This window comes from Triturus cristatus, chromosome 10 (genome assembly GCF_964204655.1).
Source record: "Triturus cristatus chromosome 10, aTriCri1.1, whole genome shotgun sequence".
NCBI lineage: Eukaryota > Metazoa > Chordata > Amphibia > Caudata > Salamandridae > Triturus > Triturus cristatus.
Window position 1 is genome coordinate 420290267 of NC_140593.1, and position 288358 is coordinate 420578624.

Below are 288358 nucleotides of genomic sequence, written 5' to 3' on the forward strand. Positions count from 1 at the left end.
GGCATGCAGAATGGCACAACAATGTAATGCATTGGAGTCGTTACATTGACGACCTTTTTTATTATTTGGAAAGGTACCATGAAAAGTGCTCAGGATTTTGTCAAAGAGCTGCAAATTAACTATCTGAACCTGAAACTCACTAGTACTATCAGTGCTTCTGAAATTAATTTTTTAGATCTAACAATTTATGTGAGTGATTGCAAATTGCAGACTAAACTGTACCGTAAGCCCACGGATGGGAACACGCTACTACATGCTACGAGTTTCCATCCGGCGAAACTAGTCAATAGCATTCCCTATGGGGAATGTCTTAGAGCCAGGCGTAACTGTAGTAGTGAGCATGATTTGAATAAAGAACTTGCATGCCTGAAATCCCGTTTTCGAGCTAGAGGGTATTCAGAAGCATGCCTCAACCAAGCTGTCTTAAAAATTGAAAAGACTAACAGAGAACAAATACTTTTTAATCGAGACAAAAGACCAGCCAAAGGCTCACAAAAAGATACCAACCAATGTAGGTTTATCACCACCTACAATAAACAACAAGATGAACTAAGAACTATTTTTAATAGGCATTGGCACATCATTCGGAGTGATCCAGTGCTTGGTAAACTTGTCCAAAGGAGACCCCAATTTACCTTCAGAAAGGCTAGATCTTTGCATCAAGCACTAGTTAGTAATGTGTTACCCAGCAGCACTCAAAAGAAATCATCAGGCTCTTGGTTAAGTAGAAAGGATGGTTTTATCAAATGCCACAAATGCAAGGCTTGTGTGTATGGAAAAAATACTACCTGTTTTCCTGCAGGCTTTTCTCATAAGTCTACACAACAAATTAAGGGCCAATACACGTGTAAGACGGATTATGCAGTTTACATACTACAGTGCCCTTGTGGCCTTAAGTATGTGGGCTCTACCATCCTGCCTGTGCACAAGAGAGTGCTACAGCACTTACGTGCCATTAAAAATGGGGATAAAACCTACCCCGTGGCACGGCATTTTGATAAATACCACAATAAAAATGCTGAGGGTCTCCTTTACTATGTCATTGATACTATCCCAGTTGGCAGCCGGGGTGGTAACCGGGAAAAGAAATTGCGCAAGCTAGAATCTTGCTACATCATCAGACTTAATACCAAAATACCACATGGTCTTAATATAGAAGAAGACTTACATACTCACTTGTAGGATCTTTTCGCTCTTTTTCAACTTGTATTTTAGGTTTTTAGGTTTTGTTTTATGTTTATTGTTTTGATTTTGTCACTTACTTGGACCATGAATACTTATAGACAGACCGTTAGTGCACACATTGTTGATGTATATTTTGGCCCACTTGGGCAGTACTCGCTTGGTGTTGCGTTTGTTTGTTGGTTTGCTATTTTGGCTTATTTGCTAAAATTATATTCAGTGCTTTTGATCACTAGATCAACCCATCATTACATCTATGCTACTCTGGTCAACCATATATCAATTTGGTTAATTATGACGGGCTAAGGATGAAGACGGTACCATTTCGGTAATCTAACTTCGTCATAAATTGTTTTGTGAGTAACACAAACGTGACGCAAATTTCAGATTAACTGAGTCAAACAATGTTACTATATTTTGCATCAACTTTAATCAATTGTGGTTTTGTATATTATGTGGCACTTGCCTGAAATCCATTTGCGTATCACCGCAGGTTGTTGAACTACGAGTCTGTTGTCTATTTCATTATTTGTAGTTCACCATGTGACTTGATCGTATTCACTGTTTTAAATTGCCATGAAAACTTTACCAAATCGCTAGTGAGCAAGCCTGCAGGTCAGGCGAAACGCGTCTAGCTTTTCAGCTGGCAATAAAGAATTTTGCACAGACACGGCGTCGATTGCTTTTTCAAGAAGTTTGGTGAATTACTGTGACCGCGTTTGGGAGGTCTCTTCTTCGACGCGCCCTTTGTTTTGGAGGCAACGGGTGTTCCCATCCACCTGTGGATTGTGTTATATATATATATATATATATATATATATATATATATATATGTTCAATCTGGCCCAAGGTTGAAGGCTTCCGGGTTCTCTATGGCGGTGCACGCGAGGCGCAGCAGGACCCGCTGCGGAATAAAGGATTCGATTTTTCCCAAAGGGAAAGTTTGTTCCTCGTGCACTCCCGTGTACTGAGTTCAAAGAAAATGCCACCAGGTATTCATTCAAATTTCCATGCGTTTATTGCAGCATCCAGCAAAACCTTACGCGTTTCGGTCTCTACGGAGACCTTGCTCACAGGTAAAGTATGCAATTCTAATTGTGTTATTTAAATTAAAAAAAAACCCGCGGAAAAACCAAATCGGGTTACATCACTTCCTGTGAATTATACAGGTATTATGGGACATGTAGTTTTTTCAATTACGAAAAGAAACTTTACGCAAACATAAATTATATCTTGTTGACATACAAAATCACGAAATGCTCTCAATTTGCGAGGAGAATGCTTTTAACTTAAACATTGATTCTCGACCTCGTTGACATTGAAGAATAGCCTTTCAATTCATCACATACTATCAAGGCCATCCAGTAGGCGTAATCAGTTCACCTTATTCTTTTTTCATGTCAATTAAATTGTTGAGGTAAGCGTTTGCCCAATATATTACCATGCAAAGAATAAAAATGATATATGTCATTCAAAATTAAGCCCTCTAGTGGGCAAAACTGTTCCACATCGTGATCTGTGGAATGTCCCTAATTAAACAATGAATTCAAACATGTCCCAATTGGAGAGGGGTTTTATAAAGTTTATAAAAAATTTGTTTCAAGAAAGAGAGAGTCGGCACCATTAACTCTCTGATAGATATCTTATAGGTGGCAGTGTAATTCTTCATCTTGATTAAGGCCATATGGGCTCAAAGTCCGAAAGTTCATGATGTGTTTGGACTCTTTTTGTCTCATAACCAGTTCGCGATCTCCACCTCTTTTGTTTGGTCCAACACTCTCAATGCCATAGAACTTTAGGGATTTCCAATCCCCTTTGTGTTCCTTCTCCATATGTCTTGCCATCGCGTTACTGCGATCAGAATTAATTGTAGCACGGACATGCTCCAGAATTCGTAATTTCAATTCTTTTTTTGTACTTCCAATGTATTTTTTATAGCAAGGGCATTCAAGGGCATACACAACGAACTGCGTTTTGCAGTTAATTAGTTGTTCAATTTTCCATGTTTTGTTATTGACCATTTGTAGTTCCTTCGTTGTTTTGGCGATGCAACAAACTTTGCATCCTGCGCATTTATAGAAACCTTTCGGTCTACACCATGCCTCTGGTTTTTTTGTATTCTGAAAATGACTGTGGATTAATTTGTCCTTCAGGTTTTTTGCCCTTCGATACGTCACATTGGGGTGGTCTCCCACAATTTGAGATATTATGGGGTCCATGTGGAGAATGTGCCAGTTCTTTTTGAGAATCCTTGTAATTGCGTGGTTGGCCGTTGAGTGGGTGGTGATAAAACGTATTTTATCTGATTCCTCTTTTGGTGATTGTTGTTTATCCATCAGTAAATCCGTTCTGTTAATCATTGTAGAGCGATTGGAGGCAATTTGTATCCATGCTGGGTTGTATTTTCTTTTTAAGAATCTGTTTGTGGACAGTTTCTTTTGTTCTTGCCAATCGTTCTCGTTTGAACATATTCTCTTAATCCGGAGAAATTCTCCATACGGGATGTTTTGTAGGAGGCTGAGTTGATGAAAGCTCTGAGCATGTAAAACCGCATTTGTCGCGGTACTTTTGCGGTGTAGAGTGGTGTGCAGTACATTATCTTTAACAAAGATCTCAGTGTCCAAAAATACAACCCTCGAATCACTGATTGTGTATGTAAAATGTAAACCAAAATTTGAATTATTCAAAATTTCGAAGTACCTTTCAAATTCTTTATTTGTTCCTTCCCAGATTAGCAATAAGTCGTCTATATACCTTAGCCATGCTATGGTTTTTTGGACTGCTTGATCATTTTCCGATCTCCATGCCCATGTTTTTTCCCATTGTCCCATTGTTAGGCAGGCATACGACGGGCTAAAGGAAAAGCCCATGGCGGTACCTTTTGCTTGCCGGTAAATTTCATTGCCAAATAGGAAGATATTTTGCTCCAGGCACATCGAAATCATCTCCAACAGCATGTTATTATGGTCAGTTAGCTGTATGCTTCTGTCTTTGAGAAAAGATTTAACTGCTTCAATGCCAATTTTGTTTTCAATGTTGGAGTATAGGGATATTACATCCATTGTAATCAGTTTATACGTTGGTTGCCATGGAGTATCCTGTAATCTTCTTAACATATCACCTGTGTCTTTTATGTAAGATGTTAGACCCTTTACATATGGTAACAAAAATACATCAATAACAACAGAACAACGTGGGAAAAAGGTCCAAAGGGAAGATTTTAAAGACCAGCAGGTTGTATATCCCCTTAATCAAATCACTATAACACTTGTCAACCCGGGTCTAGTGCTGTGTCAGCAAAAAAGAAAAGAAAACATCTCTACTGTTTCCGACATCTCTTAGTTAGAAGAGAACCCTTCTTGGAACAGAACCCATCAACCACCGAGGAGTCAGTGCGTTTGTCATCATCTGGGTCTGGCTCTCTTGATACACCGCCCCCGGTCTAGATGGAATGACCCGGTTGCGAGTAAAGAGAAGTGGCATACAAGGGTTGCTGTCAGATCTCCAACAAAGAGAGCACGAAAAATATAGTAGACACTCGCTCAAGTGAGAGGGTTTCTAAAAGTGCAGCTATAAATCATAAATGGTGACTAAAAATGGCTAGGGGAACTCAAAAGTGCTTTAATTTGTAGAGTACCTCTGCCAGTGTTAAAAAGCAAAATGGCAACTCAGCATAAATACATTGTCATTATGCTCATTGTCCATAGTATATGGTCGACATGTTTCTGCCCGCTGGGATCTGCGTAGTATCAAGGGCATTCATCAGGACCTAAATTGCTGCTACTATGTAAAAGTGTGTGAAATTATAATCAAGGATTGGTCTTTGGTCGCCTGGCGATGCACACGGGACTGGCTAATCCTAATAATAACAACAGCCAAGAGGATAGCGGACAACATCCTAGTTGAGATACAACACTTAGAGTCCCAGATTAAATCAGTATTGGTCACGGCCACTTATAATAAACAGTCAAAAGAAACTGACAAAACAAGCAAGGAGTTTAGAGATACCATTCTTGCAAACAAAATTGTAAAATTCAAGAAGGATCTGGCTAAATTCTCTATGACGAAAGTGTATCCTTACACGAGTGATGCCTATGTTCCTCCCACATACAACCAACAGAGTGGTAGGACTGGTTCAAACTACTCCACATCGGGTAGCGATGGCAACTCATCTGACTCAGATCCAGGCACGCACCAATCCTCAAGAGGCCGAAACTGGAGGAGAAGAGGGCCTAGGAGAGGTAATTTCTTTGGAGGTCCCCCACAGCCACAATGGTGGCCACCTGGACCCTACAATTTTCAACAACCTTACTTCCAACAGCCAATGTATCCGGGTCCATTACATCCTGACAACTTCCAACAACAGCCTTTTTTAGGACAAGGCCAACGCCGCTCCAGAGGCAAGAGAAGATCTGCTCAAACAACCGTTCATTGGAGCTCGCCTCCATCGTCCCGGACACGGAGCAACCTGAGAGATCCAGCAGTACCAGGGCCGAGCAACGCGACAGCCTGATTGTTAATTTGAGTGAACGTCCTCTTACTGTTGATGAGACTACCATTCTAGAAAAGGGTCTTGGATATGTTCCAACACACAAAGGAGATTCTTTTCAAACTCGACAAGAACTAGCTGCCTTCTTTAGGAAGGTAAGATTACGTGCGTTCTTTGGCGACAAACCACAAGAGGTCGATGAGGAGAACACCACCAATACTGGTTTACGCCCTAAGTCTACATTTAATCCTCCGACACATCTAGTTCCTCCGGAAATACTTACTTTTGAGAGGGCTGTTCTGAGGGATGCGGAAACATTTTTCCAGCATGAGAACCGACAATTCATGAATTTGTCCAAGAACGAAAATTTCGCTCTCCAGACTTTATCGACAGACAGGTCAGTCACCATCAAGCCTGCAGATAAAGGGGGCGCTACAGTAATCATGGACACAGAAGCGTATAGAACTGAGTGCAAGAGACAACTTAACAATAGCACTTTCTATCGGCCTCTCAAACTGGATCCCACCAAGAAGCTTACGGCCATCATTAAAGAGAGAGTAGATGACGCTTTGGAACAAGGCTGGATCACAAACCATGAAGCATTGTTTCTGAAAACCACTTTTCCAGTGGTACCATACTTTTATGTATTACCGAAAATACATAAAGGGGTGTTACCCCCTCCAGGTAGACCCATAATCTCAGGGATAGGGTCACTCCTTGAACCCCTATCTACCTTTGTAGATTTTTTTCTGAAACCCCTAGTGAAGATAATGCCCACATATGTTGAGGACACGAAGGATCTTCTACGTATCTTAGATGGGATGCCTTTTGACACCACACAAGACTTCTTAGTGAGCTTTGATGTGGAGTCACTATACACCTGCATCCCACAGGATGAGACTTTATCTGTGATCAAAACACTCTTGGAAACAAGAGATCTCCAGAGTCCTACGCCAGTTGAGTTCATCATGTTCTGTGCGACACTGGCGATGAAGGAAAATTTCTTTCAATTCGAGGATGAGCTATTCTTGCAGATCTCCGGAACATCTATGGGGAGTATTTTTGCCCCTTCCTTAGCCAATCTTTATGTTCACCAATTTGAACAGACAGAGATACTGTCTACTACTAATCCGTTTCTAGGCCATATTATGTCATGGAAACGATACATAGATGACATTTTGGTCATCTGGAGAGGTTCTATGGAGACAATCGAGAACTTCCATTCATGGTTGAACAACAGAAATGGCTTTCTCAAGTTCACTTGTGTGGCTTCGAAAAAGAATCTTCCTTTTTTAGATCTTTTGATTAGTTCTCAGGATGGGATACTCACTACGGAACTCTATAAGAAACCAATGGCTCGGAATTCTTTGCTACATTTTCAAAGTTTCCATCCGAGAGCTCTACGGGAGAACTTGCCTTTTGGGCAATTTCTCCGGATCCGGCGAAACTGTTCATCTACTACGAAATACTATGAACATGCCAACCAACTCTCTACTCAACTATTGGGTAGGCAATATCCTAAGAGAACTATAAGAACATCAATGAAGAGAGCTTTCAATAATCACAGGGAGGCTCTTCTGGAGAAACGAATTGGGAACCCAAGTACTGAGGAGAACAGGATTACTTGTGTTAATACCTTTTCTAGCTACTCAAATGCACTGAAGAAGAGCATTCTTAAGAATTGGAGAGTGGTTAAGATTGAAGGGAAGACACTACCTCCTCCTTTATTTGCCTACAAAAGGAGTTATAACATCAAGGACCAGTTGATACATACACGTCCTCGAACACCTAGTAGATCCGCAGATGCGCCCCTTTGGGGTCTACCTCCAGTTAAAGGCCATTTTCCCTGTGGGAACTGTTCAGTGTGCCCCCAGACCTCACACACCACGGAAATAGACATTGGTACGGACAGACCATGGCGCCTTGACAAACACACTAACTGTAACAGTGACAGGGTCATTTACCTGATAAAGTGTCCTTGTGACAAGAACTATGTGGGGATGACATCTCGAAAAATTAAATTGAGGATTGCGGAACATAAGAGCACTATTCGGTGCAGAAAGAGCGCTACCAAACTCACCAGCCACTTCATCACAGCTGGCCACAGAGAAACTGATCTACGTTGGGTAATACTTGAACAACCTTATATTCCCCAACACATTGTGGATATCCAACATTTTCTCGTCTGCAGAGAACAAAGATGGGTCTATCGTCTACACTCGGACACTACAGGGCTTAATGACGATATCCCCTGGCTGTTGTTATGAGATAGACACACTTGTAGGCAAGGGACCGAGTTGTCACTTTGACACATTTACTTATGCATAGCTCATCATTACTGCAAGCTCTGTTGTGGGCACCCACGCCACCTGTAATTATAAATCTAACAGGTTCTGTGATGACTATTATGGTCTACATCCAGCAGATAAGAATCCACGAATAAAATCTTTTTGTATTTCCTCTGTCATTTAGTAAGACTGGTCTAGATTAAGCACTTTCATAGCATGCGAGCTGTGTCGGAATAGTGTGCACAACCTGACACATGCGCACTAATAGGGACACAGAGCAAGCTCGCTATCAATATATGCGCAGCACTCTTCGGCGTGAGCTAGGTTGGGCCCTCACGCCGTTCAAATTATAACAGGCTTTGCCGGAGTCACCCCTACAAAATAGACTTATACCACTTGACACATGCGCTCTTCGTATGGTATGCGCGCTAGTAACACATGCGCAGTAGTCTCCGGTGCTAGCTTTTTGGGTCCTTACGCCGTTCTATTAACATCAGGCTTTGCTGAAGTCACCCCTGTGCAACTGACTCAGCTGTGTAGAATCGAGTACGCTATAAAGCTCTTCCTGTCCCTCACGTCGGTACCTCCGGTCTTTTCTCATAGACCGCCCCGGGGTACCGACGGATAGGTAAGCGTGGCTCGTTCTCTGTGACTGCCTTTTAAATTCTAAATCTTTTTTCATTGCTTGTCACTGAAATTCTAATCATTCTCAGAACTTCTAGAGTTCTTGTGACTCCCAGCCAGGGTCAAAATTATTTTTAAGCCATGTTTGTCTGCCATCTCTACTTTTAATACTTGGACAATGTCTACACCTTTGAGCCATTCCGATGGGGAGCATAAAGTTTTTTGGCATGTTATTTAGCAGCCTTTTTCTTTTTCTTCCCCCATCAGAGCGGGGCCCCTTTCCCTGAGCAGAGACCAGGTTGAGGTGAGGGTATCACCCAGATTTCTGGGGTAAGTGCAATCTAATAAATGATTGGATGTATGAAGCACTAATTTGTGCTTCTCAAGACGGTATTTAAACACTGTTGTTTTGGCTGTTTTTGTCAACATTGATGATTTGTTGCATTTCTTATCCATGTCTCTTTACTTTCCTAGGTATCCGGTTAAGACATCAGTTGAGTTCAACCGGTGGTAGGAATGTCTGTAACAATTTTTTTTTAAAATTTCACACACTTTTACATAGTAGCAGCAATTTAGGTCCTGATGAATGCCCTTGATACTACGCAGATCCCAGCGGGCAGAAACATGTCGACCATATACTATGGACAATGAGCATAATGACAATGTATTTATGCTGAGTTGCCATTTTGCTTTTTAACACTGGCAGAGGTACTCTACAAATTAAAGCACTTTTGAGTTCCCCTAGCCATTTTTAGTCACCATTTATGATTTATAGCTGCACTTTTAGAAACCCTCTCACTTGAGCGAGTGTCTACTATATTTTTCGTGCTCTCTTTGTTGGAGATCTGACAGCAACCCTTGTATGCCACTTCTCTTTACTCGCAACCGGGTCATTCCATCTAGACCGGGGGCGGTGTATCAAGAGAGCCAGACCCAGATGATGACAAACGCACTGACTCCTCGGTGGTTGATGGGTTCTGTTCCAAGAAGGGTTCTCTTCTAACTAAGAGATGTCGGAAACAGTAGAGATGTTTTCTTTTCTTTTTTGTTGACACAGCACTAGACCCGGGTTGACAAGTGTTATAACAAAAATACATCAACGTAATTACAAGTACAAAAAAAGAATTGAAATTACGAATTCTGGAGCATGTCCGTGCTACAATTAATTCTGATCGCAGTAACGCGATGGCAAGACATATGGAGAAGGAACACAAAGGGGATTGGAAATCCCTAAAGTTCTATGGCATTGAGAGTGTTGGACCAAACAAAAGAGGTGGAGATCGCGAACTGGTTATGAGACAAAAAGAGTCCAAACACATCATGAACTTTCGGACTTTGAGCCCATATGGCCTTAATCAAGATGAAGAATTACACTGCCACCTATAAGATATCTATCAGAGAGTTAATGGTGCCGACTCTCTCTTTCTTGAAACAAATTTTTTATAAACTTTATAAAACCCCTCTCCAATTGGGACATGTTTGAATTCATTGTTTAATTAGGGACATTCCACAGATCACGATGTGGAACAGTTTTGCCCACTAGAGGGCTTAATTTTGAATGACATATATCATTTTTATTCTTTGCATGGTAATATATTGGGCAAACGCTCACCTCAACAATTTAATTGACATGAAAAAAGAATAAGGTGAACTGATTACGCCTACTGGATGGCCTTGATAGTATGTGATGAATTGAAAGGCTATTCTTCAATGTCAACGAGGTCGAGAATCAATGTTTAAGTTAAAAGCATTCTCCTCGCAAATTGAGAGCATTTCGTGATTTTGTATGTCAACAAGATATAATTTATGTTTGCGTAAAGTTTCTTTTCGTAATTGAAAAAACTACATGTCCCATAATACCTGTATAATTCACAGGAAGTGATGTAACCCGATTTGGTTTTTCCACGGGGTTTTTTTTAATTTAAATAACACAATTAGAATTGCATACTTTACCTGTGAGCAAGGTCTCCGTAGAGACCGAAACGCGTAAGGTTTTGCTGGATGCTGCAATAAACGCATGGAAATTTGAATGAATACCTGGTGGCATTTTCTTTGAACTCAGTACACGGGAGTGCACGAGGAACAAACTTTCCCTTTGGGAAAAATCGAATCCCATATATATATATGTGTGCATATATATCATGGCTTTCTGCGGTTTCCTGCCCAACTTGGATGTAAAACCTTAAACCGATGAAATCACCCTCAATAATTCATTACATTTCACTCCAATGAGGGGCTTACAATTCAATCTTGAATCACGCAAGATCCCCAGGTATGAGACGGTTGAGACCTTCATTAGTGTCCAGCCTGCACCTGGAATTTTGTTAAGATTTTCTTGGCCTGAAACCTACTGTCATGAAAAAAGACGTGTAAAATTGGTGGCCAGGTCCTTATAATTCATAAAACAACAAACAAATCTAATAGAGTTTGCAGGCCCAATACAGTTCTAGCTAAGAACCCCGTGATATGCACAGTAATGCTGTTAAGGGTTGTTTTACATCAGGAGGACCATCTGCTCCTTATGCTAATAATGTGTACTCTGATCTATTTATATTCAGGGGAAATAAGAGCTGGGCCAAAATACATCCTTGACAGACTCCTCAGTTTGTATTAAAAGGTCACAAACAAGAAGAATCTCTGGAATATCAAATTGAGGCAGCTGTATCATATGACGATCCCCCAAGAAATCTTTTATATCTGGGTCCATACTGAATGAGAGAAGAAAGTTCCATAGTTTGGACCAATTTACTCTGTTGAAGGCCAAAGTTAGGCCTGGCCATGGATCAAGCTTGGTCTTACAACAGTGTACTGATTAACGATCACATATAAATTCAAGCATTGATCATATGTCACCCTGATGGGTATAAATCCATATTGAAGGTCAGATAAAATATCATTCTCTGCAGCCCAAGCTGTCAGTCTATCAAGAACAACCCACCCAATAAAACTTGTGATTGTTCTTGTCCCCTTTGTGAACACTGGAGAATAATTGTGGTTCACAAGGAGTAGACGCCCTGACAGTTGTGTTTATGGTCTGGGTAAGCAAGAGAGCCCATATCTCCAGCTCATTAATGTATGCAGATTCATTGCGAAGTCTGTAACTAATTTTAACTATTAACCATAAAGAAGAGAAAAATTATTTTCTATCGTTGTTTGTCAACAGATGGCTTGGGACTACTTTACAGTGCTTTATCAAAACCTTCTGCTACTTTTAATAATTTGCGTGCCAGGGTCATGTTCTGCTTGAGAAAAGAGAAGGGATCAACGAGAAGAGCTTCATCGAACTGGTCTGATGATAAGTGACAAAAACGTATCACCTTTGTTTTTGCAGCATTTCAGTGAGGCCAGATTACCATCATCCATTTTGAGAGGTTGCAGACTAACCACATGTAAGGATCAAACTCCTAGAGCTCATCATCTATATCTTAGTATCATTCTCTAAAACTCAGCTAATGATAGCTGAAGACTTCTGAGGTGAACTACTGGTGATTCTTTTAAAGAACAGGTTTTGACCTTCTTTATTGTTACTAGGATAAGTAAAGCTTGAACCTACAAACATATTTATTATATTGAATCCTTAGGTAAGGAACATTTCCTGTTAAACTTTCATAAAGAGACGCTCACACTTCACATCATTCCTTCTGGGCTCAATCCTCTCTTAACCCAAGCCTATGGAGTCTCTCTTTAGAGAAGTCTGGGAAGTTTCAAAAAGAGTTAACAATGAACAATGGAAACAATGGATGGCACCCTCAGGTGATTCAAGCACAGTGATTGCCTATCAATTAGGGTTAGAATTTACCAGCTTTCCAGAAGCGAGTTCTTATAAGGTATAAACCAATCTAGGTTTACCTGTGTTCTCTTGTGTAGGTGGCCTCACCTCCCAGTTCGGGAGGCACTGTATCTATATGGAGAAGGGTCAGTACTGACTTGCATAGGAGTGGCCTTTGGCCAGAGAGGCACAGAGGACCAAATATAGTGGATTGGGATGCTACTCACTGAGATTGCTTGTGATTTAGACTAATTTAAACATTCCTCCCAAATTGTTTTGTGTTTTCTCTGATTTTTGCTCATCTTTCTAAAAACGATAGTGACGAAGAGCTTGCTGTCAAGTCACAAGTAGCTTGAAAGAGTCTGCAGTCCTTGCAGATCTCCCTACTCTACACTCAATTCAGTCCTCTGATAACGAGGTCCAAAAATGAGCTATAATTTTAGCTTCTCTCATCTGTATACCAACCCTTTCCCAAAACCTATGTGAAGAAGTAATAACACTTCCACAAACATGAAAACAGTGGAGTACTTACATGCAATGGTGTCCCCAAAAATGAAAGATAACTGCCCTTGGTTTAGTCTTCCAAGCTGCCAGCAGTAATACAAAAGTCAAGTGCTTGGTACTACCAGCAATTAAAGACTTAAAATAATTCCTTGGTGTAGCTGCTCTAGAATGTACATTGTTAAAAACGAAAGCATTCCACATGAGCTGGTGTTTTTTATACTGGTGAAAGACTTAGAAAGACATCTTTTCCTTACATCATGCACGGTTTTAGGGAGTCAGTTGAGTGCATCAGGTAAATCACCGAGGGAAGCAAACCATTTCCCCCTTATTAGGCTCCTTTTCCGTTATCCACGGCTTGAAAGCTATAAGTATATAGACATTTTAAGGGTTCCTATCCATATGTATGACATTTGCTCTCCTATGGAAAGGTCTCTACCTATTAGCAGCAATTGTTTTTCAAGAGCTGGTGGAATCTCCTCCAATGCAGTTCACTGTGTGGCGAATGAAGAGGAAGTTGGTGAAGGTTCCCGAAGTGTACTATACCTCTCCATCTGTTTCTTTCTCTTGTTGTTGGTGCTGCCCTGGGGTTTGTGCGTTGGAGCAGACAGTCTGAGTTAAGTAGCATTATTTTTCAGAGCATAGACCCTGACACTGGCAATAATTCTCAAGTTTATGTATTGTCACATCAGGAATATAAATGCAACACTTTTGTAGTTAGTATCTACTTTATTATCCTTGCTAGCACTTTCGTTGAGTTCACCCACCTCTTCATTTTCTTAACTTTTCTTTAAATGACAGACATTTACATTTGGTTTAGTCTACTTCTCCTATGGATATTTCCAACAATGTGAGAAGTGAATAAATAGCTCTCACATGGCAATCAAAACACAGGCATGACCCAATAAGTAATATCTACACACTGATAGGATCAAGCAATTGTTCTTCCCTGAGCATAAACCTTTTCCTGTACATCTTGTGTATCTGGAATTTTACTTTCAGCGAAGGTCAAGCAAACAAGTATGCCAGTAAGAATGGGTGCAATATTAGTGTGCAAGTCAATTCAGATCTTTTTCCCAGCAAAGAAACAGTCATAAGTTCTCAATAAACTCAGGGAAACAAAGATGTAGTGAAAATACAATCATTAATTTCAAGGACATCAGGACAACAAAAGGTTTGGTGGCAATAATACACCGGGTCAGCCACAAAGCCATAGCATAAGCAAAAACCTTGAGATTAATCAGTCATTCCTAATGCAATAAGGAAACGAAACAAAGGTTAGACTGAGTATATAGTTAATTAGGCTCTTCCACAATAAAAAAAATAGTCACAACACATTATTAAAAATGTCAAAGCTGAACAAAATACTGTGATTATGGAGTCAAGCAGATGTTTCTTGAAAACAGATCCAAAAATGCAATAGTATTAAATAAACATAAAGCTATAGGGTAATTTGGATTTTTTTTTAATAATTAAAAATAAGTAGATTATATAACAATCAAGGTAATTCAAGACCAAATGATGTGCAGCAAAGTTTGGGTGCATTTGCCAACACAAAGCAACATTATTCTATGTCAAACATACACTTTTTTGTAAAACCCACAAGAGAAGTCTGTCAGTCACCCTAATACACATTTTGACTAAGAATCTCCGAATAAGCTGCATATTCTAACAAATGCACAATTGTGCCTAAGGCCATGAAATTACATATACATGCTCTACAAGAGGTTTGATCTGACACAAGTCTACTATCTGATCCCTGGTGGTAAATATTTTAACTTTAGACTAAGCATGTCTAATTCTGATCATATTAGATCTAGGTAGGGAGAGTCTATGTAAGATTTTCAAAATTAACTGTTGAATAAGAATTAGTTCTATTTAAATTCACTTTGGTGCCGATTCCGATCCTGTAAAACCCGGGTACAAATGGTCGTAAGGAGCGTTTTCTCCGTCCGACTCGTACCCGGGAAAACACCTTACAAACTCGCAAGTACGATTCGCACACAAATACCATTTCCGTACGAGTCGTACAAAAGACCGACCGGCAAAAAAATACATACAAATATGAATCTGGACAGCGCGTACGCGACGTCCGGACGGAGTCAGGCAGCGTTTTACGGACCAGCAAGTACGATCCGTGCCTACGTCACTCCGCACCGCTATTTTTTTACGGCAGCCAAAAACTCCTGGGAATTGAGGACGACGCGAAGAAGAAGCACCGGTACGCGACGGACAGCGATGGACCCCAACCTACGCGTCATCCCGGCCCTCATAGCCTACGACCTTGTGTTCAGAAACCGACGCAGATGCCGCAGAAGGTCAGAACAACACCCAGGGGCAAAGGGGGGTGTGGGGGCTGGGGCAGGAAACATTACCCCCACCCAATTACAAATATACATATGTCCTGCACAGAAATGACCTCCAGGCTCTGGTCACTGGAGGGGGGCGTGTCGACCAATCCCTACCTACCTCCACAACGGAAGTGGACGTCGACTTGTACCCGTCACCACTACAATGGTGGTACGGCCCGTGCCCACGCCCCCAGAGCATGGGTACGGGCCGTACCACGCATACCCCTACGTCACCGACACAATGGAGGTACGGCCCGTACCCATGCTCTGGGGGCGTGGGCACGGGCCGTACCACCATTGTAGTGGTGACGGGTACAAGTCGACGTCCACTTCCGTTGTGGAGGTAGGTAGGGATTGGTCGACACGCCCATGAAGAGCAAGAAGAATTTCTCTCCACACCAGCCAATTTGATTGTATTGAGCTTCTATTCACTAACTCCACATTAGCTGAGAATCTGTTGCTTTTGGAATTCCGCACATCCTCACCAGATTATTCTTCTATACAGATCAGGCGCTCTCCGCTCTTGGTTTCTACAGGGCGGGAGCCACAGGGTAAAGTAGGGACCCAGAGAGAAGATTCAAACTTGAATAGGGTGGACTGACTGGATCAAGAATTGTTACAGGGACGTATTATAAATACAGACCCAATCCATTCTGACCCTATTAGAGTGTCTATACTAACTCCTCCTGAGTCCTTGTCCCCTCTAGAGTCCTTATCTCCTCGAGAGATGTCTCTAACTAACCAGGCAACTACAAATTCCCATCTTTCCATGGCATCTCTAAATTTTGTTTCTTGGAACATCGCAGGGCTCCCAAAAAAACTTTTAATTCCGGAATGGCAGGAATTTATTGGAACTTTTGATGTCTGCCTATTCCAGGACACATGGAGCGTTACCCCCCTCTATAAAACTGGATACACCACCTATTATAAACCAGCTATAAGCCAAGGGAAAGGTCGACCTACTAGTGTGGGTCAACATAATGCACAATTGGATAGTGGAGGCCCACAATAGTGGCTCCCCCGATCTTTTACATCTGACTATAAAAAGCCCACAAGGGGGACCAATTCTAGAGCTATTCAACATCTATGCCAGAGGGACTGTGGGTGGACAGGCTTCCCAGACAGTATCTGACCTGGAACACAAAATGACTCTTATTGACCCCCATTCTAACATCATTGTATGTGGGGACTTCAACTGCACATTTGAACCCCTATGTCCCGAAGATCTAATGGGGACCAGTGAGGATGATCTCAGATGGGGCATTCCGCCTCTCGAGCTGCCTCCTATTAAGAAATGGTCCCAAAGGGCAATACAAATGAATGCTATTACTCAGGAGTTCAATTTGAGAGCAGTGAATGGCAGGTCCAAATCAGACACGGGTGGAGCATATACATATAACAGGTTAACTACCCCGTCCTGCATCGATTACATTCTCATTGATCTTCACTTCTGGGGGAATGTTGTGGATATGGTCATAAAAAACACTATAGACAGCGACCATAATCCACTGTGCCTACAAATTAATGATGTTTGGTTGTCCCCGGAGTATGAGATCAATAAACCACCCTTGATGTCAACTAAAGAAGTGTTGTTGGCAGGCTGTAACAGACGCCTTAAATGGCATGGGGTTTCACAACATGAGGGGAAGTTGGAAAGCATTAAGGAAATACTGGCCGGGAAAAATGTGGAGCTTGTTGAGGTCCAAAACAAAGTGGGAGACTCTCAATTCGTACTCTCTCTTTACCGAGACACTATAAGCGAGATAGGGAAATTATTTATTCTAGAGGGGAATCCACCCTGCAAAGGGGCACCACTGAAAGGATCGAACCCATGGTATTCCAAAACCTGCAGAGAAAAAAGAATGACTTTATCAAAAGCCCTAAAGAAGCGAGACAGTAGCATGATTAGAAGAGCAAGACAGGAATATTCTAGATCCCTGGTAGTCGCAAAACGGGAATGGGAGGAAACATATTGGCAGGAGCTTAAAGAGGCATCATTGAATAGGAATTCCACTGTATTTTGGGACCTCGTAAATAGAGGAAAGAGGGCTAAAACGACAAGTATCCCGAACCACATAACAGAGCTGCAATGGTATAACCATTTCTCTGTTATATATGCGGGAGAGGTTGCCCCTCCAGACTATGAGGAAGAGCACAATTTGACCCCTGCCGTAATCTTTCCACCTGACGTTACTTTTGAGATCCAGGAAGTCACTCTGGCAATAAAAAGTATTGCACCTGGCAAAGCGGCAGGTCCAGACGGTCTTCCAGGAGATTTGCTTCTGCATGATCCAGCACCCTGGGCATTGTTTATTTCTACCATAATGAATGCTATAGCCAGGGGCTCCATAGTACCAGAGTCCTGGAAAGCCGCAGTAGTGATTCCTATATATAAAAAGGGTAATAAGGAGGACCCTGCCAACTATAGGCCTATCAGTCTAATCGACGTGATCCACAAGGTGGTTGGCAGGGTTCTTCTTATGAGACTGAAGCTGTGGATTGAGAACATGAATATTTTATCCCACCTTCAAGCAGGTTTTAGGCAAAAGGTAGGCACAATGGATCAAGTTTTTAGATATTTTATGATTTATTGGAAAGTGGTAGTTTTAGGGAAAGGTACTTTATATCTAGCTTTTATAGACCTCAAGTCCGCGTTTGACTTAATCCCTCGCCAAAGATTATGGCAGGTTTTATCAGAATTAGGTGTCCCTCCAGAGATTCTCGCTTTTTTAATACTTTTACATGAGGACAATCACGCCAAGATTAGATGGGGCGCTCAGGGACAGCTCACAGAGAGTGTCACGGTGAACAGGGGGGTTCGCCAGGGCTGTGTATGAGCCCCCACCCTGTTTTCCTTATACATCACGGGGTGGTGGATCTTCTTAGAGAGGACCCAGCCGATGCTCCAGCCCTGGCTGGTGAAAAAATTCCTACCCTCCTGTTCGCCGACGACACTCTCTTGATTTCAAAATCACCAGGTGGCCTACAAAAGATTTTAAACAGGTTTGGTACCTTTTGTAGGTCCTCTGGCCTGACTATAAATACTGAGAAAACCAAATTAATGGTAATTAATCCTCCAAGACGTTTTAGAAATGTTTTTACTGTGGATGGCACCCCGTTAGATATTGTGGACTCCTTCGATTATTTGGGTATCTGGATCGTGAAAGGGATGAAGTGGAGTCCTCACTTAACTAAGATGCTCCCATGCCACAAGAGGGCTTCTGGTGCCATTATTAGAGAACAACATCTCTCTACGAGCAGACCAGTGGCCCCGGCCCTCGTGGTATATGAGGCCAAAGCATTATCTTGCACAATGTATGGAGCTGAAATTTGGGGTCACGAAAGTATCCATGAGCTAGTTAAGTCTGAGACTAAATTCATGGGGGATCTTATTTCTCTTCCCACATCAACTCCATTAAAACCACTGTTTTATGACCTAGGCAGACATTCTATTCAGGACATTGCAAGACTTCGACCTTTATTATTCTGGGCAAGATTACGAAGGACACCGGAGCTTGCTAAGTATGCTGCAGCCCTAAGCGAACTCACACTAGCTGACACTGGGAAGAGGATAAAATGGATCTCCTATGTAAGACAACTGCTGAGAGAAATTGGATACGAAGACTGTTGGGAATCTCAGACACCCCCTTCAAAATTGGATCTCAAGAAGGCATATTGGAGATGGGTTAATGATAGAGAGCTAAGAAATGCTAATATGGGGAAGCTGAATGAGGCTTATTTTGAGCACAAGACACTTTGCAAATTGGGACCATATCTTGATTTTATTCAAATTCCACTGGATAGTTCATTGTATGTGAGATTCAGATTAGGAACCTTACCTCTCAACTCCGTTACGGCTAGTTGGAAGGGTCAGATAAGCATATCATCTGGTTGCCCAAGTTGTGCATCTCCGAAGGAGACTATTCCCCATTTCCTTTTTGCCTGCTACACTTACAGAAGAGCGAGATCCAAGTGGCTGAGACCAATTTGCAGAATTCTGGGCTCCAGAGACTATGTAACGGTGTTGCGTATCTTAAAAACAGATACCTCGTCTCTTATTGTAGTATGTGGATTGGCCAAGTATCTCGGTTGCGCTTGGCTATTGAGAAAAAAAAAACTTGCCACTTTTGCACATTGAAATGTTGTTGAGGTCCGGTTTTTATCTTTTTCTACCAATCCTTTTACAATGAAATTTGTGTCTCTTTGTATATAGTGTCTTATTCTGAGACATAGTCCATTTTTAGATACATTTATGATCAATTCTTTTTATTCGTCAATGTTTTACAGGATCCTTTTTAACTTGTATTGTATGTTGTGCTTTTATGATATTCTTTATCGAATAAAGCTTTACCTACCTACCTACAGCCCCATTACATGATGGATACAAGGCGTACACACGCCACGGATGTAGGTGTACGGCTTGGTGCAGCACATCAGCTGTAATTTGGGGGTGGTGTATGCCCAGGACAGCAGTGTACCACAGCAAGGGCGCAAGTGGGTGGGTGGGTGGGTACAGAGGAATACCAGCAGTGGACAGGGACATGGGGGTGGGTGCAGAGGAATACCAGCAGTGGACACAGACATGGGGGTGGGTGCAGAGGAATACCAGCAGTGGACAGGGACATGTGAGGGGTGGGTGCCCATCACTCCCAGCAGTGGACAGAGACATGGGGGTGGGTGCAGAGGAATACCAGCAGTGGACACAGACATGGGGTGGGTGCAGAGAAATACCAGCAGTGGACAGGGACATGGGGGTGGGTGCAGAGGAATACCAGCAGTGGACACAGACATGGGGGTGGGTGCAGAGGAGTACCAGCAGTGGACAGGGACATGTGAGGGGTGGGTGACCATCACTCCCAGCAGTGGACAGAGACATGGGGGTGGGTGCAGAGGAATATCAGCAGTGGACACAGACATGGGGGTGGGTGCAGAGGAATACCAGCAGTGGACAGGGACATGTGAGAGGTGGGTGCCCATCACTCCCAGCAGTGGACAGAGACATGGGGGTGGGTGCAGAGGAATACCAGCAGTGGACACAGACATGGGGGTGGGTGCAGAGGTATACCAGCAGTGGACAGGGACATGTGAGGGGTGGGTGCCCATAACTCCCAGCAGTGGACAGAGACATGGGGGTGGGTGCAGAGGAATACCAGCAGTGGACACAGACATGGGGGTGGGTGCAGAGGAATACCAGCAGTGGACAGGGACATGCGAGGGGTGGGTGCCCATCACTCCCAGCAGTGGACAGAGACATGGGGGTGGGTGCAGAGGAATACCAGCAGTGGACACAGACATGGGGGTGGGTGCAGAGGAATACCAGCAGTGGACAGGGACTTGGTGGTGGGTGCAGAGGACTCCCAGCAGTGGACAGAGACATGGGGGTGGGTGCATATCAACACCAGCAGTGGACAGAGACATGGGGATGGGTGCAGAGGACTCCCAGCAGTGGACAGAGACATGGGGGTGGGTGCAGAGGACTCCCAGCAGTGGACAGAGACATGGGGGTGGGTGCAGAGGACTCCCAGCAGTGGACAGAGACATGGGGGTGGGGGTGGGTGCAGAGGACTCCCAGCAGTGGACAGAGACATGGGGGTGGGTGCAGAGGAGTCCCAGCAGTGGACAAGGACATGGGGGTGGGTGCAGAGGACTCCGAGCAGTGGACAGAGACATGGGGGGTGTACATCATTATCAGATGACCACAACTCCATGGGTGTATGTACGCATCCCTATCTTTGGACAATGATGATAGTGCCATAACAACACATCACTGACAGCAGTGTCCCACTCCCAGGAGGATGGATGTCTTTCCCCCACTGCATGACAGACCACATGTGGGTGTGAGGACAAATAACACATGCATACCCACCCCTGGCAGATGCAGCACAATACACACCGAGATAATGCCACAAGACTGTATAGTCATGTCACTGCCTACTAAACTAAGAGAGCCAAAGAGAGCACACACTGTCACACACATCCCAGGACTGATAGGAATGTTCAGGTGCTGGGCCAGCCACCAAGATGTTGTCTGTCATGGAAGGAATAGGGTGGAGTTCCCACAGATACAATGCCCACAATTGTGAGTCAGGTGTTCAAATACCCAGCAGAACAAGTACCATATGTGTGCTAGGCTGGGATTACACACATGCATTGTGCGGAAAACGGACAATTTCTCCATGAAGGCATGGCAAAATACTCTATACACAAGTACAGTGAGTACCAAGGATGGCACAGACGATGCAGCCGGAGACATTGCTGAGCAGGCATGGCCAGAGTTGAAGGGATCCATCACCAACAAAGGAAATGTAGACACAGGGCAACACAACAATTTTGCAACTCTCTGCAGGGAAGATGTCAGGTGCCACAGAGGAAGGAACACTCCTTGGGACAATGTCTCCAAACACAAAGAGCATACACGACAAAGAATCTTTGCAGAGACCTTGTGATGAATCACTGACACAATATCGAAAGACAAAAAATCGACCTACAAATATATCGATACAAAATAATCGATCACATTATTATCGACATCATATACTTATTTAAAACATTACAAAAATATCGAACACACAATTTCGAACTACAGAAATATAGGTACACAAAATATCGGCAACACAAATATCGAAATCCTAAAATATCGATGCTCAATAATATACATATACTTCATAACAAAATATCGTAAACTAAAATATCGACCACTAAAATATCTCCATTTTACTAATATCGACTATATAACATTTAATGAAAACCTAAAATCAAACTACATAAACACCAAATAATGTCTTTTATCTCTACACAAAATTATTATTAAACAATTATATATTTACTACATTTAAAAATGGATTTAAATAATTAACTCTTTACTAAAACATTATTAACAACATTCCTACATTAAACAACTATATTATTAAATTATACTTTATCAATTCATGCATCCAATACATAATATAATGTTTAGAAAAATACATATAGAATAATACACCACAAAACCACTAATTAGCGTTTTCCTTATTAGGAAACTAACTACCAGAAAAAAAAAAAAAAAATTCGAACTAACCAATAAAAACACTCCGAATTCAAACTGACCAATAAAACACATATTACAACATCCAAAGCACTATAAAAAGAAGTTCAACTTCATTCACAGTCCAAAACCAAAAAAACGAAATTGAATGAAGAGGAAAATCGACTGGATTGCAACTACAGATATAAGAAAATCAACATACAGGAAATGTTTAAAACTATCAAAAGTAAGTTAACTATATTATTCTCATGAAGACTCAAATAGAATAAATTGTAATTACAATATACATACACTATAAATAAATTAATGTCTTCTTTCTATTTCATGTTTTCACTACAGGAAACTCCAAAAGAAACTAAGAAAATACAGAACAGCACCAAAAAAGATACAACTAAAAAGTAAGTATTTCACAACCAAAAATCAACTAATAGATTAAAATACCACCCTAATTAAATCCCAATTGCAAATCCCCTAACCATTCCCTATAAAAATATAGAAACAATTATTACAACACATTTCCTTTTCTTTTCCAGACAAAGAAAATACTAGAGGAAAATCCCACAAATAAAGAATCAGGAGCATTCTACTCAAACACATCAAAACCAACTTTGTAAGTATATAGTAACTAAATCTTGTTTTTTTCTACTGAAAATTAATATAACATCATATATAATAACTATAATATATATTTTTCATAGATAAAGCTACATCAAAATGACTGAAGGAGCTGAATTCATAACAAGCCAGAAGGGAAAAATGTTACTATGCTATATGGGGTACACTTACACACAGGAAAAAGTGTATGGTTTAAAAGTTAACTGGAAATGCACTAAATACTACTCTAATAAGTGCTATGGGCGTGCTACAACACGACAAACAACAGTACTATACACTAGAGAACATAACCACCCACCAAACATTACTGAAATCGAAGTCAGATCTGCTTTAGAAACTATAAAGGAAGCTAGCACAAGTTCTCAAAAACCTACCAGTGTAATTTTAAAAGAGCAGCTTCCCAAAATTCCTAAAACTGCTACTACACAAATGCCATCTGTAACTTCACTCAAAAGAACTATTGCACGTACTAAAAAAACCACTACTACTTCAACCCCAATTCCTCACACATACAGTGAAGTCCAGAACAAAGTATAACTTTCAACAAAGAACCATTTGTCATTTTTGATAATAAAAACAATGACAAAAGAATAATAATATTTGGAACAGCTAATAATCTCTGTAAACTACAAGAATCACATAACTGGATGATGGATGGGACTTTTACCATATGTCCCAAACCATTTTTCCAACTATATACAATACATGTCATATATCACAATTGCAATATACCATTAATTTACACATTATTACCAAACAAACATAACTCCACATACACTGAACTATTAAATATAATAAAACAAAAAACAAATGACTTTTCCCCACAAAAAATAATCCTAGATTTTGAACATGCAATGATTAATTCTATATTAAAAACACACCCCCATACCTCCATACAAGGCTGTTACTATCATTTTAATCAATGCCTATGGAGACACATGCAAAAATCAGCCCTAAGCATTGAATATGCAACTAATTCATCTTTTGCATATCAAATAAAAAAACTCATAGCACTAGCTTATGTACCTGACACAGACGTAACAGAACATTACAACATTTTAATAGACAGCGCCTTCTACAAACAAAATGAAGAAAAACTAAGTTCACTATTGGACTATTTCGAAGATACATGGGTCGGCAGACTACATAGATCTGGCCACAGAAGAAACCCTAAATTCTTAATTCCCTGGTGGAACGTATACAGAAGCACCTTAAATGGAGAATCCAAAACTAATAACGCAGTTGAAGGATGGCATAACGCCTTCCTACAATCAACAGGCAGAACAAAACCAACACTAGAAAGATTTATATCATGCCTACAAAAAGAACAGAGTTATCAAGAGTTCCGAATGGAACAATCCATAACTCAGCTAACTCCAAAAACCTCAAAACAAACTAAACAAATGTATAAATATCTAGAGCAACAAGTAAAATTGTACCCTACTACCAAAGGCCTAGAATACCTAAACATCATAGCTAAAACACTTCTTTAAAGTACAAATACAAAAAATGACTAATTACCCATTTTCAATAATATCAAACACATAAAATATATGTATCTTATTACAAAAATAATTACTGTGTGTAACATATTTATACATATTGTCAAAAATATATTAACACACATTAATAATATTTGTAATAAAATAAAAATGAACAATAATATTAAACAATACCCACCCACAAGAAATAATAATAAATTAACTTACCACGTTTATTCCAAAGTCTGAAAAATCCATTTCCTGCTTACACAATCCAAACATTAAAAAAAAGGTTCCCAAAAAAAAATGCAAAAATACAACTGGCGATTAAATCCATAAGCCATTCACCAAATATCCTTCGAAAATCCATGAAAAACCCGAAAATAGCTAAAAATATTAAAAAACGATCCATGAAAACCGAAACATTTAAAGTAGTGTAAAAACCATATTGTTCAATAAAACGAACACACACTTCTTTAAAAAAAAAAAAAGAGTCCATCCGAAACGAATAACCTAGAAAAGAAATAGTAAAAACAAAGCAACTGACATTCCCACCCACATAAAACAACACATAAACACGTACTAACAATAATACTAGATTTAAAACACTTCTAAATATACATTAAACACCTTAAACCTAACTTTCGAAACATGCCTACACATCGTTAAAAACACGTAAAAACACAACACGCAACTCTAACACATAACATTTCCAAATATAACTAATATATGTACAGCTACACTAAACATTATCTAACTAGGCTCAAAAGTAAATTTAAAACCATCTAAAACACATAAAACAAACCTTACCTTTCACGACGCGAAGTAACTCCCAACCGCGAGCTTCCCTTCAAACCAAATGACCCAAAACAACATTACCCGGTTACAAAATAGAGTGTCCAAAACATAATAAAACATTTAACTATACTAAAAAGCCCTAAATAAATCAGGTAAAACAGTAAATTCACACACAAATATTTTATATTATTTAGTAAAAATATACCTATTTTTTTAATTTACCTACAAATTGTCAACAAATGTTCCTAATTTGTAAAATTATATTAATAAATATTTTAAAATTTAAAATATTTATTATTATAATTTCTAAAAAGATAATACTACAGAACAATGTATGAAAAATTGTTAAATTTTTTTTTGCATAAATGCTAAAATTTTATTTATGTTAAAAAGATGTTTGTTTCGAAAACATTGTAAAAATAAATAATATTAATATTTTACATATTAATATTAATAAAAAAGGTATAACATGTTTGTACTACAAATATTAAAATGTTTATATATGAAAATATTTGTTAAAAGTTTTGTATAAAGATTTACAAAACCTATTGCTATGTTAATTTTAATTTAAAACACTACATTGTACAACATTATTAATAATCTTTATAATTTACTTAAAAATGTTTGAAAATATACTTAATGTACATAAAATTTGTTCTGACCTATATTCAATATGTTTGAATGTAATTACAATGTAAATAATACTATTTCTGAATGATCTTACTCAAATGAATAAACAATAACAAATTTAAAAAACTACAATAAAAACCATGTTCTTGTCTTATGAATTGTGTTTCTCTGATGATTAATATTAATCTTCTATTATGAATATTTAACATATAGAATAATTATTTTATAAAAAATTACAAATCAATCAATATTATAAAATTACAGAATGCCATTACCCATTATTCCAATACAAAATATTCATATATTTTTCCTAATAATAATATTAAATATTCCAAACATATCAAATTAAAAGGTTACATGTATATATTATCCTAAACTATAAATATAGAATTAATTACTACAAATCCAATATATAAAAATACAATAAAAATAATATTCACTTAAATATATTTTTATAACTACTATATCAATGTAATTTAATTAAATTAAATACCAGACAGATTAGAGTAGTTGCTGGACACTGACCATAAACAATTTACTATTCCCACTCCACTCTATAATAAATAAAAGTAGATGCTTGACACTGACCATAAATAATTTACTATTCCCACTCCAGTCTATAATAAATTAGAGTAGGTGCTGGACACTAACCATAAATAATTTACTATTCCCACTCCAGTATATAAAAAATTAGAGTAGGTGCTGGACAGTGACCATAAATAATTTACTATTCCCACTCCAGTCTATAATAAATTAGAGTAGGTGCTGGACACTAACCATAAATAATTTACTATTCCCACTCCAGTCTATAATAAATTAGAGTAGGTGCTGGACACTGACCATAAATAATTTACTATTCCCACTCCAGTCTATAAAAAATTAGAGTAGGTGCTGGACAGTGACCATCAATAATTTACTATTCCCACTCCAGTCTATAATAAAATAGAGTAGGTGCTGGACACTAACCATAAAAAATTTACTATTCCCACTCCAGTCTATAATAAATTAGAGTATGTGCTGGACACTGACCATAAATAATTTACTATTCCCACTCCAGTCTATAAAAAATTAGAGTAGGTGCTGGACAGTGACCATAAATAATTTACTATTCCCACTCCAGTCTATAATAAATTAGAGTAGGTGCTGGACACTGACCATAACTAATTTACTATTCCCACTCCAGTCTATAATAAATTAGAGTAGGTGCTGGACAGTGACCATAAATAATTTACTATTCCCACTCCAGTCTATAAAAAATTACAGTAGGTGCTGGACAGTGACCATAAATAATTTACTATTCCCACTCCAGTCTATAATAAATTAGAGTAGGTGCTGGACAGTGACCATAAATAATTTACTATTCCCACTCCAGTCTATAAAAAATTACAGTAGGTGCTGGACAGTGACCATAAATAATTTACTATTCCCACTCCAGTCTATAATAAATTAGAGTAGGTGCTGGACACTAACCATAACTAATTTACTATTCCCACTCCAGTCTATAATAAATTAGAGTAGGTGCTGTACACTGACCATAACTAATTTACTATTCCCACTCCAGTCTATAATAAATTAGAGTATGTGCTGGACACTGACCATAATTAATTTACTATTCCCACTCCAGTCTATAATAAATTAGAGTAGGTGCTGGACACTAACCATAACTAATTTACTATTCCCACTCCAGTCTATAATAAATTAGAGTAGGTGCTGGACACTAACCATAACTAATTTACTATTCCCACTCCAGTCTATAATAAATTAGAGTAGGTGCTGTACACTGACCATAACTAATTTACTATTCCCACTCCAGTCTATAATAAATTAGAGTATGTGCTGGACACTGACCATAATTAATTTACTATTCCCACTCCAGTCTATAATAAATTAGAGTAGGTGCTGGACACTAACCATAAAAAATTTACTATTCCCACTCCAGTCTACAATAAATTAGAGTATGTGCTGGACACTGACCATAAATAATTTACTATTCCCACTCCAGTCTATAATAAATTAGAGTAGGTGCTGGACACTGACCATAAATAATTTACTATTCCCACTCCAGTCTATAATACATTTGAGTAGGTGCTGGACAGTGACCATAAATAATTTACTATTCCCACTCCAGTCTATAAAAAATTACAGTAGGTGCTGGACAGTGACCATAAATAATTTACTATTCCCACTCCAATCTATATTGAATTAGGATTACTATATATGTTAGATTTTTTCAAACAATTACTAATTTGTAAACACTACCCACCCTTATCCCCTATAAATCCTACATCACTCTTATTAAATGAATTATCTTCTTAAAATTGTGAAATGTTAATTAAAATAACATTTGTAAATGGAAAAATTTTTGTATTAATAATACAATTTTTATATATTTATAAAACACTCCCCACCCTTATCCCCTATAACCCCAAAATACCACTTATGAAATTTTTTTTATTATTAAAAATATTAAAATTTACTTTTATTAAGAAATTAGAACTTTGCATTATATTTTTCAAAAATAAAATATTACATATATTTTGAATGCACTCCCCACCCTTATCCCCTATAACCCCCAATTCCCACTTATGAAATTTATTGTATTAGTAATTTATTTAATTTTAATTTTTAAACCCAAAAATTAAATTTCAATTTTTTTTTTTATAAAATATTAAATATTTCTCAAAAACACTCCCCACCCTTATCCCCTATAACCCCAAAATCCCACTTATTAAATGTATTTTATTAGTAAAATGTTTAATTGTAAATTTTAATACAAAATTTTAAATTTAAATTTTTTTGAATTCAATATTAAATAATAAATATATATCTAAAACACTCCCCAGCCTTATCCCCTTTAACCCCAAAATCCCACGTATTACATTTATTTTCTTATTACAATTTTCACATTTAAAATTTTAAAACTAATTTGAAATGTTTTTATTTCTAAATATAATATTTCAAAATTTATATCATAAATTATTAAATTTTATTACTAAAATTTTTAATTTTAAATTTTCATACCAAATTTGAAATTTTTTTTTTTAATTAAATATTAAATATTAAATATATATCTAATACACTCCCCACCCTTATCCCCTATAACCCCAAAATCCCACTGATTACATTTATTTTATTATTACAATTTTCACATTTAAAATTTAAAAACACATTTGAATTTTTTTATTTTTTTTTAAATATAATATTTCTAAATTTATATCCTAAAATATTAAATTTAATATTTATTTCCAAAACACTCCCCACCCTTAACCCCTATATACACAACATCCCACTAACAATATTTTTTTTCATTATTAAAATTTAAATATTACTATTTTGTTCAAAATTTAAATTCAAATTATACAAATATTTATTAAAATATTTTATTTCTAATATATATTTTTAAAACACTCCCCACCCTTATCCCCTATAAACCCAACATCCCGCTCCTAAAATTATATATCCAAATTAAAAAAATTATATTAATAATAGTTAAATAATTATATCCTAAAATATTAAATATAATATTTATTTCCAAAATACTCCCCACCCTTAACCCCTATATACACAACATCCCACTAAAAAATTTTTTTTTCACAATTAAATTTTAAATAATTGAATTTTGTTCAAAATTTAAATTTAAATTCTACAAAAATTTATTAAAATATTTTATTTCAAATATATTTTTTTAAAACACTCCCCACCCTTATCCCCTATAAACCCAACATCCCGCTCCTAAAATTATATATCAAAATTTAAAAAATTATATTAATAGAAAGAAAATTGTTATTTTTAATACACTTAAATAAACATTTGCTGACACTTCTAAACAATAATTTTTTACAAATCACAAAGTGACTTAATACTATACTTTTTCGATATTTTTACTACACGATATTATGTCTTTCGATATACTATACCTCGATATTTTACTACACATCACAATCTCGACATTTTTTACATCGATATTGTTGACAGAGATATATTGTTCCATCGATATTTTGACTTCGATATTTCTGTATATCGATATTACATTTCCGATATTTTGTCTACTCACCCCTTGTGATGGCACACAGATACCAGGTTCCACCCCATGAGCAGCAGACTAAGGGTGGGCGTAGTTCGCGAAGTAGCACTTCGCGAAGCTACGCAAAGTGAAGTTCGCACTACGCGAGCTACGCGTAGCACTTCGCGAACTGCGTAGTAACATGTTCGCACTGTGCAAGATGTTGTTTTCAATGATTGCACAGTGCGGACAAGCAGCCGGCACTGTGCAATCATTGAAAATGGCATCTTGCACAGTGCGAGCTGTAGTTTTCTTCTGCTCGAGTAGATTTTTACTCGAGCTTCAGCTTTCTCAACGCGAACTGGTAGTTTCTCATCGCGAGCGGTCGCGAGCATACGTGACCACTCGCAATGAGAAACCTGACCTCCTCGCGTTGGGAATCTTTCCGGGAGGTTTATTTTCCATGCTCGCGATCGCCAACTTGCAGTTGCTGATCGCGAACAAGGAAAAAGTCTCGCCGGGATGTCATTTTGCTTGCTCGCGGTTGCCAACTTGACGTTGAGGACCGCGAGCAAGCAAAAAATTACCGCAGCACTACGCAACACTACGCTACGCGTGTTCGCACTGTGCTACGTGCAGTTCGCGTAGTGCGAAGTAGCGCGAACTTCGCAAACAACGCAAGCGTAGCGTAGTGCTTCGCCCAGGCCTACAGCAGACTACAACATTTCCCTGAAACATAACACATGCCCACAACCCCAACTCCTTTAGCATCAGCATCAACATCAATACCTGAAATGCAAGACTTTTCTAACGAAAATAGAAAATGCTTTTTCAGCATGAAAATAATAATGTGTAAACGAGACTATTCACAAAGGCCAATGGCCAGTCCATATCATCAGTCCTTGGGGGGGGGGACACATGGCCATGCGTCTCCCCTAGCTTGTCTGCACATCAGAAGACTCTGTGTCATCAACTGGGGGGGGATCATCATGTGGGGAAGGACCAGGCACCGCAGGGACAGGAGGGGTAGGGGTAGGTGTGGTGGGTGCAGGGACGGACGACTCCACCAGAGGGGGTGGGGCAGCGCCAATGGTGGAGGTGAGCTTGGCGCTGCACACTTCTGCCAGTTCTTCAAGCATCTCCCCTGCACCTGGAGAAACGACAGACCCCAAGGAGGGGGGGTCAGAGGGATGGGTTGCAGCGCTACTGGGGGAGGTGGTGGACAGGCTGGGGGACTTAACTCCCCTACCCGTGGAGTGCCTTGACCGTTTCCGGCCAGGTGAACTAGTGGGGCTGAGGCCCATCCCTGCAAAGTAGGCCTCCTTCTCCGAATCTGGGGCAGGGGAGCCAAGGGGAGTGACATCGGAGGGACTGGGGAGTGAGTCATGTGGACGAGGACTGTGGCTGCGTGCCTGCCTGTGTGCCCCAGACCCAGTGGGTGTGCCTGCTTCCCCCTGAGTGTGCGTGTCAGGAGGTGTGCGCTTGCCCTTACGTGGTGGTGTGCTGCTTGTGTCTGGTGGGGTGCGTGTGTGTGGATGTCTTGGTGTGCTTGGGACAGGCATGGGTGTGGGACTTGTGGATGGGGCAGGGGTAGGGGGGGGACGCAGCGCTGCAGGTGACTCACTACTGCCGTCAGTGACAAGTCCAGGGACCTCAGCAACATCCGTTGGTCAGACATTGCTGATGACATGCCCTCCATGTACGACACCATCTGGGTCAGCAGTCTGGTGTGGCCATGGAGGACAGCCAGGATCGATGTCTGCCCAACTTGCAACTGCCGCTGAATGTCCACAGACTCGGCAGTGAGGGCAGCAGGGGGGACAGGGGCAGGGGGTGCGGTGCCTGGCACGAAGGAGACATGTGGTCGCCTAGCATGGACAGAAGGGACCCGAGCAAGTGGGAGGGCGGTGATGGGAATGGAGGGGGCGGGGACGGATGGAGTGCTGCTGCCAGCTGTTGGAGCAGCCTCCGCCCCCTCAGGGAGTTCAGCCTCGGACCCGTCAGCCTCGTAGTCAGTGTTGGTACTGGGCAGGTCCTCCGCCTCACTCCCCTCACCCTCCGTGCCACTAGATTCCGCCGACTCCTCAGCAGTGGTGGCACCAGTGCTCGATCCCTCCTCCACGTCCATGCCGGTGTCTCCCTCGGTGTCCTCCGATGATGCTGTGGGCAAGGTGAAGAGACAGGAAAAAATCAGTCACCTACATACATCTGACACATGAGTCAAAACAAAATAGGCAACAGTGCATAACAGGAAAGGCATCATGAGTAACATCTAGAATACTCCCCACATATGTAAGCCCTGCACTCCCCAGTTGGTTGACCCACCATGCCACTTGGAAAAAATGAAAAATTAGGACACAACAACAAATAACTTGAAATCCCAAGATCCTGAGAAGCTAGTGTCTGGGATCAGTTGAGCACAGCAAGACTATGAAGACATGCCACCTCTTCTTCACTGTGAACCCAACAGTAATGTCGCACCCAAGGCCAAATACCACATGCCAATGCAGAAGGTGTCCCCACACTCAGAGACCTGTGAGTACTTAGGAAACCCCAAAGAAATACATTGTGATTCCTGGAGAATCACAACCCTTTACACAATGGACGTGTCTAGAATGTGTGAATGTGCCACTTTGTGAACAGAACACACATGTGTCTGTATAACAGAAGTCACACAAGGAGGTGCACACCAAACTACATGTACACATTCATTGTCTGAGCTGCTAGACTCATTCAAATAAGCCACTGTTAGGCAGAAATGGGGTATCAGTAAGTACATATACATGGCACCACGGTGGTCTGGATGACTTGACACTTGTAAGTTGGTATCGGCAACAACCAAGGACTAACCCAAATGCAACCACACTGTGGGAACATGTATATGTATGAACTCTAAACAAGTTTTGTTCAAACTGTGCCTTACTTTAAAATGTGACAGCGGGTCCCAGGAAAGTGTAAAGGTGGTGTCTTGTGCACTTCCATGGGAGACATCTGTCATGCAGGCACATTATTGCCCTTCACAACAAAACAACAAGGTCAAGCATATGAAACATTGAGACATGTTGACAGGTGTAGTGATTGCCAAGGGACAATTTTTCTGAGTAACAACTTAAATAATGTCATTTGTCACATGGCTATCCGTCACCTGATTACACAGTTGGCTACACATATGACCTACTGACTGTCATCTGGAGTGGCACACATGTCCACACCCAGGACAATGAATAAACTAATGGGCCTGCAATTGTTTTGTAAAAAAGCCTAGCTGTACTGTGGGGACACCCTCATGGCAAGTTAGAATGTACCCACAGATGTCAGCACACAAAGTCACAACTGTGTAGCATCTGAACCACACACAGGTGCAGAAAATGTACAAGCAGGATACATGATTGTCAAAAACTGACACAGGCTACGAAGCACGAACATTAAGCACTGGCCAACATCACGGGAGCACTGCACGATGACTTTCTGTACTGCGAATCCTCACACACAAGTCAGAACTGGCAATGAAACATCAGGGTTGAACATGTACGCCCCTCCCGCACACACCCACCCATACCTGAGTCAATGTGACTCATACTGATCAAGAAGTGACACCTCTTATTCAGGGTTACAATAACTGTGCTTGAAAACTAGCTTCATTAACACGAAATCACCTTGTAGGGCTGCCAAAACATATTGGTCACAAACAAACATCAACAGATTGTTGTGAATAGCCACACAGGCACTGCCCGGTTAGAGTATGCACAAGCAAACTGGTGTATCCCTGTCCAGTGGACAAATGTATCAAACATGTGAAAAATACTACCTAGGCCAGGGAACAATGACACAGAGGCAGAGCCATGCTGAATCCACAGTGAATGTGCACAGTGTTGGATGACACACATGAGTAGGAGGGCATTTGAAACCTCACACTCCTATGTTGAGACTCAGCATCAGTGCCAACAATTGTGCACCCCCAAATGACTGAACAGGACAGGGCACAGGCAGACCACCCCCACACATGATGCTGAAAGCAGTGTGCACCTTGGTTAACTGGCAGCCTAGATGACCATGTGCAATAGTGATAACGCACAGACCAGGTAGCACAGGTCAAGGAGGGGAAGGGAGGAAGAACAGCACAGGTTGACTTGGGGGAACAGGATATGCACTGCACATATATACCCTGGCAGTGTATCCAGGCGACTGAGCAGCTACAAAAGCTGGCGACACACAACAACCACACATGTACCTACCCCCTTCCTGCTGCTGTAACTCCTGTATCCGCCTATCCAGGTCAGGGATACGCTTCATCTGGTGGGTCAGGCGCCGGCCCCCGCCATGCTTGCGAGGAGCCTCCTCCTTCAGCATGACCCGGGCGATCCTCCGGGTCCAGCACCGGATGTCTTGCCATCTCTTCCTGACTTGTGGCAGGCGCCGACTGCGACCCTCCACCGATTGCACGGCCTTGACGGCATCCTTCCAGATCTAACCCTTGTGGTAGGCGGTTACCTGTGTGGATGACAAAGTGGGACAACATCACGACACCTGCACCATGTCACAGGGACACACTGTTAGACCCGGCCCTCGTAACATAGCCAGACCTGACCCCTGCACCTCACACCAGCCCCGAGCCCACGGCCTAGCCGATCCTTCCCACCAGAACACACACCCCCGACCCGGGCTTCCCCGTCCGTGGCCTTCCTCCTTCGGCCACACCGGGCCAGCGTGCCCACTTCATGCACCAAGATGGCCGCCCGGCCCCAGCGCGACCCTGGCCTATAGGCGCCACTCCGGCTGGAGGACATCGCGCTCCCCTTGGGATGAGAAAGGGAGGAGCAGTTTCCATCACACCTCTGCGCTTCCCTGGGAAGGTGGGTTTCGATTGACCCGCCGGCCTCCCCGAGGGCTGGCTCCACGCCTGCTGGGTGTCTGGGACTCCTCCCGACCCGGCCCTGAAAGGATCAAAGGACAATGGCAGGAAACCCCCAACAAGCGACCCCCAGGTGACAAGACCCCTGCCTGCACAGACTCCGGACATCAAAGAGGAGTCGCCCTATAACAAGGGGTGCTCTGGGACTGTCCGGCAGATTCGCCTTGGAAACACCAGAGCCCTGCTGTGTGACTCGCGGCTCCCTGAAGATCGTCAGACCTCCGAACTTGTGCTTGAGCCCTGCTGAGTGACTCGCGGCTCCCTGAAGATCGTAAGACCTCCGAACTCGTGCTTGAGCCCTGCTGAGTGACTCGCGGCTCCCTGAAGATGGTAAGACCTCCGCACTTGTGCTTGAGCCCTGCTGAGTGACTCGCAGCTCCCACAGACTCTCTTGGTCCCGCCGGACCCCACGACGACAAGCGTATCCCCCAGCTCGAGGATTGTGAGCTGTGCGCCGGGTACGCTCCTGCATTTGATTCCTATCCCCAAAGTATATCCTGCTACCTCCTAACCCCCCTCCAAGACTTTGTGAGCCCGCGCTCTACTTGTATATATTTTGCCTTGCTGATCATAAAGATCCTACCACTCCGATCTGATAAAGATTTGCTCTTAAGAACTCCTCGTGTGGTGTCTCTCTGTCGTGTGGTGCCGAGTGTACGATCCTAGATACGAGGTTCCTCCCCTGAGGAGTCTCCCGCCAGTGCCCGGCTACGATACCTCGAGGGTGGGTCTCAGGGCAGTCAGGGCCGCCTCCGGGCCCCTCTGAGGTCGCCTTCTAACATTGGTGGCAGCAATGGGATTCGGGCCCATAATCTAGAGATCGTACCGTGAACGGCTGACGCACTACCGACAAAGATGGCAGAAGGAAAAGCCGTGGTTCTCATAGAAAACGACACCAGCACCGTGTTCCAGGTGGAACAGCTGGAAGAGTACACTCACAAAGAACTAAAGCAATTCTGTAAGGAACTCAAAATCGCTACCACTGGTCTCAACACCAAAGAAGATATGCAAAAGGCACTGAAAGCTTGGGTGGATTCTGGAGCCTCCCCGCCCAGAAGGAGCGGGGGAGCCCCACGACGAAGCTGGACCCTCCCAAGGAGAACGCAGCAGCAACCAGGTGCGAGGCTTCGTACCAGAGGAACTCGCAGACAGAGAAAAAAGTCGCCATCACGAGCTCGAATTAGCCAAACTCAAAATTGAGGGCGAGTTGAAATTAGCCGAGAAAAAGCTAGCAGTAGAACAGTTGCGAGTACAAGGAGAACTAGAAGAGAAGAAACTCCAACGAGAACACGAGGGAAGGAGACTTCAACTGGAACATGAACGCAGCTTGAAGGAAATAGAACTGAAAGCAAGAAGCGAAGAAGCGCGGCCCCCGGGGAACCGGGAGGCGGCCGCCCCGGCGGAGCAGAAGGTCCACATCCCCAAGGATGTGGTCAAAGAATATTACAAAAATGATGACATTCAGCAGTGGTTCCGGGCCTACGAGGTTGCCATGACCTCCCATCGGGTCCCGCAGAAGGATTGGGGGGGCTGGGTTGTGGGGACGATTCCTGAGCGAAGGGAGAGACACCCTGCTCGACCTACCCACCTCCATGCAGACCTCTTATGACCACATGAAAGCGGCCCTCCTCACAAGGTACGGCCTCACCCCGGAGATGTACCGCCAGCGGTTCCGGGACTGCAGGAAGATCCCGGGTACCACCTGGGTGGAATATGTGAATTTCTTCAGCCGCGCCTTCGATGGGTGGATCAAGGGCAGCAAGGTAACCACCCTGGAAGAACTAACCGACCTTATGTTGTGGGATCACCTGGCTGCGAACTGCTTTGTGGAACTACGCCAGCATCTGCTCGACAGCAAGTTCACGGACCCAAGAAAGCTGGCTGTCGAGGCGGATCGCTGGACCAACACCCGGGTCTCACGGGGCCCTGTAGGAGAGTACCCCCGAGCCAGTCAGGAACCACCCCACCAGAGAGGGGGGGGGAAACCAGGGAGGGCAGAGAGAGTCCCAGGCTAGTCCCCCGAAGTCCCAACCTCCACCTTTCCCGGCACCCCCACCAGCTGTATCCGCCCCCCCCCTGAGACGGGGGCACCGGGTAACCATCACTTGTTTCCGTTGCCAGAAGCCCGGGCATTACGCCAACGACCCTGAATGCCCCATGGCCCCACGCACCACCCAGGCAGCACCCCCCGCTAGACAGATAGCCAATGTAGCACTGGGGGAGGAGGTTGAGGAGGCCGAGGAGTGGGAACCCGCCGCTATGGCCCTAGTATCCTTAGAAGATAGAGAGATGGTCCCTGGGAGCCTCCTGCCCTCTAACACAAAGAAATATGGGCAGCTCGTAACGATCAATGGCCACCAAGTAGAAGCCCTCCGTGACACTGGGGCCAGCATCACCGGTGTCCTCAGCCATTTAGTCCACGAAGACCAGGTCCTCCCCAAAGTATTTTGCCCTGTCATTTCAGCCGACAACACAGAAAGCCTATGTAAGGTAGCCCTGGTGCCCTTTGAGTGGGGAGGGGTGGTTGGTAAACTGAAGGTCGCAGTGAGAACCTCCCAGCCCGTCGACTGTCTCCTGGGAACGACCTGGAAAGTTCCCCCTGGAGACAAGTCGAGCGCAAGACCCACCTAGGGATGATGGGCCTCCCTGAGTGGGTGTGCACCACCACTCGATCCATGGCGGCTCGACTGACCCCCCTGAGGGAAGTCGACGACGCCTCGACCCCTGAAGATAGGATGGTCCCGGCCGAGGGTCCCCACATCCCCCCACCAGAAGAGTCGATCGCCAGTGACGAACCCCCGCCTTCCGACTCCACCCAAGTCACCGAGTTAGGCGATCTGCCCGAATTAGCCCAGTGGCGCCACGAGGGGGGCCCCTCCCGAGAGGAGTTCTGCCGAGAGCAGGCTACCTGTCCCTCCCTGGTCGGGCCCCGGCAACAGGCAGAGGCCCAGGCCTCAGGCGACCATACGGGGACGCACCGGGTGTATTGGGAGAATGACCTTTTGTACCGCGAACAGAAGTCGGTGGAGCTAGGGTCCGGCCGGGTGCTGGTGGTACCCCTACGCTTCCGAAACCTCCTCCTGGGCTTGGCCCACAACGTTCCCCTTGCAGGCCACTTGGGCCAGGACAAAACATACAGTCGCCTCGTGACTCACTTCTACTGGCCCAGAATTAAAGCGGATGTGGAAGCCCACTGCAAGTCCTGTCCCACGTGCCAGGCCAGTGGGAAGAGTGGAGGGAAGCGCAAGGCTCCCCTCCAACCCTTCCCTGTCATCAGTACCCCTTTTGAGCGGGTCGGGATCGACATTGTAGGACCTCTGGACCCCCCAACTTCCCAAGGGCACCGGTTCATCCTCGTCCTGGTGGACCATGCCACCCGTTACCCTGAGGCCATCCCCCTGCGCACCGTCACAGCCCCCGTGGTGAGCCGGGCGTTGATAGGGATCTTCTCCCGCATGGGTTTTCCCCGCGAGGTCGTGAGCGATCGCGGTACCAACTTTATCTCCCGATACATGAGGTTCCTTATGGCAACAGTGCGGGGTGTCCTATAAGTTCACCACCCCGTACCACCCCCAAGGAAACGGCCTGGTAGAGCGGTTTAACCGGACTCTGAAGGGGATGATCGCGGGCCTGGAAGAGCCCCTCCGGCGTAAGTGGGACATCCTGCTCCCCTGCCTCCTATTCGCATACCGAGAAGTTCCCTAGAAATCCTTGGGTTTCAGCCCCTTTGAGTTACTCTACGGGCACCCTGTCAGGGGGCCCCTCAGCCTGGTCAAGGAAGAGTGGGGGGTGGCGCCCCGAGGCCCCCCCCGAGATGTGTTCCGTTACGTCCTGACCCTCCGAAATCAGACTAGGAGGTTCCGAGAGATGGCAGAGGCCAACCTGGAGGCGAGTCAGGAGGAGATGAAGCGCTGGTACGACCAGAACGCCGCGCTGGTCGAGTTTCAGCCGGGCCAGCAGGTATGGGTCATGGCCCCCGTGAAACCCTGCGCTCTCCAGGATAAATGGACCGGGCCCTTCAAAGTAGTTGAGCGGAAGAGCCCGGTCACGTACTTGGTAGACGTCCAGTCACCTCGGGACCCCCTCCGGGTCCTCCACATGAACCGCCTCAAGCCCCACTTTGTGCGGACGGAGCTGAGCCTCCTACTGGCCACTGATGACGGGTCCGAAGAAGAGTCAGATCCTCTCCCTGATCTTCTGTGCACCAAAGAGAAGGACGGCTCCGTAGAGGGAGTGAACCTCTCCCCGTCTCTCACTCCCCAGAAACGTGAGGATTGCCGCCAGCTCCTAGGGCAGTTTCCGGACCTTTTCTCCCTGGTCCCCAAGGTCACCAACTGGTGTGTCCATGATGTGGATACCGAGGACAGCCCGCCAGTGAGACACCGAGCCTACCGAGTCCCTGATCGGGTCCGGTCCTGTATCCAAGCCGAAGTCTCAAAAATGTTGACCCTAGGCGTGATCGAACCCTCAGACAGCCCCTGGGCCAGCCCCGTGGTCCTGGTCCCAAAAGCAGCTGCCCCCGGGGTCGCCCCAGAAATCCGCTTCTGCGTGGACTACCGGGGACTCAATGAAGTCACCCGAGCCGATGCCCACCCCATTCCCCGAGCCGACGAGCTCATTGACCGGCTCGGGGCTGCTCGGTTCCTCAGCACCTTCGATCTCACCTGCGGCTACTGGCAAATTGCGCTCACAGAGGGAGCCAAGGAGCGGTCTGCCTTCTCCACCCCGGATGGGCACTATCGCTTTCGCGTGATGCCCTTCGGGATGATAAATGCCCCGGCCACCTTCCAGCGACTGGAAAATAGAGTCCTGGCCGGGCTGGAAAAATTCAGCGCTGCATATCTCGACGATATTGTAGTTTTTTGTTCCGAATGGAGTGAGCACCTCCAGCACCTCCGGAGGGTGCTAACCGCCCTACGCCAGGCAGGCCTCACCGTGAAAGCCAGCAAATGCCAGATTGGGCAAGGTTCGGTAACCTACCTGGGGCACCAGGTCGGAAGAGGGCAGGTCGCCCCTCTACAGCCCAAAATCGACGCCATCCTAGCCTGGGAACCCCCCACTACCCAAACAGAGGTCCGAGCCTTTCTGGGCCTCACGGGCTACTACCGGAGATTCATCCAGAATTACGGCAGCCTGGTCGGTCCCCTCACGGGACTCACGTCCAAAAAGCAGCCCAAGAAGGTGCAGTGGTCCCCTGCCTGCAAAGAGGCGTTCAATGCCCTGAAAACGGCCATGTGTACGGCCCCCGTCCTCCAGGCCCCCGACTACTCCAAAGAGTTTGTGGTACAAACTGATGCCTCCGAGCATGGCAGCGGGGCAGTCCTCTCCCAGGTAAATGACCAGGGCCTAGACCAGCCCGTAGCCTTCCTCAGCCGAAGGCTGTTGCCCAGGGAACAGAGATGGAGTACCATCGAGCGCGAGGCGTTCGCCGTAGTCTGGGCCCTCAAGAAACTGCGCCCTTACCTGTTCGGCACCCATTTCAGGGTCCAAACCGACCATCGCCCCTTGCGATGGCTCATGCAGATGCGAGGAGAAAACCCCAAGCTTCTGCGGTGGTCAATCTCCCTCCAGGGGATGGATTTCACGTGGAACATCGCCCTGGTACGGACCACGCCAACGCCGATGGCCTCTCCCGGTTCTTCCACCTCAGCGAAGAAAACCCCCAAGAAGATGGGTAGTTCTCTCCGGCTTTCAGCTGGGGGGGACGCGTGTTAGACCCGGCCCTCGTAACATAGCCAGACCTGACCCCTGCACCTCACACCAGCCCCGAGCCCACGGCCTAGCCGATCCTTCCCACCAGAACACACACCCCCGACCCGGGCTTCCCCGTCCGTGGCCTTCCTCCTTCGGCCACACCGGGCCCGTGTGCCCACTTCATGCACCAAGATGGCCGCCCGGCCCCGGCGCGACCCTGGCCTATAGGCGCCACTCCGGCTGGAGGACATCGCGCTCCCCTTGGGATGAGAAAGGGAGGAGCAGTTACCATCACACCTCTGCGCTTCCCTGGGAAGGTGGGTTTCGATCGACCCGCCGGCCTCCCCGAGGGCTGGCTCCATGCCTGCTGGGTGTCTGGGACTCCTCCCGACCCGGCCCTGAAAGGATCAAAGGACAATGGCAGGAAACCCCCAACAAGCGACCCCCAGGTGACAAGACCCCTGCCTGCACAGACTCCGGACATCAAAGAGGAGTCGCCCTATAACAAGGGGTGCTCTGGGACTGTCCGGCAGATTCGCCTTGGAAACACCTGAGCCCTGCTGAGTGACTCGCGGCTCCCTGAAGATCGTCAGACCTCCGAACTTGTGCTTGAGCCCTGCTGAGTGACTCGCGGCTCCCTGAAGATCGTAAGACCTCCGAACTCCTGCTTGAGCCCTGCTGAGTGACTCGCGGCTCCCTGAAGATCGTAAGACCTCCGAACTTGTGCTTGAGCCCTGCTGAGTGACTCGCAGCTCCCACAGACTCTCTTGGTCCCGCCGAACCCCACGACGACAAGCGTATCCCCCAGCTCGAGGATTGTGAGCTGTGCGCCGGGTACGCTCCTGCATTTGATTCCTATCCCCAAAGTATATCCCGCTACCTCCTAACCCCCCTCCAAGACTTTGTGAGCCCGCGCTCTACTTGTATATATTTTGCCTTGCTGATCATAAAGATCCTACCACTCCGATCTGATAAAGATTTGCTCTTAAGAACTCCTCGTGTGGTGTCTCTCTGTCGTGTGGTGCCGAGTGTACGATCCTAGATACGAGGTTCCTCCCCTGAGGAGTCTCCCGCCAGTGCCCGGCTACGATACCTCGAGGGTGGGTCTCAGGGCAGTCAGGGCCCCCTCCGGGCCCCTCTGAGGTCGCCTTCTAACACACACATTTGAACATCTTTGATTTGTTGAACAGGGCATAGTATGCTGGCAAGTAATAGCACCTTAGTCATAGGGACTTTTTCCACTGTGGACGCACCAATGCACTACATGGCATAGTAAGTACAGAGGTGGCATGAGGGGTGCGAAACCATCCCTGATCATGGCACACACTGTGCATCCCAAGCAACACAAGGCTGATGGACAGCACCGCAAAACAGTCACATGCCCCAGGCCACTGACGAAACCTCAGCAGAGTACACAGACACACACAGGCACACATCAATCACCTGCCATTGGCAACAGCGGATGCAAACCTCACTCTGCACATGTGCCACTTGCCAGGGGGGTGTTAGAAAGGTTAGACGGACCGGGAGGGTCGGCCGAGGTCAGGGGGAGAGGTCTCCGGGGAGAGCCGTCTCCAGCGATCGTACAGACAGGTAACTTCCCCCCCACAGACAGATACCACACACGGATAAGGTTCAGCGTTCTTTATAAGCACTTCTTAAGGTACGGTTGAATGGTACAAGGAGGTCTGGACTCAGGGGTCCCCTCGATTCAAGTCTCTCAAAGTAGGGAAGGGGGTAGCGGGACAGTCTGTTTACCAGTCAGGTAATTCGGATGAGATGATGATTAGCTCACAATCCTCGAGCTTGGTGGTTTTAGCTGGTACGGGCCGCGGCAGCGCCAGCAGGTCCCGGTCGAGATGGTCGGTACACGGTCCGCGGCAGCGCCAGCAGGTCCCGGAAGGATGGTCGATGTACGGTCCGCGGCAGCGCCAGCAGGGCCCGGTGAGGATGGTCGTTACAACGGGCCGCGGCAGCGCCAGCAGGTCCCGACGAGGATGGATGTTGCAGAAGGCCGCGGCAGCGCCAGCAGGCAGGATGATGGATCACAAGATAGGGCTACGGCAGCGCCAGTAGTCCGTCAAGGCTGAGTTCTCTCGGTGTCTCTCGACTCCAGGATACAACTGCCTTCCTGCTCCGGAGCTGTCTCAGTTATAGGGCAGGCGCCCTTTGATGTCCGGACCCTCGCACTTGGCGGTCGGAGGGCCCGGGATGAAGGTGTCCAGACACCCAGCAGGGGGTGGAGCCAGCGCCTGGGGGAGCTGGAGGCGATCGGCACCTGGCGGGGGAAGAGCTCTTGACGCTCCGTTCTCCCATTGACCTGCCAAGTGGTCCGCTCACCTCCTGGGTGGATGGTGGTGCCGGGATGTCGGGGCCGGCCAGGCCCGGGGTTAGGGTCGGGGCGAGGCCACGCGGCCTCGTGGTGCAGGGCCCAAGATGGCGGCTTGACCCGGCCGGGGAAGCCGATGGGGCTGGGCCCCGTGATGTGGGGAGGTCCGAGGGTAGGAGATCCGTCGGGAGACGGGGTGCAGGTGCTTTTCGTGGGTTACGCCTGGCGGGCCGGAGCTCGGGCCCTGTCGTGCGGGGAGGGAGCAAGCCCTTCGTGTGGCCTGTCCAACATGCGTCCCCCCCAGCTGAAGGCGGGGAGAGTCACCCATCTCCTTGGGGACTCTCTTCGTCGAGGCGGAAAAAGCGGGACAGGCCATCCGCGTTGGCGTGGTCTTGGCCTGGTCGGTGCTCCACGGTGAAGTCCATTCCCTGCAGGGAAATGGACCAGCGCAATAGTTTTGGGTTCTCCCCCCGCATCTGCATCAGCCACTGCAGGGGTCGATGGTCGGTTTGTACCCGGAAGTGGGTACCGAAGAGATAGGGCCTGAGTTTTTTGAGGGCCCACACCACTGCGAAGGCCTCCCTCTCGATGGTGCTCCAGCGCTGTTCTCGGGCCAGGAGACGTCGACTGATGAAGGCCACCGGCTGGTCATGACCTTCGGGGTTTAACTGAGAAAGAACGGCTCCGATGCCGTGGTCAGAGGCGTCGGTCTGTACCACGAATTCCCGACTGTAATCGGGGGCCTGGAGCACAGGGGCGGTGCACAGGGCGGCCTTCAGCTTCTCGAAGGCCGCTTGACAATCAGGGGTCCAGTTAATCCGCTTCGGTTGGTTCTTGGACGTGAGACCCGTGAGGGGCCCCACGATGCTGCCGTAGTCCTTCACGAACCGCCGGTAGTACCCGGTGAGCCCCAAGAAGGCTCGGACCTCAGTCTGGGTGACGGGGGGCTGCCAGGACTGGATGGCAGCAATCTTAAGTTGCAGCGGGGCCACCAGCCCGCTCCCCACTTGGTGCCCAAGGTAGGTCACGGACCCTTGGCCGATTTGGCACTTGCCGGCCTTAATTGTGAGGCCGGCCCGCTGGAGGGCCTGTAGGACCTCTTGTAGGTGAAGGAGGTGGTCGGACCAGTGGCGGCTGTACACTGCGATATCGTCCAGGTAGGCAGCGCTGAACTCTTCGAGCCCCGCCAAGACCTGGTTCACGAGGCGTTGAAACGTGGCGGGGGCATTCTTCATGCCGAAGGGCATGACCTTGAATTGGTAGTGGCCATCGGGGGTAGAGAAGGCTGACCGTTCCTGAGCCCTGGGTGTGAGGCCGATCTGCCAGTAGCCCGCTGTTAGGTCGAAGATACTAAGGTAGCGGGCGGCCCCCAGCCGGTCGATCAGCTCGTCTGCTCGGGGAATCGGATGAGCGTCGGTCCGGGTGACAGCGTTCAAACCCCGGTAGTCGACGCAGAACCTCAGTTCAGGTGTGGTGCCGGGGGCAGCGGCTTTGGGAACCAATACAACCGGGCTGGCCCAGGGACTGTCCGAGGGCTCGATGACCCCGATTGTGAGCATCTTGGCCACTTCCTCCTGTATGCAGGCCCGTACCCGATCTGGTACGCGGTAGGCCCGGTGTCGGACAGGGGGACTGTCCCCGGTGTCCACGTCGTGCAAACACCAAGGGGTGACCCCGGGGGTGAGGGAGAACAGGGTAGCGAACTGCAGCAGGAGGTTCCGGCAGCCCTGGCGTTGCTCCGAAGTGAGGGCGTCAGAGAGCCGGACCCCGTCCACGGATCCGTCATTCTCCTGAGTCTTCAGAAGATCCGGGAGGGGTTCGGAGTCCTCCTCCGCCCCACTGTCCGTAGCCATCAGGAGGCTGAGTTCTGAGCGTACAAAGTGTGGTTTGAGTCTGTTGGTGTGGAGGACCCGAAGGGGGTTCCGGGAGGTCCCCATGTCGATGAGGTAAGTGACGGGGCTTTTGCGCTCGACCACTTTGAAGGGCCCCGTCCACTTATCTTGCAAGGCACATGGTTCGGTGGGGGACATCACCCACACTTGTTGACCAGGCTCGAACTCAACGGAGGAGGCATTGTGATCATACCACCTCTTCATGTCCTCCTGGCTGGCCTCGAGGTTCGCCTTGGCCAACTCCCGGAAGCGCCGGGTCTGATTGCGTAGGGCCAGGATGTATTTGAAGATGTCGGGAGGGGTCTTTAGGGGGGCCATCTCCCAACCTTCCTTGACTAGGCTGAGGGGCCCTCGCACAGGGTGCCCGTACAGGAGTTCGAAAGGGCTAAAGCCGAGGGACTTCTGAGGGACTTCTCGGTAGGCGAAGAGGAGGCACGGGAGTAGTACATCCCACTGGCGACGGAGGGGCTCTTCCAATCCCCCAATCATCCCCTTGAGAGTGCGGTTAAACCGCTCCACTAGTCCGTTCCCTTGGGGGTGATAGGGGGTCGTGAATCTGTAGGTGACCCCGCATTGTTGCCAGAGGGACTTCATGTATTTGGAGATAAAGTTCGTGCCTCGGTCGCTGACGACTTCTCGGGGGAAGCCCACCCGGGAGAAGATCCCCATTAGGGCCGGCCAACCACCGGAGCTGTCACGGTTCGTAGGGGCACCGCCTCGGGGTAGCGGGTGGCATGGTCCACCAGTACTAAGATGAACCTGTGTCCTTGTGCCGTGCGGGGGTCCAGAGGCCCCACAATGTCTATCCCCACCCTCTCGAACGGGGTGGTGACCACAGGGAAGGGTTGCAGAGGGGCTTTCAGCTTCCGACCACTCTTCCCGCTGGCTTGGCATGTGGGGCAAGATCGGCAGTGGTTCAGGACGTCGTTCCTCATTTTTGGCCAGAAAAAGTGGGTCACTAGGCGGCTGTACGTTTTGTCCTGGCCCAGGTGTCCAGCCAGGGGGACATCATGGGCCAGGTTGAGCAGGAAGTCCCTGAAGCGGAGAGGTACCACCAGTACTCGACCGGCCCCCAGCTCGGCGATTCTTTGTTCGCTGTAAAGCAGGTCGTTATCCCAGTAGACCCAGTGAGTTCCGGTGGAGTCCCCTGCGTTCTGGGCGCTGGCTTGTTGGTGGAGTCCCTCGAGGGAGGGGCAGGTCTTTTGTTCCTGGAGGAACTGTTCTTGGGTGGGCCCCCCTTCTTGACGCCACTGAGCCAGGCCGGGAAGGTCCTGGGGTGGCTCGTCCCCTTCGGTCGTTGGTTCCGGGGGGCTGGCCTCGTCGTTGTCTTCTACTGGGGTGACCGGGGGCGGAGGTGCTGGCCATTCCGGTTCTTCTGATCGGGGGACGGCACGGGCGGCCATGGACCGGGTGGTTATGCAGGCCCAGTCCGGGAGGCCCAGCATCCCCAGGTGCTCTCTTCTCTCAACGGTGGCCCACGGGGAACTCTCGAGGTCATTCCCCAGGAGGCAGTCCACGGGGGCATCGTCCCGGACCGTCACTTTCAACAGGCCGGAGACCCCTCCCCATTCGAATGGGACGCAGGCCATCTGACACATACTTTCGGAGTTGTCTGCCGAGCGGACGGGGCAGAGAATGTTCGGCAGGATCTGCTCGGGCTTCACCAGGTGACAGCGGACGGCCGTCACACTGGCGCCGGTGTCACGCAAGGCCTCGGCTCGCTGTCCATTAATGGTCACCCACTGACCGTATTTCCTGGTGTTAGCGGGTAGGGGAGCCCGCGGGACCATGTCTCTTCCCCCTAAGCACGCCAGGACCATGGCGGCCGGTTCCCACTCTTGCTGGGCCGGCTCATACTCTTCCTGTTCCTCCGATAATCGCTCTTCCCCCAGGGCGGCGGCAGCTACCTGGCGGGGCTTGGGTGTTTGGTTCAGCGGGCAGCTCGGGTCATTGGCGTAGTGGCCGACTCGCTGGCATCGGTGGCACGTGACGTTGGCTCGGTACCCAGGACGCATCGGGGGGCTGCCCCGGCCGGCCGGAGGCGGGGTGCTGGCCACGGGTGTTGCCGGTAGGGTGTCTCTCCCTCGCCCCTGGCCTCCTCCTCCTCCCCGAGGACGGTGCTGGCCTTGGTTGCTTCGGTTTTGCTCGTGTGGTCCTCTCCGGCCCACTCGGGTGCTTTCCCATCGGTCAGCTTCGGCGGCGAGCTGCCGGGGGTCAGTCAGCTTACTGTCGAGGAGGTGCTGCCTGAGCTCGACAAACAGTTGTTTGACAGGTGCTCCCATACCATAAGGTTAAAGAGTTGTTCGTAGGTGGTGACATGGCTCCCCTTGATCCAACCCTCGAAGGCACGGCTGAAATAGTTCACGTACTCTACCCAAGTTGTACCTGGGATCCGGGTGCAATCTCTGAACCTCTGGCGGTACATCTCGGGTGTGAGGCCGTAGCGTGTGAGGAGGGCAGCCTTCATGTGGTCGTAGGACGACATTTGGTGATCTGGGAGCTGCAGCAGGGCATCGCGACCCTCGTTGACGAACCTCCCTCATAGTCCGGCTCCCCAATCACTCCGGTCGATCCGGTGGGAGGTCATGGCGATCTCGTAGGCTTTAAACCACTGTTGTATGTCGTCTTCTCGGACATACTCGCGGACAACATCCTTGGGGATGTGGACTTTTTTCTCGGTTGGCCCCGGGGTGCGCGGTCGCTCAGGCACCCCCAGTTCTTTACTCTGTTTCCGAAGTTCTATTTCCGCCAGTTGGCGCTCGTGTTCGAGCGTTATTTTTTTCTCCTCCAGCTCTCTCTGTCTCTGCTTCTCTTCTCGTTCTTCTCGGAGCCGCATATGCTCGAGGTTGAGTTTCTGTTCGGCTAACTGGAGTTCCCCATCCATCTTGAGTCGTGCCATTTCCAACTCGTGCAATCTGGTTCTTTCTCTTTCCCGGATCTCCTCCTGCGAGAGGCCCGTTCCCCGCTCCTCGGGAGCCGTGGCGTTCCCCTCTGGTGCGATACTGTTTTGGTCGGAGGGTCCGGCGACCCCAGTTTCTGTCCACGACTCAAGGGCGTGCTTTAGATCCTCTTTGGTACTCAGGCCGGTGGTAGCAATGCCAAGTTCTATACAGAATTGTTTCAGTTCGCGGTGGCTGTATTCTTCTAATTTATCCATTTGGAATTTCTCAGTGGAACCGCTCTCTTTGGCTGACATCGTGGTTTTGTCGTGGGGTGAGCTACTCTCTGTACGATTACGCGTTGATTCGGATCGCGCCGCTGGCCACCAATGTTAGAAAGGTTAGACGGACCGGGAGGGTCGGCCGAGGTCAGGGGGAGAGGTCTCCGGGGAGAGCCGTCTCCAGCGATCGTACAGACAGGTAACTTCCCCCCCACAGACAGATACCACACACGGATAAGGTTCAGCGTTCTTTATAAGCACTTCTTAAGGTACGGTTGAATGGTACAAGGAGGTCTGGACTCAGGGGTCCCCTCGATTCAAGTCTCTCAAAGTAGGGAAGGGGGTAGCGGGACAGTCTGTTTACCAGTCAGGTAGTTCGGATGAGATGATGATTAGCTCACAATCCTCGAGCTTGGTGGTTTTAGCTGGTACGGGCCGCGGCAGCGCCAGCAGGTCCCGGTCGAGATGGTCGGTACACGGTCCGCAGCAGCGCCAGCAGGTCCCGGAAGGATGGTCGATGTACGGTCCGCGGCAGCGCCAGCAGGGCCCGGTGAGGATGGTCGTTACAACGGGCCGCGGCAGCGCCAGCAGGTCCCGACGAGGATGGATGTTGCAGAAGGCCGCGGCAGCGCCAGCAGGCAGGATGATGGATCACAAGATAGGGCTACGGCAGCGCCAGTAGTCCGTCAAGGCTGAGTTCTCTCGGTGTCTCTCGACTCCAGGATACAACTGCCTTCCTGCTCCGGAGCTGTCTCAGTTATAGGGCAGGCGCCCTTTGATGTCCGGACCCTCGCACTTGGCGGTCGGAGGGCCCGGGATGAAGGTGTCCAGACACCCAGCAGGGGGTGGAGCCAGCGCCTGGGGGAGCTGGAGGCGATCGGCACCTGGCGGGGGAAGAGCTCTTGACGCTCCGTTCTCCCATTGACCTGCCAAGTGGTCCGCTCACCTCCTGGGTGGATGGTGGTGCCGGGATGTCGGGGCCGGCCAGGCCCGGGGTTAGGGTCGGGGCGAGGCCACGCGGCCTCGTGGTGCAGGGCCCAAGATGGCGGCTTGACCCGGCCGGGGAAGCCGATGGGGCTGGGCCCCGTGATGTGGGGAGGTCCGAGGGTAGGAGATCCGTCGGGAGACGGGGTGCAGGTGCTTTTCGTGGGTTACGCCTGGCGGGCCGGAGCTCGGGCCCTGTCGTGCGGGGAGGGAGCAAGCCCTTCGTGTGGCCTGTCCAACAGGGGGGGTCACAGGTGTGGGGCTAGCTCAGCAAGTCAGACACACAACACGGCTTACTTCTCAAAAGGAGGGATTGAGCAGTTGCCTCCTCCATGCAGCTGTGGTGCAACACTCCACATAGACACTCACCCACATGACAAGAAACATTCACACACATCAATGTCCAGGGGGCATACACATCATTTGGACACTCTCACCACTCTCACCACAGCTCCACTCAACTCTCACACACATCTGTGGGTGCAGTCACCTGTCACACCGGGGTGACCACTGAATCACCGCAGGACAATAGAACAAGAATTCCCAAGAGGATTAGGCTGGCTGAATGTGCCATGCACTATGCAGTGAATGTCACAGTAAGCACAATGCAAGTGAGGAGTGCACACATGAACTACATCAAGCCCTGCATGAGAGACATAAGCCATCCACCCCCCCCCGGGACCCACTCCAACCAACATTGCATGTCTGTCACACCTGGACACAATGCCAGAAGTGACAGACACAAAAAAGGTGCACAGGCAAAGGTAGTGGAGTCAGCACTCACCTGCTCCCCTGGTCGACCATACAGCATGGGGTACCGTGGGAGGATCACTTCCAGCAGGGCCTCATTCTCCTCCTGGGTGAAAGGCTGGGCCCTCTCCACAGTCCTTGACATGGAGCCAGAGGGAGACAATACAGCAGCAGTGGTATCAACTGACATGTTGTGCAGGCAAGTGCCCTCCCATGGGTTCTGCCTGCCTTACATCTGCCTTGTTGGCCTATTTCATTTACAGGAGTACAGAGTGATTGGTCAGACTCATTTGCATCCTACGTTTCCTCCAATCCCTTTAAACATACACCAGTGACAGCCTTAGCATCTTTCGAATTTGCAGCATCATGTCAAGTCAACAACCACTTTGCAACAATGTATAATGTGGCCAACTGCTTTTTCCAGACCACATGATGTTAAATTTTGAACTTGAAACTCGGTATCCATGACAACCAGCATGCATTTAGGCCCTAATACTTGTCCCTCATGTGTCCCCATTGTAATTCTTAAATCCCCACACAGGTACGGCGCGTTTCACACGTACCCCTAGGGCACCATCACTACAGTGATACGGGCCGTACTCACGCGTGTACGTGCCGTACACACGTGAGTACGTGCCATATCACTAGGGCCTACGTTACCCCAACTTTAGTGATAGGCACGTACTCACGCGTGTACGGGCCGTACGCACGTGAGTACGTGCCATATCACTCGGACCTACAGTAACACAACTATAGTGATAGGCACATACTCACGCGTGTACGGGCCGTACACGCATGAGTACGTGCCATATCACTAGGGCCTACGGTACCCCAACTATAGTGATAGGCACGTACTCACGCGTGTACGGGCCGTACATGCGTGAGTACGTGCCGTATCACTCGGACCTACAGTAACACAACTATAGTGATAGGCACGTACTCACGCGTGTACGGGCCGTACTCGCATGAGTACGGCCCGTATCACTATGGCCTACGGTACCCCAACTATAGTGATAGGCACGTACTCACACGTGTACGGCCCGTACACGCGTAAGTACGGGCCGTACACGCGTGAGTACGTGCCGTATCACTAGGGCCTACGGTACCCTAACTATAGTGATAGGCACGTACTCACGTGTGTACGGGCCGTACACGCGTGAGTACGTGCCGTATCACTTGGACCTACAGTAACACAACTATAGTGATAGGCACGTACTCACGCGTGTATGGCCCGTACACGCGTGAGTATGTGCCGTATCACTCGGACCTACAGTAACACAACTATAGTGATAGGCACGTACTCACACGTGTATGGGCCATACACGTGTGAGTACGGCCCGTATCACTAGGGCCTACGGTACCCCAACTATAGTGATAGGCACGTACTCACGCGTGTACGGCCTGTACACGCGTGAGTACGGGCCGTACACGTGTGAGTACGTGCCGTATCACTAGGGCATATGGTAACACAACTATAGTGATATGCACGTACTCACGCATGTACGGGCCGTACACGCGTGAGTACGGGCCGTATCACTAGGGCCTACGGTACCCCAACTATAGTGATAAGCACGTACTCACGCGTGTACAGGCCGTACACGCATGAGTACGGCCCGTATCACTCGGACCTACAGTAACACAACTATAGTGATAGGCACGTACTCACGCGTGTACGGCCCGTACACACACCCTCAGAGCGTGTGTACTGCGTTTCACAGCTTACACTGGTGATAGGAGGCGCACACGAAAGGAATGGAGGTGTCAGACTCGCACAAGGCTGGACATCAAGTCATTATCAGTGCAGTCCTTCATGTGCAGGGCCTAGGTGTGTCAGGCAGTGATGTGGCACATGTCTCATCATGTTGTGGCACAATAGATGTGTGATGAGCTGTTTACACATGTCATGCTTTATGGGGCACTACGTGGCACACTTCCCCTTCACACTTTGCACATGTGTGCATGTAGGACACATGTGTCAAGCACTGCATCACTGGTATGGCACAGTCACCAACACCCGCAACTGTCCCCTGATGCCAGGTACACTGATAATTACACCTGACATGTGACTACCAGCGTGCCACGATGTGACTATGTCATGTGTGTGTCATGTGTTCCCATGAGCTTGCCGTTGGTGTTCCGTCAACTCCATCTGCTGTTGCAGCATCCAACATGTGTCTGTGTGCATATGTGCATGACACACATATACGCACACCATGCCACATGTGGACTCACACATTACATGTGTCATGATGGTTCCAAGATGACTTCCTGACATGAGGCAATATCTGCGTTGTCTCAATCTTTGTGTCATCAGTTTTTGACATGTACCCCTTCATGGAAATGTGTGTTATCTGTCCTTTTTCAAATGACATGTGACCTGTGCGTCTAGACTCCCGCCAGCTGTCTGTATGAGATAACATCCTTCAAATGCTGATATGTGGATGTCTGTCACTCATATAATGTGTCTGGCTGGTCACTTACACTGGCCCACAGCTATTTTAATGGCATGTCACGTCAACATTGCCATGCAACTATTGTGGCTGGCTCTTCGTAGGAGTATAACCTGGCTGGCCTACGTGTCCTGGATGTATTGAACAGACCAGACTCTGTATTAAGCAGATGTGTATTAGCTGTTGAACATGTGCTCACCTCAGTGACATTGGTGTGGTAATGTACTCACTCTTCGTTATTCCTTCCAAATCTCTGCAGGGCACCGCCTCTCCCCAGACGAATGCCAGACCTGGATGCGATGTGTGAACATGACTGCATACGCAGATACCGCTTCTCTCAAGAGCTGATAGAGAACTTGATCCGCCGGCTTGAACCACACCTCCAACCACAACACAGGTATCCTACAGCTCTGACCCCCAAGATGAAGGTGATTTAGCCCTACATTTTTTTGCCACCGGCACGTTTCAATTGACCATAGCTGATGTTGGTGGCATGTCCCAGACAATGTTCAGCCGTGTCCTGCATGATGTTTTAGAAGCCATGTTGGTGCACCTGGATGTCTTCATCCATTTTCCCACTCGTGAGCAGTTGACAAGTGTCAAGGGTAAGTTCTATGCCCTTGGAGGGATGCCTCACGTAATTGGGGCCATTGATGGGACACATGTGGCTTTGGTACCACCACAGGCACAGGAGGTAGCCTTTCGGAACCGCAAACATTATCACTCTATCAATGCCCTTGTGGTGTGTTTTGCTAACATGCTGATTTCCCATGTCTGTGCCCGTTTTCCAGGGTCCGCACATGATGCCTACATCATGAGGCGTAGCAGGGTGCCAGAAATGATGCTGCAGCTGCACGCGGAACAAGCATGTCTTGTTGGTGGGTATACTCTGTTAGTCCTGTGTTTCGCGCTATCTTTGTATCTTACGGCATCTCCTGACCCACTTCTTCACATCATGTTTCCATGTAGGGGACTCTGGCTATCCCAACATTCCATGGCTGATGACGCCTCTGCGCATCCCCAGAACAGCCGCAGAACACCGGTACAACGACACCCATGGGCAGACGAGGCGCGTGATTGAGAGGACGTTTGGACTCCTGAAGAGCAGATTCCGGTGCCTCCACAAGACCGGCGGCGCCCTCCCATATGCCCCGGTGAAGGTCTGCAAAATCTTCATTGTGTGCTGCATGCTGCACAACATGGCAGTGGAGAAGGCCGTGCCACTCATCCTTGATCCGGATGAGCAGGATCATCCACCCATGGAGGATGAAGGGCTTGGGCACGGGGCAAGTGAGGAGGAGGAGGAGGAGGACATCCGGAGTCAGCTTATCCGCAACTTCTTCTCATAATGGTGAGTCCCTGTGTCTGAGTGTGCACGCTTTGAGCCTTCTGTGGCAGGTGTTGCAATGTGTGTGTCCAGCTGACTGTGTGCTAAGTGACTTGGAGGTGTGTTCTGATGTGTCATTCAAGTGATGATGTCATTCCACACATTTTAGCTGGGACACTAAATTTTTTAAGAGCATGGTGACAACATCATTCCTGTAGAGTACATGTACATGTCTGCGGATTACTAGCTCTTCGCTGACTTGTTGTGTGTCTGTCCTCCCCAGGTTCTTGCGGCTGTCGTCTGCTCATGTCATCATTGCCCTCCAGCTATTCGTCATGAGTATTGCAACGTGTGCTGGATCAGAGTTGCATGCACAGACATGGTGAAAAGTCATTTTGGGTAAGGAGTGCAGCAAGGCATTTTGGGGGTGGTACGTGTTTGTGATATGTGGGGACTGCTCCTGTGCATGTTTTGTTACCATGCATACATGTCGACTCACCATGGGGCACATGACGTGTTGCATGGCTCCCATGAATTGATAGTCACCCTTCCTGACAGTCATCTGTAATGGTTTGTGGATTCTGATGAAGGCATCAATGTGTGTATAACGTCCCTCAGGAACATACGGGATGCTAATGGTGGACATAGTGTGGGACATCCCCATATGAGGCTCAATGGGGAATTGCAGACTCTCCGTGTGCGGCAAGGGGTGTTAGGCTCAACCCCTTCACTTGTGTGCCAGCTCAGTAGGATTTACCACATCTGTGTGTTGAAGGGGGTGTCCAGTGTAGGTCACACATGGTCAGCCAAATGACCTGTGAGTCTGTTCCAATTGATGTATTTCCCTTAGTGTGAGGCTGAGTAATAAAGGTGTTCGTCACACTCCAAGGTGCCTCATCTCTGTCAATGCAGGTCTCTTGCCACTTTGCATGCGGCATATCTGGCATAGTTGTGGAAGATTATGCATAGGAGTCCATGTGTAGTTTAGCAACATGCATGCAGTTGCTCATGGATTAGGCTCCCAATTGGGCATGAAGTACATGGTCGTGTATGTTTTGGCATGTTGGTCCACACAATGGGCCATCAACACCTGCTGAGGGTGTGTCGCCTGTGCGCTGGTCGGCCTTCAGTTTCCTGATCCGGTGTCATGCTTCTTTGGTGATTATGCATGCATTGTCTCTGGGTGTGCCATGTGACACTGGACACTCCTTATTTTACACACGCGCCTGTTGCAGTTGTCCTTCTGACATCCTAGTCTTTGTGTGCAAATTCTGGCATTTTGCAAGGAGATGCTGCCTGCTGCTGCGGCCCCTGCAGCAAGGGCCCACAGAGTATCCAGATTTGGCAACACACACGCCTCCAAGATGCTCCTCACTTCCTCCCTCCACCCATTCATTTGGCTGTCCTCAGCTTGTCTATGCCACTGTTGCCGCCACGCGGTGCCAAAGTCTGAACCATCAGCACATGCAAGGTGCACATTGCACCACCATCCTGTCCTTGCATAACCCACATCACACTACAGTCTGATGTAGCAGCCACACTCCGAGCTATGTCCATCCGCACATCTAACGCCTGCTGTCAGACATACCCTGGGCACACACACGACACATTTGCATGCTGAGTGTGCAACTCCAACTGCCTACACTGCGCTGCCCTGCCTTCCAGGCCCTGTCACACCAACCAGGTCACGTCCCTAATATTCCCCACCGGCTCTGTAGCCCAGCAATGGCATGGGAGTGGGACTCAAGGCTTCAGCATGTAGTATGGTGTCATCGTCTGGGACATGGCACAGGTATCATCTCTCAGCATGTCAATCTACAGAGTGTCCAGGACCCCCCTCTCCACCATCACATGCGCACAGCACCTCATCATCAGCTCGTATGCCATTGACAGCCAGGTGCTCCTCACCCTCAACAAAGACACAGACGTTGGCAGTTCCATCATTCAAGTATGCATGAGAACCATTGATGAATGGCTGAACACGAGCCACCTGAGGCTGGACTTGTACAGGACTGAGGTGATCATCTGAGGATTGTCCCCTTCCAGCTGGGTCAAGTGCTTGTGTCCCACCCGCAAGAGCCCTGCACAAGCACCCAGTGGCCACACACACAAGATGGTGTGCATCATGTTTGGCTCGCTCACATTTGCCATGCTAGTCCACAGCATCTGTACCTCATGCTGCAACACCCTCTGCATTATGCACATGATCCACAGATAGATCCACTCCAAGAAAAGACAGACCATCCCCCAGGTCCATGACAACATCCGTGTCAAATACTGCCCTGCCCTCTACGGAGCAAGTACATCCAAACTCCCAGGAAACTTGTCCACATCCAGGGTGCATCTGCACACCTCAGCTTCAACACCCTGCACCACAGCCACCTCACCGTCCACCATAGATAGCTGCAATGGGTGACTGTCTGCTGCAGGATGACCTCCACACTCCCCACCCACACTCAGGAGGCAGTCCACAACCCCGACCCCAAACCATCCTTGTACGTCTGTCATCCTAGATCCCGTTGGGCCATCTCCGTGCATCCAACCTTGCCGGGGCCACCATTCTTCACATCCACTGTACTCCAGCATACAGGACATTGTTCTCCCACCTGGCCACACATACCTGGGACTCCCTCCCCGGGAACCTCCACATGAGCCATGACCTCTACGCCTTGATGATAATCTCCCAAATAGGTCTGTCCACACAGTTTAGCAAGCCCCCCCTTCAGCAGCCAGAGGCCATCACAGGTGAGTGTTGTGCTCCATGCCTACATTGAATGATACCTTGTGACCCATGTGTGTCGTGTACCAGACTCTGATCCCAGGGTATGGATGGCTGGAGTTAGTTCAACACTCAGGCATAGTTTGACATTTCCACACACATATGTTGTTGAATAATGCAAAATGACAGGAACGTCTCATGACCAAAGTAATATATTTATTTGCGGTGGGGTACGTGTTTTGGTACCGGGGAAATAGAATCCAAAGTTCACAGGGGGAGATGGTATCCTTGGCATTGGAAGTCATCAGAGTCCAGGGCACAGTGTTGGTCATCATTGGTCACACTGTGGCCAGCTAGTCCATGTGGCAGAGAATGTCATTGGATGAGGTGCTGCTGTTGCGCCAGAGGGCCAGGTACCAGGCCAGGGGACCTGGGAGATGTGGATGGTCCGCTGACTCTCACGGTCTTTTCCGTGGACTACCCACCTTCCTCCGGGGACCCTCAGATGCAGGCCTTGACGATGTTTGGGACGCTCCGTCAGACGAATCCTCCTCCTCCTCCTCCTCCCTCCCTGTGTCTGGTGCTGGTCTACGCCTGGGGGCACAGGGAGGGTTTCCCATGTTTTGGGCGATCTGACGGAGTGATTGGCTCATGTCCCTGTGCACCGCCAGGAGCTCAGCCAGTCTTGCCTCCATCCGTCCTTGGTGTTGTTGATGACTGGCATGATGCTCGACCTGCAGGTTCTTTAACTCATCGAGGGTCCCCTGCATCTCTGAGAGTCTCGACACGACCTGGTTGATGCCTCTGGTGTCACGCCGGTATGTGTCCAGGATGTTGCGTATGTGTGACATACCGGTGTCCTAAGCTGGCTGGTCAGGTTCGCGCCTCCGCCTGCCTCCACTCCCACCACCCCTGCCCACTTGAGCCTGGCCTGCCCTTGTGGGCACATCGGGTCTACGGGACCCCTGAGGGATGGCATTTGCAGGGTTGCCTGCCTCCTCCTGGGTGCCCGGAGAACCTTGTCCCTCCTGGTCAGACTGGCTCTGTTGTTCTGTGCGAGCAGGGCTCCTGGGTGTGTCCTGGGATGTGGCAGGAATGGGGGGGGTGGTTGGCACAGATGTACCTGACGCAGGTGCTGCAGGGGCTTGGGCACCAGAGGGTCCAGGGTGGTCGGGGTCATCCACGGAGTGGTGAGTGTCGTCGCTGCCGGTGGGATCATCTTCACGCGGAGCCTGGGACTGTGATTCTTCCCCCCCAGTGTTGGGGGGAGATCAACGACGTTGCCCTGTGTGTGAGAGAGAGACAATGTTAATGGTGTTTCATGCGACATCTATGTTTCATACATATTCACGTTGACACAGTTCCTCCAGGTAGTTGGATGTGCCTAGCATTCCTCTCAATGTCCACTTGGGGATGGGTATGTTGCGGGGGACAGATTGGGATGTTCTCCTGAGTGTTTGACCTGTAGATTGTTGGCTATGATGCTTATTTGGCTATGGATTGGTCTTGTTGTGTCACATGTCCATTGTGGGAGTGTGTAAATCCGTTGCCTGCCCCGGGGGTGTGTGCTTGTGTTAGGGGGGTGGTGTGTGACCGGGACTGCTGTTGTGTGTAGTGTGAGTTGTCATTGGGTCTCCCAGGTGATCTGTCTGTCCCCTCATGGTGCATGCTGGCATGACAGTGAGTGTGAGTTCCTGTGCTAGATACCTGTACTTGTGGAGTTGGTGTTTGTGTGTACAGTGGTCCCAGGAGGGCCTTGTGCTGCATACAGCAGGGCCAAGTGTCAGCTACCTTGTCAGTACTTTGCCAGTCCCTGTGCATTGTGCATGGGTATGTACCTATGCCATATGGGCTGAGGGCATTGGTGTCTGCGTCTCATTTTCACAATGTGTTGTGTGGAGCCCACCCTCCAAGCCTCCCGGACATCCAGTCTTGTGTTTGTGGTTGTTGTAGCCTTGGACATGGCCTTGCCTTGATCTGTGAAGGGTGCATGGAGACGTTAGTGGCATGAGCGTGGTTTTTGAGTGTGGTTGTGTGCGGTGAGTGCTTGGGGGAAGTTGCGTGCATTTGGTGTATATGTGGTGTGGACCCCATTGTCCCCATGTTACGTAAGTTGTTTGTGTTCTCACTAGGCTCTGCGACTCCTTCGACTCCGTGTACTCCCACCGGCGGTAGCAGGGCCATCACCTTCTCCTCCCAGGGATGGTAGTGTACGGGTCTGCGGGGCGGCCCACCTCCAGTGATGTTACTCTGGGCATATTCTTCGTTCATTTTCCACTTGACGGCTCTGCGCGGATCGTACCACCTGGCTTGGCATTCATGCCTGGTGCTTCGGATGGGCGCAACAGCATTCACCTTATCGACAATCCTCTGCCACATGGCAGATTTATCAACTATGCTGGTCTGTCTGACCTATGTTCCAAACAGCTGTGGCTCCACACTGATGACTTCATTGACAAGGAGGTCCAGCTCCGCCGTTGTGAACTTTGGATTCTTGTCTGTGGGCATGGTGTGGGGTGTGGGGTGTGGGTGTGGGTGTGGATGGTTGTGGGTGTGTGTGAATGTGAAGAGGGGGATGTTTGTGAAGGAGGTTGTGTGAAGGTGTGTGAGTGAAGGTGTAGTGAAGGTATCAGTAATGTAGAGTTCTAGTTCAAAAGCTTTATTTCGACAGTTAGTCATAAAAGCACAACAATACAACACATAACGCACAATAAATAAGATATAATACAAGACAGTTACAAGATAAAATAATTATTAAATTCCATATACTGTCGGATATCTAAAAATTATTAAAAAAAGATATTACTGTAACAGCTGTTTCCTGGCAGTTCTTATCCTCCAAGCCCAACCCAAAAATTTAGCTAAACAGCAGGCAAAGAAGGGACGAGCGTCAGAGTGCAGTATGCGTAAAGCTTCCAAGTGTGATCTTGTACCTAGGCTCCTACATAAGGGCTTCAGCCATCTCGACCTAGGCACAGAATAAGCATGGCACTCGAACAACAGATGAGCTATGGACTCGACCCTTGAATTACAAAAGGGACAATAAGGTACAGTTTGGTATGGAGGTTTCCAGGAAGACGTAAAAAATCCTAGGGGAAGAACACCCACCCTGAATTTAAAGTATAATGCTCTATCGCCTGGGTTGGAGATTGCATCCAAATAAGGTTCTCTAAAAGGGATCTCCTTAACTAACAAAAACTGGGCGACAGATTTACAATGATTGGGGTTACACAACCTCTCATTATCCACCCAGAGCCAATAGATCTTCTTGAGCGTTTGTTTTGAGGGTGCTGTTCTGTTGACCCAAGCATCTCCTAAACCCAGGTCGTAGAGAAGTCGCTTAACCTCCCTGAGCCAGATTACCTTATACCAGCCGGATAAGGATAAAATTTCGCTGAGGGCATCTGCATAACTACTCAATTCAGGGACATTCCATATCCTGGCCCACAATAAAAGGGGACGTAGCCTAGCTTGCTCACTGATTGAGCGTGTGCCTGCATCTAACAGGAGAGGAATTGAAGGGGTACTATGGGGTAACTTCATGAGGTCTTTATGAAAATTATTTTCGATGTGTGTCAAAATGTCAACTCTTTGTATACCCCATAATTCCGCACCATACAGAGCTGCACTCACCACCCTTGCCCTATAAATATCAAGAAGTGCCCTAATTGGTTTTAAAGCTGAGGTACGTTGTTCCTTGAGCAGGGCCCCTGTGACCCTCTTGTGGGTCAAAAACACCTTTTGGTGGTGCGCCTTCCAGCTCATATTGGCACACAGACGGATACCTAGATAGTCAAATTCGTTGACTCTATCAAGGGGAACAGAGTCCAGGGAAGGAGGAACAGCCACTTTCCTGGGAGGGTTAAGAACAAGGAATTTGGTCTTGCTTATATTTATGGACAGGCCCTTGATATCCGATTTAAATAAACTTTATTCGACAATTAAGTCATGAAAGTATCATACATTGGCCAGCTACATACACATGCTAAAACATAAGTTAAGACAATACATAACATATTTCCATAGACACATGATTTTCGGACTTACACCTGTACTAAACATCAATTTAAATAAACAACGATGATATCTAGTGAAACAGTTAATAAAGAAAAAACTTCCTAGTTTAATTTGAATTAAACAGATAAATCCGAAATTAAAAGATGTAAGATACATTATACATGACTTCAAACAAGCGCTACTAAATTGGCACTTTTGATATTTGTCTGTCTGGAACGTATTATCCAGGCCCACTTTATGTACTTTGCCATTGCAATTGCAATTAGTGGGCTTGGATCAGAACACAAGATTCTTAATGCCTCTACATGTCTTCGGGTGCCTAAGAGGCGACAGACAGGTAATACCCATTTTTTCCGTGGGAGCTCATAAAGGGGACAAAAGAAAACAAAATGGCTCAAAGATTCGATCTTGTCCCTACATTTTGGACATTTGTCCGAGGACCCTTTTGACCATTTAGAGGTAAATGAGGTAATAGGGAGAGTGCCTATCCTAAACTGAAAATAAAGTTTGCGATCAGTTGGTGTTTCTATCAAATCCCAATAACGTTCCTGACTGGGATGAGCCTTGATCTCCAGGTATCTAGCTGTTAGCTGGGAAGTACACCCCTTTGCAGCTGATTCCATGGCAATAAATTCCCAGTACTTGGTTTTGACAATTTCCTTTGAGGGAAAAACAGCATTTAGGGGATCATCCCAAAGGTCGTTCCAACCCAATCTGTAGAGTAACACCTTAATGGACCTCAACCAGTCTATTCTATGGAAGTGATCTTTCTCCATTATTTCTTTTAGGCCCAGCGCATAATGCTTTAGCTCCTCAGTTGACCAGATCCTACGCCAATAAAGCAATGGTCGCAAATTGGCAGTGTCTTGTATGGTTTTCAGACCTAGGTCCCAGAAAAGGGGTAACAAAGGAGTACTTTGCGGTACGCCAACGACTTTCCTTATAAACTCGCTCTCCATGGCGTTCAATCGTTTTGGGTTACTACCATATCCCCATAGCTCAGAACCATATAAGGATGAGCTACGTACCTTCATCGTATAGACCTCAAGGAGTGGGGCTATTGGCTGGGTCTGCGAGGTTTTGAATCTTTTTAGAAGGAAACCTGTCTGCTGTTTAAACTTCAAAATAGAAGAGTCTATTTGGCTTTTCCAGTACATATTCTTCTGTAATGTTACTCCCAAATAGGTGAAAGCATCCACCTGTTCCAGGGGGGAGCCATTCATTACAATTACGCTACTGAAGGGTTTATACGATCTACACGGGTTCGGGCCATTCAAAACCATAAACTTGGTCTTGGAGACGTTAATCTCCAGACCACGTAGCAAGCAGAATTCTTCAAAGCGCCGGAGGGTCAGCTGTAGGCCACTCGGAGTTTTCGAAATCAGCAGAGTGTCGTCCGCGAACATGAGGACAGGAATGCGGGTACCGGACATTGCTGGAGCATCTGAGGGGACCCGGGAGAGGAACTCGGCCACCCCGTTCACGAAGAGCGAGAACAAGGTCGGTGCCAAGACACAGCCTTGCCGCACTCCTCGCTCCACGGGGAAAGACTCCGTAACCTCGCCCTGCTTTCCCCACCGGACCCGAGCAAAATTGCCCTCATGTAGGCGGACGACCAATGCCAATAACTCCGGAGCCATCCCCAAACCCTCCAACACTTGCCACAGCTTGTCACGTGGGACTAAGTCGAAGGCCGCCCGCAGGTCGACGAACACAGCATACAAAACCCCTTTTTCCAGGACCACTGTCCTCCAATAGAGGACAATAAACCTAAAGACCTGGTCTATAGTGCTGGTTTTAGGGCGAAACCCCGCCTGCAATGGACTTAGCACATTACTGGATTCCATCCAGGTCTGGATTTTGCCCAAGACCAGCCTACCCAAAATCTTTTGTAAAGCATCTATCAGGCTAATGGGTCTATAATTACAAGCCAACGATTTATCCCCTTTTTTATATATTGGGACGATTTCCGCACCTTTCCAAGAGTACGGGATCGGCATTCCCTGTGCAATAGCATTTGCTAGGTGCATGATATATAATGACCACCTCTCTCTTTTATACAAAAAAACGTCGGCCGGGATACAGTCCATGCCGGGCGCACGACCCTGGGTGACCTTATCGAGCGCAATGTCAACATCCCCGACACTGAACACAGGGATATCATAAAACGGCCTTACCTGAGAAGGCTTACTAGCTTCCTCAGGGCCTATCGAGTATTGAGACTTAAAAAAATCTACCCAAGAACTCTGTGGTACATGATTATGAGGGCTGTCAACTATTTCGCCCTTTTTCCATTTAAAAATGTTCCAGAATTTTTTCTGGTCTTTATAAGCACATGCTGCTTTTAAGTCTTGCCACTCACATTCGTTCCAATCCTTTTTTGCTTTCCATAGGGCTTTTTTATGAATATTACGAGCAGATTTAATCTTGCTCGGATCTTTTGATATTAGAGCAAGTCCCAGCTCGGTGCGAGCTTGTTTACAGGAGGCGTTATACCAACCCTCCTGTTTGCTTCTTGGAGCTTTCAGCACTACGGGGGGTTTGCAGAAACAAGATTTTAGTTTTCCAACTAGCTTCCCATGGATTTCCTCAAATGTTACTGAGGGTTGTCCTAAATTACCTACTGCCGTAATTGACGACAGTGCCTCTTCAACGTGGGACTCTATACTATCCAACAAATCTGGGTGTTCTACTACGTAGCGCCATTTAAGGTGGCGTTCGTTATTTGATAGAACTACCGCTGGACCATTCTTATCGGGAATTTGATCTTTGCTAGCTCCCATTCTAAAATCAAACGCGGCTACTAGGGGATTGTGATCGCTTTCAATCCGTGTCTCAACCACCATGTCCACTAACATATGCCACATCCTCAAATGGACTAAGAGGTAATCTATATTACTTGCCCTTGTACCATTGCTATACGTTTTCTTACACATCCTATCTGACTTGGTTCTGCCATTGGCTGCCCTCAGCTGGTTACCCAGGCAGAACCCTTTCAGGTACAGGGCCGCCTCAGTCCATTTGCCGACTGTCTTTGCCTCAAGCTGTGGGACACCCCATTTTGCATCCTCTTCCTCTGTCAGGAGCATGTCTTGAGACCCGAGTGGCTCAAAGGTCGTATTAAAGTCTCCAGCGATATGTGGGAGCACATCAAAGGGGCTAGATTCTACAATGGTGTTTAATGCAGATATCCCCTCAGATTTTTTCCCACCTGGTAAACCCCTTGCATATACATTAAAAATGTCAATTTTAAGGTTTTGCGGACTGGTCAGCCTAATTCCCAATATATCGGGGTTCTGTGTTTGGATAATTTGAACTTTGCATTCCAGGTTCTGTTTAACCCAGATGATCAGGCCTCCTGATGCCCGTCCCCTGGGCTTTTTCTCTGCCGGGACAAAAAAGTTCAAATATCCTAGCATGAACACCGGGTCCACTGACCATGTCTCTTGAAAAAGACAGATGTCATGCTTACTAATAAAATCCACCCAAAGGGGAGATGATAGCTTAGAGTTTATACCCGCCACATTCCAAGATAAAAACAATACGTGGCTTGCAAAGTTGGATCCCCCTTCCATACTCCCTGTGATTGATATAGGGGAAGGGACTATATCTTGACCAAGACAAGGCCTGGGGTTAATGCCTAAGATTTCGTTCTGACATTCAACAGGGATGCCTTGTACACTGGTCCCTATCATATTTACTTGTACAAGGGATGTATTAACATCACTACCATTAAGCGGATCACTATCACACATACCCTCATCTGCCGTTAAGAGTACATTTGTTTTACCACATTTACCTAATGTTAATAAGGATACACATGGTATAACATCGTTAGAGTGTATACTACCATTAAACAGTCAGTCACAGTCCGCTAACCCAGAGAGTACATCGAATCTGTTAATCGATCTTATATCCTCAAAAAAGGTTCCATTAGTCAAGGGGCCCCTGCGTGTATTCCCACCTGTAAACTGTGGCTTGGATACATAAAAGTAAGACAGTGGCATTGTACTTATCATAGAAGAAGAAGCGGAAGCGTTTTGGGGCCAGGAACAAATGTATTCCACACACCGCCTATCCCTAAAATTAATAACAACACAATCCCCCTTGGATGATTTGGTATTTCTGCCCACCCAGTTTACACGCCTTGCATATAAGATCTCGGCACTCATCTGGGCCGGCAGTGGTCGTTTGGCATTAAGCCAATGCGTGCATTTGTTCTTTAAATCCCAATAGGATTCCCTTGCCCCCTTCGCCAGGTTGGGAACCCCAGTTAAAATCACCACGTAGGGGGCAGCTTCAGGGGGTAGATGTAGATCAATTAGGCCTGAAGAGGCCTGTGCTCCAGACTGAATGATTGGAAACTGCCTGTCAGTTCCTACTCTACTTTCCCTAGGGCTAGTTGGTATCGGGTGTGGGGAAAGATGTTCATCTACTATCCTAGTGTCCACTACTGGGGTCTGGTCAGACTCATGGGGGATAGGTCGATTATCTAGTGTAGAGTTAACCAAATTACTAGCAGTAGGTTTGGTCACAATCCGTTGGCCTGTTATACCAGAATGCTCTTTTAACGAGCTCAGGTGTTGTTTGCCACCCCGAGAATTACCCGATGCAAGTGAGAGTTCCATACATACGAGTCTACTCTCAATGGAGCCTAATCTTTCGTAGATGGGATCACATAATTTCTTAACAATACTTTCCATTTTAACCCAAAAAGATACTGTATCAGTTACTTCCACATCCACCGTCCCCAACGATGGTAATAGATGTGACCTTGATTCAGTTGTTTGGGGTTTGGGGTGTGAGGCAATAGCCTTCGATGGAACTGGGGCTAGGGATTGACCAGCCTTAGTATTAACGATCTTCCCAGCGGCTTTCTTTTGGTTACCCCTACAGTTTTTTTTCAGGGTGGTGGCTGGTTGTTGCTTGCCGGTAGCCGCATTTATGTTGCTGGTTGAGCGAGTCTTAACACCTAACAAAGGTTCAGAAGTGGAGACCCCATTACCCATGTTAACATTATCAACATTATCGTCCGTTATTTCAATCAAAGACATGGGGCAAATCATTGACTCGTTAGTTTGTTCTTCCATCACGAGCGATACTGGGCTCGAAGAATCCAACCTTACAGGCTGACCACAGGGAGGTGATTTTGAGTTGACCATACTCCCCAAAGAAGACCTCTTGTCACAGAGAATGTCTAATGAAAGTCTTTTCTCAGTTAATTCAATGTCCTTAGCAAGGGCTGTCTGCACTCTCACCAAGAAGTTGTCCAATGTTCCCATTAGGGCACCCCCAGTCGATTGCAAGGTAGGACCATCCCTTTTCTGCGTTTTATCCATTTTTGTCATCTGGTCACCACGTTTTAAAACAAAGCCCCTCTGAGTTACGAAGGTGCTGTAATTAGCTTGCACTTACCAGGCTCCCAGATTTGCAAGCAGCAGGTGTTAGAGAGGGGTCCCGTTCCGTTCTCTGGCGTTCTCGGACGGGCTCAGACGGGCCCGCCCTTGGCCCGGGCTTCGCCCGGCGCGCGCCCGCGTGCGTCCCGCGAAGCGGGGGCCGTGAGGAGTGTTATAGCGTCAGGGCGGGAGGGCGGGAGTACGGGAAGAGGAAACAGCTGTGTTCAGTCACGAGGCTGCTGGTCCTCGCAGTCCCGCATTACACTCGCTTCCTCGGGTGACAGCCTCCAGTGAGGATTTCAGGCGACTCCTCCGCTGCTCTGCCTTGGATAGACCCCTCCGTTAAAAGCACGTTATTAAAATCAGTGTCAAACTCCTTCCACGAACGGCACCCGCGAAGCGGGGGCCGTGAGGAGTGTTATAGCGTCAGGGCGGGAGGGCGGGAGTACGGGAAGAGGACACAGCTGTGTTCAGTCACGGGGCTGCTGGTCCTCGCAGTCCCGCATTACACTCGCTTCCTCGGGTGACAGCCTCCAGTGAGGATTTCAGGCGACTCCTCCGCTGCTCTGCCTTGGATAGACCCCTCCGTTAAAAGCACGTTATTAAAATCAGTGTCAAACTCCTTCCACGAACGGCACCCGCGAAGCGGGGGCCGTGAGGAGTGTTATAGCGTCAGGGCGGGAGGGCGGGAGTACGGGAAGAGGACACAGCTGTGTTCAGTCACGGGGCTGCTGGTCCTCGCAGTCCCGCATTACACTCGCTTCCTCGGGTGACAGCCTCCAGTGAGGATTTCAGGCGACTCCTCCGCTGCTCTGCCTTGGATAGACCCCTCCGTTAAAAGCACGTTATTAAAATCAGTGTCAAACTCCTTCCACGAACGGCACCCGCGAAGCGGGGGCCGTGAGGAGTGTTATAGCGTCAGGGCGGGAGGGCGGGAGTACGGGAAGAGGACACAGCTGTGTTCAGTCACGGGGCTGCTGGTCCTCGCAGTCCCGCATTACACTCGCTTCCTCGGGTGACAGCCTCCAATGAGGATTTCAGGCGACTCCTCCGCTGCTCTGCCTTGGATAGACCCCTCCGTTAAAAGCACGTTATTAAAATCAGTGTCAAACTCCTTACACGAACGGCACCCCTCCAGATACAAACAAACAGCATCCCAGGGGGGGAATTCACGCTCTTTGTCCCTCTCTCGCCTCCACTATCAGCCGTTTTTAGATTCGGGAGATAGAAATCCGAGAAATCCGCAAGGTAAAAGCTGCAATGGGAGCTGCAGAACGCCAACCAATCTCCACCACACAGAAAGGAGAAGTCCAAGGGATAACTAGGAGCTCAGTGTAAAAAAAAATACTTGGTTCCAAGTCTTTTTCACCAACTTTCCCCCTTGATATCACAAAAGGCCTTAAAACTAGAAAGCAACTTTTGGATACCTGCTGGTGACTTTGAAATTAGGAGGGTGTCATCCGCGAAAAGGAGCGTAGGTACTTTACTGCCAGCCAAGGATGGTGCGTCTGACGGCTGTTGGAGCAGATGCTCCACCACTCCGTTAACATAAAGAGAAAACAGAGTGGGGGCAAGCACACATCCCTGGCGGACGCCCCTATCTACGGAGATACGAGGTGTTTTCTCCCCCTGGGTACCCCACCTAATCTGGGCAAAGTTGCTTTCGTGGAACTTTATAAGCAAGGCCAACAAATAGGGGGGTAAACCCAACCTACCTAAGACATTCCACAATTGGACTCGTGGGACCAGGTCGAAGGCAGTTCGCAAGTCTATAAAGACTAAGTACAAGCTGCCCCCACCCAGCACAACCACTTTCCAATATATCATTAGAAGGCGAAACGTCTGCTCGATGGTACCCATCCCTGATCTAAAACCTGCCTGGAAGTCTGACAGAACCTGGTTTTCTTCAACCCACTGCAGGATCCTACCTAGTACCACTTTGCCCGCAACCTTTTGTGTAGAATCAAGCAAGCTAATAGGACGATAATTAGCTGGGTCGTCCCGACAACCTTTTTTAAAAATAGGGACGACCACAGCACCCCTCCATGAGTCAGGGAGAGAACCTCCCGACACAACCTCATTCAAAAGTGATGCAATTAACCTACTCCAGGGTAATGGATATTTCTTCAGCAAGTCGCCCGGAATTCCGTCCGGTCCGGCAGCCTTGTTAGAAACAATACAACTAATTGCCCTTGCAACTTCCTCGGTGCTGAAGGGGCAGGCATTAATGGAGATCTCGGCTGTTAAGCTGGCGAGAAGGCCCATGTTAGGATGGGGAACCCCACTTTGGACAGAGTAGAGTTTAGAGAAGTGGGCAAACCAAAGATCGCCAGGAATATTGCAAGTAAACAGGGAATCAAAAGGTTTGTCCTTAGCTCTCAGCAGCTCCCAGAACCCCTTGGAGTCTTTCCTGGAGCTTGCCTCCACTAGATCCCACCAAAAACTATAATCATGGGCCTCCTTTGCCTCTGCCACAACTTTTTTATAGAGTTTCCTCGCCCATCTAATGTTGCCTGCATTCTTACTTTTCACTGCAGAAATAAGTTCCCCCTTTGCAACCCGACATTTAGAGGAATACCACTTGTTTCTTGCCCTAGGAGCACTTTTCGCAGAAACATTCACGCTGGGTTGGGGTATAATAAACAAATCACTCAGCAGCGCAATAGTTTCTGTGAATAATGATGAAACAGATTGGCTGGTGGTACCCAGGGCTTCAAGGCGCGTGCCCGATGCTGCCATAGTGGTCCCTGCCTGTGCCATCCTTTCCTCATCCGCTGCTACTTTAGCCCACTTTAGGCGCCTGCCACAGCGCGAAGGAACGAGCTCATGGGAGGTTTTCCACTTGTAGGGGATCTCAGCTGCGTTCCCAGCCTGCCAGGGGGAAAACAATGTTAAAGAGAGAGGGTTGTGGTCACTATCGCAAGACGCAATAACCTCCATATCATAATGGAGTGACCACAAATTATAGTTCAATACAACATAATCAATTCTAGAAGAGTGTCCCACCCTGTTATAGGTGTGCGCACCCAAAGGATCCGATTTGGATCGACCATTGGTTGGTCTTATTCCATACAGAGAGCATTGATGTCTACCGCACTCTGGGACCATTTAGGGATCGGGTCTAGGGTCAGGGTGGGAATGCCTCTCCTTATATCCTCATCCCAGGTATCCAAAATATCCTCCCTGGCCAATGGCTCAAAACAGCAATTAAAGTCGCCTGCGAGAAGAATATAAGAATCAATACAGCAGGCGGATAAATCATTGCTTAATCCTGTGGAGGATAGAGTAGAAGACCCGCCCCTGGCCCCCCTTAAGTAGAGGTTAAAGACCTCCAGCTTCCTGCCCCCTGGGCATAGGATGGTTATCCTCTGGAGATCAGGAGAATGCGTAGGCTTTTGGGTTACACTTAGACCTAAAGCAATATTAACCCATATAAGAAGGCCACCAGACGGACGGCCTTTACGTCCATATTGATGGGAAGCTGGAACAAAGTAGGTTGTAAAACCCACTCGGTGCTTAGGTTCAAGGCACCACGTTTCCTGCAAATGACAGATGTTATAAGGGTCCAAAAATGCATTCCATTCAGGGATATCAAAATTACGGGCAAGCCCTGCTACGTTCCAACTTATAATCTTTAGCAAAGGGACGTCAGAGGTAATCTCCCTTGGAGGGTTATCTACTGTGGCCAGAGTGGACGCAGGTCCTACCCCCTCCGCAGCAGATCTATTTAGCCTAGGCAGTGGCTCAAACTGATGGTGATAGGGAACTATTGCTACATCAGTCAACCTCCTGATTGATGAAACATTCTGAATTGGAGGCAAGGGGATCGTACAAGATGGATTCAATTGATCCCTTACTACTTGAGAGTCGGAAATACATGGCGTATACAAACTCTCCTCTATAGGTAAAACAGAAAAAGTTCCCTCTGGACTTGGGGGGCTAACAACCGAAAGAACAGACACTACAGGAAAAGAGTCATTATGCCCCAAGACCTGTGCTATGGGGACCTGGGGAACCGGTTGGCATACGAGTCAATCTACCTCCTCAAGCCCAGCAAACCGATTCGAGGTGGAGAAACCATACCAATTTATACATGGATCTTGAAATTTTTTGGGATGGCTCCTCCAGTTATGGTGGTGTACTACAGACCAGTCCTCTTCCCGTGTGTATCTAGGACACGGTGGGTAAAAAAAGGGCAAAGGCCTTGGTGTAACAAGAGAACCTTCACCAGTAGGCCAGGAGCAGATGTAATGTGCCGTGTGCGGGTCCTCAAAGGTCACCACTATACAGTCCCCAGGACTAGATTTCTTTGAGGGGCCCACCCAGGGGGTTCTGCGTACCATCAAGATTCTACTTCTCTGTCCAATAGAGATTGGTCTATTCACGTTAAGCCAATGGATTGTCTTGTTCTTCAGAGACTCATAATTCTCATGCAGACCACTTCCTAGCTCGGGGACACCCGTCAGCACAACCACATAATCATTGGCCTCTGGAGGGAGATCAATGTAACCCCCTCTAAAGTTGTTCTTAGCGAGAGGGCTCTTAGATGGATGTAACGCCACTTCACTAGAAGGGGGACTACGCGGTGCACCGACATTGGATTTAGCTAATGGTTGAGGGATAGGACGCTTTAGAGCCTTAGGTATGGAGGCGGTGTTACTAGGATCCACACCCACAGTCCCTGATGTAGGAATCAAACGTGCAGTAGCAGGGACAGGAAGGGAGGTTTGCGGGACTTGAGGGGTTAAACCATGAGGAGGTGGCTCAACAGCAGGAAAACCCTGGTTTTCTAGACTTCTCAGGCCGAGAGTGGCCAGAGCAATAATGCTCTTTTCCATCTCGAGCAGATTATTCTCAATGCATGAGAGTCTAAGATCGAGAGGGGTAAGAAGTTTTTTGAGGGTTTCCCAAACTAGACCTATGAATTCTCCTTCATTACTTTCCCCATTCTCTACATGTAGGCCCTCAACCTCTGACTCCGTGACCGTAGGGGCAGTCAAGGGAGCAGAGACTGGACCCTCTTTAACTCCCACATGATGTGGTTGTTCCCTGGGCACACACCCTTCTATAGAATTCAGAACCGGAGCACTAGTCAAATTCGGGAATTGTGCAACCACAATTTTGGCCTTCTTGCGACCGTAAGCAGACCGAGAGGTGCATCTTTTTTTGGATTGATAATTTTTACTAATAGAGCGCCTGGGTGGAAACATGGCAGGGGTAGAATTGTTAAAACTAACATCCTGCTTAAAAGGCGTATTAAGAGAATTCATTGCACTATCCTGAGTCAATGGCTCTAAAGTGGGGGGTAGTATGGGGAGAACCGGGGAGTGATGAACGTCAACCTGTGTAACTACACAATGGGGGATAGCTGGGCGCACCGGGGTAACCACAGTGGCTATATGGCCCAGGGAAGATTTTTTTGACATATCAATTACCTGGGACAGTCTCCTAGCGGATGCCAGTTCCAGGGAAACTCGAGTCTGGAGTTTGGAAATCTCATAGTCTATAGCTGTGTTAGTACGAGTAATTAAATCGTCCATAGGGCCAATGATTGAGGGACCGCTATTTGCGGCCTTGCTCCGTGTTTGCCTTGTAGACATGGCTTGGCAACCTCAACAGCAGCAACCCCCTGACTAAACTGTGGGTATAAAATAATGACTAATTAACAAATGAGGAATAACAGAACTGTTAAAATGATATGGAAAAGAGGGTAGCCCCGACCTGACCTCGCTGACCTCGAACGGCCTCAAACGGCCCGCTCTTTGCCCGGTCTTCGCCCTGGACTGCGTCCCGCACGCGTCCCGCTAACGCGTATGAGCGGGAAGCATATAACAGATGGGAGGTCAGAAAGGGGGCGGGGCCGGGAAGAGGAGGCAGGTGTGCTGGGTGAAGCGAGTGACAAGCACCCTGGTCCTCGCAGTCCCGGCTGTTAGAACCCCTCTGGCGGCCTCTACAAGATCAGCACAGCGTCCCAGGCAAACAGGTAGGTCCGGAGGGGAGAGAGAGCAAACTCCAAGGCGTCCCACAGTCCAGGGCAGCGAGTGGCGCCCGCGAAGCGGGGGCCGCGAGCAGTAATAAAGGAGATGGAGGCGGGGCCGGGAAGAGGAGGCAGGTGTGCTGGGTGAAGCGAGTGACAAGCACCCTGGTCCTCGCAGTCCCGGCTGTTAGAACCCCTCTGGCGGCCTCTACAAGATCAGCACAGCGTCCCAGGCAAACAGGTAGGTCCGGAGGGGAGAGAGAGCAAACTCCAAGGCGTCCCACAGTCCAGGGCAGCGAGTGGCTCCCGCGAAGCGGGGGCCGCGAGCAGTAATAAAGGAGATGGAGGCGGGGCCGGGAAGAGGAGGCAGGTGTGCTGGGTGAAGCGAGTGACAAGCACCCTGGTCCTCGCAGTCCCGGCTGTTAGAACCCCTCTGGCGGCCTCTACAAGATCAGCACAGCGTCCCAGGCAAACAGGTAGGTCCGGAGGGGAGAGAGAGCAAACTCCAAGGCGTCCCACAGTCCAGGGCAGCGAGTGGCTCCCGCGAAGCGGGGGCCGCGAGCAGTAATAAAGGAGATGGAGGCGGGGCCGGGAAGAGGAGGCAGGTGTGCTGGGTGAAGCGAGTGACAAGCACCCTGGTCCTCGTAGTCCCGGCTGTTAGAACCCCTCTGGCGGCCTCTACAAGATCAGCACAGCGTCCCAGGCAAACAGGTAGGTCCGGAGGGGAGAGAGAGCAAACTCCAAGGCGTCCCACAGTCCAGGGCAGCGAGTGGCTCCCGCGAAGCGGGGGCCGCGAGCAGTAATAAAGGAGATGGAGGCGGGGCCGGGAAGAGGAGGCAGGTGTGCTGGGTGAAGCGAGTGACAAGCACCCTGGTCCTCGCAGTCCCGGCTGTTAGAACCCCTCTGGCGGCCTCTACAAGATCAGCACAGCGTCCCAGGCAAACAGGTAGGTCCGGAGGGGAGAGAGAGCAAACTCCAAGGCGTCCCACAGTCCAGGGCAGCGAGTGGCACTGGTAATGGTAATGTAGAAATGTTTCTCTGTGGGGTCTGGCAGCAGTGGGTCTGTTGCAAAGGCTCATGGGTTGTGTGTGTGGGCCCTTTTTATTGGTTCATTTTTGGGTGTGGCTGTGTTTGAATTTTGGTAGGTGTGTTATAAGAGGTGGTTGTGATTTAGGGCCTCTGTTTGCCTATTTGGCTGTGCTAGGTCAGTCATTGAGATGTATTTTGTCATGTAGACGTGTTTTGTGGTGTTGTACGAGTCGAATTGACCCTCCTTGTGCTGTTTTACAGTGTCCCGGTTCTGTAAGCGTCTTTTTCGCGTAGGTACGGTCCGTACATACGCGATGCTGGGTGAGGGTGCTGGGGTATGGTGTTGGAGTACGGCGCGTACATGCGGTGGGGGTACGGTGCGTACACGTGCAGGCCTGGGGTACGGCGCGTACATGCAGGGGTAAGGCACGTACATAGGGGGTACGGCGCATACAGGTGCGGGCCTGGGGTACGGTGCATACATGCGGAGGTACGGCATGTACATGCGGGGGTACGGCGCGTACATGGGGGGAAGGCGCGTACATGGGGGGGTATGGCGTGTACATAGGGGGTACGGTACGTACAGTTGCGGGGCTGGGGTACAGTGCGGACAGGGGGTAAGGCGCGTACATGGGGGGTACGGCACGTACATGGGGGGTACGGCGCGTACAGTTGCGTGGCTGGGGTACAGTGCGGACAGGGTGGTGTACGGTGCTGACATATTGGGGGGTGGGGCGGCTGTACCGCTCGTACACAGGCATAAGTTTACCCGTGTACATGTGTGCTACTGCGTTGGCTCCGTACGGGCCATTTTACGTGCGATTGTGTATTCGGATGGACGGTCGGGATCGTACTTGCGCGCTCGGACTTGTGTTTTACGATTTGCACGTAAAAATGTCCGGCTCACTCTCGTACACTTTTCCCGACGATATTCAGACGTAAAAAATTTCCGACGCCCTCTCGTACACTTTTCCCGACGCTATTCGTAGTTATTTTTCACGTACGAATCATACTTGGCCGTTTGTACGGTACTTGTACGACTCGTACGTAAAAAAATACGGATACGGGTCGTACGCAAATTATTTTTAACGGATCAGAATCGGCACCTTTATGTAGGTTTTAATTATTTTAATATCCTGAAAATGTGGCTTGGAAACATCAAGAGTAAAAAAAGGAGTAATATTTGGATTCACTTCATGTATGTGGATATCATCACAAATTTGGCATGGGTAGCCAGTGAAAAAAGGTAATTAGTCCAATTTAGATTTCTTTTACATAGAGTTTCCTTATCTGTAAATACTGAAAATGAGATCCCAACATCAGCCACCCTAACATCCATGATATGATTATCATATCACTTCCATGTAGATAACAGGGATGTTACGAGGTGCAGGTTGGAATCCAATCAAGTCTGGCACAGATCAAGCATTCACAAAGTAATTAAATTAGATCTAACAGGCCTTCCATGTCATCAGGGGCTGCCATGAAATGAAAGGGTAACATAAACATAATGCAGGTACATTTTTATTAGTTATACATAATTTGATTGGCACAGATCTATGGTGTGCAGCAAATAGGTAACAAAAATAATATAAAAGAAAGGCAACATCAGGAACAAGATACTACTGAGGGATGTTGCAGTGAAATCTTTATCGCAAAAGCATTAGAATCGAGCTGTCCAGTGGGTCCGTTATGCATGGAATAACCAGTAGGGGAGGGACATAAGAAACAAAAGAATCAAGAGCACTTTATGAATATTCCACATATACTTCTTGATGTTGTGTATTTTGCATGTTCATGTAAACATGACCACCTTTAAGTAAATATGACTTACAGAAAGAGTAATAAACAATACCTTTCACACATTATCAATTTGCCTCTCTGGTGGGGCTTCCTGCACTTCAACTCCATTTGCTCGACAGGGTACCTGTGGAGGGCTAGGGCGCCTCCAAAAAATATCCTTTTTCTTTTTTTGTTATTCTGTGAAATTAAAACGAATTTCACTTATAGAGAACATGAAGGAACATATGCTAAATTTCTTTAGAAAATGTGTTGCTTTTTCATAGCATCAGTCTATCTTGTATATACCATCTCAATGGGCAAAAACAGATTTACAACTCTGCTGACCAATCCATTTGAATGAGGAGTATTAGGGGAAGATGAGTGAAAGTTAGGGCCAGCAGGAGGAGGTCTCCATCTGCCTATTTTTAGCTAACCAAAAGTAGCAGATTTTCTTGTTGTGATTGTAATGAGAATATATGATATTGTTGTAGATTTTCCCAGTGGGCAAAAAAACTCAACCAAAGCAATAGAGAATTGATACAGAACTAGTGCTTCTCATGTGTACATTAGATTGCCAAAAAAGCCTACAAATCATTTTTGTACAGTTACTTAGAGAGCTATAAAAATCTATTTAGGTAGTAATAACATGATAGTTAGCAAGTAGTTGTAATTGGCATTGTCTACTTCAGAAGCCCAATTTTTTGTTTCGCTTCTCAAAAATAATTCTCAATATTTTAGAGTAAGTGACAATAACATTACAGACATTACAAAAATATTTTTTTTAACATAACTCCATCCAAGCAGCATACTGTACACCTTCCACTGCCTTGTCTGTCCATGAAGTTGTCTGTACTCAATAGGAGCCGCCATTAAATTCACATTACTTCATACGCATAACGATTTTTTCTATTGTGAGTCATTGTCTCTGAATCATGGGGCAATGAGAGGTTATTCAACAATGTCCGTGATAGTTACTGTCTTTGATTACTGATTTGTCAGTACTTCAGAAAGCACTGCCTTTCAATTAGGTACCTAAGTGCTTCTATTTGTGCTTATACTTCTTGAAATATAACTAGGTTCAGCAGTGAGGGCTTTGTCCAGAAGGCAAAAGATGTTTTTTAAGTCAGATAGAGTTTGATAAAGTAACCACATGTAATAAATATAATGCTCAGGCACAGCTATTACCATTAAAATTTGCTTTGTATATACTATTGGTTTACATAGATATTTTAGTTGCTACAATAAAGAAAACCAGAAGTTGACAGCAACTTCCAGAGTCAGGTAATATAACTTCGAAAACATTTCTAGTGATTACCCAAGATAACTAGAAATTACAGCAATTGACTTCAATCAGGTAAAGTTTTATACAGTATATTATTCTGACTCCAAGCATTATGCCTGACAAACCAGTCATTGTTGAGGCAACTGGTCGCAAGAGTATAACTGTGGTGTTATGGATGTTGTATCCTTTGTTCTAGTTTTCTTGGAGCTCATGGTTATTTGGGTTTACTCACTTGTGCAGTAATGGTCCCCAAAGCCCAATAGATCACCACTCAAAAAGCAAGCTATATCGCAACACATAACATTAGTAGTGCTGCTGGTTTACAGAGAGTAAACTTGACAGCATCAGTAATAATAATAATAATCTTTATTTGGCAATAATCACAGCCATAAAAGACAAAAAGACAGGAAATATGATACAACAACAATTCATTTAAAAGTTCCTTTAAACGTAGTGCAAAATCACAAAGGTCCTAGCAGCCATCAGTCACATCTAGAGTTTTGGATCCTAATGCTGCTCTCAAGAAGTTCATTACTCCAAAAAACGTGGGATCTTTGGGCAGAAGCTGCAAATACAATAAAGCAACATCGGCATGTCTAAATCTCAAGTCTTTTAAATGCGGATTAAGAAACAGTCTTCTGGGACGAATAAAATATTTGCATAAAGGAACAAAATATAGGGTATCCTGTGGAGACCTTTCGTCACAGCCATAGGGACCTCTATCCTCTACATGTAAAACAAAGCCAGCAGGAGATGCCAAAAGATGTTGAAGCTGATTAAATCTGAATCGAGTTAATACAAATCTGTCAGAGGCACTGGCTAAAATAGAGAGATATTTCTCCACACCCTGGACTGATTTAACTAAAACATGCCCTCTCACCACAGGTGCACTAAGCTCGTCGTCCTCATGGAAGGACGTGGTGTATTTATAAAACAACTCTTTTACTATTTTCAAATCCCAGGACTTCACTGTATCATATTTCGGGAAAATGTCTGCTCTTCCTTGGGCCATGATGGTCTCTTTGAAATACTGTAACCAGGGGATATTGAATGCATGGTCTAGTGAGATTCAGTCCAGGATAACTGAACGATTAAAAGCTGTCTCATCGCTAGACAGATCTTCACCCAGCACAACATAGGCTTAACTACCACCAGGTCAGTTATATACTTAAGTCCTAATTCTTGGTGTACGGAGAAAGAGGGGCTGCCCTGGTGGACTTTCAAAATGTGTCTCAAATATTTACTTTGTTCACTCTGTAGTTTTTTGACCACCCTATAGCCCTAGACCTCGCTGCCATACAGGACCTTGGAAAGTCTGGTATAGCTTTAGCATCACCCCGTGCGACAAGGTGCTTAATTTATCGGCATAGTTGGCAATAACTCCGATGTATTTATTCATGTCCACTAGCTTCCCCTCTTGCAAGTGTTTCCAATTTATTTTTGCATCAAAAATAATTCCCAGGTATGAAAAAGCCAGGACCTTGGCTAAAATATGGGTTACTGCCTTGAAAGTCTTTGATCTAATCACCAGAGTGCCTACTTCCATAACATACAATTTTGTAAAGTTGGGCGACAAGTCCAACCCATTCATGAAAGAAACAAACCCATTTGTGTGCGCGCCATCAATACTGCGTCATCCGTGTATAACAAAACTGGTACTGATTTCCTGCCTATCCTGGGGTTGTCATTCAATAATGATATCAGGGCAGATTCTAGACCATTAATATATATCATAAATAAAAAAAAGGTCTAAAATACACCCTTGGCGAACCCCCCTGCTGCAATTAAAATAATCAGTAAGACACCCTTCATGAGAATATTTAACTGCAGCAATGGTGTGGGCATGGTGTGTCAATAATACATTTATAATCGGCAACTCAATCACAAGAGAACTGAGTAAAATCCACAATTTCTTGCGGTTCATCCAGTCGAATGCTGAGGTGAGATCCATGAAGCTCAAAAAGAGAGCTCTGGGTTGGGCAATCATATATTTGGAAATTAGAAGATAAATATTTAGATTTTCTGTGGTTGATTTTCCTGTGTGAAATCCTTATTGCACCTCCGAGATAATTTAATTTGTGTCAGCCCAGGCAGAGAGCCTATTTAATAAAACCCGACCACTGTGGAGTTAATAAGGGATATAGGACCGTAACAGTAAGAGGACTGACTACCGGGACTATTAACAGACAGGCAACAGACCAGGCAATGGCAATAAATGAGCAAATAGGTTCCTCTGCAGGGGCTGAGGGATCTAAGCACGTTAAAATCTCTTATTGTCGTATTTTAAAAAGGGAAGGATTAAAAACCTTAGTATCTAACTATGAACAACGCAACACCTCCCGTGATCGCTTAAGGATAATGTGCCCCCCCTTGTGCTACAGCGCACTGTCTGATTGGTCACCCCTTTAAGCACTTTAGTCAAGGGGTGTGGTCACTAAATGGGCTGTGTAAAATATTAAAAGAAAATGTGGACCAGCCCAAAGAAACAGAAACAAAGATGTAATCAATGATCGTTGCACATCCCCTGCATTTATATGTTGGGGGAAAGTGTCAGTTATTGGGATAATACATCTTATCTAAGGTGAATATTAAACCATAAGTATTTAAGAGACCGTTCAATTCAAGACCTTCTGAAGAGTGCTCCATACGCAATCCCTCAATGATCGTACATGTAGGCAGACTTTGCGAGTTTTGTGAGGAGTCTGGGCATAGATGGCAGTTACAATGTCCTATCAAAATAAGATTCTCCTGGGAGAGGCCTTTTCCCTGTAATGATTCAAGGAAGCCACTTAAGTCTGATAGGCTTGAGGCCTCTTGCTTCTTCCTTTTTGGATTATAAAACGTAATTAGTGTTAGACAAAACTATCTTCCCATTAATAATTTAAGGCCCTGGAGTATTTTAGAGTCTCATTTCAAAGGCTTCACAGACCCACAGAGCTCAAGGGCTACAAAGATGATTAAACCTCCACTCACTCTTCCTACTCTGGAACCATCTGCTGGGAGGAAGAAGGTCTTGTAACCCTCAATAAGAAAAGAATTCAACCTCCCAGGTTTCCTGAATGCAAATAATGTTAAAAGATTTAATAAACTGAATCCACCTATCGTATGCTAATTTTGCAGCAAGGCCAGCGACATTCCAAGAGATAAAACTTCGATTTTCCTCCGTGCCCTGGTTATGGTTTGAATAGGGAACTGTGGAATCCTCAAGCTGGTCTATGGTCCCATTAGTGAGTGACCTATTAGGATGATATTCAACATTTACGTGAGGCAGTGACTTAATGTACACCAATGCCTGTGTCGGAGGTTCTGAGGGCGAGTCTATGACTTTGATTTTGATGGCGCCCTCTGGCAGTCAATCTAGATCATTAAGATTTGCCAAAGAGGCATAGAGGTTAAAAATTGTCTGCAACCCACCCGAACCACGAACACCCCCACGTGGACTAAAAGGTGACTACTTTTTATGGTGTTATGGGCAGGTCAATAGAAAAAGCCCAATGTTAATGGTTTAATACCGGAATCATGGAGAAAAGACTGAGATGTTTCATGCCAGTTCTGGGTTTCTAAACGTGACGATCACGCTGCCTCCCTCAAAAATGTTCCTGGACGACCCTATCCAGCAGACCCTCTTAGCCATCAGAATGTGCCTGTGGTCTGTCACATTAAATCTAGTGCGTCTGCCTAACCAGTGGAAATCTTTATTAATTAATTGAACCGTGGTTTCCTGGTTTGGGGAGCCGAGTCCTGGAACCCCTACCAGGACCAGAGTGTAGGGACAACAAGCTAGGGGAAGGTCAATTACTTGTAAGCCAGGGCTGTTGGTGGGAGCTGGAAGTTCCTTTGCTGCTTCAAGGGTGTGTGGCAGGGGACGTTATCTGATGAAGTCTGTATGCTTACGTCCTACTTAGGGGTTGAAAGATCAGGAGGGGGCATTCAGGCAATCGGGTTCATGGCTCATATCTCCCACTGCCATAGGTTTATTAATAAGGTGCTGACCTATGCTTGGATTGTCTGGGAGGGGTGTCTCAGTGCTTACGGCCTGAAACTGTAGGTTTGGAGAGGGGGAAACTTTATTAATAGTGGACAACACTCTTTCAGCTCTATCCAGTGTGTCTCTGGAATCTGAGATCAGTTTTGTAAGTTTATCCTAGAACTGAGTCAATAATTCAGTCACTATATAGGAGAATATCCACTTTAGGGGGTCCCAAAACTCCTCTGTGTCCATCAGGTTACTTCTTATGAGTTCCTCTCCTGCCCCTTTCTGGGCATTTAATGTCTCATCCAACTTTTTAGCTCAGCGTTTCCTCTTGAGGGCTGGGGGAGCCACCGGATCTGTGCCTTATGAAGTAACTGGGCTGCCCTGCTGTTGTCAGGACCAGAAAAGGTGATGCTGGGGTCCTCTAGGTCTATTGGTGCAGCCCCTAAGATAGGCTCCTCTCGTTTTGGGCCAACCAGGTGTAATGTTTTGCTTGGCGATAGTAGAGAAGGGCAACCAGATCCCATAGAGAGCTTCCTCGCTGCCCTGTCTATTTCCTTAGAGATGGCCCCCACTGCTTTCGCTAGGAAAGAGTCAATAGTCTCCCGCTATGAACCAATAGGAGTAATAATGGGTGCAGCCTTCCTCATCCCCATTTTGCACAAAGTGCAGGGAGCCCACAGTAAACCGGAACACAGGGCGAGGACCAAAACCACACTGTGTGAACAGGTTACTCACTGTGTTGACTTCTGTTGGATCCTATTGCTGGGAGAACATCTAGTATTTATGTCAGACCACACCTGCAAATTTGAAGGGGGCGAAAGATTGCCCGGCCACCAACATGCACGAACCAAGAGGATAGGCCCAGCCCAGCCTTCTCCAGCCGCTGACGGGTGCAGGCGGGTCCGCTCTTGGCCCAGACTTTGCCGGGGCAGGAGGTTAGGTGCGACCCGCACGTTTCCTGCGCAGCGGGAGCCCAAGTCAGCCTTAATGAACCATTGCGCGTGGGAGTGCAGGCGTGGGCGGTGGCGGCAGCCGCAAACAACACTGGTGCATGTGGTTCTGCCCCTAACCTCCTGTTCGTGCTTCCCGCGCAATGGGAGCCCAAGGCAGCCTTAATATGCTTCCTGGTATGGGAGTGCTGGCGGCTGCAGCAACCAATTGGTAGGAATGAGAAAATTCTTTCTTTTATCAATTGTAATACTGAATATGTTGTTTATGTTGTGACTTGCATTTGTGGCTTGCGCTATGTTGGTAGCACAGTGTTTCCTGTTAAGAAGCGTATACTGGGGCATCTCCGTGCCATCAGGAATAGGGATCTTACCTACACTATTGCCAAACATTGCGCACTAGAGCATGGAGAGATTTCTGATGTTAGCTCTAAGATCTCGTTTTTTGGAATTGACAGGGTTGCATTACATCCACGTGGAGGTGACCAAGAACGCCGCCTGCGACGTTTGGAGTCTGAATATATCATCCGCCTACAGAGTAAGGCGCCTGGTGGCCTGAATCGAGAGGAAGATCTTCATGTTCACCTAGGATGAGGGGATATCATATACCTGTAGTGCTCCAACAATCTGGACACTGTATAGATACACTCTGGCTCCCCTTCGGGCGCTCCCTTGTACCTTCCGCCCCTTCCCTATCACCTGCCATACTATTTTCATAACAACAAACAATTGATGGACGGAATGCTGACAATGCAGACATTCTCCCCCAGTGTGGTAAATAATTTAATTACCGGTACTTAATTTGATGCGGAAAATTAATAAAAATAGCTCAGAAAAATAAGAGGCAGAATCCGTGGTATTAGAGGTTCGGAACGGGCTTTATTCCAATGAACAATTCGAATTGTGGACTTCAGGTTCCATCACCACGGAGGTTCAGGAAGTGAAGAGCAATACATTATTGACAAGTAATCACTTTTATAGAATAGACATTACAGTGGAACAGATGCAGGAGGCGTAACAATTGATAACAGAGATAAAACCATACATGCGTAACTAAAATGGGTGTAACTGGGCGTAACTAGAAAACGTCATTTAGGTGTGATGTCACAAATGGGTGGATCTATGAAATAATTTCGCAATGTCAGCAGAAATACTTGGCAGAGATGCGCGCGCAGCAGCATGACGTGTGATTGACGTGCAACTAGGGGGCGAAGGGGACTTGACATTTAGCTCTACGTGTGGAGACAGAAGTCTGGGGGGTCAAGTCAACCTAATCCCAAATCATATCTAACATCCTATGTTTAAAGAACTATGTTATCCAAAAGGAAAGGTCTCTTGAACAAAATCTATTCTATACTGACTGTGAGTGCGTGTACAAGCGTCTAAGTGTCTACATGAGATGCAAGAGCAGAAATCTTCCATAGTGACAGGGCTATGAATTACTTGCATAAAGACAGAGAAGCCGGGCCCTTTGCTCGGTAGCTGGAAGAATGTTTACTTAAACTACTAGACAGGAATGCATTGGATGAGGAGCGGAGCAGATAATCTTGAAGGTGAAATACAGTTTTTGGCAGGCATATTTGGTCGAGTCAGGCACCGTTAGCCGCGCAGGGAGTAGGACAAAGTTCATGGATACAGATGCGAGCTCAGACTGGAGCTTTCAGAGGCAGAAGGCAGGAAAAGGCTTGATGGCAGAATCAGGGCCTACTCGCCTGGACTGTAAAATGGAGTAAGTGAACCATATAAAGCCGGTGGCCTTTCGTACTTAGGAATCGAATATCCGGCCCATTCATGGCGGATCTGAAAGAGGACATGTTGACGGTGGACGCACATGTGTTTGCGTCTTCATAACTGGAACTGGAGGGAACATACATGTACTTGTAGCATGTACATGGAACCGTTGGGGTCCAAGATAGGGGACATAACTGATCATAAAAATCCATATTTCCACATTCCCTCCTTGTCCCCTACTGGCCCTTAGGAAATATCAATCTTCATTAATCCATTGATCTGTTCATATAGCATCATTTGTTCTTCTTTCTTCTTTCGGGATCTTGAGTGAAAACCTTGATGTGGAATACACGATGTGGCACACAGACCACAAATCGCTGGTCCACATTGCAGGCATAAGCAGCAACTGAATAATATGAGAAGGCCAATACCTAGGAAGGATAGAACTCTCCATCCCCAGGCTGACAACACGCTCCAAAACCACCCGGACCAAGTCCAAGTGCCTGGATTCTGGTGTATCTGGCTTACGATCTTATGAAGGCGAGTTATAGCTTTATATACAGATGGCGAATTTTCTGGAATGAACACGCAGCAGCTTGATCCGATGACCCTACAAGCTCCGCCCCTATCGGCCAGGATGACGTCAAGGACAAGACGATTTTGAAGGACAACAATCCTCATCGCAGATTGCTCCTCTGTCAAGTTGCCTAAGGCGGAAATAGTTTCATTTACTACGGCTTCAAGAGTCCTGGTTAATCTACGTATCAGCTTACTATTGGTGATTGTACCTATATAGGGAAAGAGTCCTTTATTAAAATCTGTATATTTTTCCCATGCCGTCTCAGTGTAATCGACAATTGGGAGATCTCTCCGTTCTCTATTGTGTACCAAATGAGTATTTCTATGGTAATCAGGAGGAGCTAGAAAAACAGGTGGCAAGAGGAATCCAATGTAACAGGTACCATCCCAATTTAGAGGCAGACGTATATATGCAGTCTGACCACATACGAAGTAGGAATGGCGAGAAGCTCTAAATGAAGACTTGCCTTGATCACTGAATTCTATTACAGTGGTGCATCTACTATGGCCCATATGTATGGAACCATTCTTTCTTACACACAATTCACCTTTAACTGGAAACACTGACATAGCGGGCAAAATTGGTGCAGCTTCGGATTCAACATTCAGGATCATGAGATTAAGCGTAAAATTTCCTAATCCATATACTTCATTTTCTAGATCAGTTCCTGTTCTTTTGGGATGACCCTCCTTGTCAGGGTAGCAGACTTTGAGTAAAACTAGGTTCAGGTTTCCCCATACCCAATTGTCTTGATAAACTACTGAGTTTGAATCTAAGGAATTAATTAAACTAAACCATGCTCCACAGGAGCCATTGTGTGTAAACGGATATGGAAAGAGGGGCAGAACTCCCTTATAATTCTGATAGGGAGGGAGTCGGCCACATATCCAACAATTGGTAGCATTACTAGTCTGATGGGAATGATGTAACATACTAATAAAAGTGTTATTGCGCAGCGCAAATCTATAGGACAACTCATGCGGGGGTAATTCACTAAAAGAATGTTCAGCAGTAACATTGTAAACATGTTTAGAAATAGGATGATATATGTGCAACAATATACTTGCAGTGATTATTATAAGACTTAAGAAAAACAAAATTAATAACGTCACTGTGCAATGACTACGCAGTGATTTACAGTACGCATGTTGTTTCAACATTTTTCGGTTTCTTTCTCTATTCAGGTCTAGGGGATACATGTCAGAGACAAATTCAACCGATTCACCTTGGAGAGGACTTAAACAATCAAATTGTCTGACTTACTAGACCGTAATTTTAATTTGTATAGGTCCTTATCACTTAGTTCAACCAAAGGAAGCTTTGAGTCAATAGGTGAAGACACACAAGGTGTGACATTTACATCCGATGGTAGTCCATGAAATTTCTTGATATGACTTGAATGCAACCAGCCTTTTCGACCTTCGATCTTCACGGCTGTCCTTGTGGTAAGCAGTACTAGTTGAGGCGATTTCCACCTAGGATCCAGCTGAGTCTTCCGGTCAAAATTTCTCACTAACACCAGGTCCCCGGGAACTACGTCATGGGGTTTCACCTCGGTGTTGTCAGGAAAGGCTGCAGCTACCTGTGAACGACAAGATTGTAGTGCAGACATCAAGGAAGCCAGGTAATCTGTCAGCATATTACAGTCAACATCAGTTATCTTGCGGGGTATAGGCGTCCCCCACATATTTGGTGGTCTGCCAAAGATCACCTCATAAGGGGATAGCCCTGTTCGAGAGTGCGCTACCATTCTCATGTAAAAGAGTGCAACTGGTAAGGCTACTACCCAATCGACACCTTTCTCTCTACATATTTTGGACAATCTAATTTTCAGAGTTTGATTATGTCGTTCCACGAGACCTGCTGCCTCGGGGTGTCGGACACAATGAAACTTCCATTGATATCCTAGCAAAAGTGAAACGTGTTTCATCAGTTCGGATGAGAACGGCTGGCCGTTATCTGAATAGACAACACGTGGTAAACCGTACCGTGGGAAGAATTCTCGAACTAACTGTTTGGCAGTAGTCGGGGCAGTGTAATCTGAAACTGGGTAGGCTTCGGTCCAACGGGAAAGAGCACAGACAACTACGAGAACATATTTGAATCCTCGGCATCGTTCCATCTGGATATAATCCATCTGGAGGACTTCAAAAGGGTGATCAGGAGGCTGAAATCCACCCTGTTCTACGGGAATGCTTTTACCTGGGTTAAACTGACAACATATCATGCAGGTACGGACTTTTTGCTTAGCTGCTGCTCGTAAATGTTTGTTGAACCAAATGTGTTGAATGCTGTCTAGCATAGCTTTCTCTCCTAGATGCGCTGGACTATGTATTGTATTTATGACAACTTGGACCATAGAGTCAGGAAGAAACCATACAGATTTCTCCTTCGTCATCCATCCCTGATCCGTTTGGATCCCTCCTAATTCAATCCATTTCTTTATTTCGTCTGGTGTAGCATGTGTCTGTATGTCAATTACGTCAAGAGCGGGATCCTTAACTGTCATACAATGTGTTGGTGTCGGAACTATTGTCTTTGTCATGTCAGATGTGTGAGTTTGAGCAGTCTGTTTAGCTGTTCTGTCAGCTAGATCATTGCCTTGAGAAATGACATCAGTAACTTTCGTATGAGCTTTACATTTCATAATCGATATTGCAGTTGGTAGATGAATTGCATCTAATAAAGCATGAATGAGGGGTCCGTGCTGAATGTGGGCACCGTGAGAAGTTAAATAACCTCTCTCTCGCCACAGCACGCCGAAGTCATGTACAACTCCGAATGCATAACGTGAGTCAGTGTATATGTTGACTTTCTTATTTGTGGCTTGAATACAGGCTTGTGTCAGAGCAGTGAGCTCTGCTGCTTGAGCTGACAAGGTATTTATACAGTTTGTTTCAATGACTTCAGTGTCTGTTGTGACTGCATACGCGGCCACTAAATCTCCTGTACTTGTTCTCATACATGAACCGTCTACATACAACGTCAGGTCTGGATCTGACAATGGGACATCTGTCAAATCTTGTCTGGGTTTCGTCGTGATAGTAATAACTTCAATACAATCATGGGCTAGTGGGTCTGTTCCGTTTACGGGCAAAAGTGTGGCAGGATTCAATGTGTTACAGCGTCTGATTTCTATATGTGGCTGAAACAATGTCAATTCATAACCTGTAAGTCTTGCTATGGTCAAGTGTTGTGTTTGCGTTCGGTTCACAAGAACCTCTACTGCATGTGGTACTTGTACTGTCAATGGATGTCCTAACACTATAGCATCGCTTTGTCTGATTGCTAAAGCTGTCGCTGCCACTGATTTCAGGCACGCAGGCAAAGCCTGAGCTACGGGATCTAATGTACTGGAGAAATAAGCACATGGTTTGTGTGATCCTGCTTGTTCCTGTGTAAGTACTGACAAAGCAGTACCTTCGCGTTCTGTAACAAAGAGTGTAAAATGTTTCTTGTAACATGGTGTTGCTAAAACAGGTGCTTGACATAAAGCTTTCTTCAAGCATTCAAAGGCTTGTGTATGTTCCTGAGTCCAAGGGAGGACAGTCGATGTGGCCGCCTCCTGTGTTGTCAACTGAATGAGTGGTTTTGCTAGAAATGCATATTGAGGGATCCACTGCCTACAGTATGAAGTGAGGCCTATAAAAGCCCGCACCTCCTTTTGCGTCTTGGGTATCGGCATGTTATCAATTAACTGGATGCGATCAGGTGTAAGCTGTCTTCCCTCCTTGGACAGCGAGTGACCAAGGTAAACAACTCGCTGGACACAGAATTGCAGCTTAGAAGGGGACACCTTGTGCCCCTTTTCAGCCAGAAATTGTAAAACTGTCAGTGATGCTTTTTCACATTCAGGTTCGCTTCGAGCGGTGATCAGCAGATCATCGACATATTGAAGCAAGGCAGTGTTGACTGGCATGTGTATACTGTCAAGTTCTCGTTTCAGTGCTTGGCTATAGATGCTGGGGCTTTCTGTAAATCCTTGAGGTGCGCGTGTGAATTTAAAACTTCGTCCATTTAAACTAAATCCGAACAAGTATTGGCTTTCCGGATCTATTGGGACGCTGAAAAAGGCATTTTTGAGATCAATTACAGTAAAGAATGTTGCTTCGGAATCAATGGCTGTCAGTAATGAAGAAATATCTGGAACTACGGGGTATTGTGGTACAATGCATTTATTTAATTCGCGCAGATCAATAACCAATCGATATACTGGCGGGGCCTTTGGGTCAGTTCGTTTAAGAATTGGAATTATCGGGGAATTACATACATTGGAGTCTGTTTCCACAACCACTCCTTGGGCAATAAGCTCGTCAATGATTTGCAGTAAAGCCACTACAGCATCTGGGGGTAACTTGTATTGTCGTATTCGTGGTAGTACCACTCCTGTCTTTAGTGTGACTCGATATGGTGTAATGTTCATGCAACCAACATCAGTAGGGCCTTGTGCCCATAAATGTGTGGGTAAAGTCTGCAGTCTGTGATCCATGTCTCGGGACACATAGTGACCTTTGAAATCACGTAAAAACAATCTTACTCCTTCCGGAGAACAACATATTATAGCTCCTAGAGCTTTCAATGTTTTTATACCTAACAAGTTTTCTGGACATGATTTAGTAAGTAATAAATCTGTAGTTCGTGTCAAGGGTCCAATCGTAAGTGGAAGAGGCTGTGATACTTCATTAACAATAGGTTTTCCTGAAAAACCAAGGGAAATATTCTGTGAGCCTGAGAGGGGTGCCCCTGGAACTTCACTACGTTTTATTGTTGTTCGGCTTGCCCCTGTATCAAGTAAAAATGTTCTATCTTGGCCTAATAGTTCACTGTGTACATAAGGTCCTTCTTGATCTACAGGGACCTCGATAAGGGGTAAGTCAACTTCCCTCTCTAGGCTGTTTCATGAGTATCGTTGATAATCAGGATAGTCGTACTGTGCGGTCTGGTACATTTGTCGTGTCGTTGTTTGTGTGGCAGCAATAGGCAGCGGTGGTGCAGCTGGCATAGACTGTTGTGGAGCTGGCATGGACTGTGCATGCTGCGGAGCTCCGTGTTCGTTCTGATCCTGTCTAAGTGGCCGTGGTCTTTCTTTTGTTATACCTGTGGCGATATTACGTTTTAAGACTGGACAATCGTGTATATAATGACCTGGCTGTTTACAATAGTTGCATGTCCCTTTCACAGAACCTGCTGAATCACTGGACTGTGTCATACCCTTTTTATGACCGTCAGCTGGAACTGTCTGGGAGACTAGCATTTTCATTTTCGTGTCTTTCATGCGTCTTTGTTCATGTTCTTGTTCCTCTCTAATTCTATTGTGATGATACTGTAACATTTGTAACATTTGTGACGGGGTGTTACCTTGCCAGGTACTTTCAAATTTCAATACTCTATTCTTCACTTGGGGCAAGGAATTTTCAACTAATTTTGTCACAAACAGATGTGGATATGATTCGCTACTTGCTTTTATGCCACTATTTATACCAAAACATTTTTCGAATCGGGCATAGAAATCACTAGTGTCTTCATCTTGCTTTTGTTTACAGGCTGAGATTGCACCCCAGTCTTCCTTTTTCGTAGTTAATAAACGTGGCAGTACCTGCACTAGTAAACCTGGTAGTATTTTAGTCTTTGGCCCGAGCCCTGAACCTGGACCTCGGGCTCTTTCTTCTGTTTCTAATGCTGTCCAGTCTATCTTTTGGTCTCCCACCTCCCAATCTTTTTCCTTGAGTTTTTCATAAATGCCAGCAGGCATTAATACCTTTAATATTGTCATAATGTCGGGATAGGTATACTCTCCCATGAGCAACATGTCTTTAATTTCTCGGTGGAAACCCGCTGGATCTTTGTCATGACTGGGTACCACTTTCTTCATTTCTAACAATTCTATTTTAGATATGGGCGTATATACAAATACACGTTTAAACTCATTGTCATCACCTTTTATTGGGTGCACTTCTCGTAAGGGATTCTGTCTATCCATGTAATACGTCGTTCTTTCCTTGATGGGCAGTGAGACATGTTCTGGGCATACAAAAAGAATGTACTGCTTTCTGGATTCTAGTATTTCTCTAATTAACTCAGTACCTGAACCTCTCCATCTATTCGTGAGTAATTCAGTCAATATATCAGGTAAGGGACCAGGATCGGAGTGTTGGCTTTTATATAATATAAGGAGTTGTTGAATCATGTAAATCCCAGCTAAACGCTGTTCATCTGGGGTGAGGTTCAAAAACGTGTGTGCTAGTGTATCATCACCATATTTTCCGGGACTGTCAACCCAGTGAACGGCTGACCTGGCTAATTCTTGTTCGTCCATAGAATCGAGTATATGATAACCCCTTCGTTCTCGGAGTAATTTGTCAGCGGCCTGGAACGAATGTTCGGGGGACCTTATATTTATTATAGGTGTTTGGAAATTCCTGTTATTATCTGGACGTATCGGACGTATCGGATCAGTAAAGCATCTAGTATTATTACAAGATCTTCCTCTGCCCACATAGGCCATTGTTTCTGACTGTCCTGCGGGTAGTCCTAATCCTTCCTCCTCCTCGTTCTGTTCAGGCTGGTCTACCGCTAATCTTTCTTCGTGTATTCGTTCTATTTCTTTGCGGATCTTTCGGCACATAGCTACTATACTTAACTGTCTATCATGTCTCCCCTCTGATATATTCTGGCTCCATCTGGTAAGAATTTGCATTGCTTCCGGATTTACCCCCGGCCGGTCTTGATTTCTGATCACACAATTTATGAGGAAACGTAACAGTTCCCCCTGTATCTCCACTTTCTGGTATTCCATAGCTCTGTTAATACTTTCAGAATCTCGCCCTGACTGGACAAAATGATATATATTATCTAAATGTGTAGTCATTCCTGGTAGCTTCCCTAAATACATTGCAGCTCGTCGGATACGTAATGATGCCAGGAGCATTTCGTCCTCTTTGCCGGGCACAGGGTCATATCTACAATCTACAAGAAGTTCCTTAAGCGTGTGGGGAGTTACGAGTTTGGGCGTACGTTGATGTGCTAAGTCTTGAAAGGTAAGTTTATGTATTCTGGGTGGCGTGGAAAAAATGTTGGTTGTACCTCCGGTAGCACCGTCTGGGGTTCTGGGCGTGAAAGGATTTGTTGAACGCGATACAGCAACTATGGGTGTGGGTACAGCTGTAGAAGCAGCTGTAGGAACAGATGTAGAAACAGATGTGCTCGCCGGAACTTGTGTCGGAATTTGTTGTTGCAGAGGTACAGACACAGGGTCTTGGCGTTGAACCCCCCCGGCAGACGGTCTATGTGGTGCGGGGTTAGCATACTCGGGAGCTGCGTCGTCTAAATATGAGGAAAGGAAAACATCTTCTGCGGTTCTGGGATGCCCTTTGGGGTGTACCTTTATTGGAAACAATGGGGGTGGCAAGTCTTTTGGTATTTCCGGAGTAGCCTTAGGTAACCCTTCGGCCAGAAGGGGATACATACCATTCATAAGGGCATTTCTTTGTCTGTCTACTTGTTCTGATTTTACTCGTGTCCCTTCTTCAATTAATAGATTTTCTCGGACTTTATTTGAATTCTCCTTACTTTTCTCTTCCTGTCTGAGTGCTTTTTCTGTACGTCTATGGGATTCTTTACGCCATAACTCAACGGCGTCTTTCTGTGACTGTCTAGCTTTCCTTTTCCATAACTCTTCCTCTACTTTCATGATGCACTCTGCATCCCAGGTCCCGGCTGCGGGCCACCTCTGACTTTCTGGTAATTCCTTGGTGTAGTCTACCCATAAATCAAGAAATAATATGGCGTCTAGGCCATGTTTATGATACATGAAGTACCCTGGAGTGTCCCTAGGAGGAATGGGAACAGCTTCTTCGAGTACCCCTTTTCTAGTTTTGATCTGTCTTAATTTCGAAAAGAGCGGCATATTGAGAACTGGTCTGATACCTGATTTTTGAACACACTTAATACAATAAAACACAATAATGAACAGTCATTCACACCGCAATATGCAGAACGTATTAAACATTTAACATGTAACATTTAATGAACAATAATGATGGCCATTTAAGGAACTAGTCACTAAGCATAATACTCGGCAATAACTTAGATGCTTCTGAATTATATACTAGACATACTAGATATACTGCTAAACAGTACAGATACACTGCTAAAACAGTGCAGACCGGATTTGTGTACCCAAACCCGTCTTGACCGGCACAACCTATGTGCACGTCAGAACGCCTCCCCAGCAATGGTACTCACCGGGTAGCTCGGAACGGAAGGCCTCGGAACGGAACTGAACTGAACTGGACCGGACTGGACTCGGCTCGGAATTTCGGAACTTCGGGACTTCGGAACCTGGTGGGCCTCTGTATACCTCGGATCTTGCTCTCTCAGCTAGGCTCTGGTCGGGATACTTCGCACTTCTCACCGCCTCGTCTGGGTGTTGATCGCAGCCTCAGTTACCCCCGCTCGGCAGGAGGGAGATACAGGAAATCCTGTGGGTACGCGTTGTTGTCCGTCCAGCCGTGACAGGAGACCGGGCCTGCAACGCACCTCCGGCGCGTGAGATGAGAAAGTGTCCCTATTCGGGCGCCAATCATGTGGTAAATAATTTAATTACCGGTACTTAATTTGATGCGGAAAATTAATAAAAATAGCTCAGAAAAATAAGAGGCAGAATCCGTGGTATTAGAGGTTCGGAACGGGCTTTATTCCAATGAACAATTCGAATTGTGGACTTCAGGTTCCATCACCACGGAGGTTCAGGAAGTGAAGAGCAATACATTATTGACAAGTAATCACTTTTATAGAATAGACATTACAGTGGAACAGATGCAGGAGGCGTAACAATTGATAACAGAGATAAAACCATACATGCGTAACTAAAATGGGTGTAACTGGGCGTAACTAGAAAACGTCATTTAGGTGTGATGTCACAAATGGGTGGATCTATGAAATAATTTCGCAATGTCAGCAGAAATACTTGGCAGAGATGCGCGCGCAGCAGCATGACGTGTGATTGACGTGCAACTAGGGGGCGAAGGGGACTTGACATTTAGCTCTACGTGTGGAGACAGAAGTCTGGGGGGTCAAGTCAACCTAATCCCAAATCATATCTAACATCCTATGTTTAAAGAACTATGTTATCCAAAAGGAAAGGTCTCTTGAACAAAATCTATTCTATACTGACTGTGAGTGCGTGTACAAGCGTCTAAGTGTCTACATGAGATGCAAGAGCAGAAATCTTCCATAGTGACAGGGCTATGAATTACTTGCATAAAGACAGAGAAGCCGGGCCCTTTGCTCGGTAGCTGGAAGAATGTTTACTTAAACTACTAGACAGGAATGCATTGGATGAGGAGCGGAGCAGATAATCTTGAAGGTGAAATACAGTTTTTGGCAGGCATATTTGGTCGAGTCAGGCACCGTTAGCCGCGCAGGGAGTAGGACAAAGTTCATGGATACAGATGCGAGCTCAGACTGGAGCTTTCAGAGGCAGAAGGCAGGAAAAGGCTTGATGGCAGAATCAGGGCCTACTCGCCTGGACTGTAAAATGGAGTAAGTGAACCATATAAAGCCGGTGGCCTTTCGTACTTAGGAATCGAATATCCGGCCCATTCATGGCGGATCTGAAAGAGGACATGTTGACGGTGGACGCACATGTGTTTGCGTCTTCATAACTGGAACTGGAGGGAACATACATGTACTTGTAGCATGTACATGGAACCGTTGGGGTCCAAGATAGGGGACATAACTGATCATAAAAATCCATATTTCCACACCAGTCAAGAGATCTGGGTTAAATCCATCGTTCTTTTGCCCACTACACCACCCCAGTTTAGACATGGCCATATGCAAATCAGTCTTGACCCTGTGCCTCATGGGAACAGTCCAGCCCGAACTGCCAAGCCATGTCTTCCCTGGACCGGAATCAAGCATCCTAGGACCGGTTTCTGGCTATCAGCCGTCATCAGCCAGGATAGCTTGACTCCAGTGGCGTAGTGAGCACGGGTCCCACGTCTGGGAATACCCATCCCACTTAGGGCGAAAAGCGTTACAACAAACAATTGATGGACGGAATGCTGACAATGCAGACATTCTCCCCCAGTCAAGAGATCGGGTTAAATCCATTGTTCTTTTGCCCACTACACCACCCCAGTTTAGACATGGCCATATGCAAATCAGTCTTGACCCTGTGCCTCATGGGAACAGTCCAGCCCGAACTGCCAAGCCATGTCTTCCCTGGACCAGAATCAAGCATCCTAGGAGCGGTTTCCGGCTATCAGCCGTCATTAGCCAGGATAGCTTGACTCCAGTGGCGTAGTGAGCACGGGTCCCACGTCTGGGAATACCCATCCCACTTAGGGCGAAAAGCGTTACAACAAACAATTGATGGACGGAATGCTGACAATGCAGACATTCTCCCCAGTCAAGAGATCTGGGTTAAATCCATCATTCATTTGCCCACTACACCACCCCAGTTTAGACATGGCTGTATGCAAATCAGTCTTGACCCTGTGCCTCATGGGAACAGTCCAGCCCGAACTGCCAAGCCATGTCTTCCCTTGACCGGAATCAAGCATCCTAGGACCGGTTTCTGGCTATCAGCCGTCATCAGCCAGGATAGCTTGACTCCAGTGGCGTAGTGAGCACGGGTCCCACGTCTGGGAATACCCATCCCACTTAGGGCGAAAAGCGTTACAACAAACAATTGATGGACGGAATGCTGACAATGCAGACATTCTCCCCAGTCAAGAGATCTGGGTTAAATCCATCGTTCTTTTGCCCACTACACCACCCCAGTTTGGACATGGCCATATGCAAATCAGTCTTGACCCTGTGCCTCATGGGAACAGTCCAGCCCGAACTGCCAAGCCATGTTGTTTGTTGTAATACTAGACATCTTGCTTTGGCAAATGTTTATTTTATTTCTCCCTATATGTTCCATTTCACTGCCAATTCGTCCAAGCGGCTGCTTGGTCGATGGGTGGGCATAGCCGCCACGCCTTGTTTTTTAATACACTGGGGGTGGGTTTTTCCCCGGCATGATCCAAGCTTCTCCTTAGATATTTTGTCTGTTATTACACTTTCTGTGTGACCTTTTATATTTGTTTTTGTTATTCGTGTCTGTACTTTATAATTTTAGCCGAGCCGTCTAGCACTTATCCAGGGTAGTTGGTTGTTGATGCCAATTAGCAGTTCCACTTGCTCTGGATGTGCACAATTTCACTGTGGTACACATTTGATGGGATCGCATTTCCTCTCTTGCAATTGGCGGCTTTAGCACAAGCTAATATGATGGCCTTGCTGCTTTTTCGGTTATTATTTATTCTCATCTGCTTAACCTTATTTTATATTGTTTCCACATTAAGCATTTATAAGTGGGGAATTTAAATTCACCAATTTGTTGTTGCATATATGAAAAAAGAAAAATTATTATTTTCATTAATGGCAGCCTTAATGTGGTGAGAGTCTGTTTTTCATATGTACCCACGACTCTTTTTTCTATGTCTATCCTTAAATCTGCTTGGTCATGCTTGGTTGTAAAAAATGCCTTTATATGTAGCTACTTCCTTTCTATGAAGTGACTTTGACAAAGACCGTGAGGTTGAAACGCGTCAGTCATTAAATCTTTTCTTTTCCTGCAATCCTGAGTGCGACTCCTACCTTTTTGTTGTGAAGCAAGAGGGTTTTTTTCACACACATATATATATATATATATATATATATATATATATATATATATATATATATATATATATATATATATATATATATATATATATATAAGTGCATATATAATGGCTTTCTGCGGTTTCCTGCCCAACTTGGACGTAAAACCTGAAACCAATGAAATCACCCTCAATAATTCATTACATTTCACTCCAATGAGGGGCTTACAATTCAATCTTGAATCACGCAAGATCCCCAGGTATGAGACAGTTGAGACCTTCATTAGTGTCCAGCCTGCACCTGGAATTTTGTTAAGATTTACTTGGCCTGAAACCTACTGTCATGACAAAAGACTTGTAAAATTGGTGGCCAGGTCCTTATCATTCATAAAACAACAAACAGATCTAATAGAGTTTGCAGGCCCAATACAGTTCTAGCTAAAAGAACCCCGTGATATGCACAGTAATGCTGTTAAGGGTTGTTTTCCATCAGGAGGACCATCTGCTCCTTATGCTAATAATGTGTACTCTGATCTATTTATATTCAGGGGAAATAAGAGCTGGGCCAAAATACATCCTTGACATGTGGTACTGTAAATTTCGGAACCACGTCGAAGGCATGGCCCTATCATGACGATTTTGGTATCAGCGAACCGCAAATGGCAAATGCGATATGTACGAGTGTTTTCATTACGTTTCATCGATGAATTCACCTTGTATACGATACTACATATTGAATCCTCGGGTTCCATTTTAGAGCGGTAGCCATTTTGTGGTTGCCCTCACATAGGCTGCGCACTAAGGCCATGCCTAGGCCTAAAGGACACGTACACCTTCTGTGACTTCTTTGTGACCTGTGCGAACTGACTCCGCTGCCCGAGGTCAATCCTGTCCGACCAGTTCCTTTTACTACGGCCAAATGAGATTAGCATCAGGGCTTGACACACCATAAAGTCTTTTATCCCACACAAACCCTGACTAATCCCTTTCACATCTGACTCTGTTTCCTGCTTTATGGCTTGTTTTACGAGGAGGAGGGGCCCGTTTTTATTGGGGTCTGCTGATATCTGATGAGGGTTCTGAGCCTTGCTGGGTAAATAATTGTGGGCTGACCGAACTGAAATGTGGGATCATCATCATGACTCTGTTGTTTTCGTTTGTAGTAAAATATGTGAATAACCACTTGTAAAATGGGGGCGGTGTTGCCCAGAGCGTAATATTCCGTATATAAGAGAAGACTGGGTTTTGGTTCGGGGGCAGTCTCCTGAGAACATACACCGTGTTGTACTTCTCGGATACCTGTGATTGGTCTGCAGCCAATAAATACGATCTTTGACTTCACCTAGAAGACTCTGTGTTTCTGTGGTCTGAGACAGGAAGAACTCGAAGTCTTCGGGTGTGTTCTCTGGCACCGCTGGGTTCTGAAAAACCCAGTACTTTAGACAGACTCCTCAGTTTGTACTAAAAGGTCACAAGCAAGAAGAATCTCTGGAATATCAAATTGAGGCAGCTGTATCATATGACGATCCCCCAAGAAATCTTTTATATCTGGGTCCATACTGAATGAGAGAAGAAAGTTCCATAGTTTGGACCAATTTACTCTGTTGAAGGCCAAAGTTAGGCCTGGCCATAGATCAAGCTTGGTCTTACAACAGTGTACTGATTAACAATCAAATATAAATTCAAGCATTGATCATTTGTCACCCTGATGGGTATAAATCCATATTGAAGGTCAGATAAAATATCATTCTCTGCAGCCCAAGCTGTCAGTCTATCAAGAACAACCCACCCAATAAAACTTGCAATTGTTCTTGTCCCCTTTGTGAACACTGGAGAATAATTGTGGTTTACAAGGAGTAGGCGCCCTGACAGTTGTGTTTATGGTCTGGGTAAGCAAGGGAGCCCATATCTCCAGCTCATTAATGTATGCAGATTCATTGTGAAGTCTGTAACTAATTTTAATTGTTAACCATAAAGAAGAGAAAATGTGTTTTCTATCGTTTTGTGTCAACAGATGGCTTGGGACTACTTTACAGTGCCTGATCAAAACCTTCTGCTACTTTTTATAATTTGAGTGCCAGGGTCATGTTCTGCTTGAGAAAAGAGAAGGGATTAACGAAAAGAGCTTCATCGAACTGGTCTGATGATAAGTGACAAAAACGTATCACCTTTGTTTTTGCAGCATTTGAGTGAGGCCAGATTACCATCATCCATTTTGAGAGGTTGCAGACTAACCACATGTAAGGATCAAACTCCAAGAACTCATCATCTATATCTTAGTATCATTCTCTAAAACTCAGCTAATGATAGCTGAAGACTTCTGAGGTGAACTACTGGTGATTCTTTTAAAGAACAGGTTTTGACCTTCTTTCTTGTTACTAGGATAAGTAAAGCTTGCACCTACAAACATATTTATTATATTGAATCCTTAGGTAAGGAACATTTCCTGTTAAACTTTCATAAAGAGACGCTCACACTTCACATCATTCCTTCTAGGCTCAATCCTCTCTTAACCCAAGCCTATGGAGTCTCTCTTTAGAGAAGTCTGGGAAGTTTCAAAAAGAGTTAACAATGAACAATGGAAACGATGGATGACACCCTCAGGTGATTCAAGTACAATGATTGCCTATGAAACAGAGTTAGAATTTTAGAGTTAAATAATAAACAGTGGGAAAAAAGATGGATCACACCCTCAGGTGATTCAAGTACATTGATTGCCTATCAATTAGGGTTAGAATTTACCAGCTTTCCAGAAGCGAGTTCTAACAAGGTATAAACCAATTTAGGTTTACCTGTGTTCTCTTGTGTAGGTGGCCTCACCTGCCAGTTCAGGATGCACTGTTTCTATATGGAGCAGGGTCAGTACTGACTTGCATAGGAGTGGCCTTTGGCTAGAGAGGCACAGAGAACCAAATATAGTGGTTTGGGATGCTACTCACTGAGATTGCTTGTGATTTAGACTATTTTAAACATTCCTCCCAAATTGTTTTGTGTTTTCTCTGATTTTTGCTCATCTTTCCAAAAACAATGACAGTGACGAAGAGCTTGCTGTCAAGCCACAAGTAGCTTGAAAGAGTCTACAGTCCTTGCAGATCTCCCTACTCTACACTCAATTCAGTCCTCTGATAATGAGGTCCAAAAATGAGCTATAATTTTAGCTTCTCTCATCTGTATACCAACCCTTTCCCAAAACCTATGTGAAGAAGTAATAACACTTCCACAAACATGAAAACAGTGGAGTACTTACATGCAATGGTGTCCCCAAAAATGAAAGATAACTGCCCTTGCTTTAGTCTTCCAAGCTGCCAGCAGTAATTCAAAAGTCAAGTGCTTGGTACTACCAGCAATTAAAGACTCAAAATAATTCCTTGGTGTAGCTGCTCTAGAATGTACATTGTTAAAAACGAAAGCATTCCACATGAGCTGGTGTTTTTTATACTGGTGAAAGACTTAGAAAGACATCCTCGCCTTACATCATGCACTGTTTTAGGGAGTCAGATGAGTGCATCAGGTAAATCACTGAGGGAAGCAAACCATTCCCCCCTTATTAGGCTCCTTTTCTGTTATCCACAGCTTGAAAGCTATCAGTATATAGACATTGTAAGGGTTCCTATCCAGATGTATGACATTTGCTCTCCTATGGAAAGGTCTCTACCTATTAGCAGCAGTTGTTTTTCAAGAGCTGGTGGAATCTCCTCCAATGCAGTTCACTGTGTGGTCTATGAAGAGGAAGTTGGTGAAGGTTCTCGAAGTGTACTATACCTCTCCATCTGCTTCTTTCTCTTGTTGTTGGTGGTGCCCTGGGGTTTGAGCGTTGGAGCAGACAGTCTGAGTTAAGGAGCATTATTTGTCAGAGCATAGACCCTGACACTGGCAATAATTCTCAAGTTTATGTATTGCTACATCAGGAATATAAATGCAACACTTTTGTAGTTAGTATCTACTTTATTATCCTTGCTAGCACTTTCGTTGAGTTCACCCACCTCTTCATTTTCTCAACTTTTCTTTAAATGGCAGACATTTCCATTTGGTTTAGTCTATTTCTCCTATGGATATTTCCAACAATATGAGAAGTGAATAGCTCTCACATGGCAATCAAAACACAGGCATGACCCAAAAAGTAATATCTACACACTGATAGGATCAAGCATAAATGTATTGTTCTTCTCTGAGCATAAACCTTTTCCTGTACATCTTCTTGTTTCTGGAATTTTACTATCAGCGAAGGTCAAGCAAACAAGTATGCCAGTAAGAATGGGTATAATATAAGTGTGCAAGTCAATTCAGATCTTTTTTCCCAGCAAAGAAACAGTCATAAGTTCTCAATAAACTCAGGGAAACAAAGTTGTAGTGAAAATACAATCATTAATTTCAAGGACATCAGGACAACAAAAGGTTTGGTGGCAATAATACACCGGGTCAGCCACAAAGCCATAGCATAAGCAAAAACCTTGAAATTAATCAGTCATTCCTAATGCAATAAGGAAACGAAACAAAGGTTAGACTGAGTATATAGTTAATTAGGCTCTTTCACAATAAAAAAAATAGTCACAGCACATTATTAAAAATGTCAAAGCTGAACAAAATACTGTGATTATGGAGTCAAGCAGATGTTTCTTGAAAACAGATCCAAAAATGCAATAGTATTAAATAAACATAAAGCTATAGGTAATTTTGATTTTTTTAATAATTAAAAAGAAGTAGATTATATAAAAATCAAGGTAATTCAAGACCAAATGATGTGCAGCAAAGTTTGGGTGCATTTGCCAACACAAAGCAACATTATTCTATGTCAAACATACACTTTCTTGTAAAACCCACAAGAGAAGTCTGTCAGTAACCCTAATACACATTTTGACTGAGAATCTCCGAATAAGCTGCATATTCTAACAAATGCACAATTGTGCCTAAGGCCATGACATTACATATACATGCTCTACAAGAGGTTTGATCCGACACAAGTCTACTATCGGATCCCTGGTGGTAAATATTTTAACTTTAGACTAAGCATGTCTAATTCTGATCATATTAGATCTAGGTAGGCAGAGTCTATGTCAGATTTTCATAATTAACTGTTGAATAAGAATTAGTTCTATTTAAATTCACTTTATGTAGGGCTTAATTTTTTTAATATCCTGAAAATGTGGCTTGGAAACATCAAGAGTAAAAAAGAGAGTATTATTTGGATTCACTTCATGTATATGGATATGTGAATATCATCACAAATTTGGCATGGGTAGCCTGTAAATACTGAAAATTAGATCCCAACATCAGCCACCCTAACATCCATGATATGATTATCAAATCCCTTCCATGTAGATAACAGGGATGTTACGAGGTGCAGGTTGGAATCCAATCAAGTCTGGCACAGATCAAGCATTCACAAAGTAATTAAATGAGATCTAACAGACCTTCCATGTCATGAAATGAAAGGGTAACATAAACATAATGCAGGTACATTTTTATTAGTTATACATAATTTGATTGGCACAGATCTATGGTGTGCAGCAAATAGGTAACAAAAATAATATAAAAGAAAGGCAACATCAGGAACAAGATACTACTGAGGGATGTTGCAGTGAAATCTTTATCGTAAAAGCATTAGAATCGAGCTGTCCAGTGGGTCCGTTATGCATGGAATAACCAGTAGGGGACGGACATAAGAAACAAAAGAAACAAGAGCACTTTATGAATATTCCACATATACTTCTTGATGTTGTGTATTTTGCATGTTCATGTAAACATGACCACCTTAAAGTAAATATGACTTACAGAAAGAGTAATAAACAATACCTTTAACACATTTTCAATTTGCCTCTCTGGTGGCGCTTCCTGCTCTTCAACTTGATTTGCTCGACAGGGTGCCGTGGATGGCTATGGCGCCTCCAAAAACATATCCTTTTTCGTTTTTTGTTATTCTGTGAAATTAAAACGAATTTCACTTATAGAGAACATGAAGGAACATATGCTAAATTTCTTTAGAAAGTTTGTTGCTTTTTCATAGCAACAGTCTATCTTGAATAAACCATCTCAATGGGCAAAAACAGATTTACAACTCTGCTGACCAATCCATTTGAATGAGGAGTATTAGGGGAAAATGAGTGAAAGTTAGGGAAAGCAGGAGGAGGTCTCCATCTGCCTATTTTTAGCTAATCAAAAGTAGCAGATTTTCTTGTTGTGATTGTAATGGGAATATATGATATTGTTGTGGATTTTCCCAGTGGGCAAATAAACTCAACCAAAGCAATAGAGAATTGATACAGAACTAGTGCTTCTCATGTGTACATTAGATTGCCAAAAAAGCCTACAAATCATTTTAGTACAGTTACTTAGAGAGCTATAAAAATCTATTTAGGTAGTAATAGCATGATAGTTAGCAAGTAGTTGTAATTGGCATTGTCTACTACAGAAGCACAATTTTTTGTTTCGCTTCTGAAAAATAATTCTCAATATTATAGAGTAAGTGACAATAAAATTGCAGACATTACAAAAATATTTTTTTTAACATAACTCCATCCAAGCAAGCAGTACACCTTCCACTGCCTTGTCTGTCCATGAAGTAGTCTGTACTCAATGGGAGCTGCCATTAAATTCACATCGCTTCATACGCATAACGATTTTTTCTATTGTGAGTCATTGTCTCTGAATCATGGCGAAATGAGAGGTTATTCAACAATGTCCGTGATAGTTACTGTCTTTGATTACTGGTTTGTCAGTACTTCAGAAAGCACTGCTTTTCAATTAGGTACCTAAGTGCTTCTTTATGTGCTTATACTTCTTGAAATTTACCTAGGTTCAGCAGTGAGGGCTTTTTCCAGAAGGCAAAAGATGTTTTTTAAGTCAGATAGAGTATGATAAAGTAACCACATGTAATAAATATAATGCTCAGGCACGGCTATTACCATTAAAATGTGCTCTGTATATACAATTGGTTTACATAGATATTTTAGTTGCTACAATAAAGAAAACCAGAAGTTGACAGCAACTTCTAGAGTCAGGTAATATAACTCCGAAAACATTTCTAGTGATTAACCAAGTGGACTAGAAATTACAGCAATTGACTTCAATCAGGTAAAGTTTTATACAGTTTATTATTCTGACTCCAAGCATTATGCCTGACAAACCAGTCATTGTTGAGGCAACTGGTCACAAGAGTATAACTGTGGTGTTATGGATGTTGTATCCTTTGTTCTAGTTTTCTTGGAGCTCATGGTTATTTGGGTTTTCTCACTTGTGCAGTAATGGTCCCCAAAGCCCAATAGATCACCACTCAAAAAGCAAGCTATATCGCAACACATAACATTAGTAGTGCTGCTGGTTTGCAGAGAGTAAACCTGACAGCATCAGTAATAATAATAATAATCTTTATTTGGCAATAATCACAGCCATAAAGGATAAAAAGACAGGAAATATGATACAACAACAATTCATTTAAAAGTTCCTTTAAACGTATTGCAAAATCACAAAGGTCCTAGCAGCAATCAGTCACAACTAGAGTTTTGGATCCTAATGCTGCTCTCAAAAAGTTCATTACTCCAAAAAAAGGGGGATCTTTGGTCAGAAGCTGCAAATACAATAAAGCAACATCGGCATGTCTAAATCTCAAGTCTTTTAAATGCGGATTAAGAAACAGTCTTCTGGGACGAGTAAAATATTTGCATATAAGAACAAAATATAGGGTATCCTGTGGAGACCTTTCATCACAGCCATACGGACCTCTATCCTCTACATGTAAAACAAAGCCAGCAGGAGATGCCAAAAGATGTTGAAGCTGATTAAATCTGAATCGAGTTATTAAAAATCTGTCAGAGGCACTGGCTAAAATAGAGAGATATTTCTCCACACCCTGGACTGATTTAACTAAAACATGCCCTCTCACCACAGGTGCACTAAGCTCGTCATCCTCATAGAAGGACGTGGCGTATTTATAAAACAACTCTTTTACTATTTTCAGATCCCAGGACTTCACTGTATCATATTTCAGGAAAATGTCTGCTCTTCCTAGGGCCATGATGGTCTCTTTCATATGCTGTAACTGGGGTATGTTGAATGCATGGTCTAGTGAGATTCAGTCTAGGAAAACTGAAGGATTAAAAGCTGTCTCATCGCCAGACAGATCTTCACCCAGCACAACATAGGCTTAACTACCACCAGGTCAGTTATATACTTAAGTCCTAATTCTTGGTGTACGGAGAAAGAGGGGCTGCCCTGGTGGACTTTCAAAATGTGTCTCAAACATTTACTTTGTTCACTCTGTAGTTTTTTGACCGCCGTATAGCCCTAGACCTCACTGCCATACAGGACCTTGGAAATGCAGAAAGTCTGGTATAGCTTTAGCATCACCCCGTGCCACAAGGTGCTTAATGAATCGGCATAGTTGGCAATAACTCCCATTTATTTATTCATGTCCACTAGCTTCCCCTCCTGCAAGTGTTTCCAATTTATTTATATCAAAAATAATTCCCAGGTATAAAAAAGCCGGGACCTTGGTAAACTATGGGTTCCTACCTTGAAAGTCTTTGATCTAATCACCCGAGTGCCTACTTCCATAACATACAATTTTGTAAAGTTGGGCGACAAGTCCAACCCATTCATGAAAGGAACAAACCCATTTGTGTGCGCGCCATCAATACTGCGTCATCCGTGTATAACAAAACTGGTACTGATTTCCTGCCTATCCTGGGGTTGTCATTCTATAATGATATCAGGGCAGATTCTAGACCATTAATATATATCATAAATTTAAAAAAAGGTATAAAATACACCCTTGGCGAACCCCCCTGCTGCAATTAAAATAATCAGTAAGACACCCTGAATGATAATATTTAACTGCAGCAATGGTGTGGGCATGGTGTGTCAATAATACATTTATAATCGGCAACTCAACCACAAGAGAACTGAGTAAAATCCACAATTTATTGCGGTTCATCCTGTCGAATGCTGAGGTGAGATCCATGAAGCCCAAAAAGAGAGCTCTGGGTTTGACAATCATATATTTGGAAATTAGAAGATAAAGATTTTGATTTTCTGTGGTTGATTTTCCTGTGTGAAATCCTTATTGCACCTCCGAGATAATTTAATTTGTGTCAGCCCAGGCAGAGAGCCTATTTAATAAAACCCGGCCCTAGACCTTACTGTGGAGTCAATAAGGGATATAGGACCATAACAGTAAGAGTTGTCCCTTTCCCTCTTTCTTAAAAATTGGGTCGGTGGTAGCGGTAGGCCATGAGGGTCGCATCCCGTTCATTTAAGCGGCATTTAGCACCCTGGTCAAAACCGGAGCCCATACATCAATGTTGTCCTGAAAAAAGTCCGGAGGAATCCCATCGGGTCCTGGGGCCTTCTTCCGGGACAATCCCTCAATGCCCAACTTTACTTCATCCAGAAGAAAGGTGACGGGAGCATTACTAGGGCAGCGTCCTAAATCATTATTAGATCCCTCACTTTGCCTGAAATTATAAACTCTCTCAAAATGGGCAGTCCATTGATCCGGGGTAATGTGATGACATAAGGTTGGTCTTAACAGCTCTAAGAAGCAAGGGCTATTTATAACATACCAGAAAAGAGTGCAGTCCCTCTGTTCACTTGCTTCTGTTAGGTCTTCCCAGGCTTGTCTTTGTAGCGAGCGCCTCTGTTCCATAAGGTCCCCCTTATAATTACGGCGACAGTTTGTCACCCAGATTCTATCACGGGATCTGTTTCAGGGCCTTCTTAAGGAGCTGGAGAGATTAAGAGCACTCCACATCGAACCATATTGGGCGTTCAGAGGGAGGACTGACTACCGGGACTATTAACAGACAGGCAACAGACCAGGCAATGGCAGTAAATGAGCATATAGGTTCCTCTCCAGGGGCTGAGGGATCTAAGCACGTTAAAATCTCTTATTGTTGTATTTTAAAAAGGGAAGGATTAAAAACCTTAGTATCTAACTATGAACAACGCAAACACCTCCCGTGATCGCTTACGGATAATGTGCCCGGCCTTGTGCTACGAGGCACTGTCTGATTGCTCACCCCTTTAAGCACTTTAGTCAAGGGATTGTGGTCACTAAATGGGCTGTGTAAAATATTAAAAGAAAATGTGGACCAGCCCAAAGAAACAGAAACAAAGATGTAATCAATGATCGTTGCACATCCCCTCCATTTATATGTTGAGGGAAAGTGTGAGTTATTGGGATAATACATCTTATCTAAGGATTAAACCATAAGTATTTAAGAGACCGTTCAATTCAAGACCTTCTGAAGAGTGCTCCATACGCAATCCCTCAATGATCGTACATGTAGGCAGACTTTGCGAGTTTTGTGAGGAGTCTGGGCATAGATGGCAGTTACAATCTCCTATCAAAATAAGATTCTCCTGCGAGAGGCCTTTTCCCTGTAATGATTCAAGGAAGCCACTTAAGTCTGATAGGCTTGAGGCCTCTTGCTTCTTGCTTTTTGGATTATAAAACGTAACTAGTGTTAGACAAAACTATCTTCCCATTACTAATTTAAGGCCCTGGAGTATTTTAGAGTCTCATTTCAAAGGCTTCACAGACCCACAGAGCTCAAGGGCTACAAAGATGATTAAACCTCCACTCGCTCTTCCTACTCTGGAACCATCTGCTGGGAGGAAGAAGGTCTTGTAACCCTCAATAAAAAAAAATTCAACCTCCCAGGTTTCCTGAATGCAAATAATGTTTAAAGATTTAATGAACTGAATCCACCTATCGTATGCTAATTTTGCAGCAAGGCCAGCCACATTCCAAGAGATAAAACTTCGATTTTCCCCTGTGCCCTGGTTATGGTTTGAATAGGGAACTGAGGAATCCTCAAGCTGGTCTATGATCCCATTAGTGAGTGACCTATTAGGACGATATTCTACATTCACGTGAGGCAGAGTCTTAATGTACACCAATGCCTGTGTCGGAGGTTCTGAGGGCGAGTCTATGACTTTGATTTTGATGGCGCCCTCTGGCAGTCAATCTAGATCATTAAGATTTGCCAAAGAGGCATAGAGGTTGAAAATTTTCTGCAACCCACCCGAACCACGAACACCCCCACGTGGACTAAAAGGTGACTACTTTTTATGGTGTTATGGGCGGGTCAATAGAAAAAGCCCAATGTTAATGGTTTAATACCGGAATCATGGAGAAAAGACTGAGATGTTTCGTGCCAGTTCTGGATTTCTAAACGTGACGATCACGCTGCCTCCCTCAAAAATGTTCCTGGACGACCCTATCCAGCAGACCCTCCTAGCCATCAGAATGTGCCTGTGGTTTGTCACGTTAAATCTAGTGCGTCTGCCTAACCAGTGGAAAACTTTATTAATTAATTTAACCGTGGTTTCCAAGTTTGGGGGGCGAGTCCTGGCACCCCTACCAGAGTGTAGGGACAACAAGCTGGGGGAAGGTCAATTACTGGTAAGCCAGGGCTGTCGGTGGGAGCTGGAAGTTCCTTTGCTGCTTCAAGGGTGTGTGGCAGGGGAAGTTATCTGATGAAGTCTGTATGCTTACGTCCTACTTAGGGGTTGAAAGATCAGGAGGGGGCATTCAGGCAATCGGGTTCATGGCTCATAGCTCCCACTGCCATAGGTTTATGAATAAGGTGCTGACCTCTGCTTGGATTGTCTGGGAGGGGTGTCTCAGTGCTTACGGCCTGAAACTGTAGGTTTGGAGAGGGGGACACTTTATTAATAGTGGACAACACACTTTCAGTTCTATCCAGTGTGTCTCTGGAATCTGACAACAGTTTTGTAAGTTTATCCTAGAACTGAGTCAATAATTCAGTCACTATATTGGAGAATTTTCACTTTGGGGGTCCAAAAACTCCTCTGTGTCCATCAGGTTACTTCTTATGAGTTCCTCTCCTGCCCCTTTCTGGGCATTTAATGTCTCATCCAACTTTTTAGCTCTGCGTTTCCTCTTGAGGGCTGGGGGAAGTAACTGGGCTGCCCTGCTGTTGTCAGGACCAGAAAAGGAGATGCTGGGGTCCTCTAGGTCTATTGGTGCAGCCCCTAAGATAGGCTCCTGTCGTTTTGGGCCAACCAGGTGTAATGTTTTGCTTGGCGATAGTAGAGAAGGGCAACCAGATCCCAGAGAGAGCTTCCTCTATGCCCTGTCTATTTCCTTAGAGCTGGCCCCCACTGCTTTCGCTAGGAAAGAGTCAATAGTCTCCCGCTATGAACCAATAGGAGTAATAATGGGTGCAGCCTTCCTCAACCCCATTTTGCTCAAAGTGCAGGGAGCCCACAGTAAACCAGAACGCAGGGTGAGGACCAAAACCACACTGTGTGAACAGGTTACTCACTGTGTTGAATTCTGTTGGATCCTATTGCTGGGACAACATCTAGTATTTATGTCAGACCACACCTGCAAGTTTGAAGGGGGCGAAAGATTGCCCGGCCACCAACATGCACGAACCAAGAGGATAGGCCCAGCCCAGCCTTCTCCAGCTGCTGACGGGTACAGGCGGGTCCGCTCTTTGCCCAGTCTTTGCCGGGGCATGAGGTTAGGTGCGGCCCGCACGCGTCCTGCGCAGTAGGAGCCCAAGGCAGCCTTAATGCACCTTCGGGCGTGGGAGTGCAGGGGTGGGCGGTGGCGGCAGCCGCAAACAATACTGGTGCATGTGGTTCTGCCCCTAACCTCCTGTTCGTGCTTCTCGCGCAATGGGAGCCCAAGGCAGCCTTAATATGCCTCCTGGTATGGGAGTGCTGGTGGCTGCAGCAACCAATTGGTAGGAATGAGAAAATTCTTTCTTTTATCAATTGTAATACTGAATATGTTGTCTATGTTGTGACTTGCATTTGTGGCTTGCGTTATGGTGGTAGCACAGTGTTTCCTGTTAAGAAGCGTATACTGGAGTAGGGATCTTACCTACACTATTGCCAAACATTGCACGCTAGAGCATGGAGAGATTTCTGATGTTAGTTCTAAGATCTCGTTTTTTGGAATTGACAGGGTTGCAGTACATCCACGTGGAGGTGACCAAGAACGCCGCCTGCGACGTTTGGAGTCTGAATATATCATCTGCCTACAGAGTAAGGCGCCTAGTGGCCTGAATCGAGAGGAAGATCTTCATGTTCACCTAGGATGAGGGGATATCATATACCTGTAGTGCTCCAACAATCTGGACACTGTATAGATCAGGGATCTCCAAACTTTTCTGTAGTGAGAGCTACTTCTGCTCAAGAAAAGTCTGCCAGGGCTACTAGCAAATTTTATAACTGTAAAATAGGGACTATACTATGACCAACACAAGCAGGATTACCAGTAGTTACCACCCAAGTATTCCAAGTGCGGGTAAAAGCAGAAAAGTTCATCAATATAAAATGCCTCCACCTGACTTATGAAGTAACATTCAAATCTTGACATGCCCTATGGCACAAAGGACATGAATATAGCAGTTGGTTTCCCCAGCTCAGCTTGAATTATCATTCATCAGTTTCTTAAAATGCCCATTTTCCTAACAAATACCACTTTCCACTGTGGGCGAACAAACTCAATTTTCCAGAAGAAAACCCATTTTTGAAAAGAAAAACTTCCTTTAAAATATCAGTTTTCAGAGTTTAGGAAATGCACAGTCCCAAAACATCAGGTTGTCATTTTCATCGAGTACTCCTATGTGAAAATGTCTTATATGGACAGACTACTTTGAATACCCAGGTATTAGTCATATGCCATGGATGCTCACCACGGATACCTGTATTATGCCAGTAATGCCCACCATTATGCTATTACCACAGTTGTGCCAAGGCTGGAAACTATAAGGGTCAGGGCATAGACCAAAAATCAGTCATGACCATTATTATGCCAGGAATGGGTAAATGTAGGCCAGTCATATTCCTAGTATGTAAAGGGTGGCTGCCAGTATACCAAAACTAGACCAAAAATACCCCAAATAGTCAAGGATGACCATTATTATGCCATTGGCACTATTATGCCAGGAAAAAGCACAATTATGTCAGAGATAACACCCTTATGATGAGGGCTAGCATACACATTTGGTGGTCCTTGACACCAGGCGTAGCTTTCAGGAAGCAATAGCGTTTATTATGGACGCAGATAAATGCAGATGAGTCTCTTAATTTTCTTTGGTCTGGATCATGCCCTGTTCTCACCAGGTCTTGAGTGATCATGCACCCAACTGATACATTTTCGCTCTGACTCCTGCAGTCCCACACTTTGGTGGGTCAGCCTTGATGACTGCTCAGGCTACTGCTGCCATGCTTCTTTGATGGTCCACTGTTCACACACATATTGTGTCTGATACAGTAAGGTCAATCTCCTTGTGGCTTAGTTATATTGAGATTGGATACAGGCCGTATAGTGTGTGTCTGAGTGTTAGTATGAGTTACTGCCAACAGTACGACTGGCTGTCACTCTAATGATCTTAAAATGAGCAGTGCTGCCTTTTTTATTAGGCATCTACTCTGAATTTGTTACTGGGTTTGACTTCACCTCTGAGAGCTACTTTGAAGGTACTGGCGAGCTACCAGTAGCTCACGAGCTACTCGTTGGAGACCCCTGGTATAGATACATTCTGGCTCCCCTTCGGGCGCTCCCTTGTAGCTTCCGCCCCTTCCCTATCACCTGCCATACTATTTTCATAGACATCTTGCTTTGGCAAATGTTTATTTTATTTCTCCCTATATGTTCCATTTCACCGCCAATTCGTTCAAGCGGCTGCTTGGTCGATGGGTGGACATAGCCGCCACGCCTTGGTTTTTAATACACTGGGGGTGGGTTTTTCCCCGGCATGATCCAAGCTTCTCCTTAGATATTTTGTCTGTTATTACACTTTCTGTCTGACCTTTTATATTTGTTTTTGTAATTCGTGTCTGTACTTTAAAAGTTTAGCCTAGCCGTCTAGCACCTATCCAGGGTAGTTGGTTGTTGATGCCACTTGGCAGTTCCACTTGCTCTGGATGTGCACCATTTCACTGTGGTACACATTTGATGGGATCGCATTTCCTCTCTTGCAATTGGTGGCTTTAGCACAAGCTAATATGATGGCCTTGCTGCTTTTTCTGTTATTATTTATTCTCATCTGCTTAACCTTATTTTATATTTTTTCCACATTAAGCATTTATAAGTGAGGAATTTAAATTCACCAATTTGTTGTTGCATATATGAGTTTTTTTTTAAAATTATTTTCATTAATGGCAGCCTTAGTGTGGTGAGAGTCTGTTTTTCATATGTACCCAAGACTCTTTTTTCTATGTCTATCCTTAAATCTGCTTGGTCATGCTTGGTTGTAAAAAATGCCTTTATATGTAGCCACTTCCTTTCTATGAAGTGACTTTGACAAAGACCGTGAGGTTGAAACGCGTCAGTCAATAATTCTTTTCTTTTCCTGCAATCCTGAGTGCGACTCCTACCTTTTTGTTGTGAAGCAAGAGGGTTTTTTTCACACATATATATATATATTACACAATTTTTTATAGGGTCTTTTTATAAAGTACTTTATAGGATTTGAATTCTTTTTATGTATTGCTATATAGGTATATCACTCAAGGGTAACTGCATTTAGGCCTGTTGAATTACTATATCCATTGTAGATAGGAACTTCAGATCTGGGGGAATTTAATTTGATGATTAAGTATGTGACTATGAAAGTTTTTTAAGTGGATTATGTTTTATCATCTCAAATCCAATGAATAGATCTTGTACTTTGAGTTAGGAACTGTCATTCTTCAGCATCGAATATATATTTGATTTTGTCAATTATATAGATTTTTTTAAGCACTATTTTTCATTATTATTGGGATATTGGATGTAATATGACGATATTATCATTTATGTGATGAATATTACATTTGCACTATGTTTGCACAGTAAGAAATTATAGCACTTGCACTTTATGATGGTAGGTTGCGACGTGTTTGGCATTGTTTTAATTGAGCGAAATTCATATAATAGGGTATATATCGTGTCACTATGGCAATAATTATACCCGTGATGTAGGCTTTAAATAACAGCTTATTCATCAAAGTAATTGTTTCATGCATTATGCACTTTTACTAAAAATGTTATTTACATATTTAACTATGAGAATGATACATATTTTTAAGGTATTTATATATTTATGGATTTTAACAGGTATTTCTGGAATTGAAGTATTTTGTTTAGCTCTATTCTCAAATGCAACGTAATTGTAACCGACAACATCCAATCACGCACTGTATAAATATCATGTGTTTTACCGAGGGGTCATGTGATCAAGGCTGTGTTTTCACAGCCGAAACGCGTCATGCTGACCGTGGAGACAATAAATTAAGCACGTTATACTTTTGGCGCACTTTGTGGTCTGTACCTGTTCAGCAATTGAAACACAGGACTATTGGAGAAAAAAAAAAATATATATATATATTATATATATATACACATTTCCTCAAAGCTTTAATATTCAAACGCGCTCTCAGGACAAAGTACCACACGAAAACACAAGGTGTCCGTTGTTTAATTCACAACACGTTTCACCTCTGACGAGGGTTGATCACGTAAATAGCAGACAACAAAATCAGCACAGCATAAATGGGGTTTCCTTGATGCATACAAGTGACGTGTATATCGTGGTTAATGCAGCGGACATATTGCGATGGTACATACTTTAAATGCCATGTTAGAAAAAATTAGGTAATCATCTTGCTATAATTTCCGTACGATCGTCCACGCCATTGTTTAGTGAAGTCAATATACCTCTACTCTTACATGCACATAAATATGACGAAATTGCATAGGGAAATAATAAACATCGCACACGACGATCAATGACGAATAAATATAGAAAATAATAATGAAATTGAATGAAGCAGTCTAACCCATGATAACATGTATCATTACTCGCCACATGCGATCTTGCAATCTTAGTCGTATGATATTAGGACTAAACTCCCGCCTACAACGATGTTGATAATCAACAATGTTGGCTAGTGCCGACTCACGCATCTTGCGTGAGTGACGGGACTTGTCTATTTGTCAATAAAGTTATTTTTCATTCGCAAAGTCCTAAAGCATCCTATTGCATATCAGACAGAACGTTGCTCTATGTCATATAGACTGTATACTGTATTGCCCAATGGTACAATACATATCTCCCCCAACACAAGAGCAGCAGAGTATTACCGAGTGGCCCGTCGCTGTCCCTATGAACAATATATATCTATCTCAACACACTGTAAGTACAGATGTGAACATATGAAACATGTCGTTCAACTTATGCTGTGTTAAACTGCTGAAAAAACCTTGTAAATCATAACCAAATGGTGTCGTGTAGCAATAATGAGCACAGTGCACAAGGAATAGCACAAGTCCGCCGCACTTGTCGTAGCCGACCCCATGCTGCAAAGTAGTGCTGTCATAAACATAATCGTGAACGTGCTCTTAAGAAACAAACTAAAGGAAAGAGGAAATTGGAGACCATATGTGTAGTGAATATCGGTGAATAAGCAAATCCTTTCCATCTGTGAAGTAGAGAAAGAGAAAGAAGAAGAAGAAAAAGACAAAAAATGTGCATTAAGATATCGCTATTAAAAAAGGACATCTAATCCTAAAGTTTACAATAACATCTTCACTTTTCAAAGTGTCTTATACCATCAAGGGCACATTGTACTTCATGAAAGATAGATGCAGAGCTACAGAACCATGATACAATGTTCAACACAATATGCATATACCTGTAAAGACCGTATAAGAGACAAGCATTTCGACATACATACGTACATGCGAAATAATGTTGTCATAATAGAATAAAGACAGTTACTCTTTCTTCCTGATTCAACCCTCCCGGCACTTTGGTCTGGAAGTCAATAGCTTGGACTCTCTTTGTCGTAGTTTCAGTATCCTGTTGCCCCCCCCTCGGACTTTTACTAATCTGTTAAAGGATGATATAACTTAATTCCTTAGTGTTAGAGAAATGCCTCTCCCTAAAATGTCGGGCCACAGGATACTTAGGGTCATAATTAGTAATCGCAGGAGTGTGTTCTAGGATTCTCTTTTTGGCCATACATGTAGTGCTGCCTATGTACCAAAGTTTGCATGTACATTCTATTGCATAAATCACAAACATGGAGCTACAAGTAAGAAACTGGGTGATGTTTTTATTGACCCCATTATGGCTCACCTGTCTTGCAATGGCCACAAGGAAAGAAACCTTCAAGGCCCTTCATGCTGTCAGGTGGATAAGTGGTGATATCACTATGGACAAGCATGTCCCTCATATTCCTCCCTCTACGATATGTGATGCATGGTCTGATCGGAATGGAATCCCCTATCACCATGTCATTTCTGAGGATACCCCAATTTTTGGCCATAATCCTTTTGATGGCCTGTGCATCAGAACTGTAAGTGAGTATCATCCTGAGCTTGTTTCTCATCAGTGGAAGGCTTGTCAGAAATTGTCAATGCCCTATCAACTTTCTCCACTCTGCTCAATGCCATCCTGACTACCCAATTAGGATAACCTCTCTCCCTGAAACGGTCTGCTATGATTTTGCTTTCAATGTGGTAGGTATCGTCAGAGTTGCAATTGCTTTTTGACCCCAGCAGTTGCAATTCCTTTTTGCCCTCAGCAGTTCCCCATATGGAATGCTCCACTTCAAGGTCTCGGGATGACTGCTGAGGGCATGTAGGACACTGTTACCTGCGGTTGCTTTGCGGTGTAACGACGTAATTACCTTGTTGCCCTTAACCTGTAGTTTGACGTCCAGGTATTCTGTTTCAGTTCTACTGATGTTGCCACTGAGAAAAATATTTCGATCATTGTCATTAAGCTTCTTGATGAAATTAAGGGCTTCACACTCTGTCCCCTTCCAAATTATAAATAAATCATCAATGTAGTGTAGCCACATTGCCACATGTTCAACTTCATCTTGTAGGGCGGGGTCAGAGTGAATGTTTTCCTCCCAGTTTCCCATGAATAAATTCACGAAACTGGGAGCAAAACATGATCCCATCGCTGTACCGTTGATCTGACGAAACAAAGCACCGTTGAACAAAAAGATGTTATTGGTCAAACAGTACTCTGTCATGTCAAGTAGCATCTGTGTATGTCCCCGGAATCTGATGTGTCTTTTCCCCAAATACACTCCACATGCTGTTAAGCCTTTTTGATGATTGATAATGGTATATAGACTCTGTACGTCCAAAGTAATGAACAACGAGTCTGTATCCCATAACAAATTTTCTACTTTATTGAGAAAATCTTTAGTATCGTTGACATAGCTGTCAAGGTTGATCACAAATCCTCTCAAGAAATAATCAATGTATTTCGATATGTGTTCTGTCACACTCCCACGTGATGACACAATGGGTCAACCTGGTGGTTTAGTGGCATCTTTGTGGACTTTAGGGAGCAGGTATAGTACTGGGAGGACCGGATAATCACACTTTAAATAGCCGAATTCCTCCCAAGTCAATATGCCCTTACCTTTCCATTCAATCAGACGTTCCCAAATGTTGGTAATACTGATATTGTATCTGTCATAACCTACAGATTCATAAAACATGTCATCTTTTAGTTGTCTTTCAGCCTCTTCCAAATATAGTTCCCGACTGAGCACAACAATATTGCCCCCTTTGTCTGCTGGACGAATGACAATACTGTCATCGTCCATCAGAGATTTAAGGGCCTGTCTCTGTTCGTGTGTAAGATTGCATTTTTCATTATTTTGGGATTTTTTTCTACTGTACGTAGACTGAGCAAGTGACTTGTTAACAATATCAGGTAAAGTATCCAGATTGTCATGGGGAAGAGTGGGTAAAAAGGTTGATTTGGGTCTAAAGGCAGTGTCAGCCAAGGCATCGGTGATGATGTCCAACTCTGTTAGTAATTGTATGGAAGAAACAGCACTATCTGCACTTACAACAGTTTGTCCTAATTAAACCACTGTGCTGAGTATCTCAGTATCATGAATATTAAAATCATAACTATCAGTGTTGCAAGCCCCACTGTGTACTTGACCCTCTCTACTGCCCTTAAGTTTATGCCACTTTTGTAGTTTGAGTTTCCTTACGTATTTGAAAACATCAATGCGTACATCAGCATACTCAGAGGGATAGGATGGACAGAATGATAAACCAAGGCAGAGAGTTCTTTATTCAATCATGGTTAAAGTTCTTTTTGATAAATTAATAATAGTTCTGTTCACCATTCCGTCATCCATCAGTATGCTCTTCTGGTGCGCGCTTTGTTGGTTCCCATTGCGCCACGGCCCCTGCCTCTTCTGCCACCGCTGTCTGCGCCTTGTTCTTCTGTTGTTGCGTACCCTCTTCCTCGGCCCTGTCCTCGTCCCCGTTGTCCCCTTGCTTTTGGTATTGGCGTTTCTCTCGTAGTTAGACGTCCCCGCCTTAGAGTCCGGTACTCGTCTAAAAAAGTGAGTTGCTTTTTATTGTTTGTTAACGGTGTCTGATTTTGTACCGATACATCGGACTCACTATCACTGGTTGTGGAGATCTCTACAGTCGGTTTTTCTGTCACCCCACTTGATGTTACTGGCTCAGAGTTCTCATTTCTGTACAAATGGTCATATTTATGGCTGAAAGTTAGAATACGACCACTATCGTAGTCATCATAATCACGATTAAGTTTCCTTTCTTTTCGTGCCTTAATATCTTCCTCATGTCTATTCAGCCTTTCTTTGATAGTAGTAAGTGACATGTTCAAGTTATCAGCGTCCATACTACTTTTTAGTTCTTCCAATAATTCTTTAATTTCCTTTAACCCCATCGCCGCGGCGGGAATTCCGCGGCGGCGCGGGGGGGGTTTGGGGGCACTGCGGTGGCGCCGTGCTCATGACGGAACCACTCCGTCATGAGTCACGGTTGAGCTGTGCTCATGACGGAGTGGTTCCGTCATGATTCCGCCCACGGCGCTAATCGCCCGCACAGGCGGGGAATTAGCGCCGCGTGGGCGGAGCGGCCGCCAACGGCCGCAGCATGACGGAACCACTCCGTCATGAGCACACGGCACCCGTGGCTCATGACGGAGTGGTTCCGTCATGAGCAGGGAAGGGGTTAACAGCTCCTCTCTATCTAGCCAGGCATATTTCACAAGGATTTCCAACATTCTCCTAGAACTTAATGCAGAATTGGTTGACCATTCTTCCAGCATCATAGGATTGGGTTTTTCATATGTCGGTGTCGTGAAGATACGGAGTCCTCTTGGAACCATACTTTGATCGACATAATGTTGCAAGGATGTGGCCTCCCACCACTTACTGATCTCTGATCTTCTCAGTTTCTCATACCGTTTAAGTTTATCATCCTTCGAGTGTGATTGCATTTCTTTCTCTTTGTTTGTATTGGAAGGATTTTGTTTCCTAGTGAACATCATTTTCGCTGCTGCCCTGCGCTCCTCATCTTCTTCCATTGTTGTCCCACAACCGGACAATGCCTGTTTTTCTAGTTGGCCCGTCCCCCTAGTGTATTACTAGGTTGCTTCTGCCCTCTGATGTATGTACACGATCCAGGGAGGATCCAGGGAGGATCTCCCAATCACTGTTAGTTTTTGTGCAAAACTTCCATGCACCTAAATCTCCGAAAAACCTGAAACCGATGAAATCACCCTCAATAATTCATTACATTTCACTCCAATGAGGGGCTTACAATTCAATCTTGAATCACGCAAGATCCCCAGGTATGAGACGGTTGAGACCTTCATTAGTGCCTGCACCTGGAATTTTGTTAAGATTTACTTGGCCTGAAACCTACTGTCATGACTAAAGACTTGTAAAATTGGTGGCCAGGTCCTTATCATTCATAAAACAACAAACAAATCTAATAGAGTTTGCAGGCCCAATACAGTTCTAGCTAAATGAACCCTGTGATATGCACAGTAATGCTGTTAAGGGTTGTTTTCCATCAGGAGGACCATCTGCTCCTTATGCTAATAATGTGTACTCTGATCTATTTATATTCAGGGGAAATAAGAGCTGGGCCAAAATACATCCTTGACAGACTCCTCAGTTTGTACTAAAAGGTCACAAACAAGAAGAATCTCTGGAATATCAAATTGAGGCAGCTGTATCATATGACGATCCCCCAAGAAATCTTTTATATCTGGGTCCATACTGAATGAGAGAAGAAAGTTCCATAGTTTGGACCGATTTACTCTGTTGAAGGCCAAAGTTAAGCCTGGCCTTGGATCAAGCTTGGTCTTACAACAGTGTACTGATTAACGATCAAATATAAATTCAAGCATTGATCATTTGTCACCCTGATGGGTATAAATCCATAATGAAGGTCAGATAAAATATCATTCTCTGCAGCCCAAGCTGTCAGTCTATCAAGAACAACCCACCCAATAAAACTTGCGATTGTTCTTGTCCCCTTTGTGAACACTGGAGAGTAATTGTGGTTCACAAGGAGTAGGCGCGCTGACAGTTGTGTTTATGGTCTGGGGAGCCCATATCTCCAGCTCATTAATGTATGCAGATTCATTGTGAAGTCTGTAACTAATTTTAACTGTTAACCATAAAGAAGAGACAATGTATTTTCTATTGTTTTTTTGTCAACAGATGGCTTGGGACTACTTTACAGTGCATTATCAAAACCTTCTGCTACTTTTTATAATTTGCGTGCCAGGGTCATGTTCTGCTTGAGAAAAGAGAAGGGATCAACGAGAAGAGCTTCATCGAACTGGTCTGATGATAAGTGACAAAAACGTATTAGCTTTGTTTTTGCAGCATTTGAGTGAGGCCAGAATACCATCATCCATTTTGAGAGGTTGCAGACTAACCACATGTAAGGATCAAACTCCAAGAGCTCATCATCTATATCTTAGTATCATTCTCTAAAACTCAGCTAATCATAGCTGAAGACTTCTGAGGTGAACTACTGGTGATTCTTTTAAAGAACAGGTTTTGACCTTCTTTCTTGTTACTAGGATAAGTAAAGCTTGCACCTACAAACATATTTATTATATTGAATCCTTAGGTAAGGAACATTTCCTGTTAAACTTTCATAAAGAGACGCTCACACTTCACATCATTCCTTCTGGGCTCAATCCTCTCTTAACCCAAGCCTATGGAGTCTCTCTTTAGAGAAGTCTGGGAAGTTTCAAAAAGAGTTAACAATGAACAATGGAAACGATGGATGACACCCTCAGGTGATTCAAGTACAATGATTGCCTATGAAACAGAGTTAGAATTTTAGAGTTAAATAATAAACAGTGGGGAAAAAGATGGATCACACCCTCAGGTGATTCAAGTACATTGATTGCCTATCAATTAGGGTTAGAATTTACCAGCTTTCCAGAAGCGAGTTCTAACAAGGTATAAACCAATTTAGGTTTACCTGTGTTCTCTTGTGTAGGTGGCCTAACCTGCCAGTTCAGGATGCACTGTATCTATATGGAGCAGGGTCAGTACTGACTTGCATAGGATTGGCCTTTGGCTAGAGAGGCACAGAGGACCAAATATAGTGGTTTGGGATGCTACTCACTGAGATTGCTTGTGATTTAGACTATTTTAAACATTCCTCCCAAATTGTTTTGTGTTTTCTCTGATTTTTGCTCATCTTTCCAAAAACAATGACAGTGACGAAGAGCTTGCTGTCAAGCCACAAGTAGCTTGAAAGAGTCTGCAGTCCTTGCAGATCTCCCTACTCTACACTCAATTCAGTCCTCTGATAATGAGGTCCAAAAATGAGCTATAATTTTAGCTTCTCTCATCTGTATACCAACCCTTTCCCAAAACCTATGTGAAGAAGTAATAACACTTCCACAAACATGAAAACAGTGGAGTACTTACATGCAATGGTGTCCCCAAAAATGAAAGATAACTGCCCTTGCTTTAGTCTTCCAAGCTGCCAGCAGTAATCCAAAAGTCAAGTGCTTGGTACTACCAGCAATTAAAGACTCAAAATAATTCCTTGGTGTAGCTGCTCTAGAATGTACATTGTTAAAAACGAAAGCATTCCACATGAGCTGGTGTTTTTTATACTGGTGAAAGACTTAGAAAGACATCCTTTCCTTACATCATGCACTGTTTTAGGGAGTCAGTTGACTGAATCAGGTAAATCACTGAGGGAAGCAAACCATTTCCCCCTTATTAGGCTCCTTTTCTGTTATCCACGGCTTGAAAGCTATAAGTATAAAGACATTGTAAGGGTTCCTATCTATATGTATGACATTTGATCTCCTATGGAAAGGTCTCTACCTATTAGCAGCAATTGTTTTTCAAGAGCTTGTGGAATCTCCTCCAATGCAGTTCACTGTGTGGTCTATGAAGAGGAAGTTGGTGAAGGTTCCCGAAGTGTACTATACCTCTCCATCTGCTTCTTTCTCAGTCTGAGTTAAGGAGCATTATTTTTCAGAGCATAGACCCTGACACTGGCAATAATTCTCAAGTTTATTTATTGCTACATCAGGAATATAAATGCAACACTTTTGTAGTTAGTATCTACTTTATTATCCTTGCTAGCACTTTCGTTGAGTTCACCCACCTCTTCATTTTCTCAACTTTATTTTAAATGACAGACATTTCCATTTGGTTTAGTCCATTTCTTCTATGGATATTTCCAACAATGTGAGAAGTGAATCAATAGCTCTCACATGGCAATCAAAACACAGGCATGACCCAATAAGTAATATCTACACACTGATAGGATCAAGCATAAAGGTATTGTTCTTCCCTGAACGTAAACCTTTTCCTGTACATCTTCTTGTATCTGGAATTTTACTATCAGCAAAGGTCAAGCAAACAAGTATGCCAGTAAGAATGGGTGCAATATTAGTGTGCAAGTCAATTCAGATTTTTTTTTCCCAGCAAAGAAACAGTCATAAGTTCTCAATAAACTCAGGGAAACAAAGTTGTAGTGAAAATACAATCATTGATTTCAAGCACATCAGGACAACAAAAGGATAATACACCGGGTCTGCCACAAAGCCACAGCATAAGCAAAAACCTTGAAATTAATCAGTCATTCCTAATGCAATAAGGAAACGAAACAAAGGTTAGACTGAGTATATAGTTAATTAGGCTCTTTCACAATAAAAAAAATAGTCACAACACATTATTAAAAATGTAAAAGCTGAACAAAATACTGTGATTATGGAGTCAAGCAGATGTTTCTTGAAAACAGATCCAAAAATGCAATAGTATTAAATAAACATGAAGCTATAGGGTAATTTTGATTTTTTTTTAATAATTAAAAAGAAGTAGATTATATAACAATCAAGGTAATTCAAGACAAATGATGTGCAGCAAAATTTGGGTGCATTTGCCAACACAAAGCAACATTATTCTATGTCAAACATACACTTTCTTGTAAAACCCACAAGAGAAGTCTGTCAGTTACCCTAATACACATTTTGACTGAGAATCTCCGAATAAGCTGCATATTCTAACAAATGCACAATTGTGCCTAAGGCCATGAAATTACATATACATGCTCTACAAGAGGTTTGATCTGACACAAGTCTACTATCTGATCCCTGGTGGTAAATATTTTAACTTTAGACTAAGCATGTCTAATTCTGATCATATTAGATCTAGGTAGGGAGAGTCTATGTCAGATTTTCATAATTAACTGTTGAATAAGAATTAGTTCTATTTAAATTCACTTTATGTAGGTTTTAATTTTTTTAATATCCTGAAAATGTGGCTTGGAAACCTCAAGAGTAAAAAAGGAGTAATATTTGGATTCACTTCATGTATGTGGATATGTGAATATCATCACAAATTTGGCATAGGTAGCTAGTGAAAAAAGGTAATTAGTTCAATTTAGATTTCTTTTACATAGAGTTTCCTTACCTGTAAATACTGAAAATTAGATCTCAACATCAGCCACCCTAGCATCCATGATATGATTATCATATCACTTCCATGTAAATAACAGGGATGTTACGAGGTGCAAGTTGGAATCCAATCAAGTCTGGCACAGATCAAGCATTCACCAAGTAATTCAATTAGATCTAACAGACCTTCCATGTCACGAGGGGCTGCCATGAAATGAAAGGGTAACATAAACATAATGCAGGTCCATTTTTATTAGTTATACATAATTTGATTGGCACAGATCTATGGTGTGCAGCAAATAGGTAACAAAAATAATATAAAAGAAAGGCAACATCAGGAACAAGATACTACTGAGGGATGTTGCAGTGAAATCTTTATCGCGAAAGCATTAGAATCGAGCTGTACAGTGGGTCCGTTATGCATGGAAGAACCAGTAGGGGAGGTACTTAAGAAACAAAAGAAACAAGAGCACGTTATGAATATTCCACATATACTTCTTGATGTTGTGTATTTTGCATGTTCATGTAAACATGACCACCTTTAAGTAAATATGACTTACAGAAAGAGTAATAAACAATACCTTTAACACATTTTCAATTTGCCTCTCTGGTGGGGCTTCCAGCACTTCAACTCGATTTGCTCGACAGGGTGCCTGTGGAGGGCTAGGGCGCCTCCAAAAAAATATCCTTTTTCTTTTTTTGTTATTCTGTGAAATTAAAAGGAATTTCACTTATGGAGAACATGTAGGAACATATGCTAAATTTCTTTAGAAAGTTTGTTGCTTTTTCATAGCAACAGTCTATCTTGAATATACCATCTCAATGGGCAAAAACAGATTTACAACTCTGCTGACCAATCCATTTGAATGAGGAGTATTAGGGGAAGATGAGTGAAAGTTAGGGCCAGCAGGAGGAGGTCTCCATCTGCCTATTTTTAGCTAATCAAAAGTAGCAGATTTTCTTGTTGTGATTGTAATGGGAATATATGATATTGTTGTGGATTTTCCCAGTGGGCAAATAAACTCAACCAAAGCAATAGAGAATTGATACAGAACTAGTTCTTCTCATGTGTAAATTAGATTGCCAAAAAAGCCTACAAATCATTTTAGTACAGTTATTTATGTAGTAATAACATGATAGTTAGCAAGTAGTTGTAATTGGCATTACAGACATTACAAAAATATTTTCTTAAACTTAACTCCATCCAAGCAGCATACTGTACACCTTCCACTGCCTTGTCTGTCCATGAAGTTGTCTGTACACAATGGGAGCCGCCATTAAATTCACATCGCTTCATACGCATAACGATTTTTTCTATTGTGAGTCATTGTCTCTGAATCATGGGGCAATGAGAGGTTATTCAACAATGTCCGTGATAGTTACTGTCTTTGATTACTGGTTTGTCAGTACTTCAGAAAGCACTGCCCTTCAATTAGGTACCTAAGTGCTTCTTTATATGCTTATACTTCTTGAAATATAACTAGGTTCAGCAGTGAGGGCTTTTTCCAGAAGGCAAAAGATGTTTTTTAAGTCAGATAGAATATGATAAAGTAACCACATGTAATATATATAATGCTCAGGCACAGCTATTACCATTAAAATTTGCTCTGTATATGCAATTGGTTTACATAGATATTTTAGTTGCTACAATAAAGAAAACCAGAAGTTGACAGCAACTTCTAGAGTCAGGTAATATAACTCCGAAAACATTTTTAGTGATTAACCAAGAGAACTAGATATTACAGCAATTGACTTCAATCAGGTAAAGTTTTATACAGTTTATTATTCTGACTCCAAGCATTATGCCTGACAAACCAGTCATTGTTGAGGCAACTGGTCACAAGAGTACAACTGTGGTGTTATGGATGTTCTATCCTTTGTTCTAGTTTTCTTGGAGCTCATGGTTATTTGGGTTTACTCACTTGTGCAGTAACGGTCCCCAAAGCCCAATAGATCACCACTCAAAAAGCAAGCTATATCGCAACACATAACAGTAGTAGTGCTGCTGGTTTGCAGAGAGTAAACTTGACAGCATCAGTAATAATATTAATAATCTTTATTTGGCAATAATCACAGCCATAAAAGATAAAAAGACAGGAAATATGATACAACAACAATTAATTTAAAAGTTCCTTTAAATGTATTGCAAAATCACAAAGGTCCTAGCAGCCATCAGTCACATCTAGAGTTTTGGATCCTAATGCTGCTCTCAAGAAGTTCATTACTCCAAAAAACGTGGGATCTTTGGGCAAAAGCTGCAAATACAATAAAGCAACATCGGCATGTCTAAATCTCAAGTCTTTTAAATGCGGATTAAGAAACAGTCTTCTGGGACGAGTAAAATATTTGCATAAAGGAACAAAATATAGGGTATCCTGTGGAGACCTATCGTCACAGCCATAGGGACCTCTATCCTCTACATGTAAAACAAAGCCAGCAGGAGATGCCAAAAGATGTTGAAGCTGATTACATCTGAATCGAGTTATTAAAAATCTGTCAGAGGCACTGGCTAAAATAGAGAGATATTTCTCCACACCCTGGACTGATTTAACTAAAACATGCCCTCTCACCACAGGTGCACTAAGCTCGTCGTCCTCATGGAAGGACGTGGCGTATTTATAAAACAACTCTTTTACTATTTTCAGATCCCAGGACTTCACTGTATCATATTTCAGGAAAATGTCTGCTCTTCCTAGGGCCATGATGGTCTCTTTGAAATGCTGTAACCGGGGGATATTGAATGCATGGTCTAGTGAGATTCAGTCCAGGATAACTGAACGATTAAAAGCTGTCTCATCGCTAGACAGATCTTCACCCAGCACAACATAGGCTTAACCACCACCAGGTCAGTTATATACTTAAGTCCTAATTCTTGGTGTACGGAGAAAGAGGGGCTTCCCTGGTGGACTTTCAAACTGTGTCTCAAATATTTACTTTGTTCACTCTGTAGTTTTTTGACCGCTGTATAGCCCTAGACCTCGCTGCCATACAGGACCTTGGAAATGCAGAAAGTCTGGTATAGCTTTAGCATCACCCCGTGCGACAAGGTGCTTAATTTATCGGCATAGTTGGCAATAACTCCCATTTATTTATTCATGTACACTAGCTTCCCCTCCTGCAAGTGTTTCCAATTTAGTTTTGCATCAAAAATAATTCCCAGGTATGAAAAAGCCGGGACCTTGGCTAAACTATGGGTTCCTGCCTTGAAAGTCTTTGATCTAATCACCCGTGTGCCTACTTCCATAACATACAATTTTGTAAAGTTGGGCGACAAGTCCAACCCATTCATGAAAGAAACAAACCCATTTGTGTGCGCGCCATCAATACTGTGTCATCTGTGTATAACAAAACTGGTACTGATTTCCTGCCTATCCTGGGGTTGTCATTCTATAATGATATCAGGGCAGATTCTAGACCATTAATATATATCATAAATTAAAAAAAAGGTCTAAAATACACCCTTGGCGAACCCCCCTGCTGCGATTAAAATAATCAGTAAGACACCCTTCATGAGAATATTTAACTGCAGCAATGGTGTGGGCATGGTGTGTCAATAATACATTTATAATCGGCAACTCAACCACAAGAGAACTGAGTAAAATCCACAATTTCTTGCGGTTCATCCTGTCGAATTCTGAGGTGAGATCCATGAAGACCAAAAAGAGAGCTCTGGGTTGGGCAATCATATATTTGGAAATTAGAAGAGAAAGATTTAGATTTTCTGTGGTTGATTTTCCTGTGTGAAATCCTTATTGCACCTCCGAGATAATTTAATTTGTGTCAGCCCAGGCAGAGAGCCTATTTAATAATACCCGGCCCTAGACCTTACTGTGGAGTCAATAAGGGATATAGGACCGTAACAGTAAGAGTTGTCCCTTTCCCTCTTTCTTAAAAATAGGGTCGGTCGTAGCAGTAGACCATGAGGGTCGCATCCCGTTCATTTAAGCGGCATTTAGCACCCTGGTCAAAACCGGAGCCCATACATCAATGTTGTCCTGAAAAAAGTCCGGAGGAATCCATCGAGTCCTGGGGCCTTGTTCCGGGACAATCCCTCTATGCCCAACTTTACTTACCCAGAAGAAAGGTGACGGGAGCATCACTGGGGCAGCGTCCTAAATCATTATTAGATCCCTCACTTTGCCTGAAATTATAAACTCTTTCAAAATGAGCAGTCCATTGATCCGGGTTAATGTGATGACATAAGTTTGGTCTTAACAGCTCTAAGAAGCAAGGGCTATTTATAACATACCAGAAAAGAGTGCAGTCCCTCTGTTCACTTGCTTCTGTTAGGTCTTCCCAGGCTTGTCTTTGTAGCGAGCGCCTTTGTTCCATAAGGTCCCCCTTATAATTACGGCAACAGTTTGTCCCCCAGATTCTATCACGGGATCTGTTTCAGGGCCTTCTTAAGGAGCTGGAGAGCTTAAGAGCACTCCACATCGAACCATATTGGGCGTTCAGAGGGAGGACTGACTACCGGGACTATTAACAGACAGGCAACAGACCAGGCAATGGCAATAAATGAGCATATAGGTTCCTCTCCAGGGGCTGAGGGATCTAAGCACGTTAAAATCTCTTATTGTCGTATTTTAAAAAGGAAGGATTAAAAACCTTAGTATCTAACTATGAACAACGCAAACACCTCCCGTGAACGCTTAAGGATAATGTGCCCGCCCTTGTGCTACGGGGCACTGTCTGATTGCTCACCCCTTTAAGCACTTTAGTCAAGGGGTTGTGGTCACTAAATGGGCTGTGTAAAATATTAAAAGAAAATGTGGACCAGCCCAAAGAAACAGAAACAAAGATGTAATCAATGATTGTTGCACATCCCCTGCCTTTATATGTTGGGGGAAAGTGTGAGTTATTGGGATAATACATCTTATCTAAGGTGAATAATAAACCATAAGTATTTAAGAGACCGTTCAATTCAAGACCTTCTGAAGAGTGTTCAATACGCAATCCCTCAATGATCGTACATGTAGGCAGACTTTGCGAGTTTTGTGAGGAGTCTGGGCATAGATGGCAGTTACAATCTCCTATCAAAATAAGATTCTCCTGGGAGAGGCTTTTTCCCTGTAATGATTCAAGGAAGCCACTTAAGTCTGATAGGCTTGAGGCCTCTTGCTTCTTCCTTTTTGGATTATAAAACGTAACTAGTGTTAGACAAAACTATCTTCCCATTACTAATTTAAGGCCTTGGAGTAGAGTCTCATTTCAAAGGCTTCACAGACCCAGAGAGCTCAAGGGCTACAAAGATGATTAAACCTCCACTCGCTCTTCCTACTCTGGAACCATCTGCTGGGAGGAAGAAGGTCTTGTAACCCTCAATAAAAAAAAAAAATCAACCTCCCAGGTTTCCTGAATGCAAATAATGTTAAGAGATTTAATGAACTGAATCCACCTATCGTAGGCTAATTTTGCAGCAAGGCCAGCCACATTCCAAGAGATAAAACTTCGATTTTCCCCTGTGCCCTGGTTATGGTTTGAATAGGGAACTGTGGAATCCTCAAGCTGGTCTATGGTCCCATTAGTGAGTGACCTATTAGGATGATATTCTACATTTACGTGAGGCAGTGACTTAATGTACACAAATGCCTGTGTCGGAGGTTCTGAGGGCAAGTCCATGACTTTGATTTTGATGGCGCCCTCTGGCAGTCAATCTAGATCATTAAGATTTGCCAAAGAGGCATAGAGGTTGAAAATTGTCTGCAACCCACCCGAACCACGAACACCCCCACGTGGACTAAAAGGTGACTACTTTTTATGGTGTTATGGGCGGGTCAATAGAAAAAGCCCAATGTTAATGGTTTAATACCGGAATCATGGAGAAAAGACTGAGATTTTTCGTGCCAGTTCTGGGTGTCTAAACATGATGATCACGCTTCCTCCCTCAAAAATGTTCCTGGACGACCCTATCCAGCAGACCCTCCTAGCCATCAGAATGTGCCTGTGGTCTGTCACGTTAAATCTAGTGCGTCTGCCTAACCAGTGGAAAACTTTATTAATTAATTGAACCGTGGTTTCCTGGTTTGGGGAGCCGAGTCCTGGAACCCCTACCAGTACCAGAGTGTAGGGACAACAAGCTGGGGGAAGGTCAATTACTGGTAAGCCAGGGCTGTTGGTGGGAGCTGGAAGTTCCTTTGCTGCTTCAAGGGTGTGTGGCAGGGGACGTTATCTGATGAAGTCTGTATGCTTACGTCCTACTTAGGGGTTGAAAGGTCAGGAGGGGGCATTCAGGCAATCGGGTTCATGGCTCATAGCTCCCACTGCCATAGGTTTATGAATAAGGTGCTGACCTCTGCTTGGATTGTCTGGGAGGGGTGTCTCAGTGCTTACGGCCTGAAACTGTAGGTTTGGAGAGGGGGAAACTTTATTAATAGTGGACAACACACTTTCAGCTCTATCCAGTGTGTCTCTGGAATCTGACATCAGTTTTGTAAGTTTATCCTAGAACTGAGTCAATAATTCAGTCACTATATTGGAGAATTTTCGCTTTAGGGGGTCCCAAAACTCCTCTGTGTCCATCAGGTTACTTCTTATGAGTTCCTCTCCTGCCCCTTTCTGGGCATTTAATGTCTCATCCAACTTTTTAGCTCTGCGTTTCCTCTTGAGGGCTGGGGGAGCTACCGGATCTGTGCCTTATGAAGTAACTGAGCTGCCCTGCTGTTGTCAGGACCAGAAAAGGAGATGCTGGGGTCCTCTAGGTCTATTGGTGAAGCCCCTAAGATAGGCTCCTGTCGTTTTGGGCCAACCAGGTGTAATGTTTTGCTTGGCGATAGTAGAGAAGGGCAACCAGATCCCATAGAGAGCTTCCTCTCTGCCCTGTCTATTTCCTTAGAGATGGCCCCCACTGCTTTCGCTAGGAAAGAGTCAATAGTCTCCCGCTATGAACCAATAGGAGTAATAATGGGTGCAGCCTTCCTCATCCCCATTTTGCCCAAAGTGCAGGGAGCCCACAGTAAACCAGAACACAGGGCGAGGACCAAAACCACACTGTGTGAACAGGTTACTCACTGTGTTGAATTCTGTTGGATCCTATTGCTGGGAGAACATCCAGTATTGATGTCAGACCACACCTGCAAGTTTGAAGGGGGCGAAAGATTGCCCGGCCACCAACATGCACGAACCAAGAGGATAGGCCCAGCGCAGCCTTCTCCAGCTTCTGACGGTTGCAGGCGGGTCCGCTCTTGGCCCAGTCTTTGCCGGGGCATGAGGTTAGGTGCGGCCCGCACGCGTCCTGCGCAGCGGGAGCCCAAGGCAGCCTTAATGCACCTTCGGGCGTGGGAGTGCAGGCGTGGCGGTGGCGGCAGCCGCAAACAATACTGGTGCATGTGGTTCTGCCCCTAACCCCCTGTTCGTGCTTCCCGCGCAATGGGAGCCCAAGGCAGCCTTAATATGCCTCCTGGTATGGGAGTGCTGGCGGCTGCAGCAACCAACACTGGACTGGAGCTTTTGGTCCTGCCAATCACCTTCTGTTCGGGCTTCCTGCGCAGCGGGAGCTTAAGGCAGCCTTAATGTGCCTCCGGGCGCGGGTGTGCTGCTGATGTGGGCAGCTGTGGTGACAGCATCAGTAGTTCTGGACTATTCCAGAAGATGCCTATTGAAGAAACAGCGACCAGACATCATCTAGAAAGATGGCCTCTTTTCCTCCTTTAAAACTTGTCAAAGTCAATATTTCTGGAAGTCAAAGGTGTCAGGAAATATACCTACACCAACAGAAGGCTACCTTTGGGTATCAAAAGGTTAGGGAACCATTCAGAAAGATACTGTAAACTCATATGTCCTTACCCCTCATTTTAGAGGTGGAGTCTCGAAATGTTTTAAATATGACCATATAGTTACACTAGTAGTAGCTTTAAGACATTATTTTATGTTCTGCCCATGTGGTGGAAACCTCACATGTGCAGCGGTGAAGAACTCTCAAAGGTAAAGTATAGGGGAAATTTATAAAAGTTTATTAGACTTCATCAACAGTTATAAAACAATGTTTATGTTAGATATAAATGTAAAAGAACTATTGTGAATATAGAAAATAATGTAAAAAAATTCAACAGCACTATTAACTCACTCTTGAACTAGATATTTAATGAATTAACATTTAATAAAAAATCTGAACTTAAAGTAAAAAGTTTATATTTATTTATTATGTACTAAAAATTACTATATGGTACATATTTTTTAATTACAAAAGGTTGTTAAACAGTTGTATCATAAAACACATTTTTTTACCATTTACATTTAATTAATTTAGCAATAAAGTAGATTACTGAAGATTATTTAGTTTGGGGTTTTATTTCAAATCCCTCCCTGCCTCCATTATTTTCTATAAAAATGTGTTTTAGTAACAATGGATGGGCATGTGTAGTGCTGGACTTACTCCACGTCTGAGCTGGAGTACAAAGATTATTGTTTTGGGTACTTTATGGCTGTAGTAACTATAGTAGTGCAGTTTGTGAATAGGCATGAGCTTATTCTTTGTCGGTGAGTGCATGGCAAGCCCCTCCATAGTCTTTCCTTAGCCGCTCCGCACTCCCCCGCTTGTACAGCAATACTTGAAAGTCTGAGTTTATTAAATACAACTTAATCTAGATTAAATACCTTTCATATACATATATCCCTTCAATGTATTTATGTATGTTTACATTTATTAATTTACTCCTAATTCAGCATCTCCAATGCACTACCCTATATCTTACCTTATACTCTCTCAATATATCCTCTACCTCCATTCTCTGACTCACCTCAAACCTCATTCTACTACTCTCTTCAATGCTCTAACCTATTTATTACCCTATACCTCTCTCTCAATATAGCCTCTATTTCCACTCTCTGATCATACCAAACCCCATTCTACTACTTTGATCCCCAAAATAACCCTTTCTAGACTCTTCCCTCCTCTACTCCCCCTTGCATCATCTCAACCTCTTTTACTATTCAGATCTCCCAAACAACCCTATCTAACCCTTCCCTCATGTATCCCTCCTAGACTCAATCCACTTCTAGAGACTCTTACCCCTCCCTCTCTACTTTACTCATCCCATACCTCCTCCTACTGCTATGCTCTCGAAATAAACACTTTCTAGACCCTTCCCTTTTCTATCCTTCCACCATCCTTTTCCAACTAACAGACTCACATGTCCACCGTTCAAATTAATTTCATATTTCCCTATACTAATTCACCACTCACCCTTTTTGGGATCCAGAGTAGTGTGCTACTTGCCAAAAAGCGCTTTGATGCCTCGTCAGTGGTAGTAAGCACTAAATAAATGTAATTACAATACAATTACAACAATTCCCATTTCCCTATCGCTCCTCTGTGTCCCTCCTTTACTATTATAACATAGATGTATAAATGTGGAGATCTCTGATCTCCCCATGTAGCTTTGTTTATAATATTTTGAAGAATGTAAGTAGTGCTGTTATAGTAATATTAAACATTTTTCAAAAATGCAGTTTGTGTATAGACCCCTGAGATGCCAGTTTCTCTGTAATGACTGGTCACAGTTAAAATTGTCCGATGGTGGGCCATTTGCAGAAACACTGAAGTAGACAGGGCAGTATCACTATTGTATACTTAGGGGCCTATTAGGATGGTGGTCGGAAATTCTCCCCGACCGCCATGGTAGCGGGAAAAGACCTCCCACAAAGACCGCGGCATAACCGCCGGTCCAATTAGGATGCTCTGCAGCCGAAATCCGACCGCGGCGGTCGGATTCTGGCGATTAACATTGCGGCGGTTGCTGCTGCCAGCAGCACCGCCACGGTGTGAAAATGAGCATGTCATGCATGTCACTGCTCTGCGTGGCAGGAACTGCACAGTGCCTGCCACCTGGTACAGGGACATGCAGGGGGGTATGGTATCCTCCAGTGTACCCACACCCCCCCAACACATTGGGGGCCCGTAATGGGCCCCTGGAGACATTCTTCGCATGCTTTTCCATGGAGGTTCCCCCGCCGCAGAAAGGCTGGCTACCGCCGGCACCATAATCATTCCGGCAGAGCCTGGCCCTGCACCGGCATCATTGTAGGGGTCCAGTTCCGCCCGCTAGGCATGTGTGCAGACTGGTACCGGCGGAAAAGTTGCGCTCCGGAGATTCTCACCGCCGTGGTCGTCACGGCCATGCTAACGGGACAGGCGGTTTTCAGGGTTTCAATCGCAGGCGGATGTCTGCCGCCGTTCCTGCGGTTGACACCGCTGGCCCAGCGGCAGCCATCCGTCCGCCATCCTAATGGACCCCTTAGAGTCTTCTAGAGCTTAAAATCTTGATATTTCTGGAAACTTGCATCATAGAAAATTGATTAAAAGGTTTCAGGATCAGGATAACGATCTGACCCAAGCAAACACAGTATGTAAACTGAATGAGACCGACACCTTGCTTTCTTCTTAGGTTTGGGTATGGTGATATATGCTCACACACATCTAGGAGCAGTAAGTAATACAACAGGTGTCATATTCTGATGTCTTCTTCACCCCCGCAGCCCTCAGGTGATGTAACTGTCATTCACTTTGGGCATTTCCTGCATGGTCGTAGATTCTTGTGATTCCTGAACAGTCTCTCTTTCTTAAGTCATTCTCAAGATTGATTATCCTATGTTCTCTTATTATATAGGGCTTTTGGGTTTTCCGGGCCAGTAACTGAGCTGCTCCTTTCAATGGCTTTTCATTGTTTACAGGTATAGGGCAATTCATATGGTAAAATATAAAGAGTGAAAAATAGGTATCAAGGAAGACTATGTATTTTCCAAAATAGGCACAAGATATGGAGTTGAGAAGCAGTGGATATTTGCACATCTCCCAATTTGTGGGCACCCGTACTAGCATGTGAATTAGAGGGCATTTCTCAAAATGTCCTCTTTCTTTCACACTGGCTTACATTTGGAAGGCACAAATAAGAGAAATACAATTGATAATAACACTTGTTCTACCATTCCGTTTTCCAAATTTAATGGTGCCATACTTGGTTGGGTAGGGCTGAAACCTCCCAAACCTGTACATTTTTTAAACCTAGGCACCTAGGGCAATCCACGATGGGGTGACGTGCATGGCTCTCCCAGGTTGTTTTACCAAGAATTCCTTGCAAACCTCACACTTTGACTAGAAGGTCCGTCGTCCTTCCCAGGCTGGGGAGATTGACTGACTGTTGGATTGGAGTACGCATGTGCGGGGGCCCGCGACCTCGGTGCAACGTTGCTGGAAACGCTGCTGGAAAAGACCGCGGCGCGGAGGCTGCGAGATCGCTCCTCTCCCTGGTGAGCGTCCCTGTTGGGCCCGTGAGGCTCCCTGACGCGGCGCTGTGAGGAGACGGAGTGCCCGATGACTGCGCCAAGATGACCGTGAGCCTCCGACTGCATTGAGAGGCAAAGGTGAGGGTTGCCTGACGCACGGGTCCACGATCCCGAGTGAGGCCCTCATGCAGTGAGAGCGCGGCTAACCGGTGTCCTTTCAGTCGGTGCTGCAGGGGTCCACGCTGAAGGGGGACATATCGACCCTGCATATTCACGGCCCCCCAGATCGCTTCTCGCACGTGGGGTAAGGAGAATTCTGAGCTTGAGCTTGAGATGATCTGATCTATGTAACACCGGAGGGGAGATGCTGCGTATTGGTTACGAGAGACTGTGGGGGTCACAGGCAGGACTGGCAGGACTGCAAGCCCAGGAAGCCGCAGGGGGTTACACACGAGCATCCGCCCCTCCCTCTTGGCATCGGAAGTATATCAGGAAGTCTGAGTCTGAGCCTCCGTTTCGCTAAGTGCAAACCCCGCGCAAAAGACGGGCGGCTGTGGCCGTTAGGGGCAGGGCCCTTGGCGCTTGGCGCTATCCCACAACCAGAACAATTAAGAGGACTGGTAAGAACGGTGGTTATACAGATATAACGCTGGCTGTTTACCTTTACTCCGTCGCAGTAAGAGCTCCCGGATTTATGCAGCAATTTCGCTGTTTTATTTAATAGTCGCAGTTTGATTTTCTAATTTCTGTTTTTATTATTTGTATGATATTTTCTGTAACCGATGGAGAAATCAAAAAGTACTGTGGGGACTCTTGATGCTTTCCTGATAAGAGCAGAATCTCTTCTCATTCACGAGATATAATTAACAGAGCGTAGACTCTCACTTGACCCTTTACAATTCCCTCTGTCTAGGGAGGAGGAACATAACAGTTCTCTACCAACGAATAAGATAACTCCCCTAATACCCTACTCATCTTTTTTGAATCCACAATTATCATCTCCCAATGTACGAGAAAATGAACGAGAAAATGAGATTAACATCCCTATTTTAAGAGGGAAAGGCCCTCAAACCCGGGAACAAACTAAACAAAAGAAAGGACGAACCATGGGAGTAAAACAGAAGGGAGGTAAACAGGGCAAAGAGGGAAAGGAAATAGCCAGCCCTGGTGTTAGTTTATTGGGTACAGCCTCGTTACAAATTCAAACAGATGAAAGCCTAAGCTGTCCCGATTTTCAGCCAGGTTCCCTCACTAATAACCTAATAATCCAAAAGTTATTTTTCAAGATCTAGCGAATCATATGGAGGGCCTTATAAAAAACAAATTTTGCAAAATGACCTCACATTTGACTTCCCTTTTTGATAAAAGATTTGCTCGCATCGAGAATCAGCTGGTACAACTGAAAGAGGATGTTCACTTCATTAAAGTTCGATTCGAAACTTTTAAGTCGACTCCTATTATTACGAGCATTCCTTCACTACAAAGGGATAACTGTAACCAATCCAGCCAAGAGTTCCAGCACGGTTTACCAAATGTACTGCAATTAGAGAACCCACATTTTGTAACAGAGGGTCCTATGTTAAAGACTACTGCTAGGGTGGAGAAAATCAGGAATCAGGGGCAGAAAAATACGCACTTTAATCCCCCCAATTGTACTGTTCAATCTAACATAGATAAGTTAAACTTGCCACCAGCATCTTGTCCCTATGTCTTGGTTCTAACGGGGGTTCCACCTCTAAGACAGGGACAGACAGAATCTTGGTTCTCCCTCCGTAATAAAGTGGTGGACTGGCTAGTAAAACATCAGAATATAAACCAAATTCTGATGGTCCGAAGAGTAGGATGGGTGGGGCCCTCCCAAAAGTCCATTCAGGGTGATTGTATTGTAATAAATTTTAAGACGCCCAGGGCCTCATGTAGGTAGCCAAATACCGGTCGGTAACGGCCAATTTTCGGTAAATATGCCGTTACCGACCGGTATTTAGACAAGTGAGATGTAGGAGTGCAAAAACCACTTTTCGGTAAATATGAGGCGGTAAATACCGAATCATATTTACCGAATCCTAAAATACCGATTCATATTTACCGAATACATACTTAACGAATCGGTAAATATGAAGTGGTAAATATGAAGTGGTAAAAATTAAAATGACATGTAGGAACACTCGGTAATTAAGAAATCCATGAAAATCGGTAAATAAGAGTCGGTAATTAACACGGATTGAAAGCAGGTGGTAACCATCAACAATGCATATAAGCAATCCCAAAATGCAACAGCGTGGACAACATGGCCGCTCTGTATGTCATTGCAAGGCGCCTACGTCTACAGGCAGCAGGTCTGAGGATTTGGCGACGGGAGGAACGCATCTACAGACAGCGCATCACACTCTTCCAGCTGACTGATGCAGAGATACATGAGAGGTACAGGCTACACCCCGAAACCATCATGGACCTGATAAGGGACCTGCACCCACTCCTGGACCAGCCAACAAGAAGGGCGCACGCCATACCACCACATGTGCAGGTGCTCTGCAGCCTACATCTACTGGCATCCGGCAGTTATCAGGTGGTGATAGCTGCGGTGGGTGGTGTATCCCAGAGTTGCCTGTCCCGTTTCTTCAGGAAGTTCCTGGATGCCATGATGCAGAGAATGCACCACTACATCAGCTTCCCAAACACACAGGCTGCACTGCAGAAAACCAAAACAGACTTTTATCACATGGCACAGTTCCCCCATGTCATTGGCTGCATTGATGGCACACACATCCCAATCTGCCCACCAGCTGACACAGAGCACATCTACAGGAACAGAAAGTCCACCCACTCCATCAATGTGCAGGTGATCTGTGATGCAGGGAACATCATCACTGATATTGTTGCGAAGTTTCCTGGGAGCACCCACGACTCTTACATCTTCCAGAATAGTGGGATCTACACACGACTGAGTGCCGGAGAATTTGGAGAGGGATACCTGCTAGGTAAGTAACAGTGACGCCCCTTGCAACCTGCAAATCATAGTGTATAGAGGCATGTGACTGATGTTTCCCTTTTACTCATCTAGGCGACAGTGCATATGCATGCCGGTCATTCATCCTCACTCCCTACCTACACCCATCAACCCAGAGTGAGAGACGATACAACGTGGCACATAAAACAACACGCAATGTGGTGGAGCGCACGTTTGGACTACTGAAGAGCAGGTTCCGTTGCCTCCACAAGAGCGGAGGCGCACGCCAGTACACACCCATCAACTGCTGCAAGATCATTGCCACTTGTGCAATGCTGCACAACCTTGCCACGAAAAAAGGTACAGATGTGGAACTAACATATTTTGAGGACAACGAGGATGAGTCAGGCCAGCCAGAGGGCAACGCAGCTAGAGTGCCAACTGCAATCGATGGGAGAGAGAGACGGGCAGAGATCACATGCAACTATTTCTGAGTAAGTAAGGGGACACAGCCAGTTGTGATAAGTCATGACGTAGTTTTAATGTGGCACCACGCCATGAACACATGAACAAGCCAATCTGGCAATATACCATCTATACAAGGAGTAAGTCCAGGGTTACGTCACCCATTGGGAAGTGGCTAAGCAGGGCTACATCAATGTTTGCGCATACGCGCTGCAGTGGTGGATGGCACGGCTTGTGCATCCTCACTAGAGCCAACCCCAAGCCGCCTGCTGCTCCTGCGTCCTTCTGGGACGGGGGGTGTGATGCTGCTCCTGCTGCTGGTGTCGATGCTCTCCGCAGCATCCCCTGCAGCAGTTGTCGACGGCTGACTAGTTAATAGCACCCCTAGTGTACTTGTCACCTGCACCATCCCCCGAGACAGGTCGCTGCAGCAGTGTGTCAGGCCCTCCTGCATCGACACAGAGCGCCGGCAGAGTAGAGAAGTGGCAGTTGCCAGACGGTTGAGTGCCCTGTTGGTAGTGTCCCTCCTCTGCCGTTCCCGGCGCCGTGCTTCTATGTCAGCATCTAATTTGCTGCACAACTGCTGGATTGACTGGGACATGTCCCGAATGCCCGCTGCCATAGCGCTGATGTTATTGTCCATGTTGACTAATGTAGTTTTCATGACCCGCATGTGCCTCTGGACTGACATGACTGCCTTTGTTTGCAGGCGCTGTTGTTTCAACATTTGGCCCTTGAGCCCCGAGAAGACACCATGGCTGTCAATGGGTGCTGGTGGACTCTGGACACGCGACCTGCGGCGCCCTCTTGCTCCCGTCTGTGCTGCCTGTGAGGTGTAGGGCACAGTGGCATGGCTCCCTTCCTGGGGCCTGGTGAGTTCTTCAGGGCCCATGCTGTCGTCAGACGAGGTGTCTAAGGCTCGTAGCCTGGCTGCTGGACGCCTCCTCATTCTCACACCTGCAAGCGTAAATGTGGCCGGTGACTCAAACATGAGTGGCGATGCTGGCTCTGGGTGAGGTGATGCTGGCTCTGGGTGAGGTGATGCTGGCTCTGGGTGCGGCGAGGCTGCCTGTGTTGGTGGTGCGGCTGCCAGTGGGTGTTGGAAGGCGGACCCCGAGGAGTCGGTGAGACCACCAAGGGGGGGGCCCTCGCACTGCACGAAGTAGCCGAGCGCTGCCGAGAAGTCTCCTGAGAGATCCTTCTCCTATCACGTACTAGCACAGTAACACCACCACACCGGACTCAAGGAGGTTGTCTCAAGACAAGCAATTCTTTATCATCAATAAAAGGTTACGAGTTCAATATTTACACGAAGGGATCGAGGGATCCACCAAAAGTCTCAATGTCTCTTTAGAAGGGTAGGGGTAGCGGGACAGTCTTTGGTAGGAATGTGGTACGAGGGTACCTGGGGCCCAGTTCGTATCCTCAAGCTGGAGGACCTCCGATCTCGGAGGGGTCGAGCCGCGACGGCGTCAGCAGGGCTCTGGCGTACAGTTCGTGGGGAGCCGCGATTCAATCAGCAGGGCTCTCAAGATGGTTTCTGCTCAGCTCGAGCCGCGACGTCGTCAGCAGGGCTCCGAGGAAGGTCTCAGCGAGGTGGGGCCGCGACGGCGTCTGCAGGGCTCCGATGTTCCAGGTGGTTTCAAAGTGTTCACAAGAAGGAGCCGCGACGCAGTCAGCAGGGCTCGTGATGGTTCCGACAAGAGTTCTTCTCCGTAGGGTCAGCCGCGATTCGATCAGCAGGGCTCTCGACTCCGGGATACAACTGCCGAGCTGTGGTGGGGTCGCCCCAGATATAGGTCTGGAGCCCTTTGATGTCCGGACCCTTGCGCCCGAGGGGGCGGAGTGGCCGGGTGGAGGTGGCCAGACGCCCAGCAGGAGAGGCGCCAGGCCCATGGGAGCTTGCAGGGCGATCACACCTCGAGAGGGGAGGACAGTTGGGGGTCCCAACGAGACCGTCCTCCGCCGGGGGCGATGAATGGCTCCTGCGGCGCCCCCTGGCCAGTCCGTGGTGCCTCGATGTCGGGGCTTCGCTGGGGTCGAGGCCGGGTTGAGCGGGGTCGCTCCGGCTGGTGTACGGGGTGACGTAGATGCCAACAAGATGGCGGAGCCCTGAAGAGCATGCGACCACGTGCAGTTCCAGGTGAAGGGCCTTGGAGCAGTTCAGACGGGTGGCCCGTGGAGGCCGGGGCGGGGAACGGCCACAGTCCAGGGGGGTTAAGGACCACGCCACGAGGCCGGGTCCAACAGGCGTCCCCCCCAGCCGAAGGCATGGAGAGTCACCCATCTCCTTGGGGATTCTCCTCGTCAAGGCGGAAGAAGCGGGACAGGCCGTCGGCGTTGGCGTGGTCATTGCCGGGCCGGTGTTCGACGTCAAAGTCCATCCCTTGTAGCGAGATGGACCATCGCAGCAGTTTGGGGTTCTCGCCCCGCATTCGCATTAACCATTGCAAGGGCCGGTGGTCGGTCTGGACCCGGAAGTGGGCGCCAAAGAGGTAGGGCCGGAGCTTCTTGAGGGCCCACACCACCGCGAAGGCCTCGCGCTCAATAGTGCTCCAGCGTTGCTCCCGGGGCAGTAGCCGCCGGCTGATGAAGGCCACTGGTCGGTCGAGCCCCTTTTCGTCAGTTTGGGAGAGAACGGCCCCAATCCCATACTCGGAGGCGTCCGTCTGTACCACGAACTCCTTCTGGTAGTCCGGGGCCTGCAGCACCGGAGCAGTACACATGGCTGTTTTGAGGGTGTCGAAGGCTGTTTGGCAGCGGGGTGTCCAGTGTACCTTCTTGGGCTGCTTTTTGGACGTTAACTCTGTGAGGGGGCCGACAATGCTCCCATAGTCCCGGATAAACCGTCGGTAGTATCCGGTGAGGCCCAGGAAGGCCCGGACAGCGGTCTGGGTAGTGGGGGGTTCCCAGGTCTGGATGGCATCTATCTTTGCTTGGAGGGGGGCCACCTGCCCGCTCCCCACTTGATGGCCCAGGTAGGTCACGGATCCGTGGCCGATTTGGCATTTGCTGGCCTTGATTGTGAGCCCGGCCCGCTGGAGGGCGGCCAGGACGGCCTTTAGGTGGAGGAGGTGCTCGGCCCAGTGGTTGCTGTACACGGCAATGTCATCTAAGTAGGCCGCGCTGAAGGCCTCAAGCCCGGCCAAAACTTTGTTCACCAGTCGCTGGAAGGTGGCCGGGGCGTTCTTCATTCCGAAGGGCATCACCCGAAAGTGGTAATGCCCATCCGGAGTCGAAAAGGCGGATCTTTCTTGGGCGCCGGGGGTGAGCTGGATTTGCCAGTACCCGGCGGTGAGGTCCAGCGTGCTCAGGTAGCGAGCGGCCCCTAGGCGGTCGATGAGTTCGTCGGCCCGGGGTATCGGGTGTGCGTCTGTCTTGGTTACTCCATTCAGGGCCCAGTAGTCTACGCAGAATCGCAACTCCGGGGGGTGGCCGGGAGCTGCGGCCTTGGGCACCAGGACGACAGGGCTGGCCCACGGGCTGTCGGAAGGCTCGATGACCCCCAGGGCCAGCATCTTCGCTACTTCGGCCTGGATGCAGGCCCGCACTCGGTCAGGCACCCGGTAGGCTCTGTGTCGTATGGGGGGGTTCTCCCCGGTGTCGACGTCGTGGACGCACCAGTGGGTCACCCCCGGGGTGAGAGAGAAGAGGGCTGCGTAATCCCGCAGTAACCGCTGGCAGTCGTTGCGCTGTTCCGGGGTCAGGGACGAGGCGAGTTGGACCCCTTCGATCGATCCATCGTGAATGTCGGATTGCAAGAGGTCGGGCAGGGGCTCGGAGTCGTCCTCGCCCCCCTCGTCGGTCGCCAGCAGCAGGCTCAGTTCGGTCCGGGCGAAGTGGGGTTTTAGCCTGTTAGCATGTAGGACCCGGAGGGGGTTCCGGGGGGACTCCAGATCGACCAAGTAGGTGACGGGACTTTTCTTCTCCACCACCTTGAAGGGCCCGGTCCACTTGTCCTGGAGGGCGCCGGGTTCGACCGGGGCCATGACCCATACTTTCTGACCTGGCTCGAATTCTACAGTAGAAGTGTTGCGATCGTACCACCGCTTCATGTCCTCCTGGCTGGCCTCGAGGTTGGCTTCGGCGAGGGCTCGGAACTTGCGGGTCTGGTTTCGGAGGGTCAGGAGGTATCGGTAGACGTCAGGAGGGGCGCCTCGGGGCTTCATCTCCCAGCCCTCCTTGACCAGACTGAGCGGTCCGCGGACCGGGTGTCCATACAATAGTTCAAACGGGCTGAACCCCAGGGACTTCTGCGGGACCTCCCGATAGGCGAACAGGAGGCAGGGCAGCAGGACATCCCATTTCCTCCTGAGTGGTTCTTCCAGGCCCTGGATCATCCCTTTCAATGTTCGGTTGAACCGCTCAACCAGTCCGTTCCCCTGAGGGTGATATGGGGTCGTGAACTTGTATGTGACCCCGCACTGTTGCCACAGGGACCGCATGTACCTGGAGATAAAGTTCGTGCCGCGGTCGCTCACCACTTCGCTGGGGAATCCCACTCGGGAGAAGATCCCCATCAAGGCCCGGCCTACCACAGGGGCCGTTATGGTTCTGAGCGGGACCGCCTCCGGGTACCTGGTGGCGTGGTCCACGAGGACCAGGATGAAGCGGTGGCCCAGGGCGGTTTGGGGGTCCAGGGGTCCCACAATGTCGATTCCGACCCGTTCAAACGGGGTGCTGACGGCGGGAAAGGGCTGGAGGGGGGCCTTGACCCGACCCCCCGTCTTTCCGCTGGCTTGGCAGGTCTGGCAGGACCGGCAGTGGTTGTCCACATCTCTCCGCATCCGGGGCCAGTAGAAGTGGGTCACCAGACGACTGTACGTTTTGTCTTGCCCCAAGTGTCCGGCGAGGGGCACATCATGGGCCAGGTTGAGAAGAAACTCCCGGAAGCGGAGGGGGACCACCAACACGCGGCTGGCCCCGAGTTCTGCTACTTTCTGTTCGCTGTACAACAGGCCCTCGGCCCAGTAGATCCAGTGGGTGCCGGTCTGGTCACCGTTGGCTTGCGCGGTCGCCTGGTGCCGGACCCCTTCGAGAGAGGGACAGGACTGTTGCTCTTGCTGGAACTGCTCTCGGGTGGGGCCCCCTTCGTGTTGCCATTGCGTCAGCCCTGGTAGGGCGCTCGGAGAAGTCATCTCTTCGGGGGAGGATTCGCTGGACCCAGGGTCGGTGTCCGCCTCCTCCTCGCTGCTGGCGGGAGGGGGTGTGAGCCCCTCGGGTCGGGCGGTCCCGGAGGTCGAGGATGAGCGGGGGGCCTGGGCGGTCATGGACCGGGTGATGGCGCAGGCCCAATCAGCCAGTCCCAACATTCGGAGGTGCTCTCGTCGTTCTACTTGAGCCCAGGGGGAACTCTCCAAGTCGTTCCCCAGGAGGCAGTCGACCGGGGCGTCGTCGCGCACTGTCACCTTCAGCAGGCCCGTCACCCCTCCCCACTCGAAGGGGACCAGGGCCATCTGGCATAGGCTTTCACTGTTGTCGGCCGTCCGGACAGGGCACAGCACATTCGGTAGAATCTGTTCAGGGGTCACCAGGTGGCAGCGGACAGCGGTGATACTGGCGCCGGTGTCGCGAAGGGCTTCGGCCCGTTGTCCGTTGACCGTGACCTGCTGCCGGTACTTCTGGGTGTTGGTTGGGATGGGGGTGCAGGGTACCATCTCCCGGCTACCCAGGCAGACCAGGGACATGGCTGCCGGCTCCCACTCAGTGTTTTCTTGGTCGAGGGCCTCTTCTTCCTCTTCTCCTCCCCCCAAGGCGGCGGCTGTCAGCTGCCGGGGCGGGGGCCCGCCGGCCCCGTTTCTTCGGTTCAGAGGGCAGGCCGGGTCGCTGGCAAAGTGTCCGGTTTGTTGGCAGCCATAGCAGGTCACTGGTGGCCGTGGTCCGGGTCGGGCCGGGCCCACCCTTCGTGCTAGGCTCGGGGAGAGATGTGGCTGCGGTGGCCCTCGAGGGGGGCTCCTGGGGGCCCCAGCGGGAGGGTCTCGGTTCCTGTTCGGCCCTCCCCCCCCACCGCGCTGGCGTGGGGGTCCGTTGGGGTTCCTCTGGTACTCCCCCATTGAGCTCCGGGGGACCCGGGAGTTGACCCATCGATCGGCCTCGACGGCCAGTTTCCGCGGGTCGGTCATTTTGCTGTCGAGGAGGTGCTGTCTCAGCTCCACGAAGCAATTGTTGGAAAGATGTTCCCACACGATGAGGTCGACCAGCTGCCCGTAGGTGGTTACTTTGCTGCCTTTGATCCACCCTTCTAGGGCCCGACTAAAAAAGTCCACATATTCCACCCATGTGGTACCCGGGATTTTCTTGCAGTCTCGGAACCGCTGGCGGTACATCTCCGCTGTTAGCCCGTAGCGGGTGAGCAGGGCCTCCTTCATGTGATCGTAGGAGGTCATCACTTCCTCCGGTAGCTGGAGCAGCGTGTCCCGCCCTTCACTCAGGAATCGCCCCCACAGGCCTGCGCCCCAGTCTTTTCGGGGCACTCGATGGGAGGTCATGGCCACCTCATAGACCTTGAACCATTGTTGGATATCGTCATTCTTGTAATACTCCTTGACGACCTCCTTCGGGATATGTACTTTGGCCTCGGCAGGCGGTAGAGTGTCTCTCGTACTGGGGGTGTTGGTCCCTCCGTTCTTGGCCTTGATCTCGAGCTCCTTGAGGCTGCGCTCGTGCTCAAGGGTGAGCTTCTTTTCCTCCAACTCCCGGTGTCGTCTCTTCTCCTCTATTTCTTCTTGAAGGCGTAGCTGCTCGAGGGCCAGTTTCTTTTCTGCCAGCTGGAGTTCGCCGTCCAGTCGCAGTCGGGCGAGCTCTAGCTCGTGGCTCCGGACCTTTTCCCGCTCTCGTATTTCTTCTTCGGAGAGGCCGGTTTCTAGGCTCTTTCGTCCTCCGGTTGCCGGGGTCAGTGCGGTTGCTGTGGTCTCCGTCAGGGGCAAGGGCCCTTCTTCCTGGGAGGGGCCTGCCCCGGCCTCCAGCCATGTCCTCAGAGCTTTCTGCATCTCTTCCTTGGTACCGAGGCTGGTGGTTGCAATGCCTTTGTCTCTGCAGAACTGTTTTAATTCTTTGTGCGTATATTCTTCCAGTCGTTCGGGCTGGAACTCCATTGTCGCGTTGTTTTCCTGGCTGCTCATGATGCTATTCGTTTGGATGGGTAGCTAGTGGGTACTGGCTGGTACGTACTGCGTTCGGCTCGGATCCCGTCGCTGGCCACCAAATGTTGGAAGGCGGACCCCGAGGAGTCGGTGAGACCACCAAGGGGGGGGCCCTCGCACTGCACGAAGTAGCCGAGCGCTGCCGAGAAGTCTCCTGAGAGATCCTTCTCCTATCACGTACTAGCACAGTAACACCACCACACCGGACTCAAGGAGGTTGTCTCAAGACAAGCAATTCTTTATCATCAATAAAAGGTTACGAGTTCAATATTTACACGAAGGGATCGAGGGATCCACCAAAAGTCTCAATGTCTCTTTAGAAGGGTAGGGGTAGCGGGACAGTCTTTGGTAGGAATGTGGTACGAGGGTACCTGGGGCCCAGTTCGTATCCTCAAGCTGGAGGACCTCCGATCTCGGAGGGGTCGAGCTGCGACGGCGTCAGCAGGGCTCTGGCGTACAGTTCGTGGGGAGCCGCGATTCAATCAGCAGGGCTCTCAAGATGGTTTCTGCTCAGCTCGAGCCGCGACGTCGTCAGCAGGGCTCCGAGGAAGGTCTCAGCGAGGTGGGGCCGCGACGGCGTCTGCAGGGCTCCGATGTTCCAGGTGGTTTCAAAGTGTTCACAAGAAGGAGCCGCGACGCAGTCAGCAGGGCTCGTGATGGTTCCGACAAGAGTTCTTCTCCGTAGGGTCAGCCGCGATTCGATCAGCAGGGCTCTCGACTCCGGGATACAACTGCCGAGCTGTGGTGGGGTCGCCCCAGATATAGGTCTGGAGCCCTTTGATGTCCGGACCCTTGCGCCCGAGGGGGCGGAGTGGCCGGGTGGAGGTGGCCAGACGCCCAGCAGGAGAGGCGCCAGGCCCATGGGAGCTTGCAGGGCGATCACACCTCGAGAGGGGAGGACAGTTGGGGGTCCCAACGAGACCGTCCTCCGCCGGGGGCGATGAATGGCTCCTGCGGCGCCCCCTGGCCAGTCCGTGGTGCCTCGATGTCGGGGCTTCGCTGGGGTCGAGGCCGGGTTGAGCGGGGTCGCTCCGGCTGGTGTACGGGGTGACGTAGATGCCAACAAGATGGCGGAGCCCTGAAGAGCATGCGACCACGTGCAGTTCCAGGTGAAGGGCCTTGGAGCAGTTCAGACGGGTGGCCCGTGGAGGCCGGGGCGGGGAACGGCCACAGTCCAGGGGGGTTAAGGACCACGCCACGAGGCCGGGTCCAACAGGCCTGCTCCCTGGTCTGAACTTGTGCTGGCCAGAGGTGATCTGTGTGGCCGGTGTGCCCTCTCTCCTGCAGCATGCCCTGTCCTGCATGATGTCACATCTGTGGACAGAAATACAACATTGGCTCAGTGTCCCCGAAGGGCTGCATTGCAAGCATCACAATAAATCATTTCACATTCCAAAATGTCCTCTGCCTCCTTGTGCCTCATGTGTGTGACATGCCTTGTTGCCCTGTGCCATTTACTTCATGGTTGGTGTTTCCCTGACTACATCTCCCAGAATGCATTGCCTGTCTGCACTGACACATGTGGACTGGAGTGGGATTCTCGTTTCACAATGGGGGATGTGGGATAGGGGTAGGGGGGGCTACATTGCTGTGCTTTCGTCTTACCTTGTTGTGTGGCGGCTCTGGCAGAGCTGTCGGCGTCCCCAAGACCCACGACGCTCTCTTGCTCGATTGTGGCCCCCACCAGCTCCTCCAGTTCGGTGAGGGCAGGTGCCCTGTTGGTTCCACCTCCAGTCTGGCTGGCCTCCTTCTGGATGTCGCCCATCTTCCTCTTGGTTACAATCCTCAGGTCATACCAGCGCTTTTTTAGGAGCTCTATGTCCCTGTGGGTCACTCCCACAGCATTGACCTGCGCCTGGATGGCCAGCCAAATGTTGCGCTTTTCAGCCTCAGGCACTTGCAGGGATTGCCTCCCAAACAGCTTCTGGTGCTGCTTCACCACCTCCTCCACCAGCACCTGGAGTTCCTTGGGGCTGAATTTCAGCTTCCTCCTCCTTTCCCCTCCATCTCTCTGTGTTCTCTGGCTGGACATGATGTTCGTTTTCCCGCTCGCACAGGCACCGGCTCCCTGCCTCTCCTCTGCACTCCAAGCCTCTCCAGGGTCGGCTAATTATGTACACCTGCCTGGGTGTGGCCACTTCCTGGTTGGGTGGGGTGTGGTTGCACAGGATTAGCTATTTCATCAAGTCATGTGATTTTATTTACCGATTCCGTAAATACCGATTCGGTATTTTCCGATTCGGTAAATACCACCGCGGTATTTACCGATTCGGTAAATACCACCTCGGTATTTACCGATTCGGTGATTTCCGATTCTTGATTACCGAATGTTACCGATTCGGTAACTGTTACCGAATTTTTACCTACATATAACTTACCGATTCTTAAATACCGATTCGGTACGGCTCGGTATTTAAGAAACGGTAAAATTTATTTACCTACATGAGGCCCCCAGAATGGTTCGTTTTCTTTTGGCTGTCAACGAGGAATCACCCATAACACCTACAGTAATCATGTCCCTTCCTCTTGGCTTTTTTTATAAGCCGGTATGTAACTCCACTTTGAAAACAAACGGTTCCATCCTAACGCAGAACAGGTTTGAGCCTCTGTCATTCTTAGAGGAGGTGGACTGACAACCAACTCGCTCTCGTTCTCGTTCTCTGGGCTCTGTCTCCCTTATTTTAGAGAGAGAAAATACTGCGTGACAATTGATTTTAGTCTGTAATCCATCCTTGGAAGTAGCGCAATTGAATAATCTTCCGATTCCCTCCCTTAATTCTCTTCCGGTTCCTTCTGTACAGGTTTAAGAATCCACGGTAGACAATTATGGCCAAAAGTTACATCAATTAAGCCCCCTAGTAACAAATGATTTAGATCTTGCTGTGGTCTCTTTAAGGAATAGTAACCCTCTAGAAGAAAGAAGCTGTTCAAATATAGCCCCCCAGTTTGACAACAATGACTTAAAAGGGGCTTCTATTAGTGTTGCATATTGGAATATTGCCGGTCTTCGATCTAAGTTTAATCAAGAAGGGTGGTTATCTTTTGTACGGTCTCATGATATCCTGTGTTTTCAGGAGACATGGGCAGTACAACCAATCCATTTAAATGGCTATATAACCTTTTTTTCTCCGGCACTTACTTCAGTATCAGGGCGTGCGAAAGGTGGTTTAGTGGTGTATATTTCAAACCTAATTCGAGCGAGAGAAATAAAATCTTTAAAAAACAAGGAGAACTACCAGATAATTTCAATAGTTTTAAATAAATCAGCCCACATTGTGGTCGTTAATTTTTATAATAATCTACAGCAAACAAAATTGGTGGAGATACTAAAAGAAATACGTTATTATCTTCTAGATTTTAGTAATAACCACCATGGGAAAAATTCCTTCATTATGTGGGGTGGCGATTTTAATTTATCTCTTTGTGAAAGAACCAACAACATTACATGTGGTCTTTTAGACGTTCAAGATAGTATTATTACCCATTTCCCCCACTCTTTTATAGGGGCGTGTATGAATGAGACGATTTCACTCCTTCAACAGACCTTCGCTAATGAATTGGTAACACCTGCTGTTCCCTTAAGTCCAACTTTTAATGACAGAGGAGCTTCCACCTGCATAGATTATATCTTTATGGCATCTAGGGCTTCACATCTTTTAACAAACTTTATAACACATGACTGCGTATTCTGTGACCACTTTCCGATCTCTATTACTATGCAACTGGTACGAGGCAGTGTAAGGCCAACGACCTTGTTACATGAGGATTGTCTTATTATGAATAGACTTAATGGGTATGCTATAAAGTGGGTTCACTTAGATCCCGAACTAATTACAGAAAAAGTTGTCAAAACCTCCATGCCTGCAATAAGTTTATGTTTGGCGGAGAGTTCAAATCCTCAGGAGATAGTAGACAACTTTAAAGTAATAATTAAATCTGTAAATGACGCCCTAACCTTTATTCCTAAGGGGAAGAGAAAAATAAAAACTAGTTGGTTTAATAAATCCTGTACAAAAGCATACTCTTACCTTAAAGTAGCTCTTAAAAAACCTAATAGAGATAGGACAGCAGTTGTCCAACTAAGGAAAGCATATTATAAAACTTTACGTCAGAGAAAGAAGGAGCTAAAAGAGGAATTATGGATTGCCTTACATAATAGCTGTAAAAGTAATGACAGTTCAGTGTTTTGGGAAGTCATAAATACCCCATTTCTCTCTGGCCGAAGGGAGAACAGTAACATAGAAGTTGCAATCACTGAATCCGATTGGATAGCTCATTTCACTCAGATATTTGCCCTCACAGACGATTTTACCCAAACCCACAGTACTCCTGGGAAAAGGATCAGCAGCTCCAGGCCCTCTTCGAGGACTCTGGCCTTAGATTTTACTTTGGCCGAAGTTGAGCGAGCCTTAAACGCCAGTAGAGGAGGAAAGGCCCCGGGCCCTGATGGGGTCCCTGTGGATTTATATAAATTCAAAATGGACTTATAGGTCCCATTATTACTCAGGGTACTAGAAGCCACGGGAAAAACTGATCTTTTGGGCTCTTGGTCAGAGTCCATCTTGGTCCCGATTTTTAAAAAGGGCGATCGCAATAGTCCAACGTGCTATCGCCCCATCTCCCTATTAGACTCGTTAGGAAAGGTGGTGGGCCGAATTTTATTAGAACGCCTACAGCTCTGGACCGAGGATAACAACATCTTAACAACTTCCCTAAATCCATACTGGAGCATAGGAGCTCCAGTATGGATTTAGGGAAGGCTTCGATACTATCGAGCAAGTGCTAAATTTGTCACTACTTAGAAGCAAATATGTAGACGCGAAGGGTGGTAGATTGTACATGGCCTATGTAGATCTCACTGCAGCTTTTGACTGTGTGGGACATGCAAAACTCTGGGTTATCTTGACAGAAATGGGGGTTGATACATTGTTGGTTAATTATTTGCAAGAAATGTATTCAAACGTAACCGCGAGAGTGAGATATGGTTTGGGAGGCCAGTTATCTGTACCTTTTAGGGTGGAGCGGGGAGTAAGACAGGGTTGTGTCCTGGCCCCCTACCTTTTCACTCTTTATACAAACGGCCTGGAATTAGCCATGCTGGCCGGGAGTCAGGACCTTCCCTTTGTCCAGAATCGTCCAATCCCTGCTCTCCTATATGCGGAGGATGCGGTTATTATTGCCCGCACTCCCCTTGAACTGCAGCGCTCTGTAAATCGATACAACTTATTTATGTCGAATTTAGATTTAAAAATCAATATAAAAAAGACCTTTATTATGAACTCGGGCCGAAAATTAAGAAAAGAAAAAGAAATTTTTATAAATAACTCTAGGGTAGATCATACTCCCACTTATCCTTATTTAGGAGTGATAATAGATAAAAAGGGTACCTGGAAAAGAGCAATCGAGGTTAGAAAATTACAGTTTCTAAAAGCAACAATGACTTTAGTAGCATTTACTCAGAGGCTTGGTAAACGACCCCCAGAAGAGATTTTACGTATTTACCAGGCGAAATGCGTTTTTTAAGATTCCTACTTGCAGTTCTACAAAGTACCTCTACATTCAGTTGCCATCTAGAGCTGGGCGTGTCCTACATTTCCGACATTATAGGGATGCAACCAGTTATATTATGGCACCGTCTTTGGACCTCTAACAAGTTAACATTTACCCAAGCAGTAGTGACAGACTGTGTCAAGTTAGAACATGTCCAGAAGATTCAGTGGCTTCAATATGTTAGGAAGTTCTTAATTGACTTGGGTATGGAGAATTACTATCATAACCCCCAGGAAATGGCTCGGATATCAAGGAAGGTGTTAAAAAATCAATGTCTAATGCATTTAGCTGGTCTCCGTTTGACAACTGAAGTAAATAAAATCTCTGTTCAGCACTCATTGTCTATTCAATCTATTGTGATGATCCAGCCTTACTTAACTTGGAAGTTATCCAGTTTTGACAGATTCCTATTGACTCGTTTCAGACTAAACATCTTTCATCGATTTGTCACTTTTCCAGTGACAAATGATTGGTCTAAGCAGCTAACCCATTGCCCATGTGATGGAATATCCCTACAATCGCTCTTACATGTAACCCTTTTTTGTAAATTTTATATTGAACCTAGAAAGCAATGGCTTATTCCGATTTTAAAAAGCATATGCCTTCGCCAATGTCGCCCTTCTCTTATGGCTCTCCAATTTTTGGAATCAGATATTTAGCCATAAATATAGCAAGGTTCTTGAAATTCTGTATCCGACATAGAACTAACTTGTAACTTGAATTTTGATGTATTTTAAAGTTGTTATATGTGTTTAATTTCCTAAACTTTGAATGTAAAATATTAATATGTAAATAATCAACTGTGACGATTTTTTAACAATTTAAAAGTAATTCTAAATCACTGGAAAATGTAACGCTTTTTAAGATGTTTGACACTTTTATGGTTTTCTTTTGATGAAACCGAATAAAGTAAATAATGACTGAAAAACAAATTTTACTCATCTTTCTGTGATAGAAAGTTCTGGACTCTGCAGGCAGCCACAAACTTCCTTCCACCCAGCATTCCCCTAAGTCTTCTGATAAAAATGGCATCTTACTTGTTTGGGTAGGCCTAGTACCCACAACAGAAATGCCCCAAAACGCCACATGGACACATCACATTTTCCCCCTCAAACCTGACCTTTTTTTTCAATGTGCCTAGGTGGATTTTGGGCCCTAGCTCAGCTAGCACCTTGGGAAACCTAGCAAACCTGTACATTTTAGAAGACTAGATACCTAGGGGAATCCAGGATGGGGTGACTTGTGTGGATCTCATAAGGCTTTTTTTACCCACAATGCCCTGCTAACCTCAAACTTTGCTTGAAATCACACATTTTCCTTACATTTCTGTGATGGAAACTTCTGGAATTTGAAGGAATCCACAACATTACCACCACCCAGCATTGACTCACAGATACCAATCAAAATACTGCACCACTTGTGTGGTTGGGCATAGTGTTAGTCACAGGAAGGGATCAAACCAAGGACAATGGCTGTCGCTGGCACTTGACTCAATCACACAAGTCGGGAGAAAGGCTGTTTCTTCATTTTTATGGGGGTGGGGACATGTCCATGCTGGGCAGCCCCCACCCTGACAAATAAAAAAAGGAATACTCCGGGTCTGGTGGGCTTGAGGTAATTGCCCTCATCTGGCCCAGGGGGGCAGAAAGACTATTTCCCTATTTTTATTGGGTGGGGGCATTGCCATGACAATGCCAAGCAGCAATCACAACTACAAATATATATAGAACTGTAATCATGGTGCCTAGTGCACTTTCTGCCCCACCGGCAAGCAGATGGGGATAATGGCCCTCAGGACTGCATTAACAAACACGAACAAGGGGGAGCACATGCTCTTGCCCAAGGGGCCACTCCCCCTACCCTTCCTGTCTAGTGGGTGGGTCCCTGCTTGGGGATCTCCCTCCTGGGGCCATCCCCAAGAATCAATCCACTGGGTATCATTGGAAAGAGGAGATTCTCCCCTTTCCTATGACACCTCCCCCATGTGAATTGGTGCTCAGGGGCTGAGATATGCGCCTGAGCAATGATTCAGTGAAAGTGAAATTAGCCAATTGGCTCATTTCACATTCACTTTCACTGTATTGACATCAGCGTACCATGCGGGCAGATCCTCATTAAATGGAAAACAACAAATGCCTTGGGCTGCTGGGGAAGCTGTTCTCCAGCTCCCAAGGCTAAAATAAAAGAGGACATCCATCTGGTGTCAATACCAGAAGGATTTCCTGCCTTGTGTGGCAGGACTGCCTGAAGCTGTCCTCATCAGACATGGGCCAGTGCGGAGGACAACATGGAGCCATTCTCCACACCGATGGGATTGATGCAGAAAGATTTATTTGCTCAGTGTTCTTGACACTGGACATAAAAAATGTATACAAATGCAGCCCTATCCTGTTTCAAGGGGGAGTCACCCCAACTCGCTGCCATAATAGTTAAATTTATGGATCATGTGCAACATTGTACATGGTTGGCCTGATTCACAAAGGTATATTTTCACTTTTGTCAGTCCACTCTTTTTATGTACATAGACTCGTAGTCGTAAAGGCCCTAAGAGTAAAATATATTTATTAATAACAAATAATCGTGAACTTATACAAAAGTGTAAGTTTCCCTTTATGAATCAGGCCCATAGTTTCTATTTGACATTGCTTTAGTTCATCACTAATTATGTTGAGGTTTATGATTTTACACATAATAACATTAATACGACAAAAGAAAATTAACTTGTAATTGATATGAGGAAATTTTATTGAGCGAATTGTTGAATTGTGCGTATGCTAACATTAGTCAATGAATGAATGAATGAATGAATTGGCATTTATAGAGCGCGTGGCTACCAGAAGGCCTCCCAGCCCTTAGGAACAGAACCTACACAAATGGCCATTAATTAAATAGCAGGGAACAGGAAAGTTTTAAACTGGCTTTGGAAGGACAGATAGTCATCTTCCAGGCGAATGTAGTTTGGAAGAAGGTTCCAACGTTTCGAATCGATGTAGGAGAATAATTGTCCCCCGCTCCTAGACCTATATATCCTAGCGACTGCTGCCAGGCGTTTATTCCCGGAGCGCAAGGATCTACAGGGACGGTCGGGGGAGATGATGGAATGAAGAATTGATGGGCCCTTAGAAGATAGAGTCTTGTGTACAATGCTTATGGCCTTGAACTGAACTCTCGCAGCGACTGGGAGCCAATGGAGAGAAGCTATTGATGATCACACGGATTCCCTATTGGGGATCTGTAGAAGGAGGCGGGCTGCATAGTTTTGCACAGTCTGTAGCTTCTTAATCTTAGAGCACGGGGACCCTAAGTAGAGAGCGTTGGCGTCATCCAGACGTGAGAGAATCAGAGCTTGAACCAACAGTCTCCTGGCATTGAAAGGCAGCAGGGGGAGGATTTTCCTAATCATCTTCAGTATTCCATAGCAGGTCCCTGCTACCTTCCAAGATCGCTCCTTCATGTCTAGATTGTGGTCCAACCAGACGCCAAGGCTTCTGATTTGCTCTTTTGTGGAGGGCATACTATCCAAACACTTGGGCCACAAGGAGCTAGAGCCCAGGGGGGAAGGTTTGCCTAAGAACATCAGGTCAGTTTTTGCTCCATTCAGTTTTAAATACGAGCCATCCATCCATGCAGACACTTTTTCCTGACAGCCGGCCAGATTATTTGTCCCATTCTCCGATTGGTTTAAGGAAACAATCAATTGGGTGCCGTCTGCATAGGTAACGATCTGTATGCCAAAGGGTTTAACGATCTCGGCCAGAGTGCTCATATAAATATTAAAGAGCGTGGGACTCAGGGATGAGCCCAGAGGGACCCCACAACTCAGCGGCATACTTTTAGAGATGCGGTTATCCTCAAAGACCCGAGATGATCGGTCATCTAAGAATTACTCCAACCACTCAAGTGCAGTTCCAGATACTCCTACTTCTCTAATTCTAGAGCTTAGCAATTGATGATTGACAGTGTTGAATGCCGTGCTCAGGTCGAGGAGGGCAATTGCTGCCGAGCCCCCGACATCTAGGATTTTTCTGGCTTCCACGACAACTACCACCAGGGCAGTCTCTGTGCCCTGCTGGGGTCTAAAATCGGTTTGTGAGGGATGGAAGCAGTCAGTTTCCTTCAAAAAGGTGGAAAGAATGCAATTTTTGTGATCCCTGGTAAAAGCGAGATCGGCGGGAAAACGGCAAATATTTCAGGGTCCAGGCACTGTTTTTTTAAGCAGTGCTCTGACCAAGGCCCATTTCCATAGTGATGGTACAATCCCGGAGGCGAGTGATAGGCTAATGAGGTCCAGCATGGTAGGAGCAACTGTCTCAAAGGCCTGGTTCAGAACGTTGGGGGGGGCACGTCTCTGGGGGAACCTGCTTTTAATTTATTGGAGTAGATTTTTAAAGATTTCATGTCCAATGGGGGGGGATAACCACCAAAGAACTGTCAAGTACTTTCAACCGATTTTTTAGTGGTAGGGCATTCTGAGGGGCTGCTACCGGAGAAAATGCTGAATACATTTCTTGAATTTAAAAAAAAAAGAATTCTGCCAAATTATTGCAGGGTCCTAAAATGTCATCAGCAGGCAGAGCTGGGGATGGAGGTATGAGAAGGGATTTAGCAATTTAAAAAATTTCATGATGAGAGTTTGAGGCTGAGGTAATCCTCGTTGCATAATACGAGGATTGGGCCCTTATGATTTCTGCCTTGTATGTTTTAGTTGCCTCCCTGTAATCACTCTTCTTTTCTTTGGAGAAATCTTTCCTTCAATGCCTCTCTAATCGTTTACGTTGTTGCTTCAACTCTCTGATCTTAGGCGTGTACCATGCTATCCTCTTAGAACCCTTCTTGTTGGTTGTCCATTTTTTTTGAGCCACCAGGTCCAGGCAGGATTTGAGCCAATGATTAATCTTGTTGTTGGCGGATTCTGGATCAACCTCAAACACCGGTCGGGTGTTACTGAGAGTAAGCACCCAGGACTCAGTAGGAAGTTTGGCCCAGTTGCGACTCAACTTCTTTACCGGTTCCAATGGCGGATCACTAGTCGAGGGGGTACATGAGAAGGGTATCATATAGTGATCCGTCCAAGGCATCGGGATAGGCTTTTCCACCATCAAATTGTTCATGTTGGAGAAGGTGGGGTCAAGTATATGGCCTTTTTGGTGCGTGGAACCCGTCACTTTCAGATTGAGTAGGAGAGCTCCCAGGCTATCAGTCATTTCCTCCACAATATGTGAAGAGAGATCATCAAAATGGATATTCAAGTCACCCAAAATGGAAAAGTTAGGAAGGGAGCTGACTGATTTGGCTATTATCTCGAGTACGTCTCTGTTAAAGTGCCCAGTAGCTCCTGGAGGTCGGTAAATTAGGACCCCGGAGAAGGTGCAAGTGTGAGAGAAGCAGATAGCAAAAGAGAGACTTTCACAGTCAGGAATCAAACCTATTGTGGTTCAACAATTAAATATATCTTTATAAATAATGGCCAGGCCACCTCCTCTATTTAGTTCCCGATCTTGTCTTTGGATCAAATAGCCTGGAGGAAGTGCCTGGACCACTACCGGATCTAGTGAGTTGGTAAGCCATGTTTGAGAAACATGGCATCCGGGTCTTCTTCTTCCAGAATTAACCGGATTTCAAATACATGTTTGGGCATCGAGCGGCAGTTCAGCGTGCACATTTTGTAAGCTGTCTGGTGAGAAGGAACCTTTACTACTGAGACCTGGAGGTCTAGTTCAAAAGAGCATATACTACTCACAAAGGGTGGCACAATACTGTGATGGTATTCCTGTGCCACAGTCCCTCTGAAGTCATACAGCTGGGCTGCCGAACTAAACCTCATTTCTCTATCTTGTCTCAATTGAAAGTTACACTTGTAAAATATAACAAGGCAGCTCCAAGGATCACCTATCGGAAATACAATAGTGAAAAACGAAATTCCCTATATTTCACTATCAGGACATGTAAAATACCAGCACACGTACTACCTTTCAGATATTCTGAACCCTACTCACAACGGTAACCTTGGGTCTGACTTAAGGGTGACTTACATGTAAGAAAAAGGAAGGTTAGGGCCTGGCAAGTGGGTGCACCTGCCAAGTCGATAAGGCAGTTAACAACTGTGTGCGCAGACTTTGCAGTGACAGGTCTGAGACACATTTGAAAGGCTATTCATATGGGTGGCATAACCAGTGCTGCTGTCCACTAGTAGCATTTGGTTTACAGGCCCTTGACTCACCGGTGCACAATACTAGGGACTTACTAGCAAATCAAATATGCCAATCATGGCTACACCAATCAATAACATAATTGACATAGAGAGCATATGCATTGATTCGCAGTAGTAAAGTGCTTAGAGTCCTAAGCCAACACAATATGGGTCATAAACAGGAGGTAAAAAAGCAAAATGTCTGGGGGTAAACCTGCTAAAAATGCCAGGTCTAACAACCAAGGTTAAAGTTATTGGATAAAATTAAAGATGCAAAATGAAGCACTTTGGTGTTGAATTAAAGTGAACTGAGCATACCTTGCCCTTCTCTGTATTATCTGTGCCATCAGCCGGGCTCGCTCTATTTTGTAAATCAAGTCTTTTATCAATCACAGATTTTTTGCACAGATCTCCAGTATCCATTTTCTGTAAAAAAAAAAGAAAGGTTAGAAGATTGACACGAAGGAGTATAAAGTTTTTAAATTCCAATCAGTAGCTGGATTATATCTTAAAAATGAGTGCACAATTTGATGCTTTCAGATGATGATGAATGACGTAGTCAGTATGTAAGAACTATTGCAGAATAAGTTTGTATTCTACAGTGTTTTTCAAATTTTAAAATCTTTTTTATTTTTATTTGACAAGACAAGAAGTATAGACCGTACAAAACAGAGGAACAATCGCTTAATGGGGTATGAAGGTAAGGATAGGGTACATCACAATGCACTATGGATTAATATCATCAATAAAGTCAGTGACGTAATGTAATAAAAAAACATTGATTCATAGCATTCATTTATGCTGGAGAGGTATGAGGTGCTCTGAGGGTAGGGTATAGTGCAGAACAGCTAGAATACCCCAGAGTACTATTAAGATGTGGAAAAAGAAGTGAAGAAAAGAGATGAGAGGATAGCTAGGAGAGAGATAGCTAGAGAACAAAGAAGAAATATTGGAGGTAGGGGTGAAGGGATAGAAGAAGGTGTGAGGGTAGGAGAGGGAAAGGGGATTGGTGTGGGATGTAAGGAGAGAGGGGATGACATCTAAGGTAATGTTAGGTTAGTGATGTATGAATCTAGTTTTGGCCAGATTTTTTGTTTTTTCTTCAATGGGTTTTTCAGGTTGGCGTTTATAGAGTTATCAGCTCCCCTGGTGAAGTGGATCCATTCCCACCAGGGAAGTGCAGGACTGAAAGTTTGGAGAGGCCTTCCATTTACATAGAATGGCTTTGAGACCAGTTGAGACAAGGGTATTCCACAAGGTGCATTCTGATTTGTCCAGCCTAAGTTGTGTTTCTGAAGGGAAGATGCCAAGATCAATTGAGGCAAGGCCAGTAGTCTGGTTTATATTTAGGATTTGCAAGATGATATTGCCAAGTTCAAACCAGAACTTTTTCGAAAAGGTACCTTGAGTACCATATGTTGTATGCTTCCTGTCTCTTTTCCACAGCTGCAACATGTGTCTGAGTCACAGAGACCTAGTTTGATAGGTTTAGGGGGGGTCCAGTGGGTCATATAAGGAGTCCAAATCTATATTGAGGTAAGCAGAGTTTAATGTTGTTGGTCATGAAGTTAGGCAAGATAGAAGACCAATTTAGTGTCAAATTATGTGTATTGCTTGTATTGCATAAGATCAATTTCCATTTGCTCTGTATTGATTTGGTTAGAGATGAGGTTTTGGGTGTAAGGATAGAGTATAGTTTGGAAGCTATGTGCCCCCTTAGCTAAGGTCTTTATTGAGATGGAAAGAACAGGTGTTGCCGGGGTTTATCTCAGAAAATTCTGGCTTTGAGTTTTAGAAAGTGGTAAAGGTATATGTCCTAGTGTTCAAAATTGTGGATTTAATGTGTGAGAAGGGTAAATATTTGGTGTGTGATCCAAGGAACTCTTTTTTTTTTTTTTTTTTTTTTTAATTTTTATTGAACAATAAATCGGTTACAAGCATGGGCCTACAACCACCAGGGCCGGCCGCTAGATTCAGAAAGGATCATACATTAGTCAAGGCAGTAGTCGACTCCTGGGGCCCAGCCCCGTAAATGGCTCCGGATAGTTCGAAGGAAGCAGGAGACATAAATTTAACATAAATAACAACTAAAAACAAAAGGCGAGGCATAAGGGCAAAAAGCGTGGGTCAGGCTACACCCGGGGGACTCTACTTCGGACCTTCCAATAGCTATCAAGAGGAAGGAGTACTGATAGATCGGGGGGGGGGTCACGGGAGAGGAACATCTATATTCGATTATTACAAAAAGTTGCAAGGAACCATCAAGGGTCAGGGGGACAAGGCAATATCGGTATCCACTAGGGGGGGCGTACAGATACCCCCACGATACGCGTTCCATTGCCCCCAGATTCTACCCCATGCCCCGGGTTTACCACGGGCCACATACACAGTCTTCTCCCTGAACATACACCAGTCCATGTTCTCCTTCCATACTGACACGGTGGGAGGCCGCTGGGAGCCCCAAAGCTGCGCTATATCCCTCTTGGCAATCATGTTCCCCAGGGCCGCCCACCGAGTCTGAGCCGCGTTATAATCATTGGGCTCCCACACATTCAGGACACAGCGACGCACCTCCAGCAGCAGCGCAACTCCGGTGACTTGTCCCATGACCCCATGAACCCGACGCCAGTATTCCGCCACCTCGCGGCACTCCCAAAGGATATGGAGAAAGGTGGCACTGAGCCCACATCCCCGCTTACAGAGCCCATCTTCAGAAAATCCCATCGAGACCAAACGGGGACCCGTCACATACACCCGGTGGAGAATCTTTAGCTGGACCAGGCGGAGACGGGCTGGAATGGCTACTTCCTTGGGGGACGACAGTGCGGACTGCCAGTCCTCGTCGTCTAATTCCACCCCATCCCCCGTCCACGTCTCCCGAAGGCGCACCAAGAGGTCAGCCCGATTATTAATAAGTTTTTTATAAATTAAAGAGATAGTACTGTCGGGGACATGACCATCGAGTATGCGGTCCTCGAGGGGCGAAGAGGCAGGGATCTTGGTCCCCTCCCCAAAGACAGAGAGCAGGGCATGCCGAACCTGGGCGTATCGGAAGAACTCCCTTTCCGTGAGTTCGTATTCGCTCTGGAGCGCCGCGAAGGTCTTAACCGCGCCCTTCATCCATAAGTCTCCCACTCTACTAATACCAATCGTGTCCCAACGGTCAAACCCTTTCGTTGTCCAGAGGCTTCCCAGTCGGTCGGAGGCAAATAAAGGAGTAGCACATGTTAGTCGCTCACTCCAGCCCATGGCTACATTGGCCGCCTTCCAGATCCGTACCGCAATCTTAGTAGGGCCCGTCAGGGTCCGTCCAGCCGAGCGGGAGTAAAGCGCCCTGTTATAATTCCCGCCGGGAAGCAAGAATTTATCCATCTCATACGCCGGATTCAAGCCGGGCGCATACGTGGCATGGTTAATGGCCGATAACTGTGAGGCCCAATAATACCTGCGAATGTCGGGAAGCGCGATGCCCCCGTCGTACCAGGGGAGAGTAAGCTTGGCCAGGGCGATACGCGCCCGTCCGTCCCACACCAGTCTCCTCTGCAGGCTCTCCACCTCCCGAAAGTAAGCCACTGGAATGACATCGAAGGAGTTCTGAAGTGCATAGAGGAATCTGGGAAGGGACATCATTTTAAACAGTGCTGCCCGACCCAGCGGGGACAAGGGCAGCTTACACCACCGAGCCGTGTCCTCCCTCAAACGCCGAAGTGGAAGCAGGAGATTTTGCTCATAGCGAGCCACCGGGTCCAACGAGACGTATATCCCCAGGTATTTAAAGCCGGACAGAGATAATTGGATCGGAAGCCGGGGCGGCAAGAGAGGAGGGCCACCGGAGATAGGATAGACACAGGATTTAGACCAGTTAATCGTTAGACCCGAATTTCTCCCATAGGAAGTCAGAACATCAAAGAGAACGTTAAGCGACTGCCGCGGCGAGGTAAGATACAGGAGAATATCGTCCGCATATAACGAGACCCGATCCTCGAAGCCCGGGGCCCACCGGATCCCCCTGATCGAGGGCTCCCAGCGGAGCCAAGCAGCGAGTGGCTCCAGGGCGAGAGCAAAGAGCAGAGGGGACAACGGGCACCCCTGCCTCGTACCCCTACCGAGAGCGAAGGGCCGAGAGACCCGCCCATTAACCACCACCTGAGCCATGGGTCCCGTGTAGAGAAGCTTCACCCAGCCAAGAAATCCCTCCCCAAAGCCGAATTTGGTCAAGACAGCCCAGAGGAATGGCCACTCGATGGTGTCGAAGGCCATCGTGGCGTCTAAAGAAACCAGCACGGCCGGTTCGGAGAGGTACTCCGCCCTGGCGAGGGCGCCGTGAAGACGCCGCAAGTTAAGGGCGGTGTTGCGATGCGGGATGAAGCCGCATTGATCAGGATGAATCAGATCGCAGATGACGCTCAACAAACGATTGGCAAGGACTTTAGCCAGGATTTTAGGCTCTGCGTTTAGCAGTGAGATAGGCCTGTAGGAGGCACAGCGGTCCCGCGGCTTACCTTCCTTGGGGATCACGACTATCGTGGCCAGTCGCTGGTCGGCAGGAAGGGAACCTGCCTCAAGGGACTCCTGAAACATACGACGGAGGAAGGGCGCGAGTTTATCCGGGCGCAACTTATATAATTCGATAGGTAGACCGTTGGGACCCATAGCCTTGCCCGAGCGAAGGGATCGAATCGCAGTTGCTATTTCATCTACCGACAAGGGGGCATCCAGCTGCTCACGGTCTTCGACGGACAGGCCGGGCAAAGCAATATCCCTCAGTAGAAGGCAAGAGTCTTCCTCATCCCTATCAGTCACCGGGGAGTACACGGCCCGGAGGTGGTCGGCGAAACATTCCACAATCTCACCAGGCTCAGTCACACACACTCCATCCGAGACACGCAGCTCCGGGACCACACGATTCACTCTCTCCTTCTTGTCCAGCCACGCAATCAACTTTCCCGCCTTGTCCCCGGCGTCATACAATCGACCCTGCTGCTCCCTATACATAGTTTTGGCAGCGTCAGTGACAAGAGACCTGTATTCAAACTGTTTCAGGCTGAGGGCATGGAGCCCGTCCGGAGTGACACCCGCCTCCAAGGCCGACTCCAACCCCGAGATGTCAGTCTCCAGCTTCACCACTGCCTCACTCTTGAGCTTCTTAGCCACCACTATCTGGGAGAGGTCGTGTCCGCGGATTACGGTTTTAAAGACTTCCCACAGGGGCATTGGAGACGACACTGACCCCTCGTTTTCAAGGAAGTATTGGTCCATAGCCTTAACCAGGCTGTCGCGAGTCGTAGGGTCTCGCAGGTACCACGGGTTAATGGGAGCGATCCGCCCTGCAGACCGCGACTCGGTGTCAAAGAGCAGCCACAGCGGGGAATGATCGGAGATACCCCTCGCCAGGTGTCTGACCTCTCGAATTCGACCAGTCTGCGCCGCGGGCATAAGGAAATAGTCTAACCTAGAAAGACTCCCATGCGCCCCAGAGTGAAAGGTGTACTGACATTGGGTCGGATGCATTAATCGCCAACTATCCACCAGGCCGAAGGTCTCCAACAGCCCACCTAGCCATGCCTGGGCAGCGGGGAGGGCCCTGGGTGGGTGACGATCCAGGTCACCCGAAACCACCGAATTAAAGTCCCCGCCCATAAGCAAAAGACTGTCCGGAAGTTCAAGCAGCATTCGACCCAAGTCCGCGAAGGTGGAGTTCTGGAGGCCCGGGGGGACGTAAACTGAGACCAGGGCAAGGGGATGCCCCTCCCACCTCCCAGTCAGACACACATAGCGCCCTCTGTCATCTGAGACTACCCTGGTGATCTCCAACGGAAGTGAGGATCGCAGGAGAATGCCCACCCCCCTGGAACCAGTTGTGAAACCAGAATGAGCCACGAGGCGGTATCCCCCCCTGTTCATTGCATGGCAGACATTACCAACCAGATGCGTCTCCTGGATAAACACCACATCAGGAGTCAGACGACGCAAATACTGCAGTACTACACCCCGTTTGATACGGTCCCCCAACCCATTGACGTTCCATGACATCAGCCTCAACCCGTCCCCCCCCATCCCCTCCAATAGATCAAAGGTCCCCCAGCAAGCAGCACAGTTCCCGAAGTTGGACAAAAATCAATACCTCGCCCTGCAAACAGAAAACACACAGCAAAACAACCCCTCCTTCCCCCCCACCCCCCCCCAAATCCAACTCCCCCCACCCTGCACCCCTGTGGGCCAAAAAACCCCCCCAACTTGCAGTGTGCCTGTCGCCCAACTAACCCCATTCTACGAAAAGACCCCGGAGGAGGAAAGGGACCCGTCCCCGCCCGCCCCCCACACAGGTCCTAGCAAGACAAAATGAACCAAAGAAGTACAACCCAGCTGAACAGTGCAAAATGGCAAAATCAAGGACCAAAAGTCACTCCAAAGGGGACCCGTCACCGTTGGCACCTGCAGAGGGCCCGGGACGGCCACCTCTGTCCGGCAGCGAGTCCAGCCAGTCACTCACGGCCACAGGAGAGTCAAAAAAGGCAGTCCGATCCTCATGTTCCACTCGGAGTTTTGCAGGGTAGAGCATAGAGTACTTTAGGCCCAGTTCACGGAGACGACGTTTCACCCCCTGGAATCCCATCCGCTGTTTCTGGACCAGTTGGGTAAAGTCCGGATAAAAGTTAATGGATGAGTTCTCATGTCGAACCGGGCCATGGACACGTGAGGCCTGCAGAATCGCATCCCGGTCTCTGTAGTAAAACAGTTTGGCCACGATAGGCCTCGGGGGGGCCCCCGGCCGTGGCCGACCGCCCGGAACTCGATGGGCCCGCTCCACGGCAAAGAACTTACTTAAGCCAGCAGGGGTCAACTGTTGGAGGATGAGTTCCTCGACCAGGAGGTCAACCGGGCGGTTGTCGGAGGACTCCGGTACGCCTATGACACGGATGTTGTTGCGTCGGGCCCGTCCCTCGAAGTCCTCCAGCCGCCGGGCCATCTGATCGTTGACCACCTTGATGTCACCAAGCGCGGCCTGCAGGCCCGACACATCCGCACCAAGGGTGGAGGTCCGCGCATCGAGAGCCTGAACCCTCTCGTTTGTTTTGGAGAGATCCGCCCGAATTAAGGTGACATCAATTGCCACCGTGTCGATTTTACGGGCCAGGGCCTCGTATTGCGTGGCGATGGTTTCCCTGATGCCATCAATGGCGCCCATGATATCCTGTAGGGAAAGTTCCGGAGAGACGGACGTGCCACCACCGGCGGCGCCCGGGGGGGGGACCGGCCGCTCCAGGGGAACCTCCGCCCTGAGTGTAGCGGTCCATGTTGTTGGTCTGGACCGATCCCCCGCGGAGGGAGGCCTTAGTCTTACGCCCCTCGGGGCCCCCCTTGCCCCCCATGCGGTCACGGACACCGAGGGGGACCGCCGATCAAAAGTAGCAGAGGCACCGGCACCGGAGACTAGCGCCTCACCCGAGACCACAATATGGCGGTGCGGGGGGACCCAAGGCGATAGGCACTCTAGTGGCAGGTGGAGACAAAGCCTCGTGCAGAGGCCAAGGAAACACCCCGCCACCTCAAGCGCTCCGCCGGCCAGCCCCCTGAAGTCCGAAAGTGAAACCGAAAGTGGTCGAGCGGCCCCTGGCACCGCGCTGCAGCCGCTGTTGTTCAATTACGACACGGCTCCACGTTTCACCTTCGCCCCGGGCACCGCCGTCGGGTGGGTCCCAAAAGTTCTAACAACGATAACTCAGGATTCCCAGGTCCGATTCGATTTCTGAAAAGAGATACGTGCTCAGCCGGTCTTCATCTCCCAGATTCCATAAACCACATCAGGATATTATCAGGATAAATTCCGAGGAGCAGCAAGGGTCCGGGGAGCCCTGTGCTCACGCGACCATCTTGGATGCGCGCTAGGCTCCTCCTCCCCAAGGAACTCTTGTGCCCATTTCTCAAGAAATAGTGTCACTATTATGCCATAGTGAGGCCAGGAGGGAGAAATACATTTTTTAGGGAGTTTGTTGTCAATTTTCTGAAAGGCCTGAGGTGTGGAGAGAATGCATGAGCAGTGTTCCTTTCTTATTTTCTTAGTTGTGATAAGTGAAATGAGGAGAAGGGGTCCAGCAAGATTGTTTTCAATGGAAAGTCAAGGGGGAGGAGCGGTATTAGGTAGGGAGAACCCAAAGAATCCTTTTCTTGCTAAGTATGATTTTGGTATCTCTTATAGACTGTGAGGTTCAAAGCTCCATGTTTCTTTGGTAGTCTTAGTTTCTTTAGTGGAATTCTGGCTTTGTGTATCTCCATAGTAATGTGGTAAGCATTCTATCATATCTGCCAAAGAAAGTGTCTGAAAGATAGATTGGAGACATGCTAATCTGACTAGGGGAGTGATCATCAATTTAGTGGTTTCTGTACAGCCCCACAAGTGTTAAATCTGGATGACCATTTATCTAATAATATTTTATTTTTTTGTCAACTATTTTTATTGAAAGCACTGCTTCGTAGCACATCACAGAGTATGTCATATATTTCCTTACAGTATCATAGTAAAACACGACCTGCATCATTATTCACGACCTGTCTAGATACAGCATATTTGCAACGCTTTTTCAATATATTGAACTGCAGGATGATCTCCTGTAAGCATATTTGAACATGAACATTTCCCGCCCACCCCTCTTCCCTCCCGGCAGCTGGCAGCTATCCGTTTAGGCTTTATTTAGGCATTCAGATTGGATGATGTACCTGCTTCAGAGTTATGTGTGTGCGGTGGGGGGGGCTGTCGCTATCTTCGGCGCTGAGTACCTGTGCGTCAGGCACAGATGATTGCATCGGCGTTGTGTTGTCATTTTGTAGGGGTTCTGCAACCGTCACAACCATTTATCTAATATGTTTTGGTTAGGGTTACTTTTCATTATAATCAAAGGTTTCTCTGTGGTCCTGGCTGAATCAAATGTCCAGGTATTTTATTTCCTCAGGGGCCACTTTAAGAGTATAATCCTCGCTGACTGAGCTATTACAGTGGACATTTATGGGTAGGACTTCTGTTTTGTCTCTATCAAGGGAGAAACCTGAGACTCAGTGATGGTTGACATGATGTCAACCATCACTGCTTGAGTTGTGAAAAGAAGGATGTCGTCTGATTAAGCTGCCACTTTTCCTGGGCCACAGAAAAGGGGAAGCCAGGAATAGAGGGTTTCTCTCTAATTAGGTTTCGCCTGCACAGTGCCTGCACTGTGGTTGTGAAATCTATTGTATTTAATATATCTTAAAAGGGGGCTCTTACCAGTTCCCATTGCTGAATCACACAGTTTAGGTCCCATTCACTGACAAGATAAGATCTCTTACCACAGGAAAGGCAGACAGCTTCTAACAGTATGCTGGAATGCTTGTTTTTTATTACGTAGTTGTGTAAAGCAGATGCTTTAACCTTAGAACGTTTGTGGCATTTCCTATTCATGCCCCGGTATCTTTTTTTGACCGTTGTAGGCATTATCAGATTGATATTTTCAACGTAATCTATTTGATCATTATGATCAAATTCTAAATGTTATAATAAACTTGCACGTTAAAAATAAAGTTAATATGCAAGAGATATGCTATATTTTACTACTAAACAGGCAGCTACAAGTACTGTTTACAGAGACGTGCATCTGTTAGCAATTATCCTTATCGTAACTGCAGTCTGACTTCCATTGTGACCTAAAGAAGCTCTGTGGCTATGTATCTGTTTCAGTGTGCATCTGTTAGCAATTATCCTTATCTTAACTGCAGTTTCACTTCAATTCCGACCAACAAAAAGCCCTGTGCCTTTGTTTATGTTTTGGCGTGTATCTGTTATGAATTATGTTGATGGTAACTGCAGAATTACTGTTATTCCAACAGTCAAACTTAAAAATGATATTATAAAACCACGGAGCACTTTATTTGACTAATAGTAAACATTGTATGTTATTAATATTACGGTACAGCGTTTTTAGTTTCTTTTTCTGTAGACGTTGTCAGGGTTTGTGTTGTAGGTAGATTAGATAGGCATCAGGACACGTCTTCAGGTTGTAAGATAGATTTATTAAGATAGCACAGCAGAGATAAAGCACTTCGCTAGCTGACCAGACCATCAACTGCCAAGACTAGAACATTCACATACCAGATAGAACACTCATAGGTAGTGAGAGAGGTTGAGGAGACATAAACACAAAGAATGGACTACTGACCCCAAGTAGCCATAACCAAGCAAGCACATATATACAACATATCTTCTTCCTTTACAGAAAACACAATAAACGCTTCAAACACCCAACAAAAGCTTAAAGCATGAAAAAGGAAAAGCAAGAAAACATAAAACATGTAGGAGGTCAACGACCTCTTGGACTTCCAGATGATGAAAGCAAAGAGCAGGATAAGAAGAGGATCACAATGAGAATCATGACGAATATCACGATGACATGACCACCTTCTTCCCTTCGATTGACGAAAAACAAAAAGAAACAGTCTACTCTCAACAATCCGTCTTTGTGGCCATCAAAAACGGGAAGAGACAGCTTACGCACTCCAATCAGTTTTTCGTCTGTCGCGGCTTACTGCACACAGTTGAAGATATAAAAGTTTAACCAAAGCCTCACATGCTCAATAGTTCTGGAAGAATGCTCCCAAAGAAAAATCTCAGCCAGATTTCTTGCAGTCTAAAATGACGCTCTGGTACTTTCCTTGGGTTAAAGGCCTCACGATGTAGTTCGGGCCTCTACATTAGACTTAAAATTAAATTTCTTTGTTGACAAATTGTCTCAGTACTAAGGGCTAAAAAGCCCGGCTCTAATCGCGGAACATTTGTCCCGGTAGAAAGAACCTCCATGTCACGATTTTGTCTTGTGGTACTGGAACTCTAGTCGTCACAACTCTAGGTCGTGAACTCTCCTGGTCAAATGACGCATTTTTCCTTTCTTCTCCTATCCCGGTACTGATTTTATGACATCTGTTGTCTCCCGCTAGATAGGTTGGAACTTTAGTTCTCTCATTTTTTCCCCTTTTCCTTTTCTTCGACTCAACGGTTCTGGGACATCCTTTGTCCTCTCGCGGTTTCTGGTTTCGCCGGTCCTGGGACTACCATTGTCCTCTCCCGGTCGTGGTCCAAGGGTCACTTCCTCAGTCTTTTTCTTGTTTCGCCGGTCCTGGGACTACCATTGTCCTCTCCCGGTCGTGATCCAAGGCTCACTTCTTCAAACTTACTTTTACCAGAAACAGGGTAAGAGTTGCAATATCTTCCTCCGAAGAAAATATTGAGATAGGAATTTCCTATCTACATTTCACCCCTTCACATTTTACAAACATACAATACCTTTGAAAGGTGACACCTTTTCTTATGACTTTAAGTCCTAATTTCTACTTCTTTTTTTTTTTTATCTGCCACACCTGCTTTTGAACTTCTCTCTGTGAACGCTGGAATTAAAGAATTACACTCTCCAAAAGTTGATGGTGGTTGATGTAGGTACTCCTTTTTGCGCTTCTTCGCCACTTTACTAAAAATATGTGCTGTTGAATGTCACCATCAACACGATTTACTGTTCCAGTTCTTAACAAACAAGGTTTTAGATCTCTAACGCTGTTCTGACTTTTACTCTTACTGCCCTATACTTATTCCAGCCTACCAATGTAGATCAAAAAAACAATTCAGCCATAGGTTTTACTATATCCAAGGATTATTTCTATGTCACACTCCTGCTGCCAAATGAAAATTACAAGCCATAATGTGAAACACAAACTACATCCTTCGAAAATCCACCAGGTGGCACTGTCGTAAATGGATTCACACCTTAAAAATCGGTTCATCTGTGCTTCCATATAACGTTTTGTCTTATGGCTAGTCTTAGATCTGGAAAAACAACATGACAAAAATTGCTGATGCTCGAGAGAGTGACGACTATCACACCTGTGATCCATTGACATCGACTCATCTGTCACTTTGATTCACGGCTGGTCATTGCGCTGGGAGGGCAATAGAAAGAGTAATGCAGCGTAGATTGCTGATGCCCTGGAGTGACCACTATCACGCCTGTAATCTTTTAAGCAAAACACACACACCTAAACGGAACTGCCAGTGCTTCCGATAATGCCAACAAAAAAAAATAACACTGCCTGCGTTCTCTCACCTTTTGACTTTCCGGTGTGTTTTACTTGATCCTCGGTGAGATCATGAAAGATTGCCTGGTTGCGTAGTGTCCCGTAAATCCCATCACCATGGGAACGAAACGAAAGCCATGGAGAGAACCAGTAAAGAGATAGCAATAAGATGGCTTCCTGACGTTGCGTGGTGGCGTACCACGTTAAACGGAGTTGACCAAATGACGCGCTGAAAAACGTCTCTGACGCTGGGCGTTCTAAAAGTTTGACGAAGTCGAAGAGGCAACCTCTCCGCCAGTACCCCCTGAAGTTCTGCGATGTCATCATTCAGAAGAAGTCAACCATATGGGAAGGATCTGTCCGAACAACACCGGTAGGACGCAGACTTAGAAAGGCCAGTCTAAAGATTATCCACGCTTTATGATAGCATGCCTCAGCTACTCAAATCGTACTCCGTTCTAGACATATGCTCCGTGCTCGGTTCCAGACATACATTGGCTTAATTTAATCCCAAAAATCGTTTTGGAGCAGCGCTTGGTTTAACAAATGACAGTTTCTAAATAAACATACACGCTTCACGTTTGCTACCATTGACATGTCACCTAGTGTCAATGTGATGAGCTCTTAGTTGCGCTTATGCAGGAAGTGTCCCTTATACCTGTCAAGTCGTCTTGACTCAGGGTTGGCAGCAAATGGAGTAGTTTGGCAGGTTGCTTGATAATTCTTGTTTCTTTGGCCGATTTTTCACACGTTATGCAGATTACCAATTTCTTTCAACATTCATTAGGTTTACAATTCTTTCACAAAGCAGGTTTCTTTAGGCTTACAGGACAACAGAGGTGTCCAGTTTCTTTTCCAATTTTCCTCGCGAATTTCTTCCTGCTTTTTTTTATATTTAAAATAACTTGCGGCAGTTTTCTTCTTTTCTTGGTGATTCTGTCGGTTTCTTCTTATTTTGGAAGAAAACTTCATCCATTCAGCAGGTTTCTTTTAGATTTGCGGCATACCAGATGTATCTTGTTTACTTTTACAGTTACTTTCAGCCGCAGATGGATGACAAGGTGTTTTGGGTTCTTGATGCGAAGTGTTTCTCGTGCTGCGCTGTGCTTCTGCCTTGGTCTGGTCAGTCAATTTGTCGCCAAAATGTTGTAAGTAGATTAGATAGGCATCAGGACACGTCTTCAGGTTGTAAGATAGATTTATTAAGATAGCACAGCAGAGATAAAGCACTTCGCTAGCTGACCAGACCATCAACTGCCAAGACTAGAACATTCACATACCAGATAGAACACTCATAGGTAGTGAGAGAGGTTGAGGAGACATAAACACAAAGAATGGACTACTGACCCCAAGTAGCCATAACCAAGCAAGCACATATATACAACAGTTTGTATTCCATTTTGCCAGTGGACATGAGCAGAGATGCTGGAGTCATGTAAGGTGTGGCTGGAAGTAAATCACAGTGCATATGCACTTTTTAGAGCTAACGATGGTGAGCACCGGCATGATCCTGGCTATTTAAAGCTGGTGTTATTACGTTCGAGGATTTTTAGATTTCTTTTCTGTTGACGTTGTTTGGGTTTGTTTTCCGCTTTGCCAGCAGACATGGGCAGAGATGCTAAAGTCATGTAAGGTGTGGCTGGAAGTAAATTGCTGTGCATATGCATTTGTTTCGCCTCCAGCTTTTTAGAGCTAACCAATGGTGAGAACTGGCAGGACCCGGGCCAATTAAAGCGGGTGTTATTAAAAAATACATTAGAGCAATTTTAGTTTCTTTTTCTTTTGACATTGTCGGGGTTTGTTTTCCTTTTTGCCAGCGGACATTGGCAGAGATGCTGGAGTCATGTAAGGTGGGGCTGGAAGTAAATCGCAGTGCATATGCACTTTTTAGAGCTAACTACGGTGAGCACTGGCAGGGCCCAGGCAAATTAAAGCTGGTGTTATTAAAAAATACTTTAGAACATTTTTAGTTTCCTTTTCTGTTGACGTTGTCGGGTTTGTTTTCTGTTTTACCAGCAGACATGGAGAGAGATGCTGGAGTCATGTAAGGTGTGGCTGGAAGTAAATCGCAGTGCATATGCACTTGTTTCGGCACCAGCTCTTTAGAGCTAACGATGGGGAGCACCGTCAGGACCCAGGCCAATTAAATCAGGTGTTATTAAAAAATATGTTAGAGCATGTTTAGTTTCTTAGTCTGTTGACGTTGTTGGGGTTTGTTTTCCGTTTTGCCAGCGGACATGGGCAGAGATGCTGGAGTCATGTAAGGTGTGGCTGGAAGTAAATTATAGTGCATATGCAGTTGTTTCGGCACCAGCTTTTTAGAGCTAACAATGGTGAGCACCGGCAGGACCTGGCCCAATTAAAGCTGTGTCTTTTGGTGTGATTAATACAACTATACCAAACAGTCAAATTTAAAAATAATATTAAAAACCCACGGAGCATTTTTTTAAACTAATATTAAGCATTGCGTGTTATTAAAAAATACGGTAGGTCATTCATATTTTCCTTTTCTGTTGACGTTGTTGGGGTTTGTTTTCCGTTTTGCTACCACTGCTTTTTAATACTTTCACTGCTCTTTAATACTATTTATATACTAAACTCCAATATATGGTGAGGTCTATTGGCACTGCCAATGCTTGTTTTATATAGTGGTTGGATTTGGCCCTCTCTGCAGGGTATCCATAAATGTTTTGCCTTCACATTTCCTATTTTTACTTAATTCGTTTTTGCTGGCCTTAGAACTATGTGCATTTAACCACTGCTAACAAGAGCAAATGTGCTTGTGCACACTCCCTAAAACATGATAAAATTGGCTTATACCTGATTGGCATCTTTAATTTACTCATAAGCCCCTAGTAAAGAGGTGTACCCAGGGTTGGTAAAATAAATGATACTAATGCCTGCAGCACTTATTCTGCCACCCACTTAAGTAACCCTATAAAACATGTCTCGTTGCCTTCAATTGCTGCATGTTAGCATTTTTTAACTACCAATTTGACTTAACAATATAATATCCTTGCCAAGCCTAAAACTCCCCTTTTACACATATAAGTTATACTTGTACTTTAGGTCTAGGGTGGCAAAAGACTGGTGTGAAGTTCTTTGTGAGTGTGCTGGAGGTAGCTCATTCGAAATGTAAGTGGGACAGGGAACAGCTTCACCCCACCCATCCTGGCAGAATCATGACGCATCCTCCCCACAATTAGTCTCCCTTAGTCTCACTGTCTGGTATAGATTCACAAAGGCCAACTGCCAACTAGTCATAGTCATATGACCCAGGCACCAAATGGTTAGGTCGAAAAAATGCCAACTTTCCAAAAGTAAAAGGCACACAGATAATGGACAGAATGCAGAGTCAATAGATCTGGGTTAAATCATCGTACTTTTGCTCACTGTGCCACCCCAGTTTAGACCCAGCCATATGCAAATCAGTCTTGACCCTGTGCCTCAGGGGAACAGTCCAGACCGAACTGCCAAGCCAGTTCCTACTTGGACCGGAAACAGGCATCCTGGGACCGGTTTCAGAGCATCACCCCTCATCAGCCAGGCTAGCTTGAACCCAGTGGCACAATGAGCCCGGGACCTATGTCTGGGCATACCCATCGCACTTAGGGCAAGAAAGCAAAAGGCACACAGATGATGGACGGAATGCAGAGAAAATCAAACATTCTCCCCCAGTCAATAGATCTGGGTTAAATACATTGTTCTTTTGCTCACCATGCAACCTCAGTTTAGACAAAGCCATATGCAAATCAGTCTTGATCCTGTGCCTCAAGGGAACAGTCCAGTCCGAATTGCCAAGCCAGGTCCACCCTGGACTGGAAACAAATATCCTGGGACCTGTTTCGGGGCATCACCCTTCATCAGCCAGGCTAGCTTGAATCCAGTGGCTCAGTGAGCCTGGGACCCACTCCTGGGCATACCAGGCGCACTTAGGGCGAGAAAGCAAAAGACACACAGATGATGGACGGAATGCAGAGCAAATCAAACATTCTCCCCAAATCAATAGATCTGGGTTAAATCTATCGTTCTTTTGCTCACCATGCCATCCCAGTTTAGACCCAGCCATATGCAAATCAGGCTTGACTCTGTGCCTCAAGGGAACAGTCCAGACCGAACTGCCAAGCCAGGTCCCCTGTGGGCCGGAAACAGGTATTCTGGGATGGGTTTTGGGGCATCACCCCTCATCAGCCAGGCTAGCTTGAATCCAGTGGCACAGTGAGCCTAGGTCCCACGTCTGGGCATACCCGACGTACTTAGGGCGAGAAAGCAAAAGACACACAGTTGATGGACAGAATGCATAGCTAATAAAACATTCTCACCCCAGTCAATAGATCTGGGTTAAATCCATTGTTCTTTTGCTCACCATGCCACTCCAGTTTAGACCCAGCCGTATGCAAATCTGTCTTGACCCTGTATCTCAAGGGAAGAGTCCAGACCGAACTGCCAAGCCAGGTCCTCCTCACTAAAAGTGGCATTTTCAGAATTGTGTCATAAAATCAACCTTCACCACTAAAGAGGAATTTAGATCACAATTCTTTTGAGACCAAACATGACATTTCCACATGTTCTCAATCACAAGTTAGCACAAATTAAATGTAATAAGGGTAACCCAATGTTATCCTAGGGGATAGGTTGGCCTAACTAGAGAAAAATAAATGTAGGGGTTTTCACTACTAGAACATGTACAAATTAAAAGTAAATGTGCAACTTTTTGAATACCCTGTACATTGCCCTATGAGCTATTCAAGCCCTACTCTGGGGGGACTTATATGTATTAAAAAGGGATGTTTAGGCTTGTCACAAGGTTTATTTTGCCAGGTTGAATTGGCAGTTTAAAATTGCACACAGGCTGCAATGGCAGACCTGAGAAAGGTTTAAAAGGGCTGCTTAAGTGGGTGGCAGGTAAGTACTGCAGGCCCAGTAGTAGTATTTAGTTTACAGGTACATTTATTACAACTTTACTAGGGAAATGCTAATTAAATTAAATGTGTCAATTTCCATATAAGCCAATTTTAACATGTTTAAAGGAGTAAGCACTTTAGCATTGGTTAGCAAGGGTAGAGTGCACAGAGTACTACGGCCAACAAAAATGACTGTCTACAAACAGGAAGCAAAATGTTTGGTAGAAGACCACAACAAAGGCTGTCAGGTCTAACAAACCAGTATATACCCTGCACAAGAAAAAGTGGAAAAGAATAAACCTTGTTGGCTAAGACATTATTGATCAGGCCAAGGTTCCAACATTTTAGTTTCTGCCCCCAAGAGCAATATGATGAAAATATGCATCTGTGTTCACAGGTGTTCTTCCAAACATGGTCGTTGAGAGAGTGAGAGACAACAGAGCCCTAACATCAATGACATGATTACTTGCCTTGATGAGCCTTGCAGATTTTTCATGTTAGATCTCTATAAAGGATTCTGTCTTTGGTTTCACATCAGCACACATTGCAACGTACACAATGCCCTGCATTTCCGGGGTACTGTTTGCTGGTCTTCCCAACACCGTAGTTGGCCCACGACCATGCGGTTGGCCTGAACTGTTGGATTTGTTGTTCATGACACCGTGAGAGCCGTGGATGCAGTTATCAACTTCAATGAACTGTATTTGAAACTTATTATAGCAAAATTTGTATCTTGAGTACTGTACGTTGGATTTTTATCATTTTGGTCTTGTTTTACACAGATAAATATTGGCTATTTTGCTAAAACTGGTGTTGTGTTTTCACTATGTTACTGTATGTTATGTGCAAAGGCTTTACACATTGCCTCTGAGATAAGTCTGACTGCTTGTGTCAAGCTACCAAGGGGGTGAAGCAGGGGCTATTTTAGGTGTGTTGAAGCAGGGGCTATTTTAGGTGTGTAACTCCCTTGTCCTGACTAGAAGGAAGGGTCCCTACTTGGACAGGGTACAAACCTGCCAACTAGAGACCTCCATTTCCAACAGGTGCCAAACCATAGAAACCATTGGGACTAAATTTGCTTTGCATTAAAATGTGGTTGATATACCTGATAAAGTATGGCTTTAAGTTTTTACATAGGCCTGGGGAGCAGTACAAGTACCTCAGAGAACAATGCAAGACTACACTTTTTGAAATGGTGGAACAGTCCTTATCACCTGAGGGATGGATGCCATGCTATGCAGCACTGAAGGCACATTAACAATGCTAGGACATGCCCAGCTGGCATGGCTCATGAAGAATTGGTGCAATTTAAGCAAAAAATTAAGAATTTTAAGAAACACCAAATGAATAGAATTGAAAAAACTTGCCTAGTTATTTTGAAATCTTCACCATTGACATTGGCAGCCAAGAGATTGCACCTAGGAACGTATGGTTCCTGAGGCTCTCAGCAGTACTTGTTGGTGACCTTATATGTATAGTGCAGATGTCACAGATGAGTCAAGTGTTTTCCGCTGTGCCTGCTACAGCGTTGCCTGTCCTTGATGACGGGGTTGCAGCCTGGTACACTCCCATCACTCACCATCTAAAATCCCCCATTCTACAGTGATGAAGTTCATTAATTTGCAACATACCAAAGGCTGTTTCAATTCATCACACAAGAAAGCAATTCAGTGAGTGAAAATCACCAAAAGTTCGATTGGTCAAACATTATTCTAGGTCTCTAGGCATTATGGCAATTGGCTGCCTCGTACTACTGGGAACTGTTCTGCAGAGTTGGGCAAACTACGCAATCATGCCCTTCCTCAGATGGAACTGAAGCACCCAAAGACCAAGCTTTTTTGCAGCTACAAATTGCAATCCAAATTCCTAAATGAAGGATCCTGCTGACCTCAAGTGCCATGTGTCAGAGACAATACAGTAAAAAAGGCAACTTTTCCCTTTCCCTCTTAGTGAATGATAATGTTGGCATGACTGGTGCTCTTTAATGAGCTATGCCATTTACTTCAGAAATCACCACAGTCTGTTTGAGAACCATAATACTGCATCAGCAGAGAACATTGGCAAGGAGAACACACAGTACTGCCTATACCCCCTACTAGAAACACTCTTGTGTTTTTTCTTAAGATCCATTCGATGACCTAAGCAAATGTGAATCTCTAAACTTATTTTTGAGGGCAGTTACTTTCATATTTTAGATTGGCTGAAATGATTAAGGAGAGGATGGAACAAGATTCCAAAGCTCATGTCGCTGAAGTGGAAAGGTAAGTGGAAGAGTTAATAGAAGGATTGGTAGATAACTTGTGAAATAGAAAGGAGAAGGCCGGTGTGACGAGATTGACAGAATAAAGAAAAATAAAGAGAAATATGTGAATCACAAATAAGATGTTTGCCATCATCTTTTGAGTAGATTGTGACGCCACATAAATTAACGCATGACGCTCGTTTGTTAGGGAGCTTTTACTGGCTAAACTAAGACAGGAAGATTTTGCCCATTCAACATGTAATAATTTGCTCTCAAAGGGGAGCTTAAAAAACACTTTGTGTTGAAATTACTTATGTGTATGTACTAGGTGAGAACCTCCAGCGTTGCCTCATAAATATGACAAGCACACTGAACACAGAGGGATTTACTTTTGTCCTCCTTTTTAAGGTGTGGTCGTGCATATGGACAAAAATGTGGCCATGTTCCAATACTCAATTAACCGTGATTCCTTTAGACCTTTAGTAGTGCTATGGGATGTAGGCATATCAGTGGGGTGATTAGTCCAGACTAGAGGCACCTGGGCTAGATTTTAGTAAAATAATGTAATGCCTGCACCAATCTGTATCTTTTAGGATTAGCAAAGACACCTACTTTACCAGAAAGAAATGCACATTAAAACTGATTCTCTTATTCCAAGGTTGCCTACCCTTAAACAAATTAAACAAGCTGACCTTTGTGGGCAGGAAATAAAATCCTATTTGTCAATGCACACCTTCACATTTCATGGCCACTAGGTGACCTGAAACCAAAAAGTCAGAACTCCATTGTCCTGTGACTCACTCTCCTACATCTACAAAACACAAAACCTGGGATTTACAGTTATAAATCACCTCAGTAATGTCAGATGTTTCAGCTAATGTGGGTGCAGATCCTATACTGACTATATAAAAAACACATGCTTCTTTATGTCATGGCACAAACAACATACCACTAACGTTCACCCCTACATCTCTAGTATATTTCAAAAATACTAAAAAAATGAAAAATCTATCGACTCATGTTTGTTCACTTCAAACCTAGCCATTAGAGTGAAGTAATAGCATTTGCTTTTAATTGATTGCTCTCCATATCAGGTTCCCATTGAGGACATTTAGGGAGCGTTGCAACACTGCTAGGCAGGGAATGAGCAAGATTTGGTTTGTGGCTTCACACAGAATGGCACACAACAGGGATAAATGTCCGGCTCATCTTTGGTGAAGGTGAAAAAATTCTTGATTTTAGGTTTGGTGACCTGGTGGCTGGGAGCGTTTGCAGTGGTCATTTTTCTGTCAGGCCTTAGTTAGTGGTTAGTGTCTGTTTCCGGTGAGGGACAGTTATATCAGATTGTTGCCTACCTTAGGTTGGCGCACCATCTGGTGCTGGAGGCATTGCAGCTTCTGAGCGAGGCCGGGCGGATGGACCTCGTCATTGCGGAGGCGGTGGGGCTGGCGCGGCCTGTGCAGTAGGCGTCGGCCGGTGTAGCTGCCACTGTGGCTGCCTGTACCTTGCCCAAACGGCAAATATCCACCCCGGTGAGTGAACGGGCCGCTCACATGTCAGAAGAGCGGCCCCGGGGGCATCTGTCGTGATTGAGGGTGGGGAAGGCTGTGAGGTGGTTTGGGCAGGGGGCGGGACCTCGGCGACTCGGCGCGAGCCTCTGGAATCCGGAGGTAAGCCTGGGAAGAAGAGAGAATCGGACTCAGCAGAGCCTGGGAGGCCTCCTTTGGCCTCCGGGGCAGCCAGGAATGCGGGCTCTGAGCCCGCGGTAGGCTAGAGGGATATCGGGGGTAGGGCACGGCGGGTGAAGGGGTAAGAAGGCCCTCATTGTGATGGAACCTGGGGCACCCTGCATTACTAGAACGCATGCAGTTAAAGGCCCCGCTCCCGTGGATAGCTTGAAGAGGAGCGGGGCGGGCCGCAGTGCAGAGGGCGGCGTGAGGGATGTCATCTCCCCGGAGCCTGCGTGGCATGCACCGGGTGCTAGAAAGGGCGCTCGGGATGCCCCTCCTGCACAAATCATAAGGACATTCGTTTTGAGTCAGTGGACTTTTTTAGAGATGACAGTGTGAACTTGTCAAGACTAGGCATGGATTTATGGCATGGCATGGCATGGATTGGAGATCAGGGAGCTTTTGTCCAGGTGCCTGAACGTGCAGAGGCATTTCACATAAAGACATAGGGGGGGTGGCAGAAAGGTGGGGTAGATTCTCTCAGCCCACTTTCTGGGTGGCTGGCGTTATTGAAAGTTTGCCTTGGCTGGCAGAAGTTTTTTGGTCATTGTTGAAGGTGGGTTTATCAACAGGGAAAGGGTAGGCAGGTTATTTTAAGTTTAGTTAGACAAGTTTGCAGTGTTTACTGTTGTAGAGAGGCAGGCAGAGGATGTTGGTTAACTGAAGTGTAGAATTATTGGGGATACTTTTACCGCAATGCTTTGTATTGTCGTGTAAATTGTAATGTCATGGTGGGGGCGGGTTCAGGGGATCATATGGGCGGGGCGGGGTCAGGGGTCTGGTATTTGGATGTATTAGTCAGGCTCTAAGTTTTGTAAGGCAATTGCATGGGATGTTTATTGTAATGTGCACCTGTTTCAATAAAGTGGCCTTTTACACACAAAATGGTCTTTTTTGGTCTGCTTCTCCCTCCCAAGTTCATGCACTTAGCTCCACTTGAGACAGTGGCATAGCTAGCCCTTGTGCCACCTGTGATTGTTACTGCTACTGGTTTTGCTGCCCAGTGGCCACGTGAAAGAGTGGGGTGGGGGGTTCTGGCGGTTTGTTGTGCGTTGCCGCCGGCATTGGGCGCATGAAAGAGCGGGGGAGCGGCCACCCCCAAAACTTGTGGTGCCTGGGGCGGATCGCACCCCCCTTGCTATACCACTGACGAGGCAGTTTGTGAAGTAGATACACCCCATGAGAGCATGTACTGTGTAGCATGCAAATGTGACTGACACTTTCCTCTCTAAATATCACCTACTACAACCATGTGCATTTTTGTATGAAATTAATCTCCAGAATATGAGCTTTTTACTCGTGGGTTAAAAAGTTCAGTCCTTATGGCAGAAACGCTTGCAAATGAACAGATACACTTATTAAAAACACATTTGTGCCTATTGCAAGAGAAACGGCACATGTAGACCCAACTAACAGAAACACAGTTCCTGGATCGCACCAATCTGCCTACAACAACGCACTAAGGAAATGGGGTTGGCAGTTCCTAAGGCACTAGAGCAGGGTGTGGTTCTATAGTACAAAGTTCCGTAAAACCGTAAATACTGAAATCTAAAAATATATGTAAATTATTTACCATATCATCGCACCTTGCACAGGAATTGTTGCACCCAACATTTTCCTTATGAGTCTGCATCGTTAATCTTCTGTATTTATTAATGTTATCTGTTGCGTGCATAAATATACATCATAAATATCTATCTTGCCCCAAAATTGGAAATCGTAGATCATACTAACTCAGTTGGCATACACACCATTGCTTGTCTTTTCACAAATCAGCGATGAGTTTTAATGCATCTGCAAAATCGAGCAGCTATTTTTTGATTGCTGCTATGCGACCCCTTTCATTAATGATTTAAATGCAATTAAGATCACAATGGCCGTATCTGCACACCTTCCATATTAACAGGCAGTTCATCACACAGCTCTTCCTCTGTATGGAAGAATCCACGCAGCTGACTCTGGTGATGTTCACAGAGGCACCTGCAGTCTCCGCATGGAAACAGTACAGAGCACAAGTCCGGACTGGGAACCAAAAGCAGCTCTGAAAAATAGTTTAATACCAGCCCAAGTCTGTGTGATGCAAGCAAGTACACTCAAGGAGACACTTTCAACGAAAATAACACTTTCTCACTCAGCCGGCTTTATGATATTGCGTGTTTCGGACAAGGGGTGATAAGTTCCTGGGAAGTCACTGCCAGCCTTCAATCAGTCACTCAAAGTGATCTGCTTTACTAGCTCTCTCCCGGGCAGCCGTAGTCAAGAGTACAGGCCACTTTCACTGAGGCCCCGTCCAGACTTTCCTTGGTCCGTTCATATTTGCGGGAGGCCTGTTGCTGAAGATGCAAGAAAGTAAATCTCTGAAAACTGTTAAGTTTCAGCTTCGGTCAATTGAGCCTGACAAATTGGTGCCTGCATGATTTTCATTGTTGAGTGCACCGCTATGGTGTGCCAAACTTACTTTATTTGGACTAATTAGAGTTGGGAGACAAATTGCACCATCATTTGTTGAAAACATCACGTCATGAGGATCTTTAAGAAAGGAATATTTTGACATGTTTTTAGTGTAAGAGGCGAGGTTAGCCATTGAATTTCCTGGCCATTTTTGTTTTTAGGTAGAGCCTAGAGTCAGCGCGCATGCTCTGCTCTGGGAGTCTTGCTGTACTGGAGTATGAAATCGAAACCCCGCCCACTCTCTGCCCATATTTGTCATTGACTTGTGCCAGTGTCCTTCGTAAATGCAGGCTTCTGATTGGTTCATAGGCTTGTTGGTCCCTCCTTAATACCGCCTTGTCTTCATTTGTAACCTCCCATGGCTACTGGCCCCTTTACTTCGGTTGTTACAAAAAGGTATGTGTTATTTAGTCTATAAGCACTACATTATTGAGTTTCTCTTACTGCAGGCATGAAAATGTGCTTTGCTTACACTGTGCGCACCATGGCGCGCTTTCACTTTTTCAATGGCAAATGGTTTCCAAGGCAGATAGAACCGATGAACCGCTCCCCACCCCGACCCCAGCAGCAAATCCGGCTGAGAGGAGAGGTGGCCTGGCTGTGACTGTGAACGCACAACTATTAGGTAGAGGGAAGCATGCTCGTGACAGACTGGGAAAGTGCGCACAGGTTCCAGGCAGCAACAGAGGCCTGGTGCTCACTACCTCCCTGTGCCATGTCGTGCACAGGGCATTGCTCTCCTTGGGTCTCGTACCTTTTTCATCTTCCATTTGGAAGGATCTGCTCCTGGTAGTGCCTCCCGTTCAGTGTGTGCACTGCGGTGCCTGTTACCTATGCTGAGTGCCTGCAACCGCCGCTGCCTGCGATGTAGGCAAGGCTGGCGGGGATGCGCCCCGATGCTGGGAGAAGCTGCCGGTGTTGCAGACACTCTCGCCACCCTTTTCCCCAGCCGGAGATGATCCTATTGATCCTTCCCCTGAAGCCGGGCCCGCCTTCCTGCCACTGCACAGGCAACGGACTGACTTATTGGTGTTCTATGTAGGATGGAGTCTGACATGCTGTGCTGTAATATGGAGAAGCAGGCAGAAGGGGTCTAGACCATGTCATGGACTCTGAGGCTCTGCGAGGATGTTGCCAGGGCATGACAAGAACCACAGTAGAGAGCCTGGTACAGCAGGGAGGGTCCATGCCGGGAAGGCAGAGGGCCCCTAAGCCGCCCTTCAGGCCATGGGAGCAAGTGAGGATGCCATTACAGGCGCCGCTAAAGCGTGATGCATGTCACTGGTGGGAGACTGGTGTGGCGGTTGCAGGTCAGGAGCAGAAAGTTGGGGGGCACCCAGAACGACAGATGGCTTATCTTTGCCAGCTACCATTCAGTCGTAGCACTACCTGGGCTCAGGCGCCTCTGGCTGGAGGGGAGGTCCACGCCACATAATGTCAGCAGCCATCCTGTAACCATTGTGTGGCCATGCCCCTCAATCAGTGGCTCAGGATGGGGCTCTACCAATACACCAAGGATGGCGGTTTGTGTGGAGGTTGAGGTGTCATGCAGGCATGACCTCCCAGTTGTCTCTCTCCCTTAATCACAAAAGGTAATCACTAGTCCTTAGTAACTGATAAATAGTTGATTTTTTTTTCTCTTCTTATTTCCTACACGGGTGGTCTCATGGCAAGGCTTCAGGAGAGATTTATGTCAATGGCGATCCCCAGCCTTAGGAGCATCCTGGGGGAGCTCCTTCACTGTCTGCCATAAGTTGAATGGGTTTTCTCGCCACAGCGTGTCCCGCTTGTACTGACGTTAAGAACGTTGATGGGGAGGCACCATTTCCCATTTCTTTGCTTCTTTAATGTTTTCTCATCCGCCTTGGGCCCACAGACGGCATATTTCTATCAAACTTCAGAGCCTCAGTTCGTCTCATCATGCCTTCACACATTATGCAGTACCCACTCCAGATTTACTAGGTACTGGCATATCAAAGTTCCTTTACAAGTCATTCAGAGAAAGGGATCCCTTAATTCAAAGTAAATGGTGTTTGTTAACCTAGTTGCTCCTATATATTGTGTGATCCAAGCTAGAGACCGGAGCAGACGTGTCTACCTGGGCTCCGGCCTCCACCCAGTGAAATCCGTAACTATCCTGTGCTCCCACAGCCACCCCAAAGATTTCCCCTGCATTTCTGGACATTATTGGGCCAATATTATTGAGATATGATGTGTATTACTCTTGCAAATGGTGATAGTTGCTGGCAGGGTCAATACTGATTATTGCTAAAAATTTAATTGGTATGCCTTTAGATTGGCAGGTGGAACACGCCTAAATTCCCTTAATTAAAACTTTAATAAAGGCTGTCACTCTTTACCTTAGTTAAGGCATCTTTTCCTGAAAGCCTATGTTTGTGGCGAACCACGCGATTCCGTGTATGAAGAGTTAAAGTGTGTTTTAATTTTATTGCTCTGACCAACCCTAAAGTTTTACATTATATTTACTGTTTGCCTTACTTGGATTGGCACCATTCTACACAGAATGCAATGCTACAAAAAATGTACAAACTTACATTCTGCCTGGCCTATTTTTATCAAGTTCACTTTTCAAATGTACTTTTCACAATGTTTATTAGAAATATTAATTCTTAATGTTAACCTAGTATAGTCAATGTATTTTTAAAACAACAATGAACATGTAGCAGAGTAAGAATATTGGCCCAAGGTGTGTTAATGGATAGAGGATAGTGTAGGCACAACGCTGGCTCAGTGAAGAGTGGTTAGAGTTCAGTAATTTACAGGATTCCAGTGAGTTTTTGAAATTTACAAAGTCCACTTGATGCTAAATAAAATATTCATTAGGAAGCCAAGTGTATTATTTGTGCAAATTGTAGTGTGACACCCAAGATACAGGACCATTATATGCCAGATGATCATTAAAGTGTTGGCCTATTTCCAAAAAAGCATAGTGCTCACTACTGAAGGAATAATCTGCATGTCACAAGTATGTTGTTATAATCTGTATCCTATTATGATAGTCAATAGTCTTAGGACTCTTTGGTAAGAACATCTGTTCCTAAAGCAGAAAAAGTCAACTCACTTTTTGATCAGCATGGTTTAATTGGTTATTTCTATTGTTATTGATTGTATTTAGTTTGTGGCTGCATGGATAATACTTATAAGGTCCTAAAGGCAAAACCGATTGCATTGCAAATGCTTGTTGTATTTTAAACGTTGGTGGCACTAGATGTTTCCTGCTCCTGTGTGTGGTTAGTTTTGGAGAAGCTCTAACATTTCCTGATTTCATGACTTTTCATGTGTCGCCTTGGGTACCTCTTGGTTGATTTGTCTTTGCTTATACATTAAAATCTTCCAAACGCTTATCTGAATAAGTGTTGTCCAGCTGGGTAATAAAAGTCTGATTGACTAAATACACAATATTCTTATACACAATATTCCTAGCTTTGAAAGTATGCAGGATTTCTTAAATAAAAAAATTTGCTGAGAATTTCACTATTTGACAGTAGTGTTCAACAAGGTATGTCCATGTACTGGTGCTGTACCGTGCCACATTTGTGCAATGCTTTCCTGCAGATCACTATACTAGTCACGTGGTCACATGTCACCACTCAGTTTGTAATTAAACACCAAGGGGGCGATTATGTGTGTTGACAGTGCAGGCGGTACGCCACCACCACGCCCCACACCGCAGAGTCTCGCCGCTACCCGCCAGATTACAACTTTAAAGTGTCTGGTGGGCGGGCGTCGTGGTGGTCCCGCAGCCGTACCTCCTCCAGAGGCGGTGGTGCCTTTGAAATAGGACCCGCTTTGAAAAAGGCACAGAACTGGGACCGCAAAACAAGGTCCTGCATGCCATAAACTCGAAAGTCCATGCTGTGCAGGAACTGGTGTGTATGCACACATGGGGGCACATGTTATGCCCCCCTGTGTGCATCCACATGCGGTGGAGGCACGGGGGTCGGTGGCGAGGTAACTTGTAATATGCTTGGCGGGACCGCAGTGGTCCCACCACACATATTGCGGCCTCTAACTGCCTCGCCACCTCCAGGACACGGTAGTTCCCTGGCTGGGGCTGTGGTCCCAGGGCAGTCCAACCGCCTAGCTCATAATGGGGCAGTCAGACCGCTGGTGCAGCGGCTGCTGGCCTGCCACCATCACACCCCCGTGATTGTGGCGGTTCTCGGACCGCCTGATTCCTAATCGGGCCTCAAGCAGAGTGCAGGAGGATGGGCATGTCACCTAAGATGAGGGGGTGTGGGGGCATAAACTACTGTTGTGAATATAGCAAGAGCAGGAACAGGTGAAGAGAGGGTAAAGGAAGGAGTAAACTGTTACTTAGGAGCGTAGTTAATAACAGCAAAAGGAAAGGACCTGAGGAGCTGAGAAGGTTGGGAGAGGGTAGTTGGCGCAAGCTTAACAAGCTTGTAGGACGGCAGCTTCCGTGACTGTGCTCTGCACTACAATCCTTCGCTAATGATGCCTACTGCACAGAGCTCACCCTGCTCAACCTCAGTTACTGCTGTTGCAGGCCTCTTCCTACCTTAATCCATCAGCTTCCCTTTGACTTTCTTCTTGTGGGTCCCAGCAGCGCGGACGCTCAACACCCTCATGACCTCTGCTGCAGCCATACCTTGCACTTTCCTCTTCTGCTTCTTGTCCGAGTCTCAAGTGAATAAAGTACTAATTTTTAATTGTCCCTTTGCCTGAAATGTGCCACAATTAGGGTTCTTTCACAGTCCTTATGACATTTTGTCATGTTGCTAAAGAGAGAGTGGTTGAGTTGTATGTACTTGCAGTATGGTATGGGACCTATAAATATGAACATTGGGCCTTACGATCACTACAGACAAATCAATGCTGGTCCTGGTGCAGGTCATCCACCAAGCAACAGAGTATTAGGCAAAGCTAAAGATCTTAGTGAATAATTTTAAATATTAGGGTATACATGTAGGTTCTTCATTTGTTTACTTTACTACAGCAAATACAAAGTGACCTGCATACATGGGAAACCTTCCCCATATCAATGTTGGGCAGATTTAAAATCACCATGCTACCCAAGACATACTTCAAAATTACAAATAAGAGATTCCTGCAGTGTTTTGCCACCATTTTTTCAATGATTCAAAACATCCTGCGGGCAGGCAAGCAGCAAGGGTTTCCTTCATGAAACACATAAAAACAGCTTATGAGAATGGGCAGAGCATCTCAGATATGTAACTATATTATTAAGCACCACATTAATAGCTAGATCTTTGGTGAGAGAGATGACCCATCACATAGGTTAGAACAGGTGTCCAGGGTCTTATTTATGGGGCCAGGGTCTTCTCTGTTTGGGCCACAATACCAAACATATACCCCTTTATCATGAAATAGCACTCTTCATATGGGATAAAGTACTTCATTGCAAACTTAGGGCCTGATTCACAAAGGGGCTCTGCTCTTGTGGCGAAGGCCCTGCAGTCGTGGGCATAATCTCCGCAATGAAAATTCTCATCTGCATTGCTCAATCATTCAACCAGTTTATTTTTCATATAAAATCCATAAAACCCCAGCAATAAAAATCCAAACCATAACCAGCCTGGCTAAAATAACAAACAATCATATTAAAAAAGAAAATAAAGTACAGTAAATAAAAACATATTTACACTGAGATGCCATCAATCAGATTGTAAAGTGCAAATGCTCAGTAAAAGGGAAAAGGGAGATATACAATAATCTTTATTATGTAGATCATTTCAATATCAAAACAGTTCTTCTATAAATAGTCTAAACCTTGCTGGAGCTCTGGAAACTCCCCCCCAATTCTGAAAATGTAGGGCTCTTTAGAAGCATATTTGCACTATAGTGCCATTGATCAAACATGTTAAGTGCACGCTGGAAGTGATGTTCACGTCACATATATAGATGCCACCTTGGTGAAAGCGTGGAGTCATGAAGTGCATTGACACTGGTGTTTCCAAACTAGGGCCCTGAAAGGGATAATCCCTAATCCTAGAAATCTGTCCACAGGCCGGGAAGGATGGGTGGGTTGGTAAGGAATCTGCAGCTAGATATTGTCTCTATCAGATAATGCGTTACCGAAGGTATTCAACTTGTTCTTCTGATAGAGACATCTAGCTGCAGATTCCTTACCTTTGAATAAATACCCAAGCAATAAAGTCCCCAGTGGTGGGTTGCTGACAAATTCTAAACTAAAAAGTTCTGCAGGACCGAAAGGGCAAAATGCCCGTCCCTATGAACTTGGCTGTCCAGCCAGTAATATTTGGTGAACGTATGCAGGGATGCCCACGTTGCTGCCTGGCAGGTGTCCAGTACTGGAACTCCACGTGCTAATGCAATGATCACAGCTTTAGCTCTTAAGTCCTCAGGGGGCTGCTTTTTTGCCAGTGTATAGCAAGTTTTAATGCGGACAACTACCCAGTGTGAAATGGTTTGTTTCTGCACCGCCTGGCCCTTCATTGCTCCAAATTACCCCACGTTGGTCGTCCACCAGGAACTCTTGTGTGCAATCAAGGTGGAACGACTATGCTTTGTTTGGCTTCAGACGGTGAGAGTTGCTCCTCTTCTTTTGAAGGATATGGAGTAGCATATAAAATGGGCAAGGTGATGGATGGCTGTCATGGAATGGTGTTACCACTTTTGCAAAGAAAGAGGCCTAAATGTGAAACACCAGTTTGTCTGGAAAAACTGAAAGGAAGGGAGGCCTGGATGATAAAGCCTGCAGCTCATTCACCCTCCTGGTGGATGTTATTGCCATCAGAAAGGGTGTTTTGATAGTAAGCAGCCGGAGGGGACGATTATAAAGAGGTTCGAAAGGAGCACACATTAGGATAGTGAGGCCTAAATTAAGGTCCCACTGAGGCATAATGAAAGGAGAAGGTGGAAACATATTTACAAGACCTTTAAAGACCTTTAAGAAACTAATTTACAATAGAGGACATAAATAAAGAGGGTTAATCAGGCAGATGCAAAAAGGCAGACAGAGCAGAAAGGTAATCCTTTAGAGGGTCAGAGCAAAGCTGTGCTGGGCAACGATAAGAATAAAAAGGAACATCAGAAAGGGAAGCAGAAAGAGGGTCAATAGACTTCCCTGTACAAGATAATACATATTTTGTTCCATCGGCAGGCGTATACCATCTTGGTGGAGGGATGCCTGGCTGCCAAGATAACATTTCAGACTTCGGGGGGAAAACTAAAAGCTCTCACTGTCGCCAGTCAATCTCCATGCAAGAAGGTGTAGAGTTGACAGGTTCGGATGGAGGACCCCGCTTGTTGCTGTGACAGAAGATCATCTCGAAGAGGCAGCCTGATCGGGGATCTATGCTCATGCTGAGAAGCTTTGAATACCAGTCTCTCCATGCCCAGTCCAGAGCCACAAGGATTACTTGCACCTGGTCATTCCCGATCTTCTTGAGAACTCTGAGCAGAAGTGGAATGGGTAGAAAGGCACACAAGGAGGCCTGAGCTCTAATCTGACAAAAAGCATCTCAGAGTGAGAGGATTCTTGGAAACTCCAGCGAGCAAAACTGCTGACATTGCGCGTTCTCTGCGAAGGTGAACAGATCTAACCAAGGCACTCCTCACTGCTGAAAGAGACCTTGTGCCACCTCTGGTTAGAAACACTATTCTTGATCTGCTAGGAATCAATGGCTGGGTTTGTCCGCCCTGGTGTTCAGGGAACCTGCCTGGTGTTGAACGACCAGCGATATGCACTGCTGCTCCAGCCATTTCTAGAGACTCAGGGTCTCTTCGCAAAGGGTTCACGACCCCACCCGACCTATTTCTTCAAGTACCACATGGCGGTAATGTTGTCCAGGAACACCTGCACCAGCCTTTCCTTGATAGAGGGTAGAAAAGGCTTTCAATGCCAGTCGGATCGTTTGGAGCCCCAGCATGTTTTGTACGGTCCGGATTCCGCTGGAGACCAGCGTCCTCTAATCTCCACCTCTCCCAGATGGCCACCCCATCCCAGGAGTGATTCATCTGTCTCTACTGTGAGATCTGATTAGGGAAGGGAGAGGGTTCTGCCTCTGACCCAACCACAGTTTTTTAGAAACCACTGCTGGTCTCTTGTAGTTCCCTTCGAGATCTAGACCATGTTGTAGAGCTTCCCATGGTGCTGCGCCCAGTGGAACTTCAGGTTTCAATGCCGAGCCTGCATTCACCATCTGAAATTTGTCACAAGCAGAATGCAGGGGGTCCCGAGGCCTAGCAGCCTCAGTCATTCTCACGTAAATCCACTCACCGCTCTGGAGGATAAGCCTGAGACTGCACTGTATCCAGAACCGCTCCAATGAAAGGGACCGTCTCAGAAGGAGTCAAGTGTGACTTCAGCATTTTGATAGTGAACCCCTGCGAATGCAGGAGGTCTGCAGTAGTCTGGAAGTGGAAGACAAGAGTCTGGGGTGAGCCTACATTTAGCAGCCAGTCATCGAGATAGGGGAAAATTGGCACCCCTGATCTGCACGGTAAGATAAGCTGCAACCACTGCCATCACCTTGGTGAACACCCAAAGGGCGCTGGTAAGACCAAAAAGGAGCATTGTGTATGAAAATACTCGTGGCCTACAGTAAACGGCAGGTAACACTGAGGGCAGGCAAGACGGGGATATGGAAATAGGAGTTCTGCAAGTTCAATGCTGCCATCCAGTCCAGGTCAAGGGCAGACAACACATAAGGCAATGTGAGCATCTATAACTTCTCCTTTTTGAGGAACAGGTTGAGGGTTCTCAAATCTAAATTATGGTAAAATCCTTTGTTCTTTTTGGGAATCATAAATTAGCGGGAATAGCAACCACTGCCTATTTCTGACACCAGAACCCTCTCTATGGCTCCCTTTGCCAAGAGAGCTGTGACTTCCTTGTGGAGCAAGAACAAATAATCCTCTGTGAACTGGTCGGTGATGGAGACAAAATGGGAGGATTCAAAAAGAATGATCTGTGAGACCCAACTGTTCGATGTTATGGACTGCCAGTAGTGGAGTTGGTGGCTAATTCTGACACCAACTGGATGCCGATGAGCATGTAGGTAAAAATTAGGAGGGCGTAGAGGCTGTGGCTGCACGGGGATTGGTGGGTGGGAAAGACCTCTGGCTATCTGACCTACGGGGTCGGTATGAACTGCATCTTTGCCCCGCACAGTCTTGAAAGCTTGCGTGGGGTGGTGGCTGGAATATGGTTGGCATGGTTGAAAGTCCCTTCTGGAGCCACAAAAGGAGTGATAGGCGGACTGAGGTTGACATGGGTCAACTGAGACCCAAGGACTTGGCTGAAGCCTTAAAGCTCTCAAGCACCGAGTGTGCATTGTCTCCAAATAGACGGTTCCAATCAAAGGGCATGTCCATGAGGAAAACCTGGAAATACCCTGAGAAGCCAGATGTTCTCAGCCAGGCGTGGTGTTTAAGTGCCACTGTCATTGAAACTGCCCTGCCCAGCAAGTCAGTTGTATCTAAAACACAACCAATGATAAACTTCGCTGCATCTCTCTCGCCCATGACCGCTTGGGAGAGAATAGCCTGGGCCTCCTCCGGGACCTGTGGCAGCACTTGCGCAACCATGTTCCCCAGTGTGTGTGAGTAGTGGCCCATTATACATGCAGTATTCACCAAGTGCAATGCAAAGCTGGTTAAAGAAAATATCTTCTTCCCAAAACTATCCAGCCTCTTGGATTGCCTGTCCGAGGGTGCGGCAGGGAATGCGCCTTGGGATGTAGAGACTTGTACACCAAATTCTCAGAGGTGGGGTGTTGGTTGAGGAATTTCGGGTCCCGAGGTGCATGGCGGTGGTGGCAGGAAATTGTACTGTTCACAGGAGCCGCTGTGCTGGGTTTGGGCAAGGTTACCAGTAGGATATCGGTCAGTTGTTCATTAAAAGGAACAAGGGTTCAGAAGAGGAAGCTTCTGGTTGTAGCACTTTTGTCAAGGTGTTAGTCTTGACTGCCACCGAGGGCAACTCGAGATCCAGGACCTCAGCTGTCCTCTTCACCACATGTAATAAGAAGCTCCCTCCTCCATTGCCACGATAGGGGGAGAAAGCATACCAGTATCTGGGAATGTGTCCAGACCACTGGCATACATGAGTTTCTCATACCAGTCCATATTCTGACCTTCTAATTGGCATTCTAAAGGGTCCAGTGACCCCCCCTTTCTTCCCAAAAGCCTAGCCCTTCAGAATAAGACTCAAGCACCAACCTAGGACGCATGGGTCCTGTTGGCACTGGAATTGGCGTCGATCGATGCTAGCTAGGCTCTGTGTCACATTCATTGATTTAAATGGAGCTGTGGGCTCTGGCAGCATAGGGAGCATCAGTGAGGGGGCCAGCATCGGGGGTGGTCACTGTGGCACAGCTGATGCTGGTCCACATCCATTATCGGGTCCACGGGGCCCGTCCGAGCCAAGGCCGGAGCCACCGGTGCAGAACCCGATGGGCCCCCTTCTGACCCTGTGGGGTAGAAGGCGCGCCAGAGGGATCAGACCACTCAAATACACAGTGCATGACCTCCTTAAATTCCTTTACTTGAACGCGAGCCGCTCTGGCTCCCAGAAAAGGTGGAAAGGCTCAGAGTCTGCCCTGGCAATTTTTCTGAAGACATGTGCCTCGAACGCTGATGCTCCTTCGTCACATGAGCCGACAGAAACAGAGAAGTCGAAGCATGCTCTAACTTCTTGTGCTTCTTACGCTTCTTCTCTGAATATCCCAATGACCTGGAATGCGAAAAAGAAGATTTAAGGCTGCTAGAGCGGTTCTGCGACCTCCCTCTTGATCAAGATTGAGACCTCCGAGGAGTCATGCGACTCGATGTCGCCTGCCGGGCTGCTAGAAGGTTCAGGGACTGCTTCCTCAAAGCCTTTGGTGCCATGGCCCGGCAGTCCGAGCAAGAATTGGGGTGGTGGTCACGCTCAAGACACCAAAGACGCACGAGGTGTGGGTCCGTAACCAACATGGCACAATGACTGGCGCCACATGATTTAAAACCTATCTTCTTCTAACACATCCCTCGACACACCAGTTGGGACATTTCCTCAAAAAGAATTTGACAATACATCAGAAAAAGTCTGTCAAAAAGTGACAGAGGGCTAAGCTCTTTCTCTGGATCACCGTTAACTGGCACAAAAAACAGAACTGAAGGCAGCATGCCAAGGTGGTGCCTATATATGTGATGCCGACGTCACTTCTGGCACAGATGCCTGCGAAAGCGCCGCGTGGAGCCGATCAACACCAACTACCAGTGCACAGAGGTATAAGTCATGCAAAAATCTTTCTGATCCAGTCTGGAAAATTCAAAGGTAAGGAATCTGTGGCTAGATGTCTCTATCAGATTGTTCGCCTTTGCTGCTTAGTAGAGGTTGAAGACCTTGAACTTGGTTAGGTTAATGTTTAATTCAAGACACCTGTCTCTGAAAAAATATAAAAAGCGATCTACTATGGCCTGCATACTGCATGGAGTTTTGGATATTAAAAGTGTGTCATCTGCAAAGATCAGTGTATACATTTGATGAGGGCCAAGTTTTGGGACATAATTACCAGGAAAATGTAATACCTTTAGACAATCATTAACGTAAAGTATGAACAAGATCGGTGTCCAGACACACTGCTGACGAATGCCTGTCTCAATCCTAAAGGGATCCGTAAACTCACCATTACTTCCATATCTTACTTGTGCATTATTGGAGATGTGCAGCTTAGCTAGGACTGTCAGAGGATTGTCAGGGACCCCCATCTGCTTCAGAACATTCCATAATTTTACTCTGGGAATTGAATAAAGAGCTGATCTTAAATCAACAAAGACCACATACAAGTGGCTCCTGTCTAGTGTTATGGTTTTCCAATAAATGCTACAAAAGCGTAAAATTGTATCTATTGTGCTGGTGTTGTTTCTAAAACATGTCTGCTATTCTGAGACTATGGAATTCGCATGGGCCCACTCCGCAGTTTCCCCAAAATAAAACAACAAAATTGTTTCTGTGAAGCGTCAATTATGCTGATTAGCCTATAATTGCCGTTGTCACCTTTACTGCCCTTTTAAAATAACGACACAATCATTGGTTCCTGTCAAGATCTGGGTAACAGACCACCTTCCAGGATAGACCAAAATACCTTGTAAAAAAGATGGGCCTCAAACAAGGGGTTCCAATATAAAGAAGTCCACAGGGACAGAATCAGGACCAAGTGCTTTGTGGGGAGGAATTGCCTTTATTGCCTCTAAAATATCTTCAAGTGAAAAGGCCAACGGAGTGACTTCCCTTTCGAGTGGAGGAAACCCTGCCCTTATAGCTCTGGACATTGAAACCATCTTGGCTGCATATACCCTCTTAAATGGTTTCACCCATATCTCTTTTGTAGGGGATCAGTATTAGAATTTTCTGTAATCAATTGACACAATCGGATCCTAGAGAAGGCAGTCTGTTCTTACACCAATATACTGATTGAATGTACATCTTGAAAAATTGATTATGCAGCAATCTCAATCCTCCAATTTGGCCTGTGCTCCCTCTAAAGCATAATGGTTAAATATTTCCTATTTCAGGCACCATATAAAATAGAGCACATCCTACTCTATCCTTCAAAAAACTACAGACAGGGTCCTAAATTCTCACCCCTGGTATTTGTTGATTTCCACACAAACTCTCTACAACAAAGACATTTCTTGGTTTAATGCTAGACTCCTCCCTCAGAATTAATAGTAGAGATCAACAGAGTGAGTAAAGATGACAGCTTCATATCCACTTTTATGTAAAAGATGTGAAACTTCGTATTTCGGGGAATACTTGAACATTGTGGACACTGATGATAACAGCACTCTAGTTGCATGTGCTCCTCAATATTCCTAGAGACCACTCAAAGTTATTCTTCTTTCTGCAGCTGGCCATTTACCTCATCAAAATAAATCTCCTACATGCTCTTAGAGGCCACTCGACACTTGTAAGTGCAGGATCACCTTTAAACTCTGCTGCATTGCATATGAATCCATAAATCTACATAACCCACCGCAACTCTCCATTCTGCTACCCTTCTCTGGAGAAGAAATATTTGTAGCCAAAATTAATTGTGAATGGAGGCTGCTTAATTTAGAATCAGTCCTTCTTTGGCTCATACCCAAGGACCTCTTTTATTTACTTATGTTAGATTTTACATGCCTATGCACTTTTAATGACCTGCTCTTCTTTGTGCTCTCTAGTCTGATTGTTGTACCAAATTTCAGTTGTATGGAACTGTATTTAGTTGCAAACCACCTAAATTCTAACAGGTGCTAGCACATCATTATAAGAAGGTTAAATTAATAAAAGACAACTTACTAGCCTAAGGGCTTTTATTGAAAGGAACCTGAACTTCAAGCCACACACTAAACTTGTTCTACTCAAAGAAGTGGAATCCTTCCTCCCTGAGATAAATTCAAAACAACCTTGCAAGCATTAGCCTTTTCCCATCTGACAGGTCTCCCAGGAGACCTAGCTGGTTGCCTTGAAGAGTATTCTAAGGGAGCTGCTTGACTCATCAGGTGTGTGAGGGAGTAGAACTGGATAACTCTCAAGCTGCTGGGCCTCCACGGGCTCCTTCAACTAGCTTGAATCCTGTTCAAAGCCATCTGCATCATTCACATAGCTATAATGTAACACACCCCAATACACCAGGCTGCCAAGGTGCAAGACTTTAGGAGAAGTCCGCCTGACTTACTGATCAAAATCCAAAAGATGTAGCATAACAAGATATCAGGCTTGCTACCCCATGCCCGTCAGATATGGAATACTATCCCTCTTATCAACAATTCAGAAAAGTGCACAAGACCCTCCCCTTCTATCAATCCTACTTCAATGTGCAAATACACCACACCCTGCCCTTTGTATACCCGGCACTGTGCTCATCAAATTTATCAACTCCTAACATGGTATCATATCATACCTGACTTCATCCACTCTTGTCCCACTACCGTGGGTTCTCCCTCTAACTATTTCACTAAATTGTACAATGCAACATTGTCTTGCAGTAAGAGCTGTGTTATATACGTTTATAAAAGTAAAATGCTCAACTTCTGAGCAGCCTTAAAACAATCCATGTTGCGGTGGAATTTGACAGCTTGAATTTTAAATAGATAAATGTCTCTATACAGCTCTTGAAATATAGTCAGACTGCTTGTTCTGAATTATTTTTTATGATCTTATAGGGTGAGAGGTCATCAGTGACTGTATAAGAAAGTATCTGTTGTATCCATAAGAAGGGACAGTTCTAAAAAGACCCATGTGGAAAGTTTTTTTAAGCGGATCCTGACATAGATGAGAAGCCCATGAATAGCTTGCTATTGGTGTAGCGCTGCGCAGAGGTAATAAGGCTAGCCTATTGCTTGTGGATCGATTGTAATCATGAAGGATGTTTTTGATTTTTCTGTCTTCGTTTTTTTACCGCAATGGATTATCCTCAAAGCATATCCATTACTACCTCCAATACTGTTTTTGGGGTGAGACATGCATCACATTGCATTTAATTTTTATGCAAATTGTACATTGATATTGGTATTTTTTAAACACCCAACATTGGGGCCTTAGACAGTCTAGACCCAAGGCTGGACTCTCAGGATTATTGCTTTGATCAACATCAAAGTGGATGTAATGTCATTTTAATGTTAAATTGTTCTTTTAATGTCAAGGGTACTACTGTAATAAACATTCACAGTAATGGATATATTTGATATTTTAAACATTTTAGTTACACAATATGCAAAGACAGTGCACCATATTTTATTTTTGATGATCCAGAAGCAAAAATTCATTTCAATGAAGAGAATTGTAAGTTTTTAAGTTTTGGTTTCACTTTTCCCTTTCGTTTTAGTACTGATACCTCAAAATCTACAGTGCCTGCTCTGGATATAATGTTCTTTTGTGGGTGCAATTCCTTTGTATTTATAGCTTTTCTGATGTGATTCTAAAACCACATCCCAAGCTAAAAGATTGATTGTAATATCCCTATCTTCTCGGTAGGAATCAGTCAGGTTTTACTCTTTTGACATTTTTTTATTCTGTTATCCTCAAACGGCAAGCACTCCTGCATTATATTATCCTCCGAATAATAATAGCATGCATGTTTGTCAGTTTTCATATATTAATTTTGGCGGTATCACCACTGATAACTTAACATTCATATGCTTATGTTATTTTTTGTATTTTTAGGTGATGATGTGTTTTTCTTTTTTTTAAACCCAGACATTTTAAATTGACTGGAGGACGCTCCTGCTAGTTTGAAATGTGGCTATTTTGATGACACTGTAGTTTTTGCCCCAATATAAACTCCTATAAATATCTACATTTTTTTAACTCACTGTTATTAACAATGTGGCTAAAGCTGCCAAATTCTACCACCACGCTTAAAAAAAAACCAAGCACAGTCCTAAGGATTACTGAAGAGTACCAGTGTATACTTGGAGAGGATTGAACCCATATTCTACCTTGCACAATAGAGTTTCCTCTCACTCCTAATTAAGATACTACCTCACTCTAGCACCATTCAGAACCCCATAGCAGAATACCACCCACAAAGGCTGTGTTGTGCCCTAGTATGGAAGCCTGGACTACACTCATTGCTGAATTAAATATATTTAAACAAGTAAAGCTAATGGATACTATGACAAATATATAATTAGACACAGCAGACATGTAAATATGAAATAACTTGTCACGTTCTGCTGGTTTGGTGGAGGGCCATGGGACATCAATGCCCTGAAATATAGAAAAGGTTACAAATTTAGAAGTGCATGCACATCTTTTTGACCCTACACATTGCAACTAGGTTGAATTTTACAGTTCTGATTTACAAGTTTAGTATACAGTGATGTATCAACTCTAGACCCGCTGTGTTTTCAGTATTTCATTCCACAGAGTTTTGAGAAGACGAAGGTGTACGATCAACTGTCGGATCTATGAAACCCCATTGCTAAAAATCTGAAATTTACGCACATAGGCTCAAACCTACCATTTGACTAAATGTCTACCCTTGTGAAATTTACAAATGATTCCATGTGTACTCCAAGGAACTTTCAACCACCTCAGATTCGCAGTTCTCTTATACATATCCATCTATGCACCCACGAAAGTTCAAGTGTACATTTTCACATGCATTTGCTTTTTGAATGATAATTTCTACAATAGAAAATATTTTCCACTCTCCTCTCTAAATACTGAATAATTTTCAGGGTATGCTCTCGCCATTTACACCATGAAAACAGATGCACCCCTGATCTATCTTTATGGATATTACATTTTGCAGCTGGACCCTGGGTGCAACACCCAGAATTCCAGCCTCTGTAAACAGATTTGCTCACGCAGCGATTCTGATTCTGTTATTTAGGAATGGGTTTATGTATGCCTTAATATCATTTAGGCATACAAATAACTTTTTAAATCTGGCCCGAAGTTGAAAGGTGAAGTCGAAAGGGTAGTAGCAAAACCAAAAATGAAACTTTACCACAGAAATACAGACAGCAGCGAGAGTGATGGATGAATGATTGTTATTATCCATAAAGTCATGCGACTGTTTTGTTAAACCATTAGTGTATGCATGATGTTAAATGACACATGGGGTTTTTGTTGCAGCAATTCTACAACAAAGCTATAAGTATCGTCTGCAAATGTAATAGTGTTATGTACATCAAGGCGCTCTATAGCTCTATAACATTACATATTCTACATATGCAAACCGTTGTTTGTGTGTTAGGGATATTTGATATGCTCATTTAAAAGGGACGGTCTAATTGAATATAAATAATTCTTGTTCTCATTGTCTTCCCAAATGAGAGGTGATTGTTACATTATTCTGCAGTGGTAGGGCCTTTTCGCCTGCCTCTAACCCACTTTCAATGCTTCTGCATGTTGATATTCAACCTTTTGTACAAACAATATGAAGGAAAATATATTTTTTGTACTTTTCATAATTCTAAGTGTAACCAGGGTTTTTAGTCTTAGATTGATCAATACTAACTAGTTAACGTCTCATTGGCCAATTGTTTTACATGGTATTATCTGTATCTGGTTCTTGTATTGTGAATATCTGGCTTATAGAAGCCTTCATAATCCTTTAAGTTGATTTATGCATATTTCACAGTGGCAGTAGCCACTGTGCAGCTATGGTTTGATTTGTATTTCATAGGAAACCCCTTTTTTGATTACCTTAAAACCTTTGCTCTTTGTAACAGATTGACTTCCTCTCTAGTTCCCCAGTAACCATAACCTCATCATGAACTCCTAGTGTTGTCTTGTTGCAGGAGGATAAGGAAGGAGAAAATAATAAACCTATGTGGAGTGAAGGAAAGCATACAGGAGAAGATACCAAAAAAAGAGACAGAGAGAGAGAGAAGTTGACCCACAGAGACATTAGTATGAAAGATGACCTGCTGAGGACTGTGCACAGCTGCCAGAAAGAGTGGGACCAGATTCTCTGGATGGTGCAGACTGGCAGGCTGAAGTAGCTTTGCAGTCCAGGCATATAATGTGGGACTGGTAGGGAAAACATTCATTGAAGTTTTCTTCCAATTCCGTCTCACTCTGTGACTTTAACCAATCATATCTACATTATAGTTTCTTTTATCTAACCCAAATCGAAGATGCAAACAATTGTGGAGAACTGTATACTACGGTATACACCCAGCCTGCTTCACGCACACTATAAGCCTTTCGGAGGTAGGGGCCATGTGGAGAAACCTGACAAACCAGATTTTATTGTGGGAATAGACAACCCCATAAGAGATAGTAAACTACATTAATGTATTCTTTTGCCTGTTCTGTGTATATGACCCATTACAGGTGGGATTGGTACACCAAAACCAGAGGAGACAATAATTAAACAAGTGATTCAGCAATTAGCTGATGTAAAAACCAAAACCAGAGGAGACAATAATTAAACAAGTGATTCAGCAATTAGCTGACGTAAAACCACAATTTTCAGCTTGTTCTTGAAAAACAGGCAGAAAGACTGCATAAAGATTATAAAGACTAAAACCAAAGATTAATTTGAGCATAGGGAATACATTTTTTACCAGATCATTATACCTATTGGAACAAAAAACAGTGGTGATCTGTCTGTGAGGTGAAAAGATCTTATACAAAAGCAAGTTGCAACATAATCTCACAGAGTTCAAGGAGACTCCCGGCAGGTCCTATGGAGAAGGAGCGCTGGGTGGGGGAAACAGCCTTTACCATGCAGTGGCAACCACACAGTGCCTTTACAATGCAGTCTCAAGAACGAATGCTTCTTTACCACACATTCCATTACCATGCAAGTCTTTAGAATGACTTGCTTTAGAGAATGCATTGTTGGACTGATGTTGGATTTTAAGTCAAGGCAAGCAGTTTACTTGTCACAGGATAGATCAGATACAAGTACCCTACAGACAGGACTAGGAACAATGACAATCCATAGAACCAAGAAGACAGGAAAACAAGGTATAGAAAAGGAAAAAAACAGGTATCACAACAGTGAGGACATGATAGAAGACGAGGGGACTCAACAACCGGTGAGTTATGAATTTTGAACCTTTGAATTGGAAAATAGCGCCTAAAAGATCAAAGCACCAACCGCAGATATCTAGAGACCGGGGCAAAGTCAAAATTAATGGCTCACTGTGATGGGAGAGTGGATCGGACACACAAAGTGGATTGGGCCCGTTCCCTGCTTACCTTTGAACTTAGAAGAAATTTTGAAGAAATATTTCTGAGAAGGTAAGAGTTCAGTGGAGCAAGACAGCTATCTGTGTTTAAGGAAACAGAGTCATCATCTGGGAGGCACTGGACAAAGTTGTGGTAAAGATTTCTACGTTCAGTCTTAGTCTCTTCTTTGGAAGTCAAAAATCCCTATCGGTGCAAAGCTGCAGGCTGCAGCTGACAGGACCGCCATGAGGCTGTATTCCAAGTCTGCGAGGAGCTGCTTAACAGGATGTGCTGCTGCAGTGAAGAACATATCTGGAGCTGCAGTGCAGTTCAGGCCAACCGGCGATGCACCTTTTGTGGATATACATGCAGATAGTCCATAGTCTCCTGTCTATTATCAGAGCACTTCTTGGTCAAAAATTCTCCAAGTCCCAAGTTCTGGATTTTGGCTATCTGGTTACCATTAGCACCACCTCCAAGGGCCCAGGACTGGAGAGGAGAGGCACCACGTGGAAGGTCAGGCTTCACACAGGCATGGTCCAAGGGTTCACGATGGTTGCGATCTTTTCTGTCCCTAAAGCTCTGATCAGGAGGCCAGCTAACTATCCCTTGGAGTCCCTCTGGAAGAAGGGTTCAAGTAGGAGAGCAGGGCTTTTGCAGCAGGGCTCTAAAGTCACCCTAATATCCTTTATGAATAGCAGCATGCCAACTACATATAGTGAAGTCATATGTATCCTGTCCTGGCTCCTCTGGGGGCTCAGAGCAGGCTTCAGACAGAAGAGCAGTCCCTCTTGGTGCAACAAAGCAGTCTTCTAAAGTACACAGTAGGCCACAGCAGCAGGCAGTCCACTGAGATTCCTTCTGCAGGTCCAGAAAGTGAATTGAAGAGTGGATCTGAGGGCCCTATTTTTACACCTAGTGCCTCCTTTGAAGTAGAGCTTACTAGAGGGTTCCCCTTCCAGAAGGGTGTAGAATTTCCTGGCTCCCTGCCCTAGTACCAGTTTGTCTGCAGGCACAATAGGCTAGTGTGAAGTTCTTTGTGTGAGGGCAGGGTGCAGCCTATTGAAGTACAATTTGGGCCTTGCACACTTCTGCCCTCGCACACGATCATGGCGGAGATGGCTCATCAAGGCACAACTAAAAGACAAAAGAGGTAGGCCTAACAGTTGTAAAAAACAAATTTGTCAATTTTTCACTACCAGGGCATGTAAGACTTACAAGTACATGTCCTCCTTTTGATTTATAATGCACTATACCCTATAGGCTGTGTGGGTCATACTTTAGAGATGACTTGTATGTAATAAAAAGGGAGTTTAGGTCTTGGCAAAATGTTCATTTTACCAGGTTAAATTGGCAGTTTGAAATTGGCAACAGGCTGTAACGGCGGGCCACAAACATGTTTAGGAGGCTATTTAAGTGAGTGAGACAATACGTGCTGCAGGCCCATGAGTAGCATTTATTCACAAGGCCCAGGTCAGTGGCGCAGCAAGGTGGGGGCAGTCCGCCAGCACAAGTTTTGTAGGAGGCGGCCTCCCCCTCTTACCTGCCATTTCGGTATTCAATCACCACCACACCCCGCTCTTCAATGCGGTCGTTGAGGGCGGCAATCGTAGGAATCTCAGCAGCACCACGCTCTTCAGTGTGAATGAATGAATGAATGAAATCCGATTTATAACGCGCTACTTAGCCCAATGGGCGTCATGGCGCCTAACCAAGAATGCTAGTTAAATCAGACTAAGATAGAAAATGCTTACTGATAGGCTTCAGTAAAGTACCACGTTTTGAGTGTTTTTTTAAAGAGGGTTATTGAAGATGTGGCCCCCGAGGAGCGGGAAACGCAGGGACTGCCAGAGGCGGCCAAAGGGCTATCTATGCCACTGCCCTGGGTGCATGTACTACGACTTTACTTGGGACTTACATGTAAATTAAATATGACAATCAGGTGTGAGCGAATTTTCCCATGTTTTAGGGAGTGGAGAGCAAGAACTTTAGCAGTTGTTAGCAGTGGTAAAGTACACAGAGTCCTATTGCTGACAAAAAAAAATCAGAAAAATAGGAGGGGTGTAGTTACAATGTTTGGGTGAAGACCATCCTAAAGCTGACAGGTCTAACAGAATCGTAAATTGGGACCTCAAAGACACATCATCACGTCTTTATTATATCGAGTTTGCGAAAATTACATCAGATTCAGATTTTGGTCAAATTACTGTTTTGGTCCTAACACCTTGGCTCTGTAAATATAATGTCTCTAATCAGTGTAGGCAATGTAACACTGATGAAGAATCATGTGTCTTACATTTTATTTATATGCCAGTTTTAACTTATATTCAAATGGTTAACCTGAAAGACAGATTGTGATCCAATAACATCTGCACAATAAGCAGTACCCTGGAGTTTATAAATAATGGCATCCGCAGCAAGTTATATGGATGTACAGTTACATTAATAGACATTGCTCTCAAAAGACTACATGATATGGTGTCTTACTGTGATGTGGACTGCTGTTTTTTAAATTTTACATTACTAGAAGTGATTAACATGCCTTTTTTGTATGAGGGCCCGTGATATATCATGTATGGGTTCTAGTACAATTGTGTTTGCTGGGCAATTAAGATTTTACTCACTTTTAAGATTGCCATATGTCAGGGGGAGACAGAATAAAGCGACCTTATCAGGTGGGAAACCACAATCAACCTAACAGGCAGCAAATTTACCAGAGGACGCATATTAGGTTGACAAGATAAGGTCAATTTGGAATTATTGAGTATAGTATAGATATTGGAACATACAGAAACCAGTTCAGGTAGAAAGAAGTTGAATCTAGGGGAAAATCCTCATTTTATTTTGTGGAAGTGGAGAGCATAAAGCGTGGAGGAGTGAGAAGGAAGGGTGAAAATAATGCTTTAAATAGTAGTGATCTTCAAGGAAAAGTAAGACAAATGTATTGGCTTGTAAGCTAGTCAAAGTACCAGTAGAGCAGGGACATAAAGACTTGGAGCTGTCCGGAATAAAGACAGGGTGGACATTTCCCTAGGTAGTTTTAGAACTTTTGTGTTGTGAGTATCCTAAATCTAGAGGGGTCAGCAGAAATACTGTTGGCCCCACAAAATGTGAACAAAGCTCCTGTCTGTATGTTGGCCTGCGGCAGAGTGTTGATACGTGCCCTATGATGAAGCATGACACAGTTAAGTGTGTGAGGGCAGTATTAGAAAACTAAAGGGTTTTCCACGGGGAGAACCGAGCAGCTCCTACAGAAGCACATTGATTTGATTTCTTCTTCCTTTCCATTATGTGGAAATGGGTTACATAATATCCCTACTTACGGATATGGGTAGACATATTTGCATCTTGAGAGTGCAAATAGAGGTGTAATATAAGGGTGCGGACAAAGGGGGGCGGAAACAGGTGTAAATTCAATAGTTTCATTGTAGATAGGTTATTTTTAGCTATAGGCTTTGTTCTTCCTGGAATTTGGCAAAGAGACAGCTACTGGTATGTATCAATTAGCCAATGAGAGTGTGGGCCAATCATGTGAAGCAGTGGGATAATACAGATGATAATAATAACATCAGGTGGGAAATGGCCTTTACAACGCGGCCTTAAGCACGCGTGCTGTTTCCCTGCAAGCCGAACACCGCTTGCCTTAACCACGCAACCCATGCATATGAGTAGTTAAGGCAATAGGGGATCTAGCTGCCTGAGCGGATGGGCGGGAAGAACAACCGAAAGGATCACTGCAGGAAGGATGCGGCATGGTAAGCTGGGAGGGAGCTGGGGGGAGGTAGGGGAGGTTTTAGGCTGGTTTTAGGGCTCAGAGCGGGGAGCTTGGGTCAGGGTAGTATTTAGTGCAGGGGGACGAGTTTTAGGGCTCACGGCAGTGGGAAGGGGCAGTTTTCAGGGCTGGGGGCCCGTTTTTAGGGCTCAGGGGTGCTGGGGTCGGAGTAGGCTTAGGGTAGGGGTTTGGTGTAGTTAATAGGTCTGGGACAGGTAGATTATAACGCAGGAGGGCAGAGATTTAGGGCTCAGGACAGGGGGGCCTGGGTATTATCTTTACCACACATATACCTTTACCAATTATGCCTTTACAACGACAATCCTTGTAAAGGCATGCGTGGTAAAAGCATGCGTGGTAAAGGCACGGTTGTTGTAAAGACTGAGAGGTTAAGGCATACGTGGTTTAGGCATTGATCAGATCGGGTGTGTTACAATGGGAGTGGGTGTTTGAAAAAGTTGTTGGAGGGAATGCGAATAAACAGATTGGGCTACCGATGATTCTTAAGGTCAAGGTTGAAGCCACTGAGAACTATGAACTTTGCAGAGGTGGAAGCAGAGTCTAAGATGGGATGTTTATCCTATAAGAAGGCTCCGGTCACACTGAAGATAAGCTAGACCACTAAAGTATATAGTTTGAAATAAGTGAGTACAGTGAAGTCAGTGTTTTAGAAGGTGCATAATAGAGCTTGATCATGGCTGGGAGGGTGTGAAGATGATGATTTCATTTACAAACAGGCCTATCCCTCGGCTGGTTTGTGCCTAACATGCTTCTCTTGATGCGTCCATAACACAGTTACATCACTTTTTTGTTTTCCTTAATTGTGAGGATCAGTTCTGTGCTGCAATAATTTCCATCATTTCCCTGCAGTGAAATGTAGTACTTTTCTATTTAATGCTCTTGCCTTCTCTTCTCTGGCAAGACTTTAACCACTCACTATGCAGCATAAGGAAAATGGGAGTGATGGGAGACAAGAGGAGGACAGAGCGGTAAGGAGAACATCATAGCATAAGAAAGAAGTGGAGGGCAACATAAGATAAGGATGAGGTAGAAAGATAGTTGAAGAAAGAAGAGACATAAGGTAGAGAAAGAATGGAGGCCCAAAGAAATATATAAAAAGATAGAATAAAAAGGAAGAGATAGATAAGATAAAGTTAAGGGTATAGATAGGAATGTTATTAGAGTGGTGGACAAAAATTGAGCTAGGCATATGAAGAAAGGGGTTGGGTACAACAAGAGGTGAAATAGAGGGATAAAATATATAGAGATCAGTGTTAAAAAGATACAGTGGCAGAAAAATGTTAAAGTAGACATCTAGAGATACGTTGTACTTGATACTCCTGAGGCGGAAGCCGGGAGGTAATTTTAACTCTTTCCTGCATTCGATCCGCATTATAATTTTAACTGTTCTTAGACCATTTTTGCTCTCAATTCTCACCTGTGTCACCTGTGTGTGTCTCGCTGCCGCTGCCATTGTTCGGACCCGTCGCGCTTTGGCAAGCGGAGGACTTGGTTGCCAGCAGCGGGCCGCCATCTTGGGTGGGGGTTGTGTTTAGCGCTCCAGGCACTGCGAGCCAGTGGATATAAATCCCGGATGCCAGCGCAAGCGCGCAGCATACGTTGTACTTGATACTCCTGAGGCGGAAGCCGGGAGGTAATTTTAACTCTTTACTGCATTCGATCCGCATTATAATTTTAACTGTTCTTAGACCATTTTTGCTCTCAATTCTCACCTGTGTCACCTGTGTGTGTGTCTCGCTGCTGCTGCCATTGTTCGGACCCGTCGCGCTTTGGCGAGCGGAGGACTTGGTTGCCAGCAGCGGGCCGCCATCTTGGGTGGGTGTTGTGTTTAGCGCTCAAGGCACCGCGAGCCAGTGGATATAAATCCCGGATGCCAGCGCAAGCACGCAGCGCAAGCGCGCAGCGGGCGCGCCGGCAGCGTGCCGAAGGCGCGCTATAGGCAAGCCCGTCTGCGGCCGTACGGGACCAGGGACCTGTCACTCTGCCCTTTTTTACTCCTTTTCCTCTAATGACTTACGTGCTCTCCATCAGAACTGGCCCGCTACTCCTCGCCTAAAACAGAAGCTCTCCTCCTGCGGGATTCTATCTTCATGGCTTCACTACCTAAACATCAATTAGAAATCTTTCACCTTCTTGATTCTGAAAAACCCGATGTGCTTCTTCTTTCTGAAACCTGGCTTACGGATGATTCTCTACCGGACATCCTGGCCACTATCCCTACGGGGTACTACATATTACAGACCAATAGATCCTCTGGGCAACCTGGAGGTGGTGTGGCTGCTATTATCCATCACCAGTTACAATTTACTGCTTTAACTGTTATTAGCATTCCCTCTGTCGAGTCTTGTTATAAAATTTGAGTCCTCTCATGCCCCCCTTATTTGCGCCCTGTTCTACCGGCCTCCCCATTCCATGCCCTCCTTCCCCCAGTTAGTGGGGGATCTAATCTCCGAATAATTATAAACTACTCCAAATTATTGATAATTGGTGACTTCAATTATTGGCCCTCTGACCCCAAAGAATGTCCCAACTCCCGTGACTTTACAGATCTTCTTTCGGGTCTCAATTGCACTCAGCATGTTCACACTGCCACCCATACCAAAGGCCATCTTCTGGACCAGCTCTGGACAGCCAATCTGCCCATCTCTTCCCTGTCCATTTCTCTCTGTCCTTGGTCCTGTGAGATGGACTAAGCCACGCCCTATTTACAACACTAAGTTAGCATAACCGAGATCATAGTTAACAAGCAAGCTTGTCGTTTCTGCTGCGCTGCACACGACACTGTTGTTATGTGTTATTCATTTTGTAAAATGCTGCCTCGACTTTGCCTTACAGGATAACAACCTGTTGCACATTCTTAACCGTGAAATGTGCCCTTGGTCTGTACATCATGCAAAGAACACGTCTGGGTCACTAGAAGGTACAGAGTGTTGTGTTAAGATTGATCGTAGACACTTGTTAGACATATCATGCATACAGCTGCCAATATTTGAAGGACAAGCGTCTTTAATATTGCAGAACAGTTTGGTTTTACATTCATTCGAACAAGAAGAGCTGATGCATGCTGTGAGAGCTGATCCTTTGATGTGATTCTACTAAGCTGATCTATACGGTATGGGGTCCCCCCTGTTAGTCTAAGAGACCTTCTAATAGTCTAATAATAATAATGTATTAGATTCTAGTGAAAGGAGTGTGGCCGTATACCACTGTCATTAATAGTATGATTGCTCCTTTCATTCTATATGGTATTGTAATAATGCTCATGATTCTGATCTTTACTGTTAGTCTGCTAGTGTTAGCCAAAGTACTGCATCTTAGGACGCGAGGTTTATAAAATAAACTCTTTAAACTTAACCGTGTCTGTATTATTATGTTGTGGACTAATACATAAGTACGAACAGGTATTTCGGATTCCCACCACTCCTGAGAAATATCTAAGTCGCTTGTTCTGGTTTGTCTATACATTGGGACCACCTAGCTAGATCTAGGTTAACGAATGAGATACTAAGCTAGTCGGATAAGGGGTTCTGGGTTCTGAGGGGAGTTTTCTGGTACACCACAATTCTCTGAGGTCCTGGTCTCCTGCGCATAGTTCTGTGCAAAAGCAGAATCCCTGCAACATGGCGCACCTAACGTTTGGTCTTAACATCTGAGACGCTTTAGTAGTGCTAGTTTTAGTCCACAACAACCCTCACTCTCGTTTCCGGAAAACTTGAGTGACGGTTTAACCTACCTAGGTTTAGACTAAAGGTTCTATCAAGATTGAAAATTAAAAAGTTAAAAAATGTGGAGCCCTAGTGCTACTGTGTTAATCGTTGTTATTCTTTAAGGAGTCCTTCTGGCGGTATGACTCTGGAAATTCCTATTTCTGCCTGGCAGCATACAATTTGGTTTAATGGCGCCCTCCGCCATGACGTCGTATCGGCGAGAATGGGCCCGTTGTCAATTGCAGGGGCTACATGGCCGGTACTGGCCGGATATACTCCACACCCACGCTACCTGACGGTGGGAGTGGGTGATTTAAGAACACTACACACAGCCCTGATCACGGTCCATGGGGCTTTAGTGCAGTATGTGTCACGCACAGTTCAGGTGGGAGCACCTGCGGCTGCTGGACACGGGGCGGATCACCATCACGCGGTGGTGATTAGCCCTGTTATGGTTAACGCGGTTGTCGGCAAGCGCCCCCTCAGTAAGGATGAATTTCCTTACTGGCTTGCGGAAAAATTTGATCAATTAGAAGCCGTGTTTCCGAACACTACACCTGTGGATAAACACAGGATACTCACCATTACTTTGCCAAAAGACCTGGTCCCTGAACTTGTTGATTGTGACAATTGGGGCAAGGTCTTTGCTGCGACATATTCGAAGTGCTACGGCACTCCGTCTATGGCTGTACTACCCTCCGTCATTAAGAAAGTTCAAGAAAGTCATGGTGCGGAGGCAGCTATTGAGTTGGGAATGAGGCTTGTCGACAGTTTCGATGTGGTTTGTTCCATGGTAATGGGCAACCTCAAAGGAGATGCCATGCAGTTCCAAGTTGGTAATATGCTGGAGCTTGTGGCTGATGCCGATAAGCCTAGGCAGTTCGCAAAAATTATCGCGAAAGCCTATAGGATGGTTGGACGTAGTGCTTTAGGTGTGAAACCCACCATCAAAATTCCAGATGTAGTGCAACAAACTAAGGTGAGTTCGTCTACAAAAGACGAAAAGCCCAACTTTCCTAAACCAAGTTGGCGAGCCAAAAAACAAGAGAAGCAGCAACAAACAGGTTTCTCGTCCTGCCTCACCAGTTCAGTCGTATAGTGAACGCACCTATGATTTGCGCGATCGTACTCGTATTAAGTCACCTGATAGGTTTCAGGTCTCTGAACAACGCTCTCCTCGTTCTTCACAGGATACATCAACTTCGCAGTCTGGTGGTGGAGAGCGTGGAAGAGGAAGGGGCACTCAAGGTCGAGACCAGCCCCGCCAGACTGACGGTAAAGGCAAGCAGGAAGACGCTGCCAGACCACGTCCACCGTTTCAGAAAAAGAAAGTTGCTGCTATCTCAGCCAGATATGCCTCAGATGGTCAGGACACAGCTTCGGAACCTGACATGGGCACTAACGCTGCTTGACAGCGCGGCGGAAGTTACAGTAGTGCGTGAAGCATTGCGTCCATTTCTGGAGGCGACAGCAACTGACATTTATGTGACAGTTGAAACTGCTGATACTCGCGTAGCCCCCCCGGAAAGATTATTTGAAATAGTCCTTAATATTGAGGGTGACATACAACGCAAAATTAAAGTGGTTTTTTGGGATAATCTTACCACCTCATATGATATTCTTTTGGCGGAGAGAGATTGGCCTCCGGCTTTCATTTTGGACACCCCTAGGGGAGAGGAAGTTATACTTCCTTCCTTTGGACACGCAGTGCCCACGGAGGAGTCTACTAGGTTGGCCGGGGAGTGGGCGCAGGTGCTTGCGCCTGCGTTATATCGTAATCAGGTTGGCTGGGATAAATGTTCTCCCAATCACGAGATTCCATTGCAATCCGATCCCCAGCCTCAACCCCAATATCCCATGCGTCGCGAGGCAAGACCTCACGTCGCGTCCATCCTTGAACAATTGGAATATCAAGGAGTGATTGAGACATGTGTGTCACCCATGAATAATCCTTTATTCACTGTAACGAAGCCTGACGGGTCGTACCGCCTAGTTTTGGATTACCGGCATTTAAACTCATTGCCAGACGTGTGCGGTACAAAATACTCATAGTTCGGCTCTCGTAGTCTTGTGAGAAAACGTTTCAAAACTACGCTCGACTTATCTAATGGCTTTTATTGCCATAATCTGGCCCCTCTTAGTTATGAGTGGAAAGCATTCACCTCGGGTGGCAAACAAAAATTGTTCAAGAGGCTCCCGATGGGCTATAAAAACAGCCCTGGAGTTTTTGCTGCTCGCGTGGTCTCTCTCTTGGAGATGGTAGACCCGGAAGCATACTCGTATGCCGATGACATCTATCTGACAGACGACGAGTTGCTTCCACACCTTGCTCGTGTGGATAACATAGTGACTATGTGTGCAGACTTCGGTTAGAAGTTTAACTTTAAGAAGTCGCACATTGCTGAATTTACAGTGTTGTTCTTGGGGTACGAACTCAATAATGAAGGTCGAGGCTTGGCACCGCAGTTCCTAGAGAAATACGCAAACCTTCGAATCCCTACGACACTGAAAAAACTACAATCCTTGCTGGGTTTTCTGAATTTCGGTCGATCTTACATTCCTGATTATGCCCAGCGTATCAAGACACTTTATGCCTTGATACAACCAACTTATACCAGATCTTGCTGGCTGCCAGAGCACTCGTTGGCATTATATACTTTGCAAACTGATCTTCTTACAGCTAAATATCTAAAAACTCGTGACAACCACACCAATCTGGTCATTAGAATTGTTCCAGGCGCGGAAGGTTTCACGTACTTAACGTTCAATGAGGGTGACACCGTCCCCATTGCTTACAAATCTCATCTGTACACTTTGGCTGAGCTGCGATTTTCCACTGTTGAAAAAGTCTTGACAGCAGTTCAGATGGCGATCCTGAAAGAACGAGCGCTATCACAAGGAAAACGCATGCTGGTGGTAACACCGTTTCCTGCTCTTGAAGCAGTCACTAAAGCTAGTGTACCAAATTCAAAGGCTTTGCATCCAAGGTGGATACAATGGGCGACCTCCTTAGCTTCGCCTGATGTCGAATACATCTTTGACGCGGCGTTGCAGACTCAGGAGAGTTTGGAGTATGAATTCGTTCATCCTGCTCCGCAGTCATTGCGCCCCATCGAGGAATACCATTGTGTCATATACACTGACGGGCCGGCGCAACCCGCAACTCGATCAAGGCACGCTTATTCAGCGGCTTGCGCAATTGTAGTCGGTACTTTCGTGAATGGAGAGTTCAAATCTGATGCAGTGCATACGCAGTCATTGGGTGATTGTACCGCGCAACTGGCAGAGCTTCGTGCTCTGGTGCTTGCACTTGAGTTTGCTGATCACAGAGTCACTACTCTTATAGTGAGTGACTCTTACTACTGTGTTCAATCTTACAACGACAATATACTTTTTTGGATTATGAATGGTTTTCGTGACTCCAAAGGTTGCTCAGTAAAGCATAAAGCGATTTGGGCTCGAGTGTCAGAACTCAAAGGGATTCTGCCACTTGTGGATGTAATTCACACTCTTGGTCACCAACGAGTTGGTGTCCATGCTGTCGGTAACAGTTTGGCTGACGAGGCAGCTAAAACAGCAGTGGCGACATATTTAGTAGCAGCAGTTACAAGATCAAAATCTAAGATAGATGCAGACATCTTAGCAGCTATAGCTGCTTCTGAGACAGGGACAAACTTCCCTAGAGGTTTCCCTTCTCGATACCATTATCACTTAAGTCCTGATAACGTCCCATTAGTGAGGATTAACGACGTTGGTGATAGATTGATTCCCAACGCGGACTGCAGACCAAATCTGATAACAGCTGCCCACGAAGGTGTTGCATCTGCGCATGCTGGAGTGTCAACAACTGTCTCTCTTTTGCAGCAACGTTACTGGTGGTACGGTTTGTATAAACAAGCGCGGGCTTATGTACTTAATTGTGACATTTGCCAGCAAATCAAACCTTCTTCTGTTGCGCGTCCACCTCCAACGCAGCTGCATATATCTAATCAACCCCTAGCGTGTGTTTATTTAGATCACTGCGGTCCTTTTACCTCTTATGTGCGTACAAGTACATCTTGGTTGCAGTAGATTCGTGCACACGTTTTCTGTGGGTGTTGCCACAAAGGAGTGCTGATGCCAGGACTGTCATCAAAGCATTGCGTGTCTTTATAGAGAGTTTTGCGTGTGGTACCTTTCACTCTGATCAGGGCCCGGCGTTCGCCTCTAAGGCTTAAAAAGAGGCTATGAGAAGTTTGAGGGTCCAAGTCAAATTTTCGTCTCCATACCGGCCTGAGGGCAATAGTGTTGTGGAACGGATGAACCGTGACCTAAAGCAATCGTTGACAGCCAAGGTGTGAGGTACAGGCCGGAACTGGCTTGCCCACTTGTATGACGTCCAACGTGCACTTAATAATCTCCCTAGAAGGTCTCTGAGTGGGAGGACCCCTTACATGATGCTCTTTGGAGTGAGAATGCTTGTTCCGGACCTTGATGGTCTAGACATGGCGGCGGCTGCCGCCCCTTTTGACCTGGATGACCACTGTGCTGTATTGCAGAATCTACAAGAAGCAAGAGACACTCTGGCAAAAGAACACATGCCCTCTGCATCAGAAGTAGCGCTCCTGATTCCGGTGGTCGGCTGGCTGCCTCGAGTTCGTGATCTGGTCCGTGAGAAGGTGGAGAACAAGAAGGAGTTTGGCCCCTCTTATCGTGCACCAGTCCCGGTGCTTGGAGTATTGGGTACACGTACAGTTGTTTTACCACCACTTCCTGGTCGCAAAGAAAAAAGGTACATTTCAATTGAAAATGTCAAGCTACACAGGGTGGCCGATTCTCCATAGTATGACACCTTCGGTTTCCTGCCCTTCAATGCTGAGAAACTCTGTTGTGTTGCCACCCTCTATCATCGTGCCTGAAGTTTCCATTTAGATGACTACAGTTCCGCCACCTATTGCTGGTGGTTTGCCCGCTGATCCTGAGTATGCTTATCCTACAGAAGTCGCTTTGCCCCTTTTAAATACAACAACACTTGCCCAGTCCCAGTCTTCCTTTGAAACTGAATCATTGACTTCCACTGTCCCTTCCAAAATCTCTATATTTTTTGCCTGGTTCAAGAGAAATTTTTTGGTTGCACCTTGGACTTACATCTGGTTGGTGCTGATTTGTATTTTTTTGTTCATGACAATTGGCTTTGTGGTAGTGTTTTTCAGACTTATCAATGGACACTACCTGAATGAACGTTCTACAATTCAATTAATTGATGGAACTTTGGCCCCCCATTCCTCATCACACATCATGAAAAGAGACCAGACGTTTGTGAACATCACCGCCTGGCCTGTACGTGATGGGATTGCTTGGGATGCGGTGAACTTTCAAATTCATGGTCCCACCGAAGTTATTAATGTGCCAACTGTTTTTCGTGTTTCTATGGGTGATGTAGTTAAACAAAACATCCGCTCAGATGATTGGGATGTACAAGCAATAGAAGCACTGTTTTCTGATTTAAAATATTATGCTGCATTTGATGCTGAAGATCTGTATTTAAATACTGCGAACTATGATGAGCAGTTTTGTTTTCAACATTATGGCACACATTTCCTACACAGAGCAAATACTTTTAGAAATTTTGTTAATTTCACACAATGGGAACATTGTCCTGTCCCTATGCCCGGCAGCTCTGCCACTTTATTGAAAAAATTCACATACTTTTCGGATTTTAGTGTGTCAAACCCTGAGTCTTTTTATTTTAAGGTAGCGGTAGAACCCGCTTCTAAGGTCAGACTGACACACACAAAATTATTATATTCCAAATCCTTTATGGAGGAATTGGCTATTGGAGGTTATGAAGTATGGAAAGCTACTATCGATCTTAAATCGGTTTGGGGAACTAAACCTTGGCAGGTACAAGGAACAGAAGCCTTGCATCGTGCCTGTCTTATCCCTAACCATATTTTATTTTTGAATTCATCTATTTTTCAGACCACCTGTTTTGGATTGGCTATATCTAAAAAATTAATTTCCCCCTCTATCCCTGATCTGGGTGCTTATCCTGGTTGGGAAAATAACTCCGATCTGTCCCTTACTATGTTGCAGTCGCTTGTGTCCAATGGCACCTTCAATATTTCAACATTGAATCCTGAGGGTTGGTTGGTATGGCAAACAAGCTCAGATTCCTGTCAACGTTGATTTCTGGATTTGGCTCCGGAGTATACACAACTTAGGGTTGACCCTCGTTTCACATCTTCACACACGGTGACTACCTACTCTGTAGGCAAGTTATGTCAGTCATGGCTGCAACATTCCACGTTAACTTCAGTTAAGCTTCATTTGTCACGTTTAAATGAAAAAATAGATTTGAATGATTTCATTAAGGGTCCTGTAAATGGTAGATCTAAACGATGGGCTTATGCTATTTACAATGAAATTTGGAAGTTGTCGAAAATTGAAGCTGCTTCTAGACTACGTGCTATTGACCAGGCCAATATGGAAAAAGTATTGGCTGTGATAGATAATAGTATTAATACGTTGTCTTCTAGAATTTATACATTGGATAATATTGTTTCTTCTGTCGTAGACATTGTGCAAGATGATGTATCTGTGTTGTATCATGGTAAAAATCAATTGCGTTCAATTATGCAGTTTGCATGGACATTGCAAACGTTAAAGGCAGGGAAAGTCCCTTGGGATTACATGAATACTACATCATTGTTCCTTCCGTTTAATTTGACTGAAAAACAGCAGTTCATGTCCATGAAAGATGCAACATATGCATTACTGCACATTGAAAAATTAGAACCTTTACCTTTTTCTGTAGCTGAGTTGAATTCGGCCGTGTGGTTAGATCATGGATTGGTAACTTTACCGTTCAGTTTGTTCAAGTATAGTTTGTGCATGAAACACTATGCTATCGGCAGATATGAACAACTTGGTGATGCGTTTCTGCATGAAGTTTGGTCACTTCCGTTCACTTACAGATGCGTAAGGGATGGCAAAGAAGTTTACTTAAAAGGTGAAGAATGCAATTCCGCTCCTGATCACTCTGTTGTTTGCAGACATATACAATTACATGGCGCTTGCAATATACACGCTCCTAATTTAGCTTGTGTCCTAAAGGGGATTCCAATGCCAGTTATAATGTCTTCTTTTAAGCTGCTTTCCAACGGTAGTTATTTGCTTTTAAATAGTGAAGCTTGCTGTGGGATGCTAGTGGGTATTCCTTACATAGTGACTGTTTCACAAAAAGTAGTTTGCTGTAATAACGTCCTTTTCCCGCCCCTGCAAGGCCGACTCGACATATCCATCTGGCCAGCGATTCCAACCTTGAACGCAGAGTTCAATAGGATGAGCAGAATAAGGGCTTTTTTGTCTAAAAAAGTGGTTGCGTTGACTTCATCCCGTGAAACATTTCTACTTAATGTTGCGAATACACGCACTGAGGTACAGGCTCTTTTAAATACCGACCTCCCCCTCCATTTTGGAACCTTGATTCAAACTATCTTTAATGCTTCGTCTACGACTGGCCTTGTTCATTTTTTTTAAATTGTGGGCTCCGGCCTCGTGACATCTTTCCAGACTGTTTTTGGTGTGATCCCCGCATTTTTACATTCTATTTTTTCGAGTGTCTTCGGAGGGTTCCCCTTGCTCCTCGCTTTGGTGGCTGGGATCCTCGTGTTGATTTGCGCACTTCGATATGGCTGCACACCGGGAGTTACAAGACAGAATTCTGCACTTGCTCCATCTTCGTAGCCGGATGCTTGATTTCTACGGCACCTTACCACTGGCGGTATTAAGCGTCAAGTATGAATTGTCATTCCGGTTTCCCTTTTTTACGTGTGTGCAACCTGTCTTTCATTGCCTAGATTGTCCGTTCCAATGGGCTCTGGACTTGTGCCTGTCAAACTTGGCGTCACCTGACCCGGATTTTGATGAACTAATGTGTCCCTTAGTGGCTCATGAATTCGACTGTTCTGGTGTCGGGTTTATGGTTTGGGTGCTGCACACGGAGTCCTTGGGAACTGGGATATCGGAGAGGCAGCTATTAATTTCCTTGAAAGGAGTTATATTGAGGAGACTGACAGTTGTCCTATCATGGTGCTGGATGCTCCGATAATTAATGAACATGTGTGTTCCTTTCCCTTACTCAACTGGATGGCAGATACTTTTGCGGAACGCTCCAATGATTTCCTCTTGGAAGCAGTTGCAACTTACGGTGCATATACCTTCATGGATTGACTAATTGACATTGTCATTGCAGCTTGCATCCAGATTTATTAATTTTCTATGAAAGTTTTGCTTATTTTTTATCACATCATTTTTCATTTTCTAAATGAACATTTTTTTATTTTTTTTCTCGGACTTTACACTTACCTTATATGACCTTGGTTCCGTTCTAAATCACTTGAACTCTGCGTTCTTGATAAATGTATCCCTATTGGTTAGTGCTCCGATCATGGGGGGGTGTGAGATGGACTAAGCCACGCCCTATTTACGACACTAAGTTAGCATAACCGAGATCATAGTTAACAAGCAAGCTTGTCGTTTCTGCTGCGCTGCACACAACATTGTTGTTATGTGTTATTCATTTTGTAAAATGCTGACTCGACTTTGCCTTACAGGATAACAACCTGTTGTTGCACATTCTTAACCGTGAAATGTGCCCTTGGTCTGTACATCATGCAAAGAACGCGTCTGGGTCACTAGAAGGTACAGAGTGTTGTGTTTAGATTGATCGTAGACACTTGTTAGACATATCATGCATACAGCTGCCAATATTTGAAGGACAAGCGTCTTTAATATTGCAGAACAGTTTGGTTTTACATTCATTCGAACAAGAAGAGCTGATGCATGCTGTGAGAGCTGATCCTTTGATGTGATTCTACTAAGCTGATCTATACGGTATGGGGTCCCCCCTGTTAGCCTAAGAGACCTTCTAATAGTCTAATAATAATAATGTATTAGATTATAGTGAAAGGAGTGTGGCCGTATACCACTGTCATTAATAGTATGATTGCTCCTTTCATTCTATATGGTATTGTAATAATGCTCATGATTCTGATCTTTACTGTTAGTCTGCTAGTGTTAGCCAAAGTACTGCATCTTAGGACGCGAGGTTTATAAAATAAACTCTTTAAACTTAACCGTGTCTGTATTATTATGTTGTGGACTAATAAATAAGTACGAACAGGTATTTCGGATTCTCACCACTCCTGAGAAATATCTAAGTCGCTTGTTCTGGTTTGTCTATACATTGGGACCACCTAGCTAGATCTAGGTTAACAAATGAGATACTAAGCTAGTCGGATAAGGGGTTCTGGGTTCTGAGGGGAGTTTTCTGGTACACCACAATTCTCTGAGGTCCTGGTCTCCTGCGCATAGTTCTGTGCAAAAGCAGAATCCCTGCAACTGTCCGATCACTACTCTCTTCAATTCTCTCTGGACTTGACGCGGCCAGCTAAACCCTTAACACTGGGTAAACTTTTAGCCAGGAACTGGAACCGGGCCAACAAAGACGAGCTCTGCTCCTTACTCTCCACCTCTTTACCCATAGAAGCTGACTGTGTCAACGCTCAGTCAACTGCTATCAATAACTGGCTAGTTTCAGCCAGTAATATTGTTGCCCCCTGCAAACTCTCCATACTCAGGTGGCCTCATGACGCCCAGCGTTGGTTCATCGAGGACCTCAGACAAAAAAAACTTCTCCTTAGACAAGCGGAACGAAGTTGGAGACGAAAGTATTCTCCAGACACAAAAGAAATCTTCACTGGGCTCCTAATTGAATATAAAAAATCTATTATCACGGCTAAATCCTCATATTTTTCAACAAAAATTATGAATTCGGCCATCAAAACTAAAGACATTTTCTCTATCGTAAATGAATTATCCCTGCCCAATAGAGTAACTGTCAAACCTTCACCCACTCAACACCTCTGTGACGCCCTTAATGATTTCTTTATCCAGAAAATTGTCACTATCAAAAAGAGTATTCCTCCGGTCCCCACTCCCTCAGTCTTGGGAATCTCGCCTAAGAACACGCAAGTATTAGATCAAATACCTTTGATCTCCAAAGAAGACTTTTTTATACTTTTAAAAAAGGTCAGCTCCGGTTCCCCTTTAGATCCCTGCCCCCCCCCCCCCTCTTTCTTCAAGAAGCTTTTTTCTCCTGCCCCGGTCCCCCGCTTGCACTCCTTAACAACTCCCTAAAAACAGGTGTTGTCCCTGATTCTTTTAAAGTGGCAGAGGTCATTCCCATTCTAAAGAAACCTCACGCTGATCCCACCAACCTCACTAATTATCGCCCCATTTCCCTTCTTCCTTACTTGAGCAAGAATTTGGAAGCCCATGTTACGCACTTCCTTGGCTCCTTTATCGAACTCTCGTCCTTCCTTGACCCCCAACACGCTGCTTTTAGGCCTGCACACTCCACCGAGCTGGTCATACTTGCAGTTATGAATGAGCTCAGAAAGGGGGCTGATAACAATCTTTCCCAAGCCCTCGTCCTTTTGGATCTTTCTGCCGCCTTTGACACGGTCGATCATAAACTTTTGATCAACCGTGTCAGGGAAGCTGGTGTCCATGGCACAGCTCTAAAATGGATCTCCTCTTTTCTGGAGAACCGATTGCAGGCTGTTCGCCTTGATACCTTTCCGCCAAAAGGACCACTCTGACTTGCGGTGTACCTCAGGGGTCTTCTCTCTCCCCTCTCCTATTTAACCTTTACATGGTTCCTTTAATTCATTCCCTCCGCAATTTTGAGGTAGCTTGCTTTAATTATGCGGATGACCTCCAACTTGTGTTCAACATCAACTCTTCTCCCATGTCTGTATCCAGCTTTCAGGCGACTCTATGCTTTATTAGGGATTGGATGAACGCCAGCTAACTTAATAAGACCGAGCTGGTTCTGAGCGGTACTTCCAACCCCTGGAACAACAATTTTTGGCCCCCCACATTAGGTAACCCTCCTTTACCTACCAAGTCTGTTAAAAGCCTCGGAGTGATAATCAGTAATGATTTGTCCATGAAACCTCAGATCTGTGCAGTTACATCTTCATGCTTTTTCCATCTTCGCAGAATTCGCAAGATCTCAAGATTTCTAACTATCGAGGCTCTTACAGTAGTCCTCATGGCCTTAGTCATCTCTCGGTTAGATTATGCCAACTCTCTCTACGTTGGTATTCGTGTTTATCAACTCCACCGCCTCCAACTGGTTCAGAATCATGCAGAGCGGCTTATTTTCCATCAACCACGTACTCAACACGTTCGCCCCTTGTTGAAACGCCTCCATTGGCTTCCAGTGGCCAAGCGCTGTTTGTTCAAACTGGGCTGTATTATCTTCAAAGCCTTAGCTGGACTGGCGCCGGATTTCATCTCCGCCTTAGTCTCTCGCTACACCCCGACTCGTGCCCTACGCTAGTCTCATGCCAACTTTCTCACCATCTCTCGTTTTAACCGGAAAAAACATGGCGGACTCAGTTTTTCCTTTTTGGCACCTCAAATGTGGACGTCTCTTCCCCTGGAACTCAGACTTGAAACATCTCTTCCACACTTCAGAACCCTCCTGAAAACCCTTTTATTCACGCAGGCTTACCTATAACCTCCTGGTTTAGAACATCATTGCTATAGCGCCAAGAAACCTCTGGGTGTACGAGCGCTTTATAAATAATTTTAACATAACATAACATAGAGAAGTGAGTTTTAGATACAAGAATTAAAAGTTAAGAGAGAATGGTAAGATAGAGAAAGGGGCAAAATGAGAGAAAGTATAGGACCACAGGTCAGGTAAAGGGAATAGCATGGTAGAGAGAAAAGTAGAGGGATGCGGTTAAAGTTAGACCGGAGAGATGAGGCGTAGAGAGAAAATGGGTAAAACAGAGACATTTGAGATAGAGAAAGATAGGCTAGGTGATACAGAAGTAGAAAGGTGTGGAGAGTTGGGTGGGACTTCTTACCAGTTCCCCTTGCTGCCAGTCACCTCTTTTTCACTCCTGACTCCTGTTAGGCCCCTCCTGCCCTTGGGAGTAAGCCTCCCCAGGCAGCCTTGTTAGACAACCAGTTCTGCAGTCAGGGCAGCTCTTCTAGGTTCCAGCGGCATCAGCCCTTCTGGGTTCCATGCCTTTAGGCTCCAGGTCCATTGCCACTCGCCATTTTCCCACCACCCGCAACCCTGCCATCCCTCCCAGGACCTACTTAATGGAGGCCGCAGTGCCTAAGGCGTGCCAACTGCAAGCTCCTCTCTTCCTGGGCTGCACCCAGCACCAGGAACCCAGATACTCCACTACAGAGTTCTGAACTCTGGACCTCAGACGTCATAACAACTGCCGCTTTGCTTCACAGAAGGACCATTCATCTGCCACCAATGTCAGTTCACCTGTAAGCTAGGACAGCCTGTCCACGCAGAAACCCTTGCCACACCCACTCAGCCAGCTGACACCACCCTGGACCCATGAATGCCTTTTGATAAATTCCAGATCGATGTGCAAACATGGCACTGAAGTCTGGGACAGCATCTCTAACTTCGCCCCCTACGTGACCTTTATCACAGAAATATGGCTCAACTTTTCCTCGGCCTCGACATTGCTACTACAATGCCCAATGGCTACAAGATGAAACAGCGGGACTGCACCAACAAACATGGAGAAGTGGCATCGTCAATTTCCACAAAGATTCAATCCGCTGCACCACCACCGAGGACAAAACCTTGCTGATCATGGAACACCTGAATTTCCAACTTCACACCAACAACAAAACAACCATTAAAAGTACCCTCGCCTATAGACCCCCAGGACCATGAACTGGCCTCTGCGACACCATCACAGATTTCATCACCCCACTCGCCATCAAATCCAACCACTGCATATTCCTTCGAGACCTCAACTTCCATCTGGACGACCCCACAGACACAAATTCCGCCAACCTCCTGGAATGAATGGATAACATTGGCCTCACCCAGCTGACCACAAACTCCCCACACAGAGCCGTACACACACTAGACCCTTTCTTCACTTCCAGCAACAGAGTTAAATACAGCCGCACCATGGAACTCACCTCGACTGACTACTCCATCGTGCACCATCACAGGACCACCTTGCACCACCCTCAACCCCCACATAACCTCCTCCCTCAGCTGGAGTAAAGTTACATAGAGCCAATGGATGGACTCCCTCAACACCACCCAGCCAGACGCCACAGCCAACCTGAAACAGGCAGTCGAGAACTTCAACACCTGGATCACCAACGCCGCCACTGTGTTGTCCACACCATATCAGCCAAAACTTGCAGATCCACCAAACAAGCCAGCTGGTACACTTCGGAACTGAGCAAAATGAAACGCAGCAGCAAACAACTAGAAAGAAGATGGCGCACTACCAGAGATGATACTTACCGAGCCACCTTCAAGTCAGCCCTCACCAAATACCACCAATGACTCAAAGATTAAAAAAAGGAAGCACTTGCAGACTGGATCGAAGCTAGCATCAACCACACCAAGGAACTCTTCAGCATCCTCAGAGAGTTCAGTTCTCCTGCTCAGCAGTTACAGAGAACACAAACCCTCCCTCATAGGAACTCTGTGATGCTCTAGCTAATCACTTCCACAACAAGAAATCTATCATCTACTGGAACTTTTACCCCTAAACCCACTGACCTCCTCAGTCTCCCCACATCTACCAAAGCCTCCCCAGACCAACATCTCACCGCATGGGAAAGAGCTCACCACACCGGACACCATAGCCATAATGGACTTCATCCACTTAGGAGATCCCACAGACCTGTGCTCCCAGCACCTCTTCAAGCTAGGAAGCGACAAGATCCACCACCAACTCATCATCAGCCTCAGTGTATCCATCACTGCAGCCACCTTTCCCTACACATGGAAACACACATTGGTCAGACCTCTCCTCAAGAAATCCTCTGCAGACCTCAGTAATCTCTTGAACTACCACCCCTCTCTCTGCTCCCGTTTCCCACCAAAGTCATTCACAAAAGGCCCTCAACTAACAACTCACAGAATACCTGGAGAGCAACACCCTGCTAGACCCTTCCCAAGCAGGTTTCCGAGCCAACCGCAGCACCAAGACCGCCATGATTGCCGCTCTGTAAGACGTCAGCACCATACTCGACAGAGGAGAATCGGCATCCTGATCCTTATGACCTCTCCGCAACCTTCGACACTGTGCCCCACCATGCCCTCATCAAAAGACTGCACTAGATCAGAATCAGAGTGCACTAGATTAGAATCAGAGGAGACACACTCAGATGGACAGCATCATTCCTCATGGGATGCATGCAGAGAATAAACTCCCCCCTTTATCTCGCAATCATTACCTGCGTTGTCCCCCAGGTTTCATCCCTCAGCCCCACCTTCTTCAACATCTACATGACGGCGCTAGCCAACATCATCAGAACCCACGACATCAACATCATATCCTACTCTAACGAAACCCAGCTCATCCTCTTGCTCTCAGCAGACCCCCACTACAACAAAGACCAACTTCCACAACTGCATGAAGAACGTCACAGCCTGGATGAAGGACAACTGCCTAAAGCTCAACATGGACAACACCTAAGTGCTGATCTTTGGCAACCATATTTTCCTCTGGAACAGCACCTGATGGCCTGCTGAACTCGGACCCACCCCCACACCAAAAGACCATGCCTGCAACCTCTGCATCATCCTGGACAACAAACTCACCATGAAACGATAGATCAACACAGTCTCCAAGGCCTGTTTTCACACTCTCCCCATGCTCTGAAGAATATTCAAAAGGCTTACCACAAGCAACAGAAAAAGTCATGCAAGCCCTCATTACCAGCCCTCTGGACTACGGCAACACACTGTAAAAAGGAATCTACATTGAACTCATGAGAAGGCTCCAGACAATACAGATTGATCCTCAACCTGCCCAAACAGGCCCACATCACCCAGCACCTGAGCAACCTCCACTGGCTCACCCATCCAGAAAAGATGCCAATTCAAACTACTAATACACCCCTACTAAGCCCTCCAAGACAAAGGACCAGCATACATGAACCACTGGCTGAACTTCCACAAACTATCCAGAAACCACTGCTCCACCTCCCTAACCCTTACTTAGACACCACACATCTACTGTAGCCACAGTGAAAGACGCTCCTTCTCCCACCTCGCTACCAAGTCCTGGAATGCCCACCCTCTGCAACTCCGAACATCACCCTCGCTGATGGACTTCAGGAAGACACTCAAGACCCGGCTCGTCAACTAAGCCCAGCAACCCAGCGCCTGGACTGCCGGAAGAAACTCAAGACCTGGCTCTTGGACAAAGCCCCAGCACCTGGATACTCTCCCAGGTGATAAGCCACGCTCTACAATTACAAATTGATTGATTGATTGATTGATTGATAGATGTAGAGCGAGGGCGGTATGGTAGATATATATAAAAAGGGAGTGGTAAAGAGGGAGGTTAGGTAGAGGCACCTTGAAAATTGAGAAGGAAATACAAGGAGAAATGAGACAGGCAAGAGGTACTGATAAAGAATATGAAGTAGCGGTAGAAAAAGATAAACAGCCGGATACAAGTGGGTAAGGTACATGGAACAGAGGTAGAAAGGGAGAGAGGAGGTACACAAGTAAGGTATAAACAAAGGGCCAAGTACATCGAGAAGTAAGGTAAAACAGGAGTCAAGAAAGAGGTGGAGAGAGGTGAGGTATAGGTAAATGGAAAGTTAGTGAGTAGTGGTAAAGAGAGAAATTATAGTTCTATGGAGGCAAATTAGATAGAAGATACATGCAGGGAGGCGAGATGGTGACAGCAGAAAGATGAAGAAAGAGGAGCAAAATGGAGTTAACGTTAATAGAGAGGTAGAGATAAAGATTCTGGCATATATAATTGTAGTGAGAGAGGTAAGGTCCTGTGAGAGAGGTGGGGCAGTGACAAGTGTACTGAGAGGCAAATAAAGTAGAAATAGGTTAAGTAGAGAGACCTGAGGAAGGGTGAGAGAAAGGGCAGCTACATAGCGATGTAGAACCTGTCTAGAGGGAGGTAAAAGATATTGGGCCTCATGTAGGTAGCATACAAGTTACCACTTCTTAAATACCGAACGTTACCGAATCGGTATTTAAGAAGTGGTAACTTGTATGTAGGTAATCCGTCGGTAAATATTACCGAATCGGTAATATTCGGTAATTACCGAATCGGTATTTACCGATTCGGTAATGAGGCATACCTTCCCATTGATGGGAAGGTATGCCTCATTACCGAATCGGTAAATACCGATTCGGTAATGGGGGGAAAACATGTAAGGGTGGCAGGGTGTCACATTGACACCCTGTTGCACCCCTGATTCGGCCATGTGTGCACATGTGGCACACATACATGCCCTAAGGGCATGTATGTCTGCCACATTGCACACGTCTAAGCGCTTTAAAATGCGTAAAGACATACATTCATTATTTACCACCAACTATTAGTTGGTGGTAAATACCGACTCCAAAAAACACACACACACTCCCCCTACATATCATTTTTGTATTCGGAATTTACCGAATCGGTAAAATTACCGATTCGGTAATTTTACCGATTCGGTAAATTACCGAATACAAAAATTATCCCCCTACATACCAAAAGCCAAAATACCGGTCGGTAACGGTATAATTACCGAAAATCGGCCGTTACCGACCGGTATTTGGCTACCTACATGAGGCCCATTGTGAGGTAACAAGAGAAACATGAGACTGTATTATTTTTTTTAAGTTAATTCCCACAAACTGTCTGAAAGAATGAGGTTTATGGTCGGGCAGGACAGTCATGCCTTCTAATGTTCAATTAAATGTGAGTGTCTAGCTGTCAAATTTGTAAATGTATTTTTTTATGCATACCGATAACAGCATGACTTCTAACTGTCCAATCACTTTACCAAGGCAGCCCTTAGAAGGCTGGGCCCCTGTTCAATTGCCCATTTTCCCCATTCATACAAGGGTTGTGAGTATTGACAGACATTCTGAAGACACAATTGGCAATTTCTCACTTAAAATTACCATTGAAGATCCACCAAAAACAGTAGGAGGACGGATGAAGCAATGCACTTAAGCCTTTTTCGCCCTCAATTAGCATGCATAGCTTAAACTATGCTAATTACACTTACTATACCTTTAAGCTAGATTCAAATAACCTGAATGTTAATTTCTCATAGGTCTCACTAACCATCAGGAAGTCATTTGCAACCCTCTCTCACTCTCTCTCTCTCTCTCTCTCTCTCTCTCTCTCTCTCTCACACACGCACATCTACAGACACACTCACACATAATAAAACATTATGCATACCTTGGTGGATATCAATGTGATTTTCCTCTTTTTGTCGTCATTGACATTGAAAATATATAGTAATCTTGTGTTTCGATATACCTCATCTTCCTCATCTGAAGTAACCTGAAAAACAGAAGGGGTAATTCAGAAGAAAGAAAACAGGGCTACCCTAGTGACCACCAGTTCTGGAATGTATAGGGTGGTCTAAACACTGTGTTAAACAGCAACTTCACATTTAAGAGTTTCCACGAAATTAGGCTCATGGGTCACACCATGACTTGTGAAGAATAGTCTAAGATATAAATGCAGGTGGTTTACAAATCTCTTAACAGACCCTGAGTAACAATACCCTAGAAGAGTTAGTGGCTGAAACAATAAGTTAGCCAGAAAACACTGATTTTTGCATAACAAAGTATCATGATGTTCTGTGGAAAAAATGATCAACACTTCTCAGCAAGGTCCTTTTAATGGGACAGCATAGATACTTTTCAAGACAAAAAGCTGGCCCAGTGTCACAACTTCTCTCAACACACAATGGTATGTCACAAGGCACAAGGATGGTGATGGTTACATTGCATTGGAACAAGAATATATTATTGAGTCCGGATCAGTAACATAAGATGATACATTCATGGCCCAAATCACAAATCACTTTCACAAGATTACAATGGAAATAGGACTGATCCAAATGAATAGATCCATTCTAGTGACAGGGCCCTTGATAGATATGTGTTAGTTTATGAGAAATCACCCTTTTTCCTAATCAGACTTTGTCTGTGGTGTATCTGGGAGCATGGAAAGTAGTAAACTGAAATATTTATATCAATTCAATGAGTACAAACATTTGAAAACCCCCCTCAGCACCTTGAGACCCTCACGGGTGAGTAGCACGCTTACAATTCCCTGCTTGATTGATTAATTGATCGACGTTTCACATCATAAGATGAATTATATCTTTGCTATAAGTAAACAATTTTATGTGGCCAGTTTTTCCAATACACAGTTAAAATGATAAAGATTGCCTTAAAAATGCAGATATGCCCTGGAATGCTTAATAAATGAAACGGCTCCTTAATCCCCAGCACTTCATATCCCTTTATCTATACATCCTCCTTCTCCCTGGAAAGACCATTTCTTCTGGTCAGAATATACTCTCTAATTGACTGATATGTATGTTGGGCTTTATCCTTTATGAAGTATTTAATTGTTTATGCTTTCTGATTTCAGAAAAAACCCATGTGTCGTGTTCCAAGTGATTCTTCACATACTACAATACTTGTACGTTTTACTCAAGTGGATGGATAGCAGAGTAAATTACCATAATGTCCTTTGTGAAACTGCATGGACACACTCTTCTTGAAAACAGAGATGGACAGGATCCAGTCCGTTGTTAATTCCTCAACAAGCTATCATTCCTTACCCTCTGCCCATTCACTACAGAACGATTACACCACCCTCCCAGTTTTGGGAGGTATCGGCTGTCTTAAACCCTGCTGTTTGTTTAGTGGTTTTCTATAGGTATGCCAGGTACCACATGTGGTCATTGTGTGCTTCTTGTTTGACAATTCTTAACTCATATATGTGTATGCATTATCCAATGGGATTATTTGTATTTTCCTTATTACCATGAGTAACTGGTTGAAACCATACCTCAGTAGTAAGATTGAAACAGGTCACTCAGCTCCCATTTTTCAATAGACATGTCTGCCTTCATTTTTGGGTCTTTTATCCATTCATATTATTGATGTATGTAAGTGAATGAGCTACACATACAATTTCTTGAGTAGTAGAGATCAGAATGTCCTGTATGACCAATCTACTCAACGATCTTGCCCAGATATGTGTTCCCTTATTACTCTTTTCATAAAGGCAAAATGGGTATCTTCTAAATCTCTTTATTGCAATCCATCCAAAAAAGTGTGTCTCCTACTAACTGTATTCCTATTCCTCCATCTTCCCTCCCTCTACCCCTTGCCACCCACAAACTAGCTCTTATTTTTAACTCATCACTTTCTTATGTCTCCTCTTTTACAAATACTTGCGGATTGCACACCTAAAATCTGAAAAAGTGCAATTTCTTAACTTTCCAAACTACATAATATTTATTCTACCTAACATGGTATTCAGCTGTTCTAATGTTCTTTGACTCCTGTACTGTCTTTCTGGAACTCCTCTCTGTATCTTCTCTTGAAAAGTCCTTCCACTGGCAATGTCTGACCTACACTAACATCCCTCCACAGTCTCTATTTTTAGTTTTCTGTGTTTTATTATTTCTTGTGCATCGCATTTGCCTGCCTCAATTTTTCCCAGTGATTCCTAAGGATTGTAACTCCTCTTTTCTGTTTCCACTACTTTAACCTTCCACTCCTTTTTTCTGCTTTTAAAGAAACTGTCTTTTTTTCTCTCTTATTGCCCTTAATCATTTTACATCTTTCCAAAGATTGTTGTATTTTGCATGTTTTGTCTAATTTTATGTAGAGTGCTGTGATAAAGTTGCTTCTTAAATTCAATAACATAAAAAAAATTGAACTAAAATATATGGAAAACATCCTCATATGTAACAAATCAGGAGCCTCCATCCTTGTATCTGTGCTGCCACTCTAGTACAACACATATATATTTACACACTATCTCCTCCATCATTGCACTAACCTGTCACCCAATAACATTACACCAGGGGCCAGTGGAACTCACAGAGTTTCACACAGCAGAATTATGTGGAGTTACATTAAAACGCAGCAAAATTCCACGGAGTATCACAGGCAGGCAGAATTTGGCATGTTGCCCTGATTTTTAGAGCTGGGAGCTTATTCCGCACTGCAAAATCAGTGCAAACAGCACCATGCAGTGTGCCAGAAGGAGCTGCTTCTACCTGCCACTCGAGTGGATTGCGACCACCCGCGTTGAGAAATTTTGCCGGGTAACGTTCTAGCACCTGAAAATCACACTAGGGGATGCTTATTCTTGAACGTGCTTGCCAATTTAATGTTTCAAACACAAGGAGTTGATGGACGGAGAGATGAATCTTTCAGACACTTACCTCAGTCATAGATCTGGGTTGAATCCATCATCGTTCTTTAGCTCACTTCGCCATCCCAGTTCAGACCCAGCCATATGCAAATCAGTCTTGACCCTGTTCCTCATGGAAACAGTCTAGCCTGAACTGCCAAGCCAGATCTTCCCTGGCCCGGAAACAAGCAAAGAATTTCTATGTAATAAATGTAGAGAAAGGGGAAATCATGTATCATATATTAAGAACAGTAGCTAAGTTGGGGGGGCGTCCTCAACATGGGTGCATCAACATGGCACCCAGTCCAGGTGTCCACGATGGTGCCTTCTGAGGGAAGTTGGAGATGGGTATTGTGGGTAATTTCCCATCTTCTAGGGTGGGAAAGGATTAGCTAGGTGAGGGTCACTGGGTATGGGGGGGTATTTGGTAGCACAGGGGGTTTTTGAGGAGTGGTGTTGGAGAGCTCATGTGGAAGAAAAAAATAAGCAGGTTCTAGGGAGACAGCAAAAAAATGCATTAATGGAAAACAGCTATAGAAGAAAAGGGGTTCAACTGTTAAGATGAGTCTTAAAATTCAAATATTATCGTGCAGTGTTATGGGGTTATCTAACAAACAAAAGTATGGAGCGCTAATCAGGTGGTTAACATAATTTTCTCTACAGATTTTATTTCTGTAGGAGACTCATCTTAAAACTAATACGCCAAAACATTTTATTCCTAAATTCTATCATTGATCATAGTTTGCCTCAGCAGGGCTGGCAGTAAGGGGGCTAGCGGTGTATTTAGGCCATGGGCCCGATTGGGAAGAGATTCAAGTTCGCAGAGATCCGGGTGGAAGATGAAATTATGCAGATAAACAAGGTGGCTATGGGAGCAGAAGGCCCTATAATTATAGAAGAGGATTTTAATTTTATATAGGATCTAGAAAGGGATACCTCCAATAAAACTAAGAAACAGCTAAGCAGCGCACCAAAAAATTATTAGATAAAATGAAACGGGAGTATCAACTGATGGCGCAGAGCTCATCCAGAATTTTCCCTTTATACCTGCTTCTCGCATCAATTTAAATCAGCTTCTGGTATTGATTTTTTTTTCTAATTTCGCATTCTCTTAATTGTATAGACTCTGATATATGGGCCAATGCTTTTTCTGATCACTCATTGGTTAGCATAGATCTGGAGTTTGAAATTGGGAGGAGGGAGAGGATCAGGTGGCAGATTGACTGTGGCTTTCTTTCTAACCAGGAATGGGTAGCAAATACCAGAAAATGAATTGAAATTTTTCTTTTCAGATCAATAAGGGCACTGCTTCTGTTTTTTCAGTTTGGGGTGCCTTTAAGGCAGCTATCCAGGGGAAGATTGTTGCTTTCAAAGCCTCTCAAGCAAAAAAATGAGCAAAACGTATAAAAGAGCTTCAAACCTCTGTGGATGTTGCTTTACAGAATAGGATTAGTTGACAGGGTGCACAAAACTTAGTAAAAGTGAAACAGAAGCTGAAAGAATTCTTTATTTTAGAATAAATACAGAGTTCATGGCTCTACCAGCACTAGGTCTAGGAGGAAAGTCAGATTGTGGGAAAGTTTTTAGCATGGTCAACTAGGGTCAAGCAAGATGTGGCAATGATTACGGAACTAGTTGAACCAGAAAAAGGGACATTAGTTTGTGAAAAGGATAAGATAGCTAAAATGTTCCTACAGCATTATAATAATTTATATGCAGTAAAGTACACAGCCTCAGATGAGACCATAGGTCGGTATTTTCAGTCTGTAAAACTTCAGAATCTGACTAATATACAATCAGAAGAATTGATCATAGATATTAACACTTTAGACATTCAAAATGTTTTGGCCGCAATGCTTCGTGGTAAGACCTGTGACAACAACGGCTTTCCTTTAGAATTTTATAATACTTTCTCTAAAGAACGGATTCCCTTCTTAGTTGAATTATTTAATTTTATTAAAGGAGATGGGGAGATTATGACAAATTTTAAGGAATCTACAATCATTTTGTTTTGTTAAGAAGGGGAAGAACCCAAGAGACATTAACTCATGCAGGCCGATTAGCCTACTTAATTCAATTCAATTCAAAAAAATGTTATTCGGATATGAATATCCATAAAAGCCGATTAGCCTACTTAATACCGATTATGAAATTTTTGTGAAAATCTGGGCCAATCGTGTGACCTCAATAGCACAGAAAATAATCCATAGGGATCGGACATGATTTGGGGACTGACAGGTTGATATCATCTAATACAGGCTTTTTAGTACAAGCACTTGACTTTTTTAATGTGAACCGCACCCCATCTTTTATAATGATGTTGGATGCGGAAAAAGAATTTGACCTAGTCAACTGGGACACTCTTTTTATTGGCTTAGAGAATTTTGGGTTTCTACTACAGTTTAGCTGTATGTTCTGTTGTCTATATCAAGGCGCACAAGCAAACAATGTCTTAAACTCCAATTTAGCTGGAATTGTGGAAATAAACAGGGTAACTCGAAAGGGCTGCCCCTTCTCATCTGTTTTATTCACTTTTTTTATTGAACCATTGACCGTTAGGATAAGGGCTTATTTGGATATAACTGCACTGCTACATGGAATGTCTAAGCTTAAATTGTCTACAGACAATATAATATTCTATCTGAGGCCAGAAGGACAAACTATTGAAGCAGCACTGACAAACCTTTAGCAATTCCAAGAAATTGGGGCTTATAAAATCAATCATTCCAAAGCTGAACTGCTGTTATTTAATACCCCTCTTAATTTTCTTCCGGTAAGTCTTCAGCTGCAGGCTTCTAATCATGCACCTATCCGTTATTTAGGCCTACAAGTCATTAATCAATACACAGAATTATACAGGTTGAATTATGAAACAATGAAGAAAAAGATTGAGGATTTACTGGATAGATGGACACTTCTTCCCCTTACGTTAATAAGATGGGTTGCATTGATAAAAATGTTCATTCTACCTGTACTGATCTTTTTGTTCACTAATGTCCCGATTAATAGAGTATGTTCCAAGGAATTAGAGACACTTTTTAAATGCTTTATTTGGAATAAAAAGGCTTCAAGAGTAGGTGTACCTGTGCTGCAACTAGATGTAAGTCAGGGAGGGTTAGCATTACCTCATCTATATACATATTATGATGCTGCTCTTCTAGATCTGATGGTACGAGTTATAGATGTCAAGGGTATCCAGGATAGATTTTTTTGAGAGAAGATGGTTCAGGAGGGAGGATCCCAGCTTTCAATATTTATTAAAACATCAAAACTCCCAAAAAAGACAAGATATAAAACATTCCAGGCGTATGGTTGGAGACTCAAAGCATGCTATTCAAAAAATCAAGCTGCGGGATATGGGTACTTGCAGCTGAGTGAATGTAAAGTACTGGGTCTTCACATACCAAATTGCCATATTAGGCATTGTATTACAAATGGATTTAAAGAATTGGGATATTTTCGGGTTAAAGGGGGAATTATAACCAGGCAGCAACTCGAAGCTAGGTGCAGAGATCGCTGTAAGCATCTGTATTTTGGGTACCTATTGACTGTACATTTTTTTAAAAGATGCTCTGGGTACTTAAATAGTGACTCCCCACCAATAATAACAGCATTATTCAGAACTAAAATGAGGGGCATAGGTAATTGGTACAGATTATTATAGAGCCAGGGGGGAGAGCGCTGGTAAAAAGGATTTTAGAAAAGATCATGTTGACCACACATTGTACCTTTTCTAAGGCTGAGTGGCAGGCGGTCTCAAAATTAGGATATGAGGCATTAAGAGCAGCCAATTTCAAGAGAATGTTTTTCTTGGCACGTTGGATGGCATACTACACCCCTAAAGCTCTCCAGAGAATGTAACCCAAAATAGAAGATTGTTGCTTTCGCTGTAATCAACTAGGGGGAGGAGACTGGCTGTATACTTTTTTCATCTGTCCAAAGATAGTTGGGTTTTGGGAACATGTATTTGAAACCCTAAGTAGTGGAGTACACAGACGGATCGAGCCTGAGCCCGGGGTGGCACTGTTTGGATTATCTAGACAGAGTCAAGATCAAGTATTAGGAAAGGAGGTTGAGGTATTTATCACAATTTGTTCTTTGGTTGCTCGATCATTGATTTTGCAAATTTGGAAGACCAATAGAGTGCCAACATATTTGGAATGCTATAGTAAGATTTGCCGAACAAAGAAGTTCAAGGAGGCATTTGCTAAAAGGGTCGGGGGAATCAAACGATTCAATGCCTCTGGGCAACTTATGGAAAATATTGATAACAACACCGGGTAAGATTTTGGCTAAATCTGCTCCGGAAACAGATTGGAGTAACCGAGGATATCTTGCTTTTTTGAATATACAAGTCCTTTTTGTATAAGCCAGAATTGAATGTTGAATAGAAATGGTGGACTATTTAAATCTATCACTGTTGCACTTTATTGAAGTAAATCGGACATTCAGGTTTACAGTAGGCCTGAGCGGTAAACTCCGTTCCGCTCGCGGAATGTGGGTAATTTCGCGTTCCGCAGAGAACACGGAATTGTCCAAAATTCTGCATTCCGCGACTTCGCTGAATTTTTTGCTTGTTCGCGTTCTGAAAATGCATGTTCGCGAGATATTTCCCCCCGAGCACACAAACAGCGTTCGTGAACAGGAAATAAGCATTGCAAAAAAGCAAAAGTGTTCGCGGAATTTCTGTGTGCTCGCGGAGATTTTTTACTGTTTCGCGGAGCTTTGCCTAGCCCACCCCTAGTTTACAGTACTAATGAAATATGACCATAAGATGCAATATTTGAAGGAATGTATATATTGATCACAAAAACTATGTCTGAGATTTGACGAAATAAATGTTGAGGGAATTACCGGTAGCTAAAGGTCGCACTGGTGCACTTTATTGAAAGCATCAACGACTATTTCTTTATTTATGTAAAATTATTATTTATTTTTTTATTATTAGTAGTATTCTGTGGATATGATAAGAATTGTATATATGTATGTATAATATGTATGTCTTCTATGGAGCTGCTTTACAAAAATAATAATAACATTTAAAAAAAGACCATGTTCCGCATGGGAACAGTTGAACCCGAACTGCTAAGCCAGGTCTTCCCTGGACCAGAAATAAGCATCTTAGGACCGGTTACAAGGTAACACCCCTCATCAGCCAGGCAAGCTTGAATCCAGTGGCAAAGTGAGCGAATGACCCATGTCTGGACATACCCTGCCAACTTAGGGCAAACAAACCAAATACAAGGAGATGATGGGTGGAGCGCTGAATCTTTCAGATACTCACCCCCATCACAGATCTGGGTTGAATCCATCAACCTTCTTTATCTTACTTCTCCACCCCAGATCAGACGCGGCCATATGCAAATCAGTTTTGACCCTGTTCCTCATGGGAACAGTGTAGAAAGCTGGGTTTCAGTTGCAGAAACCCCCTCACTTTTTGACAGATTTCTGATGCACTTCGACTTGATGTGCCCTGGGTCCCTGCCAATCAGGTTCCTAGGGCCTGTGTTCTTTCCTGAACTGTACGTTTGTACCCCCAATTGGCACCTCTCTGGCCACATGTGAGACCCTTGTAAAAGGTACCATGGGTACCAAGGGAAAAGTGTTGTGTTTCGATTTAGATACCTGTATATAGGTTTCCCTGAATCATTTCCATATATAGACACAACTCGCTTTGCCCTTATTTAGGCATAGAATCCCAGTCCCTATTTAGGTATAACCTCAGGAATAGGGATCATTTGAAAAAACCTGACCGGTATCAAGATACTGATACACGTTCCTCTCATTCCTTTCAGACATCTTCGCAGCCATCCGAAAGAAGAGGACGGTCAGATCACAAAGAAGAACGTGTGAAGTCCAGAGACGATCAATAAGTTCAGAAAAACAAACCAAAACCTCAATTCACCAAAAAGGTAGGAGAATAGGTCAGGCAATGCTGGACAGTGCAGCAGAAGTAACAATAGCTCGCCAGAAACTGAAGGAACTTCTGGAGACAGTGGACTTGAATGAATACATAACAGTTGAAACTGTAGACACCAGGGTTAGTTCTCCACAAAAGTTATGAGATAACACTCCAGATGGAGGGAGACATACCAAGAAAAGTGAAAGCACTCTTTTTGGAAAATCTTTCAAGGGGTTATGATATACTTCTACAAGAAAAAGAGTGGCCACTAGAATTTGTCAGGGAGTGCCCACATGAAAAAGACATCATTATGCCAGACTTCTCCAACCATATTCCTATACATCTAAAATATACTTATGCCAGGAAATGGGCAGTAGCCCAGGCCCCTGCATAATACAAAAATCCTGAAGGATGGGATGAGGACTCATCTCACCATAAAATCCAAATAAAATGTCAACCTACTGCACAAAGGCAGTACCCAATTAAGCAAGAAGCTAAAAAACAGGTCAGGGAGATCTTAAATCAACTTGAATACCGAGGGGTGATTGAAACATGCACCTCATCAATGAACAATCCTTTGGTTCCTGTTTCCAAACCAGACAACACATATCGTCTAGTTTGGATTACAGACACCTGGACACTTGTTCTAAGACATTTGCTGTGCAAAATGTACACCGTACAGCATTAATGAATAACATTGTGCGTAAAAAATATAAAAACACATTGGATATTTCAAATGGTTTCTTTTGTCAAAACATAGCACCTGAAAGTAGGTACTTGACAGCTTTCTCAATAATGGGGACCCAGCGTCACTTCTGTCGACTCCCACAGGGGTTCAAGAACAGCCCGGGGTTATTCTCAGCAAGAGTAACAGAGTAACTACAAATTTATGATAACGAGGCATTGTCATATGTCGATGATATCTATCTGACAGACGATGACCTGGATAGGCACTTGAACAGGGTGAACACCATTATACTGGGCTTTGCATCTCAGGGTTATAAATTCAACTTTAAGAAATCAAAAATTGCCGATCTCAATGTCCTTTTTCTAGAATATGAACTTTCAAGTGAAGACAAAAGCCTGGCAGTGAATTTTTTAGAAAAGTGTGCACTGCTCCAACCTACAAAAACGCTGAAAAATTTACAGTCGATTCTGGGTTTCCTGAATTTTGGAAGAACTTACATTCTAAATTACACAGAAAGGGTTAAACCTCTCTACAAACTAATCAAACCTGATTTCAAAATCAAAGATTGGACACATGAACACACAGAAATCCTGCGTTCACTACAAGCTGACTTGTTAGCAACAAATCACCTACAAACGCTTAAATACAAGCAATTTAGTGATCCAAATAATTTCGGGTCAATTCGAATTCACCTACTTAACTTTTAATGAAGGTGAAAAAGTACCTATTGCATACAAATTACATTTGTATACACAAGCAGAAATTCGATTCACTTCGACAGAAAAAATTCTGACAGCAGTTCAAACCGCTGTTGCAAAAGAAAGAGCTCTAGCTCAGTGGAAACGCATTATTGTCGTGACTCCGGTACCAACCTTAGAGGCAGTTACAAAAGCGAGCATTCCAAATGCAAATCCTTTACATCCAAGATGGATACAATGGGTTAATTCTCTTGCTGCAACAGATGTTGAATATGTTTTTGATCCTTATTTAAAAACACAAGCATTCCTGCAATACGAACACAAATCTCCTCTTCCTATTGAGATTCTCCCTCTTGACCAGTAGGAATTCATAATTTATACTGACGGATCAGCACAACCCACTATGGAAAGTAAGCAAGCTTACAGTGCAGCCTGCGCGATCGTTAAAGGTCGTATGCGCAATGGTAAATTCCGACCGATGGTGACTAAAACACAATCTCTAGGAGATTGTACAGCTCAGCGAGCTGAACTACAAGCATTCAAATTGGCATTTGAAAATACGGATTGCGAATTCCCCACACTTATAGTGTGCAATTCTTTTTAGTGTACAATCATACAATTAATATTTACAGAATTGGCTTCAAAATGGTTTCAAAGATACAAAAGGTGGCACAATCAAGCATAAAACGCTTTGGGAACAAGTAGTTTAGTTGCGAGACGGACTACAAAACACTCACGTTATACACACGCTGAGTCATTAATGTGATGGCGTTCACGTTGCAGGGAATTCATTGTCTGACGAAGCCCCGAAGGGGGCTGTGCAAACAGCTTCCGTAGCTGCAATCACTCGTTCAAAAACTAAAATAGACAGTGAGATATTGTTGGCTGTCAATGCTTCAAGCAAAAGCAGTGGTGCAGCGTTACCTAAAAAGTTTCCACTCAAATACTCGTATGTAATTGATGCAAACAGCGTTCAGTGGAACATGGAACATAGAGCAGCTTTGATTTATGAATCACATCTGGGAGAGAGTCTGTCACATCAGGGGATCTCTAAAACAATTTTAACATTAAAAGAGATGTGCTGGTGGCCTGGAATGAATGCACTTATTCACATCTTCATCAATAACTGCATAGACTGCAATAGAGATCGCAGGGCAGAACGCCATGAGATACCAGGCTGCGAAGTAGCCTGCCCAGTACAGAAACCATTGTTAGACAGCATTAGACTATCTACATGCAGGCGTCCTCTTGGACGAATGCAATCCCGCAAACACTAAGTCAAGGTTCCTTTGGATGTGGCCTCAGCGCTCGGCTGATGCTCAAACTGTTATAAAAGATTTGCGAGTCTTTATCGGCACATACGCAATTGGCACACTACATTCTGACCAGGGCCCTGCATTTAACTCTCGGGCTTACAAAGAAGCCATGGCCAGTTTGGGCGTTGCATTGCGGTACTCCTCTCCATTCCATCCTGAGGGAAATTCGGTTGTGGGAACTAAAAACCCAGACATAAAGCGGTCCATAACAGCTAGGGTATTAGGTTTGGGTGATGGGTGGGTTAAACATCTTTATGGGGTCCAACACTCATTAAACAATTTGCCAAGAAGTTCTCTAAGGGTGTCACTCCACATGAGGTCCTATTTGGGACAAGAATGTGGGTTCCTGATCTCGAATGCAAAGGCACAGTGGTGGAAAATAAACCATTTGATATCAAAGATCGTTTGGCTGATTTACAGGACTTAAATGAACTAAGATCGAAACAAAGCAACGTTTTCCTGAAGCCAACCACCACTGGGAATAAACCAGCCATCCCAGCAAGGCCTTTCTGGATCCCAAAGCTTGGGGATCTAGTCAGAGAGGAGATCGCGGACAAGAAGGAATTAGGGCCTTCTTACAGACAACCAGTACCTGTCCTAGCAATCCACGGATGAAGAACAGTGCGTCTGCCGCCCCTTGCTGGAAAAAAGGAGAAAAGATTTATGCCCATCGACCTCATCATATCACACTATGTGGCCGATACTAAACAGTAGGCCATGTGGACTCCAACCAAGTATCAGACACACTCCTCTAGCTACTATACAAGATGTTCAAACTGAAAGACTCATCACCATTGAGAATCCAACAGTAAGAAATGAAGGACTAAGCAACAATGCTATGGAACTCATCCCTCTTGAAACCCAAATAACAGTTCGTCCTGATACACCGGTCAACACCAACGTAGCAAGTGATCTACTGGTTCCAGCGATTTCAACGAATCCTGATGCAATTTCAACCATTGAGAGAACTGCTTCTGGCTATTTCATTAACTTTGATACGTTTTCTGAGGATCCCAGTGAGTCTGAAACGACGCCAGTCAAAAGAACTTTCAAAAAACAAGCACAAGGCTTTTTTCAACACGTGAAAAAGACTTATCTGGTTTCACCATGGATTGAACTATGGATTATTTCTGAATATTTTTCTTTCTACTTTGGCTAGCTTTAGTAATAACTCTGAGCATATTGATAGATGGAAGATATATTCTTTTGGACTCAGGAAGTAAAAATGTGAACACACTTATTCAAGATATCATTAAGTGACTTTATTACCTCCAGTACCTATTCTGATGATTGGGACTTTGAGATTGTTAATAACATGATGTCTGGTCTGCTGCATGCTCTAACCATGAATATTTAGAGGGTTCAACAGACTATGAACAGCTTTTTTGTTACAACCACTACGGTCATCATTTCTTGCATAAATCTGAAACACCTAGAAATGTATTTATGTATCACCAATGGGAACATTGTCCCACACCACCAAGGGGTAGCTCAAAAACATTTGAAATGAAGTTTCCATATTTTTAAGGGGACAATACATCCAATCCAGAAACGTTTTACTTTAAAAATGTGAACAAAACAGGAACGAAAAATATGTTAACGAATATGAAACAGATTTATTCTGCAGCCTTTAATGCCCAACTGTCTAGACAGGGTTTCGACTTTTGGAAAAAGACAATTGACACGAAATTTGTCTGGAGTTCAAAAGATTGGCAAGTGCAGGGGATAGAAGCTTTGTTTAGAGCCTGCATCATCCCACAGCAGATAATGTTTTTGAATGACACGGTCCAACAAATGTCTTGCCTTGGGTTAGCCAAGATCAAAGACATGAACAAACCGCCTATACCTATACCTGTAATAGCTCTACACAGGGGGTGGTCGACGTACATACTATCTTACAATACAACAGATCAGATTCTGAATGGAAAAAATGGTTGCTGTGGCCCACAGACACAAACATCTGTCAAGAAAGATTCCTGAACAAAACACAAGGTTTAACAATCAATAGGCCAGACCCAAGCTATGCTCAAAGACAGCATCCAGGGGTCGTAACAACATACAGTGTAGGAAAATTATGCCTTGATTGGCTACAGACATCTACACTAGAGGATGTAACAACACTTATCTTTACTTAAAGAAGACGCAGATCTTAGGGAATTCTTGCTAGGTCCAAGAAAACCGCGTCAAAAACGTTCCATATATGCCGGCATCTATGCTGCATATAATAAAATATGGAAGGTTACCCAAGTAGACGCTGCAGAAAGAATACGAGAAATTGATCGTATTAATTCAGAGAAATCTCTCGCTGTGGTCGACAATAGGTTAACAACTCTGTCATCCAGGAAATAGTCATTGGGCAACATTGTATCCTCTGCTATAGACATTGTGGAACAAGATTTGGTCCTGCTGTGTCAAGGTCAGTCTCAATTACGTTCTATTCTGTCATTAGGCTGGACGTTACAAAAAGTGCGTGCAGGCTATGTGCCTTGGCGTTTAATCAACATGTCTTCTCTGTTTTCTGATTACAATCTCACTGAAAAACAGATCGAGCTGGCACAAAGGGGAGCGAAGTATACAGTGCTGAGCATTGAAAAACTGGAAAAATTGCCATTTACGGTAGCAGGAAAACCAGCTACAGAATGGATCATACATGGCAAAATAACCCTGCCTTTCAGTATTGCCTTAAACACATGCCAGTAGGCAAATATGAAAGATTGGGTAAAGAATACATCAGGACATCCTGGGATTTACCTTACACACACAGATGTTGGAGTGGGGGGCGTAAAGTGTTTATTAGCGGTATACACTGTGAAAATGCACTGAGCGGTTCACTCATATGTCGGTATATTAGCTTACACAGGGCTTGTAGCGGTTCCACCACAAACTTGTCCTGCCGCCTGCAAGGTTCATCAGCCGCTGTGATTAATTCAACGTTTGGACAACTTTCAAATGGGTGTTACCTCATGTTGAATGATCAGAGCTGTTGTGGCATGTTGCCAGGTATCCCATATCTAGTAACGGTTACTTCTAGGCTCACTTGCTGTATGCAAGTCTTGTTCCCCCAAATAGACACAGTCAGGGAGTCGCCTTTATAGCCTTCACTGAACATCTCTTCTATATGAATTGATACTTTAAGCAGGATAAAAGCCATTCTTTTACAACAAACCGTGCCTTTGACCTCAGCCAAAGAAACCTATGATCTACAAGTGGCAAGGACTTCGGCTGAGATACAGGCTCTGTTAAGGACAAATTGCCCTACACATTTCACAGAAATGTTGGGACGTATCTTAAACATGTCTGATACGAGCGGAACTGTTATTACCTTATCAAGCAGTCCTCAGAATCATTCCAAACTTCATGAACTCGGTGTTTGGCTAATTCTAGCACTCGTTGCAGGAATCCTGTTTTTATTCTTACTGCTATGCTATGGCAAGCCAATCCCCCAGCGTCACTCCCAGCACCTTGGAGAATGCTCTCCTGGAAAGGAAGTGTCGTGATCGCATAGTACAACTATTGGGTTTACCTCGTCTACGAAAACTAAATACCACATGGTTTCTGTTGTTCAGACCAATCCGGCAAGATTGCATCTTACCTGTTCTACGCTGCCTGCTTTACGGTGAAGAATGCGTGCTAGACATCTGTCTAACACTCCCATCAGTCATGCCAATGGATATCGAAACTCTGCTGGACCCGATAACAGCCCATGCTCTGTGTTGTCCCCATAGGCTGCCGATCCTGATGACGGCATTCATTGAGATCTCACAGACGCAACATGCTACTGCTGAGGTACAAGATGGATCAACAGGCACACAGGTTTCAACAAACACTGCTACTGACGATGCATCACATCTATGTGCAGTTAGTCTAAACGAGGTAATCGACCTATCACTGACAACTTTTTGTCTACAGGATTAGAGGATTTCATGTTTTCGCCAGCATCTTCAAATAACTTTTGATTTGGCTCACAGTGTACCATGTAATCTATGAATTCGGCCTTCATTTTTTTTTTTTTTTTTTTTTTTAATTTTTATTTTTCTCACCAAAGATAAGCACAGTTTAACTTACATTGAATACACTTTAACAATTACAAATACCAATTTGTTTTAGCACTTTGTTTAAACAATGAGGGAGTCTAAAATAAATAATGACAAGAAACACAAAATAAAGGAAAGATAGAGCCACCATGTTCTTCCCATCCCCCCCCCCCCTATTTGTCCTTACTTTGCTTCTCCTTCCATTTACTTAATGGCTCCCAGATCCTTCTCCCCAAGCATCTTCCTCTCTTCCCTTTCCGAGCATAGATATTTTCCTCCATATTGTATGCGTACAACGTATTTGCCAACCAAGTTTGAAATTTTGGGGGGTTTTTATCTAGCCAAGCCCTAGCTATTGTCAATCTATAAACAGCCATTATAACAAACAAAAATTCTGCGTACTGCTCCTGCTCCCCTTCAGCCACTCCTAACATGATCCAAGATGGTACAAGAGAGATCACTATACCCAAGGACCTTGCTAAAAACCCCTCTATCTCTTTAATCAATAATTGTAGCTGGGGACATGTTGCAAAAATATGTATGCTATCTGCCTCTAACGCATCGCAGCGAGGGCAGTTAATTCCTGAACTCCCACCCCATTTTGCTATCCTTGCAGGCGTAAAGTAAAGAAAATATAATGTTTTATAATGCTGAGACTGCAAAGGGGCTGCGCTTGATATTGTACGTCCTAAATTCAAAGATTCGAAAAACAGATTACTTTCAACTCCTATTTTATCTACCCATTTCATGCTAAATTTCTCCAGGTCGTCCTGATTTTCTTTCACTAGAGTTGCATAAAACGACCTTATTGAGCAGTCCCCCATCAGCTTAATTTTCTCCATTATTTCTATTTTATTAAAGCCTGCAGGGCCTCCCGCTTTGTTTTTAAAGAAGCTTCTAATCTGCAAATACTTGAAAAAACCCCTGTTGTCTATACCATATGTAGCTGTCAGATCCGAAAATTGCTTAAAACCATCCTGAGAGAACAAATCTCCTATTTGCGTAACCCCCCTTGCTGCCCACTCTGCCATTGTCTGATCAGCAAATATTTCCGCTGGGAGTGATCTGTTATTTATTAAGGACACATATCTATTATACCTCCCCATCTTAACTTTCTTTGTGAAAGCGTTCCATACCGTAACTGCCGCCTGAACAGTTTTAAACCTAGTTCTCTTAAAGTAACTAAAATCTGTACATTTTAAGAAGCAGTTATAGGCATTTACCCCTAGCACAACAGCATAAACCTCAGTAGACATATTATGCATTCTTACATAGTATAAACGAAAATCTGGTGCCCCCCATCCCCCCTTTTCCCTAGAAAGTGTCATAAACCTATAGGCCCTCCGGGTCTTACCGTGCGCCCAGATGAACCTATTACATATGGTCTCCAGGCCATTGAACCAGCTGGCTTCAAATAACAGAGGTATAGCCCTAAAAAAGTATAAAAATGTAGGTAAAATCAACATCTTAATGATGTTTGTACAGCCTACCAGTGACAGGTGTAGGTTATTCATTTTTTCCAAATCCTTTTTGACTTGAGCTATTAAAGGTGCCATATTGTTTTTAACGATCTTATCTACCTCTGCTGTAATTTGCACCCCTAGATAGGTTGCCGCTCCCACCACTCTGTCATCGTTACATATTACCCACTGGTTTTTGACTATCTGAGTTTTATCATTATTCAGGCTATATCCTGAGAACTGTCCAAATCGTACAGCTTCTTCTTCAATTGCCCTGATAGCATCTGAAGGTTTTGCAGTCAGGATGGCCACATCGTCAGCATATGCTAACGTTTTAAATCTACAACCATTTAAAGCTAGCGGTGGAATCTGATCATTGCTTTCCAACTTACGTATGTAGGTATCAAGGTATAAAGCAAAGAGGAGAGGAGAAGAGGGACATCCCTGCCTTGTTCCTCGCTGGATCTTAACTGCGGATGCTTGTCCTCTATTGACCCTTATCTTAGCCATCAGATTTATATATAAGGTCTGCAGGGCCTTAATAAATCCTGCCCCTATACCATACCATTTCAAGACGTCCCACAGGTACCTCCAGGAGACCCTATCAAATGCTTTCTCAGCATCCAGGAACAAAGCTGCCACAGGGTCTCCTAGAGTGCTTGCTGCATCGAATGCCGTGATTACTTGTCTGGTGTGTTGGGTTGTTCCTTTCCCCGGAATAAACCCATGCTGAGAAGGAATTACCAATGATTCGACTACCCTAGATAACCTTTTCGCCAGAATTTTGGAGAATACCTTAACATCTGCGTTCATTAGAGTAATGGGGCGATAGGACCCCGGGATGTCTGCAGGTTTACCCTTCTTTGGTATTACAATGATATCTGCGCCGCCCCACGATTCTGGAGGTGACTCGCCCTTTTGTGCTAGCAGCATAACATTGAACATTTCATTTACAAGAGAAGGTTGAAAGGTTTTGTAAAATTCTACCGGAATCTCATCCGGGCCAGCTGCCTTCCTGGATGGTAAATCCCTCAGAGCCTCAACCAATTCATCCAACTGCAATCTCTCTTCCGACCCCTTCCTGTCCTCCTCTGCTAGCACTGAGGGTTCTATCTCACTTAGGTAAATCCTTATATCCTCCTCTCTCTCCAGACCATCCTTTGTGTAGAGCTCCGTATAAAATTGTTTGAAAACCTCTCTGATCTGTTCAGCTTCCTTCACCATAATTCCCTGAGAGTTTTTCATCTCCTTTATATCTACCATCCCGTCCCTTTGCCTGGCTCGCACAGCCAGTATATGGCCAACTCTTTCACTGAGTTCATATACCTTTTCTTTATTTACTATGTACCTCTCTACTGTTTTTTTCCCCATCCCATCTATAGCTTCGGCCTTAAGAACAACTATTTTCAATAAGATCTGGTCAATTGGAGAGTGTGTATGTATGGCTGTAATAAGTGCTTCCTCTGCTTCCATGATTAACTTATTAGCTTGTTCAGCTTTTACCTTCAACATTCTTTGATCCTGAATTACATAGCTCAGGGTTTCCCCTCTTATTTCAGCTTTAAAAGCATCCCAGACTATCCCTGGCGATGCTGTACCCCTATTTATCTCCCAGTATTCCTTAATCCAGTTAGTCATTCTTTCCCTATACCGCGGATCCTGTAGCAGTGATCTATCAAATGTCCACGGCCTTAGCTCTTTATTTCTCCTGTGCCCAATCATTGCAGTCAAGACTAATGGGCTATGGTCTGAGATGATCCTTGGTTCCCTATCTATTCTTGCTCTATCCAGCAGTCTTCTTGTTATTAAGAAGTAATCCAGCCTAACCATTATCTGGTGAGGAGCCGAAAAAAAGGTGCTCCCATCTAAGTTTGGGTGGCATTTTAACCAAGGATCTCCCAACAAGTTGTGTGTTACCATATCCGCCAAGGCTGTATAAGTCCTCTTTTTACTCCCTGAGTATTTTCTACCAGGGTCTAAAAAACTACTGTCTACATCATGTAGATTTAGATCACCACATAGTATAATGGGCTCCGGCCATTGCGCCAATTCTGTATCTAAAAATTGGAAAATATCCGGATCATCTCCTGTGGAGCCATAAACCGAGACAACCGTAATAATTTCCCCCCTAAACCTTAACTCTGCTATAACCCATCTACCCCACTGATCCTCCTTTTTTCTCTTAACCAGCGTATCCTGTCTCCTACCTAGAATTGCCACACCTCTCGGGAGCGGCCTTCATTTTTTCAATACAAAAAAAAATAAATGTGGAACTTTCCTAAGATCGCACTTTTTGAATATTTACTTTTTCTTTTATGGCTAAAAGCTCTGCTTACAGTAGAACTATTCATAGAGAACAGACTTCTTTGAAACACTTCCAGGGACACATTGTCACCTTTTTTCCACATTTATGTAATCATGACATGAAATGGCTCTGAACTTTTTTCCTTTTTGTAAACCTGGACCATTTCATTACATATGTGTATATATTTTCTGTTCATTCTCTTAGCATTCACTGTAAATATATGCTTAGAATGCAACATTGCTTTAATATGTACCGCACCTGTATTTCATGTGTAGCAAACTATTAACAAAGAGTTTTTAGTATGCTTTTACAAATGTTTTTAGTGAACATGTGATACTCAATTTTATGTGTTTAGCATGTTTAGCATTTAGTAATATCGATCATTCGTCAATGGAGTGGGTGTTGTGTTTCGATTTAGATACCTGTATATAGGTTTCCGTGAATCATGTCCTTATATAGGCACAACTCGCTTTGCTCTTATTTAGGCATAGAATCCCAGTCCTTATTTAGGCATTAGCCCTGCTGACCAAATACAGGCATGGTCACCTACATCCGTCCATCCCACGTCACAACGAGTTCTTAGAAACCAGACCCTTAAGCCGAACCGGACTTTCCCTAGCAAGGATTATTGATTTCTCCAAGAACTCATACATTATGCATGAACAACTATTCCTTAGGGGTTCATCCATGACGTCTTCCTCTGCCCGACTTTACGTCAATGCTAGCATTCCTAAGCACCTTCCAGGTATAAATATGCCTTCCCTTACCATGGCAAACTACAGCACGACTCAGCATGACTTAATTGGATGGTTCGCCACGTCAAGTTCGGAAGAGACCATATCGCGGCCTGACGCACTGACCAGACGCTGTCATCCCTGCTTGCAGAGAATCCAGCTTCCAGTGTTCTGACTCCCTTCGCGGGGTGTTGGAGTTTGAGACCTGGATAGAGATTCCCACCTCGCTCATTCTGAAGTTATGGAGCCGACAAGAACCTAGACGGACTCTTGCCATACTAAACTTAGTATATACCATACTATTGAAAACAGCACCTACTTTTACCTCGCACTACACTTAGGTTAGATACACCGGGGTAGGACTATTTTAGAAGCATTAGACAAGTATTCACATTTTAGCCTGGGTTATTTATGTATTTATACATGAATATATGTCATAGCTAAAAGACAATGCTATTGCAGTAATATTTCTTCTTACTGCTTATGCTGTGCGTATTATATCTTGCTTACTGTCTAATGATTGTAACAGCTCACATCTCTTACACGAGAAACAAGACTGTTCAATAAACCCTTTTATTGACATGCCCGTCTTTCTATTTCTGTGTAACTCTAAAGAAACTAAGCATGCCCGATTGACTGAGTGAAACTGTTATCTATTGTTTCCACGATTCTGAGACGCGTTCCGATTCTAAGGGAAACAAAGTTGTCATGTTTATGCAGTTGTCAGAAACTAATCCCTTCTTGTTTATTCGAGAAGTTTCTAGTGACCTCTGAGTTAGCTGGCACACACAAGTAATTAAGTTTAATGTACATACTGACCTTAGTCCTGTGCAAAAACTATAGTGTATATTATTCCAATGCGCAGAGCCTATAAGGGAAATAGGAACTACACTAGAAAAGTGACCAGGGAAGGCCTCTAAGGTGCTGCAGCACATATTATGCCACCCTTAGAGGTCCTGTACCTTAACACACACACACTGTCAGTGCAGACTACATGTTTTGGTGCAAGGAAAAGTGACATGGCACACCTGCCGGTGTGCCATGACTGCAACCCACTGCCTATGGTATAGGTAAGGCACTCCTCTAGCTGGGTGCATGATAACACTGGTGAGGGTACAGTTGCATGAGAACTGCACCCCTACAGTGTCTAAGACCAATCTTAGACATTGTAAGTGCAGTAAAGCCATAAAGAGTATATGGTCTGGTAGTTTGCCATTTCGAACTCCACAGCACCATAATGGCTTTACTGAATTCTGGGAAGTTTGGAAGCAACCTTCTCAGCATAATAAACCCACTTTGATGCCTATGTTAGATATATTATACCATGCACTCAGAGGGCATCTTAGAGATGCCCCCTAAAAAGACCAGCCTCTGGTGGGCTCCACCTGACTGGCCTTCTCACCATAATAAACCCACATTGATGCCAATGTGGGATATATTATACCATACACTCAGAGGGTATCTTAGAGATGCCCCCAAAAAAATACCAGCTTCTAGTGGGCTCCTCCTGACTGGTAAACACCAGCCTGCCACCATGAAACATGTTTCTGGACACCTGGCATGGGAGCCATCGCTCCCTGAGCCCATGAAACAAAGCCTTTCCTGGGTGGAGGTGGTTACACCTCACCCAGGTTAAGAAGAGCTATCTGTGGCAGGGGAGCTTCAAATGCCTTTGTAACGTGACCCCCAGCCTCTCCTGCTACCAGGAGTACTCCCCCTTCCTGTCTCCCCTCCTTTTCTGTGTGAAGACAGGCAGGAAAAATTAGAACAGCCCAGAAAGTGTGCCCATCCCTGCCAAACCCACCTCTCAGGTGGGGAAGGCGAGGTGAAGCCCAATCTTCAGTGCCCACCATCTTGCAGATGGCAGTCACTTTCCTATCGGATTAGGGATTGTGCCCACTCCCCCAGGTGTGGTGAGCACAACAAGGGTGTGCTCACTGAGGTCAGAAGCCCATTAGCTACTGACTTCTAGACCCCTAAAACACCCCCTAAATACAGTATTTAGAGGGCAGCCATGAACCAAGAATACAGATTCCCGCAACCTACGAAGAAGAAGTACAAAAGAAGATGCACAGCAGAGGAGACTGAAAAGAAGAACTGACTTGGCCCCAGCCCTACCGGCCTGTCTGCAGTTTTCAGAGATCCTGCTCCAAAAGTCACCTTGTCCTGCAGCCAGTGACCTCCAGAACCCCTAAGAGGACTGCCTGCCTTCCACAAAGACTGGATCTCCTGTGAACAGCAGCTCTGTTCAAAAGAATCACCAAAGAAAGACTGCTGAGGACAAAGAAACTCAATGCCTAGAACCAGCACTGCACCCGACTCCTACGGCCCGAGTCTGAGTTGCCCAATGGCCCCAGCAAGGTCCCCCAGCACTCCAGAGTCCGAGTCCACCATGGGTTGACCCCTTGAGGACTCCCTGAAGATGCCTGCAGCCTCTGCACGGAGACCCCCCAACCATGAGCGACCCGTTGAGGTGAAATCATACCTCAAAAGGCACCCCTGCTTCCGGCCACCCTGCACCCCGGTGAAGAGGACCTGTGCTCCACCTTCACCTCCAAACCATCCAACTTACTTGCCCAGCTGTTGGTTTCTCCTGGAAGACTTCCCGGACTGAGCCTGTAGCCAAAATCCCAAACCGGCAACTCCCATTGACAACAACAGGGCACCAGACGCCAAAACAGCACTCTGCACCCGGTCACACCTGTGCCGCTGTGAGTGTACCTTGTGTGCTAAATCAGATCCCCCATTGCCCTGAGCTTAAGTCCAGGAGATTTGCTCCTACAACCTTGTGGCCTGCTAGTAAGCAGCCACCAACCAGAGTCCACCTATCCACCATTGGATAACATTGGGCCTCAGCACTCTGCACCCGCCGCCCTAGTGCCGCTGAAGGTGCCTTGAGAGTGCATCCTTGACCCGAGGGGAACCCTGGTTCTAACCCCAGAAAACCAACTCCAAAACCAAAGTACTTACCGTTAAACCAATAACACTATTTTCTCCCATAGGACTGCATTGACTGCTTTTTTTGTGAAAAATCTTTAAAGTGTGGAATTGGTTGGTATGAAAATCCTAAGAAACTGCAAATGTACAAAAACTGATTTACTTACCTTTTATCTAGAACGTATCCCAGTGTGATATCTAGGCATATCACACTGAGTGGAAAAAGTAACTTAAAAAGTAATCTGAAGAGTAACATACAAAGTAATCACAATAGTAACTGAAAAGTAATTTTGACTATTGACTTACCTGTAAACAAACCAATTGCATTCTACTGCATTCCAACTGTATTCAATTGCATTATTCTTGCAAAGTATTATTTCATTTACCTGCACCAGGCCTGGTGTGGTTCTACAAATAAAATACAACTAAAATAATATTTTTATGCAAACAAATTGGTCTGAGTTCACTCTTTGAGTGTGTGCCACTACTTCTTGCCTAAGTGTGTACAATAAATGCTTAACACTACCCTCTGATAAAGCCTTCCTGCTCTCCCACACTACCACAAATAGAGAGTAAGGTATTAACTACTTTTACCTCGTCCTAATTCTAGGGATCCACTGGACTCTGTGCACACTATACCTTACTTTGGTATAGTATATACAGAGCCAGCTTCCTACAAACAGTGCAGTCTGAACTGCCAAGTCAGGTCTTCCCTGGACTGGAAACAAGCATCCTGGGACCGGTTTCGGTGTAACACCCCTCATGAGCCAGGCTAGCTTGAATCCAGTGGCAAAGTGTGCAAGGGACCCACGTCTGGGCATACTCTGCCAAATTTGGATGAAAGAGCAAACATGATGACCGGAGCGCTGAATCTTTCAGAGACTCACCCCCAGTCACAGATCTGGGTTGAATCCATCATCGTTCTTTAGCTCACTTCACCACCCCAGTTCAGACCCAGCCATATGCAGATTAGTCTTGACCCTGGTCCTCACGGGAACAGTCCAGCCAGAACTGCCAAGCCATGCCTTCCCTGGACCAGAAACAAGCATCCTGGGATCGGTTTCGGGTAACACCCCTCATCAGCAAGGCAAGCTTAAATCCAGCAGCAACGTGAGCAAGGTACCCACATCTTGGCATACCCAATTTAATGGTGGTGAGCCATGCGTGAGAAAAAAATCCATTACGGTTGGTGAAGTTTTGCCAGAACCCCATGCTACAAGCGTGAGGCACTAACGGAGCGGAAATTATTGACCGCCCCTACATTACACTACCTATACCAATTCACCAATAATATTGCTTCATTGGTGGTTCCCCATATGATTTTATTTCTTGTCATTCCAACTGTCTGGCCTTATACTGCACTGCACTGTGCCATTTGTATAGTGCCTAATTCTACAGGTGTGGCCTTGAAGTGATGTTTAAAGCCAGTCAGGTGAAAGGGTACTCTGTTTATTCTGTATCATTGGTTAGAGTTTATGTTTATAGTTTGAGCTATGTGAAACACAATAGGTGTTGTGTGTTAGTCAGAAGTGTCCTCCAGCTGTTTCAATGCAGAATGTTAAGAAGTAGACAGAGACATAGATGTTACATGACATCTCCTGTCTGTCATCCAAGTTGAATTAGTTGGTGTCAGCGTGCCTAGGTTGAGTGGAAATCTTGGTTGATTGAAAAAGTCATGTGTTTTACAGCCTTTTTGGAACTCCTCTTCATTGTAAAGGTTCTGTATTGTTGATGGGGCATAGTTGCAGAGCTTGGCTGTCTGTACCAAAAAGGAAGGTACACCAATGTGGGACATTCTGACCCTGGTACTAGTTAGACTCTTGGTCAGTCTGTATCTGAAGCACCTACTTGGTGGTAGGTGCATAGGGTTTGTAGTAGAGATATTTGTGGCTTTATTCCATTGGGTCTACCTTATTCTTCGAAAGTTGATAGTGTATGCAAGAGTTGGTATTTGAAAACAAATAATGTTGGCATTGATTAGCAATGTACTAGAAGAATGTTCAAATTCGATAAATTACTCTGAATATCCTGAGAAGCAATGGAGTCTGCCTTGAAGCAGATACATATTGCCATGTTGTGAGAGTGGAGTGCTAGCAAAGCAGGTATTAATAAATGAATGTGATCCTCTAGAATCTGTGGGTTATAAAGGTGGGTGTGACTTGGCATATGTTCTGTGGTTGTAATTTAGGCAGTAAAGAACCAAAGTAATGGGGGCCTGTAGCCTGTGTCAAGCCATGTGTCTGCAAATATGATGCTGGGCCCTCATGCTTGAGATGAGGGATTGAAAACTGATTAACTTTAGGATGAAGGGAAAGGTAATTTGCTTATTCACTTTGGTGTGCCTCACTTTGATTAAGGCAGCCAGTGGGGTTCCTAGTCCTCAGACCAAAGGGCAGTGCAGTGGGGGTGGAATCAGTTTCTAAATGTGACAGTCTTTAATTTGCAAGCTTTGGACTTTAGATCATTGGGCATAATGCATTAATCCACTAAAAGACATGTATCTATGGCACAGAATTGCAGAACGTTTGAGGGTGTTCTGTGTGTCATTTGTATAGTTGCAGCAGATACGGCTAAAAGGTGTGATGATGTCTTTGTTTGGGCTAATCTAGACATTGCATAAAATGTGTGGAATAGCTAAGCCATGGGAAATATGAAGGTCAGTGAAGATAGAAGCAAAAATGAATGGAGAAAGGGAGATTATTTGACATGTTTCAGAGTAGTATGGGATTCAAGGGAGGGTTGTTTTCTTTTAAGAAGGTGGATAGCTGTGTGATCCCTGTATTTGTGGGTGCTAGCTTCATATAGACATGTGATCTGAATTATGTGATGGATGGTTGCCTTTATAGACACTCACAAAAAGAGGATCCAAACCAAGAAAAGCACTGGAGCTTACTGAGATAATGGAGGAAGCAGACCATGTAGACATCTTTAGAGCTCAGCACAAAACAAGATTTTCTCACACTCATCGTACACCCATTGCATATACAGTAGATTAGACTATATCCTGGGGAAAAAAGAGAATCTAGGGAGGTTCCGTGATGTAGTCAACCTGAGTAGGTTCCTCTCAGACCGCTCACCACTGGAGCTGACGCTAAGGTAGTGAAAAATTAGGACATGGCTATCCGCTTGGAGACTGAAGGGCCTCATTCACAAAGGTAAACTTACAAATTTGTGCAAGTTTACGTGTTTTGTAATTCACAGGCTCCAACCTATTTTAAACTTTACAACTGCAGAGACTCCAAAGTCAGGGCGGAGAACTCCGCACATAAAAAGGTAGGCATGTTGTATCTTTTAATGTGTGGAGTTCACCGTCTGAATGTGGATCCACCACAATAATTTTCCAAAAAAGTGTAATAGTTTATTGATAAGTTAATGAAAATTGTCAACAATACAAGGCAGAAACTAAACAGCAAATAGAAGGATAAATTATGACAATTAAAAGATCTGACCCAATGTTTTAAGATCATATAATATGCACCATTTAAAAATGCTTTAACAACCAACATCGGGAGGTATTCCCATTCAACCAGTACCAACAATGAGTTTGCTCATGAAACAAAGTGCATTTCGGGCATGATTTACATTTCGGCAGATGGGTCACTCCTCCACAACGGGGACAGATATCCCATCCGCCAAAATATAAATCCGGTAGGATATTATAGGATTTATATATCTGTGACGGGATATCTGTCACCATTGTGATGGAGTAACCCATCTGCTGAAATCTTAATCAGGCCCTTAGTCTTGGATTGCTCCCATGGCTAAAAAAACATTACATGTGCAAAGAAGAACACAGAAACAGTTTGTTTTAAAGATTACTGTCAAAAAAACATAATAAATCCTAGCAGAAGGTATGATCATGCGACCAATGCTTTCAATGGATTTACTCATAAGACATTAGGTGCAAAATTATTGTGTAATGAGCTCATCTAAAATCATTAACACAAACATAATGCCAACAACAATGGATACAGGGGGAGTTAGAGTTTGTTTAGCTTGTTTTTGTTGCAGTGTATTTACAACTTGTTTCAATAATTTAATCATCTACCGATTTATAATAGTATTACATCCATTGACACTGGCTATAATTGCCTGACGGCAGGACCACACTTCCAGTATGTTGAAGGATTGCCGTAATAATTGTTGTCGCTTTGTTAAGAAAGCTCGGCAGATGCAAATAATGTGCATTATTATTTCAGGAACTTGGTTGTAGCCCCTACAAGATTTATGAATTTGTTTTACGAGCCATTTTAGACAGAGATCTGGGGTAGCAAAATTTCCTAGGTACAGATTGATTAATTCTATATTTTTGTGGAGGGGATAAGTGATGCTTAGGTATCCCTGATATGCTAAAGTCTCAACGGACTGGATGATTATCCATGAGTGGATTCACTTTAATAAGAAATTTTTGTTCTCCAATAGCGAAAGCTCCAGAAATATTTAGTTGACTGGTTTCCTAAAGATTTTAAATGAGGTTGGAAGTTCCCACCAAATGTTTATTTGTACGGACTCAATGCTACACCATAAATTATCACTGTGTGGACCCATGTTTGTAGACAATTCAGTCCAGAGCTTTTGGACTAGTGAGTCGTCCTGTGCTGCTCTCAGTTTGTGTGAGGATTTAACAAAAGCTCCTTGTCTTGCATATTTTTGCCTTACAAGTCCAAACTCCATTCTGATTTGTGCTAGTGAGGCATTCTGGGGTAGTCGCAAGAACTGCCTGTAGGTGTTAAGGTTTAGTGACTCAAGCCATTCTGGTTCGCGGCCACAAACTGCTTCACAGCCTTAGGGTATGGTGGATAATAGTTTTGTTCTAATAACATCGAGCAGGGTTAGTAGTGAATTCTCTTCTGCAGGAAGAAAAAGGTGGCTGTTAGGGACCCTGCCCTAGCTTTCATTTGTTCCTTGTATCGTAAAAAAAGAGTTGTTGGTGTTAATTATCATTTAATTAGTTTATGATTATTTAAGAACCAGGGTCCTGCTTTTAAAATTATTTTACTAAATGCTAAAAACCTTTGTTTTTGTGAGGTTAATGTCCAGTTTATTTGTACGAGTTTGGTTGCATAATTTTACCAACATCCTTTTGTAGGCTCACTTATGTTCTTCCGAAATGAAATGAACTATATCATCAGTTTATAATATACTCGTTAATGGTTTCCTCCCTAGTATGGGTGCATGAGCTTTTCCCTGATCTATGGCTTCTATGAGGTCTGCCAGAACGAGGTTGCGCAATGCTGGGGATGTCAAGCATCCCTGTATAAGGCCTGTTGTAGTCTGGATCTTACAGGAGACACTTGTTCCGTCTCCTATTTCAATCCTGATCCACTTGTCTGTGTGTTGTTGAACTGATTTTAATACCTTCTCTGGGATCCACAGGCTGCAAATTTGAACCAAACTTTTTTCCTGTCCACTCGATGAATATCAGCCTTCAAATCCACAAAACAGGCATACAGGAAATGTTTAAGCTTCAGGGCATTTCTTATTGGAAGAACTAATACTGTCAAATTGGTCAGGGTGCCCATCCCAGGACGAAAGCTAGTCTGGGTTAATGGGAAGATCTTCTGGTCTTCCATCCAACTGTTCAAATCATGGAGTAGGAGCCCTGTATAATATCCAGCCTTGTTATTTAACAAAGTGATCAGACAGTAATTTGAAGGTTTGCTATTTTTTTCACCTTTAAGGATCGGGTGGATGACCACACCTCACTATGAGTCTGGAATATGTTTTAAAATGTAACAGTAGTTATTTAGTGGGACTAGATAGTTTGCCCATTTCTCTGAGCTTGGTTTAGTGAGTGCATTTGGTAGACCTCTTGGTCTTGGGGAGCAGTCTGACTTGCTTTTTGTTATCAGCTTCTTAAAACATATTCTGTCTGAGTCATTCATGTCCGTCACCAATTTAAATGCAGGTATATCATGTGTAAAATTGTTGTTCCTGATTCATTCCTACAAATATTATAATACGCTGCTAAATACTGGACTCAATATACATACATCAAAAAACAAAATAAACAGGACCAATTATCATAAATACAAATCAATGAAAATTTTTAAAAAACCATTAAAATATCATGCTATTCCTAGCTTTGATCACTTGAAGGAGAAAGGTTGCAGTAAAAAAACAGACATCAGGATTAAGGTTAAAAAACAACTTTATTGAATCATGGACATTACGTGTGCCATATTTTAAGAAGATAGGTTTTAGGAAGACTGAACGAAGATGACCATAAAATTTACAAAACAGTAAAAGATGCATAGTACTTTGTGCAGATTTGTGATCACAAAGACAGGGGCCATTTGGATATTTTTTAATAATGGGGAAAGCGACCAAATGGTGTACAATCCCCAATCGTAATCTGGTTAATACAAAACGGTGGGAAACTCTGTTAACGTAGCTCAAATATGTTTGGTAGCCAACCGTCTCGCAATACCTTCCATAAACCAAGCTTGTAGAAGAATGTCCACCCAACATCGCCCGCCCATCGGAAATATGGCTCATGAAAATGAACTTCATTTCGCCCTTGGACAGACTTGAAGCAATGTGTGAATCCTTTCTAACATCAAATCCATAGATTTCTGAGAAGCTATTGACTACAAATTTGATCCAAGGGATCCTCATATGATCATCCATTTGAAGACAATCACTAATGATTGCTCTGTTTAAAGATGTCTCATCCTTGGACCAAACGGCTCGCCATTACATTAAAGGTCTTAAGATAATATTATCTGAGAGATGTTGTATCCCAAGCTCTCTATGCGTCAATTCGTTAGAGGCAGATATTGGTAGACACAAAAGTCTCTTTAAGAAAAGGTTTTCTTCTACTTGGAGGCTTCGGGCCGAGTAATGGCCCCAGACTCCAGCACCATATAGAGCAATCGAAAGACATCTCATTTGGTAAATTGTTAGCATGTCTTTAACCCGCTTATCCCCAATTTTACTGGCAAACTTAAACACCCCGTTGGCACATTTGGCCATCTTGGCCCGAACATAAGTGATCTCACTGGACCAGCAGCCATTCTTAGTATAATTAATGCCAAGATAATTAAAGGAATTAACCGTTTGCACTTTTTGTCCATCGATGAAATAGGAATTGGGTTTTTTAGAGCCCAAACCACATTCCAAAATGTGGGTTTTGGATTTATTGATCAATAATTTCCTATCCCGGATGAACATAGAAATCTTATCCATCAAACGTTGTAAGCCTATGGGTGACCTTGATAAAATCACGGCATCATCCGCATAAAGTAAAACCGGGATCTTAAAATCATTAATATTCGGAGCATCTGCCACCACTGTTTTTAAAACTGAATCAACTTCATTTATAAAGAGGGTAAAGAGAAGGGGTGCAAGAACACACCCTTGTCGAATGCCTCGCCCTATCTTAAACTTGGGGGTGCACTCCCCCCCCCGGTCCATAACGAACACTGGTGCTAAGGTTGGAATATAATCGCGGCAGGAAATATATTATACCCTCGGGCGCCCCCAATTCCAATAATTTGGCCCGTAATATACTATGGTTCACCATATCGAAGGCACTACTCAAATCTGCAAAGCAGAGATAAAGATTACCTTTTTTTGCCCTCGTATACTTCCCTATAAGGAGGTCGAGGTTGAGACATTGCTCAATAGTCCCTCGACCCTTCCTAAAACCATACTGACAATTGGCCAAGATGTTGTTGGAGTCAGCCCACTCTTCCAGCCTGACCAGAAGCACCCTGCTCATGATTTTTACTGAGGAATCAAGGAGGGAGATTGGACGATGATTCTTCGCATCCCCTCTGTCTCCCTTCTTGTATATCAGAATAATAAGGGATTCCTCCCATTTAGGTGGGACACTATTGCAAACTGCTGCATTAAAAACTTTAGTCAACAATGGGCCCCACAAATCGGGGTCTAGTTTATACAGGTCAATAGGCACCCCGTTGGGGCCCTGTGCCTTCCCCCCGTTACTCAGGGTGATACTTCCCCGTACTTCGGCTATAGAGATATTCAGGGGAATGATAGGCCATTCTACTTCCTGGTCACCCCTCTGTTTAACTGAATCAAAAATCTCCGAAAAGTGAGAAACCCATTTCTCCTCACTTACATTAGCCGTCAATACAGGGATCTTATCATCCTTTAGGAATGGACAGTTAACCGTATCCCAAAATAAAGAAGAATCAGCTGTGACTGCCGCCAAGTCAAGTTTATCCCACGCTTCTTTCCTTAATTCAGCCTTCCTATTCTTAACAGCTGTCTGATAGGTGGCTCTCAGGTCTCTAATCTTGCTGTTGTCTCTTGGCTTAGCTCGTAGAGCATCTTTAAGCTCCTTCAGTGCAATAGTACTAACATGGTCGAACCACCCCTTTTGTTTGGATACCTTAACCTTACCATGATTCGTAAATTTGTTGTCAATAAAATGGTTAATTTTAATAACATTTTGCACAACTTGATCAGTAACCACATTACTTTCTAAAATGGCTGAAATATCTACCAGACAACCTGCAACAATGGAGTTTGACACAAGCTCCCCTTTTTCTCCTTTCCATCTAATCCGGAATCCATTAGGTCGGTGCGGTTCAATGTTAACTATGGTACGCGCGTTTGCTCCCTGCTTCACTTTCCATAGAAAAGTCTCAATGGTGATACAATTGTGGTCGCTAAGCACATTATCCACGACTACCGGTGTTAAACACCACGGACTAAGACTAGAGGATATGCAAATAAAATCAATTATGGTATTTGCATTTCTTCCCCTAAAAGTAGGGATTATATTTCCACAATCATTTTTAGCATTAACCAGCATTTCCATATCGTAGGTGGTTAGGATTTTATTCAGAGCTTCTCCATATTTATCATGTGGGAAATGGGGAACTTCAGCTCCTAAATTATCAATAGAACCACAAATCCTTTGAAAGGAAAGTGGACAAGCAACAGGGTTAAAATCTCCCACCCATATGTAATCAAAAACAATATCATGCTCCATTAGAATATCAGCCAAGGCGGTCTCTAGTGCTAACACAACCTGATGCCTAGTATTATCAAAAACATTATTATAAAAGTTTATTAAAAGAGCATTTCTCCCATGCTCCTGATAAAGCCATAAGATCTGGGAGTGGACCCCAACCAAAATATGTTTTTTTACCACAATGGGGAGATCCACTGAAATCAAGACCAGAAGCCCTCCTTTTGCCCTACCTGAAGGGGATGCCACGGCTGGTAAGTGATAGGAGATGTACCCATTGTAATTAGGTTGGTCCAAACACCAGGTCTCTTGAAAACAAATAATGTTAAAAAGATTAATAAACTCCAACCAACCCAAACAGGCATCCTTAGAGGAAATACCTGCTACGTTCCAACTACCAATAGAACAAACCCGGGGGTTAGAGTTTTTGGAGTGCATTAAGCACAAGAGAATGGGGCTACAATGGTTAGGCAAAACACTAATCCATGGGGGGGGTCCACCCCCGTCGTCGTGGTCCAAACATACATCTTCGCAACGGCTGTTGTCCTTAGTGATATCGACCACAGGACTATCATTTACTCCAGGTGCCTCTAGGTCGACTGCCCCAAGAATAACTTCACCTCCCAAAGCTTCAATAGAGACAACTTCCACCCTTGTATTCACCTGGTCAGTTCCCAGTCAATCATTAGAATCCAAACCGCTCAGGGGCTGGAATTTGTTAGATGTTGCCACATTAAAGGTAGTATGCGGGTTAAAATCTCTTGTCCCCAACCTATCACGGTCAATACTAGGCTGGTTATGCAAATGCCTATAGAAATAACCAAGGGAGCGGAGAAAGATGCCTTGACCATGGTAGGGGGTAGACCTACCTTTCCTCAAGACAATAGAGGCAAGGTAAGGATTTCTAAAGTTAACAATACAGTCACCAACGCAATTCTTACATGAGCTACCAATCCAATTGACTCTTCTGGTACATATGATTTCGTCAGCTAGGGCTACTGGGAAACCACACTCCCTATGAAGCCAATCCACTGTCTTATTTTTCAAAGAGGCATGCGATTCACTGTAGGAATTGTTATGACCACTCTCGCTAACCGGAGGGACATTAATCAGAACTGCTACATAAGGTGCACAGTCCGGAGGTAAATCGGGCTGGCAGGTAGCATTGTTTTTAACTGACCCTGAATTTTGTGTCACCTGATTCCCCAAAACAACGTTAGATGAAGAATTACATCCTGTAGTCATCGGAGGGGTAGTCCCACTTGGTCCCTTCTCTGAAGTATCCCCAGAAGGAGGCATAGAAATATTAGGCATGACCATTGTAGGAATCTCAATTATATTCTTAGGATTAGTGCCAACTGCTGCCTTATCCTTAACATGGTCACCAGTGTTGGAATTCATGAATGATTCCAACAAACCTCCTAATCTTACGACCTCAGCATTAACCTTGTTCAACTTGTTTAGGAGGGGTTTAACAATCAAGTCGAACTTAGATTCGATGGAGCTGATTAAGAGATCAAATAACGCTCCATCTATAGTGGCCGGGGTAGAGACTGGGACTACATTAAGATTTCCCTCGTCGCTAGATGGGGTTTGTGTCACTTTTTTATTTGAGCGAATCATCCCCCGCTTTGTTTGAACATTTTTTGTGGTATTTCTACATGCCCGTGGGGCTCGCTGTACCCTTTTTCCCATAGGGCTTGGCAATGGAGGGTCAACATGGCCAGCCAAACATGAATCAGAACCGATAACAACCCCCGAGGTTGGACTATCAAGTAGGACTTGATCTTGGTCATGGCCGGACACCAAGATAGAATTGACCGGGTCCATAGAATCAATAATAGCCTTAGAAGGGTTTATCGAGGGGGCAGGAACTATGGGGATGGTGGGAGAGGTGATAGAAGACTCCATACGCCCCAGAGACTTTCTACGTTCCTGATTGATCTTATCCACTATTTTTACCAAATAGTTATCTATAGTTGTCGACCCTGCGGCATGTTTAGCTTTAGACATTATTACCCCAACCCGATCGTTAACACACCCTTCAACAAACAGCTAGCTGTAGGTAGTTATTGTTACTACTACAATGGTCCAATTGACAGTACCAGGGTTCATAAGATGACGAAGTACCTTTTTACTGCGCCAACATGCGGGCCCCTCCAGCCCCCTCCTGTCCCGGACTGTCACAGACTGTCTGCCCTTTGTCCGGGCTTCGTCCTGGGCATCCCGCGTCGTGTCCCGTGCCAGGGGGACCAATAGTATTTAGCGGGAGCGGGAACCAATAGGTGGATGGGCGTGCCGCTACACACCTGCGGACCTCACGGGCTCCTGGGACCTGCAGTCCCGTCCGGCGGCTCCTCTCTGGCCACAGCAACACAGCGGATTAACAGCGCAGCCTCCTCCAGAAACAACAGGCAGGTAGGTGAAAGCCCCCACCAGCGAAGCGGGACCCGCGCCAGCGGGTTCTGCAAGGTTTTTTAAATGATTAGTGGGTGGATGGGCATGCCGCTACACAGCTGCGGATCTCACGTGCTCCTGGGACCTGCAGTCCCGTCCGGCGGCTCCTCTCTGGCCACAGAAATACAGCGGATTAACAGCGCAGCCTCCTCCAGAAACAACAGGCAGGTAGGTGAAAGCCCCCACTCAAGTTGACTCAGTGATATTGGAGTTGTTGGAGTTGTGTGGGCCTCTTTCTAGTATGTTGACAGTTCTCCAGAATTGGCTTAGGTGTTTGTTTTAAAGTTGTAGAGTAGTCTTGCCCACTGGCCTTCGATGCACTCCTTCTTGAGCGTCCATGTGTTTGTTTTGTTCTCTGGTGTGTCTGAATTTCTCTGGCAGTACTGTATCAGCTGGGGACTTAGTAAATGGTTCATGCTGTTTTTTGCGATTCCTATAGCTTGTGCAACTTGGTGACACATGCCTGCCAGTTTTGCACAGGGATGCTGTCCTGAGAAACTCTTAAGGTAGTCATAGTGACACACTGTTCAATCATGTCTTTTGAAATACGGCCTTTCTAGTTTTTCCGTTGTGACTGGGTACTGGAATGTTGCAGCTTTTAGGAGAAAGATGGTCACAGTCCTTTGTCCAAATAACTGAGGACAGTTGTTGCTTTCAGGACATAGCTCTGTTCTGAAGGTTGTCATATGACTGAGTAAACTTAGGGATCCTGAATAGTAGTCTACTGTGAAATTAGTCATGATTGTGACTCTCGTTTTAAATGCCGGCTGGTCCTCTTGAAATCACCCATTCAATATCCTCAGGCCCATACTAGTACATGACGTGAGAATGGACATCTTGATTTTGTTGTATTGGATCTTTGACGGTTTGTACTGATCCAGAATCTGACATATTGAGTCTTGTTCGACTACGAGGGCATCCCATCTTGCTTCAGACTCATCAATTTTGATTGCAGGTTAGCCTCGACTATTCCTCTGATAACGGGTTGAGGTAGGTGCTCAAAATTAATAGGGGCTGTTTTTATCCTTGGGCCAATCCTACAGTTTATCTGACAGGATCCAAGGATAGGACAGGTCCAACTGGGATGCCCTGACCTTTAGCTCCAGTAAAATACAGATAGACAGGCCTCCCTATGGTTGATGATCCCTTAGGGTATGTTTTATTGCTAAGTTGTTAAATTCAGTATACCCAATTAATGGAATTTTATCCTAGATCCAGGCCTTCTACAATGAAATAATGAAATAATGTGATGTTCATTCCAGAAAGTGGGCAATGTAGGCAATTCTTGCCAATTTATTTAAGCCCCCCCCCCCCCCCCCCCCCAACGTTCCAGGAGCAGAATTGCAGGGCACCAGTAAGTTCTATGCTACAGGTGTTAAATGATTTTGTGTATTTAAGTCATCCAGTGCTCCTCTGGTTAGTGCCAATGGAAGAAACTCCACTCTTCATTCAAATGTTTTCATGAAGTACAAGGCTTAGCTGTTTAATTTGGCTGGGGCCCCTTTGTGATGACACTTAACCAATTTGTAACATTGGGTTTCTTGAGAAACAAATAGTCTGGAGAGTGGAGCATTGTATGTGGGGGAGATACACTTGGCTCGGAGTGCCAGTAGCCTATTTTGGCCTTCAAGTCCACCAAAGATCACGTTCTTGGGATGATTTTAACTGATACTATATCAGAAAAGTTAATATCCCAGAGTGACGTGATGCTCCTGACCAGCTGGAGGATATTTCCTACGTTATGCTGTGCTGTCCCCTGGAGACAAAAGTAGGTGTCAACTATAACTGTGTATTATATTCCTTACACCTAAATGCACCAGACTGTAAGATAGGCTCCTTTGTTAACCGGTGCACTTTCTGGGGACTCAGACCTGAGTTTGCACAAGGTGATTCAGTGATCTTATTCTGGTCTAGGTGCCAACAAACAAGGGCAGAGTTTGTCTCAATGAGTGCAAACTGATTATCTTAACCGACTCTACTCATTGAATTATTCACATGGGTAGATTTCTTCGGGATTTGTTTTGAACTGCGGTATGTTTCTTTGCTGTGGCTGGTACATTGTGATCATTTCCATTTATATTTCCAACTCTGTCTTGTGGATCCATTAGTGAGATTTTTAGGGTTTGCTATGCAATTTGGGCCCTACCAGGGTTGGATCTTTGGAGCTATTTTTGTTAACCTTTCAGGTCATTAAACCTTGTGAATGAGACATAGGGCTCTATTACAATGTCGGTCTGAAAGCATTACGACCGAATCGGTCTCGGAATGGTTTCTGACCGAATCAGATATGGGGAGTCCGACCGATGGGTTACGATGGTTCCGGATACCATTCGGTTGGACTTCCATTGACTTCAATGGGACCCTACGTTCCGACCGAATACACAGGCTCCCGTTGAAGAAAGGGGTGACTGGGAAAAATCATGCACCCTGTGGTGGGCACCCCTTGGTGCCTGCCACACTGTGCATGCTTTGAAAAGGGGTCCCGTGGGTACCCCATGGGCCCCATTCAGAAGGCTCAGGGTGAAGGGGGGCCTGCTACAGGCCCCCAAAGTCAGATTCCGACAGCTGATCCATGTCAGAACAACCGATTAGGAAAGGCTGTCAGAATCCGACATAGTAATCGCTTGGTCGGAAACCTGGTCTGTAGACCTGTACAAGTCGGCTCCAAATGACTCGGTTCCTCTGAAAGCGCTCCTGAACGGACTCAGACAGTCCAAACACTTTCCGAACATTGTAATTGGTTGTTCGGAAAGCTTTCCGAATCGGTCAGAAAGACGATCCCAAATCGAATTCGGGAGACCCGAATCTGATTCAGAGCCTTTCCGAACAACATCGTAATTGACCCCCTAGTAGTATCATGCTGCTTATCTTTCAGATCCGGGTGAACCTTAAGCCCTTTAGAAAATGGACAGTTGACTTTAGATACTAGCAGAGTCTGTTTGTGTCTTTTCAATTCACCATGGTATTTTCTTCACAAAAGTGTTTCTCATCTACTAGTTTAGGTGTCATTTCTGAGAGGGGGTTCCTCCCCCTGGGCTTGTTTTTTGGGTGCTTACTTTTCTGGCCGGCTCAGCATGATTCCTTTGGACCACCTGGGTTGAGTAATTTGGATGTATGGCGTAATTACGCATGCTTTTGCAACGCATGCCATTACAGCGCGGGCAATACACCAAACGCGTCATTACCACTCGTTCCATTACAACGCAAGTCATTACAACTTGCCTTAGAGAAGCGCAGGGCTTTGGAATAGTATATTTTACTATTCCAACTCCAGTCTGTGCAACAGTAGTGAAGGTGTTGTTAAAAAGCCCTCAATTTTCTTGCTCGAATAACCCACAACCAGCTCAAAAATGTGGCCACTGCTATGCCAATAGAGTCATCAGTATTTGTTTTCAAAAGAAACATTTTGGCCCATACTATTGAAACATCGCTAGGCAACAGTATAGTCCCGCGGGCACTTTGAGACGTCACCACCACGCACGCGAGCACGTCATGCTCTGCGTGTGATTGGAACATGCTGCTACTAATTACGTGTGCACGGCAAGCGCATTCAAGACTGCCGGCCACGGAGGACGCATCACTCAGCAAGTAAGCTCCTTGTTACCCCAGCTTAACTTTCTAATGTTCTAGAGAACACATTTCAGGGACGATTAATGGCTTTGCCAATATCGTATACACTACAAGTAAGCTCCCTCTCACGGACAATCAAGATCGTATACGTTACAAGTAAGCTCCCTGAGTCATTCTCGCTCAACTTTTTAATGCGTTAGAGAACACATGCGCGTATGATGAATGACATCTCAAACACCACAACGTTTAACAACTGTCAAGATTTCATTTGTGATCTAAGCTCATTGGGATATGCCCATGGGAAGCACTAACGCCACGGAGAGATGAGCGCCGCTCCCTTTGGCTAACTATTCCCAAAATGCTAATGAAAAGATTGTGCTTTTATAATAATGAGCTCTGTCCTTTTACATTCATTTATTCACACCAGACACGCAAACAGTCTTGCGCTGGTGCACTAATCAATAGCCATTTTTCTTAAAACAATTAATTCTATGCATGGTCTCAAACAATTGTTCAAATCACGCATTTTCTTACAGAAAGTAAGACGCCTTTGGATGAAGGGATAATTCATTAATTCCCCGCTCCCACAATCATGACAATAAGGACCGTGCCGGTCACTGATATAGATCAGGTAAGACCCTACATCTGGCTTTCAGACAAGTTATGTTATAATTTTAACGCTATACCAATGGGTAGACTAATCCTCATATAGAGCACAACAAAACTTCCTACACCTATCTATTTCGTTATGAGGCAATATGTCCATATGTTAAAACAGAACCCACAGTCAACAGTGTACAAAAATAGATCACTTCATTTATTTAGTAGTTTTTTTCGTTTTTTTTAAAGAAAACATATGCATGTATAATATTTAACTGTATATTAATACATATGATACATACTATATCACAATCATAAGACATGGAAACATCTTATCTAAAACGACCCACACCATGACACCATAAATAAATACCTAAATAGAACAGAATACTAAGCTAAAACCCTAAACATCACATTTCACAAAAAGGAAAAAAATTGTTATAAAACAAATACATAACACTGATACATTAAATTTTACACACAAGACCAGCGCCAACGCGCGTTTCGGAGACCCTATATATCCAATATAGGCTCCTTCTTCAGGGCATGTTCAATAGGTCTTTCAAATAGCAACAGGTACAGAACATGACTTCATATCCAACGTCATGTGGTGAGGGTGCTTGTACAATTTCAATATTGACAACCGTGGTCTGTGGGTACAAAAATCAGGATAAGTATAGTAAATTTATTTTAATAAAGAATGGCTGAGAGTAAAGAAGAGAACTCATAACACCCACTAAACCAAAATCACCGGCAAGTGAAATGAAAAACCAAAGAATATGTGAATCAAAAGGTATAAGGAAAGATGAAAGGCCAACACCTAAATAGTAAGCAAGGAGAATATATACATACTTGAAACTAGGGCTTTACTTGGTAGCCCAAGTTATAGGTTGACTTCAGTTGGTGTGTTTGTTTTTCCAAGGGAACTAGGGCAGAATAGCAAGTAGATAAAATAAGACAATAATGTAACAGAAGCAACTAACTGTCCTATAGTTTATATTATTACATAGATGATACACGAGGTTCTCAAATTCATGGGAGAATCCTAAACGCTAATATAAATCACGTAGCTAGAAACATAGCTAGTAGCCATTCCTATTAGAGTAACTAGTTTGCGTCTAAGGTAGACAACATGAAGACCTCAGATGGTAGTATAAACTAGGAAACATAATAGGTATACGAGATAGGTCTGAACAATAAAGACCTCTAGGAAACATTCATGGTGTCCGTAACTGTGACGTACAGTACTTAGACTGGGTAGGTCCTTGTTAAGTATAGTCCAAATCTAAAACTTACCCAGCAACAAAGAAGAAAATGAATATATGAGTCAGAAGTAAAAAACCGCCAGCGGTAAGCCTGTGTAAAGCTGTACGGACCCGTAGGATAATATTGTGATATAGGGATCAGGTATCAAGCTATCAAAGTTGCCTTCAGGATGAAAAAAGACCAAATTGTCATACTAATCGCATTTTCTTAAATAAAATTAAAGGCAAAAAAGTCTATAATTCACTTACTGATGATAGCCCATAACGGGCCGCTAGTGGTTCAAACCGTTCCCAGGGTTTATGCTCGTATAGGTAATTTGTCCTCACGTAATTAGAACGGGGACCTCATGGTATCTAAAAAATGCATAAATCAATAGGTTTTAACCATGAACCATAGCATCTGCAGTCACAGTTACACAGTGATAACACTCGATATTCGGACAGATTATCCCCTTACCAGGAGTCCAATAGATAGTCTTCCGAAGTCCGCAGCCTCCTGCTTACGGCGTTAATCGGAAGTATGTCTAGCGTCTTCCTTATATGGAATATCCAGGAAGCAATGCCAGAATATAATAAAAATAAAGAGAGGACAACGAATGTCAAACCGGCTGGCGGATGAATAGTAAAGATAAACGAAGGACAAAAATCCACTAAACACGCTATTATCGCAAAAGATCCCCGTATAACAAACCGGTAGTCTGGGTGGAGAAAATAACCGTAGTAACCAGAGAAGCATACTATTTTCAAGGGCTGACAAAGCAGCAAAAATGGCCACAGAGCCCTGTTGGATCTGATCAAAAAATTGTACACCAAGTAAACAGAAATAATCTGCACCAAATGAGAACACGATACCGAAATTCAGAGAGGGGGTCGTACCAACAAGCAGAGAATTCCCCGCAATTTTTACAGACCCGAAGGAACCAATACTGGAGAGAATAGAGGTTAGATATAACTACAACATCCCTGTTGATATATCTTCCAGTAAAGTCCCTGACGTTATTCTCACTACCTCCAAGGAAAACCCATTAAAAGAACTAGAGATATTCTCGGACAATAATATCTCCAAAGACATTCAAACCATACCTGTTTTCAACCTCTCTAAAACGGCATTGGATATTCCTGCTCTCAAATTGCTATCTCGAGGACTCACGTTTATCCCTACGACCTATCTTGATCGGTTCAAAATGATGACCGATGTCCAGTCTTTTTTTCGTAAGATTCGCCTGAAAAGATTCTTTAAGGACAAACCTCCCTCCATCAGGGACAACTATAAAGGATTATGACCTAGATCCATTTTTACACCCACTCTGGACCAAGTAGGTACTGAAGTGGATATTTTTGAAAAAGTGGTTAGTGCTAAAGTTCAAAAACTTCTGACTTTTGTTCCGAAACCAGAGTACAATTTGGATTACTCTGAATACCAAGCTTTCAAACAACTAGCAAATAATTCTGAGGTGACCATTAAGCCTGCCGATAAGGGAGGAGGTATTGTGGTGCTGGATAGCTCCACATATAAACAAGAAATCCAGGCCATTCTTAACATCCCTGAACACTATACCAAATCCAGGTCATAACCGGAACAAAGAATCAAGGCAGAAATCCTAGACATAACCCAAAGAGCCCTTGAAAGAGGGTCCTTATGTGTACAAGAATTTAACTATTTAAATTCAGAATTCCACCGAATACCCATTTTATATGGGCTTCCCAAAATACACAAGAACTCCGTACATCCTCCCTTCAGACCCATAGTGTCCACTATTGGTTCACTCACTGAGCCCCTATCCAAATATTTAGATATCTTTCTTCAACCTCTGGTATCTAATCTCCGAGGATATATTAAAGATACGGGACATCTTATTAGTGAAATTGAGGGTACCGACTTTAACAACCATACTGATTTTCTAGTCTCCATGGACATTGAAGCCCTATACACTAACATCCCACAAATAGGAGCTTTGGAAGCAGTCAAACAAAGCTTGAACAACAATAATAGCCCAGGAGATGGGTTGTTTCTGTTGGAATGTTTGGCCATTGTGTTAAAAGAAAACTACTTCGAATTTGATGGGGAAGATTTTAAACAAATACAAGGAGTAAGTATGGGTGTCGCTTGTGCACCCAATGTGGCCAATATCTACATGGGAGAATTTGAAGCCAAGTTCATATTCAAAGAGATAGCCCCTTTCAGTAAAAACATCTTAAAAGGGCATCGATTTATAGATGACATTTTTTTCATCTGGAGAGGTCCAGAAGAACAACTACAGGAATTTCTTTTGTGGATCAATCTCTGCGATATTCAGCTCAAATTTAGTCCCAATATTAGCAAGTCCAAAATTGAATTTCTAGACATCTGGATACAAATTGTTGATGATAGGATTGAGGTTAGTCTCTATACTAAGCCGACAGCCAAGAATACTCTCCTTCAATACTCGAGTTACCATCCTTGTAGTCAAAAGGATAACATCCCATTCAGCCAATTTTTGCGGTTACGCAGGAACTGTACCACTATACAGAATTATGATCTAAACGCTGAAGAACTTAAACAAAAATTTGCTAGTAGAGGCTATCCTTTCCAATTGGTTAAGGATGCTTACAAAAGCGCAAAATACTACGATAGAGCGCTGTTGCTGCAGAATAAAGAAATGAAAACTGAAGACAAATTGATTTGTGTTACCACCCATTCCAACATCGATCACAAAATTAGACAAATCATCAAGAGTGAGTGGCACATTCTCAACTCCGGTCATTGTAAAAAGACTCTCCCTAAACCTATCTTTGCGTTTCGACGCAATAAGAATTTGAAAAATACGTTGGTCAAATCTAAAGTACCTGCTACCAATTCCTTTGTCCAGAAATCCATCACTGGTACCAGACCTATTAGTGGTACACATAAATGTGGCTGTTGCCATGCTTGCCAGTTTGCCATTGTAACGAATGAATTAATTTGGGGCAAACGCACTTTCTCATTCAAGGATATGACCAACTGTCGTACCCAACATGTGATTTATCTTATCCTTTGTCCTTGTGACAAAGGCTATGTAGGAGAAACCAGCAGAGAATTTCGTGTTAGATTCAGTGAACATAAATCATCGATTTCAAATAAACGTTCTGGGGCTCCACTAGTCGCTCATTGGGTCGAAAAACAACATTCCATCTCTGATCTCCGTTGGGTAATTCTGGAACATGTCCATCTACCTAATAATTGCAATATTGATGCGCATAGACGCAAGAGGGAAGTGTTTTGGATTTATGTTCTTCAGACACATGAAAAAGGTTTGAATGAACATCTCCCTTGGGAAAATGCTATTATTTAGTTCTTTTCCCCTTACCCCGAGCCTGTATAGTGGTCTGTAAGCCCCATTGGTACCCAGATTGGGATGTAGCCATCTGCCCGCTCTGTTTAGTTCTTGGGAGAAATATGTGGTTTTTGATTTTTTTCTATTTTGGTCATGTATTTTATTATTGACCTGTGATGGTTTTTAAGTTTTATTTATCTGTTTTGAAAAAAAAAATGTTCTCGTCCTATACTATATATGGGATCTATAAATATATACATATGTTTATGTGCAGAGTAAAATCGGTCCACTTGGTGCAGATTATTTCTGTTTACTTGGTGTACAATTTTTCGATCAGATCCAACAGGGCTCTGTGGCCATTTTTGCCGCTTTGTCAGCCCTTGAAAATAGTATGCTTCTCTGGCTACTACGGTTATTTTCTCCATCCAGTCTACCAGTTTGTTATACGGGGATCTTTTGCGATAATAGCGTGTTTAGTGAATTTTTGTCCTTCGTTTATCTTTACTATTCATCCGCCAGCCGGTTTGACATTCGTTGTCCTCTCTTTATTTTTATTATATTCTGGCATTGCTTCCTGGATATTCCATATAAGGAAGACGCTAGACACACTTCCGTTTAACACCGTAAGCGGGAGGCTGCGGACTTCGGAAGACTATCTTTTGGACTCCTGGTAAGGGGATAATCTGTCCGAATATCGAGTGTTATCACTGTGTAACTGTGACTGCAGATGCTATGGTTCATGGTTAAAACCTATTGATTTATGCATTTTTTAGATACCATGAGGTCCCTGTTCTAATTACGTGAGGACAAATTACCTATACGAGCATAAACCCTGGGAACGGTTTGAACCACTAGCGGCCCGTTATGGGCTATCATCAGTAAGTGAATTGTAGACTTTTTTGCCTTTAATTTTATTTAAGAAAATGCGATTAGTATGACAATTTGGTCTTTTTTCATCCTGCAGGCAACTTTGATAGTTTGATACCTGATCCCTATATCACAATATTGTCCTACGGGTCCGTACAGCTTTACACAGGCTTACCGCTGGCGGTTTTTTACTTCTGACTCATATATTCATTTTCTTCTTTGTTGCTGGGTAAGTTTTAGATTTGGACTATACTTAATAAGGACCTACCCAGTCTAAGTACTGTACGTCACAGTTACGGACACCATGACTGTTTCCTAGAGGTCTTTATTGTTCAGACCTATCTCATATTCCTATTATGTTTCCTAGTTTATACTACCATCTGAGGTCTTCATGTTGTCTACCTTAGACGCAAACTAGTTACTCTAATAGGAATGGCTACTAGCTATGTTTCTAGCTACGCGATTTATATTAGCGTTTAGGATTCTCCCATGAAGTTGAGAACCTTGTGTATTATCTATGTAATAATATAAACTATAGGACGGTTAGTTGCTTCTGTTACATTGTTGTCTTATTTTATCTACTTGCTATTCCGCCCTAGTTCCCTTGGAAAAACAAACACACCAACTGAAGTCAACCTATAACTTGGGCTACCAAGTAAAGCCCTAGTTTCAAGTATGTATATATTCTCCTTGCTTACTATTTAGGTGTTGGCCTTTCATCTTTCCTTATACCTTTTGATTCACATATTCTTTGGTTTTTCATTTCACTTGCCGGTGATTTTGGTTTAGTGGGTGTTATCAGTTCTCATCTTTACTCTCAGCCATTCTTTATTAAATTAAATTTAGTATACTTATCCTGGTTTTTGTACCCACAGACAACGGTTGTCAATATTGAAATTGTACAAGCACCCTCACCACATGACGTTTGATATGAAGTCATGTTCTGTACCTGTTGCTATCTGAAAGACCTATTGAACACCCCCTGAAGAAGGAGCCTATATTGGATATATAGGGTCTCCGAAACGCGCGTTGGTGCTGGTCTTGTGTGTAAAATTTAATGTATCAGTGTTATGTATTTGTTTTATAACAATTTTTTTCCTTTTTGTGAAATGTGATGTTTAGTGTTTTAGCTTAGTATTCTGTTCTGTTTAGGTATTTATTTATGGTGTCATGGTGTGGGTCGTTTTAGATAAGATGTATCCATGTCATGATTGTGATATAGCATGTATCATATGTATTAATATACAGTTAAATAATATACATGCATATGTTTTCTTTAGAAAAAACGAAAAAAACTACTAAATAAATGAAGTGATCTATTTTTGTACACTGTTGACTGCGGGTTCTGTTTTAACATATGGACATATTGCCTCATACTGAAATAGATAGGTGTAGGAAGTTTTGTTGTGCTCTATAGGTTAGTTCCCTGAAACTTCCTCACATAGTGAAACAGTCAGGGTCCCTCTGTTGTAGTCTATAGACTAATCCTCCCCATTACTTCCAGAGACCATTTTAACTCAAGAAGAAGAGTTTTTGAGGTTCAAGCCTCAAATTGGGTGTGTAATCTCACTCTGGTGGTGACGTCATTCATTGCACATCACAGTTGGAACACATACCTTGATACCATTTTTCTTATCTACAGGCTGTCTACATCTACCTTTTAACCTTGAAAAAGACCCACCCTGACATCTATGAATTAGGCTGTCTTCAGGGTCGAAACGACGGCGTTGTGTATTGGTTCAGCAATATCGAGTCTCTTGGCTTTGAATAATGAGCATTTCTGCTGGTTGCCAGAGACACCGATTACTTTCGTTCTGACCTTTATTGTTGTCAATTTATAGTCAATATTTGTACACCTTATGTTTGAGTGCCCAGCTTACAAAAATCCAAGAGGCAGGTGGTTAAGTCCGGTCTGCAGTCTGGATTGTGGTGTGGCCACATTTCTTGGGTGGTCTTGGATAATCCGGTTCAAGTCTCTTCGTTCCAATACGATTTTTTAGTCTCCTTACATTTTATTCCTCTCAGATTGTCTTTTATCAACCAAAAGCAATGGGATTAATATTGAAATTTAATTCTTTTTTTATCTAATTGTAAATATCATATTATATGCCAAATGTATTTATTTAATTTTTATCATTCTTTCCCATACGATAAATTGTATCTTTTATGTATGTATGTTGATGCTTTTATGATACAAATTTTTATCGAAATAAAGCTTTGATTGATTGATATTTTATTTGCACCTGTATATAATGCATTCACCACACTACAGTCACTGAGCACTTATTTCACTTAACTTTATGTCACTATATCTTTTGACAGCCAGAGGAATTTAAATAAATAAATATTATGATTGAATTTGATAAAAAAGAAAAGTTTTGAATGTGTTCCTTTTGAACGTTTATATCAAATGTATAATTCTTTGAAGAAATCAGCGTGTACCCGACGGAACCACTGTAGTTTTGTTGTTTGATACCCAGGTTCTAAGGGCCACAGGGTTTCCCCATTGTTTTGTATGAGACCAACTGAACAACAAGCAGCAACCTGTGCTGCCAACAGTGGGTGAGTCACTCACTTCTTCTCAGGTTTCAAGAGACATGCGTGGCTACCAATGATCTTCTAGCGATGCGGGCACTGCACTACGCTGCAGCCTGATCCATTCCTAGAAATATCAGGCCTCTGCGGCGGTCCTGTGGTGACATACCAGCGGTGACACTGGTGGACTCCCCTAGAGGTGGTGAGCTGATGGTCTCCACCATAACCTCAGGAGTTTATCCTCCTCCACTCACAAATACCCCAGTGTGAGCATGTGGGTGCGGAAGTACACGCAAACTAACTCGCTGATGATTGCTGCTGCTGGCAACACATACAGGGTGCTGTGTTGTGTGGATGATGTATCCAAAAGGAGAAAAAGTCAGGAGAGGGAGTGGCCCGGAGCTAAGAAATCCCCTCACTCACATTGTTTACACATCTTGACTTCTCCTATCTTTTTCTTCCATTCACTGGTCTCCATGCTCTGCCCAGCAAGCAGTGGGAGCTAGCAGGAAGTGGTAGCATCAGTAACGGAAGTGATAACATAGGCGGGTGCCGTAAACAGCCGTAAGCCACATTGGTGTCACCTTCCTGTGACCCTCTGCTGAGTACCACCCCCCTGAGCCCACTGCCCGGTAGCAGGAAGATAACATGGGGGCTATGAGGACAACAAGACCTCTACCGTGGGGGGATGGGGAGCAGCACACCTTTGGGGCCAGTCAGTGGCACAAGCAACCCCAGCTGCTTTTGCAGAGCTCCGGAGCTCCGTCCACCTCACTCCGCATGAGAATCTGCCAGACTTGATCAATCGACCGATCACGCTGCTGTTGTAAATTTACTCTTGATTCGGAGTTTGTAAATCTCAATAGAAATGTTCTATCAACATAATGAGTAGGGGTTGTTGAATAGTAGGCTTTTATGGTGAGAGTTAGCGGAGACTGTATAGTACACAGATATGGTAATAAAATAAATCTTGAGCATACACTCAAGGCAAAGGTGCACTACTCCTGGCCTGGAACAAGAAGTCCTGAAGGCTCCAGACAAAATACAGAGACTAATGAAAGTAAAAAGACAAATAGAGGGGACTCAACTTAAACTAGACAAACACCCACATACAAAATACAGATAAAGGGTCTACAGGGAAGGGAAGAAAATAGGTTGCATACCTGCATTCCTATTAAGAATAGTGAAGCCTTACTCCCAAGATATGTAGCTGATGAACAAGGCCAAACCTAACTTAATTTCCCAGCTGAGGATAAATGACAAATATAAAGAATAACTATCAGAAGGGTAGAGAGAGCCACAATCCAAGAACAGACAGCAAACATTAGACCACTTGGATACAAGAAGGATGCATACATTGATGGATGAACAGCATGATGGATTACAAGCCCCACCTATACAGGACAAGATCTTTGAAGCACTTCATGGTAGATTAAATAGTATGTGCTGATGCAATCCCAGTGGATGTGTACCAGTTGACACCTGGAATATCAGTGGGTAAAAGTATTAAAGTGTACAAGGAGGAGTAAAGAGATGGCTGGCTACCACCCACTATTAGGAAAGCATTGATCACACTGATTCCAAAGCTGGATAGTGTCCCAGCAGAGGTTTCTGCCTATCACCCACCTAAAAGGTTTAAAAGAGATATAATGATACTAAACAAAACATTGACAAAGAGGGAATTGAGAGCGGTGGGCAAACTGGTCTATCAGGAGTAATTTGGGATTATCCCGGGTGGAAGCACCAAGAATAGTGGTGGGGAACAGAAAACACATTGTTTTGTTAAATGCAAAAGACACCCTATTAGAGAAACACTGAGAACTCTTTTCTGCTACTCCTTCAGAAGCTAAAAAGATCTGGGCAGGTGTCCGATTTGCTCACTAACAGGGGCAAGTCGAGTTTAACCCAGTTGGGAAGTCTTATAGATGTGAGGCTCCAACCTGACCCAAGGGGAGTATAAAATGGGAGATGGGGAGTTTACGGTATCAGGCTATCCAGCCGTGGTTGCACAATAAAGTCTCAACATGAGCAGAATACTTGAAAGACTAGAGCATGTGTTCGTGTTCTGGTATACACTGCCTTTCTGATGGATACATCTGCCAGTGGATTCCTCACCTTGTGAATATCCCCTGCGCCAGCATTCCACGGAACTTTTCTTCCCCAGCATTCCACGTCGACGTGGGCGACGTCACAATACATCGGCTCCGCACGCGACTCCGTACGACGTCACCGGAGCCATAAGAAGCCCACGTCGGCGTGGTGACGTCAGTTCCCTTTTTTCCGCGCCGTCGACGCGCAACGGTTTTTTCCCAGTGCTCTCTAGATACTTTGTAATCTAGTGGTGTATTCTTGTTAAAATCGGAATGTCTTCGACGAGGAAGTCGGGCTTTAAGCCCTGTAGGGAGTGCGGAGGCCTGATGTCCATGACGGATCCGCATCAGAATTGTTTATGGTGTCTCTCTTCTGATCATGATGTGGATGAGTGCGGGTGCTGTAGGAGCATGAATCCTAAAGCACTGAAGGAGAGGAAGACCAAACTCTTCATGAAGAAGATCGGTGAGGAGAAGAGAGGGAGGAAAAAGGAGAAGTCCAGGCGGGAGTCTTCGACTTCGAGGTCGTCGAAGTCGAAGAAGCACCATAAGAAGAGGAAGCATTCTTCTCGGCGTCGGTCCTCGAAGTCTAAGAGGTCGAGGTCGGCTTCGCCTCGTCGACGTCAGAGCAAGATCTTGTCTCCTTCGCCTTCTCCGGATAAGTCTTCGAAGTCTCCCTCTCCGAAGCGGACTCCGGCTCGTTCCCCGACGCCGTCTCCGGCGCCGTCCAAGGCTTCGACTCCTGGTCGGGTGGAATCTGATGTGGAGCAGGAGCAGGAAGAGTCTGTCCCGGTGCCTGATGACTCCGTGGTTCCGGTGGAGGATTCGGAGGAGCCGACGCCGGTGGCTCCACAGGAGGATACAGGGGCAGTTCCTTATCCCCAGTTCCCGGCTCCAGGTACGGATCCTTCGGGATTTCTGAATGCCATGTATGGCATTTTTCAGAGAGCATCCTTCCCATCCGGAGCACCAGCAGGTCCCGTGGGTCCGATGGCGTTTTCTCTGGGAGTGCCGCAGCAATATGCTCAGGCTCCTTTTATGCCTTTTATGCCGATGGCGCCTTCTTGGCAGTTTCCGGCGCCGGTTGGGAATCCGGCTCGACCTCGGATGGATGGTCAATCTTCGGAGCCTTCTTTGACGCCGAGGCCGACTCCTTCGACGCCGCATCCGGCGCCGCCGACTCCACCTGTAGCGCCTCCGACGCCGATGCCTTTGGCTCCACCGACGCCGCGTACGACGTCGACGACGCCGGCTCCCCGGAATCGATCGAGGCGTGAAGCCCAAAGGGTTTTGGAGGAGGAAAGATTTCGTGTTGAGGTGGAAGAAGGTGAGGTCGACTCTTCTTCGGACGAGTTTGGAGGTATAGAGGTGGCAAGTGGTTTGGATACCACCCCGGAGTGGGAGCATGCTTCTGCAAGGTCTTCTCCACCACAGGAATTGGCGCCCTACCATGTTGTGATCAAGAAGGCCGCGGAGTTGTTAGATCTGCAGCTGCCCTCTGTGGAATACAAGTCCAATCTGCTCACAGAGGTGTTGCACTCCCCGACGTCGGCTTCTGAGCCTTTGCTACCTTTCAATGAGGCTCTCTTGGAACCAGTATTGGAGGTGTGGAAGAAGCCTCTGTCAGCTCCAGCAGTTTGCAGGCAGGTGGCAAGGAGATACAGGGTTGCGCCAGGAGACCCGGATTTTTTATCCACGCATCCTTCTCCGGAGAGCCTAGTGGTGCAGGCTTCATGTTCTAAACATGCTTCGGGTGCTTTCCCCCAATCTCCTGCTGATAGGGAGTCGAAGAAAGTTGATCAGGCGGCCAAAAAGTCTTTCTCCTCAGGAAGTATGGCATTGAAGTCATCAAATGCTACGTGCTTGCTGGGGCGTTATGTTCATGCCCTGATGGACTCTATAAAGACTCTGGCCCCTAAGTTACCTGAGGGGGATAAGTCGTCCTTCATGGAGGTTGTGGCGGACACTCAGGCAGCTGCCAGGCAGGTGATCCAGTCTGGGCTGGATACGGCGGACTCTGTGGCGAGAATTATGGGGTCGTCCATTGCCGCAAGGAGACAAGCTTGGCTCCGTTCCTCAGGGTTTTCTGCGGATGTCCAGGCCACGCTGGTGGATCTGCCCTTTGATGGACAAAAGTTGTTTGGGGAGAAGGCAGATTCTGCTCTTCAACGTTTTAAGGACAGTAGGTTAACGGCGAAGTCCTTGGGTCTGCAGGTTCCTGTGAGAGGTTCAACTTTCCGTAAGGTTAGGGGATTCGGAAGGTCATCCTTTCGCTCCTTCCGACAGCCACAACAACAGCAGCAACAACAGCAGCAGAATCCCCTCTATCGCTCCTATAGAGGGAAGCAAAGGGGTCGGAGAGGTTCTGGTCGTAACCCCTCTTCTTCCTCCTCCTCCTCTGCTCCAAATGAGGCTTCAGGGAAGCAGCCCTAGATCCCCCATCCCGGATCATGTAAGACCTGTGGGGGGTCGGGTGTCCTACTTTCTACGGGGTTGGAAATCTGTTACAACCGACCTTTGGGTTTTGAACCTCGTAGAGACTGGGTACGCCCTTCCCTTTCGGGAGTTTCCTCCCCCTTACCCTCCTTGCCAAGGTTATTGCTCGGAGGACCACCTGCTTCTCCTGCAGAAAGAAGTTCTGGCCTTGTTTCAGAAGGGCGCAATAGAGGTGGTTCCGGAGCAGGAAAGGGGTCAGGGATGCTACTCCCGGTATTTCCTGATCCCCAAGAAGGACGGCAGATTGCGTCCGATTCTGGACCTCAGAATCTTGAATTTTTACCTGAAACAGGAGAAGTTCAAGATGCTGACCCTTGCGCAGGTTCTTCAAGCGTTGCAGCAAGGAGACTGGATGGTGTCGCTCGACTTGCAGGACGCGTACTTCCATGTCCCAATCCTGAAGTCGCACAGGAAGTATCTCCGTTTTACGGTTGGGTCGCAACATTATCAGTTTGCGGTCCTCCCGTTTGGTCTTACTACTGCACCTCGAGTCTTCACAAAGGTGATGGCAGTGGTGGCTGCTCATCTCAGGAGGTCGGGGATTCCGGTTTTCCCCTACCTGGACGACTGGCTTCTGAAGGCAGAGTCCCCGGAGATGGTGCAGCGTCATCTGCAGGTGACAACTCAGCTGTTATTCGACTTGGGTTTTTCGATCAATGTGCCCAAGTCTCACCTGGTGCCCTCTCAACGCAACCTGTTTATAGGGGCAGTACTGGACACTACTGTGTGTCGGGCATTCCCTCCTCCTCAAAGGATTCTCGACATTCAGGAGTTGGTCCCTTTATTCCACAGTGGAGCGGTTGTTCCAGTTCTGAAGGTCCTTCGCCTGCTCGGTCTGTTCGCTTCCTGCATTCTGTTGGTCAACCATGCACGCTGGCACATGAGGGCGCTCCAGTGGTGCCTCCGCAAGCAGTGGTATCAGCACAACGGGGATCTCGGGGAGTCGATCAAGATCTCCGGAGAAGCTGCAGCGGATCTGTCTTGGTGGAGCGTGGAGGGCAATCTGTCCCAAGGAAAGCCTTTCCATCTACCTCCATCGGTGGCCACAGTGATAACGGATGCCTCCACCCTAGGGTGGGGAGCTCATCTGGGGGATCTGGAGATCAAGGGTCTTTGGTCTCCAGAGGAAAGGTTGTTTCATATCAACCTTCTGGAGTTGCGGGCGATTCGTTTGGCACTCAAGGCCTTTCTCCCTTCCCTTCGCGGTCGGTCAGTTCAAGTTCTGACGGACAACACGACCGCGATGTGGTATATAAACAAACAGGGAGGAGTAGGGTCTCTTTGTCTCTGCAGAGAGGCCCTGCGGCTGTGGTCCTGGGCTCAGGACCATCAGATTTGTCTGATGGCAAATCATCTGGCCGGGGTGCTGAATGTGCGTGCGGACAGTCTCAGTCGGCAGTTCTCCGCCGACCACGAGTGGAGGCTCCATCCGGAGGTGGTTCGTCACGTCTTTTGGACGTGGGGGACTCCTCGGGTGGACCTGTTTGCCACCCGAGAGAACGCGCACTGCCCGTCATTCTGCAGTCTCCAGTTTCCGATGCAGGGGGCGTTGGGGGACGCGTTTCAGTTGAGTTGGGGTTCACGACTCCTTTACGCGTTTCCTCCCATACCCTTGATTCCTCGGGTTCTGAGGAAAATTCGCCAAGACCGGGCCCAAGTCATTTTGGTCGCCCCGGACTGGCCAAGAAGGGTGTGGTACACAGATCTTCTCCACCTCTCCTCGTGCCCTCCGCTCCGTCTCCCTCTGAGGGCAGACCTCCTCTCGCAGTCGGAGGGGCAGGTTCTTCACCCCCACCTCCAGAGCTTACACCTTCATGCCTGGAGATTGAACGGGGCAACCTGAGTTCCTTCTCTCTCCCACCTGATGTGGTGGACGTTATTTTATCGGCCAGGCGACACTCCACCAAGTCCATATACTCCTACAGGTGGTCTAAGTTTGTAAAGTGGTGTGGAGAGAGATCCATTGACCCTTTAAAGGCTCATCTTTCTGATGTGCTTCAGTTTGCTCTTTCCTTGGCTCAGCAGGGCTGTGCTGTGGCCACGGTCAAGGGCTACCTTTCGGCCTTATCGGCATTTCTGTGCCTTCCAGATCAACCTTCGTTATTTAAATCTCCGGTTGTTCTGAGGTTCATCAAGGGCCTTACAAACATGTTTCCTCCTACTCCATTTGTAATGCCTCAGTGGGACCTTAATCTTGTCTTAACCTTTTTAATGGGGTCCCCATTTGAGCCTCTTCATAATTGTCCTTTGAGGCTGTTGTCCTTTAAGGTGGTTTTTCTTGTAGCCATAACCTCGGCAAGGAGGGTAAGTGAGCTTCAAGCTCTTAGTTCCAAACCTCCTTTTCTTACCTTACATGCTGAAAGGATGGTTCTCAGGACCAGGGCTGCTTTCCTGCCAAAAGTTGTTACTCCTTTCCATTTGGGGCAGTCTATTACCCTCCCTGTTTTTTATCCACCCCCTCATCCTTCCAAAGAGGAAGAAAGACTCCATCGCCTTGACCCGAAGAGGGCTATGAGTTTTTATTTGGACAGGACCAAGGACTTTCGTGTTGATGACCAGCTTTTTATTGGCTACGTTGGTCGTTCTAAAGGTAAAGCGGTGCACAAGCGCACGCTGTCAAGATGGATAATACTGACCATCAAGATCTGCTACGCCCTGGCTGGTAAGACTCCTCCTGAGGGTATTCGTGCTCACTCTACTAGAGCTAAGTCTTCAACATCTGCTCTGGCCCGGGGTGTTCCTGTGGCAGATATTTGTAAGGCCGCGACTTGGGCCTCCCTCCATACTTTCGCAAAGCATTATTGCTTGGACTCTGAGATGAGGAGGGAGGGCCACTTCGCGCGCTCTGTCTTGCAGGACTTTCTGGTATAGAAAGGTGGACACCCTCCTCCGGGAGTGGGGACTGCTGTGGGAATCTATTCACAAGGTGAGGAATCCACTGGCAGATGTATCCATCAGAAGAACAAGTTACTTACCTTCGGTAACGATTTTTCTGGTGGATACAGTATCTGCCTGTGGATTCCTCACCAACCCACCCGCCTCCCCGTTGTCCACCTTTTGTATACCATGAAATTAGTCTTGTTTGAAATGCTTATATTTTCTCTTGTACATTTGTAGGTAATGCTTGTTTGATTAGCATTCCCTTGTTTTGTATGCTATGTATATGTATTGGTTTTCTATATACTGTGTATACTTGGGTTTGTCGTTGGTTCACCTGTTCGCCTCGAAGGCACGGAAAAAATGGGTGGAACTGACGTCACCACGCCGACGTGGGCTTCTTATGGCTCCGGTGACGTCGTACGGAGTCGCGTGCGGAGCCGATGTATTGTGACGTCGCCCACGTCGACGTGGAATGCTGGGGAAGAAAAGTTCCGTGGAATGCTGGCGCAGGGGATATTCACAAGGTGAGGAATCCACAGGCAGATACTGTATCCACCAGAAAAATCGTTACCGAAGGTAAGTAACTTGTTCCTCTCGGTCGTGGATAGGATGGTTAGGATTCCACTGGCCAAAATGAGGGATGGAATGCTGAACAAAACACTCACGCCCAGTACAGAGATCTGGGCCTACAGCCATTGTTTTTTTGCTTACCACGCCATTCCACTTTGGACCCAGCCATTTGCAAGTCAGTCTTGACCCTGCTCCCCATGGGAAGAATCCAGCCTGAACTGCCAGGTGAGGTCCACCCCAGATCGGAAACAAGCATCCTAGGACCGGTTTCAAGGTATCACCCCTCATTAGCCAGGATAGCTTGACTCTGGTGGCATGGTGCATAAACAACAGGGGTATACACAAATAACCCTTTAATACCTGGGTATGGGAAGGTAGTTATATACAAAAGGAAATTGGTATAAAGGAATTAATACTGGTCAATTTTATGAGTAGAGCACATTTAATTACCCTCTCAAAAATAATTAATGTTCATAATGAGTATATCAAAATGATATACTCATTATGAATATTAATTATTTTTGAGAGGGTAATTAAATATGCTCTACTCATAAAATTGACCAGTACTGAATCCTTCATACCAATTTCTGTTTTGTATATAACTATGGTGGCATGGTGAGCACAGAACCTACATCTGTGCATACCCATCCCACTTAGGGTGACTAATGTATAAAAGACAAAATGCTTTTTGTACATACTGCAGAACTCTATGGGCCTCATTTAAGAAAAGTGTTGCATCGCTGCGGTAAAACAGCGATGCAACACTTTTCAGTCCTCCCTTCTTGCGGCACCATGGATTCACCGTATGTACTGTATGACGCTCCATTTAGCAAGGATTAACATATATGTCAGGAATCCCGATGTATCTGTCGGCACAAAAATAGCACATTGCTGGAGTGTGTCTGGAAACATACGCAACTCCAGTGGTATGTCATTTCAGATGAACCTTCCTGCACAAAAAAAATCACAAGAGGCTTTTTCCTCTTTCTATCTGCAAGCACACATAGAAAAAGGAAAAACGAGGAGCGGCGTAAGTTTTTGGCGTTGCCTCAGAGTTACAATTTCTTGTAAATCTGGAGAGTGTCAAAAAGCCATGGATCTTGCTGGGAATGCCCCTAGTAACACCCCTCAAATGCCCCTTTAACAGAGAAAACTGCGTTAAAGGGTACAATAATTAGGAGGCAGCATTAAGTCAAAAAGTGGCTTAGTGCTGTCTTGTAAATATGGAGCAGGTTCGTGCGCCATGGAATGTCACAAAAAGTGATGTTCCGGTGGCACAAGAGGCCCTGTGAGTTTACTGGCCACATTTTGTAGCCGTAAAAATAGGGCCTTGTTTTTTATAGCAAACACAAGGGGATGATGGACCGAGCGCTGAAACTTTTCAGACACTCACCCCAAATCACAGATCTGAGTTGAATCCATCATCATTCTTTAGCTCACTTGGCCACCTCAGTTCAGACCTAGCTATATGCAAACCAGCCCAAACTGCCAAGCCTAGTCTTCCCTGAACCGGAAACAAGCATCCTGGGACCGGTTTCTGGGTAACGCCCTTCATCAGCCAGGCTATCTTGAATTCAGTGGCAAAGTGAGCAAGGGACCCACGTCTAGGCATACCCTGCCAACTTAGGGCGAGCAAAGCAAACACAAGGCCGGCTAACGCTAGCAGGCCCTAAGTCCCTGCCAAACCAGCACCCTTCACTGAAACCGTCTTGGCACAAACTTGACCAGGAGGCGCGGATGGCGAAAGCACGGGGAATTTCCCTGGTATCGTATGCAGATGACACCCAATTGGTGATCACCCTGTCTAGCAATCCTAGCCAGGTGTCAAGACCCCCCTTGCTTGCGCCAATGCTTGTTTGGAAAGATCTACCAACAAACGATGCATGAGGTAATACCCACAATGGCGATGGTTGGGTCCTGTGTGGACAGCTGCTTTGCTCTCCATTCTGAGGAAGATGCGAGTCCCGTGTAGCCATTGCGATTGGAAACTGCAGTTCACTTCCTGCTTGGGTTCTCGGACTAGTTGTTGAGACTCGAGACTCCCAAGCGGGATCAATTGCGCCTGCACGAGCTAAACGCAACGCACTTCAACAGATTCCTGTTAGGAACAGCCGCGTTTTGTGAGGGCTCTGTAAATGATTCCACCTGGCATTCTTAGCCGGTTTCTAGAGTTATTAATAGTTAATTGCCGGAGAGTAGAGCGTACCGCGACGTTTCCTCTAGAGAGTTGAGGACGTCGATGTATTTTTGACAAACATTATTTTTTCCTTCAGAACCCAAGATTATTCCCCCTTAAGTGTCAAAAGCTTCATTCATTGGAGCTTCCAGCGTCGAGAGATCCAAGGTTGGTGTGGGACCTAGCTTCTGTGAAGAGAGGCTTCTCCCATTGCGCAAGTAAGATGAACTAAACAGTTATTCTGAGCGCGCATGCCAGCAATAAATCGTGCCTAGAGAGAGTGGAGTATTTAGAGATCTAAAGGCAGCGCTTCTCAGCATATCGGCGAGCAATTGTTATTTGGGCTCCTTCTTCTAGAACCACGATTGTAGAGACAATTCTCCGTTCTGAGGAATTCTACCAGCTGCATGAAAGAATAAAAGAAAAACTATTTACACGTATAAGTCTACCTTCCAAGGGCTCAATTTTGGAGACTGTTCTGTAGCTTGGATTCAACTGCTACCAATTGTATTATAACTATTTACCATTGTTGAGCTTCAGAATCTCTGAATTATTATTTTTTGTCTGCGTCTTGAACCAAAATCAGAACTGTTATGCGCAGAGTGTGTTGACCTGATGTTCTTCCAATTAATCAATATAATGCAACACACTAAGAGAGAGGCTATTTCCTCAGGTCAAAAAGGTAATTAGGGATAGAGTTTAGTATTGAGTACTCCCCTAGAGGTAGTTTAGGGATAGTAGTAATTGTTTGTGTTTTCTTGTAGGCTCCAGAGATGAAACACTGACGGTGGGCCGTACCCTGAGGCAGTCTCCATTGTTTGTCTTCCCATTCCCCTTTCCCCCGAGCTGGGGTCAGTAGCAGTTCTACCCCTAGACTGTTGCTGGCAACGGTTTGGAGGAATTGTAAAGCCATCATCTGCTTCAAAGGAGATCGCACGTTCTGACTCTGACAGATTGAAGTGCCTAAACCCTCTTTCATAGAGGAATACAGATCTCCTCCCGAGCACGATGGCTGAGGGAAAAGACTTTGAGGCTTTGGCTACCATTTTAGATGGAATGTGTTGGAAACCGGGCAACCGGGTTAGCAGTCACCAGGTTCCCAGCACAGTGGTAGCTTGGCTCGAGCGGTGGGGGTCAGGCACCGTGCTAAGCGTACGTCACACCCTCACAATAACCATGCGTTCATCCGTTCCAAAAACGACACTACACCGTAAAAATAATGCAAGTCAAATTGAAAATATATCTGTCTTTATCTTATTTTCTCTTAGTTGCAGGTTTCATAAAATAAATACAATACAATAAGATTTTCCTCAAAAGAGCAGGTCAAATAAATAATACTACATTGGAATTTCAATAAATAGGTTCAGGTCATAAATAAGCAAGGAATAAATAGGTTGCAATAAATACAGATGGTAATTAAATACAGTCAGACAATAAATATAGTGCAGGAATAAATACTGGATGACAATAAATAAAGCACTTCCAATAAATAAGGTAAAACAATCAATGACAGTGACAATTCAAAACATTTACATGAGGTCACTTGGTCTTACTTTGCCCATACCCAACTTTAGGACACTTGGATGGCATGGGGGGTGTCCCACCTAGATTGATCAAGGCTGGGGCCTAAGCTGAGGCAGAACAAGAGTAATCTACAGATCTGGCCCTCCAAACTACACAGCTCTTTAGGTAGGTCACTGTACCAGTCTCAGTTCACCCCTGGCACTCTCAGGCTGGTTCTAGCACCCCTTTAGCCCCTAGAATGGTCTTTTAGGGCTCCACAGGGCCTTAGACGCCCCCTCTACCACTTACTGTCCTTTTTAAGATGATCGGCTCCGCTCGGCTCCGTGTCGACGCCGTGAGGCGGCTCCGGTTCGATGTCGCTGGGCGGTCTCGACTCGATGTTGCTGGGCGGTCTCGACTCGATGTCGCTGGGCGGCCTCGGCTCGATGTCGCTGGACGGCCTCGTCTCGATGTCGCTGGGCGGTCTCGACTGGATGTCGCTGGGCGGCCTCGGCTCGATGTCGCCTTCCGGCGTCACAGGGACTCGGACTCCCCACTTCCTGGTGTCTCCGGAGTGCGATCTCCACTCCCGACCTCCGGCGCACTTCACCTCGGTTTCCGGCGACTCCGGTGGGCGGACTTCACTCCCCCGTCGACGCCTCACCTCGACCTCAGGTGACTCCCGACTCGACCTCTGGCGCCTCTCCACGACCTCCGTCGGCGCCCTCACCTCGACCTCGGGTGACTCTCCACTCGACCTCCGGCGCCTTTCACCTCGGTTTACGGCGGCGCCCTCACCCGACCTCGGGTGACTCCTTACTCGACCTCCGGTGTCTCTCCACGACCTCCGTCGGCGCCCTCACTCGACCTCTGGCGGCTCCGGGTACGACGTCTGCTTTCTGTCAGCGCCGCTTCTCGACCTCAGGCCCCAGGTCTCCAGGCTTCTCGACGTCAGGACTCCAGGAGGACACTGCTGAACAGGTCAGGAACTTGCTGGTCTTCTTCTTTAAGGCCTGTTCCAAATATTTAGTCCTTTAAGATGGTTCTTCTGGTCTTGATCCCACACAGGGCTCTAGGTTGGGCTTGGTCAGTAGAGACTAGCATCAAGGGTGGGTTTCTGGACCCCACTCCAAGCACTGGTTTCCACCTCTGCTGCCTTACTCCGACCTTCTTCTATCTCTCTCCTTCCTCTTCTCCAGTCAGTTGCCAACTGCCACTCTGAGATGGCCTCCCAACATTCTAAACTGCCTCTCACTGTCACAGGGTTCCAGAATGTTACGGAAGGTTCTAGAAATCTCCAGTGGGTTCTGATGATGTCACAGGTGACAATGGGTGGCCACCATTTTGTGTCTTCAGGCCCTCAGACAGAAGTTCCAGGGGTAGGGAAAATGGCTCCCTGACCCTGCATCAACACTAAAAAGTCTGGTGGTTCCCAAAAAGGAAACATTATAACAGGGTTTGAGGCAAAAGTGGGACAAAATAAATAATGATGAGGAGGGACCACCCAAAGGGCTGACAGGTCTAACAGAATGCAAAAGCAATTGAATGACTCAGTAGAAGAGAAGAAGGCTTTAAGAGAGGAAGTCAGGAGAACTAGCCAAGAGTCAGTTCAAATTAAGCAAAAGTTAGAGGAGTTCGTACGTGGGTTGGCTTCTGGTTCAGTTTTTAAGGGTCCTCAAGTGTTCTCAGGCAATCAATCTCCTTCTGAAGTCTCAACCCAAGTAATGTATGCAGTTTCCCCAATAATTCCTTTGGCTCCCCCGGAAAGATTTAGTGGTGACCCCCATAAAGCGTAGATATTTTTAACTCAATGTTCTCTGCCTTTTTTGTGTAGACCGGTAATTTTTTCAGAGGGTCAATCAAAGGTGGCCTTCATGCTGTCTTATCTGACGGGCGACGCGGCTGCATGGTCCATGTCCCTGGTAACCCAGAACAACCCTGTGCTGTTTAATTTTGAAGACTTCAAGGTTGAATTTTTGAGAATATTCGATCGCCGATCAGCTTCTCAGGCCATCGACAATGAATTACTAGAGCTGAAACAAGGTAAGAGAGATTTGGTCTGATAAATTGCCTACTTTAACAAATTAATAGTAGAAACCAACTGGCCGGAATCCAAGAGAGCTACTATTTTTTACCGGGGGTTGAAGGATGAATTAAAAGATGCCTTCGCTCAAATTTCACAAAGACCCTCCGAAGTAAAAGAATTGATCGACTTGGTTTTGCAATTAGATCATCGGATTAGTGAACGGCGTCATGAAAAAAGAAGAGATGTTCGCCCGTTCCTGCCTCGATTAGATCGAGCCAGACCAGAAATTCATCGCTCCTCAGAATCCCAATTGTCTGAAGAACCAATGCAGATTGGGTCAATTAGTGGTCCTTTAACTAAGGAAGAGAAAGAAAGACGCAGATCAAGTCAATTGTGTTTGTATTGCGGACAAGCGGGCCATTTCGTGAAAGAGTGTCTGAAAAAACCAAAGACCTCTCAACAGGTAAAAGGCCGGCTCCACCTGTAGAAGGAGTTGCTCTGGTGGAAGCGAATCTTAAGTCAGCTCCAGATTCCCAACACATTGCAAATACGCTACAGTCATCTGCACCTCATCTCGTAGTAGCCTTCACAGTTAAAGTCTGAGTCTTGGAGTTACAAGGAGTCTCAGTGATGATAGACTCAGGTACGACAGGCAACTCTTGCGATATTAAATATGCACGAGTCGGAATAAGATTCGTGAAGACAAAAGTCTTAGAAGCTGTTCGAGCAGTGGATGGAACCAACCTTTCCTCTGGGCCCATCACTCATGAGACAGATCTGATTTGATTGTCCGGTTTAAATGGGCATACAGAATTACTCACTTTCAATCTCATCGATGCTCCTCAATTCCACTTAATACTGGGCCTACCTTGGCTCACAGAACACAACCCTAGTATTGACTGCAATCAAAGAACTGTGCAAATGAACTCATCCTATTGTAAGGAAAACTGTTTCTGTGAACAAACTCATGTGGACAAAGAATCACCAGCCAAGAAGTTAGCTACTCATCTCGCCATCATTTGGTATTTGGAGGCAAAGGAAATACCTCCAGAATATAGAGAATTGGCTTCAGTGTTTGACAAAAAGGAAGCAGAAAAACTCCCCCCCCCCCCCACCGTCGATATGATTGTAAGATCGAGTTCGAACCTAGAGCCATATTACATTGCAGCAGAATGTATACATTAACTGAGACAGAAAATCAATATCTCAAGACCTATTTGGATCAGTATCTTGCGAATGCTTTTATCCACCCCTCGCAATCCCCAGTCTCATCTTCTTTATTTTTCATTCCTAAGAAGGATGGATAGCTACGAAGTTGCATTGACTATAGAGCTCTCAATCAGGTGACCATAAAAAATCGTTAGCCTTTACCCTTGATTTCTGTTTTGTTGGACCAAGTTAAAAATGCAAAAATCTATACCAAAATAGACTTGTGTGGAGTATACCATTTAATTCGTATTGCCCAAGGAGACGAGTGGAAGACGGCCTTTCGCACCCGATACGGCCTTTTTGAATACCAAGTGATGCCGTACGGGTTGTGCAATGCCCCAGGGGCATTCCAACATTTTGTTAATGATGTGCTCAGAGAATAATTGGATAGAATTGCATTTGTATACATTGACGATATCCTGATTTTTTCCAATAATGTAGAAGAACATGTTTCTCAAGGGACATCCATTCTAACCAAGCTTCTTGAGAATCCTGTCTACGTAAAACTCGAGAAATGCGCCTTTCATGTGAAGAAGGTTGAATTCTTGGGTTTCGCTTTGTCCCCAGAAGGAGTAAGCATGGATTTCGCTAAAATCAGAGCAGTGCAGAATTGGCCATCTCCCAAAAATGTGAAGGAGATCCAGTTTCATCAGATTTTCAAATTTCTATCGAAGGTTTATCTCCGATTTCTCGCTCAAAGTGAGTCCCATCACTCGCCTGTTACAAAAGGGTGTGAAATTCGACTGGACAGATGAAGCTGAAGAGGCCTTTCAATTTCTGAAAAGATATTTTACCCAGGCTCCAATTTTGTTACATCCAAGAATCGAGGAACCATTTTATGTTGAGGCGGATGCATCTGATGTTGCCATTGGAGGGATATTATCTCACAACACAGTGATACAGGCCAATTACATCCGGTGGCTTATTACTCCAGGAAGTTAACCCCTCCAGAATGTAATTACTCGATAGCTGACAAAGAGTTGTTGGCGGTCAAGTGTGCATTTACCGAATGGAGACATTATTTGCTGGGAGCCGAAAAGGTCACAGTTTATACAGATCACAGATACAGATCACCGGAACTCACAATTCCTGAAATCAGCCCGCACCTTGACTGCTCGGCTTGGCAGCTCGGGCTGGACTGTTCCCATGAGGCACAGGGTCAAGACTGATTTGCAGATAGCTGTGTCTGAACTGGGGTGGCAAAGTGAGCTAAAGAATGAGGATGGATTCAACCCAGATCTGTAACTGGGGGTGTTTGAAAAGTTTTAGCACTCCGTCCATCATCTCTTTGTAAGGTTTTGCCTCTGCTATTTTGAGTTCTTTTTACTTTTTCTGGCTTTGTTTCTGTTTTTCCTCACTCTGTCTTCTTTCTTCTCCGCTTGTTATTTTTTCCTGATATATAAAGTTGGTATACACAAATCTTGCTTTTCAATCTTTGAGACAGAATTATATAAATCAGAAAAAGCCTACACTTACAGAATTTTAACTCTTTAATATGTATGTATATACATGTTGTATTTTAGGTTGGTTTTGTATTCCATTTTGATTTGTGGTTATTATGGATTTTTCATTTATCTTTATATGTTGTGATGTAAATGTATTGTGTATATATATGTTTTTGTTTATATATGTTGTTTTATGTATTGATTTCAGCCCTGAAGAAGTTCCTGTGTTTTAGGAACGAAACGCGTTGGCTGTCTTTCTCTTTAATAAATAAGAAGATCAAGAAAAATTCTTTGGAATATATATCTATTTGGACTTTGTCTTTTGAGTGCACCTTCCTTTGTGTTAAAAACCATCATCTCTTTGTGTTTGCCTTGTATAGCCAAGAAATCAACCTGTGAAAATACTGGCCCATTATATAATTGGACAGAATGGTATCCCATCCATATTACAACTCCCTCCACTCACTATCAACCCCATAATCCAGATGATTAGACATATACAGCCCTACATGTTAAACTGAAAAAGAAACATGTTAATCTAAGACCACATGAAGTTGATAAATAGCAGGCAATATGGGCACATACAGCAATATTTTCTAACACAAATAATTTCAACATAATACATTTCTGTTCTCCGTGACTTTCTGGTCTGATCTTGTTCGCAGACCCACCACCGGAGTTGGTATTGCTGGGGTATCTATTCTAAGGTAAGGAATCTATCACTAACGTGTCTCTTTTAGATGCACAAGTTATTTACTTGTGTTAAGATATATCTGTAAGAGACATTAGTTAGTGATAGATTCCTTACCTCCCCACCCATCCTCCCCATTCTGCAAACTGATTTCTAGGGTTAAGGTCATCCCTTTCAGCGCACTAGTTTCATGGCACCAGTGGTCAGTTTCTTGCATTGCTCCGCATTCCTGGCACGGAAAGTCGTGTACAGAACTGACGTCAGCGCACATGGGTGGCACCTGGGTGGTCTCTGTGGCGTCATCTCGGCACCAATGGCGCCGGACGTGGAGCCTTCTGACGCCGCCTTCTGACGCGCAGGGGTACTGCTGACGAGGGCTTTCCGGATCGAGTCTGACGCCTGGGGATATTCTAAGGTGAGGAATCCATCACTAACCAATGTCTCTTACAGATATATTGTTACACAAGTAAGTAACTTATGCTACAGAGCCCCAGACCAAGATCTACTTTTTCTGAGGTCCGATCCTCCTCCACAGTCCCGCCCGACAAAGATAGCAAGTTAATGGACTCTCTTGGGAAGAGGATGTGTAGCACCTCGGCCTCCTAAATGTAGGTCGCTAGCGCCTCTGCACTCCTGGGAAGAAGTGACCGATCACTATGGGACTTCCTGTCATGATTCAGAGAAACTGCCAAAAGAAGATCGGCAGGAGATCCTACAGGAAGGAGTACTGGCAGCGAACCAGGTCATAAGTCCAGCAGCCGATGCGTCGGATCTGGCGGCTCATGGGTACTCGCATGGCATCTGCACTAGGTGCTCCTCTTGGTTGCGACTCACAGGTCTAAAACCGGAGGCCCAACACAATCAATCAACCAGGAAGTTTAAAGCACGCTACACACCCGTGAGGGTCTCAAGGTGCTGGGGGCAGGGGGGGGGTGCAGCTCCGATTCAGCCGAAAAGCCAGGTCTTGAGGCTCTTCCTGAAGGTATGCAGAGATGGGGAACGTCTGATGTTGACTGGGAGCTCGTTCCATGCTTTGGCTGCGATGTAGGAGAAGGCTCTTTCACCCGCTCTTGTTCTGCGGATGCGCAGGGTTTCTGCTAGGGTGAGGTCAACAGAGCGGAGATTCCTTTTGGGTGTGTAGAAGGAGACTCTCTCATTGAGGTATTTGGGTCCGGTGTTGTGAAGGGATTTGTAGGCATAGGTGAGTATCTTGAAGGCTACTCTCTTCTTGATGGGGAGCCAGTCGAGGTCTCGTAGGTGTTGGGTAATGTGCTCATGTCGTGGGATGCCGAGGACGAGTCTGGCCGCAGAGTTCTGGATGGTCTTGAGTCTGCGTAGCAAGGATTTGTTGATTCCAGTGTAGAGGGCGTTTCCGTAGTCCAGTCTGTTATGAGTGCGTGGGTGACAGTCTTACTGGCTTCAGGGAGGGATCCACTTGAAGGTCTTGCAGAGGGTGTTGAAGCAGGTGGAGCTGACAGCGTTGATCTGTCTGGTCATGGTGAGCGAGTAATCTAGTATGATGCTGAAGTTCCAGGCGTGGTCCGTGGGGGTGGGGTAGCTGCAGAGGGCCACCAGGAGTTGTTCAAAGCTGAGGGGGTGGGTCCGAGGACGAGGACTTCCATCTTCTCCGAGTTGAGTTTCAGACAGCTGCTGTTCATCCAGGCTGTGACGTCTTTCATACCTTCTTGGAAGCTGAGTCTGGTGGTTTTGGGGTCCTTCGTGAGGGAGAGGATGGGCTGAGTGTCGTGGGCGTAGGATACAATGCTGAGTCTATGCTGTCTGACGATGGCGGTGAGGGGGGCCATGTACATGTTGAAGAGCGTGGGACTGAACAATGATCCTTGGGGTACTCCGCAGTTGATCTCTGTGGGTTCGGAGAGGAAAGGTGAGAGTCTGATACTTCAGGTTCTGCCTGCGAGGAAGGAGCGCAGCCAGTAGAGGGCAGTTCCCTGTACTCCGGGGCTGTGGAGTCTGGCTGCGAGAGTGCGGGGGAAGACGGTGTTGAAGGCTGCAGAGAGCTTGAGTAGGATGAGGGCTGCGGTTTGGCCTTGGTCGAGGAGCATGCGGATGTAGTCTGGCAGTGAAGAGGGCGGTCTCGGTGCTGTGGTTGCTGCGGAATCCGGATTGGGAAGGATGGAGGATGGCATTCTCCTCAATGAAGTTTGTCAGCTGGGCGTTGACGATCTTCTCAGTGATTTTGGCTGCGAAGGGAAGGAGAGAGATGGGTCGGCCTTCAGGTCCCTCAGGTCTTCTGAGGGTTTCTTGAAGAGGAGCATAACTTCTGCACATTTCCAGTCGTCGGGGAAAGTGCCAAATTCAAAGGAGGCGTTAATGGTGCATTGTAACTCAGGCGCTATGGAATGGTAGCAGCTTTTCTACAGAAGCAAAACCTTTTTGTGTATCCATATCTAGACGACTGGCTGCTTAAGAGTGCATCTCCCAGTCTTCTGCAAGAACACCTACATTCCTGCATTTGGGTGTTCAATAAATTGGGTCTGTGTGTCAACTACAAGAAGTTCATTCTCAATCCAACTCAGGGAATTCACTACCTAGATGCGACTCTAGACTCCGCAAACGTAAGAGTGTTTCCTTCGGAGGGGAGGTTATCCTCTACCCACAAATGTTGCACTCTCCTCCGCACACCTCGTCCCACGGCCAGACAAGTATCCTCTCTGCTGGGCTCTATGGCTTACTTCATCTTCATTGTTACCAATAACAGGCTGCAAATGAGACCGATGCAGCAGGCATTAGAGGATCAGTGGTCTCAGATCTCCAACCGCTGGAAGGACACCATAATTCTTCCTCAGACAGTCAAAGACTCCCTGAGATGGTAGATACAAAGTCATCATTTGTTGAAAGGAGTCCTGTTCCAGCAGGAGCTTCCCAAACAAACTCTTCCCACAGACTCTTCCCTCTAATGGGAGCCCACATGGCCCTGTTACAGGTTCTGGGGATGTGGTCAGAAATGGAGTACCACATCAATAAGTTAGAACTAAGAGCGGTACACCTGGCGCTCAAATCGGTCTTCCCTTCCATAAAGGCATGCTCCCTGTTGAATCAGACAGACCATACCACAACTATGTAATACCTGAACAATCAGGGATGAACCAGTTTAAGACCTCTGTCACAGGAAGTCCAAGGCGAGGAAGCTGACCATATCTGCAATTCACATCCCAGGTGCTCTCAACATGCACACGGACGCACTAGGTCGCAACTTCCTCGAAGTGCACGACTGGGTGCTAAGAGGTAGCACAGGACACTTTTCAAAGATGGGGTTCTCCAGACATCGATCTCTTTCTGGATGCAACAAATGCCTCACCTTCGCATCCAGGTACCCCCAACAAGGCTCCAGAGGGAATGCGCTTTTGATAGACTGGTCAGAGACATTACTCTACACCTTTCCACCAATCGCCCATACCATCGGTGATCCACAAACTCTACAGGTCCAGGCCCAAGATGATCCTTATCACACCAGATTGGCCTCGCCATTGCTGGTATCCGGACCATCTTCACCCTTTCAAGACACCACACAGGAGGGTACCATGCCATACGGATCTGCTATCCAAGTTCAGGAGGAAGGTGTTCCACGGTAACCTTCCTTCTCAGGGATTAATGGCATGGCTCCTGAGTTAAAGGTCTCTCTCCAGACTGTATGTATATTCTGAAAGACGCGAGGAGACAATCTACAAGGAAGTTGTATGCTTTGAAATGGAAACGCTTCTACCTGTGGTGTACAGCCAATGGCCATAATCCCACTCTTAGACAGGAATAGGTTACACTCCCATACCTATTGTACTTGGCTAAATCAGGTCTACAGTTTACTTGTATTAAAGTACACTTGGTGGCAATTACAGCTTATAGAAAGTCGCCCACGCAGGTGTCTTTCTTTCAGATGCCAGTATTTAGGGACTTCATTAAAAGGACGAAAAATGTCTACCCTCTGGTTATGTCTCCTTCCCCTTCCTGGGAACCTAATGTAGTCCTTTCTAAATTAATGGGTCCTCCCTATGAGCCCCTTCACAGAGCATCATTGCAGCAACTGACGTGGAAGGCCGCTTTCTTAGTGCCAAATACCTCTGCTCGCAGTGAGCGAGATCAAAGCGCTATGTTCTAAAGAGCCTCATCTAATTTTCCATGCTAACAGAGTGGTCCTGAGAACCCACCCTAGCTTCCTGCCTAAGGTTGTCTTGGATTTTCATATTAATCAGTCAATTACTCTCCCCCACCTTTTTTCCGAACCCTACCACCTTGCCTGGGAGGGCGTTGCATTTCTT

The 288358-nt window shown here is 45.2% G+C and overlaps 2 long non-coding RNA genes across 3 annotated transcripts; one reads left to right on the forward strand and one right to left on the reverse strand.

Annotated features, from left to right (window-relative positions):
- Window positions 1–110856: 110856 nt before the first annotated feature.
- Window positions 110857–165818, reverse strand: LOC146789552 (uncharacterized). Of its 2 annotated transcripts, XR_014969825.1 has the most exons (4): window positions 165698–165818; window positions 153897–154004; window positions 120643–120768; window positions 110857–111788 (listed from the first exon to the last, which is right to left on the reverse strand). It is a non-coding gene; the product is annotated as an uncharacterized LOC146789552 (long non-coding RNA). The 2 variants fall into 2 exon arrangements; XR_014969826.1 differs by lacking the exon at window positions 120643–120768.
- Window positions 165819–165937: 119 nt separating this feature from the next.
- LOC146789553 (uncharacterized) lies at window positions 165938–222791 on the forward strand. The gene is made up of 3 exons (XR_014970119.1): window positions 165938–166041; window positions 172768–172833; window positions 221612–222791. It is a non-coding gene; the product is annotated as an uncharacterized LOC146789553 (long non-coding RNA).
- Window positions 222792–288358: the final 65567 nt, after the last annotated feature.